The sequence below is a fragment of the Eptesicus fuscus genome, chromosome 10 (assembly GCF_027574615.1).
Source record: "Eptesicus fuscus isolate TK198812 chromosome 10, DD_ASM_mEF_20220401, whole genome shotgun sequence".
NCBI lineage: Eukaryota > Metazoa > Chordata > Mammalia > Chiroptera > Vespertilionidae > Eptesicus > Eptesicus fuscus.
This window is the reverse complement of record NC_072482.1, coordinates 91,773,269-92,061,626: the sequence shown is the minus strand read 5'-3', so window position 1 is coordinate 92,061,626 and position 288,358 is coordinate 91,773,269. Positions and strand designations below refer to the sequence as shown.

The window sequence follows — 288,358 nt, the reverse complement described above, 5'->3', positions numbered from 1 at the left end:
GGTTGCGGGCACATCCCCAGTAGGGGGTGTGCAAGAGGCAGCTGATCGATGTTTCTCTCTCATTGATGTTTCTAACTCTCTATCCCTCTCTCTTCCTCTCTGTAAAAAATCAATAAAATATATTTTTTAAAAAAAGAGCTGGTCCAATGTCCTTCAGAGACTCTACTAAGCAGCCCCAGTGCACCAGCCAATCCATCACTGAGGACTTCTTTAACCAGCACAGTTCCTGCACTGGCGGACTGCAGAAACGGGCCAGGCATCCTACTCCTCCGTTTTACAGATTTCACTCGGGCGCAGTGCTATCAGGAAGGTGAGAGTTAGTTTTTGGATATTTGTAGTTATCTGGGGCATCTTCCTGCTGGGCGGCATGACGCCCCTCCTCGGTGCTCTTACAGTTCCCTCTGCCTCTACCCAGGCAATGACCCTCTTTTTGGATAGCACCCGCATATCATGGGACCAGACGATAAGCTCCACAAGAGGAGGAGCTTTCCATTATTTCTTTGTGTCCTCGACCTCCAGCAATAGTGCATGTCACATACAAGTCACCCAACATGTGTTTGCTAGTTAAACTGAATAGTGACCAGGCATTTGACTGCGTTAGCTTTCCATTTCTAAGGACCAGTATTCTCCCAGTTTTTCTCACCTGATGTCCTAGGAAGCATAACCAACCCCTTGGCAGAAGTTCAGGGGATTTTGGTTCTCCAGTGACGGAAGAGAAGCCAAATAGAAGGTTTTAGCCGTGAAGCCGGTGCAGCTCTACGCAGCCTCGCCTGAACGCAACCTAAGTGCATCTCTGTGAGATGTTGAAATGGGAGCAGTTTATCACCCACAATAAACAGAAAATGAGCATGATTACTCTCGTTTCTTACAGTACAGTATAAAAAGAAATTGAATAAATACCCTTGATGCCAAAATCACTAGGTTTCCTACTTGAAATGATTGAGTGAAAAGAGACACTCTCAGAAAAGGTTTTCTAAAATGGGCCTGTTTAAGCAGCTTGTTACCTCAAGCAAAGCGGCACATTTTGATTTATAAAGTGCAAGTCGTTGTGGAAGCACCTTTGAAAAGGTTATTTATGCGACTCGAGGCAGGAATCTGATCATACCAGCTGGTTGTGCAGAGAAAATGCGTCTCCAGCATGTTGGGCTTGCGTAGTCACACAGGAAACCAATTTCCTCCCATCAGTGCCGTTCCCCCACTAAGTGAGAAGAGAAGGCAACTCAGTTCTCTTGAGCCTTCCTTCTGCTCCTGCCAGAGGGGAAATATCTAGAAGGTGGCACAGGACGTCTGCCGAGGGTCAAGCTGCACAAACATGAGAAGACAGGCCAGCTCTCTGCCCCTCTCGATGGCCGTGGTGGAGTTGGCTTTGCCTCCTGTGGCACGGGGTAGTTTTATTCATGGTTCCCATCTTCTTCCACAGGTGACGACAGAGCCGCTGTGTCTATTCTGATTCGTCTAGCAGGGACTTTCCTGATGCTCTTCCTATTTGAATTAGCCCTTCCCTTTTTCTCCCACTTCACACTTCCATTCCATTTTACATGTTTTCCAGTCCCAATAAAGGACCGAAAGCATTTTAAAAATCACATTTTGCAAATGAAATAAAAAGGTTTTAAAGTCTCCTCTAAAATTGATGGGAACATAAAATTAAAATTCCTTTATATACTAAAGTCAACCTAATGAAGGCTAAATTAATAGGGTTTCAGAAAACCATTTTTATTCCCTTAAAAAGCTCCAGGTAAGAAAAATAAAAATTCAACTCTATAGTCTGAAAATCCTTTCATGAAAAATAATTAAGGTTTGGAGAATGAAGTTTAGGAAGGAATGAGAGGGGGCCATTCTTCCACAGTGGAGCTAATTTCTAAGGGGATCATCATTTACTCATATACAAAATGCCATGAAGATTTACATGGACAACTTCTATATCTGCAGAATAAAGAAATTGTCATCAAGGTTTCATCTATGAACCACTGACTGCTATGGGAACTTCCACCTGCTATTCACAACTAGAAAACCAGACAAAGTATATGAAACAAATGTTTTCAGACAGTGGACAACAGGTGATATAGGTGAGTGCTTCCTGAGAAATGGGGGGAAAGTGAGGTAAGTCCTACAATTATTCTAGTTTACTGCCTGGAGGCAGTTGCTAGTACCAAAATCATTGAGGCTGAAAACAAAGAAAGGCGGAAGTTCTCAGTGAGTATAAGAAACTAATCTGGAGTTGGGAAAAGACAGTGTGTCTGAAATTTGCAGGACTGGATAGTGGAGAAGAGGGAGCTATGCAGACAGCTCCAGAGATCTGCAGAGTGTCCCCAAGTGTCGTTGCCTGAATGCTGATCTACATATGCACATGGAAAAACGCCAAGTGCTGAGGAGAGACCCAGAAAGCACTAGAATGAAAACTATGAAAGGCAGGTAAAGCAAGAGGAAAAAACGGATGTGGCAACAAGTAACAACTAGCAAGATGGAACATTTAACTCAAAATATATCAATAATTACATTTATATAAAGTGTCTAATGTCTTATGAAAAGTAAAAAAAAAAAATAAAGCAAAACCCAGCTCCATGCTGTCTCCAGGAAACCAATTTTAAATATCAATATGTAGGTATATTAAATGTAAAAGAAATGGGAAAAGGTATACTATAAAAAATAATCAGAAGAAAGTTGGAGTGGCTGTTTTAGCACCAAACTAGACTTCATAACAAGAAATATTAAGGGGGACATTGCATCAAGATAAAGAGGTGAATCCATCATAATTCAAAAAGTGTGCATATCTAATAACAGACCTTCAAAATATATGAAGCAAATATTGATGGAACTGAAGAGTTATGTAGGTAAATTCCAAAGTGTTGTTAGATATGTCGATATTTTCTCAGTAATTGAAGAAGAAAACAAGAAAAAAAATCATTAAAATATTGTAGGCCTGATAAATCAACTCAACCAAACTGATATTTACAGAACACTTAACCCAAAAACAGAATAGAGATGATTTTTCAACTACATGGAGCATTTCAACTGTACATGGAACTGCATATGGATAGATTATGTTCTGGGCCATAAATCAAGTTTCAATAGGTTAAAATAGACTGAGATAATATAAAGTATATTCTTTAATCACAGCAAGATTAAACTAAAAGTCAATAAAGAAAGATATCTATAAAGTTGTTAACTACTTGGAAATTAACACACTTCTGAATAACCCATGGGTCAAAAAATGAGAAAGTATTTTCAACTAAACAATAATGAAAATACAACATTTCAATATTTGTGGGATGCAGGAAAAGCAATGCTTAGGGGGAAATTTATAGCTTTAAATACTTACATTCAAAATAATTTTAAAATAATAATTATAAAATAGTCATTCAAGAAATTAAACCCCAAAATAGCAAAAATAAATGAGAGAAGAAGAAGAAGAAGAAGAAGAAGAAGAAGAAGAAGAAGAAGGAGAAGGAGGAGGAGGAGGAGGAGGAGGAGGAGGAGGAGAAGGAGAAGGAGAAGGAGAAGAAGAAGGATAATAAAATAGAAACTGGATAAACAATAGAGAAAAGTCAGTGTAACCAAAAGCTACTATCTGAAGAAAAAAAGAGGATATAAATTTATTAGAAATGAAAAAGATGGTATCACTACTAATTTTACAAATATTTTTAAATGAGAATAAAACATTATAAACATATTTATGCTAATAACTTTGACAGATTAGGTAAAATGAAAAAAAATTCCTGAAAGATAATAAAAAATGTTTACTAAAGAAGAAAGTGATAATATTAAAGACCTATATCTATTGAATAAATTGAATTCATAGTTTATAAACTACCCCAGAAAGAAAATTTCAGGTTTAAGTTGCCTTATTTGTATATTTAATTGAACATGTAAGGAAGAAATAACACCAGTTCTTCCAGAAAGTAGAAGAGAAAGGCATATTTCCCTGAGGTCAGCTTTATCTTGATTATAAAATAAGGCCAAAAAAAAAAAAAATACACAAAAAAACTACAGTTAAAGATTTTTCATAGATGCCGGAACCGGTTTGGCTCAGTGGATAGAGCGTCGGCCTGCGGCCTCAAAGGTCCCGGGTTCGATTCCGGTCAAGGGCATGTACCTTGGTTGCGGGCACATCCCCAGTAGGGGGTGTGCAGGAGGCAGCTGATCGATGTTTCTCTCTCATCAATGTTTCTAACTCTCTATCCCTCTCTCTTCCTCTCTGTAAAAAATCAATAAAATATATATTTAAAAAAAGATTTTTCATAGACACAAATATCCTTTTAAAATATTAGCAAATCCAACCCAACCATAAGCACAAAGACAATGCATCCTGACCAAGAACTGGTCCTCAAAAGACACTGCTAAGAAAATAAAAAAGTAATCCACAGACTTAGAGGAAATGTTTTCAAAACACATTATCTGATAAAAGGACTTGTGCCTAAAATACGCAAAGAACTCATAATTTGGTAATATGCTGTCAAACAACCCAATAAAGACTGGGCAAATCATACGGACACTTCTTAAAAGAAAATATACAAATGGCACATAAGTACATAAATAGGTGCTCGGTATCATTAGGCATTAAGGACATACAAGTACTACTACCTGCCCCCTAACTCGGTTAAAATTAAAAAGACAAACTCTACCAAGTGCTGCTGAGACTATGTGTTAACTAAAATTTTATACTTTGCTTCAATGAACAAATAAAATTAAAATTGCTATAGCTACTTTGCAAAAGAGTTTGGCAGTTTCTTATAACGCTAACAGCGCAATGACCCTACTACCCAAAAATCCCAGTCCTATGTATTGCTTAAGAAAAATAAAAATATATGTCATGCAAAAACATATCTGAAGATTTGTAGCAGCTTTATTCAAAATAGCTCCAGACTGGAAATAAAGCAAATGTGCCTCAAGTGGTGAATGAACAAACAAATGACACAGTCATACAGGGAGTACCACGCAGCCATAAGAAGAGTGCACCATGGGTAGACTCGAAGCATAGGCGATTCTCACATGAATCATGCAGATGAAAAAAATCAGACACAGAGAACTACACCCTATATGACAAAGACAAAGCCATAGAGATGGAAAGACCAGTTGTTGCCAGGGATCAGGGCAAGGGGTGACTGAATGCAGGCCACGGGGGAATATCTAGGGCTGGTAAAAATGCCTTCTATTTTTACTTGTGCCCCAGTGCATGGATTTGTGCACATTGAAAGGAAATTAATTAGAAGGTGGCCGACAGGGTGGGACTGGGTGAGACGGGCCAGACATGCCTTGGAGCCAACCTCCTGCAGTCCCTCCCCAGCAGGCCACACCTGGGGTGGTGCCCGCAGCTCAAAGGTCATCTGCAGAGTAAGCAGGGTCCCTCTGGCAGGGGGGTGTTCCTCTGCCCAACCAGGTCTCCAACATCTCCCGAGAGGTCCCAGATTGCAAGAGGGCGGTTCTCAGGTGATGCACCCTGGAATTGGGCTCCCTCCTCTCTGGTTCTGGGTCCATCACCCAAGAACCGCCCCTGCCAAGTCACTGCAGCTTGGCAGCTCCTGCATTAAGTGTCTGCCCCCTGGTGGTCAGTGTGCATCATACCTACCAGCCAGTCAGTAGGTTGGTCAGCGGTCACTTAACCTTTTATATATATAGTTTGTGGTGATGTTTACTTAGCTGTATACCTTTGTCAAAACTGTACATTAAAAATGATTACTGTTATTGTATAATTATACAACAATAAAACTTATTTTTTTAAAAAGATTGGAAGGAAATATAATCCAAAAATACCCATCATTATTTACTTAAAACTGTTATTTATTTTTTTCCATCATTTTATGTCATTATGTGTTTTATCTTTTATTGAGCAGGGGGAAAATCAAGCGATTTAAAACTTAAGTTAACTATGTGGAAAGATCTTCAAATGGTATAAATAAATTAATAATAAAATTAGAGTACTTTGTAGAGTATCTGATAGTTTTAAGATATATTCTAGAAGTGCAGAGTGGGTGTGCTCATTGTTTATTAAGTAGTTTGATGTATCTATACAAATGTCAATATTTATTACTTTCAGTACTTCATTTGAATTATAGTTTCATTTAGAGCATCTAATTTTATAATCCGTAATGCATTCATTTTTACACACAATGATAATAAAAACAGCATTGGGGTAACATCATGCTGACCCTTTTGCAGTTCCTCTTCTAGACTATGTTGTCAACATCTGGAAAACAAACTCATTGATGGGAATAGATTTTCCCTACTTGGCTTTCAAATTTATTGTAACCAATCCTGTAACATTAAGCACTTTTCCTCATCAATATGAAAACTAAACTTCAGGGACTGACCGTATAAGTAGATCAGAGAAGGACACTGAGAATAGGTTAACCACATTTTCAGATAAACCAAGCCCAAATGTAGACTTTGAGTGTGCAATGTGCAGAATAAATCAAATTCGAAGATACATTTCAAGTCTTTCCATAGCTTTGCTGAATGAGAAGAGAATAACGTGGTAAATCTTCGTCACCTTACCTTGGCCACACCTTGGGTGAGCTCTGCCGCAGAAGGCGTAAGCGCGGGACACACACACCGTGAGTTCATTAACAAATCAATTAGAATAATACTGGGTAGAACAAAATAAAACCAACTTCCTCAGATAAGGACTTCCTAGACCCTCCAATATTCTAATCTGCACTGTAATACCTGGAAAATGAAGGCCCAAGTTATTTGACCATGAATTCAAGGATCAGCTATTGAAATTTGTATACGAAAAACAAACTTCGGGAAAGCTGTGGTAAAGTGGTGCCTATTTTCCCAGGGAAACCTTTTTTTAAAAATATGTGACCATGGTTCTTTAAACCTCATCTTGCTTAATTATTTAATAAGTATGTTGTTTCATTTTTCTGCTTAATATATGTCAGGAATAAATAATTATTCTGTTGCTTGTTTTATTAATATCTCTTAGAAAGTGTTTATTTGTATACCTGTATATATTTATGCAACTTGTTTTTAATAAGTATATAATTATAAAGTGTATGTATATAATTTAACTAATTATAAATGTTTCTAACTCATTTTCTCAACCTAGGCAAAGCGAGTCTTGTTTATATCAGATAAGCATACGCACTTATCTGCAAAGGAACACTTTTTAAATAAGAAATTGTTGTTAGAAAACCATTTCCATTGGTTCCTGGCATTTCTGCACATCTTATGACCAGAGGCAGTGGCGGCTTTTTCAGCACTGCTTTGTGAAGGACATTTTTATAGCCAACAGCCTTGGAAAACAATCTCCCTCTGGGGAGAAGGGTTGCAGACAAACACTGGGCAGGTTTGCTAGAAAGCACTTCAAAAAAAGGTGGTTCTTTTAAAAGATCGGTTCCTGGGCAATCTTTAAAAGTTCAGGGCTTCCCAGCCATGTGGTGTCCACCTGGGCTGCTCCACACCACACCCAGGGGTCCTCAGGTGCCAGGGAAATGTTGTGAACATGAAGTTCACGCTCCCTGCTGTGCCATGAGTAATAACATCCTTTGTCTCTGACCCAAGAGTCTCATATCTTCTACAAGCATCCATGCAATTGTGACAAACTCCTCATTAGCCTGCAAATAGAATAAAATCTTGGGCTTTTTATAGTTGTTGGCAGCTGTAACATTTACATTGAGGTGACATTTTCAGGTGAATATCTTCGCAGGTAATAGCAGGAAAGATGTGAAGATGTCAGTGGAGGATTAAATGACACAAGATAGAGAATGAGTAAGGAGGGTCAGTCTTGTTGAAAGAACTAAATTGGTTCCCGGGGACTGCCGATGTAAGACACAAAGACAGAAGATAGAGGCAGAATTTCAGAACACAGTGGTATTTTTTCATGGTCCACATGTACCCTCTACACAGCTTATGAGGCTTAAAAATAGAAGAGGGGGCCAGGAAGCCAGATTCAGGATAAGTACTAGTATATTCTATGGACCTATTACACACACACACACACACACACACATATATATCAGATAAGCATACCCACTTATTGCAAAGGAACACTTACCTGCAAAGGAACACACACACACACACACACACACACACCTATATGTAACATATATAAACATGTACATATACATATACACATACATATACACAAAGCTACAATAATTGTGTGTGTAAAATAGAGTACATCTTTATTTTGACTGCCCTGGCATGATCTGACTATACATTGCATGTCTGCAATTCTAGAATAGAAGGAGATTAGAAAGGTAACCTGTAGGGACAAATTCAAAGCACAGCATCCCACCTAATGAGGAGTTTCATTTTGTTTATTTTATTTTTTTAGTACAAAACCTCCAAACCTCAAGGTTTTGCATTATGAAATTCTATCTTGTTATTGAATACGTGGTGGGCAGAGAAATGGCCCCATTAGATATCCATGCCATCATCTCCAGACCCTTTTCTCCAGCTGCAGGCAGGAAAGATGCAGCAGAGAGGAAGTGAGGGAGAACTGAAGCATCAGGGGAAGGCAGCTCATGGCTGCTTGGCGGGGGCACCACATGGATGCACGAGGAGCAATGTGGGCAGACTCGGGGAGTAAAAACCTTGCTGTCAGTCCACCAGGAAATGGAGATCTCAGTCCTACAACCACATGAAACCGAATTCAACCAACAGCCTAAATGAGCTTGGGAATGGATTCATCCCCAGAGCCTGGGGAAAGAAGGGTAACCCTGCCATCATATGGATTTCTGCCTTATGATGCTCTAAGCAGAGGACCCAGCTAAGCTGAGATGTACCTGGACTTCTGTCTGACCTATGGAACTATCTATAACAATAAAGCATAATATGCTAATTAGACTGGACATCCTTCCGATGACCTTCCGGACGAAGCCAGGGCTGTGAGGGAAGCCTGGGTCCTGGGTGCCAGAGGGAAGCCCAGGTCCCGGGTGTGAGAGGGAAGCCAGTCCTAGCAGCTGGGGGAAGGAAGGCCTACTCTGGCACGAATTTTGTTCATCGGGCCTCTAGTGAGATAATGAATGGGTTAAGTGCTTAATGTGTGGTAATTTGCTATGGCAAGAATATAATTGCTGATGGACGATTTGCACGAAGCTTTCATATCTGAGGATTGAAGCAGTGATAACCAGATAAGCAAAACCTATGGAGATGTTGCCAGTTTTTAATTCAAATGTCATTTATTTGCCTACAGACATTTGTCTAGTAAATGAAATAACTTGATGAATAATTGAAACTTTGCTATTTGATACCTTTTCAATTATTCAATAACAAAAGAAAACAGTATCACTGCCAGAGAGTTTAAATAAATATTTCTCTCCTGAATTTAGTTAACTCTTACACTGTGACCACAATGTCAAGGCCACCACGCTGAGTGTGAAGATTGGAAACTTCCTCTGAATTACTCTCTTAGGCATAGAACATGAGGTCATCGGAGGTTAGTGAGGCACATAGGTGAGTATTTGCATCTTGCCCAGCAAATGACCTAATCCTTCGCAGAGGATCTTTCCTGTTACTTTGAACAAAGGAAGCTAACTTCTTTGAGAATAAAACTCTTTGACAATCTAAACAATGAATTTGAAGTATGGTAATCTGTGCTTTAGAGAGATGATAGTATAACTGGTCATTCGCTCCCTCACAGCAAGATTATCTTTATTAACAAACCTCAAGAATAGAACCAGAGACCTGCAAAGAGAGGAGGGGTCTCTGTGGGTACAGTGGGTGGTTTGGGAAGATGGCGCTTATTTATTTGGTAACGCTGAGTCAACACTCCAGAGGAGGAAATGCACTCCAGGATCATTATTAACAAGGTCTTCACTCTTCCCATGGCTTCTCTCCACCTGTTGATTTAATTTTAAGGTACAGTGGCTCATGACAACAAGTTACCAGTGATCCACTTCCAAATGTAAATATTTCCGAAGCAGGAGACCTTGCCTACTTGCAGGCATTTGACATCAACAACAACAAAACTAGACTAGGAAAATGTGCTGGTGCCGTGGCAGAACTTGGTAGAGAGCATTGCGTGCCTGCAGGTCGAACTCCCATTCCAATAATGACAGTACATAGTATCTCACTTATAGCATACGGACTCCAATCAAAGGATAGCAGAGAAATGTAGGGGAAATGTTTCTTACTGAGTCAACGTTTATTAAATGTCCCTTTCCTTTTGGAAACCTGTATATCCATAAGGCTCAGGGGCTTAGGCACAAGAAACCACTTCAGTGAACATCAGTCTGCATTTTTTTTTTTCTGCGAAGAATCAGATAGCAAATATTTTAGACTTTGTGGGCTATCTGTTCTAGGTTATAACTACCTGAGTGTGCCAATGTAGCACAGAAGCAGTCAGAGACAATACTTAAACCAAGGACTGTGCCTGCCTTCTATAAAAACAGGCCCAGCCCTAACCGGTTTGGCTCAGTGGATAGAGCGTCAACCTGCGGACTCAAGGGTCCCAGGTTCGATTCTGGTCAAGGGCATGTATCTTGGTTGCAGGCACATACCCAGTAGGGAGTGTGCAGGAGGCAGCTGATCGATGTTTCTCTCTCATTGATGTTTCTAGCTCTCTATCCCTCTCCCTTCCTCTCTGTAAAAAAATCAATAAAATATATATATTTTTTAAAAGGATAAAACAGGCTCAGACCAGATTTGGGCACCAAGCTGTAGTAAGCCAAATCCTGCTCTTATCTCAATGTACCTAGAACACAGAGCTGCCCTTACAGACCTGTCGAACTAAACTCCATGGGCAGGGGGTGATGTTTCAGAAAGAAACTGTCTTCATTATTACCACCTGGAGTGTCAGAAGCACATTTCCACCAGGCATCCAGCTGGCCAGGAGGAAGACGGACTCTGTCAACTCTAGACCTCTGGGGGTGACCGACTCCTGAGGGGGGTGGGGGTGGGGGGTCATGAGGAGCTCCTTTTGGGTTAATCTGCTAGGACTAGGGGCTTAAGCAACAGAAATTTATTTTTCCACAGTTCTGGAGACTAAAAGTCCAAAATCAAGATTGGTTCCTTCTGAGACCTCTCTCCTTGGCTTGTAAATGGTCCTCTGCTCCCCATGTCTTCACATGGTTATCCCCTTGTGTCTGTGTCCAAATCTCTTCTTGCAAGATCACCAGTCTCAAATTAGAGCTTAGCCTAAACCTCAACTGAATTTAACCATCTTTTTAAAGATTCCAAATCCAGTCACATTCTGAGGTACTAAGGGTCAGGATTCCAACATAGGAATTTGGAGGGGACATAATTCAGCCCATAATATCTTCTCTTGGAGAAAACCCAGAAACACTTAAGTCTAAAAGCAGCTCCTAATTTTTTTCCCCTTTTGTTTCATCTCCCCTGAACCTATGCTTCCCACTTACTTCCCAGGGCCAGCAGCAGCTACGCATAGTCTGGAGTTTTCCCCGCGCTAGTCTACCAAGAAACATATGCAGGCGCCCAGCTTCTCCCTGATGGCTCTACCCCACAAAGCATGCTCATGGCCTCGGAAGAGTTTTATAGGTTTCAAGTAGCGTGCAATAAACGTCCTTCCCTTCCAGAACTTAGATCTTGTTAGGAGACATAGTCTCACTGGGAGAAATCATTGTACATAACATGGACCAAAGATGATTTGTAAATTTTACTATTAATAATAGTAAGTCACATTAACATAGAACTTTACCACCAAAATATCTATCATTGCTTTTGATCGCCATGGTAGCCTGTGAGGAAATTAGGACACCCCCATTTAAAAATGAAGAGTCTGAGCCTTAGAGAGTTTCAGGGATTTGCCTAACATTATACAACTATGTTACACAACCAAAAAGATCCAGGGCTATGACTAAGACTGGGGATTATTGGTTCCTGATATTGCTCGCATATTCTAAATTGCTGTCTCCTTATTTTAAATGACAGTGAAAATAAGGCATTTCTGGCAGAGAAAAAGGAGGTGAGGTGAATGGTAGACTTGTGGGAGGAGTGATGAGCAGATCCAGTCCTAGAAGAAGGGGGTAAGGGAAGTGGGCTGCAGGGTTCAGGAAGTGCCAAACACCAACCAGAGAGAGAAAGGCTGCCTCCCCTCAACTGCTCTGCTAGGCTGATGGTCATCAACGTCTGAGTGACTAGCTGAGGGGGGAAGGTGAGGGACAAGACATGCAGAGCTGCCTGGCTTCCCCAAAACATTCTCCAAGAGGAAAGATGGCAGAAGGCTATCCCAACAGGTACTCTTCCCCTGACCCCAGGGAGCAGGCTTGGAGAGCTATGTCCGATGTTCCTGGATGAGGTTTCACAGCCCATGCGTGTGGGGCACAAGTACACCTAAGTCTGCCCACATCCTGTTGTAGAAGAAATGGTCTGTGGGGGAGAAACCCTCACATCAGAACGCTTTGTGTTGAAAAGAAATTGTACACTCCTTTCCTCCCTGTTCTCCAAAAAAGGAGTTTTATGTTGTAAAGGGTATGATGCTTAACTTGTTCCAGACAAGGCCATTTGGAGCTTTTCAAAGGGGCTTCATGGCTGCCCTTGGGAGACGGTGCCAAAGAACATTAGACTTCTGAAGTCTAATTTGAAAAAATGTTTCTAATTCTGATCCTACAGTTTCCTTTAGTAAATTTCATGCTATAATTTCTTATTGTACTTCCTCTTGGCATTATATATGATCCTACCCTTCTTCTTACCCTTCAGATGGAAGTCACGAGTTACCGCATCTCTCCAATTCATCACTTAGCTAAGACGTATGAAACATATTGAGTTATTTTAGCCACCTTTTTCAGGCTTAAGTCCTTAATATGATCTCTTTATCATCCCCAGTACTCTTCCAGCAAAAGATCTCAAAATTGGGAGGGATTTTAAAGATCACCTTTGTCCTGCCACCCAATTGGTATCTAAATCCCGTAGATTCAGTACCTGTGAGTCAACCCTTTATTTGGACAGTGGAGATGTGATGTGTGTGCGTGTGTGCATGAGTGTGTGCGTGTGCGTGTGTGTGTGCGTGTGTGTGTGTGTGTGTGTGTGTGTGTGTTTTCTTCTGCGGGGAGGGGGGGAGGGCGGTTTATGGTTTCCACTATTGTTCCATGCTCTGAAAGCCAAGCAGAAATCTACCTTTCACACACGTAGCCAATCAAATATCGAGAAAAAACTTCCAAGCTCATTGAAATCGCCAAGACTCTAGGGAAGATCAGGTAGTAAGGGCACACATTAGGCTTAACTAAGGAGTAAGCAATTTGTTTACCTGATCATCATCTTGACGAAAAAACACAAAGAAAGCATCAAAGTGCTGTTCCCTGAATTTCTACTCTCCCCATGCCTTTTTCCCAGTCACTGTCCAGCTTGTTCTGCCGGGAGACTTCTTATTGACGTTCCCCCCATCATTTACCTATAATATTTCCCTTACGTCCCCACTAGGTGATTGGTAAAATCCAAGATGTGAATTTGGACCGCCAAGGGAATATGACAGAATGACTTAGCCTTTCCTAATAACATTTTATTTGATCAGCGACCATCATCATTTAACATGAATAATTACATGATGCAAACATCAGATGACCTAGTAGCTTAAAAGGAGTGAGACCTTGTGTGAGATCTGGAAAGTGCTTTTGACCCTTTTAAAAGTAAACTTTCTTTGTCTAGCCCGGGGCCCCGGGCTGGAGATAATAGTCATAAGTCTCAGGTTCTCGAACAAACCTACATTTCAATGTTGACATAATTGCTTATGTTATTTGTTTTGGGAGATGACTGAACACTCTGGCATAAGCTGCAAATCAGCTCAGCTGAATTGCACTTGCATCCGGGAAGTAAGAAGCTTACCATAAGCATTCTCCTGTGATTACTCATATATGCAAGGGAAGAAAACTCTTGACTAATTCGTTACCCTCAGTCCTAGAAATCCCTTCGTGCTATGGATGGAGAAACCGCTTAGCTCAGCTGCCTGTCAAGGAGAATCCCTGAACCTTCCCTGATTGATGGGAGGATAAGGGTCTCTCAGGAAGAAAATGCCACTGCGTTCTGGGTCACCTTTGCCAACGTGGCATTTAAATACAACTGCATGTTACCCTGCCCTTCTCACCCTGACTCCAAACCTTCTGAGTCTCCCTGCCCTTTTCTATTCTTCCCATCAATGGCATTTTCACTCTCCTGGCCCTGAGGTTAATCTTTGCCCTGAGCTGCTCAAAGAACCCCAGCGATTCCATGTGCTTCCAGAATGAAAGCCAGACTCGAACCTGGCAATCCGGATCCTTCATGGGGCATCTCACTCCTCCCTCTCGGGGCTGACTTTCCACAGTCCCCTCCTAAGTCCTCTGACTGAGGCAAAGCAAGCCATTGCCCCTGACTCCCACGGACACAAACATTTCCATGCCGGCTCTTGATGTCCTTTCTGCCTGGCATGCCCGTTGCCACTTGTGTCCAAATGAGTGTGTTCTAGCTGCCCTTCCCACGCTGCTTGCATGGGGACTTCTTTGGTTCTGCTCCCAAGTTCCCCTGTTGAACGCTCAGGGAATTGCTTCCGTCCCTCCTGGTGGTACTCATGTAACCTAATCTACACTATTTCATCCTCTTTCTACCTGACTACAATCATCAATGGCACCAAGGCCCAGTGCTGTGCTGCAAACCCAAGGTGCTCAATAAGTGTTTAACAGATATTCATAAACTCAAATTCCAAGGAAAAGGAAATCAAGAAAAAAATAGACATAAATGGCACTTATTCATGTGCATTTGGGGCCCATGACCCAGCTTTGTAGAGCATCGACCTTGGGCATTTGGTCCAGGGCATTTTTGTGGTTCCATCACTGTGTCCTTTGTTACGGGCATGGTTTGCTAGCAGAAGAAATTGGAAGCGCCTTGCTTTGCATACCTTGCTTTCACCAGGTTTTAGTGCTGATAACCCATCCTGGAAGCTAGTTTGCATTTCATTGTCGCTGGCTCCCTCACAAGTTTCTGTTCCATCGGTGTTCTTGCCTCCCTCCGAACATCCGTGCTGTTCTCTTACAGACTTTGGGGTGGTTGCCGAATCTCATTATCTACACTAATAAAAGAGAAACATGCAAATTGACCTTCCCTCTGTTACACCCACCAGCCAATCAGAGCGAGTATGCAAATTAACCCAACAAAGATGGAGGTTAATTTGCATACACAGGCGTGGAGTGAAGACTGAAGGCAGCGTAGAAGGAAGCCAAGTGCTGCAGAAGGGAGCGAAGCTGCGGAGAAGCAAGCAGGGTGGCGGAGACAGGAGGGAAGCAGGCGGAAGCAGGCGGGGCGGCGGAGAACCCCTATTCCTCCAACCGCAGGAAGCCCTATTCTTGCAGGAATCTTCCTGCAATGGGCCTCTAGTGTCTTATAATCATTGAGGAAAACCAACATCTCTCTGGGTAATCCTCCTTTGCTGCTAATTCTGAAAAGGCCTGGGAAGCACAAAGAAAACATCCACGTCCTGAAATAATTCCAGTCTACCTGGCGCTTCTCAAACGTGACAGCAGAAGCCAGGGAAGGAAGGTGCAGCTTCCAGAAGGGAATGGCCGAGCCGCCACCCAGGCCTGCGGTAATTGAGCTCTAATGTCCTGAGCGGTTGCTTGTCATAAATCTTCTCCATGTAAAACTCGAGCCTCCGCTGGCAAGATGAATGCTTAGCAGTGACGATAATATTTATTAAGCCTCTTTTTATGTTGCTTGGCAATCTATGCTCCCATCAAACAAGTTGAAGTAATTGACATTTAGCACATCAGCCCGCTTTTGACTGAGGAGCGTGGCATTCGTGTAGATGGTAAACATTTGGCAATTGCTGTAAATGTCTCCACATTTAACGTCATGACCTTTTCGCAGGTAAATGTTTTTGGATAAAATGTAAATAATGATTCACTGTATGTCAAATACCACAGTATGTCAAATCCGGTGCAATGTCAAGTTTGCTGTCTTGTTACCCTCCAGAGGTTCATAGATGGGTTGACCTGTTGCATCTTTCAGTGAGTTTTATGTTAAAACTCACTATTATTTATATAATCCATTGGCTTTCCAAACTTTTTTTTTGCCTAGAATATTCCTGATTGAGAAGTGTGGTTTGGTTTCACTGCTTAATTAAATGAAAGTTGGCCTTTTAAAAATCCATACTCCAGCATGAAAAAATAAATTCTATTTCCGAGAGCTCCAAGCGCCAGGATCCACACATGCCTCAGAACCTCTGAATCAGTGACTTCAGCTCATCAAAGAAAGTAAGACCACAGGTCTTTCACCTTCCAACTTCTCTGGGCTCTTCTCCAATCACATAATAGATGCTAATGTTATCAAGGCTTAATGTAACTGCATCCAATCTTGCTGCTCTATAAAAATTCGTTCTCATTCATCAAAGTGAAAAGGATCGCTCTAATTGATAGTCCACTGCACTGCTGTACTTAAACACTTGCCCTACGAGGACCGAGGCTTTCCAAAGGATGTGCGATTTGTACACACTACGTAAAAACTGGATTTGTTTCACGCACCTTCATTTCTTTGGTTTAACAAAGTTTTCTAGACAGAGTATTTTGCAGCTGTTGAAGTGATTTAATTTTAACATGGCAATAAAAATAGATATGCGTTGATGTGCTAAGAATAAAATTAAGCCTATTTAATCTTTTTACTGTTGAAAACTAAGATAAGCATTTTGGTCATATTTCTAGAGCAGTTCCTACAGAGGAACTCAGATAACCAGTTGGGGGGAAACAAGCTATAAATATTCATTGTATGCCTGGTATTCACTTTGTATTTTGAACAGTCTTATTAAACACTCTCTAATAGAATTTTATTGAGTGGCTACTATAAGCAAAGGCACACTCTAGACATTGTGACTTTGGCTCTGGATAAAGCATCAGTGTATCGTACACTCTGGGGGAAACTGTTACATGTACCTGCTCTTGTTTTCACAATGCCAAGTCACAGTTAAAGCACTGAAACCTGGGTCACCAATTCTTTTAAACATGGGAAACTCTAGCCCCATAATTTCTCCATGACTTGTCCAAAGTCTCACACTTGCAGCTGCAGAGTGAACTCACGAGTTCCCTCCTGCCTCCTGAGGAGCTTGTGACCCTCCCACCCGCCTCCTAATTCATTCTCCAGTCCATTTAAAATTAAATTACAAAAATTTGAAAAAATATTCATGCAATTGCCACTACCTAAAAACACACCCAAATCTGGGTACATATTTTAACATCTCTTAGGAAAGCTGTGGTTAAAAATCATAATGACATTAATAATATCAAGCTCCTTCATGATGCTTAGTAGCTTCCAGACATATTCTAAGCCCTTCACCAATATTAACACATTAAATCCTCACAACAACACTGTCAGTCAGGTACTGTTATTATCCCCACTGCACAGATGAAAAAACTAAGGCACAGAGAAGTAAAGAAACTTGCTCTTAAATAAAATGCTTATTAAGCTAATGAGTCAGTGAAGCCAGCAAGAAGAATGAGTTTACAATGTGTATTGATGTTACAAGATTTCCATAGTGTGCATATATGTGTGCATGTGTTGCTCTTGTTTGTTTTGTTTTAATCACCAGGGAAATTTGTCCAAATTTGTCCAGGGTTCTAGCCCTTTATAAACGATCAAACCAGAGTCTCTCTGGATGGGTCTACACCATGGATTCATAAATAGATGGTGCATATGAGCCTCCCGTAGTACCACTGAACTCAGCAGGAAAGCAGAGTTCTAATTAACAGATTAGAATAAGTTATATTAAGTTCTGAAATCCAATCATCTTAAAATTCTTAGGATAGATTTATATTTTATAAAGGAGCAAACACATCGCACATCATGCGTTGGGAAAATTCACCTGAGTGGGAGTGAGAGCTGGCAGCCCTTGCTAACACAGGGCATCCATGCAATCGCTCCTGTCACCAACATGCCCGAAAAACAGAGCTCAAAATTGTAATCGTTAATCCCTGATTTAGACCACTGAACTGCAATGCCCTTTAAGGCTAAACTAAATTTTAAATTCCATTCACTTGAAGGAGTTCATTGGTGACCTTTGAGAAATCAATTGCACTATCTCAGGAAAAAAGATGGTCTAACTTCCCTATCAGCTGAGGACCTGCAAAGACATGTGCTATCCCTCCCACGTGTATGGGAGAGCACGGTCACTGAAGTTTGATGACAGCCTGCTATCTCCTAATGGTAAACTTGGTTTTTACAAAGTTTTGGCCTTCCCACTCATTGTTTGCACTACTTGAAGAAAAATCAAGGTCGCTCTTTTATTACAATCTTTATTTGAAAAGCAATAAAAAAAAAATAGTAAAAATAGGTGAGCCCAGCTGGCGTGGCTCAGTGGTTGAGCATCAACCTATGGACCAGAAGGTCACGGTTCCGTTCCTGGTCAGGGCACATGCCCAGGTTGTGGGCTCGATCCCCAGTGTAGAGCGTGCAGAGGGCAGCCGATCAATGATTCTCTCTCATCATTGATGTTTCTATCTCTCTCTCTCCCTCTCCCTTCCTCTCTGAAATCAATAAAAATATTATTTTTTAAAAGAAAGAAAGGTGAAAGTAATTTGCATATAGACAAACTTCAGAGGTAGTGAAGGAAACAAAACTTTCAGAATGTAGATACAGGAAATAGTCATAACTACCTAATCAATGCACCTCCCATGAGTGGCCCCAGCCAGGCCATATGCTCTCTGTCTGGGGCCCAGGATCCATGAACATTCAAGTTCAAGAGTCCCTCCCCTGCAGCTGAACCTTATTTCCATTATATTGCTTTTGACGCCAGTGGAGCTCCCACACCTTCCTCTCTACAGACTCCTGACATCCCAGGTGCCCTGGTCCATGGAAGGCCGGGATCCAGTTCTTTAGCTAGAGATGCAGGCTGTCCTTTCAGATAACTCCGTGATTGGCTGCGAGCGCTGGTTCCTAATTTTCGTGACATTTACTAGTTAAATACTTCCACCAGTGATGTAAACAACTGAGTACAAGGTTTAGACAAAACAATGAGATGGCCCTTGATTTGTGGGATCGGCAGAAGCTTGGAGGGACCGTGAGAACTGGTCCAGGAGATAGTGACAGAGGTATTCAGACGTCCCACGTTTCATGTGTTTCAGAGTGTTTGTCCGTTACCTTCTGACACTCCATAAACCACGACACAGGTCCCAACTCCTATCTGCCTGCAGCAGAGTTAACACTGCTTCTCCGGACAGCCTTATATAAATAAGTTATGGACAATATATTGCCAGCTTCCACCAGCTAATAACATCATGTATTTTTTATGTATTGTTGGGCTTTGCAGGTTGGAGGCATACCCATTGAGATGGATAATGGTTGTGCTCTTACATTTTATGCACTTAGCCTTCTTTTTGAGAACTGAATTAATCTTGTGTTTTATAATGGTGAATGCCAACGAGCAGTCTCTCCCTCTCTGTCTGTGAAAAATAAAAACAACCTGTTTTGGCTTCTGACATACTTGCCACTTCTGTTTATCCCCTGCTTGGACATTTTTATTAGTGTAATTGTTTTTGGAAGCCTAAACCAGAAGCTGGGATCTAAGGAGACCGAATTCCTGTGGAGCAGATTTATGATCCAATATGAAAAATTCTGCTGCTTAGAAATGCAGTCCCCAAAGTCAAGAAGGATTGGATGTCAGGATGTTTTCAACTCATTTCCTAGAGGAGATCTAAAACAAGTGCCTGGAGACTCCAAGGCTCCAACAAATGGAGTTAAATTTCAGATTAATTTGCATTGATATCAAGGAGTATTAGGTGATTTAACCATCATTAATTCCAAATTGTTATACAGATGAAAGAGCTACTTTATCCTAAATGCAAACACAAAGGCAAAACACAGGCACTTACTGAATTGTTTTAAATTGGCTGATTTTGAGTATTTCTAGGAGGACAGGTTTTTCTCAGCGCCTTTGAAACAAGCCGTGCTGCAAATGTGTGAATAAGCAGCAGTGGGTGTAAACACACCATTGCACCGTAGAAAGGAAGGCTTAGGCGGCTTTTTCTGCAACCGCAAATCTGCACTGACATTCTAATAAAGTTCCTGGTTTACAGAACATCAGAGATAGAAGGGACCTTAAAAGGTAATCTAGTCTACCATCCTGATTTCACACTGGACAGACCTAAGTAAGTGGATTATCACACAGCTGTTTAGAGGAAGAGATTAGGTCAAAATGCAGGCCTACCTTCTACTAAATGTTCTTTCCACCAGACTAGATCATGCCCATCTATAATAATAAAAGGGTAATATGCTAATTAGACCAGGTGTCCTTCCAGATGTCATTCCGGACGTTCTTCCAGACAAAGCCAGGGCTGGAGTGAAGCTCAGGTCCTGGGTACCTGAGGGAAGCCGGTGCTGGCAGCCGGGGGAAGGAGGGCCTACTCTTGCATGGATTTTTGTGCACCGGGCCTCTAGTATGACCATAAAAAACAAAGTGGTAGTGTGTGCTTGAAACTATTTGCCATTCTTGAATGACATTATCACGATAAGAGACTCTGGTGTTAATATTTTTTAAAATGAAACTAAGTAAAAGCCAAATTGTTTTTGTGTATAACAGAATATTAACCCTTTTTTCTATTTTTGTTGTTTCATATTTATTGATGGTTCATGGAACTTATTTTTACTATTTCTCTAACCTTGAAACTGTCTTTAAGAAGTTGTTTTCTGATTTTGTTGTTTTCACCTAGGGTGCCGTAATTGTGAAGGCTTGGTTCATATTTGAAAAGGACTATCTGCATCGTTTTGGTAAAGCTATGAAGAGCTATTATACTTCTGCCATCAATTACTCAGTTACATACATTTCATGCTAAGCCCAAGAATGTGGTTAAGATCATCAGATTCTGAATGATCATCATCAGGATCTGAGAGGACAAATCTAATTAACATGCATATATCGATATTAAAAATTAAAATGTTGCACTGTTGGTGAGAATGTTCATTGTTTCAGCCACTGTGGAAAGGTGTATAGAGGTAGAAATCACTGTCTCACAGATATCTGCACTCCATGTTCACTATAGCATTATTTACAGTACCAAAGACCTGGAAACAACCTACGTGTCCATCACTTTGGATTAAATGGATGAAGAAAAATGTGCTATATCTACAACGAAATATATTACTCAGCCATAAAAAAAGGAAAGTTTGCCATTTGTGATGAAACGGATGGATCTTGAGGGCATTCTACTAACTAAAATAAGTCAAAGAGAGAAAGACAGATACTGTGTGATCTTGCTTAACTGTGGAATCTAAAAAACAAACAAAACAAAAAAAAACACTCATACATACGAAGAACAACTTCATGAGATTTTAAAGCTCTTTTTCCAATAGCCTCAATCAATTGCTTTCAATTTCTTATGCAAATGAATTTACAGATATGTAAATACCAAGTCACAGAAGAAATGCAAACCTGATAAATCTGTAATGATGCAACCCTTACTAACTGTCTACGGTTCCTATGTGAAATCTTGTAATTTACAGCAGTGGCGTAATTACTCTATTTCCAGTAAGTGGCTTCTGTAGTGACACCAAGTTTGTAGTTTGTCACATGGATGACAGCACAAGTACATATATAGCTGTTCATTTTTAATAAGTCAGCTACATGGATGGGTATTCTCTAGCAATAACAGTATGGAGTATATTTATGAATATGCAGGGACATTTACTTAATGGCACAATCAAAACATTAGATGAGAAGTAAATATGGTAGACAACTTAACGCAGCAAGCAAGTACACAAAATGTCCTACATTTGGTAAGTTTTGCCTTGGCGCTTCTATGTATATCTATGTGTGCCATGTTCCCAGTTAATGTCATAGTGACAAATGTCACCAGTCACACCTCATGTGAAGAGAACCTCTTGCATCATGTAGTTACAAAGAGAAGAATGATCAACCTAAAATCAATCAGCACACATAAGCACATCTGGAAATACTTTGGGATCCTATTTCTAAAATATTGATATTAAATACCAAAGAATGGCTTTTATCTGATGTCATTGCTTTAAGGAAACTTTTCATTATTTTGCTTCAAAGTCTAAAATATTGATAATGGCATGATTCATAGAGAGTGATGACAGTAACCTTTGACCTTTGTTCTAGCTTGAAATGTCACTTGGTTTTGTGGAATTTATGGGCACTTGTTTCCCATAATTGTGTACTATTTGTCAGTGAAATCCGATGTATAATGTCAGAGGAGACAAAGACATACAAGCCTAACATTGAATCTCCATGTGGCTCTTTGGATCCTCAACGCTGGAGCAGTGCCTTTTACACAGTAGGCACGTGATATCCATTGTTAGAGTGGAGAAAGGAAGGAAAGAAGGGAGAGAGGAAATGAGGTATGGAAGAAGAAAAGAAGAAAAAAAGAGAAAGGCAGGGGAAATGGAGGGAGAAAGAGTGGGAGGGGAAATGGAAGGGAAGAAAGGAAGGATTGGGAGGAAAGAATTCTGCTGCATCCTCCTCTTAAACCAAGAGACTCCACCCTTGTAGTCCTAGAACCGGCATACAGGGCATATGGATTTTCAGGATAAAGATATTCATGCAATAATGATACTAAGAAAATGCATCGGCACAATGTTCTCCTGCTCTGAAATTCAGAGAGAATTCCTCTGGTTACAGAGTACTTAGAGTTCCATTCAATTAGGTTAAACAAGCATGAGATCATACTTATCATTGCTTTTCAATAATAATTTTTAAACACTCAAATAGTGTTTATTAAGTGTCTAGTACAGTCCAATATAACACTAGTTGCTGAAAGAAAAGCGAAAGAAGTTGTACAATCATCCTTTAATACAGCATTTATTGAGTATTTGGTAAATTACCAGATGTGCTGAACACTTTCCCTGCCCTTGAGATAATCACATTGTTCCTGGGCAGCCAAAGCATACAAGTGTAAAACAGAACATTATGAGAACACTGAGATAAATATAAGTGTTTAGTAATAAAGATAGTATTAGCCAACATTTAGTAAGTGCTACTATGTGTCGGTCAAGATGCTAGGCATTATACATGCATTATGCTATTTAACATTCAATGTACTTTAAATTCATTGTCATTAAAAACCTCATTTTATAGCTGAGAAAGCTCAGCCCAAATCAGTTAAATAATTTGCTGAAGTCATCAGCTAACAGCGTAAATCAATGGTGTTTCTGGCTCCAAAATCCATGCACTGAAACATTATGCTCTATAACCGCTGGTCACCTGCCTAAATTTTTGGATGTAGACAATATATTCTAAAGAATAGAAATTCTGTTTTGCCTAAAAAAATTTTTTTAAGTTTCATGCAAAAGATAAAACTTGAGATACAGCTCTTGAAGTGTTAACATGATTTATATTACTTGAATAAATGGAAGAAAAAATGATACTATCAAGATGAAGGCAGGGATAGTAAGTTCAAAAGTGTCAATGCAATTTTATGCAAAATGATGAGATCTGTCGAGGAGCAGATAATTTAATGGATGGAAGCTTTGGGCCCATAAGTCTACTGAGATCAATGGCAATGCCCAGAATGGCAACCTAGACCTTGCCTCCCTACCCTTCCCAGTCACCATGTAACGACGCCAAGTTCTGTCTTCATAACATTTCATCCGTTTTCTCCTTTCCACCTCCACCAGCAACATCTTAGTCCAGGGCCTCACAATTTCTTCCTGGGATTAGTGCTTCAAAACTATCTTGCTTCGTATCACCATGCAAATATTAAATCTCTCCTATTTCATGTGTGTGTGTTTTTAAATCAGAGAAGAAGACAAGATAATAAAACCTATTTCACAGGCTAGTGTGTACATTAAAGAAGACAATATATGTAAAGTACATAGCTTAGTGCTTTTTCCTGGAAAATAGTATGAACTCGAGAAATATTAGCTTTGCCATCTTCTTATTTCATCTTTTTATGATGTCTTCCTTATTATCTATCTCCTAATCTATGGCTAGAGATAATCTTTCCAAAATCGCACGTCTCATCACTTTAGTCTGACGCTTGAAATATTTCCAAGGATTTCTCATTGCTCCAGGGTGAAATCCAAACTGCTTAATCTGGTATTGGCCTTATAGGCCATTCATTCATTGGTATGGTTACTTCAGTTTTAAAAATAACCGAGCCCCTTCCATGTGCCTGGAACTACTCTGGATGTGCAACAATAACAGTGAACTTGGTAATGCAAAGTCTAGAGCCCAAGATGAAGCTCTGGTCCAGAAATAGAGATGTGGATGCATCATCATTAGAGTGAAACCATGGGCATGCTGAGATTGCTGGTGGAGAACATGAGGTGTGGAAAGAAAAACGGGATCAAGAATAAGCCCTTTGAGACCAGCGACATTTAAGGAAGGACAAAGGAAGAAGGGCCCATGAAGGAAACGGGGAAGGAACACTTGGGAGAAATTGAATGGGAACCAGATGAGGCTGTCGTGAGTGTCAGAGAGGAGGCAGCAAAGAAGGAGGGCGTGGCCACCACACGGGCAAGTAGAGCCTGCATTAGAAAGCCATGGTAACGTGTGCTCTGGCCAAGGTGGAGACCTAAACGCAATAGCTTGAAAAGAGAATGGCGGGTGAGAACAGGAAAGCAGGAGTGGAAGCTGTGGCTTTAGGGGCTTCTTGGTGAAGTGAAACAGAGAGGTCCCTCCACTCCCACCCCTGGATCTCAGCCAAGAGCTGAACTTTCTTTACAGGGAAGACTTCATTAGCCAGTAGTTTTCCACCCTGGCTGCTTATTAGAATCACTCCAAGACACTTTAAGAAATAATGACACCCAGGCCTAATGCCAACATTTATATGCAATTGATTTTGAAACAGATCTGACATATATATTGGTTTAAAGCTTCATAAGTGCTTCGAAATTGCAGCCAGGTTTGAAGACCATTATCACAGGCGACAGGAAAGAAACCGAGCACCAGCCTCCAGGCTCACAGGGGGAGCGGGCAGGCTCCTGCTCCATGACAGGGAGTCTTAGGAAGAATATCTAACACGGTTTATGCACTCGTGCTGCATTGTGCCCTGGAACTGGTTGATTCGATCTTAATGCAGCCTCACAATCATGCTCTAAGTTTTATAATCATCCCCATTACACGGCTATGCAGACTGAGGTTCAGGAAGGTTAGTCAGTACTTTAATCAAGTTTAGCCAGCTGGAGTCACAGTACCCGAGCTGTGTGCCTAACTCTGCTGCCTCCCACACTTAAATCATTAATCCCACCACCGAAGCACTAGGGCTAGTGACACAGAATAACCAGATTATTGATCCCTGTGGCTACACAGACAATAGACAAAAGCCAGGTGTGAAATGTCCGACAAACAGCACAAGACAAGCTATATTATATATAGTAGAACTTGTAGTATATGCGAGTACCATCTTGTCAATTTCCAGTGTTATCCCCACATCATTTACTTGGCTAACTATGTACTGCAGAAATTTAATTAGCAGATCCAGCACAATCCAGATAAACCACTAGACAGATAATTAATTTTGCTTACACTTACCCTGAACCTGAATGGCACTTCTATTCTACCTTCCCTAAGTGAACCAAAACTGAACGGATACAATGACATACACCTAAATAATGATTTAGTGGAGCCATTACCAGAAGTTTAAATTTTTCTCCTAAGTGATCGGCATGATAGAGAATCCTAACCTTGCCTATAAGGGAAAGGGGGTAATTTGCTCAGGACGGGTGAGCAGAAGAGTATCACCCACGGCCTAAACGGTGACTCACTGCAACTGAAATTTATTTCCTCACGCACACACACACACCTCATGCCTGTCCTCAAGGAGTGGACATGAATATGTTTGCGTGGGCACACATGCATAACTGCAGAATCCACACGTTCCTAAGTGTGGACCAGATAGATCCGTCACAGCATCTGCAGTTGCCCTGACAACTACAGCATCGCGGGGGCTAAATAAACAATGGATACTTTTTTAATTTGTAAGTGACAGGATGAAGAATATTGTGGATTTTCCCCACCAGACTGTAACAATATTAAGGTAAATCAAATTTTGCACCTCATTTATTTAACAATGTTGTTTTTCAGTTGCTATGGGTTGGTGGTGTGGGTTTTTTTTTGGTTTTTGTTTTGGGGTTTTTTTTGCCTCTCCAAATACAAGGCTGCACAAATTTCTCAGAACTTATTTTTGAAAAGAAAAAAAAAAAAACACGTTAGCTCTTGAACACTTAATTATAATTGGCTACGCTTCTTTTCTTTTATTAAGTGATAATTTATGAAAGACTACTTCAAGATCGTCTAAAACGCTGCCTTTGGAAAGACTGAAGCAAGGGAATATGTAATCACTCTGTAATGTAATCAGAATATTTAATTAACATGTAATCATAAAAGAAGAGAACAGTCTCATAGTCTCATAGTCTTCCTGCCCAAAAGTCAGCAGCAGGGATCTATTTGAAAGGTTATATGTGCTTTTAAATTTTTTTTAATGAAGGCAACATAATGTTTTATAAAGTATTTGCTCAGCCATTCTTTTATTTCACACAGAAAAAAAAAATGAACAAACAAAAGAAACCTTGACCTAGAATTTAGTATTGAAAGGGCACTGTCTCTCCTTTCTCATCAGTTTACAACCCCCTACCTTCCCCCGGTATCACATTGCTCTCCATCAATCTCCATCCCAAATCCTCTAATCACAACCTCCTCCTTCCAACCCATACGTGTCCTCTTTCTCTTGAGTCTTGGGTTGCTATTTAAGGGTATCCTCCCAAATTAATTCTGGTCATTTTTTTTCCTCTATTTAAGGATCTGTAAGAACATGTAGAAATAGACTTTTAGAAAATCACTGAGGTTTTTTTTTTTTTTTTTTTGGAAAAAATGGCGACGGAATAGAGTCGGGTTTGGAGTCTGTTCCTGGGGCGGAGAGTCGGAGCAGCAGAGGCTCGCAGAGGGAGTGTATGTGGGCAAGCCAAGGGACAGCTAAACTCCAGGAGAAGGCGGGGGAGTGCTGGGCAGTGTTCCTCTGACCGCGCAGCACCCACAGGGGCTGGGTCCCCTCCTGGAGCTGCGGGCTCGCCGGGCGCCTCGCCATCTTGCAAGGAAAGGAGGATTTTAGTGGAAACCTGACTTTCCTTTCCGCGACAACTGCAAACACTGCGCTGCTGGGAGCACCAGACCACCGGTCCCCTATCAGCGCAAACATTTGGATTCAAAGAAACTCTTCACTGCACCACGGAAAGGTCAGATTTTGTCTGAAATAAGCTGCGGTTTCTAATCCCCGCGGTGGGTGAGGGAGGCGCTGGGTGAGGGAAGTGCGGCAGCCGCAGGACCGGCAGGAGCCGGGAGGTCTGTGCCTAGAAAAATCAGCGGCAGTTGGAACTGCCGTGATCCGTGAATGAGGAGGGGGGTCTTCTGAGCTGCTAACAGAAGTGACCTCTTGAAAGCAACTCATTTTAATCTGACGAGGAGGGTCAGACTAAGAATTTTCAAAGGAGTGCAGGCTCCTTAGTCTGGGGCACAGACCCACGGTCCGCACACCTGGGCTCTTTCCGACTCTGATTGCTAAGCCCAATACAGAGGTAAACCCAGGTGGAAACCCTGAAAGACTGCAGGGGGAAGGTGTTTTTTCGGAACCTGGGGCCAGAGCTGCGTGTGACCATCAGAGAGGCAGCTCTGAGGCGCACATCTCTACAAACCGGTAGTGAGTGCCATAGAAGGGGAAAAAAAAAAAAAGGAAAAAAGAGCTAGAGAGGCCCGGAAGTCAATTCAGAAACACTGCCACCCAGGGGCTGAAACGCTAATTGTCTCTGGTGTAATCAAAAATAAATACGAGAAATTAAGATAGGGCTGGCTTAAAAAGCAGGACTGGCTTCCAACACTGAGGAGCCCTGGAATGAAGCTGAACTGAAATACCGCCCAGACTGGGAAAAAGGCGTACCAAACAGAATAATAGAGGAAGTGAATGACAGCCGCTACTGCACATTTTAGTCTTCCTATTTTTTAATTTTCAATTCTTTTTTCAATTTTTTAAATTTTTTATTCTCATATTTTTTTATTTTCATTTTTTGCATCTTTTACTTAAGAAACTAATATTTTTTTCTTTTTCCTCACTTGATTTTCACCTTTTTAATTATTACATTTTTATTTTCAATCAGCACTATTATTACTATTATTTTACTTTTTTTTTTTTTTTTTTTTTTTTTTTTTTTTTTTTTAATGTCATTTGATTTTCTCTTTCTTTTATTTTTGGATTAGTGTCCTACATTCGATTTGCATCTTTCCCTTACAATCGCTTTACCCTATCTCAAAGCTAACATTATGCCATCACTCTCCTAACCTTTCCCCTTTTGCTCCCAGTTTATCTTAACCCTTTCTGGCTTTAGATTTTCCTTACTTTTTCAGTTTACTCTCTGCTAAAACTTCACCCTACTTATATATCTAATTCCCAACCCCCTGCTCCAAATCCATACAAACCTCTCTCTACGCTACTTTTAAAAAATTATTTTTCTCTCGGGCCTTTTGTTGTTGTTTGCTTGAATGTTGATTAGATTGAATTTTTATGCTTTTTTATGAGGTTGTTTAGATTATTCTTTTTGTTGGTTTGGTTGGTTCTTTTGTTTGCTTTGTTTTTGTTTGTTCTTTACTTTTGTTTTCCCTTGCCTCACTTGATATTAGCTGCTGTTGCAGTTTGTATTAATCTCCAGGCTCGTGTTGCTGGAATTTGCTGGGAATAGTGGTTGTTCTAGTGGAGTTTACTCCCCATATATATAGTTTGTTCCCCTTTTCTCTCTTAGTATCATTCTTGTCTCTCTTACTTTTTTTTTCTTTTCTTTTTCTTTTCTGTTATTTCTTTTCTTTCTTTCTGCTCTTTTCCCAAGTTCAGACTCACACTCTTTGTTGTTGTTTTTTTTCTTCGTTGTTGTTCTTTCTTTTTACTCTCCCTCTTCCACTCCTATTCCCTAATTTGTCTTTCTCTGGTGGTTACCTCTATTGGAGGTTATTAATATCGTGAATACAATTCTGTTTAGTGCCTTGTCTGTTGAGCCTGGTTGTGTTGTATTTTATACCTTTAAATCAACGCCAGAGAGAGAAATCTATATAACCAGACATCCGGAGAAGAGAGACCATGGGGAGACAAAGAAACAGCCCCCACAGGAAAGAGAAGCAGGCATCACCAGAAAAGGAAGTAAACGATTTAGAGGCAAACAACCTATCAGAGAAAGAATTCAGAGAAATGGTCATAAAGTGGCTGAAAAGGATGGAAGACAAATTCGACAATATGAGTAAGAACCAAGAAGAAATGAAGAAGAACCAAGAAGAAATGAAAAGTGACATCGCTGCTGTAAAGAACTCAATAGAAAGCATCAAGAGTAGACTAGATGAAGCAGAGGACCGCATAAGTGAGCTAGAAGACAAGATGGAAAAAAATACCCAATTACAACAGCTTCTAGAAACAAAAATTAGAAAGATTGAGGAGAGCGTAAGGGAACTTCGGGACAATACAAAACAAAACAACATCAGGATAATAGGGGTGCCAGAAGGAAAGGAAACTGAGCAAGGAATAGAAAACCTGTTTGAAGAAATAATAACAGAAAACTTCCCTGATATAGGGAAGAAAAAACCCACACAAATCCAAGAAGCTCACAGAGTTCCAAGCAAAATGAACCCCAAAAGACCGACGCCAAGGCACATTATAGTTAAGTTGGCAAACACCAACGACAAAGTAAGAATCTTACAAGCGGCCAGAGAGAGACAGACAGTTACATACAAAGGAACCCCCATCAGACTAGCAACTGATTTCTCAACAGAAACTCATCAGGCCAGAAGGGAATGGAATGAAATATACCAAGTCATGCAAAGGAAGGGCCTAAATCCAAGAATACTGTACCCAGCAAGGCTATCAATCAAAATTGAAGGTGAAATCAGGAGCTTCAGAGACAAAAAAGGACTAAGGGAGTTTATCACCACCAAACCAGCAATGAAAGAAATGCTAAAGGGTCTGCTGTAAAAAAAAGAAAGAAATAGGAAGCAAAGAAGGTACACAGGGGTATAGAATAAAAATGGCGTCAAATAAGTACCTATCAATAATAACTTTAAATGTAAATGGATTGAATGCCCCAATCAAAAGACACAGGGTAACAGACTGGATAAGAAAACAAAACCCAGATATCTGCTGTCTACAGGAAACCCACCTCAAAAAAAAGGATGCATACAGACTGAGAGTAAAGGGATGGAAAAAGGTTTTCCAGGCAAATGGAAATGAAAAAAAAGCTGGGGTTGCAATACTTATATCTGACAAATTAGATCTCAAAGTGAAGGACATAACAAGAGATAATGAAGGCCACTTCATAATACTAAAGGGAGAAATCCAACAAGAAGAAATAACTCTGGTAAACATATATGCACCCAATACAGGAGCACCAAGATACATTAAAAAACTCCTGGAAGATATCAAAGGAGAGATTGACAGTAATACAATCATAGTAGGAGACTTCAATACCCCACTATCACCATTGGACAAATCCTCTAAACAAAAAATCAGCAAAGAAACATCAATCCTAAATGACTCACTAGAACAGATGGAATTAATCGACATCTTCAGAACATTTCACCCCAAAGCCACAGAATATACATTCTTCTCAAGTGCACATGGGTCATTTTCAAAGATAGACCATATGTTAGGACATAGGCAAAGTCTCTCCAAATTCAAGAAGATAGAAATCATATCAAGTATCTTCTCAGATCACAGTGGCATAAAACTGGAAATCAACTACAATAAAAACAACCCAAAGAAATCAAACACTTGGAGACTAAACAGCATGTTATTAAACCATGACTGGGTTACCAAAGACATCAAGGAAGAAATAAAAAACATCATGGCAACAAACGACAATGAAAACACAACAATCCAAAATCTATGGGACACAATGAAAGCAGTCCTGAGAGGGAAGTTCATAGCTCTACAAGCCTACTTCAAAAAACAAGAAACAATGGTAATAAATTACCTAACCCAACAACTCAAAGAGTTAGAGAGAGAGCAACAAGATAAGCCCAGTGTAAGCAGAAGGAAAGAAATAATAAAGATCAGAGCGGAGATGAACGACATAGAGACCAAAGAAACAATACAAAAGATCAACAAAACCAAGAGCTGGTTCTTTGAAAGGATAAACAAGATTGATGGACCTCTAGCCAGGCTCACCAAGAAGCAAAGAGAGAGGACCCAAATAAACAAAATCAGAAATGAAAGAGGTGAAATAACAACAGACCCCGACGAAATACAAAGGATTGTTACAAAATACTACGAACAACTCTATTCCAACAAACTGGACAACCTAGAGGAAATCGACATATTCCTAGAAAAATACAACCTTCCAAAACTCAATCAGGAAGATTCTAAACAGCTCAACATGCCAGTAACTATGGAAGAAATTGAAGCAGTCATCAAAAAGCTTCCGGCAAACAAAAGCCCGGGGCCAGATGGCTTCACAGGAGAGTTTTATCAAACTTTCAAGGAAGAACTAAAACCTATCCTCCTCAGACTATTCCAAAAAATTCAAGAGGAAGGAACACTTCCAGGCTCCTTCTATGAAGCCAGCATCACCCTAATACCAAAACCAGATAAAGACAACTCAATGAAAGAGAATTACAGGCCAATATCCCTCATGAACATTGATGCCAAAATCCTCAACAAAATTCTAGCAAATCGGCTCCAGCAGTACATCAGAAAGATCATACACCATGACCAAGTAGGATTTATTCCAGGAATGCAAGGATGGTACAATATCCGCAAATCAATAAACGTGATACATCACATAAACAAATTGAGAGATAAAAATCACATAGTCATATCAATAGATGCAGAAAAAGCATTTGACAAAATCCAACACCCTTTCTTGATAAAAACTCTCAACAAGGTGGGAATAGAAGGCTCATACCTCAACATAATAAAAGCTATTTATGATAAACCCACAGCAAACATCATACTCAATGGGCAAAAACTAAAACCATTTCCCCTAAGAACAGGAACAAGACAGGGATGCCCACTCTCACCACTTCTATTTGACATAGTACTGGAAGTATTAGCTATCGCAATTAGGCAAGAAGAAGAAATAAGAGGCATCCAAATTGGAAAAGAAGAAGTGAAGCTGTCCTTATTTGCAGATGACATGATATTGTACATAAAAAACCCAAAAGATTCCATCAAAAAACTAATAGACTTAATAAATGAATTCGGCAATGTAGCGGGATACAAAATTAACGCCAAGAAATCTATGGCTTTTCTATACACCAATAATGAACTTACAGAAAGAGAGACTAAAAAAGCAATCCCATTTACCATCGCACCAAAAAAATTAAGATACCTAGGAATAAACTTAACTAAGGAGGCAAAAGACCTATACGCAGAAAACTACAGGACACTGAAAAAAGAGATAGAGGAAGACGTAAACAGATGGAAGAACATACCATGTTCCTGGATTGGTAGAATCAACATCATTAAAATGTCCATACTACCCAAAGCAATCTACAGATTCAATGCACTCCCCATCAAAATACCAACAGCATATTTCACAGACCTAGAAAGAACTCTCCAAAAATTCATCTGGAATAAAAAAAGACCCCGACTAGCCTCAGCAATCCTCAGAAAGAAGAATAAAGTAGGTGGGATCTCAATACCAGATTTCAAGCTGTATTACAAAGCCACTGTTCTCAAAACAGCCTGGTACTGGCACAAGAACAGACATATTGATCAATGGAACAGAATAGAGAACCCAGATATCGACCCAAACCACTATGCTCAATTAATATTTGACAAAGGAGGCATGAACATACAATGGAGTCAAGACAGTCTCTTCAATAAATGGTGTTGGGAAAACTGGACAGATACATGCAAAAAAATGAAACTAGATCACCAACTTACACCATACACAAAAATAAACTCAAAATGGATACAGGACTTAAACATAAGACGGGAAACCATAAAAATACTAGAGGAATCCACAGGCAACAAAATCTCAGACATATGCCACAAGAACTTCTTCACTGACACTGCCCCTAGGGCAATGGAAGCTAAAGAGAAAATTAACAAATGGGATTACATCAAAATAAAAAGCTTTTTTACAGCAAAAGAAACCATCAACAAAACAACAAGAAAGCCCACTGCATGGGAAAACATATTTGCAAATGCTATCACTGATAAAGGTTTAATCTCCAACATCTACAGGCAGCTTATGCAACTCAATAAGAGGAAGATAAATGATCCAATAAAAAAATGGGCAACAGACCTAAACAGAATATTTTCAAAAGAAGACAGAAGGAAGGCCAAGAGACACATGAAAACATGTTCAAAGTCACTTATTATCCGAGAGATGCAAATCAAAACAACAATGAGGTACCATCTCACACCTGTCAGAATGGCTATCATCAACAAATCAACAAACAACAAGTGTTGGCGAGGATGCGGAGAAAAAGGAACCCTCGTGCACTGCTGGTGGGAATGCAGACTGGTGCAGCCACTGTGGAGAACAGTATGGAGTTTCCTCAAAAAACTGAAAATGGAACTCCCATTTGACCCAGTAATCCCACTCCTGGGAATATATCCGAAGAAACTAGAAAAACCAATCAGAAAGGATATATGCACCCCTATGTTCATAGCAGCACAATTTACAATAGCTAAGATTTGGAAACAGCCTAGGTGCCCGTCAGCAGATGAGTGGATCGGAAAACTGTGGTACATCTACACAATGGAATACTATGCTGCCATAAAAAAGAAGGAATTCTCATCATTTGCAGCAACCTGGATGGAATTGGAGAACATTATGCTAAGTGAAATAAGCCAGTCAATGAAAGAAAAATACCACATGATCTCACTCATTTAGGGATAGTAAAGAACATTATAAAGTGGTGAACAAAAAGATAGATACAGAGACAGTAAAGCATCAAACAGACTTTCAAAGTACAGGGGGAAAGTTTGGGAAAGGTGGGGGAGTTATGAAATCAAATGAAGGACTTGTATGCATGCATATAAGCATAAACAATGGACGCAAAACTCTGGGGGGGGAGGGCATGTGTGGGTGTGGGGTGGGGGGGGTAATAGTAAGATATGTACACATATAATACCTCAATAAAAATATTAAAAAAAAAAAATAAAAAATAAAAAAATAAAATTAAAAAAAAAAAAAAAAAAAAAAAAAAAAAAAGAAAATCACTGAGAAAGAAGGCAGACACATCACTGTGTGCACCAAACCGATGGCAAAACACAGGTCAAAAGATGAATTTGATTCAGAATCAAAAAGGTGGTATTCTGAATTAAAATAGCAAACATAGCTCAGAATCAAGTGTCTTTTATACATTCCCCTATTCATGGACATGAGGTGGTTTAAAACATTAATTTTTTTTAAGCAGCAATAAACTTTTGTGCCTATGTCCTTGGATACATGAGCGAGAGTTTCTTTAAGGCAGGCACCTAGAAGAATCGCTAGGTGGTGGGGTGCACAGATATTCAAGACAGCTCCATGCTACTAGCAGCTTCCCAGAGCTGTTACAACAATTAGCACTCCAGCCCACAGCCTGGAAGCGTTCCATCCCCTCTCCTTGCCAACTCAATAGAATCTGTCATTTTCATGTTTGCCAATCAAATGGGTAAGAAAGAATACATTGCTCCTCACTTCTATGACTAATAATACAGTTCAAGTTCCTTTTGTACGTGTGCTAACCAATTTGATTTCTTCTTCTCAGAGATGTCAGTTTCATTTGTCTAGTTTTCTAGTTCTCTGTATTTCTTTCCTATGGATTTCTAGAATTTTTCCTATATTCTTCTTATATAAAAGAAGAGATCAACCAATGAACTCATATGTGTATATGCATAACCCATGGACACAGCTAAGAGGGTGATGAAGGTCTGGGGCAAGGGCAGTGTGGGAGAGGTCAATGGGGGGAAAAAGGGGCATGTGTAAAACTTTCAACAATAAAGATTTAAATTAAAAGAAAGATATCAATCATATGTAAGTTATACATGTTCAATTTTTTTCTCAGTTTTCACATTACTTTAACTACATGTTGTATTGCTTATTGCATAAATTAGTTCTTTAATTTCGATGTGGTCAAATTCATAAATCTTCCATTTTAGAGTTGTGCTTTTTGCACCTTGCTTAAGACACCTCTTAACTGGAATTTGTTAAATGCATCCAGGAATTATTCTAAATTTTCTTCTATACCCAGTATTTTTTTTTAATTGGTGGTTAGATCTAGAGGCCTGATTAAATAAAGGTTCAATATTCTATTTGGCAAACATATTTCATAATGTTATGTATCATAAAGAGATTCTTAATGTCTGGTTGAGTTTCTTTTTCCAATGTTAACAGCTAGTGATGACCCCAGGGTGAGTTAGTGCTAGACTGAGGGCTATGAGGTACAAAATGATAACAGAACTTTAATCATTCCTTTTGCAAGCATAAGCATGAAAGCGGTACTCCTAAAAAGAGAAGTATTTAATTCAATTATGTGGTTACCCTAGCTACCAGAAAGATAGGTTCAAACAGAAAGATAGAATAAAAATGTAAAAATAGTTGATTCTTCCCCTTTAACAGCTGTCAAATAATGAGCTCGCAAAGGCAACAGATGAGGTGCTTCATTTTTAGTGTCTTTATGAAGTCATGCATTTAACATGTTTGATAGATGGTTATCTCTATTGGTTTTCAAATTGCCCCATCTTTGGCCAGTGGGAACTTTCTCAATTTGGCGCTTACGTCTTCTTGACATGTTACTCAGAGCTTTGAGAGCCTCCTTGCTTTCTGTCTGACAAGCTATTCCAGGCTCCCATTCCAGGCTGCTCCAGACCTGGACTCAGGACTTCCCATGGACTGTGGTTTGTTGTATTGGTAGGTGGTATTTCGAAACCACACCCTGAGCCAAGAGAAGATCACTGCCCATTGCCATTGGGTGAGCCCCCACTCCCACCCTGCCAGGACTTTTTAATGAACAGAGCTAGAAACTAATCTTTTAGATAAGTATATGTCATGACTTTATACAGATGCTACCAATTCAAATCCATAATTATAGAATTTCTACTTAGCCTCATTGACCTCACATCTGTATCATTTTTCCTCACATTGAAAACCTTGGCTCTCCATGACACCAATTGGAATATTAATTTTCTTTCTCCTTCAATACACACAGCAGTCTTAGAATAATATTACCACTAAAAGTAGATTGTAGCTCTTTTTTGTCCTCATCGTATATAAATTAAAATGTAGTCACATTACTTTTTAAAAATAACTTGGAGTCATTTCTCTCTGAGCAGTTATTGCTATTTTAGTCCTTATAATCTAGATGATAATTATCTAATGTATTGTCTATAGACTGTTTTATACTGAACCTTGTATGTATTAAAATTTCAATATGTAAGGGCAACCCTCAGTCTTAAGGGAAACCTAATAACTGAGTCCTGCCTTCCAGCGTCTCGATCATGATGCTAAAAATTTCACTGGTTATTAACTAATTCTACATTCATTTGTGGCTCTGAGTTTCATCACCTTTCAGTACAAATTCACGGTTTCAACTCCCAATACTTTCCTCCCAAAGGATGAACCCTTGTCTTCCAAGCAAAGGCGTTCCTATGGATGGATAACAGCTGTGACCCACAGCTTCTCACTGGGCAGGGAGCCGGTATCATCTCTTGGGTACATCTGGAGCATCTTCTTTACCTGGAGGTCTAAGATGAGTTTCTATCCTAGGACCCGCCCTCTCACTTTGAATATCCTCTTCATTCAGCTGGAATTTTATGTGTATCATAAACCTGGTTATATCTTTTTTTTTTTTTTTAATCCTCACCCGAGGATATTTTCCCATTGATTTTTAAAGAGAGGGAAAGACAGAGAGAAATATCGATGTGAGAGAAACACATCGATCCGTTGCCTCCTGTACGTGCCCCAACCAGGGCCCAGGCCAGGGAGGACCCTGGAACCGAGGTACGTGCACCTGACTGGAGTCGAACTTGGGACCCTCCAGTCCGCAGGCTGACATTCGATCCACTGAGCCAAACCGGCGAGGACACCTTTCTTAACATCTAAAAGTAGTTAGGTTCATGTCTGTGTATTTTAAGTTCCCTGTAGAGAAGGCCACACCTTGACCAGAAACTGAACTGATACAGATATGTTCACACCGCCCAGAAAATCCAGGAGAAATTTGATACTTGTAAACATCAGAATAACTGACTGAAGTTTTTACCTGGACACTTGAGTTCATGTAGATATACATCCAATTTAACTTCTTGTACTCATTTCAAAAGATTTGTAAACTTTTCATCTATATCTTATAGTATTTTAACCTTGAGCATGATACATAGGCTCTCAGTGACGCGATGGGGATGCTCTATGGCATTCTGATCATGTGATTTTAACTGATAGGTGAATGCAACAAAGCCTAATCCATCCTACAGGTTGGAAAGCTCTTTCTCTGGGTGTGCATCAAGCACTGTTTAGGGACAGCAGCTTTTCCAGTTCATTATTTAATTAATTGTTGGTAAAGAAGACCCCAGGGTTCCCCATGTGCCACATTCGCATTTAAGATATTAGGCTCTTCAAACTGAGCCCCCTTCTCTTGAAAAGCTTAATTTTCTAAAAGAGAATGAATTGTATTTTTCAGCCCCTACCTCTTTTATGTCTTACACATGATTTAAGGAAGATAGTTAAAAATTAAATTTATCCCTTGGCAATCTGACTTGTGGGCTAAGGAGAATAAACTTTTACAAATGGAATACTTTAAATAAATCATAATTAATTAACTATGCAAATATATCTAATAAGTTTGGATACATGGTTAGATGAATAATTACAGTTAAGAAAGGTTAGAAATTGTAATACTATTTTTTAACCTGGTTAATATAATATTATAATTTGGATTGCTTTGATCTTGGGAATGTCGGAGACAGTAATTTTTCAAGCTTGGCTGGTTTTGAAATCATAAGTTTAAGGAGTATTAGCAGCTTAATATAGAATGTGGTGCTGTCCACAAAGTCAAAAGAAATTATTTTTGTCATTACAAGCGATATTAATTTAATTAGTTGTATATAGTTTTCATTTGAAAATGAAAGCAGAATGGTAGTCGATAGATCTAGTTCCTGAAAAAGAGAAAAAAGGATTCTTTGATATTTTAATTCCATGGAAAAAAAATTTTGCCTCTTCAGGTTTTCTTATTTCATGTGTCTGCAAGTTTTTAAAAGCTCATTAATTCCTGCATTCATTCAGTAAGTGTTCATGGGGGCTGGGCATGTGTTAGGGGCTGCGGTATCTAGAGTTAACTCTCAGGTGTCTCTCCCTGCCCCAGGCCATCTCCACCCTGCCACCAAGGTCACCCTCCCACACAGCAAACTGGGGCTGATTCATGCTTTCACAGGGTTTACCATTCCAGCCAAGCTGGGGGCCCAGGAACCACTTCCAGACAACAAAGGTATTTTCTCAGGCTCATACTGTGATGTAAGACTTGGGTTTTTTTTTAATTTAAATTTGACTCCAAGTTTAAAAATAAGAAAATTTCATATAAAATTCTTGAAGCCTTACTTTTCTTCAAAAATTAAAAAGCCGCCCACCTGGCATGGCTCAGTGGTTGAGCGTCGACCTATGAACCAGGAGGTAACAGATTCCCCATCAGGGCACATGCCCAGGTTGCAGGCTCAATCCCCAGTATGGGATGTGCAGGAGGCAGCCGATCAATGATGCTCTCTCATCATTGATGCTTCTGTCTCTCTCTCTCCCTCTCCCTTCCTCTCTGAAATCAATAAAAATATATTTTGTTAAAAAGCCACTAATAGCATTATTCCTGGAGCTAAGCAAAGGCTGCCCCCTTCAGACGAGGTTGGGCACAGCAGATACCTCAGGCCCAACTCATGGACATGGACCACCCTACACTCTTGAGTCTGTCCCTGAATTCAGGCTCAGATCCAACCTAGTATTCTCCTTTCCAGGCTGTAATTGAACTGTGACCCCCAAAAGATATGTCCAACTGCAATATCAGAATGCAACTTTATTTGGAAAAAGAATCTTTGTAGTTACCATAAAGGCAAATATCTTGAGATGAGGTCATCCTGGATTAGAATGGATCTTAAATATGATGACCGGTGTCTTATAGGACACGGAAAAAGAGAAGATGCAGAGACAAACAGGGATAAGAAAGTCACATGAGGGTAGAGGCAGAGACTGGAATTCTGCAGCCCCAAGCCAAGGAGCCCAAGGGTGCAGCAGCCATCAGAAGCGACAAGAGAGGCACAGAAGGGATTCTGTATCAGTTTCCAAAATGAAGCAACCCTGCTGATATTTTTATTTGGGACTTCGGACTCTAGAACTTCAAGACAATGCATTTCTGTTGTATTAAGCTGTCAATTCTGTGGCAGTGTGTTACAGCAGCCCTAGGGAAGGCCTTCAGGGATCTGGCGGGGCAGTCCATCCAGTCCCCTCTCCCCTCTGTCCTTCCTGTCTTCACCACTGACCTCCCTGTTCAGGCTTGCAACTCCCCCACACCCACGTGGTTTTGTGATTCTGTATTCACACCTGCTGCACCCCTGCCTGGGAAACTCTTACGTCTTTCTTCCTGGTGGAATTGCAATTCCTCCTTCAAGACTCAGATCAGAGGGCAAACTCCTAGAAAAATCCCTCCTCCTTATCTCCCAAACTGAGCGGGTTGCTGCCCCCTAGTGGCAAACTGTACCTTACACTGCAACACCTTCTTTTCACACTTAACACATTAGGCAGAAATTATTCCAGGGCAGGAAACCTTCTAAAAGTGATCATATTTGAACTAATCCTTGAAAGGGGTTAAGTTTATGAGACATGTAATGGTTAACTTAACATGTCCACTTGACCACGCTGTGATGCCCCGTTGCTGGGTCAAACACCATTCTAGATGTGGTGTGTGTAAGTAACATTTAAATCCCTGGACTTTGAGTAAAGATGATCACCCTCTGTAATGTGGGTGGGCCCCTGCCAATCAGTTGAAGGCATTAATAGCAAAGGCTGAGGTTCCCCAAAGTAGAAAGAATTCTTCTCAAGACTGAAACATGGAAACCCTGCCTGAGTTTCCAGCCTGCTGCTGTGCATGGTTTGGACTCAAGACTGCAAAACCAGCTCTTGCCTGACTTGCCAGCCTGCCTGACAAATTGCAAACTTGCCAGCTCCCACAATTCTGTGACACAGTTCCTTAAAAATAAATAAATAAATGTGTGCATATGTGTGTGTGTGTGTGTGTGTGTGTGTGTGTGTGTGTCCTATTGGTTCTATTTCTGGAGAGAACTCCAACTAATACATGGCAGAAAAAAGAAAGAAGAACATTCCAGAAAGCAGAAACAAAATGCAGACAGAGATGGCTGGCTTGGAGGGTGTGCTGAAACCTGGGAAGAGACAAGAGACAAAGCTGGAGTGGAAGCTCGGGGCCAGCCTCTCATGCGAGTCATTTCAGACAAGTAAGAGTTAGGACATAATTCGTTCTGTGCTTTAGACAGGTAAGTACTCTGGTTGCAGTACTCTGGAAGTAAAGTAACATACAGATTAGGAACAATTAGGATCTCTTGCAAAAAGTGCATGTGAAATGTAATAAAGGCACATAGACACGCCACCTGGAGTAGATGGGAGGGGACACGTGTAGACACAGAAGCAGAATCACTTGACGAGACTTGATGGCTGGCTTACTGTACTGTGGCTTCTTGAAGTCAACCTATGTCTTATTCATCTTAGCACACCAAGGCCTGCCCACCTGGGGACACAGTACTCAATAGTTTATTAAATAAGTGAGTAAATGAAAGAATATACAGGGGGAGAAGGAAGAAAGGATTAAAGATAGCCCTGATATTTCTAGCCACTTTTTTCCCTTTCCATAGCTTTTTAAAGGTCTACGTCTTATTGTCCATTCTCAAAATGTGTGTAGTCTAAAAATAATCAGGAGCAGTGTGGATTTAGCTTCCCACAAAACTTCTTCTCTCTTGAGCCAAACCTCCAATTTCATAGTGCATCTATCTCCTCCTCTTCCACCCTCCATATGTCATTTTGAGCCATAAATGTATGAGCTGTGAGTGATGAGCATGAAGGCAAGGTGACTCAGTGACATCTAATCGAATGGAAGAAGGGAAGGAGTCAAGGTTGGTTAGAAAACATAGATTAAGTTATCAAATATAAGAAAAAATATATAGATCGACAAGACCTACCTATACTATGTGGAGAGGCAGAAAGGTAGGAAGATGCCATGAGTACTGCTGGGTACTTTGCCATCATCTGACTTCAAGAACAAAGTCAGAGTTTGACTAAGTGATCTGCAGCAAAGCCTCCTCTTGGTCATCTTGCCAAGAAATCCTCTTTCCTACAATAATAACATCATAGCAAGAAAAGCCCTTGCAAATTAGGTAAATACTAATTATAGGATGAATAGTATATGGCTAAGTTAGCTCCATCTAGAAAAAATATGCAGGAGGGTATCTGAAAGGGGTTTGTACCACTAGCACAGGATGAGATAAGGAGGCGAAAACTGAAGGCAATGTATAAAAATGAGTGCAAAGGACAGATGGGGGTATGCATAACCGGTAGCCATTAATCAAATGATGTGCAGCCATGATTTTTTAATCCATTGGCCTCACCTCCTTGAAGAGACTTTGAACTGAAAAACAGAACAGTTCTAGTTGGAGACCATAGCTACAGTAGCTTCGACTGACACTTAAATTATCTGAGAGGGTTGAGGCCACCTGGAGCAGGAGCTATGAATTGAACCAGGCATCAAAAGCAGCAATAGACCAATACACTCATTTTCATCATAGTTATAGGAGTTCGTTCATTGTTCTTGCTGAAGACCCTTCTTCTAAAAAACACTCTAACATGGATTTGGAGCAATTGGTTTTTCTCCTCTTGGTCAAAAGAAATGCTAGAAATATGCCCATGGAAAAAATAAATTTTGATTTTTAAATTATGTACCAGTAACAAGGCATTTCTTTGAGGTAACTGTCCTATTACATTGTATTCTCCCCTGGGAATATTTATGCTTTAAGTATAAACTTTTAAGCTTTGACATAAACTCTACACTCTCTCAAGAGCTACGTGGTCATTGGAATAGGGCAGAGTAGCACTAGAGGACTGATCCTGTCTTTACTTGTGACAGAAGCTCAGCCAAAGGGGTCCAATCATTCTGAATCATGTTTTTTCTTTATTGACTCAAGTTAATTAGCCAGGCCATCATAAAATGCATTTAGCTCTGGATGCCAATTAAAACCGAAGCAAACACTCTCCCTCCCCACAGGTGAGGAGACTAGAACACCTGAATGCTCGTCTTATTTCTCCACTAACCAGCAATATGACTTTAGTCATTAAAAGGAAAATATTGCTCTACATCACTCCTGAGCTTTCCCTCAGTTCTTGAGTACCATGATTCTAGACAGTTTTGATTCAAAGTATGAGGCTCTGCAAACCACATCTAAAAAAATAGTATTGAGTCTTTTTGTGTGTGCATGCCCGGCGTTGTTGGATGGTGATGGTGATGATCATGACTGTGGACAGGGACATCCCATTTTGCCAGTTCCTTATTTACTGCTTATTGAATAGCTGTAGAAATCTTGTCATGGTACCAAGCAAACATACTTGTTTCCTGTGCTTAGCATTCTTTGTTCTATTTTCCTTTGTTTTTGAATTTTGTATTATTTTGGTCCCGCTTCCTAATGGCCCTTTGTCAACAAAATAAATCTTCAAAGTTGCAATAATGCGCACATTGATGGTAGAGTAGAATCATAACAAACTGCAGGAGATGACAAGTGAAGAGCAAATCATTTCATCCTAGAAGAGAGGTGCCCTTGAACCCGCTGAGTGACATTGGCATCCTTCAGGACAAATGTGCAGTGCTTTCTGCAGCTCCTCTTTTCATATCTGGTGGTTCTACTGGCAACACAAAATACTAAGTCTTTGTTTGACCTTCCTGTTTTTCTGAACTCCCCTCAAACTATCCCGCAGTTTGGCGAACTATCTTGTAAGTTCCTAGCAGGTTTAAAAGTAAACTTTCCAGCTTGACTAAATGGATCATGAAAACAGGATATTTCAATAGGTGTTCATTTGCTTTCTTATGCGTTGCCAGAAAATTCATGGCTGTTGCAAGAAGTATTTATTTCTAGGAAGCTTGATTTATATTATTTCACCCCTCCTCTATTAAACTAAATGGGTGTAACTCATTGTTGGATTCCAGGACCTTCCCCTGCGGCCCTGGGGGATTGGTGGGCGAGCAGCGAGAAAGAGCAGCAGGAAATAAGGGTTTGGAAGCGCTCTCCTCATCACAAATATGTGTCTTCAATATTTAGTTGTTGTGGCAGGAAAACGGCAACAAATACATGAACTGTAAACCATCTGGCTTGAAATATGTTCAAATATGAATGTTCATCTTGAAACATGAAATCTATGGAATTCTGGCATCCACTTTGACTTCTGAGAGATGAACAGCTTGGGTATGCAAAGAAGGGATTTCTGGACTAGCCTTCTCACACTCTAAATTCTCCCGAACTCAGAACGAAACGCTCCGCTGCCTCGCGAGGGAAACTTCCCTCTCACTTTTCAACTTGAAGAAAAAGCGCGGGCTCCTTGAACATCCCGCACCTGTGTCTGTGGACGGACGTGTACAGAACTGTCTTGACATGTTAAGAAGCAGAGAAACGAACGTGATTCTGTACTGATTATGTAACACTAAGTGCCAATGCTTGCTGGACACATTATAGAACATGACAGGCATAATCATTCCAGCTTCCCCCAGACTCCTACACCAAGAAGTTAAAACTAGCCAAACAGGAGACTTTGAACTGTGCCACTTGGTTTGGGGGAAGAAATGGTGAGTTGGTCACTCTGGTCCTCGACGAGGTCACAGAGTCAGTGCCCTGCAGAAGAAACTCAAAATGACCTTGAGCCGGGTTTTAGGTGACTTGCTAAATATAAAGTAATGTGTTGCAAATATATGTGAGCATGAGGAAGATGAAGGCAGGAGAATGGGGAGGGCATGGGGCACGGAACCCTCTAGGCCAAGCAGACCAGCCTGGGAGTGAGCACAGGGAGAGGGCTGGAGGCAGGGCTATTGTTCGCATGCTCTTTGATGTTTTGTGCGCTTATTCAAGTGACCCTTCCAGAGACACTGCCACTCAAATTATTTTCCTCCTTCTCTTCCCCACACTATTTAATTTTGGACAAAGCCCAGCTTGATCCGCTTCTGCCGAGAATTCTCCCCAGAATAAATCCCTCACCTAGAGGGCTCTGGGCTCCAGGCGCCCCTAGGAGTGCACCTGCCACTCCAGAGCCTCCCCTTTCAAAGGTTCTGTATTGTTGCACAGGTCCCTGCCCCTCCCTTCTGCTTTGTAAGCGTCTAACACCCACTGTGCCCAGCACGTGTGATGCCTGCAGTGGTCTCAGTGAAAATTCTTTTGAAAATATAAAAACTGGATAAATAAAAAAATTATACCCTAGGTGGGGGGAGGGGGGAAGCGTGAACTGGATAATGTAAACTAGGCTTATGATACAAGCCATTTTTATTTTTTTCATTTTTTAAAAATACTTTAAATTGATTGTCTAGAGAGAGAAAGGGAAAGGAATAGAGAGAGAGAAACACCGATGAGAGAGAAACGTCAATTGGCTGCCTCCTGCACGCCCCCTACTGAGGATCAAGTCCGAAACCTGGGCATGTGCCCTGACCAGGAATGGAACTGGTGACCTCCAGTTTCCTGGGTCAACACTCAACTACTGATCCACACAGGCCAGGCCTGACACAAGCCATTTTTAAATGATATTGATAGAGCACAATGTTTCCTGAAATAAAAATATGATATAAAAATATATATAATTCAGCAAGGTAGGGTACTGGTGACATGCTCACTTAAATTTTGCTGGAAAATCAGATATATTTTAATGCATGGACTTTCTTACCTTTTGTCTTTTATTCTGATTTTCTTTTTAAAAGTAGAATTTATCCGACATATGACTTATCTAATATAAATGCATAGTTATCACAACAAATGCTCCTCAAGATAACCAGGGAAGAATTTGAGATTATATGTTTGTATTTTTTTCTTTTTTTATTCATCTCTTTTCAATGTAATACATATATATATATATCCTTCTAGGAAAAGGAAAAAATAACGTTTAATGGTTAGAAGAGAGAAATTTGGCAACATTATTTTTATACTCTAGGAACTCTGCTATATCCACAGGGAACTTAGATCTTAGTATGCAGCAGCCAACACTGCGAGATGATCAATCTTGCCCTTGAGGATCAAACTGTTTCTTTGTTGGGTCAACTGCTTAATGAAGAAACTAAAAAGAACTAAAAATATAATAGAGCAAATCCAGTCCAGGACTATGTTGTAGACAATGCAGAGTTTGTGTTTGTATCTACAAGCAACTAGCCTTTCTTTGTAAACATCTTTGTTCTGTTTCCCTCCTACTCTTTCCTTATAGAAAATCTGTTATTGGCGATCTTTACAAGGGAAAAAGCCCACATCATCTTTTGTGTGTTTTCTGGAAGAGCTAACTGCGTATATCCATTTAATTACAAAGACTCCCTACCTTGGAAACTAGCAATGCAAATTTCACTTCATTTGCTCTGAGAAATAAAATATATATGCAATGAAAACAATCAGGTGAGACTAGATCAAATTCTGAGCATTTATATCACTTTAGTAGATTTTGCACAACTTCTTCTCTCATTAGGTGCAATCCCATTAACTTGGCCCAATTCAAATAGTCTTAATTTAAACTCTGATCTGTACAGATTCCTTCATTGAAGTACAAACTGAGGCAGACATTTGAGGCACGGTAGGCACTCCTGAGCTATACCAGGTGAACTAAGAATAATGAGAGGGATCACAATGTCTTATTTAGCAAAACAGAGCTTCTGGGAAGGAGCCCAGTGGCTGAACTAAGTTGAACTTGGGGGTGTGACATGATATAATACCTTGAGTCTTACAAAGTCTATTTCCAATGTTGTAAACCAACCAGTGGTGTCATCGAATTATTTCTAAATGTGAAAATAAAAATGTTGAGAAGAAAGGGTATTCCATCAATTGCATAAAAACATTGAATGAATGACTCTGAATATAATTTGAAGTTCACAAGTTTTATGAGTGAACTAAATATCCTTGGGGAGTTCTATAAAAATAAAACCCATGAAGAAAAATGCTGAATTAAGTCATGACTTATGCTTTCATAATACAATAATGATCCATTCTTATACATTATCCTATCTAATAAAGAGGGAAGATGCTAATTGACCCTCACGCTGTCGCAAAGATGGCGGCGCCCACAGCCAATAAGGAGGGAATATGCTAATTGTCTGCTCCACCCTCAAAGATGGTGGTGCCCACAGCCACAAGATGGCGGCGCCCAGTCCCATCAGCCCCACCTTGCCACATGCCTGCCTCCAGAGTCCCCCAGTCCCCTCAGCCCCCCAGCCACCCAGGGCCGGCCCGAGGCTTGCCTGCACCTTGGAGGTGACTGCCCAGCTGCCCAGGGCTGGCCCAAGGTCCAGGCAAGCCTCAGATGGCGGCTGCCCAGCCGCCCAGGGCCACCCGAGGCTCAAGTAACCAGGCCCGGCTGAGTATTGCACTGCCAGCAGTGGCAGCAGCAGAGATGTGATGGGGCATCGCCTTCCCCTGATCGACAGGTTGCCTCCTGCCCCTGAGGGCTCCCGGACTGTGAGAGGGGGCAGGCTGGGCTGAGGGACCTCCCCCTCCAGTGCATGAATTTTCATGCACCAGGCCTCTAGTAAATGAATAATAGCTCTATTTTAACACAATGTACCTTTACATATTCAAAAGAGAAATAAACACATTATAGAAATAAGAATGAAGCATGCAAAGATAGGTTCTTAAACCTAAACCTTCCAACTTTTTTTTACCACAAGAAATATCCTCAGAAGTTAACAACAAAAAAGTGACCACGCATTATTATTCATCAATGTATACCTCTCATTTGTAACACTGTGTGAAAAGTATAGAAGGCTAGAAAATTCTAACTCTTCCTCACACTCACTGAATCTAAAATAGACACAATAGTATAAAATTCTAGGTGTATTCTCTCTGAATTAATTTTATAACCCAACTGAATAAGGCCTCTAAGATATGTAAATCCTAAACACTTCAGAAATAACAAATCATTTCATCATGGAAGATTATTGGTTTAAGGAAATGACTACGAAAGCTTCACATCTTTATAATACTCACTGTTAAAGAAGCAACTGAAGATATTTCACTAAATGCACTCTAACCTCAGGTTAATGCTCACAAAATACCTCTACTTTTATATATTACTAGAGGGGGGAAATTCCTTTAGAAAGATGTGGTTTTCTAAAGAGAAGAAAATTTGCTAACTTTTTATTGGCAACTCTAAGACTTCAGCTAAAGAGGCATCATCTCATGTGTGAGTGTATTGATGAGGATCTGGGTGTATGTGTGTCTGTTAGGAGAACTGGAGGTGAAGGAGAAACAAGATGGGCTTCATGAGGTAGATATAATCAGCCCCATTAAACAAATGTGGAAACCAAGGCTCAAAAGAGGTATAACACAGTCAGGGCTCATTGACAAGTAGAAAGCTCACCTATTCATCAAAACGTTTAACTTGCAATACCAAAGTTCAGGATGGTTAGAACTATAGGGGGTTTAAAATGGAATCTCTCCTAATTGAGTATGGTGAGATGGTAGACATGGAGACATCTGCCTTGAAATAAGAGCTTGTTACCTATAGTTCCCAAAAGCAGGGGGCACACCACACCCGGCAGGGCCACCTGGGGAAGCACCAGTCAGTCAGGAGGCAGAAGGAGAGGGGAGAGGCTTCATTGTGTTTTTTGCAGAAAAGAATGAGCAAGGCTGGGTGGGCACGCTGAAGAGGCTTAGGACTGAATAGTTTGAAGAATTTCAATAGACTGGGCTGGAGGGATGGTTCCTAGTTCTCTGGTACCTGGTCCTGGGGTGAAATAGGGCAGAGAGAATGTTGAAGTGGTGTGGGAGAGCTTGATAAAGGAGGTGATTGGGGCCGTGAGCTCTGGATTGGTTTGTTTGCCTATCAGAGATGTGTTCTCAGGCAAGTCGTTTGCTATCACAGGAATTAGCTTACCCTGGGAGGGACAGGCCCCGCCCGGTGTTAGCAAGGCTCCCAAGATGTTAAAGACATTTTTTTAATATAGAAAATAAAAAACATGATTCATAGAATAGAATATTCATTTTTATATAATTCATTGGCATTATGTAGAAATAGCATACTTAATCACATAGAACCCATATTTATTTGAAATTAATCAACTAAATTAATTCCTATGATTTAAATATGTCCAATTTATAGGAGTGAAATTAATATTTGTATATTAAGTGTGTTTGATGCACAAATCCACATATTAATACTTCATAAAGTGCAGTATAAGGTAGTGTTTAAAAATGAAGTTGCTCAGGTCAGAGAGGACTGAATTCAAGTCCCTACTACAAGATTTCACTGGGTCTGTTTCCATATTTGCATAATGGGATCTATAATACCTATTTCATATAGTTAATGTATGATTTAGTTGGGCAATTCTCAAAAAGCTCTTAACCTACTACCTATATTATTTATTTAAAGTTTAGGATTATTATTATGATGATCATTGGTCAATAAATTATTATTATTCCTACCAGGTTTTTACAATTTTTTATTCTTTTAGGACAACTAAATAGATTCACCATATGAAGACACAGAAAGTTTAGGCAATCATTCAAATGATTCAAATATCCTTCTATTTTCATCTTCAGTGTCTGAAATTTTTAAATAAAATACTTACGCCAGGACTAGCCAGAAAATTGCTTCAACTGAGACAACTTCAGAGTTGTCATAGTCATTGCATTTAACAACTTTGACAAACGAAATCAGAGCATGGCCAGGTTCACACACAGCTACCCCTGGGATCACTAAGCATAACAGGGTATTCTCATTTACCTCATGGATGCACCAAGTGGGATTAGGAAAATTGGATTTATTTCATTAAGCCCACAGAAATCATCTACTTCATTCTTTCTAGTCACATTCTTTCAGGTCTATGAGAGTTCTCCTGTATGTGATTTTTTAAAAAGATCTTTTTCCTTTTTCTTCACAATCTTCCAAGAGTGTTCTATTCATATTTACTTACACACCATTCTATATCTTTTAAAAGAGCTCATTTTTTTAAGGGAAGGATAGAAAATACAGAAGAGAAAATCAACAAAGTAGAGGAAGCTCCTGTGGAGTGTTTTGCTGTATCTAACCTTCTGCAGTTAGGTTATTTCTCAAATTTACATAAAGACTTATTATCATCTTGACTGCAATCATGTAGAAAATGAATGGGGTATAAAGTACATGAGGATAATTTAATAAAATGAGCTTTCTTTGCTTATGAGATCTTTGAAGAAAGGAATCATTAGACAGAGACTTGCCTTATATTCATCCAGGTCATGAGGCGTGTCAGCTCGGTGATGTGCCTTTGGCAAGAAGTCCTTAATTAGGAATTCCTCGAGAGCTGCTCCCAGTAGGTGCTTCCTAAGTCAAAAAGACAAAATAATTTAGCAGAGGAGCCTTGACTAAGGATGTAACTCAGGTGAATGAAAGGAATAATTTGCCAACAGCAGAAAAGAGCAAAGCTGCGTGATGGAGTGCTGGGTTTTGAACGAGAGTCTCTCTGTCATATTAGTAGTAAGTGTCATTTCTGCTATTCAACTTTAAATGTATATATTGAATAGTCTTTGATTTTTAGAATAACTTGTATAGGGATGCTGAATGGCTTAAGTATTACTCTGGTTAAAAGAATAAAACTTGTTAGAAAACATTTAATAGATATATTTAATTTACCCTTGCAGAATCATGTAAAGTTGTTTTCCGATTGAGTTTATTTTTAATTATTTTTAAAGTCAAGTAGCTTGTTTTTGCATAATGTATGAGTGCTTCTCTAAATCAAATGAAGTCTTTGAATTAGACTATGAAATTGGAATTTGTCTAGAGTACTTTCTGAGTTGTTTTTAAACAGTTCCTCCTTCTTCCTGATAGCGTTGATTTAAAACGCTACATAGCAATGTTGATTAGGAAGGTTTTGTACTTTCATAAAATTCCTTAAAGTATACACATACATGTTTAAAATATTTTTATTAAGGTAATGATTTCTTACCAATATAATTACTGTCAAAAACCTATAAAATAATTATATGGATTAATTCTGATTAATATTGAGAAGCTTATTTCACTTGAACTGAACCCCAAGTAATTTTGAAAAGAAAAAAAAAGATTGAAGATCGTATTGACTTGTTCTCTTTTCATTCTACTCTAGCTCTCTTGGTTGGGAGTTAATTTATATCTGTTCATCGACACATTCCATTGGTATGAAGAGGAAGAGTCTTTCTTTTACACACGAGTTATTCTGGGGGTAAGTAGAGTTGGTGACTACACATTATCATTGTAGAAAACAAAATGCATTCTGTTTTCCTGGCTTCCTTGTTTTCACTGTGTCTCTTTCTCATATCTTTACATATGGACAGTCGACACTGGCGTGGGCAAGAGCATCTGCAGTCTGCCTGAATTTTAACTGCATGCTAATTCTCTTACCAATCAGTCGGAACCTTATTTCATTCATAAGAGGAGCAAGTATCGTAAGTACTAAAGTATTTGAAATAATTTTAGTGGTTATGACTAACATAAGTGCCCTTGAACACAGAGCTGTGGTTTATTATGAAATTCCCAATAATCTTGTTTAGATTCAGGTTTGGCTAAAACTGAAAATCAGAAATTGGTCCATCTGACTTGACTTTTGTTTTTGCCATTGACTCCCTGCATGACATTGGGCCAGCGCTCAACCTTTCCCTGATGCATTTGCCTCCATCTGAAAAGTAGGGCTAATAAAATTGAGCTCATTCATCGACATGGAAGTATTATAACCGCTTGAACTATTACCATTTCTGATTGAAAGGAGACAAATATGCAACTGAGCCAAATATCACTACAGAAACATCTGAGTTCTCCAGAAAGCACAATCACAGTACACAGATTTTATTATGAATACTTAACCCCTACCGGACATAATGGAACATTTCCTAATTATATTGATTTCACTGTGTTGGGTACTTAACTGTGGCTCATGCTAAACAGAGCAACACACTGCACAGAAAAAATGACCTTCAAAAACCTTTAATAGACAAAGAAATTTTTATATATGTACAAATATATATATATATGTTCATCATAAATTTATGATTATTTAGATGTAGGTGAAAATAGTGCCTTTCTTTGTGTAATAAGGGATAATTTATAAACTACTAAATCATCTTCATTTTCTAAATAAGCTGAACATGAATATTAGCAGGTTTATTGTAGAGTTTTGACTTATAGCCAGGGTACTACTAACTCAGTCATTTTTATTGAGTTGAAATTTTAGGAAGCCAATAATAACCCTTTGGCTTTGCCTGTTGGACTAATTAATGTCCACTGTTTTTGTGTCACATTTCCCCCACCTTCAGTTATTTGAGGCAGAGTGTGGGTCCTTTCCTTATCTCTCATGACACTGTCATCGCTGTCATATTTCCCAAAACAAGACTTTATTTCTGTTCTCCTAGTGCTGCCGAGGACCATGGAGAAGGCAATTAGACAAAAACCTCAAATTCCACAAACTGGTCGCCTATGCAATAGCCGTTAATGCAAGTAAGTGCTTCTTATTAACTGACTGATGGATTTGACAATATCTAATGTTTAACTTTATAGCTTTGTTTATTTCCTCTCACCAAAGGCTCACCCTGAGGTAAAAGAAATCTTTGCCTTCCATCTGACCACATAAACCGTAGGCAAATGGATTTTTTAATTTCTAATTTACACTCATGTAATTTTCTCTACCAAGCCTTCTGTTTCTCAGGAGAAAGTTTATGAAACTTCATTTTTATTTGTGAATAATTGAGCTTGGTGTTAATACAATGATAAATGCCTACTTGACTATTGAATACTTTGTGATTCAATATAATTCGCGTCAGAAATGAAATTGACCTATATTCAAAATTTTACTCACAGTCATAAGAAAGTGCCTATCAAATGGTATCATGGGCAGTAAAAAGAAAACAGAAAAGCAAGATCCTGTGAACAGGTTCTGAATAGTGCTGAGCTAGTGAATATAAAAGGATCTTGAAAAGATGTGAAGTTTTATAGGCATATAAAGTGTTATTGTTATTTCTTGAATTGAAAAACAAGAGAATTCAAGAGAAAGGCACCTAGAAATTAATATCCAAGGCCAAGGTTAAACTCTGGGGAGAAAGACAAGTGTGTGTGTGTTGGGGGGAAGGGGTAATAACCGACAAGCTTGTGGTTTTGTTGGACAAAAATTACTTTGAAATAAAAAGCTATCTGAGCGATAAAGACTTATGATTCAGGACTGTTCCCCTCGAACTAATTTAACTATAAAATGTTTTCCTCATTTGCTTTTATCCTCTCATGCATAAATAATAGCAGAATAAAAAGAACACTCAAAACAAATGTGGATTTAATTAAGCAACAAGACATGACAGACGGTGCCCGAGTGCCAATTAACACAACTTTGGGTGTGTGGTGAGATATGTGGGGAGTCTTCCCCATCGATGTCTTCAATGCCAGATTAAACCAGCCCAGGCAATGTTTGCAAAAGGTCTTTGTAGTCTGTTAAGAAATAAGAGTAAAAGGACATCACGTTCTAGAGGAAACCAGCTAAGGGGTGGAGGGCAAAGAGCAAGGCTAATTCACTTTTGTGTTCCAAGGCCTACAGCAGTGCTAAGTACTATATACATAGGTGCCAATAACCTTTGATGAATGAGTGAATGCATGAAAGAGTGAAGACTCAGGGAAGATTTCAGCTCAGAAATAGAAGTCTTTCCCGGACCTTGAAAATTATCCAAAATTAGAACAAGGGTCCCCTGAGAGTACTGAGTTCCCTGTCCTGGTTGGTGTCCATGTGGATTCAAGATTGCTCCTTAGAAGGCTCTTAGAGAAGGAATTCAAGAGCTTTCTAAGCTTCATTAAGTCTTAAGAATCTTCAATTCCTGCATTAAAAGAGGAGACAAGACACAGTAAAATGGCAGGAAGGATATTACCACTATCCAATCACTTAAAGGCAGAATCAAACTCTAAGAGAAAGTTACAAAGATACTATAACCAGAAAGAACAACAACCAAAAAACAAAAAACCACACACACACATCCTACAGTATCAAAACACTTCAGAAAAGAAGGCAAAGAGCAAGGGAACATGTGTTATGAAATAGTTTTTCCTTAAACCTTTGGGCATGTAAATTTCTTTATATGTAATCATATATCAATAGCACAAACGCATAAGCAATGTGTTTCAAATATCTCCCAAGTGCAAGATACTCCGGTGGGTACCATAATCTTCTCAAGCTGGGGCGGTCAGTGCTGTTTTCAGAATGGAGTATAACTTAGTAGGGGCAGCAGTCGGCTAGAATCAAGTTATTGTATACCCCGGTAGCAGGAGATCGGTCGTGTGGTCTCAGAGAAGGCCCTTCCTTCCCTCTGCGGAATTAAAAGAACACTAACACCATCTACCCATCCCTAGAAATGTGCAGACTAGCTGTCAGGAGTGGACCTGTTTGAAACCTACTGACTACAAGGTCATTCACTTATGCTAGCTGCAAAGAGGATGAAATCCAAGTTTAGGGCGGTGGGCAGGCTCCTTCGTCAAGCCCTGCCTTCTACTCCGGTCTCATCTCTCCCCACACTCCCTTGCTTTTCCTCCTCAGAGGACCCAGCTACTGGCAGTCCCTGCGTGTCTGTGCCGTGGCTCTTGCTTTTCCCTGTGTCTGAAATGCGCTTCCTCCCCTTCTTCACTGGGCGACATGTCACTGCATCCAGGACCCCTTGACGGGTCTGCCTCCCCGTGACCCACCAGGGCTGGGCTGTCCACCCCTCTCCCTTGGGGGCCATAATCACACCTCTTCCAGCAAGAGAAAGTGCTCAGACTCTGATTACCCCAGCGGCTGAGACTGTGCCATATGCATCCTTACCCATAATAGAATCTCAACAAATTTGGTCAAATCTGAGGATGAATAGGCGTTGACCAGCAGGCCGAAGAGGTTGACGGAATGACTGGGAAAGGTACAGACATGACAGGAGTCCTTCAGTTTAGGGTGCAGAAAACAGGGTGTGGGCAGGGAAGAGATTCAAATGATGCCAATTGTCCAAGATAATAAACCTTTGATGCCCAAAGAGTTAAGGAAAAACTATTTCATAACACACTTTCCCTTATTCTCTGCTTTCTTTTCTGATGTGTTCTGACGCTGGGTTTTTTTTGGTTGTTGTTGTTCCTTCTGTTTATAGAACCTTTGTGACTGTCTCTTAGAGTCCAATTCTGGTGCAACAAGAAAAATAAGGGTGCTGTTTCTCCTTCTCTCCCTCACAAACCCCTGGAGAGAACCATCGCTCCAGGCCCCTTGCACTTGAACCCCCACTGCTGCGCCGGCTCCTCTTCTCCCACCGCCATGGCAACCAGCGGGCTGCAGGGGTTTCCAATCCTAGCCAAGGCAGGAGGGTGGGGAGAGATGGCTGGGCTTCTCCCAAACCCTGGCAAAGCAATTATTACATCTCACAGCCGCTCAGAAAGGCGGCTGGCAACTGCACTTTGAGAGAAAACAAGAAAACAACGCGGCCTGGTTTCATGGGTGTGCCATTGCTTTTCACACTGTGTCTGTCCTTCTGCTGTCCTCGCCTGGGAGCCGCTGGGAGCGTCCCGGGCCGGTGCCCATTCTATTAGCATCGCCCATCACGTTGCTCTTCAAACAGCCCGCCGGCTTCAGAGAGGTGTGTGACCTTGGCAGAGGCACGTCCACGCCGAAGTCTGGGTGCCAGCCTCTGATTTCTCATCCGTTGCCCGAGAAGTTGAACTGCAGACTCTAATTGGTCACATCATTAAAGGATGTAATTAGAGCCGGGTGGAAGCAGGCCAGGAGGAGGAGGGGGGAGATAAACAATGTATCCGTAATCAAGGGCATCACCGAAGACGCAGCAACAGGAACTCTTCTCCTCCTGGCTTCCTGCCTGCCTGCCTGCCTGCTTGCCTGCCTGTGATAAGGGCTGCCGGAGTGTTCTTCAGCCACCAATAAATCATTTCCAGGGACCCGTAACCCCACTGGTAGAAAAATCGTAGTTTCACAGCCTCTTCGTTCTTATTAATGCAGATCCTTTCTGGACTCTCTGGTCCACGGCCGACCTCGGAGGCCCTTCCAATTGGAAAGCAGTGCTTGGAGCATGAGCTTCCCGCAAAGGGGGCTGTCAACAGCGACCCGGGCAGCTCCCTCCAGCAAATTCCGCAACTTGCATCTGCTCGTTTCCAGGGGATTGCAGTTACCCATGGGCAGCTCCTGATGAGCTGCTAAAATTAGGTTACAAAGCTCAGGAAACATAACAAGGACAGGTTGAGGCTTGCGCTCCGAATGAGGCAGGAGGGTGAGCTCAGGATGAGGCAGGTACTGAGAAGAAAGATTTGGAGGCCTCAAGGTAGAGAACAGCCCCGGAGGCCCTAACTCTCAAGACCCGCATCCCCAAAGAATTGCTACTAATTCGGGTCTGCTGCAGGCACTGGGAGCTCCGAGGAGACTCTCCCCAGTCCTGCCAAACATGATTACATTTGGTTCACACATGAGTGGCGTGCGCGGGGTGCCAGAGTCAATACGCGTTCCTGCAGAAATCAGACCACAAAGTCGAAAGTTTGGGGCCAGGTTCTCCCTGTCGGAATGCAGCCAAGATTTGTCCCTGGGTCTTTATTTCTAGTGGCTGCTTCATTAGGTGACCAACTCAAAGATAACAGGAACTGACCCCTCCCCCCTTCCCAGATTCTCCCTCCACTGTGTTTCCTTTGATCTCCTGAAAAATAGAAAGAAGGAGAGAAAGAAGGAAAAGGAACTTTCTCAGAGCAACTGGCTCTAATTGTAGCCTTTATGATATTTTTGCTTCACTCTTCAATCAAAGCTCCTTACCTGAACTCAAAAGTTCACACACCAATTAAATGTGCATTTGTAGTGTGTCCAAGATTGCTGCTCTCTTTTAACTGGAAAAGTACTTTGGTGAGAAAATGAAACTGTGGGAAGACCCCATAAGAGCATCGTTTAGCCTGGCTTTCCGGTGGGCTCTGGAAGTGTTTACCTTGTGCTCTCCCACGGGCCCAGCACCAAGTCCTCAGAGGCACCGAGGAGCCCACCTGTGCAGCTGATGGCATTGGATTTGCCACAAGACTTAGAACGCCTCTGTAAGCCAGTGTGGATTTTGAAAACATATTAAAGCATGAGTGTCATGTTTGCATTACTTTCATATTGGATTGTAGATCCCTTTTAGATGATAAATGTTCCTGGTTAACTGCAGACAGAGACAGAGAAGACAGGCAGCTAGAAGGGAGCTTCGATATCGTGTAGTTCAGTCCAATTCTCCCATTCCACAGATGGGAAAACAGAGGCTGGAAAAAAAATCAAGTAACTAAGAGGTATTCTCTTCATTACTTTTTCTCCTACATAATGTCAAATCTAATAACGTGATATGATTCTGATGACTTAAGAGAAAAATAAAGTCACATCACTACTTGGTCACATACTTGAAACCACTGTCCCTGTAAACTTAGGTAACATGGTTATTCCTATTAAACTAACTAAAATGTATAAAGGGAAGAATCTAAAATATAATGTCTGAAAATGAACAAAATCAGCATCTCTCCTGGTATCTAGCAGGTCCCAATAGCCCTGGATTTGGTAACGGATATTCTTAATTCCAAGTCATGATCATAATAACATTAGGATCAGATTAAAGAGGAAATAAAATGTTTAGACAAAGTAGACACAAGCAGTTTTCTCTCTGAGAATTGCTGAGATACACAAAATAAGATATTCTACTTTTTATCTTCTACCTATAAAAGGAGGAGGAGGAGGAGGAGGAGGAGAGAAAGGAGGAGGAGGAGGAGACAATCCAAGATGGAGGTAGCTAGAGCAAAGGCACATGAATTTTAAAGTACATGAAAAAAACTGGAAAGAATAATTTTCAACTGATTCCCTCAGGAGCTACCTCTGGAAAAGCACCTTGGGTTCCCTTATATTACCCCATTCATTTCTTCAGCTCTGCTATGGGAGACCTGGCAATAACAATACACAAATAGTTCAATATTTTTGTTCACTCAATAAATATACTTAAATTTAGTTTTAACAGTGTCAAATTCTCATGTGGAAATCCATCTAATAGAAAACAGATTGTGATCAACAACTCATTACACATAAGAATGTTATAAAATGTAGAATATGACACTGAATTTATCCTGTATTCCCTTTCCAACTGTCACATGTAGATAATGAAATGGGAAATACATCACTTAATTTTATTTGAAGCTCAGTCTCTATTTCTGCAAAATGGGAACAGCTCCCTCTCTGTCTGGTGTGTTTTATTTAGTCCACGGAGGAAGAATAAAAGCGAGCTAAGAGAGAGAAGTGAGGGCAAAAGGGGTGGAGTGTGAAAGCAGTGTTTTTACCCACCCACAATGATGGCTCCAAAGGTTGTGCGCACTCAATTCTTAGGAGCTATTTGACTCTAGATTAAAGAGACCAATAAATATTTGAAGAGTTGTAGCTAAGCCCATGGGAGCTATTTGCTTTCAGTAAAAAGTAAGGTATAACAATTATTGATTCATGAAAAGAGCCCACAATACAACTTAAAGATTTTTAAAAATGGGGCCCTGGAGTCAGGAAAACAGGGTTTAATCCCAGCTTTCATTAATGAACTGCAAGTTCCTTAATGTTTTGAATATTGGTCTGTAAAATGGGAATAAAACTAATACCTAAAGATTAAGAGATAATATGCTTAAAGCACTTATAACAGTGTTCAGAATATAAAAACCATTCAATATACGTTAGCTATGGGAAACATTACCTGTTTTTTCAAACATGCAAGTAATGATCAGGAAATTACTATTAGGAATACTGGACATGGTTCGTGTTTAACTTAGCAAGTAGTTCCTATTTTATACATGGCTTATAGGAAGAGACTGCTCCTATGTAAGGTTTTCTAGCTTTGAGGATGCTGAGACTAAACAAGGCAGCCCCTTCATAGACATGGCTATATATGTTGATGAATGGAACACAAAGAGAAAATACAGTCTCGTGGGTGCTGACCTCACAGAACCCATAAGGAGACAATCAGTATCACAAACTCAGAAACACTATCATTGGCTTTGCCTTCATAGGTGGGCCCCAACCAAAACTATATTCACTTGATTTCTACTTAAAGGCTACCAAAAAATGTGCAAGTAATATACATCAGCATAGAAAATATTATTCCAACAATGTTGCATCTACAGACCAACTTCCTGACCCTTTTTTTCTCTCTGCAATTTCATTGTCACTCAGTAAATCATTATTACATACATTCTGGTGCTAAGCAATGTGCTAGGTGTTGAGGTTTCAAGCTGAACAAGACGTGTTGTTTTTTAGGTTAACTGCTTTTATTTTTTTTATTTTATTTTCAATTACAGTTTATATTTAATTTTATTTTGTATTAGTTTCATGTGTTCAGCATAGTGGTTAGACAATTGTATATTTCACAAAGTGTCTCCCCTCCCGCCCCCCAATATTTCCATTACCCCCCTGGCATCATACATAGTTATTCCAATATTATTGACTGCATTCCCTATGCTGTACTTTACATCTCTTCACCCTTTTCACCCAGTCCTGAACCCCCAGCCCTCTAGCAATCATCAGTCTCTTCTCTGCGTGTATATGTCTGTTTCAATTTTGTTTGTTCCTTTATTTTGAACATGAACAAGTCTTGAAGCATCAATGTCCATTGAGAAGTGGAGATATAAATAAATACTCATAACAATGATGCCTGGGAAATGTTGTAATCAAGGTATCAGTAGTGCCCGTGGGATTGAAGAATGCTTGCTTAAAAACAACTTTTGAGTTGAGTCAAGGCATGAGGAGAACTCTGCAAGGCACAAAGGGAATGGCTCTGATAGAAGGAACCTGAGTGACAGAGAGGCTAAATAGAAGATGATGTTTCTAAATATATTTTCAACAAGGACAACAGGGATAAAATGACACCAATAGTCTCAAAAGTTGTTGCTGTTCCTTTTTCCCTAACTCCCCCACACCTCAACCTAGAGCCATGGAAGGTCCCAGAATCCACCCACAACTTGTAGAGACTGAATAAGAGTAGTGGCCTCTGCTCATTTTCACCGTGGGTACAGAAAAAAAAGAAAAAATAATGTATGTCAACTGGGAAATTATTTATGCCTGGAAATGAATTCTCATTTCACACTTGAATCTGATTCCAACAGTGGGTGTCAACTGGCCACCCAGCAGGGGTTCCATTTGCAGGAAAAGCATAAGGATTTCCTTGTCTGTCTGTTATGGCTGATGGCTGGCTTCCCCACAGAGTTCACAAGACAGGAAAAAGAGGAGCAGCCCTGGGCACAGACTCCTCAGGCTGCGTGATGCTGTGTTCCTGGGCTTGTGGTCTTGATTTAGAATTTAGACACCATCAATTCCCAGAATTAGGAAGCTGAGTTTTCTTCTTAAGACTACAGAGAGGGAGGAGGCTTTCAGTCAAGATGGCAGTGTAGGTAAATACGGTTCTTAGAACCTCCCACACCACATCAAACTTAAGGCTAAACTACAGAAAAACAATCATTCAGCACCATCTGGAATCTAGCTGAACAGAAGTCCTATAACTAAGGATAAAAAGACTGCTCAGAAGGGCTGAGATGCAGAAAGGGCTGGTCCCACAACCAGGTGTGGTGGTTAAAACCTGGAAGAATATCTCAGCTACAGTGGTCCCTGAAGAGCAAGGAGTCCCAGTCCCACACAATCCCCTCCACCCTCACCCCCAGCCCAGGGTTCCACTGCTGGGAAAAGAAGTCCCCATAACTTCTGGCTGTAAAAACCAGCATGGATGGTGGCTGATGGAAATGGAGGTTGCTGGAGTCCCAGGCATTCTCTTAAAGGCCTGGCTGCACGGACTTAATCGCTCCCTCTGAGCTCCAGCACTGGGGCAGCAGCTCAAAAGGTGTCAGGGACCTATGGGGAGAAATGGAATTATCTGGCTTTGGGAAAAGTGTTGGAGGGGCAGCTTTTCCTCAGACGGAAGTGCTGGCAGAGGCCGTTGTCCCTTTTCTGGGTCCTTCCCCCACAGAGCAGGCAGGTATGCACAATATCTAAATCCCCACCAACCTAACATTGTTAGCCCCACCGTAATGATTCCCTGAGAACCAGCTCCACCCAACTTGCAGGTGTACCCAAGGAGTTTCCAGTGGCTTTTATTTTTTTTAATACAAATGGCCTCTCTTGCCTCAAGCTTCAGACTTTCCTCGAATCTCTCAAATAAGCAGCATCTGGCCTCAGCATGCCCTATACCTCTTGCTAAGTAGACCCAGGCCCAGCACTAGTAGCAACAGGCCTTGGTTCACAGCTTAGTCTCTCCCAGGAATCTCCAAACCCAGCACAAGTAGCAGCCATCTGCAGATCACTCTGTAGCTCATGCCAGGTGGCCCCAGACAGGGCACAGGCAGTGTCTGACTTTGACCTGCACTTTCTGGGAGGCCTCAGAGCCAGTGCACCCCAGGGACAGCTTCAGATCAGTAGTCTAGAATAATGATTTCTTGGGAAAGAAGTTTTATTCAACATTATGTTGTGATAACAATACCTATTTCACTTCCAGAATGATCACGTGTTTATAATTAAATTATGGTGAATCGAGATTTATGTTTTTTCTTAATATAATCAGTATGAATGTGGAAAATCATACAATATATTTTAGGAAGTATTCAATTCACTCCATTTAAGACACTGGGTAAGACACACGGTGCCGGGGTTCTTTTCCCAGCCTTACAAAGGGTTCAGCATTCTGGAGAAAGGGCCTGCGTGTAGATTCAAGAAGGAGTCCTAGGATGAAAGATAATTTTGAAAGGCATTGGGGGGTCAGAGGAGCTTCAGCTAAAGGGAGCTAAAGACTCCTACCTTGACCAAGGACCCGTGCTTTTATTCTAACACAATTTGTCCTTAAGGCAAGATGGAGATATACACTTCAAAGGGTAAGGTACCAAAGGGTAGAATACAGAAGCATTATCAGTTTGGAGAATAGCCTACAGCTGTTCAGGTGTTTGGCCAACAGGAGGCAATAAAATGCCCTGAGCTGTCTGGCAGTTAACAATCCTATTCAGGTTTGGGGGAAGTGCCGTTTAGCCGTTTCCAACAGGTAAACTACATATGTGGCTCACCCTGGTTGAGCCCACCAAGCTTCACCAACCTTTTGGTAAAACTCTTGTAATTATTACATGCTGGAATTGGTTTCTGGCAACATGGGTAGCTCACTCTGCCTTGGGATTATAAACACCACAGCAGAAAAGCTTGACCATGTAGACCTTATGTTTCTGAATAACTACAGAGGAAGAAACCACATGGCTCATGGCTCCTGTTGCCTCCTTGTCTGCAGCCATCCACATCGTGGCACATGCTTGCAACCTGGAGCGCTACCACCAGGGTCAGTCAGCGGAGGCAAGGGGACTTCTGGCTGCACTTTCCAAACTGGGCGACACTTCCAATGAGAGCTACCTGAACCCCATCCGGACCTTCCACACGGTGAGCTCTTGCATGCTGCTTACTTCTTCATCTGAAAAACATGTCCTTTTCCAATCCCTTTTACAATCAAGAACACTGTATTCTAAAAGCTTTTCATAAAAGAGCTCGAGAGAAGTTACTGCCAGATGTTAACATTAATTTCACTTTTTTAAAAATAGTTATTTTCTTTCTGCCAATAAATGTTTGCTAAGAGGTTATGAGTAAGGAGAAAAACTGATGCCACTTAATTTGTTTCTAGCAGAAAGTAATAATAAATATGCCTACAGAGGAAATGCAGTAACCTGTTAAATCGCTAATCTTTAAAAGTTTAGATATTTTTTTTGCCAATGTTAGAATCATAAAGAATGTGAAGTGCCATATAAATCCAGGGATTATAAATTAGGTGTCTTCATTTTCAATTTGCAAAGTGTGTTCTGGATCAGTTCTCCTGTATCATATTTTGGCACACGTGTGACTAGCTGGTTTGCCAAATCAGATGCTAGGCAAAGTAGCTACTTTCCTCATGAGGCCTGCCTGGCTAGTGACCTCATTCGTGCTAAGTGTCTGTGTGCAGAGAGAGGCAGCACATGTGGGAAACAACAAGAAAACCAAACCCGTAGCCACAGAAATCCACCTGGAGAGATTAAGACATTCCTCTTGCTTAATCCACCCCCTGCCTTTCTCCCGTCATGATCTGAACCCTTCGCCATGCACTACCATCTTGGACTATGCATCCAGACCATTCATCCGGTTTGAAAAAAATCTGTATTGCTCAAGAAGAGCCCCAAGACAATACAGTCCAGACATGGAAATCTCTCCCTTACCATCTGGGCCATTTTGCCCAGGCAGCCTTATTTGAAGAAGCAAAATTCAAAGCCTCTTTTTGGGGAAATTCTTCCATGTCATGTCCCCTAATTATCCTAAAGAAAATTTCCAATATGAGACCATCGGTCAAGTAAAGCTACATTTTTTTTAGCTGGTAACAGTTAAAAGGACAAGTTTCAAAGTCATAAATCAAAACTAGAGATGCCCTAAGCCGGCGGGAATGCCTTGGGGTACTCATTTGGGCCTCAGCGTTTATCTGGGCACCTACTGGGGTTAACTGTCTTCTTCGCTAAGGCTCTGGAGAGTTCATTGCCACACAAGCCCAAGAATAAATCTCAACATTTTAAAGAGACCATATAGTAAACAACATTTATTATAAATACTTTTAAAGCAATTTAACAGCATGATTAAGCTACTTCCAATATAGTTATTTCAAAAAATACTAGTAGTAATCTACCATGGACGTACTGATTAAGCCCAGAAAACCCTCTAATTTGGGGTATTTGGAGAAAGATGCGTATCAGTAACACCAAGTATATTTTATAGAGCATTTCTAAATTTTAGAGGCTACATTGCAACTCAAACCAGTCTGTAAGGATGGTGCAAGAAGAGGGACGTAGGGATTTGCTTTAATAAGCAGAGGAACGGTTTGGAATTAGCACATCATGTGATATAAATGGTTTTCTAAAATATGTGAGTACACTTGGAAAACATCTTTTAAATGTTTTGGACTCACCCTTCCAATTTCATTTCCACCGTTTGCTCTATGAAGAAAAAAAAAATAAACATCAGAGAAGTCCCCGTCCAAATTACCTAGCAACTCAAGGCAACCCAAATTAATGAGATTTTACTGACAAAAGATACAGTGGGAGTTTATTAAGCTCACAGTCGTCTCAACGATAGTAGCACCACGTATGAATACTAATGACTTGACGAGAATATGGGAAACTGACAATAAACACAAAATGCTTTGTGATTTATATGCTAAGAGGCTATTGAACCATCCCCCGCACTCACAGGTCGGAATGCTGGCCTTCTGGCAGAGCATCCCGGATAAGAATAGCCGCATCTTTATTGATCAGCTCGGATTTGCAGAGTCTTATGCCGAGCCTCCTGAGGTGGCATGAAAGAAATGCAAGTCATGGTCCTTCCAATTAAAAAGCAAAGGCGAGGCATTGCTAACTACCAGAGGGGCAGGGGCTGGCGCTGCCTGACTCGGAGGCCTCCCAGGGACCTCTCAGGAACAGCATCTCTTCATGCTAAGATGCAATTAAGCAAAGGGATCCACATTTTTTACTTTAAAAATTAAAAACTTGAAACTCAGATTTATCTTGCAGTATTTGATCTTAAAATGTATTTTCCGATAGTGCCCTAATTTCGGTTCAAACTAGTATCTTTGACCTGAAAATTGATTTATACAGATGAAAAGTGAAGTTAATGAAATGCATTTGATGAAATTTTCACAAAGCGAATGCCTGCCATCAGGTGGGGAGAGGCCAGGGAAAAGGAACTCCCTTCTTGACTTGTATGGGGACCATTTTGAAGCTAATGCTCGGTGGGGTACGAGTAGGTTTACAGTGTCAGTGTGCGAAACTAGAGTTTACTCCTGTGTTACTGTTTGCTCTTTATTGTATTACTTTCCATACGAACAACTGTAAGCCTACTTTTGCCCCACCCTGTGTATGTGTCTGGTTAGAACATTTGAGTTGCTCCTTGCTTGGACTCTCAAGTGTTGGCCCTCAAATGGAAAATTAGGACTAAGACATGGCTGCCCTGGCGCCTGCTTCTCTTCAGAACACCACCTCCGAGTTGCTAATGACGATCACGGGCATTTCTGGCCTGATGATCTCTCTGGCTTTCATCTTGATCGTGACCTCTTCCACCGAGTTCATCAGACAGACCTCCTACGAGTTGTTCTGGTACACCCACCACCTCTTCATCATCTTCTTCATCAGCCTGGCTATCCACGGGGCAGGGTAAGTCCGTGCTGTGCTCAATGTGCAAGCTTCCATCTCTTAGAAAGTCCTTTGGGTGGAGGAACATGACATGCAGGGGACTAAAGGGCACATAGATCACTCTGTGTGGCACACTCACCATGGTTCCTTTCTCAGTAAAACTGAAAATAAGCGACCTAGGCGTTGAGGTGTTATATTTATTTTTCCTCGGCAACTCTGTTGGGGAGTCTTGACATGTTCATAAAATGCAGGAATTGTAATGAAGGTTGATGACAATAGAGGTATGCTTCATCCAGAACCTATTCCCACAATCCAATGCATGTGGGAATATATATATTTTTGACACCCATATTTCACTTCTGCCTCCTCCCATGCCCCACCACTGGACATCCCTTCCATCTCAGCCCCAACCCCAGGGAGGGGGTCATACTTCTGCTGCTGTCGCTCCTATGCCTAAGAGCTCCCCCACTATCCATAGCTTGTCTGACACATGGACACAGTGGAAGGAAGAATTGCCTCTGGGGCATATAGTACCTGCCCAACTGCCTGCCCCTCTGCTGATCCTTAGGAACCTAGTCAACCAGCGTTAGCATTGCTGTTCCCTGACTAAGGTTTTCTAGTCTCTTTTAACTTTAAAATATCTGTAACCAGCTCCTCTGAGTGTGTGATCAATCCCTCTCCCTGACTATTCATCTTGAAGGGGGGGTAGTCCCAAAGGGTTTCACCCCAAAGACTGTCAGTCCCTCCTCAGATTCTTCTCCCAGTGCTGGTGTTAACCCCTGTAGTGCATCTGAGAGGCTCTTCCTAATCCATGTGAGTCTAGAAGTCTCTTCACAAAACTTATGCATGTACTGCCCCATCCCACAGCCCCCATTCCTCCGCCCCCCATCCCACTGCCCCCACCCCTCCACCCCCATCCCACAGCCCCCACTCCCCCGCCCCCTATCCCACTGCCCCTGCGTTCACACCCTGGCACATTGTCCAAGTACAAGAGGATTTCAATGGGCAGTGCTCCACTGAGATATTTTTTAATATCCAAATACCATTTCATAAGATGGCATTTTTAGTCATTTTAACTGAGTTGAAAGGCTTATTTTGGGATAAGGGCCTCATCTAATCTTCTCAGCTTGAAGTATTTTACAGCTACTGTTTACAGCAAAAAGTAATTTGCAAATTTCCAGTAAAGGAGGATTATTGGAATGTGTTGAAGCCCACTAATCTTCCTATTATGGGATGGCATAGATGAAGACATAACAAATTTTAAAAAATTTTAAAGGCACGGCATTGGTGGACTGTCCTGAGGTTTCTTTAGATGATACAGGGAATGTTGCCTACAGCCTGAGAATGAAGGGGTTAAAATTACAGGTTCTTTTCCTCCGGCTCCCACGTATTATCTCCCCTTCTTGTATCTGGGGAGATTCAGAGATAGTTTTGCTCATCTAAGTCAAAAGGGTGTTATCAAGCCTGGATGACTCCCATAAGCAGATGGGACAAAGGCCAAGAGACCAGCTCTCCAAGTGCATTGCTGCTCCCTCCCCCCATCCCGCTGATGCAAGGAGGCACGTGGTGCCCACAGGCCACCCGGAACATGAGCCTTTGTGATGCTCACGTTTCGCTGCCTGTGAGAAACGTGTCTCTCAAAAAAAACCCAATATATTTTATTCATACTAGTAAACACTTAGTTGAGCAACTGCCAGATTACCCAACCTCTATGTCTTATGCTCCGCAGCCTGGGAACCCATGGGTACATCGAGGAACTTGTACCAAAGCTCCTAGTCAAAGGTCAGTCAGCACTGCCTTCGTGGCAAATACAATACGGAGGGACTACAGGCCTCCATCCAACCCTCTGTTCGCAAGGCCAGTTTCTTTCTTTTCTCGCTCTCAGGTTTGACAATCTAGCCCTAAAGACGCACTTGACACTGACCTACTTTGACCCTGTCAAACCCTAAGCTTGCCAGTGGTCACCAGGGGGGAAATATTATTATTCAAGGCACTTCCTCTGACTTCTTCACCTAAAAACTTCTAGGTGCTCAGAAACAAACCAAGAAGGGTAGAAGTTAAATAAACCTGCAAAAGGCTCAAATAGTACAAAGTTAGCCAATTAGCCCGAATCAGCAATCAGGATGAGATGTAACCTAATTAAATTCAACAGTCTACAAAAGGATGTGTTCAAACAATTTCCCTTCATTATAAATTCTCTAACACAGACACTTTCCATTTAACACAGGATACCACCGAGGGACACTTCTTTTCTGAAGTCTTCAAAGTTACTCAGAGCTTCTTAGGTTCCCGTTTTTAAAGGTGCTGAGGGAAATGAATGGATGAGAGCCCGTTGTGAGACAGTGGAAGTGTGATTCTAGAGCCCATTGTGGAATATATCTGTGGTGTCAAGACTGCACAAAATCAGTATAAAATGTTGGGGTTTTGTTTTGTTTTGTTTTGTTTCTAACGGCAAGTCGGATTGTTCGAGGCCAAACTCCTGAGAGCCTCTTACGACACAACGTCACCTTCTGTAGAGACCACTATGCTGAATGGCAGGCGGCTGCCCCGTGCCCCGTGCCTCAATTTTCTGGAAAGGAGCCTTCGGTAAGAATGAACCCAGGAGCCTTTAAAAATAGCTGTCTCCATAGTGAGAAGCACTAGAGCTCTTTTATGCTTGAGAAAAAGAACAGCCCATGTCACCACTAGACAAAGCCAAGTCTTCATTAAGTGTGCTAATGGAGAAATCGAGTTATGGATAATTTCAAAAAGAGGTTTACTGCCAAAAGCACTCTGTCTGATTTGATATGTGTTCTACTTACATTGAAATGGGGACGTCTCATATTGTGGGAATTCATAGCACCACGAGCACAGTAATGTCTCTGGGGAATTAGAAAGACTTCTAAATTCCAGGGTGGCTCAGGGGTTGAGCGTCAGACCTTGCACCAAAAGGTCGCTGATTTGATTCCTGGTCGGGGCACATGCCCAGGTTGTGGGCTCGATCCCCAGCAGGGGGCATGCAGGAGGCAGCCAACCAATAATTCTCTCTCATCATTGATGTTTCTATCTCTCTCTCCCTTTCCCTTCCTCTCTCGCTAAAAAAATCAATAAAAACATATTTAAAAGAAGAAAGCCGTGTGGCTCTCCATCCTTTGTTCTCAGCAAGCTCAGCTCCCTGTCCCTCTACTGCATTCTGAGAATGAATAGCATCACTTCTCAAACGAACGTTATGCCATAACCAGATGAGAACATGCCCTCCTTCTAAGCTTGTCTTCCTTCTTTCTATAGCTTTCGGGATAGAAAAAACGGGGGTGTTAATGCATTTACTTTCTGTTCTAATTAAGCTCCCACAACTGAAATAATGACAATAGGAGCCGAAGAGAGACTTAATTAGAGTGGATGGTAGTGCCTGCAAGATCTCAGAAGTAAGGTTTCCTGGTGTGCTGTAATCATTTCTGTTGATGGCATAGGAAAATAGAAATAATAATCCTATTTGGTCTTCTCCGGTATCTTAGAACAACACAAACCTTGGGACGGCTGGGTGATGTGTAAAAAAAAAAAGCCCGAAGATTAAAACTAGAAGAAAACAAGTGCCCACCGCCCCCGCCCCCCCCCCCAAAAAAAGTCATAAAAAATGGACTCATAGTATTTAACAGAATATAAATCGTGGGATTTAGGGAATTAAGTAATCAACTTTGGAAGGATAAAACAATCGACTTTTTCAAAAATCCTCAAATACATTAAATTAAGCACTGGATTTTAAGGTGAAAACTGCTGGGAAGAATGTTTAAAACAGAGCGAACTGGAATAGATGTGCCCATAGACTGTGGTTCCTTTAATGGCCAGTATAGATTGTCTCTGTCTTAAACTCAACTATCAGTGGCCAGTACCCAGCCTGCATATTAATGGGGAACATGAATGCCTCTCTAAAATTTCCAGCTCCGTCGTCTCCATAAAAAAAATCAATATCTCCCCACACCTCATGAATACGGACCAGAGGCTGCTGCCGGCAGCAGCAGATGCCGGCATTAATTATCATTAAGAGGGAGAACTTACCCGTCTCTCTAACTCGCCCCTGCTACACCTCCTTGCACACCCAAACTCATGTTGTCACTCTTTCCTATTATTTTTAATGGATCCTAATTCAAAGCGTGTGTGGGCTGTGCAATTACCGCTTGGCTGGGTGCGCAATATTCTCTCTGATGTCTTAGAGACGCTGAATCCAGAAGGCATCCCAAGGACAAGGAGGGGCTCCTGCACTTTAAGGCACCACATGCACCCTGTCTTTGCAGGACTTCATCCCCTCCTCTTGGCCTCCCTTAACTCAGTGCGTTTTCATGGCGCTTTTATCAATGGAATATTTCCACTCACCCTCAGCGGTGCACTACTCCCCACGTTACATCACCTCCTAGAAACTGAACTGATCAAAGGAACCAATTATACCTTGCAGTCCCTTCTCCCCCACTTGTCTCACTGCCCCTTTTACCCTGAAATTCAAGACACCAGATTACACTCAGACATACAAGACTCCAGATTCTAGAACTATTCATGTGATCCACTGTCAAAAGATACCTGGTCTTGCTTAGCCAAAAATAAAAGCACCTTGTTGCACTGAACTATGGCATCAATCAGTAATAATAAATACCAATAATAAAGGCTGAAGCTTTTTAAATTATTAGGGAATGACAGCAACACTACAGGGAAAGTTTTAATGGCTGCAGAGTCAATTCAGCAAACTTTCTCCAAGTGGCTTTTACACGTTTAGACCTGCACTTGATTCAGAGATGTGGTTCCTGCCCTGGAAATCTTATTGTTCATAAGCTCACACATAAAATAAACTCAAAGCCAGCATGTTCTTATTTTCTGGTAGGAATGAAAAACCAGAAGTGAAAGTGAAGGAAATAAGTTTCGTTACTGCAGCTTTTAAATCAAAGTGGTTTTTATTTCTATCATAAAATACTCACTGTACAGTAACTTTCTGAGTATTTTTGGAGAAGAAAAAATAAAGCTAAGAATCCACAAAGTATGTTAGCATTTAAGAAACTTAGATACTAAACAGCCGGAGAAATGGATGCCCAAGGAGTTTTAATTTCTTACCTGTGATCACAAAGGCATTGCCAACAAAGCCACATCAAGAAACCAGAGTTTCTAACTCTGTGGCCATGAACTTTCAACGCTATACCCTCCAGCATCCATTCTGAATCTCTCGCCTCCTCCCACCCCTCACCTTGTCAGCTCTCTGCTGCTATCTACGAGTACATGTCCCCAACATGATATTTATCTCTGTGAATAAAGCTAAAAGATATAAGATCTTGGAGATTACCCAAAGTAATCATTTCTTCCTACCCATTTTACGAAACAGAAAACCTGACCATGAAAAGGCTCAAGACTTGCCTGAAGGCATAGGGTTATGCGTGGTAACCACAACACCAGAAGCCGGGGCTTCCGATCTCCCTCTCCACCTGCCCTTGCTGCTCAGTGCCTTGGCCTCCTTGGCCTCACTCACCCTGTCTGCATTGGCCATTGCTATCAGGATAATCCTCTGAGATACCCTCTCCCTCACGCCCCAACTTCCAGCGGCTCTGGGACTAACTATCACAGTGGAACTAAATCGGGCTTTCTCCTCCTGAAGCAATTTATTTACTAGAGAAGAGATAGAGCTGAGGATTAATAGCTTACATCCCCCTTCCTGACGAGCCATATGAAGAAAACTAATCCATTCCATCTTATCAACATGGAAAAATCAGAGACCGTGCCTGATTGGACACCACCGAAATCAAGTCTGTGATGTCTAAAACTTTCCAAAATGTGCATGGAACATTATTCATAAACATCCATAGAGACCATGTGAATGTCTTTGCAGATACCTCTCTAAATTTATATAGAAAGAATTGTGTTCTTGCTATTATTTCCGTAAATACCCGGACCAGTTCTCAAAGCACTTTTTGGTTCATTTGAGCATAAGCAACCGAAGGACTCGGTCCCTAGGTCCCCCTCCCATCTTTTCCTTCACTCTGCCCATCATCACGGCCTCACCGACAGCGTGGGTGGACAAAGGTTCCTTCTCTCTGCTACTCTGAACATGTTGCTGAGTGCTATTGAGGCAGAAAAGAATAGGTGGGTCAAATTGCTTTGTGTTGCCTGCACAAATCAAACCTTTTTCAGGTAAACAACAGGCTCTCAGGGGAAAAGCAGAGAAGGCTGATGTAGGTGAGAAGAGGGGCCATGCAAACACGCTCAGAAATAAGAGAGAATTCACAACAACAAGAAAGATAACAGGAATAAAAATAATGCGGAAGTGCTTGTGGCCTGTCAACAGGAAAGATGGAGCAGGATAGCAGGCAAGGGACTAAAAAGTGGTGAAGACAGTGAGTCCATCGGTGATAGTTTCCTGGACATTCTCCTGTTCCTAAGGCAGTAAGTTGTGCTGGGTTTAGTGAACCAGGGAGGGAATTCAGGGAAATGGTGGAATGGGTGGAGTTATAGTCCTGGGTCTCTGTGATCTAGACCTGTCTCCCAGGCAACTCATACCCATTCTGGTTTTTAATTCTATACATGCAAAATTACACTAGATCTCCAAGAACCCTTAGCATCCTGAAATTCAATGAATACATTTCTAATGTTTTGTAAAACAAGTGTCAGCACCTATGTCAGTGTTGGACAGGAAGAAGTGTGATGACATGGTAAATGCTCGAGGGGGCATTGGGGTCCTAGAAAGAGCACAGCCCAGGTGGCCAGGCACATTGGGGTTCACGTCTTTACTGAGCATCTTACGGCCTCTGTGCCCCTGGACAATTTGAACTTGCTGAGCCTTCATTTCTACTTTACTTCTGTAAAATAGAGGGAGTACCATATGTCCTGTGGGCTTGTTTGGTATAAGACCTAGGAGAAGCCTTCAAAATTTTCAAGTTCCTATTGGTTTCCTTTTAGGGAAAGAAGACACCTTATTTTGTCCCCAACCCCTGAGACAGGAATAGCCTGCTGGTCAAATGAGCACCAATAATGCAGTTTATACTCAGAAAAGGTTAACAGGGGATGGGCTTTAGTGAAAATAGAAATGATCACTGCTACAGTTCTCACTGTTACAGAGACCGGAACCGTGGGAACTGTAACAGTGAGCTGAGGCTTTTGTTCTAACTCTGTAAACATGGATTGAAAATACTGAGAAACTAACTTCATGTTTTATTCCAGATCACACTGGCTGTGCGTGCATGTGTGAGTGTATATGTGTTGAGGGGTGGGGGTACTTCTTCAGGCAGACCCCCAAGTTGTGATGCATTTTGGCCCCCCAAATTACTATTTGAAATGTTTTTATTGAATTTCCCATGTCCTATGTTGGCTCAGTAATGTAGCTTTATAAGCTTTTGACTTTGGCTCAGTTTGAGAGCATTTATGACCCTATCATATGGAACATAAACATCAATCTGCTTTCTTATTTCTTTGCAAATTCAATTATTTCTGATTACATAAAGGCATCATTGATCAAGTGAGCATAAAAACCAATACAGAAGAGTTTAATCTCTTAAATAAGCTTGTAGACTTCAAGGAATAATTGAATGTTCTAGTATTTAATACAAGGAGACATCTTTGTTGTTGACAACTGGCCCAAAGTTAAAGAAAACTGTCTAAACCCCATCATGTAACATATTGATTTGGTTCAAATTGAAGGTATTTGGATTCTATTTTCATTTCCTTTTCCTCTCTCTCACGCTCTCGCTCTCTCTGCAGGCTTGGAAATGGGTTTTAGGCCCTGTGGTCCTGTATGCATGTGAAAGACTAATTAGGTTCTGGCGATTTCACCAAGAAGTTGTCATTACAAAGGTATGCATGTAGCTTTATGTCGGAATAAAAGCCTGCGTGTAGATGGAAATTTTTTATTAGCCCAAGTTTTTAATTTGCCATCTTTATTGCAGAACTGTCTATAATTTAGAGGCTCATCTTCTGTGCTAATAATTGCTTGCCTCCTGCACATCCTTTCGTGTGACTAATTTAACCGCAGGCAGGGACCAGGGCTCCAGACTGGTGCACTGAATTCTGATAAAGGCTGTGGGGCAGCACCCAAATTGGCTGCATTTCTCTCTATTTCAGTTTCTCTCCAGAGGGACTGAGCCTGCTTTACACTGGTCATAGCACCTTGAAGTATAATCACTTTCTTCACCACGTTGAGGCACAGATTCTGCAAACACGCAAATGATATGCATGTGTGTTCAAGCCCATACTCTCATACCTACAATCACTGAACAGAAGATGGGGGAACAGTCGCTCTCAGGTTCAGAGAGGCGGGGTGCTGAGAGCCTCAAAGTAGAGAGGAAGGACATAGGATGAGCTCTGCCCTGGAGAATGAGTGGCCCTTGCTCTGTGGTAGCATTTTCTAATCTTGCCAATCCTACCCATGGCTCACCAATGTCTACCTCGTGCAGGAGGAAGATATGAGCAGACAGACCAGGAATACATGGTCTAGGAGACTGAAAAAGTACCAAATACTCTACCCCCAGTTTTTTAAATGTCTAAGAGGAAATTCTCTGCTAACCAAGCCTGTACCACTTTGCTAATACAGTATTAATAGAATACTATATCCCTTTAACTGTCTTCATGAGAGCAGAAGCCTAGAAATTGCTCCATATTTCTGTTTTAAGCTGTTGCTACATTGCTATTTTCAAGCTAAGCACCAAACCCTATGAGGCTGTATCCAACGCTAGACAGTAAACGTCTAGAAATCTACTAAAGCTGTTACTGGGGAGACAATTTTGCGGCAGAATCAGAACGGATATCAGTAGGGAGAAGAGAAACAGAACTAGTGATTAAAATGCGGTGAAATTCTCGTATGTGTGGAAAAATATTGTCACAGAATCTGGACACGAGATTTTGTTCCCTTATAACTCTTGCCACAATAAAAGACCTGGGACCTAGAGAGATTTTTCAGAAAACCGATGGGAATCTAAAAAAGGGAAATTAGTTCCTTGCCTCTGATAAGCAGCAGGCTATAAAGTTCTTATAACAGTGATAAGAGCTTTGCATGATGCTTCCTCTACTAAAACTCAGAGCGCAGGAAGGAGATAGATGACACGTGACTCAAACAAAAGGAAACCTTTCAGGGTGGGTTTGAAAAGGGTTTCCCACTTACAAGGAAGAAATACCAGGGCTAATTCACAAAGGATTGAGAAGCAATTCAGATCCTTTAAAACAGGACCTACATTTTTAAAACGTGGAGATAATTCTGTGACTATTTTAATAACTTGAAGCATAGTGATGTGCAATACGTTATGTGCTAGTGTATATTCTCTTGGGTCCGGTTAACTATGCTAAGAAAGCTTGGCCATCTCAGACATAAAGCCACGTGCCAGACACCACGTTGCACCTGTGTGCAGCTACCCAAGTTTCAGACATCACTGTGACGGAACTGAACTCTAATCTCACTGCATTTGCCAACCAAGACGTAAACATGATGTCAGAGATGCTTGGAGGCTCATTACAAATGCTATATGTAAACTATACTTCAAAAAAAATTAAAATGTAAAAACCTTTGATGTGATGAAGGTTATTTTCTTATTACTTGGCTTGGGTAGAAAGACCAACTCTCTTGTTCTACTTTAGGTGGTAAGCCATCCATCGGGGGTCCTGGAACTTCACATGAAAAAGCGTCATTTCCACATGGCACCCGGGCAGTATGTCTTGATACAGTGCCCGTCCATATCCTGGCTGGAGTGGCACCCCTTCACCCTCACCTCTGCGCCCCAGGAGGACTTCTTCAGTGTGCACATCCGGGCCGTGGGAGACTGGACCGGAGCTCTGTGTCGGGCCTTTGGAGCTGAGGGCCAGGCCCTGAAGGAGCCCTGGAGCCTGCCAAGGTTGGATCCCATCCCCTTTTTGTGTGTCGGGTGGAATATTTTTTAAAGTAAGGTATGTATTTTAGTGCATCAACATGCTACCAAATTTAGCAATATTCTTATTGCTAAATTTAATATCTACATGGTAAGTTCAAGTCCATTTATTAAATTTGAGAATCTATATAAAAACTACCATCATTAACTTCTGGGGGAGTCATGAGTATGGATTTCCAACTGCACAGGGGCCGGTGCCTCTAACCCCCTGGTTGATCAAGGGTCAACTGTAATTTAGAAGATTTCCAATAGAAGCAAGTACGTTTCTTTAAAAAATAAAAATGTTCAACAAAGGCAGGTGGTGATTCAGGAAGAAGGAGAATTTTGCTTTCCCAGCCCCAAACCATCACGTGGTGGATTATCCGCAGCCTGTGATGAGTAAGACAGCCCTGTGAACTTTCTGCTGTTAGGCTGAGGTCTTTATATTTGTGAAGTTTGGTCTTCCTAAGAAGCATGCTTCATGGTCAGAACTGATCCGCAGGCTCCAGACACTGGAGAAAACGCTAACAGTCCCCCAGATGGAGGCTCATAAAATGACACCATGACCTGACAGTCCAGTCCTTCCTCCAGGACCTCAAGAAGTCTAATGCAAGCAAATGATTTCATTTCGCTACAAGGAAGATGTGCAAAAGGCAGGTCTGAGAAGGCTGTAGAATAGTGCCATCTGGATTAGTCTCCCAGGTTGTTGTAATGAAGGACCACAAAGTGGGTGGCTTAAAACAACAGAAATATCATTCTCTGACAGGTCTAGAGACGACAGTCCAACATCCAGGTGTCTGCAGGGCCATCCTCCGTCCGAAACTGTAGAGGAGAAGCCTTCCTTGTGTCTTCCTAGCCTCTGGGGGTGACCAGCACTCCTTCTTCCCTGGCCGCCCGCTGCAGCGCTCCCTCTCTGCCTCTGTTGTCACACAGTGTTCTTTCCTCTTGTGACTACATCTCTATGTTCCTGTAACCTCTACTTATACACACACCAGTCCCTGGAATAAGGGCCCACCCGACTGTCTGGCCTCATCTTCACTTGATTAATTGCAGCTAAAGCAACCCTATTTCCAAATAAGGTCACATATCACCTGGGGGAGATGATGCAATCCAGAACGTGACAGAAGCCCCATGTAAATTACCACTCCTTGGCTCCTTTTAGAAAACAATGGCTTAATGTTGATTCCTACTCTTACTGCAGGATTACCTGAAAAGCACACAAAGCCTGTGTGTAGGGCCCCAGATAAACAGGGACACACACACACACACACACACACACACACACACACACACACAATGTTGAGAAAAACATTTTTGAAAAAACTGATATTTCAAAAGAAGCATCAAGATACTCTTTCTTCTGCCATCCTCGGAGGGTACCAGGGACCACCAAGCAGTGGCCGCTGCCATAAGAAATTGGGTGGTGAACACTGTAAAGACACACCCAGAATGGAACGTTCTGGGAGCCAGATGTTGTCTGAATGGCCAGCACCTAGAACAGTTTCTGGCACATGGAGGGTGCAGAGTAAATATCTGATAAGGGAATAAATGAGCCCCTGGACTCAAAATGGGTGCTTGAGCTCATTTAACTTAACAAGTATTTACAGGTGGCACAGCAGGCACTGGGATGACTTTGAGGCACAGAATCTGATCAGTGTATTGTCCCCTTCCCCACTCCCGTGGGACACTGAGCTGTAACTGCGTAGCACTGGACTTGGCTGTGTTTAACGGGTAGGAAAAGCCACAAGCTTTCCTTCCAAACATTAGCACTAAGGAGTGGTATGACGCCAAACCAGACCAGAGCTCCAGTCAGATGGTAACACCTGAGGCTCCCATGAAGACCTTTTGTTTTATCATGGAAATGAAGCCACGTAACAGGATTCTAAGATTCAGAATGCAATATAAATGCTTAATAGGGATAAAAGCAGGTGTGCGGGCGCACACACACACACACACACACACACACGCACACACACTGGTCCCTCAGCAAGATCCATACCTTCATCCTATTTGCTAGCCTGGTCTCTGCTTTGGGCATACAGTTATTCAGTCTCTTCACCAACCTTTCCCTTCACAGACCAGCTAGCACTGCAGCCAATCCCCCAACAATGACTCGGAATGTGCTTCTCAGAGGTCCATAGGCTTTCTATCAGCTCAGGGCCAGACAGGATCTCCCCACCACACCCCCCAGGGCCCCAGGCTCCTGGGCTCCACCTCCTGCTCCCTGGGGGCATCAGCCCTTCTTGTTCACTCATACAGCAGCACACTCTCCCCACCTGGCCGCTGCCTCTCCCCCGACCTGGGACGCTCTTGCTCAGATCTGTGCTCCCTGCTTCCCTCAAGTCTCTGCTCAAATGGCTCCTAGTGAACCCTTTCTTTCCCTCCTTGCGCCCAGCTGACGCTTGGGGTCACTTTGCTCGTGACCACCACCTGACACACTAAATATCTGCTTGTTGTTCTTGGTGTTTTGTTTGTTTGTTTGTGGTTTTTATTAATCCTCACCCAAGGATGTTTTTCCATTGATTTTTAGAGAGAGTGGAAGAGAGAGGGAAAGACAGAGAGAAATATCGAGGTGAGAGAAACACATCGACTGGTTGCCTCCTGCACAAGTCCTGACCAGGGCCCGGTCCGGGGAGGAGCCTGCAACCCAGGTACGTGCCCTTGACCTGAATCGAACCCGGGATTCTTTTGTCTGCAGGCCAATGCTCTATCCACTGGGCCACACCAGCTAGGACAGCACCTGCTTGTTTACATCTCCCTCCCCACACTGGAATGGAAGTTCTGGGAGTGAAGGCACCATGTCTGTGTGCTCACTTCGGCGCCCCCAGGGCCAGAAAAGGCCCTCACTCTCAGCTGCATCAATAAATATGTAGGGAATAAATTAAAACGAGTCGTCGTAAACAGTGCAGCTTCCCTTTATTTGTTCAATTTGTTTGATCAAATATGTGTGTGCCAGCACAAGTACTAGCAGTAAAACAAAACAAAACAAAAAACAAACTAGAATTTGTTTATATCTTAACCCAGGAAGGACCAGCATTTTATTGGGGCTCCTTAAATGACTTTATCTCTCAGAGGTGTTTTGAGTGAAATTAAACACTTGGGGGAGAGAACCGTAGGTTTTCACTGGTTTGGGATCCAGAAAGGATTTCATCCAGCCCCGGGGACTCAGTGACCGAGGAGCCCGGAGGAGAAGCAAACCGAGGCAAAGAGCAGGGCCCAGAGCCTCTCTCTCTGAGCCCCGGAGAGAGGGGGAGAGCTCTATAGAAGGCTTTCGCTCCTACAGTAAAATGGAAGACTTTCTCAGAGGAGATTCTGGAGTTTTCTGCAGTTTGACCTGCCTCCCGGAGCCAGGGCTCTAGCCTCAGACTGCCTGGGTTCAAAGCCCAACTGTGTGTGTGGTCCTGAACCGCCGAGCCTCAGTCTCCCCATCTTAAAATGAAGATGATAATAGCAGCACCGGAGGCTTTGATTAGGGTTAAATGGCACAGTCCACAGAAACCCTCAGCATGATGCATAATAAAAAAAAAAGTTAGCTATGAGTGGAAGGCACGGGAGGGTGGGTGGGTGGGTGGGAAGTAACCAACCAAAGACCTTGAATGCATATATGCATAACCCATGGACACAGACGATAGGGTGGTAAAGGCCTGGGGCGGGGGGGGGGGGCGGCGCGGGCTAGGGGGGGTTAATGGGGAAAAAAGGGGACATATGTAATACTTTCAACAATAAAGATTTTGTTTAAAGTTAGCTATTATTATTAGCAAAATAAGAAAGGTCACTTACCACAGAGATGACAGCAAAGGAGTGATTAGATAAGGAGAAGCATACGGATGAATAAATGTCTCGGGTTCAAAGAGACAAGACTACCCCAGCCGGTTTGGCTCAGCGGTTGAACCTCCACCTATGAACCAGGAGGTCAAGGTTCAATTCCGGGTCAGGGCACCTGCCCAGATTGCAGGCTCAATCCGCAGTGTGGGACGTGCAGGAGGCAGCCAATCAATGATTCTCTCTCATCGTTGATGTTAATCTCTCTCTTTCCGTCTCCCTTCCTCTCTGAAATCAATAAAAAGATACATTTTTTAAAATAAATTGGAAAAAAAAAAGAGGCGAGACTAGAGGTGGATGAAGTGAGTGGGGGAAGCTGCCGGCCATAAGCAACGGGGAACAGCCTATGTGGGTGCTGGAAAGGCAAGCTGCCTTCTGTGCTGCTTTGTTAGAAATTCTCTGTATCCCCATCAAAGAGGAAGCCGCTGAGCGAACTTGATAACCAGGAATTTGGGCAAAGGAAGCCATCTCAGGATCATGAGAGGTCTTGAGAAATGAAGACATTTTGGTCCAAAAAGAATAATTAAAGTGTCATGATCGCTACCGGCAAGTGTTTAAAGGCCTGAGGCGCAGGACAGAGAAAAGACCTGATGTGTGTGTCTCAGGAAGACAAGAGGGGCGCGTAGTCAGAAGATACTTCCGTGAGACGTGGGAGAAAACTCTCTTCTTAGAGCTGCCCCTGAATGGAGCCAGGTGCCCTGCAATTTACTATCAGAAAATGTCAGCGGTCAGGGAGGGGGGAGGAGGGACTCCTATATTTTTTTTATTGTTGCCTGCCGCTTCCGGCTTAGGTTCTCAATTCTAATTATGCAGAAATTTGTGTATTATCTATTTCTCTGGATTATAGGACACAATTCTTCTTTGGATTTCATTGTTATCTTTTCAAATCAGTGTCATATAAACCCCAAATATGACTAATTATAAAAACAATTACCAATAGGACATGTTAATCCATGGACGGTTTCACCTTTTATCTCCCAATGCCCCTTCTCTAATTATTTATGAAATAATCTGCAGTGGGCTGAGATACTAACACTTTCTGGTTAGTGACCTTTTATTTTTATTCTTCCATTTCCATATATCCATATGTAATAAAGCCTTATTAATTAAGATTAACTTGGGGAGACTTCATTTGAATTATTAGGAGGTCTGACAGGTGGAATATTTTAAAATAAACTCAATTGAACTTTCACGGCACATCCTAAGCCCAGTGGGCCAAACTGGGGTGCCTTCAACAGACACCCCTTAGGGAGTGGTGATGAATGGCTTAGAACCCTTTTAATTAGCATATCTCTGTTCATATGTAAATGTGGGCCTTTGGAATAGTTGACTTTTTTAACACATTCTGCTGAGGGAAGTCGTTTAAGCATTCCCTTTCCGATTTACTCAGTAAACTGTTAGTGAACAACTGCGTGCTGGTGTGAGGCGCTGGGAGGCAGCAGCAAGCAAAGGCTGCACGCACCCCCCCAAAACAGGTGTGAAATTGCAACTGTGACGAGGGCTGCTGATTCAAATAGTCTAAGGGGCCCAGGAACCTTCCCCAGGGTAGTGACGATTGGGATACGACCTCCTGAAAGGGCAGCCATTAACCCAGTCAAGGGAGAAGTTGGGGCAGAGTGTTCCAGGTGATTACTTGGAATATGATGTGCAAAGGGCCTGTGGCACAACAGGGTACTGTTTATTTTTAGGAAATGACAGAACAGCCAGCGTGGAGAACTGGTTGTGAGAACTGGAGTGGATGCCCTAACCAGTTTGGCTCAGTGGATAGAGTGTCGGCCTGTGGACTGAAGGGTCCCAGGTTTGATTCCGGTCAAGGGCATGTACCTGGGTTGTGGGCACATCCCCAGTAGAAGGTGTGCAGGAGGCAGCTGATCGATGTTCTCTCTCATCGATGTTTCTAACTCTCTATCCCTCTCCCTTCCTCTCTGTAAAAAAATCAATAAAATATATTTTAAAAAAAATAAATAAAATAAAACTGGAGTGGAATCCAGGGGCCAGTCCAGTGAGGACCATGTTAAAGACAATTATATTTATGCAGTGAATATGCCTTCTCCTTATCAAGACCAGTTTGCTAAGCAAGGACACACCAGCGCCGCCCTGGCCTAATCGTTACAGATTTTGAGTTTGCACAATCTAAAATAACGGGTTCTAGAAATTGCACGTTAACTGACAAATGACCTCGAAATGTTTTGCTGATTTCACACAAATGGCTTCCATTACGCTGAAATTATATAAATAGGTGGTACGAAGGTGTGAGACCGAATAAGTAAAAACAGGGGAGGGAAAGATGTTAACGAAAGGACAGATAGCCTTGGAAACCAGCCGGAGGCCCCGCTTTGTTGCTCTGGCGGCAGCCAGGAGAACAGAAGGAAGGAATAGAAGCATCATGAATGGGCTTCATGGTGCCTGGAGCCCAAACAAGCTTCTAATCTAAGACCTGGAAGAAGAGCGCCCCGTGGGAGAGGCCTGAGCTCCAACCGGGAAGTCGGGGCATTGCCCCTCCATGAAGGACACCTGGGCGGGCGGTCTGGTCCCCCTCCGCCCCCCTCCCAGGAGGCAGGCCCCCTAGGCTCATGCTGAGCCCCAGCTCCAACGGGGCGCCTGCAGCACGGAGCCAGCTCCCTGCACACCCGCAGGCACGGCGCCTGGGAGGCGCTGGTTGTGGGGGGCGCCCTGAGCGCAGGGCTCTGACCCCGCGGGGCGCTCTGCTTGCAGGCTGGCCGTGGACGGGCCCTTCGGGGCCGCGCTGACCGACGTGTTCCACTACCCGGTGAGCGTGTGCATCGCGGCGGGCATCGGGGTCACCCCGTTCGCCGCGGTGCTGAAGTCTCTGTGGTACCGATGCTGTGAGCCGCAGCCCCCGCCGACGCTGAGCAAGGTAGGAGGGAAGGCTCCCGTCCCTGCTATCTATCATCGGCCGATTCCTGGGGAGGATTTTAATGAACTCTGAGGGATACACTCAAGGATCCTTCACTGTACTTATGTTCTTAAAAACCCCCATTTAGGATTGCATTTATGAGAAGGGTTCCGTCTAATCTGGTTAGAGATGACAAGACATAAATTTTATTGCTTCGTTGCCATTGCAGGACATGTAATTGCTCATGTCAGTCAAGTGCGGCCGGGGCTGCAGAAGGCTGTGTGACTGGGCCGCGGGGAGTGGCATGAACAGCCTGCCTGCCCTGGTCTCTTCAGCTTGATCCTTGACTCCAGTTGCAAGTGTACAATTCGGTGTCTTCCTCTCATGGACTCGGGGTCTCACCGAGGAGCGAACAGGCCCTCCTTGGGTTCACCGGCTTGCTCACTTGGTGGTGTCATCCACCCCCACACCGCCCTTTCGCCGTTTCCTGTGTGTTCTCTGGCGAGGTGCTCATGGCTGCCTTCCTTTCCCTGTGCTATCCGGGGACTCTGTCCCCTGGGGAGCCCTCCTAGGACCAGCCGCAGACCCCAGCGCCGTGGAGAAAGAGAGCCCTGCTCAGAGTGGTGGCAGCTGGCAGGAGCCAGGGGGTCAGGCGGGCCTGGCTCTGGTCCTGATTCTGCTACCTCTTGTCTGGTTGGCACTGGGGCTGCCGTTTCCTCATCTATCAAAGCCAGAGGCTTGGGGAGATCAGCATGGCTCAGTGAGTGTTCTGTGGCGCATCAGTCAGAGGCTATGGCCCGCTAAAGAACTCCAGAAATGCTAGTGCAGATCGCACCCTAGCAGAGCCACAGCATCCGTTAGCCGATGGAATACGTTCTGTAGGGAAGAACTCATTCAGCTTGCTTCCCCCACCTGCCCCATGCTTATTCAGCCATTTATTAGGGCATATCACTCATTAATAAGGCAGCGCCAGGCCGGGAGATCACTACAGCTGGGGCGGCCAGTTAAGAAGTAAGAGTAAAATGAGCTCTCATTTCAGGAACTTCCAAGTGACAGGTGCTTGCACACATTTTCCCATTTGATCATTATAATCTTCCCAACAACCTTAGAACGTAGATAACAAAAGACCTGTTTCTCCGATAAGGAACCTGAAGCATAGCAAGACAGAGGGACTTTCCTGAAAACACATGGATACCAAGGGCAGGTTCAGGATGCAAACTCAGGTCCATCTGGCGCTTTCCACGACATAACCAGCACATGGTGGGCAAGCCTCCTGCCATGGCAGGGCGGGCAGACTGTGGGGCTCCTGGTCAGAGACTCCAGCTCAGCCGGGTTCCACTCTCACTAGAAGCATCACCTTGAGTGAGTCAGCGCCGCTCTTTAAGCTGGATTTCCTGATCCATTTACTGGAGAAACAAGAGTCCAGGCCCAACAGGAACGTAAGCATAGAGAGCTGGTGAATATCAGAATGTGATTTTGAATCCAGGTCCTTCTTGTGCGAACGCCCTTCTTCTTTCCTCTACGCAATAAATTTAATAAAGTGTCTTAGTCTGTTGGGGCTGCTAGCACAAAATACCATCACTGAGTGGCTATAACCAACAGGCACCTACTTCTCTAGTTCTAGATGCTGGGAAGTCCAGGGTCAATGCGCTGGCTCACCTGGTGTCTGATAAGAGCCTTCGGGCTTCCTGGTCTATAGATAGCCCTGTTCTAGCTAGAATTGTCCTTATTCATGGCAGAAGGACACGGGTAGCTCTTTGGGGTCTTTTCTTTTAATCAGCAGCAGTCATGTTTATTGGTTTGCCGTTTGCAAATCAATGAGGGGGAAAAATCTAGATATAGACATCTAGATTTATTATAAGGGCACTAATCCCATTCACGAGGGCTCCACCTCTATGACCTAATTATCTCCCAAAGACACCCCCTACTCCAAACACCATCATGTTTAGGATTGATTCCAACATATAAATTCTGAGTGGACACAAACATTCAGTCTATGGTACAAAGCAAGCAAAACAGCTACTGTTTTAAAACATATATTTATTGATTTCAGAGAGGAAGGGAGAGGAAAAGCAAGACAGAAACATCAATGATGAGAGAGAATCACTGATCTGCTGCCTCCTGCACAGCCCTTGCCCGGAATCGAACCTGGGACCCTTCAGTCGGCAGGCCAGCACTCTATCCACTGAGCCAAACCAGCCAGGCATAGCTATTGTTTTACATATTTGGATCCCACCGCAATGCTTTGTTAGGGTTGATGATAATTTTCAGTCCTCCTAATCTTTTTCTTTCCTCTTGCTGTCTACCAGGTAAAACCCCCTTAGAGACATGTCTCCTTGCTTCATGGTTTTCATTACACTAAAACTTACATTTCATGTGACCTGATGATGATGGATTGTCTCACTTTCATTCACTTATTCACTCAATGAATATTTATTTATTTATTTAGCACCTAGTATATGCCAGGCCCTCTCATACTGATGTGAAAAGCCCATAATTCTCCTCACACCAGACTTACAATACCTCACCCTTCTCTTAACATCTACCTCTTTACCTCCTGCATGTTCAGGCAATATCTTATTTCCCCTAGCTTCTTTAGTTATTACACACACACACACACACACACACTATAAATTTTGAATAAATCAATGAGTGAATAAATGTCTATGTGCCCAAAAGAATAAACAAATGGCTTTTGTGCAATTCTCTATAAGAGTCTAGGTTACTAAGGTTAATTCATTTTTTTTATTTAACCAGAAAGACTGTTTGTTCAGTAATTTTATAATAAAGATAATGCATGCAATTATTTTACTACAAATAGAGTGGAATAAATCTTACAAAAACCCACAAAATCTTAAAGTCCATATAGGAAACCTCAAAATCTTAATACTGCCTCCTCTCTCAGCAACCCATTGTTATTCCTGGGTGCTGTTATGGGGTGTCTCAAGGCTGTTTCAATGGGAGGGTTAGGCAGTTAACACAAAACTATAAAACAGGGACATTGGTCTTTATTCCAAACACAGAAATTGAAAAGAAAAATACAGTATTTTATATAACATAAAAACGGGGTAATATTGAGTCAAAGTTGGGTAGAACTGCCCTAACCGGTTTGGCTCAGTGGATAGAGCATCCGCCTGCGGACTCAAGGGTCCCAGGTTCAATTCCAGTCAAGGGCATGTACCTTGGTTGCGGGCACATACCCAGTAGGGAGTGTGCATCGATGTTTCTAACTCTCTATTCCTCTCCCTTCCTCTCTGTAAAAAATCAATAAAAATATATATATTTTTAAAAAGAATAAAGAAAAAAAATTGGGTGAAACTAAAGGTAGGAATAATGACATATGGGAGCTAAAAGCATAGAATCGCAAACAACTTGAGGGTCTTAACCTCCTAGCTCTGCACATGACAACAAAAGTCAGCATCTGTACTTGGAGTGGAAGTGATTTGTCCAAAGGCACCCAGCTGACTAGCCACTGAGTCAGGGTGGGAGCATGTGTTTCTGATTCCTACGTCATGAAAGTGAGATTCCATGCTATTGAAAGTTTAGGCCGAAAATTACACTAAAGATCCACTTCCTTCGCATCTTCATGCATGAGAAACAGTTTAAGGCGTTTCTCTGGTTGTTTTTAAATTTATCTTTATTGTTGGAAGTATTACAGATGTCCCCTTTTTTTCTTCATTGACCCCCTCCACCCAGCTCCTGCCCTCTCCCTAGGCCTTCCCCGCTCTATTGTCTGTTATGAGAAGTTTCTCTGTTTTAAAGCAAGTTCATGTGTGTGTGAGTTCGGCTATCACTGGGCTTGTAACTAATATTTGTCAGGGCCTCCCACATGCTTTTGAGATATAAATACCACTTCTTCCAACTACCCTGTCAGCATCTATAGAGTTTTCTAAAGTGCAGCAGAGCAGTATATGTTTATCTAACAGCATCTTCACAATTATAGATCTGGGCTCTCGTTTTCAGATTGTTCTCTTCTGTGACAGGAAAGAGGAAAAACAGCACTGGGGTTCAGAGCTGGAATTTTAAACCTAAACGGTTAACTGGAGTGGATTTTTCCTCCCCTGGTAAAGAAGCAGTCGGCTTAAAGGCATATATTTTTTTTTTTTTGTAAAAAGCCTCATGGTGCAAGTCTAAAATTTTAAGCAAATTGCACCAAACTTTTCTCTGTTTTGTCCACTGCAAACCATTTTTCTTCACCCTTTTCCTCTTCCACGTTATTCTAGTCCATGTCTAAGGAAAATGCAGAATAGCCAACTGGACACCTGCTGCTTCTGTCCAGTCATGTGTAGCACTTCCTATTTGAAGTTAAAAATTTCTTCCTAACAGTCGCTTATTTTTTAGTCGGGGGCAGGGGAGTGGAGAGAAATGGAGAGAAGTGGTTTGGAGAAGACTTCCCAAGAAAGCAGAAGAACAATCCTATATAATAAAAGGATAATATGCAAATCGAACGGCAGAACAACCGGTCGCTATGATGCACACTGACCACCAAGGGGCAGATGCTCAGTGTAGGAGCTGCCCCCTGGTGGTCAGTGTGCTCCCACAGGGAGGTGTGCCACTCAGCCAGAAGCTGGGCTCATGGCTGGCGAGTGCAGCGGCAGTGGCGGGAACCTCTTCCGCCTCCCTGGCAGTGCTACGGATGTCCCACTGACGGCTTAGGCCCTCTCAGGGAGTGGGCCTAAGCTGTCAGTGGGACATGAGCTGAGGGACACCCCCGCCCCCCGTGCACGAATTTTGTGCACCAGGCCTCTAATAAGTATAATAATGATGGCTTGCAGTGAAGAAAATTCAGGAACAGTGTAATATATGAAAGGAATACTTTGAACCCAGAAGTAAAAACCAACCTTCACTTAGCAGAAGGCAGATTAGAGCAAAGGCTCCTTTGAGATGAGGGAAGGGGTACGATTGGTGGAGGAGTCTCTGATGCAACATGGAGGAAGCTGGGTGCTGAGGCGTATAAATGCCCCATCGCCATGGACGCCCTCCAGCTCCTGCCTAACGGACATGATTAATTCTACATCACACTCAATTTGTGAAAAGAGCTTGAAAAAAATTAGGACAGTTTGCTTGTGCAAACTGTCAAAATGATGAATGAAACAGGTGTGTGCACGTGGGGAGGGCGTGGGAAGATTGCTGACATAAATATATTGGCTTCCACATTGTAGTTCGCCCCGATGTCACAGCCGTGTAGGCAGAACTGAGAGGAACCAGAAGAGTGGTTCATTTTCTTAACTGCATACGAAGTCCTCAGACTATAATAGAATAGGTTATAGAAAAACCGAGGTAATCTAATTTCTTCATAAATGGTCTTCCTTCATCAGCTCAAGAATATACAACTGTGCTAATGGGTATTTATAGTGTGTCCCATGCAAAATGGCCTTTGGGTTCTTAACCTAATATAATAAACAGATAATTCAAATAAAAAGACAGCATGGGCCAGTGGGAACAAGACAAAGAGGCCAAGAATGGCAAAAATCCATACTCCACTTAAATATATTAATGGAACAAAGGAAGGCCTGCTCCCTTTTCTAATGAATGAAAAATGCATTTAATTGAATCTGTTCAGTTTGAGAAATCATTTACTTTCACTTTCCCTCACACTGGAGCTGTGGCTACTCCTGGAATTGATCATGTCTCCTGAACACGTGGAGGGTTGTAATGTCTGCACGGGGAGCATGAGGCCACGTTTGCCTCTCCAGAGACACGCATTCTTCTCGTCTTTCACCAGATGGTATCCAAAGACTTCAGTCATCCATCAGACCTCACCGTTGCCTTATGGGGAGGTGACCAGAATTAATATTTCTAATATCTTGGTTTATTAACCATACAAGACTACAGTGGCCTTGTAAAAGATTCCAATAAAATACTCAAATAGTCAAGAATCTTCCTTCATTCGTCTTCCTCCCCAAACTAACCAGCACCAACACCTTGCTCTCCAGGGGTGCACCACTACCCATTAAGTGCATCTTATTCCGTTCCTTTTCCATTCATTTGCATGAACATACTCATCGATGCACATATGCAGGGTGTGGTTTTATTTTTGCAGGGCAGGGAGTGAGAGAGAGTGAGAGGTGTGCCCTTGGTTTTATTTTTGTTTTCATCCTAACATGGCTTGGAGCACATTCAGTGTCGATACCTGCTGATTGACTTTATTTTATTTAATGCCTTCACAGTATTCTGCAGTAAGGGTATCTCACAATTTTGTCACCATTCTATTATTAATGACATTTTGGTTGTCCAACAATTATTATTAACTCTAAGTGGAACAGAACAAGGCACAAACAAGGTCAGTCCTTGGTCACGGGGCAAACCAGCAGGATGGCCATGAAATAGTTAACATTAAGGATAATGGCTTTAGAAAAAAGTCTTAAGGACTGAACATGATTGATAAATTGTGGTCTCAGTCTTATAATTGTCAACCAGAAAAACAATTTTATAAATATATTTCTTTAAAACTGGTCGTGGAAACCGCATTAAGGAAGCTTCTCAATAAGACGAAACAGTTGCTTCAAAATTTGCTATTGTGTTCATCCAGGATGACCTTGGCAACAACAACAAGGAAATTAAGACCAGGACAATAATAACGACCATTTGTTAAGTACAGTCTTTATCTTTTCAGAGAGAAAAGTTTTCTCTTTGGGAAATGGTCATGATTCCCTCAATGAAATGTCTCCATCACCCTGTGGTTTGACGCTTCTGTCAGTTCTGTTGTTTCAGACAGTGTGACTTAGTTAGCTCAGGATGCTGTACCCAAAATGCCATAGACTGGTGGACATAAACAACAAACATTGATCTCTCACGGTGTTGGAGGTTGGAAGTCCAAGATCATGGCACCAGTATGACTGGGTTCTAGTGAGAAATCTCTTCCTTGATTGAAGATGGCCACCTTCCCCTGTGCCCTCATATAAGAGAAAGTGCTCTTAGCACTTCTTCTTCTTAGAAGGACACTAATCCCATTACTGGAGGCTCCACCCACATGACCTCACCTAAATGTAACCACTTCTCAAAGGCTCACCTCCAGATACCATCCCATTGGGTTTCAACATATGAATTTGAGGGGGACACCAACATTCAGTCCACAACAACGGGGAACAAAGAGTGCTGCCCAGGAGAAGGCAAAGCCACATTACAACTCCATGGTGGGTGGAGGCAATGACCAAGGTCAAGGGCAGCTCTGGCACCTATGGAACTCCTCCGTGTGGTGTCAGCACACATGGAGGACAGGAATGATTCCTGTTTGAAAGGAAAGCTAAGATGGCAAGATGGGGCATTTTTCCAGTAAGAATGATTGGGGCTGGATTTGAAATTGACAGGTTTAAAAAAACGTTTTGGTTTGTTATTCCTATATGAATGTCTTTTAAGCACATCCCTTAAAGAGTGGAATAGCAGAAAATGAGTGAGTGAAGTTTGTTCTATACCAGCTGTCAACATGAATGTTCTTAGATAAAGCAACCTTCAGAGGGCAGAAGGGGCTGGGGAGGTGCATAGGTGAGAATGGCATTGAATTCAGCAGTTTTTCTATTTCCATGGGGAGCAAAGCAAGTTAAAGGGAGGGTTAAGGTTTGCAAAGAATAATTTAGATTGGGCATTGCAGAGTGAAAAGAAAGAAGAAAGTGGTATCATCACAGAGAGTATAAAGTCAGCCTCCTGCCTCCATCCTCTCATCCTTGTCCCCACCCCCTCTCCCACCCTACACCCACAGCCCCGTCTATTCTCAACTCAGCAGCCGGAGTGATCCTGTCCTCCTGGACCTTCCTCAGATCACGGCGCTGCCTGCTGGACACTGGCACCTGCTGTGCCCTCCCATCTCACTCCAGCCACCCCGTCCTCCTGGCTCTGCCCTGACAGGTCCCACCCAGGGTCCCTTCACACCTTGTTCCCTCCATCTGTAGAGTTCCTCCCTAACTATTCCACTCCCTTGCCTCTTCTACATCTTTGCTCAAGTGTCCCCTTTCCTTGGCCATTTGACTTCAAATTGCAGCCCTTTCCAGCCTGCTTATGTGTCTCCACTGCACTTACCACTGGCTGCCATACTCAATATTTTATGTCTTAATGTATGGTCTTCTCCCTCCAAAATGCAAACTCCATAAGGACAGCAAATTTTTGTCTCTTTTGTTTGTTCTTATGGTTCCAGAGCCAAGACAGTATTGCCACAGAGTAAGCATTTAGTACATGTTTGCCGAGTCAACAAGTGAGTGGATGAATGCAATCACTGTACTTGTGGGGGTTCTTGGGGCATAGAAACCATTGGCTCAGTTTCAAGATAAAAAGAGACAGGCACTCCTTTTGGGGGTTAGCACGCTTAGAGATTACCATTTGTCCTGGAATTAATATTCAAAATGCCCTTCCAAGTGGCAGCTGTCCAACAAATATATAAGCTCTAATTCTTAAAGAGGAAAGGCCTTCCCATCACTAGCTTCTGCTCTTCCTGACTGTTAATATTTAAACTCCCTCCTAAACCTGGAGAGAAAAGGTAAGATGGTTAGCCTTGAACTATATTCTGTGATTTTTTTTTTCCTCATGAATGTTACCTGTTAATTAACTCTCGTCTATAACTTGCATTATAGGACGGTGAGCTTGCAGGCTGCTTGGTGAGGGGGGAGGGAGAACTCTCACAATGGGAGGAGATATTTCCTGGTGGAGCTCAAACCAGCCCCCTGGTAGCCTGTTAAGGGGTAGAGATGTGCCTCGTTGGGGAGGGGTTGCAGGAACAGGAGTGGGCCACAGGAGGTAGGAGTGTGAGAAAAATCAGGAGAATTAATAGATCTATCTCCCGTGGTTGCTCCTAGAGACAATTATCTAAAGCTCAAAGCACAAAAACTAAGCCTGTATTTTTAACAAACCCAAACTACTTCTTGTCACATGCCATTTGCTAATCACAGAGAGTTGGTGTTTGTTTTTTTTTTAATGTTCCTAGGTATAATTTTATTACAGCAGTTGGCAACACAACCATAGCCACCACCCACCAGCCTCCTTGGACAATGGCATGTCTGGCTGATGGGGAAACTCCTGGCCTGCAATTTCCATAATCTTTGCCCTCCGGAGGCCGAGCTGGTGGAGTGGATTAGCGCACAAGCCTTTGGGGTCTCTGGAGAAGAGAGTTCAAATCCCCAGCTTAGGTCATAAGTAAAGATGAAGGGCTGGGCTGACAGTTTATCCGCCTCTGGGAGCCGTGAAAGGCACAGCTAGTTATGATTATTAACCTCGTTCAAAAGAAGCACAGCCAGGAATGTGGTGAATTGATTTTCATCCAGCGAAACTGGCAACAGCCATCAGGCTCCTGACTCTCAATTCACTCTGGGCTTTTTGAAATGCTCTGTGAATTTTTTCAAAAGAAATCACAGTGTGACTGTTCACTGGCAGAGGGAAGCATGTTATTTTGCAGAAGTGCCCATTTGGGCTCAAATAATTTAATGGAGATAAAGTAGTCTGCGATTATCAGCACATTGTGAAAAGAGGGACAAATCCGTTCTCGCCTCTTCTCTCGGCAGGTGTATTTCTATTGGATTTGCCGGGATTCCAGAGCTTTTGAGTGGTTTGCTGATCTCTTACTCTCGCTGGAAACACGCATGAGCGAGCAAGGGAAAACTCACCTTCTGAGTTATCATATATTTCTTACAGGCTGGGATGAAAACCAGGTATTGATAAGACCGAGAATGAGCAATATTATCTGTCACAGAGCAAAGAGAAAAGTAACAATTTCAATAATGAGCTATATAGCTTTCTGGTAGCAGAAAACTATTGTGTTTTTGTTTTTAAAAAGTAAAGGAGAATAACATAAAACCAAACTAGAAAGAGCTATTCAAATCGTATCAATGAAACAACCTACAGTTAACATTCTGGGGAATGGAAAAGAAGACAGGAAAAGAGAGTGGTCAGTGGAAGACAATCCCAACTTTGAAAACCCGAGAAAAATTATGTCACTGAAAGTGGCATTTGTCATTTCAGTGACATCGAGTGAATATTATTGGCTGTATTGTCGAGTTGAGCTCCTAATTGGTTCTGATTCTATGCTTTTGAAGTTAAGCAGAAAAAAAAATTCCTTGGTGTTTATATTCAACATTTTATATTGTAAAGTATGTGAGCTTCTGCAGAAAATAATCATTACGAACACACGACTTACCTAAAGGTGATTGTTTCTTAAGCCGTACTTAGCAATTGTGTGCACGTATGTGAAATCACCGAAGATCAAGACAATCTTCTGTTGTGGCAGGTGTTCTGCAGTGTATTGTGTTAGAAATAGTAAGGTTGGATTTACCAAAAGTAATGTCTATCCAAATATTGTACTACGGGAGTGTAGCAGTGTTGCGGATATTGAATGATAATTATTAAATTTTAAATCATTTTTTAACTCCTCAAGCATGGCAGGTACAGTGATGTGATGACTAGGTTATGAAGTGTATGTTCTCATGGGCACTTCTGTGGCAGCTCCTATGGATACTTAGCTTCGGAGAGTGTATGTGAGTCCAGGCGGCCTGTGTTAATCACTCAGTTCATGAGTGAATGCACTCTTGTCAGCTAGTGAGCTCTCTCTCTCTCTCTCTCTCTCACTCATGCACACACACACACACACACACACACACATGCACAGTGGCCCTATAGGACATCACTGTAATTTGGCTCTGCCTCTGCATGAGTAAAATTTTGTGTAAATTCAGTATCTAACTGAATTTTTAAGGTCTCATGTGCAGTGGGCCTTAAATATTTATACCTCCGGGATAATTTGAAATATAGGTGTGTGTGTGTGTGTGTGTGTGTGTGTGTGTTGTGGGGGGTGGGGGAGAAACTAGGCTTGAAGCATCTCAATAAATTAGTGTTAATTATGTTTTCCAAACAAAGATTTTCCTTATTCGTTTTTTACTAATGATCCATTTGGTGGAGTATAGACATAGCCTCTGTCTTTTGCTCCCTAGTACCCTGCTTTGCTCTTCTGCGTCTAAAGTGAATTGCTGTAAGGGTCCACCTCCCATGCGGGAGACTGGGGCTCTGTTTGATTGTGTGACAATGTGACTTTGCCCCGTCCCATCTCTGCCCCTTCCAAAAGTGTGCTAGAACATGTACTTTTTTTCTGAATACAAGTACATTAAAATCATGTTCTTAAATTTTTGCCATGACATGTTGGAAATATTTGAGTTGCTCAAATTCCAGGAATAAAATAATTGATGCGATCTGTTGGTAAGAAATCAAGAGGCTGTTTTAGAAATAGCCAATTGTTAAACTGAATTCAACAACCTCAAAGTGGCAGAATGACAAGCACAGAAGGGACAGATGGAAAAGGTGTTGTGAAGGGCAAATCAACAGGGTTTGGAGATTAATTGAGCATTGGGCGGAGAAATATGGAACAAATACAGTTCCAAAAGCTCGAACATCAGTGATTGGCAGCTCGATGGTACCACTACAAGTAGGAAAGGCCCTTTTTTCTATTAAATAATGCCAAACTTGAAGTACTAGCCAGTTCTTTAAGTCCCTCCCTGACCTGATGGCAACCCACTTGTTCTCTTCCACGCTCATCATTTTCCTCTGGTGCTGGAGCCACCCAACCATGTGTGGTCTCCTATCATGCTGTCAACTCCATGTCTTCCCGTATTTGTCCCCTCTCCCTGACATGTCCCCTCTCCCTGACGTGCCCCTCCCTGCTGCCCACTGCACAGAATCATTCTTTAAAGCCCAGTCCACTGTAAAGCCTTCCCCAGTTCTCTTGGCTAAAATCACTCAGGGCTTCACCAAGCAATTTGTTGGCTTCACCAAAGCGCTTGTTTCTGTCTCTAGCACAGAGGACTGTGGTCTGACTCCTAGTTATGCACGTGAGCTGCTCCCCTTCAATGACCAGTTCCTCCTAAAACAGAGACCTTCCCTCCTTCTTCTTTGTACCTCCCACTCGGCACACACTGCCCGCTTCTGGGCTCACTCACCTCCTGAAGTCATAAATTATTTGGGAAGATTCATTTTTAGCTATTTTGATCAATTCGAAGGAACAAAGAATTCTTCACAAAAATATGTTTGGGGAGCTCGAGATGCAGGACTCTACTCAGGCAGGAAGAGGAGGGCTTGGGAAGAAAGTTTGGATTCATCTTTGTAGATGATGCTAAGCAGGACCTTGGAATTGGAAGCTCTTTGGGGTGTAATGGCCCCCAAGAAGTGCAGGGAGCTGAGACTAGAGGCAGCTACCTTTTGAGACAGGACAATATAATAGGAAAACAAAACCTACATTTTCTCCCTTGAATCAAAAGAAACGCCAGAGAGAAGTAGAAGAAATGGGATTCTATAATGCAAATCAAATCAGGAGGAAGCAGTGTTCGGCCACTGGTGAAGAAGCCAAGGAGAATCAGGCCTGAGTTGGTCATTAGATCTGGCATTTTATCAAAAGCAAATTGACTCTGGCGTCTTCTTTGCCCAGAGCAGAAACCAGCTCACTATATGGCACCCATCAATCCTGTTAAGCAAGAGGGCTATGGGGATGCCAAACTGCCACTCTAACCTGGAGGCTGATACCACTCTAACTTTGGCTCCAGTTCTGATAACAGGGCTTCTGCCCATTTCCAAGGCTCAACCCTCACCCACTACCTCAGCTCTTATTCCTGGACTCTTGTCTTGACCTTCCTGCTTCACTCTCTGTCATGATAAACCTGCCCTCCTCACCATTTCTCTCTCTCCTGGAGCCCTATTGCCAAACCCACTTCTAATAGCTACCTGAGGTCAGGACTCGCCTGATGGCAACTTCCTGCAGCCTGCCATGGTCTGCCATCGATAGGCCTGTTAGGGCACGACCACTATATTCTGCTCAGCCTCCCTATTCCTACCCCTGGCTGCTTTCTAGACCAATAAGAAGCACAGCCAGGGAAGTCAGGTGCGCAGCAGGAACCTGGGGCAAGAGTTGGGCCTAGCAGGGTTGTTAGCCAAACTGGTCAGGAACAGGAAAAGTTAAGATGTGAGCAATCATGGGGTGGGAATGGGGGGATGAGGACAACTATGTGATACGATAATCAATTAAAAAAAAAAAAAAAAAAGATGTGAGCAACCAAAGGGAGAAAACACAGGAGTTCAAGAGCTGTGAAGGGGTCTAAAGGATGAGCACAGGAAACACAAATCCCAGAAGGTAAAAAGCAAGGAAGCTACCAGAATTCAACAACAAACACGGCATCACTAGGCATTGCTCTGCCCAGGCTTTTACTCATTGACCAGCAGTTACCGATGCCTGGGTGCATTCATAGAATTTGAAGGCAAACAGCTGGTCACAGAGCTCCAACTGGGCCTCTTGCTATGTTTGGCCACCGTGTCCTGTCTGCCAGATTCAGCATCCTCCCGGCACTTGAACCCAGACAGTGCACTTCACACCCTTTCAGCCCAGTAGGCAGATCTGATTGTATGGTCTTCTTCCTGGAAGTTTCCTGTCTCTTTCATCTGCCAGTGCCCCTCTCAGGTCCCCAAGGTTTAGCATTAAGTGAATGGAGACAGAGGTACTAATTAATTTTTTTAAAGTTTGGCAGGAAAAAAAAAAAAAGTAGCTTACTGCTTGCTTTCCCTTAACCAAATTTACTCTATTATTCTCATTTTTTAGAGAAAAATCTTCCTTCCAGGCTCATGTTACTGTACATGTACTATGTGGGAGGTGCCTTGTACCAATAAATCTACAAATGAGCATAATTACTTTATCTTTTATTTAGTAGCAGATTCCTATTTTTTTTCTCAATGTCATCTGATACCACAATTTTTATTGTAGGTTATTCACATAGCTTTACACTGGGATGAAAATACTGACGTGATTACAGGATTAAAGCAGAAAACCTTCTATGGAAGACCTAACTGGAACAACGAGTTCAGGCAGATAGCCTACAATCACCCCAGGTAAGGCCCTCTTCCCTCTGCCTGCTGGGAGCCTTCCTGAAGAAATACAAGTTGCTGCTGAAGTGGTCAGCTCTCGGGCATGCTGGCTAATCTGCAGCAGTGGGCATCTTGTTTAGAGATAAAACGTTGGCCTTAGAAAAGGTGGTCATGGGATATTTCAGGAACCGTAATGTCGGCTTGACTGGCTTACAACCCCTGATGATTAGAAATTATGTTGATCCCTTTCTCACTTAAACTCAATGACAGTATTTCTGAAACTACCTATGTCTTCTTTGGTGTACGTAGTTGATCTCTAATACCCAACGGGAGGATTCGCTTACATCCAACTGTAAACTCTACCTAGCATATCCAACAAAGCAGACAAAATGTTATAAGACTAAGCAGGGATTTCTCATGGTGGTTAAAGCCCAGGCTATGGAGCCCAATGCCTGGGTGCCAATCCTGGCTCTGCCATTGCCACCGGTTTACTTGGACAGGTTACTTATTCTGCCACTGACTTAGTTCCCTTCTCTGTGAACTACAGGTAATAATAGTGCTTACCTCATAGGCTTCTGTAAGGATGAAATGCATGAATATGTACAAAGAGCCTACAATAGACTCTGAATTCAGAAAATGTTGGCTGCCCCCCCAGCCCCAGCCCAGCCTCCTCTGAGCCCTGAAGGTCGCCACCCTTCATCTCACGCCCATCAGGTACTTGTCCAAAGGCACAGACTGGATCATTGTATCTGCGGTTTCCTTAAAAAGAGAATGTAGGTTAGAACAGAAAGAATTATAAGTAGAAAACTTAACAAAATGTTACAAGCTCATATGTTTCAGCCACAACCAGGTTTTTTGTTGTTGCTATTTTCTCCTTTTGGAAAAATATATAGACTCATCTTGTGCTCAGTTTTCAGTGATCCTGGAACGAATGTTCTCACTTTGCAGGCTGTTGAGGAAGACACATCTTGGTTGTAAGTTCTTTTAGATAGGACCCTTCTTTATTATGTTTGTCCCTTATTGACATCGCATAGTATATTTGTTTATTTTTGGTGCACATGAAGTTTGCAGCCCAGTGGGAAAGGCCTTTCAAGCCCAAGTATTTCATTATCTCCCTTCCTTCAGAAGGTGTAAACCAGAAACAACAGCATCCAGAGAGTAAAGCCGAGTTTGCACAAACTCTGCCCCAGGAAATGGTTGCATGGTGCTGAGGAGTGAGCGTGCCTGGTTTTGCAGGGAGTGAGGGATGGAGAACAGTGTGAAGGTGGGAAACAACGCAGCTGCCACTTTTCTTGTTGCCCTTGTGAAGGGTGTGTGCATTCCTTTTCGGAAACCATCATCAAAGTTTAGTCCATGGATGTCGTTAAAGCCCCGCTGAATTTTCTCCGCACACAGAGTTTCACTAGGAACGCTCTTCCTGATGGATGACTTCACGCTTCCAGAGAATAGGCCGCAAGGTCTGGATGTCACTGAATCAAGCCTCTACAGCTCACTTCCTAGCCCAAATTTTAAAAACTGTGTATTTGTAATAGCCTTAGACTCTAGAACACCCCAACTTGTTATATAGCTTCAACTGTCTATGTCATTAATATTAGACACATGTTGGCAAAGAACAATAATCATGATATCCCTGAGTGCCAGCTCCATGGGAAGACGAGTCCCCAATAAAGAGCTTAGCACCACCCTTCCAAAAGACTTTTCAAATGACCTCCTTAAAATAATTTTGTTTTCTGCTGTGCAATAGAAGATTTATGTTTAATGAAGCTTTTAATGAAGAAATCTCGGAAAGAGAATGCCAATAAAATCTAATTTTTAAACAAGAAAATTTAATATGGAGAAGTATTTCAATATCCTGGCCTTTGTCCAGATATAAATGAAATACACAATCCAATTACGGTTCTACACAAAGGACAAAGTAACATTAATTTTCTTCAAGATGGTTATTAAAGAGATAAACAGCATGTTTTCCCCTGATTATGTCAAGGATACGTTTGTTCCCAAGACTACTTGGCTAGTCTTACAAGACAGGTCTGTCTTGTCATTAGCTCATATCTTTTGGCAAAGATGGGTCAGAAAGAATTGGTGGGTTTGTTAGTGGCCTCCAAAAAGGTCCTTTGTTCTTGAGGGCCTTTGAAGTGAGCTCCCAACCATTTCTATTCATCAGCATGAAGCTGGGGATTCTTAGGGCTTACTGTCTTAAAAACATTTACCTGTTCACTCAAAGCTAGAGATTGCTCTTGTTCTAAAAAGAAGGAGTTAAATCAAAAGAATAAAGGGAAGAAGGGCAAAAATATTTTTTATAGAACATGAAAAACAGCACCAAAGCTTGAAGGGAAGCAGATCAAAGAGAATAGTGCAAGCTATAGAGGAACCAGAAAATTGCAAAACTAACAGTAATAGAAAAGCAAATTGATGGGCATCAAAATGAATAGAAATAAGGAAAGGGGCGGGGATTAAAAAGATCAAAGTCTGAAAGTTGAAAATGGGAAAGTGTATTCTGTTGTTTTCATTTGCAATTAATTTTCATAATTATGTCAGCTGTATTCAACAACACAATATGTTCTAAAGGATCAACCAGTAGTAAGTGGATGGATAAAAACTGAGTCTTTGATTGACATGATTGACATGCATGTGACAACTGTGGTATACTGCTTGTTAGACAAGCACAGAAAGTGCTCTAAACACAAAAACAATGAAAATTATGCTCTCAGTTAAAACTCAGTAAGTTAATTAAATACATGCATTGATGTCTACTTTAGGAATCTATAAAAATATGTACCTTACAAATATGGAAGTTGTTTTTCATTTTTTTTGTAAGCCTTTTCAATATGTTCCCAAGCTTTAGACAAATAGAAAATCAGAAAATCATTACCAGGAAGGTCTACAGAATGAAAATAAATATATTTTTGTCACATCCAGCTACTTTTTTAATAAACACATATTGTGCATATACTCAACCTTTTGGATATAGGGATCAATTGTTTTTAATTAATTGAATAAAATGATTTTCCATAGGACTTCAATCTTTGATCTTATACTTCACATAATATTTATGGTTTGCCATTTACAACTTATCTACTAATAACTTCACCATGCCTTATAGGCATGAAACTTTATATTATTAATTACCATAAAAACGTCATAACTTCAGTAGAAGTGCTTCTTTCATCTGGAAGTAAACAGTAAAGAATAAAAGAGTACAAGCATTTGTTAGAAAAGTTCAACCCAACCCAGTGATGAGGAAAGGTGATTGGGAGCTTCTAATCCAAATTGCAAGAATGTATTTTCGACCACCTATTGCTTTCAGAAATGTAAAAATACCTTCGTGCTAAAGTGAGTAAATGTGTCCATCTGGAACCACAATTGCTTCTGTGCACACCCTCCACTTCCCATTGGTACGTGCATGTGTGCAAAGTGTTTTTAAATGGTAGTTTAAAGAAATTTAACATTCTGATTCTGGCATACAAGGCCCTCTGTCTAACAGGAATACTAAACATCCATTATAGAGCTAAAATGTTCAGAATATTCAAACAAATAGACTTCAAAGGAAATCCCACACATGACGAATGATAGCTTCATGAGAAAAACTAATGCCATCTTAAACTTATGACTTGGACTATTGTTTGCATATTTAGGTAGAATTTTTTCACCAGAGCATACCAGCTCTTCATTTATAATCAAGTGAAGATTCCATGAAAAAATTATACTCCATTTGTGGTAGGTGGGGTTAGGGAAGTGGGTGAGCCAAGGTAGATTTATCATTGCTCTGCAAAGTTTCTTTGGGGATATTACCTTTCAAATCATGAGATATGGCAAAAATATTAGGATATTTCTACCTGAATGTCTGTGTGTGTGTGTGTGTGTGTGTGTGTGTGTGTGTGTGTGTATTAGTGTCTTATCAAAGAGGGGGAGGCGACAGGATTGGTAGAAAAATGGATCTACCGTTTCCAAGGATCCAATGCCACAAGTCAGCTATTTTCATTGACATCCTCAACGACAGCAACTGTTTCTGTGCTCCTCAGAGCCAAGCACAGTGACCAATTGTTACTCGATGAGTAAAGGGGCAGTAGGGAGGATGAGGAAGTGGGGACAAGAGTCCTAACTCTAGCCAGAGAAGATGGGGTTGGTGGGAAGAGGGCAGCAGTGCCAGAGCAGTGAGTATACTGCCAGAGCCAACTGTGGGTTCTTACCAACCATGAGGAATTAGGGTGCGGAGAGAAGTCACAGGGCAGGCTGCTACCCATCAGTTGGGAGATGGGTTAAAAAAAGAAACTGGCCAACACAATGATCATCTGTGGTTGCGAAAAAGAAGGTGTCTTACAAAACAGGATTATGCGGTGGCTCCTTTGGAGGCATTTGTAATGAAAAACATCCTCTGGGAAAGATCCCCCAAAGTCGTGTCCATTGTCTGATACCCAGTTCGTAGCTCTCACTGTCTCCCTTCTCAGCCTTCATAAATTCACAGGAAGCTTCTGTTTATCGATTTTATTTGCAGAAAGCACTCAGGGTATAAAGTAATTTGATTTTTTTTTAAATGGGGTTTAGGGTCTGCCCCTACAGGGTTATAACTTACCAAGCATAAAAGCCAACACATAAAAACAAACATACAATTTGAAGAGAGAAGGGCTCAAGGCAGCAGGAGCTGAGGATCCAGGAAGACAGTGGAGGGACTCGCGGGCGCACCCATCTCCCATATATCTGCTGGCCGGAAATCGCCCAGTGGGTGACATTTCCAATGCCTTTCATGCATGGCATTGCTGAATCGTTTTTTGAAAACTGCATCCACCCCACAGAGAAGAGATGATAGTTATTTAGCAAATAAGAGAGGAGGAAGAGGATTTTCTTTATGGTGTAGCAGAGTTAAATACAATGCTGTAACGTTAACCGTCTTTGCAGCTTGTGTAAAATTTGTCCTTTTCTCATCAAAGTCAGCAGCTCAGGCTGATCAATGCCACAGCGTCCCCGATCCAGCTCCTGCGTGTGCAAGCTCGGCAGGCTGTAAACAGAAGAACAATGCCTCGTGTTTTTATACTTCTTTTACAGAGAATCTGCTCTTTTTCATTCTAAGCAATCGCGGGTGATTAAATTTTATAGATGAATTTTTTTCTTTACCAACCCCATTAGGGTTCTGTTGCACTTGTCCATCGCCTCGTAAAGGAGGGGGGGAAAATACAGCCACATCTGTGTCTTAACCACTGCGGGCGGATTCTGGGCTCTGTGAGTCGCAGTTCGCATTTGTGACAAGAAATCTCCATCTTTGAAATCACAAATGCTGAGCAGGGTAACCGAGGCAAGCACAGGAATGCCCTGGGTGGGGACCGGAATGCACAATTGGCTGAAGGACTGGCCTTTTTGCCTTAATGGAAGGTGGACAATAAATGGCTTTTGTGAGACTTAGTTGTGCCGAGTAACAGCCACAACTTCAAAAGGGACCGGTCGCTGGGAGCTGTGGGGCCAGCAGTGGTCCACCTGGCAGCCAGCAATCAGAGGCCTTTGAAACGGAGTCTTCCAGGCAGAGCATCAAAGGGCGGTATCAGCTCCTGCGCGCACTGCCGCGGCCGCACAGAAAGGGCCATCTGAGCCTGGTGGGAAGGGGCCGGTGGCCATCTCTTTGGTGCCACCTACGCTAATGGAAAAATATCACCACCCACAACAGCCTCTTTGAACCTAGATGCAAGGCTACCTCCGGGCATCAGACGCAGAGCCACGCTGTGACTGCTCACTGACCCATCTGTCATTCAAAAGGTTTCAGTCCAGAACTCAAAAATCCTGGTGACAGAGTGTTGATCCGGGAAGTCCCTAATCATCTCTGGGATAGCAGCGCACTTCATATCTTCTGTGCAGCTTTGGAGAGCAGGCGGGCATTGTGAGGGTCATAACGTGAGCTGTTTCTGACAGCTCACTGTGTACCAAGCATGGGGCAGAAAGCTGTACCTGCGTGTCTAATCCTCACGGGGGTTCTAGGAGCTAGGTATGATAGTTCTCCCATCTATATATATAAAAGCCTAAGCAGCTGAACAACTGAATGACCGGTCACTATGATGCTCAACACAGGAGCTGCCCCCTGGTGGTCAGTGCATTTCCAAAGTGGGAGCGCCACTCAGGCAGAAGCCGGGCTCACAGCTGGTGAGCGCAGCTGCGGCTGCGTGAGCCTCTCCCGCCTCCACAGCAGGCACAGTGGGGCCAGGATGAGCGGGAGCAGCACCTGGACCCGGCTAGGGCTCCTCTCTGGCCACCTGCTGCTTTGTTCACTGCTACATCCCTCAGGGGATGTCAGACTGCTGGGGATCGGGCCGAAACCAGCAGTCTGACATCCCCAGCAGTCTGACATCCCCCAAGGGGCCTCAGATTGCGAGAGGGTGCAGGCCAGGCTGAGGGACCCCACCGGTGCACGAATCCGTGCACCAGGCATCTAGCTTTATAGATAAGGAAATAGGGCTTCGAGGAGGCACTTAATGAGCCCAAAGTTGATCAGCAATAAAATGGTGGGACCAAGAGCACTCCTAATTATTGCCTTCTATGACACTTGCTTCAATAAGTCATAAACTCATATTTTTCAGTAAGAAATAGTTCCTGAAAAAAGTACTTTCTCGAATGTAGCCATGGGAATGACGTCTTTAAAATAAGACTTATATAGTTTAAACATACCGTCATTTACAAATGAATCCACTTGGTATGTTTCTTTGAAGATACAGAGTTTGAAATGTAATTGAACCATCAATTTCTGCCATGGATATTATGGCCCTGGAACACATCATTTAATGTGGATGTGATACAGGGCAGAGAACCATGTTAACAGATGAGCTAAGTAGAATGAGGCTATAGAAGTGCTTCCTAAAATACCTATATGAAGAGCAAGAGGTGGTGTGATGGGCGGAGCCTGGCATAGGAAGACTTCCTCTAAGGCGGTGCTTCTCCAAGTGTGGCCCCTACACCATGTGCCTCAGGGTCACCAGGGGGCCTTGCTAAAAATGTACTCCTTGACCCCAAGACTGGGAACCTAAGTTTTAACAATCGGCCTAGATAATTTTATGCACAGCACAGTAGGAGAACTGAGGAACTAATTAAAGTATGTCAGAGGTTGGAAAAACGCTGTAAGGAATAGCACAATGCAAGACAAGGGAAAACCTGGTTTCTCTAAGTCCATATAGGGACTAGCCCCTCCCATCTTCCAGAGATAACCCGAGTTCTTTCGCTGATGGTGTTGTTTACACATCAGCAAGGTTGGCAGGAGCAGTGACTAGGGATTTGAGCATCCCTGGGACCGTCACTTTATGCAAAAATACCTCTTCAGCACAGTTTTCTGAAATGCCGTGATTACAGAGGACAACCTTTGGGTGACCACATTTTCAGCCATGTCTTTCTCCTTTCCAACTCTTCTCTTTGGCCTTCTTTGAAAACTAAAGTAATTCCAGCAGGAGAAATAAACTAGGTTGTTATGACTTTAGTATAAATTGTATTATCTATAAAAAAAGACAGGTTTGAACAGCATCTGAGTAATAACTAACACTTTTTAAATCTTTTTGAATGAATTATCATACTTAACTTTCCATAAAACATACAGTGTAGTCATTATTATCTTTGTTTTGGAGACTGAAGTCCAATGTCTTGCCTGAGACCACCCAGATAATAACCATTAACTCATTCCTTCAATAATCGTTTATTAATTATCTCCTGTATGCCAGGCACTATTCTAGGTGGTGGGATTACAGTAAAAGATGAGAAACACAGACCAGGTTTCTGCTCTGAAGGAGCTTACATTCTACCATCCAAGAAGATGTCAATCAAAGTTACTAGACCAAAAATCCAGGCCCTGTCACCTCTGTATTGAAACTCCCTCCCCAGTCATTATGACCTTACCAGCCTCAATCTTCTTTGCTTCACCTACCTGTGTGACTTAGGGCATAACAGAACCCTGGGGACCTTTGGGAGACCATGGTGATGAAATAGGAAAAGAGAATCTGAGAAAAAAGGAAGTGCATGGAGAAAAATCAATAAGTCACAACCACAACCACATCCCAGCTTTTGCAATTCTGTCTTGGCTTCGGGCCAGCCTTGACCTGTATGACCTTTATTTCCTCTTTTACCCCTCCTGCAGCAGCAGCATTGGCGTGTTCTTCTGTGGGCCCAAAGCTCTCTCAAAGACCCTTCAAAGGATGTGCCGCTTATATTCGTCAGCAGACCCCAGAGGGGTCCATTTTCATTACAACAAAGAAAGCTTCTAGACTTGGGAGATAAAAAGTGACTACAGCCAAGCCAGTGTGGCTCACTGATGGAGTGTCAACCAATGAACCAGGGGATCACGGTTTGATTCTCAGTCAGGGCACATGCCCGGGTTGTGCCCTCGGTCCCTAGTGGGGGGTGTGCAGGAGGCAACCAATCAATGATTCTGTCTCATCATTGATGTTTCTATCTCTCTCCCTCTCACTTCCTCTCTGAAATCAATATGTACATATTGATTTCAGAGAGGTCCAGTGCATGAATTCAATATATGTACTTCCTCAATATATGTACATATTGATTTCAGAGAGGTCCAGTGCATGAATTCATGCATGGGTGGGGTCTGGCCGGCCCGCCCCAATGGGGGCCCATCGGCCAGGCCGGCACAGGGGAGGGGCTGTGGATGGTTGGGTGTTGGGGGCTGATCAGGGTCGGGATCAGGCTGGTTAGCTGCTGCAGTGCACATCATAGCTACCAGTCATTTCAGTTGTTCTGGTTGTTCTGCTGTTCTGGTAGCTGGCATACACACACACACACAAACACACACACACACACACACACTAGAGGCCCGATGCTCAGAATTCATGCAAGGGCCTTGGCCCCGGCTCCTGCCCACGGTGGCCAGAGGCCTCTGCCTTGGCCCCCACCTGCTATGGCTTTGTCTGGAAGGGACGTCCAGTCTAATTAGGATATTACCCTTTTATTATATATATATATATATTTAAGTGGCTACAATCATATAGGTCATAGGTTGGAAAACCTTTCCTGTTAAATGCCAAATAGTTATGATTTTAAGCTCTGTGGGTCACAGTCTCAGTCACAACTATTCAATTCTGCTATTGTAATGTACCAAAGTAGCCATAAAGAATACGCCAATGAGTGGATGTGGATGTGTACCATTAAAACTTCATTATGGACACTGAAATAGAATTTTAATTGTTTTCTTATATCACGAAATATTCTTTTTTTGTTTTCAATGACTTAAAAATGTAAGAGACATTCTTAGCTCTTGGACTATCCAAAGCAGATTGTGGGCCAGTGGGTAGTTTGCTGACCACTGACTGATACAGAGAATCTTTCCCAAACTTGTTTTCATGCTTAATGGGATGTCTAACATGGAGACCAGCATGATAGCTTGGGTCATAGTCTTCGGTAGAACCATTCAAATGTCCATCACCCCGATGGCAGAGACATCTGCCTTACATCCAGACCTGGTCTTTTCTGCTTAAACTTAAGCTCCTTCATGCCTCTTTTCATCCCTATAGAGCTGAGAAATCACCAATGAGGGTTATCTTTCACACAAAAATCCATTATATATTTGAAAACAACCATAAAATCATCTCTTCCCCAAACCTTCTCTAGTCCTAACAATACTGGATACTTAACCTTTCAGCCTAGGATATATATGGTAGCCCTTCAATCAGTCTTGTTGCTCTTCTTTAAATTCATTTCCATTTCTTCACATCCTTCTAAAAGGAGCTGACTCCGATGGAGCATACTATTCTGATAGGAGCATGACCAGTATTGAGCAGAGTGATTTTTTTAGATCCAGTGTCTCATATGCTTTTCAGTACAACTAAACTCTGTTTGTCTCTCCTTTTTTTCTTTCTTCTTTTCTTCCTTTCTTATTTCTTTCTCACTTTCTTTTGACAAATACTTTTTATCACTATAACATTTTGATCTATAATCACTTTGACACTCACCTTCCACCACACAAACATATTGGAATTTTGTTTTAAATTCTATACTCCCATCGAGCTATTCTTTCCTTATCATGCAATTGTTTTACCCCAAAAGTGTTCCCAATGTGTTCTTCATATCTTATAGCTTTCTCTACTAATGCTGGCTAGTATTTTTGAAATTTATCTTTCTAATTTTTCAAGATTGTTTTGAAATTTACCATCAGAGACAATTACTAGTATTTAGCTTAGTAAGATCTACAGATTTAATTAGTGATATCTAAAAACTTTTCTTTAGATTTTTAATCATGTTATTAAACCTATATAATTCCACCACCAATTCTTGCAACTGCCTTGACTATGAGCTTCCAGTTTGGAACAGGTTAGTAATAACTAGCCATTGAGAACAGTACACCACCCATATTTCCTTAGCTATAAATAGCATGCCATATACAGTTAAAAAAAATTTATTGAAATTAAAATAGGTCGTATTTTGTAAATGCTTCTTATGCTTAATGCAGTCATTCTGTCATAAAAAAAAGAATTAAATGGGTCTGATTTGTTTTTATAAAGTCAGACAGCCAATTAAGCTCTTTTAGGGATTTCTAAATTATAAATTGATCATTTCTTTTACTTTATCCTCAGATATTGACATTAATTAATTCTATGATTTTTAAATATGCTTTAGGAGAAAAGTTGGGTATATTCCCTGATGTCTCAAAAATTATTACTACTAACTCCACATTGCAATTTCTCAGTATCTTTAAATGTTGCTTGAAGATATTCAAACTCAACTAATTTTAATATACCCAGTCTTTCTGTATATTTATTTTCCCTTTTAAGTTTGATTCAGCCTTTACAACTAGAACTTTCAGCAGTCAAATGTATATGCTAAATCTTTACTATAGCAGGAAAATTTAATCTATTAAAATATTTTCTCTTAGTTGTATTCAATTATTATTTTTCTTTTCCTGTATACTTGAAAATAAAATGTACTCTATTTTCAACTAATTTTGTGTAATAAATTAGAGTATACTTGTCCTTAAACAAAGAATTCAAGCTCTCTACATTTCTCTCAATTTTGTTCTAAAATTGTTCTAAAAAATAAAGTCTCTTTTTAAAAGAAACAAATTTTGATGCTTTTTAAAAAATCTCTATTTTTTAGTTGTGAACTTTAGGCTACTTCCCTACACACTATGTAGAGTCTGACCTATCCAGATAGAAAAATATGACAAAAATCATAAGAATATCTGCATCCTTCTAAGTTACTTTCTCTCAGTTCTTCCCCTCAAACCAAAGAGAAGAAAAGCTGTGTTAAGAATTATCAAATACCTTCAAATTATTATAAAAACTAGAGGCCCAGTGCATGGATTCATGCACCGGTGGGGTCCCTCTGCCTGGCCTGTACCCTCTCGCAATCCGGGATCCCTGGGGATGTCGGAGAGCCGGTTTCAGCCTGATCCCCACAGGCCAGGCTGAGGGACCCCACCGGTGCATGAATCCATGCACTAGGCCTCTAGTATGCATACAAGATCTTTGGTTAATCTCTTCCCAACCTCCTCCCTCCTCCTTCTCTCTGAGATTCATCAGTCTGTTCCATGTTTCCATGCCTGTGGTTTCCACTCATGCGTTGAGTGTCTGCCCCCTGGTGGTGAGTGTGCATCATAGCTTCGGGCCAGTTGGCCAGTCAGCTGTTGGCCAGTTAGCTGGTCAGCTGGTCGCTTAGGCATATATATATATATATATATATATATATATATATATATTCCTAATTGATCTTAAAGATAACAGCTTAATAATACTCGGGTCTCAATTTACTGACTCATTTAAGAAGTCTCCGTTCTATCGGTTTGGCTCAGTGGATAGAGCGTCGGCCTGCGGACTCAAGGGTCCCAGGTTCGATTCCGGTCAAGGGCATGTACCTTGGTTGTGGGCACATACCCAGTGGGGAATGTGCAGGAGGCAGCTGATCGATGTTTCTCTCTCATTGATGTTTCTAACTCTCTATCCCTCTCCCTTCCTCTCTGTAAAAAATCAATAATTTTTTTTTTAAAAAACCTAGCTAAAGACAGGACCCCCACCATTACATTTTTATGTGACAGTCTCATGCCACACCTTCCAAATCCCTAACCAACTTACCTCAAACTTCAGATTTCATTTTTTAAATGTTTAGAAGTGTAAGAACAGCATCAAACCACATAAGGTCCTAATAAATAATCCCAACAAAATATATGAAATTTTTAGAAAGAAAATTATAAAACTCTATCAACCATATCTCCCCCATACTAACATGAACAGAGGTGCTATTCCTTCTCTTCTCCTGTACCCCACCCTGAGACTGTGGGATGGAGACCTGCCAATCATTCCTGCCTAACACTAAACAAATGTCTACTTAGGTTAGAGAGAGTTTGGCAGGGGATGGAGTGGTGGGAGGTGTGATTACAGAGAGAAGGGTGCTGAAGAAAAAGATTCATAAATTTGTGTCTGAAGTCCTGGGCAAATTCCCAAGAGGCCACTGTTTGAAACCAACCAAAATCAACACAGCCAGTGATTAGAGAATTGAACTCTGGTGAGGAATACCTCCACATTTCAGATTGGCCTCTGGGTACGTACAAGTGGGGTATATCAGAATAGCATTGCAAAGGCTTTGAAGACTAAATTGATATTGGAACCACAAACCACCAAAGTGGGCCAGGAAGTGTGTTCTGAACCTAAACCTGTCAACTGCCAACGAAAATAGAAGATCTAAATAAAGAATCATAATGTCATAACATTATGTTCAAAATGTATAGGATACAGTCCAAATTTTTTTTTGTCATGCAAAGAACTAGGAAAATCTCAACTCAAATAAAAAAAGAAAATCAACAAATGCCAATACCAAGATGGCACGAATGTTGGAATTCTCTAACAAGGATTTTAAAGCAGCTATCCTAAAAATGTTTCAACAGACAACTGCGATCACTCGTGAAACAAATGGAAAAATAGTCTCAGCAAAGAAATACCAGTAGAAGATATAAAAAGAACCAATTGCAAATTCTAGAACTTAAAATGATAAGAAATGGGAGAAAAACTCACTAGATGGGTGTGTGGTAGGTATAATCCTGGCCTAAAGATCTCCACATCCTAATCCCTGAAACTTGTGAATATGTGGGGTTATTTGACAAAGAGGATTTAAGGTTCCTGATGAAATTGTGGTTGTTTTGACATGATTCTCTTTGAGATGGAAAGATCATCCTAAATTTTTCTGGGTGGGCCCAATGTTTTCACAGAGATGTAATGAGTAGAAGATGGAGGTAGAAGAGTCAGTCAAAGTCAGAGAAGACAAGGTGACAATAGGGGTTGGAATGGTATGATGAATAGCTTTGAAGATGAAAGGGGCCACAAGCCAAGGAATGTGGGCAGCCTCCAAAATGGAAAAGGCAAGGAAATGGATTTTGCCCTAAACTCTTCAGAAGGGAACCCAGTCCTGCTAACACCTGAGTTTTAGTCCAGTGATATTCATCTAGGAGTTTCACTTAAAAATATATATGACAAAATTTGTGTTGTTTCAAGCTGCAACATTTTTAGTAATTTGTTAGAGCAGTAATGAATAACTAATACAAATATATCAATTCTCTTCAAAACAATCCATAGATTCAAAATCAATTCAGTCCAGCTGATGTGGCTCAGTGATTGAACGTCAACATATGAACCAGGAGGTCAGGGTTTGATTCCCGGTCAGGGCACATGCCTGGGTTGTGGGCTCTATCCCCACTGTGGGGCATGCAGGAGGCAACCAATCAATGATTCCCATCATTGAAGTTTCTGTCTCTCTCTCCCTCTCCTTTCCACCAAGAAATCAATGCAAATATATATATATATATTTATATATATATATATATATATATATATATATATCTTTTTAATCATTTCAATCAGAATTCTGAAAAGGATTTTTATGAAACTTGACAGGCTATTTTTAAAAGTGTATTTAGAAGAATGTAGAGATAAAAATAACCAAGACAAAATAAAAGAGCAAGAATTGTCATACTCTTTCCATAAACATATGGCCTCTGTCATGACTATTGCTTTGATTTTGTTTACTATTTGATTACTTAGAGACATAAAAAGTCATTCTTAGCTCAAGGGGTGTATAAAAACAGACTACCAATAGATTTGGTCCATGAGCCATAGTTTGCCAATCTCAGAATTAAAACATGAATAAGCCTCATAATCATACTAAGAAAAAAATAGTTATAGATGAATACATGTAGTGTGGAACTACTCAAATAAGACTATAAAATATGCAAAATGCTATTATTTATTCATACACACACGCAATCACATGCATACAAGTATACAGAAATGTACAGAGATTAAATTACAAACCCCAAATTCAGAACCCTGGTTATCTCTGATGAGAGGAATGAGAGTAAGGACACAGATGGAAGGCTTTGGTGGTCTCCGTGATATTTATTTCTTAAACTGAATTTTTAAATTTGTATCACATACACTGCAATTTGTGTGCACCTGATATAGTTGACAATATTAAACCATTCTTGGTAGACTTTTGCTCTGGGAGGCAAGGGATGGTTCCTCAAGTTAGCATGGGACAAAGAGGTTTTCCTCAGTGGATGGTGCTTTCCCAGTTCATCCTAGCTGAGGGCTCTCCACACCCACCCCATAAATTCTGGACACCTGGCTTTCTGGAACCAGAAAGAACAGGTCCAATTTGTCACTGTGTCTGTGACTAGGAAGCCTGGCTTGCCTCCCAATGACTAGAGGTTTTTCAAACGTTCATGGTCATCACTGCCATCCCTCAACACACCATCACCTGTCTCAGCCACTGCAGTCCGCCATGATGTCCTTTTCTAGTGCTCAGTACCTTTGGCCACAGCCCTACTCCTTTGAGTTCTAGGAATCTCCTCTCCCCTTCTACTCGTTTATCGTTTCAAACTTTGGGGTATGGTAGGAATACAGTATAGACAGAAAACAGGAGAAGGGGTCTGGCACAAACATTCTAAACTACAGCAGATTGGGGGCCGGGAAGGGGCTAGGGCACTAAAGCAGCTGGGCATGCAAGACAAAGAAGAGGACCTGGGGTCAGGCAAGGGTGGACATTGGGACTTCCGAGAAGGATAGGCACATCCCGGGAAGGAAAGTAGACCCGGGAAATCCGGGGTGGGCAGCATGTCGGATTGACAGTGGCCAGTGTCATCAACAGGAAGCGTCAAGAACCAGGGTACAAGCTGCAGGCCTGGGTGTCAGGCAGAGACCCCCGGACTCATGTGAGGACAGCAGAGCAGTGAGAACCAAGACAGAGCACACAGGCGCCAGGGACATCACAGGGCTCTTGGGTCTGGGAAGCCTGCACGTTAAATTCCACGGGATGAAACGATGGAGCTATTTCAGTACCGACCCCTCTGTTGTCTGAATTGGTCCAGGAACCAGGGCAGAGCTAACCAAGCCTTGTGATGAATGGGGAGACCTGGCCCAGGCCCTGCGATCCGGGCAAGGTCACAGGAAGGGAACGAGGATTCCCCCTCTGCTTACGCTTGTCTGTTTCCCGCCTCTCCCTCCGGTCCCTACCCAGGCATTAATTATTTGCATTCACATCCGCAGCACCTTTTTCAGATTCATTGCTGGTACAAAGAAAGCGACGCAAAATAAAGTTGTGTTATTGCATTTTATCAACGGTGCATCTTTGGTGGAAAACTGCTTAAGTTTTTGAACTGTCTCCCCATTGGGCATGATGAATGTGGTACATGGGGGAGGGGGGGAAGGCGGGGGGGCAGAGCGAGAGAAATCCGGAATCTGTGTCTGCGCATGTTACCTGCAGGCGTTTATCTTTGCTTTTCCCCCATGCATGCGCTGAGCCTGAGGGTAAGCTGCCACTTTATTTATTTTTTTCTTTTTTAACATATTAAGCTTCATTGTGTGTGTGTGTGTGTGTGTGTGTGTGTGTGTGTGTGTGTGTGTGTGTGAAGAATCTTGAAGGGACCGAGCGGTGTCTGCGGCCTCCATCGCCAGCTGCCCGGCAGGAAGAAGAGCGGTGACAGTTCTCAGCAGGTGCAGAAGGACTGTTCTAACGGGCCGGGCCCAGGTGAGGAGCACGAAGAAACTGGCTGCCAGGAAAGGCAGGCTCTCGCTTCCCGGGCCTCACGCGACACGATGTAGCATTTAGCTTCTGGCTTCCTGCGGCATCTCTTCCCTACTTTGATTTATTCCCACCTTTGCAAGTCACAGAGGCCGGTTACCAGGGAGGCGTTTGGAGCTGTTATAGTTCATTGAGGAGCAAAGCTGTCATCCCCACCAGAGAATAAAAGGAAAGGAAGAAAGAGGGAGAGCGCGCAGGCGCGTAGATGTTATGCTGGGATGAAATGATATTTACCTTGATTGAAAGCTCTTTTATGATGAGCATAATTTAGATGAGAATGGGGAACAGAACGCGGGCTCCTTGCCGGGCCGGGAGAGCTGCTGGGCACACAGCGCTAAGGGAATGGCAGTGCATCCGCGATGACTGTGTTATGTGTTTATACACGAGGGCATTACGCTCCGTCAGAGGGGATGAGAAATGTCTTCATTGGTTTGCTCGGTCAGCTTCTTTAGCTGAAAACGCTGGGAGGTATGGAATAGTAACAGCGGCCCACACAGAGGGAATTAGAGAGCCACGCAGGCTTGTGTGGAAGTCACATATCCAGCTGCAGCCGTGAAAGACTCACCAAACCTGGCAGCCTCAGCGCAATGCATGCTGGGGCCCGAATTGCAATTCTGGCTTACAGGCTCCTTGAACACGAGTTATGCCCGCAGCTGCCTGTTGGGTGACTGCTGCATAAGACAGCGGTGCTGTCTGCAAGGAGCTTATAGTTCAATTGGGCAACAAAACAAACACACACACACAGAGATCATTAAACATGCAAGGCAGGACATTCACGTGAGTTGCTGAAATGATTTAGATGCTAAGGAAACTATTCTAAGAATTTAGCCACTCTCCAGAATTTATACTTATAATTATATGTATATATTTCATGTACATGATAAAAATTTTTACTTTTTTCCCCTAACGCAGTCTCCGTTTCCTTATTTCTAAGACTTTCTCCATGTCAAAGCTACACTGTGGACCACAAAACTGAACGGAAGCATTTGTCCTCACATCCCGCCCACTGTGTGGATGAGCCCCTAGTGGTTCCACTGTGGATTCCAGGTGTAACTGACTCCTCAGTGCATGGTGTGGACTGCTAGTGCCGGACACGGAGTACAGTGTAGAGGAGGTCAGAGAAAATAGTCAGGCCCGAGCTTGACTCTGTGCTAGAACAATGCTAAATGTTTCACCTCTTCTCACATCTGATTCATGGGAAGTTCAACAAGAGCAGGGCTCTTTGTCTTGTTATCAACATTGTTTCTGAAAGGCAGAAGAGACGGCTCATGCCTGCCCTCAAAGGGCTTACCATCAAACAGGGAAATGGTGCTTAGCATGAAGAGACAAGCGCAAACAGCCCAAGGGAGGCTGTGATTAAAAGCAAAGAGAATGGGCACAGTGAGCACTGGAGCACCTGACTCTCCCGAGCCCTCCTTACGCTCACCCCACCCAGCACCCCATCTCCTGTTTCTGGCTGCGGCCCCTAACCCGCCCACTCCCACATCCACATCACCAAGGGGAAGGAAAGTAACAACTAACACACTTGGTTTTGTCTAACCATGTTTTTCCAGCTCAACATAACCTAAGCAAAAGAATATCTTACCTAATAATAGACAAACATGTAAATTGACCGTACCTCCGCTACGCCGCCAGCCAATCAGGAGTGATATGCAAATTAACTCAACAAAGATGGCGGTTAATTTGCATACACAGGCACCGAGTGACGGGGGCAGATGCAGGCGTTCTGCCCCACCCCCATCTCTCAGGGCCTTTGGGCAGCGTGGGAAGGTGGGGCCGGAGCAGAAAGAGGAGGCTCCCAGAGGGGAAAGAGGCGGCTCTGGGGCCTGAGCAGAAAGGGGCTGGGCCAGAGTGGAAAGGCGGTGATGGCAGCCAGGGAAAGGAAAGCCCATTCTAGCACGAATCTTCATGCATCGGGCTTCTAGTAAACAAATAAGCAGTCAGGGAAGGCCAGGGAAAAGATTAATGTCAATAGGCAACGTCATAGACAAAGAGGTCAAAACTGAAGGAAGGACCACTGTGCGTTTTCAGTAGAACCACTGGTGTCCAGCAACTGCCACATGTGGCAGATGTTGACCTCCACCAGCAAAATGGGTCTGGTATATGCGACATACTGTTTAATATTAAAATAAGCTATTTAAATCAGATTTCTTAATGCAACCATCTCATCTCTATCAACAGCGATACCAAATCCAAAATCTGAGTGAAACCTCATGAGAATTCTACATAAATGCATGGCTTTATTTTTCTTTAGGAAAAAAAAACAACAACCAACAAACCCTTGGTCTGAGGACCCAGAAGAAAGTGGGATCGCTCTCCTTGGATAGTGGTTACTCTGATGAACATGGTTTTGGAAATAAGAAGTCAAAACCATTTTGAACTTAGGACCTGAAACAGCATCCACTGACTATCATAAAACCATCATTGGAAACGGTGTCCAGGAACCAGGGATGATATAATTCTCAAACTGACACTTCTAGACATACACTTTGTGATTAATTCTGGGACCTACCACTTTTTCCCCGTTTGGGAAGAGTCTGGCTTTCTGGGCCTCAGAGCCTTCCTATGCATAGTCAAGGCAGTCACTCCCAGTTCTTCAGGTCCTGGCAGACATCATCGTTTTCAGCATCACTGGAAAGAAAGACATTGAAGAATTAAGCAATTAAACCTACAACTTTACTTCACGTGAAAGTTCATGCCCCTGGAAATGGCATCTCTGTATGCCAATTATCATGCTACTGGGGCACATCATTGTTCCCAATACACAGTCCACTACAGAGCGTCAGAAAGTCGAAGACAGGGAGAGTCCTGGAGGCCAACTACATCAAATGCTTTGTTTTGCAGTTGAAGAGGTCCAGACTGGTTTAACTCAGTTAAGGTATATAACTAGAATAAAAATTCAATTTCTTAAAATCTTACTTCAATGTTCTTTTCATCACACCAAATAAAAATCCTACCTAATAAAAGAGTAATATGCAAATTAACCATCACTCCGCTACACCCACACGCCATGCCCACCAGTCACGCCCACCAGCCAATCAGAGCGAGTATGCAAATAAACCCAACCAAGATGGATACAGCCACAGAGAGCAGGAAGGAGGCTTGGGTTGCCCAGGCAATGGCAGAAGCCAAGCTTTCCGCCTGCCCTTGCCGGCCTAAGCCTCCACTCAAGGCTACAAAGTTTCAATTATAGAAGGTAAACAAATCCAAACAGAAATGGCAGCAGCCACGGAGCTGGAAAGAGCAGGAGGCTAGGGTTGCCCCCGGCAATGGAAGAAGCAAAGCTTTCCGCACACCCTGGCCGGCCCAGATCAGAGAGGGTGCAGGCTGGGCTGAGGGACACCCCCCCAGCCCCTGTGCACGAATTTCGTGCACCGGGCCTCTAGTATCTAAATAATGGGAAAATAAATTGATCTTTATTTGGAATCCAACTGCTAAGAGATACTTAGTCACTTGCCCTAACCAAACTTCTCTAAGATGAGGGATGCTACTGAAGGCAGAGAAATCGGGTTTGTTGGTAGATTGGGTAACTGACTCACAAAGAGACTGTGTTGGCCGTGATCCATGTCCTGAACGGCCTTTCAAAACACCTATAGTGACCTTTATGAAATAGGCTGCTGGTGTTGAGGTGGATAAATGGTTAACAATTATAGGGACACAATTTGAATCATATCTGGGTCACATTTCAATTGCAAGGCAAGAAACCTCAGTACAACCTCCCAAAGTAAGGTAGATTCTATAAAGAATTTTAAGGATGAGCAGATTTCCAGAGTCTGAATATGTAGACAAGATAACAGTATAAGGAAGACATTCACAGATTACCAAGAACCAAGATATTTTTTGGATAAGTAGAGTCTATATAGAAAAATGTAGGTTGAGGTAAAACAGCACCAGACAGTTAAGGATAGTTTTCAAGTTTCAGAAGATTTTAAATTAGGAAATGGGGAGGAAGATGGATACAAACAGAGTGTTTGAGGTATCCAAGATTCAAATAAAGCAATCAGGGAGGAAGTGGAGAATACATCTGAGGAAAATGAGGATAATGAAATAAGGATGCCCTCATCTAAGAACAAATGGAGGGGAGAAGTGATGAAGGCCCAATCCAGCATGCGTAACCGCTTCAAATAAACACTAAAGACTTACAGACCCAGCGGCCAGATGGGAACACTTGGCATCGCGAGGACTATGATATAATTAACATGGAATGGACCCGACAGACTTGCTGCCAAGCAAAAACTCTGCATAGGAAGGATGTGGCGCAGGCGCTCAGGAGGCGATGAGAAGAAACTGAGGAACTCTGTGGGGAAAAGAAAACACAATGGAATCCCTGGGGGGTAGACATGCCATAGACCAGTTCCCCCTACCAGTAGGGGGTACGTGCCAAAACTCCAGTGGAAGCTTGACACCACAGATTGTACCCAACCCCATGTCTACTGTGTTTTTTTCCTGCAAGCACATACCTATGATACAGTGTAATCTATGAATTAGGCACAGCACGAGATTAACAACAACAATAATAAAGTAGAACCATTATAGCAATATACTGTAATAAAAGTTAGGTAAATGTGGTCTCTCTCTGTCAAAATATCTGGTAACTGACTAAGGGTGGGTAGGATACACATGTGGAGCCACTGGGCAAAGGGCTGGTGCATGTTCTGCCCCAATGGGGCGGAACGTGGGAGATTTCATAGCACTACTATTTATGAAATATTTATTTTTGGAATACTTCGTTTAATATTTTCAGACCACAGTTGACAGTGGGTAACTGAAACTGTGGAAAGTAAAACCATGGACAAGGGGCGACTCCTGTACTTAAATATCAAGATAAGAGGTTAGCCTATTTCAAGCAAAGTGAAGATTTTAAAAAAACAAAACAAAAAACGATACTGTTTGAAAAGACACCATATTAAAAACCAATGTGCCCAAGTAGAAAAATATAAGGAATATCATCCATAGCAGCACAAATGCAAATTTAAAAAGAAATTTTGTAAGCTTAAAAAAATTGGGGGACATTTCTGAGGGACTAATCCTCACATTAAAATCTGTGTTAGAATCATGGGAGGCAGAAAGACGGCGAGAGAATCGATGAGACCAACTGATTGATGATCACAATATGAAAAGTGCAGGCAGGTCTGAAAAGGAGGTTGCAGAATGAATCAGTTTATAAAGGAAGGCATTACCAACATTCTCACTCCTAAATTAACTTTGGAAGCAGATCAGTCACAGGTACAAAATCAAATAGCAATAAATAAACGAGATGTTCTTGGCTGGATCAATAATGCATTTTTGTCACGATTTTCTTTCCCAAACTTGAGTGATCACTAGAAATAAACGGGCTCTCCCCAAGAGGTTAGAAGAAACGCAAGGGCGAAATTTTGGATCCATTGAAACTTGTATAGACAGATCAATTTAATGGAGACCTCATAGGTGCCTGTCACACTGCTGATGTGACAGTCACACTGCTGATGTGACAGGCACCTAGGAGGAAGGACCAAAGGAGATGAGTGCCTATACATTTCTAAATAAAATAATCTCTCGTCAGAAAGGCAAGAGAGCTTCTGAAAAGGAGAGTGCACCTCCCCAATACTGGGAAAGAGAACCCACTTGATGTCCGCCATTTCAATACTCAGTGACACTCGGAAAAGATTCCATTTTTAAAAACGATGTGCATTTAACAAAATGTTTAACTACAAAGCAATATCTGTTCTTTATAGGAAATGTGGAAAACACAGAGAAGCAAAGTGAATAAAATTAAAATCATCCACAATCTAGATCACAGAGATGTTCACTGTTAATATTTTGCTGTATATCATTTGGGATCAAACACAGAAGTTAATTAACTGTTTTATCTTGGAAAAGAACTGACACTGGCTCAAAAAAAATGAGAGAGAGAGGGAGAGAAGTATATATATTTTTTTAAATGGTTCCAACTCACAAATGGATGCTAAGATGTAACAAGAGACTGTTTACAATAAAATCCTCAGGTTTGCCCATGACACTAAGTTCTTTTTAATAATGAAATATCATGCCATTATGCAGAGGAAACTGTGAAAATTTCTACAAGTCTGCATATGGGAGCAAAAAACTGGCAGATGAAATTCCTCATAGGCAAGTGTAGGAGAACACATTCAGGGACCGTAAGACCAATTATTCTGGAAAAAGTGATGGAACCCGGGGTTTCAGTCACCAGCTAGAACATGGAGCATGCCATCATTATAGCTACACCTTAAAGACAATGTCCTGGCCCAACTGAAAGATTAAAAATGATGCAGAAGCCAATGTTCTCATTCTATTCTCTAAAATAATCTTATATCCACAGCTAGAATGCTCTGTGCTTTGCCAATTCTGCCTTAATAAGGGTCCAAATAATTCAAAGAAATGATCAAAGAGGTCAAAGAAGCAAGCACACATGCCTATTAGAATCAGTGTTAATAACCCCATTCTCCAATCTATAAAATCTAATTGTGATAGCTGAAATCTAAATGAGATAAAGTCTATATAATCGAGTGGTATTTCTAGGTTAGATGAGGTTACTTAACGAGGGATACACAGACTTTGGAAGGTCTATAAACCCCTTAAAATGGCATGCATGTTTTTCCATATCTGCATATAAATATATGTATAAATAAAACTATATATGTTTGTAATAGATATATTTCTTCTGTTGAGTAAATGCATAGCAATCATCATATACTTACAGGATTCATAGCCCAAAAAGTTCAAGAACTAGTGATCTAGATGCGAAGAGTGTGGAATTGGACACTAATTTTTGGGAGTGGACCTTGAAATTTGAAAGAGAAAGCTTTAAGACAAATTAAGTTGTATTTACCCATGGAAAACAAATATGTGGAGCTCATTTCCCTGGGAAGTGCTATAGAATAAGGAGACATTTTTATGGAATATTTGAGGAAATTCTCTAAGCTTATGTATGATATTGGGGTTCCATTGGACAAAGACTGATGTCTGTTTTGTTCTCTCTTCTATCCCCAGTGCTTGAAACGGGGCCTGGCACATAGTAGGCACTCAGTAAATACTTGTTGATCATGCAGGAGCTGGATGGGTTTGGGTGCCATGATCAGAGGCAGTGGCTGCTTGAATGCCAGGTCCGTTTCTGGTGGCATTTCTGATATTCACAAGGGCGAGGCTGTTTCCGCCTCTGCCTCCCACGTCCTCATCTTATTTTCTTGCTTGGTCATCTGCCACTTTGAAGGCCTCCAGATTGTGGAGAACATGCGCCATGCCAGCAAAGAATTATGCTAATTTGGCCTTGGAGGGACACAGAAAAAAAAAAACACACCTAAAAATAAAATATCAAAGCAATAAAAAGTTTATAAGAGTTTATGAACAGAAAACATGTACAACTGTTAAATGGAATACTGTCAAGCAGATTAATTAGTTAACATTTGGAAAGTGCACGGAAGATGAAAATTGCCAAATAAGGTCTTTGTACATTGAACCAATTTCTCACGTGTTATAACGGGGTGGCATGAGAGACAGGTCCACAAATAACTGAGACAACTGGCATGGCCAAGAGGCTATAGAGCGTCCTTGGCCCTGGGGAGGCTGAGTCCAGCAGAGCCCTTCCCTAGGATTTGAGTAGCGCGTGCTTCCCGAGTGTCTGTGAGCTTACAGCTGCGGGACCACAAGGCTGAAGTTCTCTGCTTCTGTTTGCCAATTCCTCCCACCATCTCGGGCTTGAAGTCCGTTAGAGGTAGGTCCCTTGTAGGGTTCCTCTTAGGACCAACTGAAGACTTCGTAAATAGCCTTGTTAGCTAATTCCAACCTTAACTTAGATTTTGTTGAAATGGGCTTTTAGCCCTATGCCATGGGTAGATTATACTTTAATGACGTTAAAATAGTGAGCTATCCAAATATTCTTGAAACCCAGCAAGATAAGAACCAGAGCTCAGTACCAAGGGCTACCTCCCTCGTGTGCAATCAGCACAGATACACTCCCTGGAGGAAGAGTCAGTGAAGGGAGACTCTTGAATCAGAAATCTTCCAGACTCAATAGGCAGAATCTGAAACCAAATTCTTTCAGCAGTATTTGTCTCTGAAAGAAAAAAAAAAAACTTGTTCCACCTGCTTGATGTAGTTTTATGTGTCTATTTACACAGCATTTTTCTTTGGGCCAGCATTTGTTTTTATTTAATTAAATTTTAAGGTTCTTCCTACTTCCAAAAGGACTGAGGAAGCTTACAGATGAAAACAAAGCACAGAAAAACTAAATAATTTAGGGAAAGGTAGGACAGATAAAGGATTCCTATGCTGGAATTCATAAGACACAGTATAGTTTAGTAGAAAAAGTATAGAAACTAAAGTTTACAAATCCTGGGCTCTAGCCATAACTCTGTCCCCAAAGAACTGTTCAGTCTTGTGCAATCTTTATTCCATTGGCAAAACAAAGTCTTTGGAAGTTTAAAAAATAGGATTCCGGCATCAGTATGTCAGACAAAATGGAGTGGGTGAGATTGTAAAAGGAACCGTTAAAAAGGGTAAAGTGTAACCCAATTGCAGGGGTATTGGCAGTAGAAAAATGAAAGAAAAAAAGGAGAAAAGAAGCTTTTCACAGAACTTGGAAATTGACTAAATATGAGAATGAGCAAGAATGACTCCAAGTTGACTTCGAGCCTTTGTGGCTGGGAACGTGCTACTGCCGAAACGTTTCTAGGAGAGGAAGGGAGGCCAGGACTGAGGAGGACAAACTCAGTCTCGTCCTGTGGAGTTTGAGGTGATGGAAACCATCCAAGCGAAATATCTCATAGTTGTGTCTGAGGTGAACTAGACCCGAGGTGGGAGATAAAAACTGGTCAGATGAGGACACTCGGGAAATAAATGTAAGAGGCAGAGGCCTGCGAGACCTGGGGTTGACTATTCAGGTAGACTCAGTGCAATGCCTTCCCATCCAAACGCTGGACAGATGGGAGCTCTCTGAATGACTAACCGTGTTCTCAGAGAATGAGGAATAAAGGGGGAAGGGGGAGGGAGGCTGGGCGACAAACGCTGCCTTGCTGGGGGAGCCCTGAGGAAGTACTAACAATGTCCCCCCGGAGCCCAGAGGGGGCGGTCTAGGACCAGGGCACTCCGTGTGGTTCCCACGCCCCAGGACACACACTAATCCTCTCTCTGCCTCCGCTGCCTCATTCCCCCGGTGGAGATGACCATCCTGTCTCATTCAATGTGTCGGGGACAAAATGAGGTGCAGGTACTTTGAAAAGTGGAAAAGTGATTAAACGGTAGAGTTGTCTTGAGTGTTTTTAAGGAAAACATAAACCACTCTGTATACCTGGGGTGAAAGGGCACTATTGCATGAAGGCTGAGTGGGGGCTCATGGCTGCATGTCAGCCTCCATGATGCTCTGATTCCCAGGCTGAGAGAAGCGGGGCAGTTTCTCCAACCCAACACCCCCCATGTGGCTGTTGTCCTGCAAGGTCTGGCCTTTCCTGACAAGAGCTAAAAAAAGTAAAAGGTTCCAAATTGTTCTTCCCCTTAAAGTACTAAGTAGAAATAAAAGAACTGAGAAAAAAAGGAAGAAGGAAATCATACACACACACACACACACACACACACACACACACAAAGATGAAGGCATATTGGACAATTTGAAGAATGAGGAAAGAGGATAAGAAGTGGAAGGAGGAAAAGATCAGAGAGAAAAAGATTTATTGAGAAGAAGAAAAGAGAGAGAAACTGGGAGCAGATACGGGCCAACTTGAAAAGAAGTGGTAGAATGTGTTTTAAAAAAAAAACTGACTTCACTGAGCACGGGAATAAAAAGCAATGTCAAATAAAAGGCAAAAGAAAAAAGCACCAAAATGAAAGAGCTATCAGAAAGAAAAAAATGTCATGTAGAGATGAAAGAGATTTTAAAAATTGGGGTAAAAAAATCCTCCAAGCCTTTCTATTTAGTTAGTCAAGGAAGAACATGAATTCAAGAGGACAGGGAGATAAGAAAGGGAATGGCAAATAGTCATATAAGAAATTAATTGATACTAAAGAAAAGAACATGGAAAAAAGGAGACAAATTATTTTGGCAAAGGAAAAACTCTCATATAAGACATTTTCAGTAACTAAATTAGGTTAAAAGCCTTATTGGAAACATCATTGTCAATAAAAAAGGATTTATTGAACTCACTTTGAACATAGGTAGGGAGAACACAGAACCCCTTTAAAGAGAAACCAAGACAAATCAGAAAACAAAACTAGTTATCCTAGAGTAAAAAAAACTCCAGGGCACAAAAATCAGCCTTCTGTCCTGCCACATGACACCGAAAAGGCATTCTAAAAATATTTGTGAAATGAATGAATCAATGAATTTATATATATAAAAGGCTAATATTCAAAGTGTCCCCACGGGAGTTTGACCATGAGACTGGGAGTTCTATCGCTCACTATAACATGCGCTGACCACCAGGGGGTGGTGCAGAACGAAGGAAGGCCCCGGCCCAGCAGCCAGGGAAGGGAGGCCCCGGTTGGCAGCCAGAAGGCCCCAATCAGCCCTGATCACCAGCCAGGCTTAGGGATCCTACCCGTGCACAAATTCGTTCACCAAGTCTCTAGTGAATAAATAAATCTATGGAGCTCCAGGAGCCTCCTATATGTCTATGGAACCTAATGACATGAAAACATTCTCTATTGCCCAACATTATGCCCAACTCCATGTAGAAACTCCCCTTCCTCCTCTTGTTATGCCAGAAAAAAATACTAAAATCCCCGTGATTGTGTTCTACACACCAGGAATCATCCCAGCCCCATTTCCCATTAGTAGTGAAGAAGGAAATAGTGAGTTTTCCACTTTCAAAGCATATTTTAAAATACCTTGTTTTAGCTCCGGCAAGTTGAGTGAGGCACATCACCACCTTTAATTAAAATCAACATTAGGAAGTCTAGAGGTCATGTTAATGAACCCAGCAAAAGAGAACAATAGAGGTCACAGGGGTAAGGATGGCTAAAGAGTAAGGTCCCCTGGCACCTGATTAAGAGCTACTGTGGATGGGAACAATTTCGCTTCATTCAGGGTGCCTTTGAAGAAGTGAGATGTTAGCTGGGTTTTAAAATTTGGAAAAAATAGAGCTTGAGGATCTCAGTCTAGGGGAATGGAATACGCACAGGCGCACACACACACACACACACACACACACACACACACACACACAATACGCTACACTCAGAACAGCCAAAACTAACATTGAGAATTCCAGTGGCATTTAAATGGCCCAGAACAAGGACCCCCCAAACTCCCTCCATTTCCTTCAATTGTTTTTGTAAAAGAATCGACTTCCTACCTAAGCCCATTAATAAATTTAAGGCATTTTTCCTTTAAAGGGTACCACTTTTTTTTTAAGACAAATACTGTGATAAACCTAAGGAGACACTAAGCAACGATTTAAAATAATTAAATGTCTATCCATTTCAGGCTTGAAGATAGATAAGTACAAAAAGTAGTTTCAGAATAGAGTTTGCATTACAGAAAGTGATACTAAGGCCTGGGGAATTTTCCTTCAACTTCCTGAGAGGCTAAGAAGTATGGCTAAACTTCAGAAGAGCAAATCAGAGATAGATGAATATATTTTGATGTCAACCCAGGGACTTTCAAAGTTGCATATTAAGTATGGCACATTTAAATAAATGCATTTAAAATCGTGTCATAGTAAGCCATGTTTCATTTCAAATTGTCAAGAAACCCATTAGATTAATATAGATTTGTCCATTTTAAATGTATAATATTTAACTTGGAGACATATTTTAAGTAGGAATTTAAGGAGTCACTCATATTAGTGGAATTAATTATCGAAGGCTGCCATGGATATTGTCACATTTCTTCTCTATTTGAGAATAACTGGATTTTCTTTCATGTCTGCTTCCTTAGATTTGAAGTAATCAGGTGTTGAGAGAGCTTGTGGAATATTATTACTACCCTTAACTTTAAAAATTCAAAATATTAATATCAGTGTCTAAAGTGAATACAATTATTTCATTTATGTAATGTAACTCATTTTCTTAGCTTTTGCTACTAGAAATAGGTATTATTATTCTCTTCAATTGAGCAGAGTTTAAACACAGACTAATATAAATCAAGGTCACAGAATCAGAAATTAAGATGGAATTAGAAGGAACCTTGAATCATCAGCAGCACTTAATAAATACATGTCAATTTGAAAATTTTACCAATAATAAAAAAAAAAACCTGGATTTTGAAAAAACAGTTCCAATTATATGTGAGTCTATCCTAATCATTGGCTATTAGCGCAATTTCTATTTTTTTCCTTCTCTTAAACTCAGCTTTTATTGAGATGTAAATGGCATATAAAATTGTGTAACTTTAAGGTATATAACATAATGATTTGATTTACTTATCTGTTGCAACATGATTGCTACTATAGTGTGAGCTAACACCTCCACCATTATATACTTTTTTTTTGGGGGGGGGGAATAATAATTTTACATATATATTTTAAACTTTATCTTTATTGTTGAAAGTATTACAGCTGTCCCCTTTTTTTACCCCATTGACCCCCTCCACCCAATCTACCCCCAGGCCTTCACCACACTATTGTCTGTGTCCATGGGTAATGCATATGTGCATATAAATTCTTTGGTTAATCTCTTCCCTCTGAGATTCACCAGTCTGTTCCATACTTCCATGTCTCTGGATCTATTTTGTTCATAGATGTACCAAATTTTTTTTTTTGTTTTTGTTTTTGCTTTTTTTTTTTTTCAGCACATACAAGACAAAGAGGAACTGAGCAATAACAGGATCATGAGTCAGAATAAATTTTTGCTGTTGAATTCATTGCCAGAAATCACTTTTGAATGGCCATCGGCTCCTGGAGGAGCCTCTTAATGAGGCCTAGGAGGAAAAAAGATCAGAGGATGACCACAAAAAAGTGATACTGCAAATGGAATACATTGGGCTGAAATGGACCAGAAACACTGACCTACTGACCACCCTGAAAGGTGCCTGGAACAAAGTGGCCCTTTTCTCATCAACTTTTAAGAGCTCCTTAGGGCATCAGGGAATGTCACCTAGAAAGGACTTGCCAAAGGAGATCTGGGATATATCAGACCACTGTGAGTTCAAGTGAAGCCTGCCCCAGAACCTCCGAGCTCTCTCCTGCCCAGCTCACTTGCTCATTCATTCCGCCAGTGGAGCACGTAGTGATGGACACTCCAGTGGATTTGTTAGCCAATACTGAAGCCTTCATGAGCATCCCATCCTTTTTTTTTTTTTTTTTTTCATTAAAACAGAAATAAGTAAGTTGGAACATTCATTCCATACGGGGCAGCCCAACTTTTTTTTTTTTTTAATTTTATGTTATTTTTTGGCCTCGTTGGCCACGTAGTGATTGGAACATACTGACAGATGTGGATGCACGATTCCAAACTCAACTGGGGGCAACTTTCCCAAAAAATAATTGGAGACTGTGCTCAAGCCTTGCATGTACAGAGACACCTGCTATATTTGCATAGCCCAAGCTTGCAGGAAGCTTTAATCAATCATTTTCTGTGTCTAGAATTAGCCAACCTGAAAACCATTACTTACTTCACCAGAAGAAATTTTGTTTTCCATTGCTGCTAGATTAGTTGCACCCCATATCTCATTTGTCTCCCTCTAGCAGCAAAGTTTATACCTAAATATATATAGACCAAGGTCCCAGTTTATAAGCAATATTGGCTTATTTTTAAATCTCCCAAAAGGTTACTTCTGTCACTTCTTTTGCCCATATGCATAACAATTTTATCTTCTGTCACACAGATCTTCATTTCTATTTATTGGCTGTTTCTTACTGCGCCAGGTGCTCAGAAACTAGTAAACAAAAGGAGAAAACAAATGCTGATTAAATAATTATAAAGAGTATGTAATTACAAATCACAGTGACTATGCAGAGTGCAGCGTGAAAGGATAAAACAGGAGAAGCTGACATAGTTGTCAGAATGTGGTGGTGGCGGGTCAAGAAAGAAGCGATATTTTAGCTGAGATTTGAATAAATAGACATGAACCCAGCGGAAGTTGCAAAGGAAGGATCAAGATGGAGAGGAGAGCCCGGCCGGCATGGCTCCGTGGTTGAGCGTCCATCTATGAACCAGGAGGTCACGGTTCAGTTCCCGGTCAGGGCACATGCTCGGGTTGGGGGCTTGATCCCCAGTGGGGGGCGTGCAGGAGGCAGCTGGTCCATGATTCTCTCTCATCATTGATGTTTCTCTCTCTCTCCCTCTCCCTTCCTCTCTGAAATCAATAAAAAAATATATTTTTTAAAAAGATGGAGAAGGGAAAGTTGCAGACAAAGGAAAAACAAACAAACACATGTGCAAAGGCCCTGGGGCGAGAGAGAGACTTCTCATTCAAGAACTGAAAGGCTTAAGAGAATGTATCACAGAGAGTGGCAAGGCTGAGTGAGATGAGGCTGGGGGAGCTGGGCCCAAAACATGTGAGGCTTTGCAGACCTCATGTGGAGCTTGATCTTCAAGAGCTATTAGAAGCCATTCAGAGATTTCCAGATTCACATTTTAAAAAGCTCACCCTGGGTACAGGGTAAGAAATGTGCTAGGGTGAGGAGGCCTTGTAGTCGACCTGAGGTAGATGACGGTGGTGCCTACTGTAGGGATGGATACCTGTGAGGTGGAGCTGGGGTCCACATTCTAGGACCATCGAGGAGGCTAATCCACAGGACATGGCTTGGTTAAAGGAGCACATGAATGTATTCGTCCTCAAAACAGTTAGCATCTATTTATTCTTCCCACTTACTGTACTGACTGAACTTTAGAAAAATTATTTATACAAGCGGTAATTTAAAGAAGAGAACTTACAAAGCTCCACCCAATATTAATGTTTTACAAAAAAAAAAAAAAAGACATGAACTCTTATCTCTTATGGACCTTATTTCAGGTTCACTAAACAGTCTTTAATTCAGTTATTTTTTTTCCTCTGAATATCAGTGCAAGAATTTCTAATTTACTTCTTACTTGTATTAATATACAAATGTAAATAGCCTTCCATTTAACGCCAAACTACAGATGACTATTTTAAACTATTTTCTCTAGAACTAGCCCTTGTGAAGGTAATAGATGTCACTTTAAAAAAAATAACTTTTAGCCAAGAAAGAATGGTTAAGCAATATTCAACTGGTTTCCTTATTAGGGCTTTGTGGAGCCTGTGATATGATGACTTGCATTATAAATTTCCAAGAGAGACAGATGTAGCCCATCCCAGCACACGTGTCCATGGCATGCTTTCCACAGAGCCTCTCAGGAGACCCAACTTCCATAGAGCCTTAGGGTGAAGGAGCCGTGTACATATTGGCTGAGCTGCTTCAACAGGGTTTTGCATACAAAGGTCTTTATAATTTGTTGAGTGAATGAAGATATAGAGGAAGAGTTGCAAACTCTAACACCAAGTCTCTTAGATAAGAGGGGGTTGGCAAATGCCCCAGGCCTCAAAGGGATAGACTCACTGCTCAGCTTCCAGCCAACTTGGCCACATAAAATATTCCTGTTGTTGTTGTTGTTGTTGTTGTTGTTGTTGTGTGTGTGTGTGTGTGTGTGTGTGTGTGTGTGTGTTTGGAGAAGCCAGAAATCTATATTCCTATGTAATTTTTAACATTTTTAGTGCCCCGGGTCAAACAGAACATATAGGCTACCAGTTTTCAACCTCAGAGGTATTCTAATACAGGCCACATTCTGCCATGTTAAGGAAAATTACAATAAATGGGGGAGCAGCTCTAGGAAAGGCCCCAAGAATCTTCCTGGGAAATCCACAAAAGGAACCCTCACTGTCCATTTATGGAAAATTAACTCATTTGTTGCCTGGAGGCACCATCAGAGGCCCGGAAATAGATAATTTACCAAATAATGGTGTCAGACCTTGAAAGAAATAATTATTTCATTTAGATAAGCACATTTTCTCCCTGTGCAGGAAAAATGGGGTCATTCGGGAATAAAGAGCAATAGAAAAGCAATCCCATTTGAGAAAGCACATTATTTTATACCAGAGGCAACACTTAATACAGCAACACAATCAGATCAGAGTTTAATTACAGATGGGATTGTTTGTCTGTTTTGCTAACAGAAGAAATGTCACTGCTTAAAAGACAGTCAACTCAGTTATTAAAGATCTGATTCATCATCCTATTGGATACCCAACCCCAATTGTTTTCCTTTCTTGCTTAGAATATTTATCCATTTCAATAATAGATTCAGGAAAATGTACACTTATCAAGTTGATAAGTTTTAAATTGAATTACAACTACCCATGTGCACACACACGCGTGCGCACATGCGCGCACACGCACACACATGCGTGCGCACACACACCATACATACAGGGTTAGCCTTTCTATGTGTTGTTTTCTTTTCTTTTGTGCTATTGCTATAATGGTGCTTTATTACTTATTCTTTGCTTAAAATTCTATTTGTATATCTTTTTCCTTTTTTATCACTTAGAAGTTCAGCCTGAATAGTGGGGAAAATTATGCTGGTAACGTTTCTATTTTGTAAAAATCAATTCCATTTTTAAATGAAGTGTTAACTTGAAAAAATGAGATTTTTTACTGCTAATAGAACCATATATAAACTAACACCTCTCTAATCTGGAGATAACTTGTTTCATGACCTCAACAATCCAAAACACACCCAAGAAAATGAAATTGAACTAACAAGTCCATGAGAGCCAAAATAGATAATAACAACAAAGAATAATGCCACCAACTCGTGCAGTCAGGGCAGGTCTCCTTTAAGTCATTTTAAAAACACTTTTATAAACATAATCTCTTTTGGTCCTCTTAACAACCTTAGAAGAAAGAAAGGGTTGGAATATTTCCCCCATCTTTCAGGTGAGAAATGCAGGATTACCGTATTAGATTTCATCTACATCAAGACGATGATTGGGGCACTATGAGTGATGCCAGGACAGCAGACGTGAAGTGGCACGATCCCAGGTGAACCGGAACAGGGTCACCCTAGAGAGGGGATGGCTCAAGCACTGTCGCCCTTCACCGCCCTTCTGTAGGCAAGCCCCCAGGCCTTCTCTCAGAGCTTATCTGCTTAATAGGATTGCTGTAAGTGTCACTTTCAGATCGGATTTACAAAGAAGAATACTAGTATGTTCAATGAAAAGATCTTGATGCTCTAACAATCATCGAAATAACTTGTGTTCCTAAATAAGACGTCATGGGTTGTTGTTTTTTTTTTCTTCACTTAAGTACTGGTTGATTAGCACCTTTACTTTTTTAAAAGAAATCTATCAGCGTCGATATACTGCAGATTATATTCTCTGCCACTTGTACTCTGTGCTGAGTGGGACTGCAGGTTCCTCCTGTAAAATACACGCAATTACACTGATAAAAGTAACTGATAATAACTAATATTAATTTAGCATTAACAATATACAAAGTACATATGAAGTTGACATAAATTAGAGATTATTACATAACAATCTGGTAATTGCATTAGAGGGCTTGTTTATTTGTTGCTATGGAAATTTCATAATTAACTGTTATTAAAATTATTGACTTGTTACATATCTATTATTTTTAAATTTGATTTTCTAATTAGTGTGATTAAAAATTCAAATGGTACATTATATTATGTTGAATACTTTGATGTATATCATTTATTTAGACTGATTTTATGTTTGTATAATTGTAATTGAAGAGAAATATATAATACACTAACTTCAAAGAGATTTTTTTTTACTTGAGAATGGCAACCTTCCTCTAATTCATGTGAAGGTGTCCTATATGCCAGCAGCAGCCCTCATTCTTCCAACAGCCTCAGGATGGAGAAGACCCTGTTACAACTTCCTCTTTACAGAGAGGAAAAGGAGGCTTAGAAATGTTAAACAATTGGCCCAGCTCTGGTGAATGTTAAACCCTCACACTTTGAGCCAAAGCCTTCCTGCGTAACTGCTGAACAGCAAGATTTGTGTAATTCTAGGTACCCCTTCCCCCAAAAGATCTCCCTTGCATCCCTGCCATGGACATGTCTCCTGCTGATGCCACTAATTGATTAGGAAACAAAGGTGATGATCACAGTGGTAGCAATGGGAGCATTAGCAAGCTAGAAGTGCAGTTCAGCAGTGGAGTTCCAAACCCATGTGCTTGTGGTGGGGGAGGAAAAACAATTGTCCTTCTACCTTCCAGTTTCCTCTGGCTGGTCCAACCATCCAATTAATGGGAGGCATATTAACGGGAGCAAATAACCACGTGTATTATGTGTGTACATACAGGGGTTCCCTAAGAACATGCAGCAGTTAGGACTTACATGCCATCTTGAGCTAAGGAGAAGGTGGCTGGCGTTGTTGGATACAAACAGTAAGGCAATTCATGTGGAAATGGAAACGCAAATGTTTGGTGAACAATTGGGACAGAAAGGACTTTGATCAAACAGGCCTTGCTAGGTTCCTCCCTGTCCATCACATGAGTTCACATTGGACTACAGTTATTAACCATAACAGCTCCCTTTCTTTCTTTTTTTAAAATATATTTTATTGATTTTTTACAGAGAGGGAGAGGGACAGAGAGCTAGAAACATCGATGAGAGAGAAACATCGACCAGCTGCCTCCTGCACACCCCCTATCAGGGATGTGCCCACAACCAAGGTACATGCCCTTGACCGGAATCGAACCTGGGACCCTTCAGTCCGAAGGCTGACGCTCTATCCACTGAGCCAAACCGGTTTCGGCCATAACAGCTCCCTTTCTGAGCAGGTCTCTAAAATTCTTTTAGGTCCTTAGGAGGAAGTTCAAATGTGTTTTTATTTTTATTTTTTAAAAATAACCAGCTTAAAATAATCACTATCTTTAAAAAGGCATATTTGGGGCTGGGAAACTTTGCTTCCCCTCAAGGGACAGAGTGTATTTTGGTGAGAAGCAGATTTAGATTCAAAATCTGCCTTTGCCACTTCCCCCAAACCCTTGGTCCCCTCCAGTCTACACTTCCAGTCATTCTCTTGTCCAAGCCAGGAGCCGTGGAATCAGCCTTCTCGCCTGCCTTTCCCTCTCCTCTCCCTGCCCATCACTAAGAACTGTGCACTTGACTTTCCAAATACTTCACCAACCAATGTGTTTTCTCTCCATCTCTGCCATGGTCACCCCGTCTCTCCATCGTCTCACACAAGAATCGCTTTGTCACCCGCTTACCCAGTTTCCTTTTCACACTCTTGTGCTTCCCCGCGCTTCATCCAGACTGACATGCTTACCTATTGTTCCTAAGCATTAAATTCTACCCTGGCTTATAAGGTCCTACAAGATCAGGCCCCACCTTCTACTCCAGTCATCTTCTCCCCTTCACACCCTCCCCTCTTCTGCATAGTAGACCTGCTTTCAGATTCTCAAATACTCCCAGCTCCCTCCTACACTAAGGCCTTTTCCTGAGATGCTCACTTTGGCCTACTTAACACCCATTAATCTTTTAAAACTCAGCTTAAACATCAGAGCGTCTAGGTGAGGTCAAGCTTCCTGACCTTGGCCTTCCCCCATATCTGCCCCCTCCCCACTGGCCTGGGATCAGATCAGGTCACAGAGAGCTAACTGCTCCGACATGTACCTCTGCACTTTCTTCCATAGGCTTCCTCACAGGTGGTAATTATATGTTGACATGTAGTTATTACTTGATTAATGTCTGTCTTCCCCAGTGGACTGTAGGTAAAAACAGGAAGAGAGCATGTCTGTTTGCTCACCATTTGGATCTCTGTACTTAGCACAAAGCGTAGGTCACTAAGTTCCTTTTAATGGCCAAAAGAACGATGTGGCTTTAGCAAATTACCGAAACTTTCTGAATCTCTCTTTCCTCAGCTATAAAAATAAAAGGATATTGACAAGACCTGCCTCAAAGGTCCTTGTGAGGCATAACTAAGGTCAGCGTTGTACAGCACTAACCAGAGTGGACACTCGATGCATGGCGGCCCTTCACACTATTATTTCCTACAAAGGCCATGGGCTATGGGAATTAGTTAGCGTTTTCAAATTGCTTATAGTCCTATAAAAGGGAAGATATTCACAAATAACTAAAACATGAGTTTACCAGGTTAGCCCATAGGAGGCCTGGCCTAAGGCAAAAATCTGCGCAGCCAACAGCCAGGACACCTTATTTCCACCTTCTCTCCCAGAGGCCTCTGGGAGCACTGCTGCTTGAACAAAAGACATCATGCAGAGGACTGCTGGGCATCCTCTCTCAGAGCAGTCCTTCCTACCCCCCCAAGGGTGACTACTCCTTCCTCCTCCACTGCCGTGTGTGCGTGTGTGTGTGTGTGTGTGTGTGTGTGTGTGTGTGTGTGTACTAGGAAAGAATCATTTAAAAAATCAGTTGTTTTTTATTTCTATATCCCATTCAACCATATTAAGTACTCAATTAAGGTCGAATGAATGAATGAATGAATGAATAGGGAATAAAATCCCACACAAAACAGTGGATATGTAGGAAAGGCAGGTATACATAAGAGGAACCAGGCTGCAGGGGGAGGTAGTTCCCAAGTCCAGAACACCATTCTGAGAAGAGGGTTTTCAAAAGACAGAGCAGAGGAAATGGAGCCCCTGCAAGGGGCGGCTCTGGTCTGTTGGCCTTTCCCCACTTCATAATTTACCTGCAGCCCCCACCCCTGAGTCTGCTTTGACATGAGGCCTTTAAATGTTTGGGGGGAGGGAGGAAGATCACGGAACTGCTGTCTGATTTTTCATCTGTGAAATAGAGCTAATGACACTGACCTTCCTCCTAGAGCTATTGTGTGGGATAATTAATTAATAATCGCGGAATCCATTGAGAGTGTAAAGTGCGACATAAATGCTAAGCATTATTTCCATACCGGCTCTGCTGGCTCCTCTAAAGTTCAGGCTGGCCTCGGTGCCTGTGATTTGCGGTTATCACCTGAACTAGAGCAAACAATGCCTCCGTGTCATTAGGCAAATGCATAATGAATGCTATTCCTTGTGAAAGGTTACACAGCAATTTAACTTTTCTTCCCCTTTTGAATGGGGACATCCTCCTGTGAGAGGATTATGTAAACTAATGGCTAATGTATCAAAGGAAAGGGGGGTGGGGGAGCAGCAGCCATGGCAACCAGAGCCAGCAGGCCCACGCTTGGCCTCCAGGAGGCACGTGTCCACCTGGGAGGGAGGAGGAGGAGGAGCGGGGAGAAAACGGTGGGTTGGCAATGCCAGGTCTCGGCCCCTGCACCCTCCTGCCACCCCTCCCAGGTTGTGCAATAGTTGGGAATGCGATGGCTTCATGCTGGCGTCGTTTCTCCCTCCTTACCCTCTCCCTCCAGCCCCTGGGTGTCCCCTTCATGCTCACTGGTGCTTTATTGGGGAGCTTATGTTTTCCTTTGGAATGTCACCTTTTCTAGAGATAGGGGCTGGCAGCCCTGTGATCAGGGAGCCTTTATCCTCCTCCTCATTCCTGCTGATGCCCCTTTATCTCCATAGAAACGGACCTCCACTCAAAGCCCTGCAGACACCAAGGCAGGCCATTACTCCAGGAGCCATCATTCTAGAATCCTAAAGGTACGCTACGGAGCCTGATGGAGACCACATTCTCCTTTAAAAAAGTGCAAAACTTGTTGATGGGTTCCTTTTCCTTAACATTAAAATATTGGAGCAGGAGTACAATTCCCTTACATGTTTCTCTTAGATTTGACAAAAGAACTAACGTCTTCATTGATTTGGTTTAGATTTTGCAGGTTTAGACCTTTATGCTCTAGTACAGTTTTTAGGCATTCGGTCATTCTACAAGTTAAACCTTTAAATGTCAGCGTTAGCTTTTAAACCATGTGTTTCGAAAACTATATAAATTTACCATGTACTCCTCTCCCTATATTCCTTTAAATAATACCCAGACACAATTCTCATCTATCCCCCCATGTTTTACTGCCTTGAAGATAAGGATTTTATGTCTCTTATTTGGCATTGATGTTTATTGTCATTCCTCCATAAATCTGGGGGTTTTGCTGACCTGATTTTATTTCAGAATCCTTTCGAAAAATCTTTCTTCACTAGGCTTAGTTAATTCAAACGTTGGCACTACTGGTAAAAGCTATAAACGCTTCCTTAACATGGAACAAGATCGCCACCCAGTGGCCAGGCCGGGCTTACTTCTGTGCATCCTCCCAGATTTTACACACACACACACACACACACACACACACACACACACACACACACTTTTTCCCATTGGATTATATCCAGCAGAGATGTCCTTAAAGAACACCTAACATTTTTCAGATGACAAAACTGAAGGTCAAAAAGGTTAACTTCTTTGGTCAAGCCCATCATGCTACAGTAAGACCCATGCTTCATGACATGCTACAACCTTAATTTTTTTTTCAATCACAGTATCTCAGAGCTGGAAATGGAGTTCAAGGCCAACCAATCCAAGGCTTATATCAAAAAATGAGGAAACTGAGGCACAAAAAAATGGAAATGGCTTCTCAAGGTTCAGAGTTGATTGGCATAACACTTAGCCCAGCATTTATTCTCCTACTAGACCAATCTCATTTAAATGGTTTATGTTTCTCCCTTAAATGATCATAATTCCAGTTTTGAATAGGTGACCACAGTATCCTACCTAATAAAAGAGTAATATGCAAATTAACCATCACTCAGCTATACCCACAAGCCATGCTCACCAGCCACGCCCACCAGCCAATCAGAGCGAGTATGCAAATTAACCCCCACCAAGATGGCTGCCGCCACAGAGAGTAGGAGGGAGGCTTGGGTTTCCCTGCAATGGAGGAAGCCAAGCTTTCCGCCTGCCCTTGCCAGTCTAGGCCTCCACTCAAGGCTACAAAGTTTCAATTATAGAAGATAAATCCCAAGAAAAATGGCGGCAGCCACCGGCCACGGAGCTGGAGAGAGCAGGCTAGGGCTGCCCCTGGTAATGGAGGAAGCCAAGCTTTCCACCTGCCCTGGCCGGCTCAGGCCTCCACTCCAGGCTACAAAGTTTCAATTGTAGAAGATAAATAAACCCCAACAGAAATGGCTGCCACCACAGAGCGAGCAGAAGGCTTGGCTTTGCTCCAGGCTACAAAGTTTCAATTGTAGAAGATAAATAAACCCCAGATACCAGGGCCTCTGCTTGGGTTGCCAGGGGGCATGGCTGGCCTGCAAACCACCACAGGCCCCTCGCTCAGGCTGCCCCATACCCCAAAGGAACCCCCACCCTGATCCGGGACACCCTTCAGGGCAAACCAGCTGGCCCCCACCCCTGCACCAGGCCTCTATCCTATCTAATAAAAGAGTAATATGCAGATTGACCATCACTCCAACACACAAGATCAAGATAGCTGCCCCCATGTGGTCAAAGAGCCTGCCCCCATGTGGACACAAGATGGCCACCACAAGATGGCCAGCAGGGGAGGGCAGTTGGGAGGGACCAGGCCTGCAAGGGAGAGCAGTTGGGGGCAATTAAGCCTGCAGGGGAGGGCAGTTAGAGGTGACCAGGCCAGCAGAGGAGGAAAGTTGGGGGCAAACAGGCTGGCAGGGGAGCAGTTAGACATCAGGCTGGCAAGTCAGTGGTTAGGGGGTGATCAGGCTGGTAGGCAGAAGTGGTTAGGGGCAATCAGGAAGGCAGACAGGTGAGCAGTTGGGAGCCAGCAGTCCTGGATTGTGAGAGGGATGTCTGACTGCCCTAAATAGGCAGTGGGACATCCCTCGAGGGGTCCCAGATTGGAAAGGATGCAGGCTGGACTGAGGAACACCCCCCCCCCCCCATGTACGAATTTCTTGCACCGGGCCTCTAGTCCCATATAATAAAAGACTAATATGCTAATTGTCTGGTCCTCCGGTCAGCCATTCAACTAATCAGAGCATAATATGCTAATGATATGTTAAGGCTGCTCAACTGCTCACTATGACATGCACTGACCAGCAGGGGGCAGATACTCCGACCAGTAGGTTAGCTTACTGCTGGGGTCAGGCCGATCGGGACTGAGTGAGATGGGCCAGACAGACCCTGGAGCCCCTCCTGCAGTCCCTCCCCGGCTGGCCAACCTCCCATGTCTCTCCCCAGTTTGATCGTGCACCAGTGGGGTCCCTCAGCCTGGCCTGCGCCCTCTCGTAATCTGGACTGAGGGACCCCTCCCGAGTGCATGAATTTCACGCACCGGGCCTCTAGTCTGAGAATAAAGTGGTCCAGTTTTTCCTTCTTCACAATAAGTTCACCACATAGGAGCCTTCAGAAAGGCAAAATGCATTCTCATGACTAAATTGTTCCTTGTTGGCATACACAAAAATGTTTCACCACTTTTTTTTATACTTAAGAGGAAATGAATTTAAGTAAAGGGAATTAGGAATTCGAACTATGCTCTCATTCAGCTTAAAGAAAATACTTATCTCCAGCTCAAAACATCTAGGACTTTCCTTGGCAAGTTGGGAAGATGCCACGTTGTATTTTAACCCCTGTCCTCTAACTACAAGGTCATCTTAAAATGAGAAAGGTCTATAACGTTGAAGATTCCTTATCATTCCTTATCATGACTCTAAATAACTTTGAGTTTCTAAATTCCCAGGTGGAACAGGGGTCACAGAGCAGCAGGTACACGTTCTTGCCCACCCATATCCTGAGTCCTCCCGAGTCCACCTGCAGCCCTGGTTCCTGGCAGATGGGCAGCTTCCGGCCTCCCCTGCTGTCTTCCGTTCCGAGGGCCTTGGAAGCGTCCCCAGCTTCTGGTGGGAAAACTCTGAGTTGGGTTTCACAAAGTTTTTCAAAGGGTCCTCAGTGGGATTGAGGTGTAGTTGTCCTAGAACCCTAACGTTAAATTACTCTTGAACCACATTTCATTGGCTCTCTTCCTTTTCCCTTTTCCTCATTTGTACTTCCTGGGATCACCTCCCATATAAACCACCATCTACATCCTTGCCTAGGGATCGAGTCTGAGGTGATGCAAGCTACAATGCTCATCTTGTAAAGAAGCCCTTGTCTTGGCCGTGGTGGTGTGACTAGTCCTCTAATTACAGTGCCTCCCACCCAGGGTGTTCAGGCTGGCCCTTGTTGCGGGACATGGGCAGATTGACCATTGAAGCTCCAGACCTTTCCCCTGAACAAGCCTCTTCCAAGGCCCTGGGAGGAGCCCGGAAATGTGCTCACATGGTTGTAGGTTTTTGTAAAATTTGCCAAAGTAAGACACGTGAGCCACAGTTAAAACCGTGGTCTTTTCCAGGTGATATTCTAGTGGTACCGAACATTTTGGGAGCTGGTGAAGGGGAAATTGAGTTAGAAAATTTTAATTGAAATTTGGAAGGATGTTTTAGAACATTCCAGAAGTAGACTCCAGATTTGTGTAAATATGGAGTGTCCTTTCTGCTGTCTTTAAATTTTATGTATTTAAAGAACTGAGAGAAAAATTCGATTAAAAAAGTAATGGGGTAAGAAACAACAGCAATAGAATGATATATAGAGCAATAAAATCAATAGAAATTTATTTCTATACCAAGATGTGAATTGCAACTAAAAATTCATCATATCAAAATTCATCATGCAGTAATTTATAAAGAAGAATAAATAAATTGAGTAGAAGTAATGAATAGGCTTATGGATTGTTTGATAATGCAATTCATAAAGAGGAGTGAATCATAAGAATATTTTAGAAAAAAATTAAATGTCTTGATTATGTGACACCAAATACTGACATCAATTAATATAATATAAACTCATAATACATCACTACAAAAAGGACACCTATGACAAATTGGTTAATAATTGTCATCAATTCAAAGTATTCAAAATTAAACACTGCACAAGAAACTTGGAATGGCCAAAAAGAAAAAAAACAACAACACTTAATATAGGTTTTCCAAATCTGACAACAAGCCTAACAATGAATATGACGTAAACAAAAATGATTAGGGAAGATGCAAGGAATATTTCTAAACTATCAAAAATAAAAGCCAAATTGCAATCAATCATGAAAGTGTGAAAACTAAACTATCTTTCTATTCTCTCTATGGAAAAATTTGTAAATATTATCACATGAAGAGGCAACCACAGAGTTTGCTTCCCAAAAATGTAGGGGAAAATTATCAAAGAAGTCTAAAAATAGTTAATCAATAAAAATATTATGTTACTTTTCTGTATGTTGTGATGTTTGCCATATCTTGTGATTTTTTTCCTTATTCCAAACAAATATTGACTTTCATATCTAAGTTTGTATCATAATTTATATTCCTTTGTTAAAGAGCTTCTGGGCTTCTGAGCCATCTCTTCCTAAGGATGAGTAATAGTAAAGGGAACAAGATATATATGATTAATATAATGAGGTTATGTGATATCATGAACATAATGCAATATAAATTAACTAGTGTAGCTGTTGTAGCTCTTAGTCAGCACTCCCATTTCTCTCCCATAGTCCCTCCCATTCATAAGACCCCCTGAGTGAACTGTTTTAAAGATAGTCTAAAATTATAGGATTTCAGTCACAACATCCTATGTATACATTTCACTACACAATGTAACATTTTATAACAACGCTTTAATGTTTTATGTCTTGTGCTGCCACTGGATTCGGTATAAATAGTTATGACTTATTAGAATTATCAATTAGAATTACTCACCCTCCTCCCCAAAAAAAGAATAAGAGAGGTATTGAATAGGCTAAAATGAATACAGTTTTTAAACTGGGTAATACTAAGATCAAATCACACATTTGTTTTAAGGTGCAACACTTGTAGTTCTATCCTTAAGGTAATTCTCTGGTGTTCAAATTGTCAAGGCCTCTAAATAATGACGCGAAAGGACAGAGTTAATATGCAACAGCCACCAGCTCAATAAAAATCTGCAGAAGGAAAAGTCATCTTTCATCAGCGCCACAGAATAACAAATTGGCAGGCAATCCTCTGAGCTCACTTTGTCATATGTCACAACAACATTAGGGGAACTACATCCTAACAGTTATTTGATTTCAATAGCATCAGGGTATTAACAATTTGTATGTTGATTATATAGAACTAGATATCTATCTGCTAGACTAGTGTGTTCAGACGGGAAAAGAGAAGAGTAAGAGAATAAACACTGACAAAATACTTTCAATGTGTTGGCCACTATAGGTGACCCATTATGAGCATTACCTTATGTGGTAGAATGATACATAATGTTTTGTAACATGTTCATATTGCACAATTCTTTGTAATGCTATGTTATTCATTAGTCACATTATAGTTTTTTTTAAAAAAACACACACACACACAACACACTGTATTAGTTTTCTGTGGCTGCTGTAACAAACTGCCACAAACATGTTGGCTCAAAATAATACCCATTTATCTGACAGCCCTGTAGTTCAGAAGTCTGAAGCAGGTCTCACTGTGCTGGAGTCAAGCTGTTTGCCCAGATGTGTGTCCTTCTGGAGGCTGTAGGGAAGGACCCATTTTCTCGCCTTTTCCATCTTCGAGGCTCTGCACACTTTGGAGGTTTGACGCTCGGGGCTCCTGACCCCCCTTTTCTCTCTCTTCAAAGCCTGCAGCAAAGGGCGGCATCCTTCTCATGCTGCCTTCCCTCTGAGTCTCTCTTCCAATTCCTTCTTCCACTTTGAAGGACCCTTGTCATGACGCTGGGCTCACTCAGATAATCCAGGATAATCTCCCTATCTTAAGTGCAGCTAACTCCACCTGCGAGCTCATGTTCCCTTTGCCATGCAACAACTAATACACTCACGTTCGCCAGCTGAAGAACGGGAGTGATCCTTTTAGGCAGCAAAAACTACATGTGCGAGAAAGAGAGGAAGCAAGAAGAACTGGGCATGTTTGAGGAACACAGGAGACCAGCATGGCTGTGGTTCACTGGGAAGGGGGGCCTAAATGAGGCCGGAGATGGGCAGGGGTCAGGTTAGGCTTTTTAAGGCGATAGCAAGGAACTGGATTTTCATTTCAACTGCAGTGGGAGGCCCTGGAGGGTTGTATGCAGATGAGTAAAGTGATTAAATTTATGTTTTTAACATCATTTTTCTGCTGAGTATAAATGGATTGTAGAGCAAGCAGTGTAAAGGCTGTTGTAGGGATGTATGTGAAAGATGCTGGTGATGCAAATGGGGATTGGAAGTGAAGTTGGGACATCAGGGGTTGATGATGGCCCTGGCCGGTTTGGCTCAGTGGATAGAGCGTCGGTCTGCGGACCCAAGGGTCCAGGGTTCAGTTCCGGTCATGGGCATGTACCTCGGCTGCAGGCTTCTCCCTGGGCCCTGGTTGGGTCTTGTGCAGGAGGCAACCAATCGATGTGTTTCTCTCACATCGATGTTTCTCTCTGTCTTTCCCTCTCTCTAAAAATCAATAGAAAAATATCCTCGGGTGAGGATTAAAAAAAAGAGTTGATGATGGCAATGGGTCGTGGGTGTTGAGGGGAAGGAGAGACTGACTCGGGTTTCTGGAGTCACCGTATGGGAGAGTTTGTGGGGAGACACAGTTTCAGGAAGAGGAGTAAGCATTCTATTCGAACATGCTAAGTTTTAGACATTGGGAGGTATCCCAGGGACACATAAAACAGGCAGGTACATATGAAGGTTTGGAGCTGGAAATGTACATTTAAGAAGCGTCAACATAAAGGTGGCATTAAATCCATGAAAATTAATGAGACCGCCTAGGAAGAAACTGGGGAAAGAGAGAAGAGGATCTTGGATTGAACCTTGAGAAATCATACCCTGGAGAGTTTGGGTGGAGGAAGAGAAGTCAGCGTATGGGAAAGAGAAAGCCATGGGCTATGGTCAAGGTTGAAAGAACAGGACTTGAAAGAGAGGTTAACTGCCAGCCAGCGGCCGAGTCCACACGGCCCCGAGTTGCAGTGGGAGATGCTGCAGTCAGGCCGCCCGGGTTCAGGCTCCTTCTCTGTGAGTCGGGTTGTGTGAAACCTGGACATCAACTTCTCGGTGCTTCAGCGTCCTCGTCAGTGAAAGGAGACACTGTGTGCAGGTGTACAAGTTAGGAGGGGCCGGCCTCCTAGAACTCAGCATGCGGTTATAATCACTCATGTTCAATAAGGAGAGAACAGAGGTGTCCCCTGGATTTGGAAGCATGGAGATCCTTGGGGAGTTCGGTGACAGTAAGGATGGAGTGAGCTGAAGGAAATGAGAACATCAGACGGCAGGTTTACAAGACTTTGGACAGGTTTGACTGCCAAGAGGGGCTGGAAATGGGGCAGGAGTGTAGAGGCCTGTTGACCCCAATGATGTATGAATTCTTCTCTTATCCATTTAAGAGAGGAGACACATGTAGGTACTTTCTTTTTTTCTCACTCCTCCCAAGATCACTTCCTTTTCATCGAAAGCTGTAGTGGGAGGGTTAATGGTAGCTTTGCCTTCCCCTTACCTGTGAGCATCCACTCTGATCCCCGAAGCAGACGAAGCCTAGACTCTCACCTTAGGTGAAGGAAGGAAGCTGCCGACCTAAACTTTTCACCAGAATGTCTGTCTGGCCCTAGATCCCAACCTGGAGTTGCACAGCTCTCTCTGGGAAGTAATAAGCATGCTGTTCCAGGTCACTGAACCCAGTCGCTGGAATCCACTGGGGTTAAATGATGGTTTGAACTGAACGGTAGAGAACAGTGGGGAGAGTGTTGATTTGGGATGACTTGGGAAGTCTAATAGGGTGGAGGAATGTGGTAAACCCAGCAGTCTGAAGGCACAGGGCTCCAGGTGGGGCAAAAGGGAACTGAGAGGGTGCCAACAAACCTTCCTCAAGGTCGGGGAAGCCGCCCCATCCTCCTTCACCTGCCCCTTCTCAGTTGGACGAATAGGCAGCCAGTTGCTATGTATTAACATCAACTCACTGACTTGTCTGGAAAACTGTGCACACAGGAGCGCCGCCGGGATTGAGGTAGAGAGGAGCAAAGATAGGGGCCCTAGACCAGAGAAAGAAGGGATAGATGTGGCCTTATTTAGTAGTCCACCACGATCCTTTTGTTAGGGAGGGGTGGGGGGCTGTCACCAAGATGTCCAAGGAGACCTAAATGGTTGAACCCAGAGCTTCCCCATTCACAGAACAGTTGTAAATGCACGGAAAAGCCTTAAACGCAAGTGTGGTCATATTCATAGTTTTATTTATTCTTAACCTTTCTTCAATTAAATGTTGAGACAAACTAATAAACTATTAGCATAAAAAGGCTAATTTACTTTTACAATGCCCTTTGAAGGTGCTGACCTTTTCTCCATTCACAAACGATTTGCTTTGCTCTGTAGGAAGAACCCAAGTTGACTCATCCTGAGTAGAAAGAGCTGCCTCTCCTCATCACCCCATTAGGATCCTGACAATAAGTCACCGATCTCGGGGACAATCAGGAGGCTTTCAAATACTGCCTGGGCCGGTGACAAACACTATAGTTAAGGAACAGTTATAACTGTTACATGGTTCCCTCAGGCAATTAACCTGTGCTGCTTGCCATAAATCGCCCGGCTTCTATCCCCACAGAGTAAGTATGTGGTCTGTCTGCTCAGAATTATCGAGCACTTTCTTCTCCCCGCCAGGTGGGTCACTCCTTTGTGAACAATGGGCATCAGACAGCCATTAACAAGGACTAAATATGTGTAAACTGCAGCTCTTAATATTTCTCTGGGGCACTGAGTCATATTATGCAGAATTATAAAATACTATCAGAAAAGGGCACTTTACATAATAGTCATTTTGTAAAGTTCAATTTGGCAATTCTAAGCCACATTTAATTTTCTCCGGAAATTCCCATGTGGCAGGAAAATATTGCTCTTTGTGGCTTTCCTGCCTCTTTTCAGGGAACTGGTGAAATGATAATCTTTTAGAAGTAGCACTTTCTCTATAAGTAGGCGCTAAACTACTTATACCAAATGAAGTCACATATTCATTTACATTAAAATAAATGCTAAAATAATAATAAGTAATTTTCCTATATAACCATTCTGGGATTTGTGCAAATTAGAATCGTGCATTCTACCATAATATCACTTAGAATCACTTGTAATTCTTCATCTTCACTGATAGGTGGAGCTAGTAATTTCTGTATTAATTATAATATTTTAGCATATTAAAATCTATATCTAGATGAAGCAGATACTTCAAAGCTTCAAAACTGATGAAACTGCATACTTCTCTTTTCAGGGATAAAACTATTTGCATTAATATGTGAAATACACTATTAACACACCCCCTGCTGATTGCATGTGCTTTGTAGGGAGTAATGCATAATTTTCTGAGAATGAAAAGACTGAGAATCAGATATTTATGATGATAAAAATTAGATCTCAAGAACTATAAAAACTTGGAAGATTCTCCTAAGATGGAATTTTTTTTATTCAGTTCAACAATTATTTAACACATACCCGAGGTACAACAGAGTCAGAAGACCATAGTTTGAGACTCAACTGCGTACTCACTGGCCAGTAGCAGTGCTCACTGAATATCTTTGTAAACCTACATTAAGGGTTCAAATGAGAATTAAGTGAAGTAATGTGGGAAACTGTTTTGTCACTATAGGTCATAACCTCACAAATGTTGATAATTTAAGATGGCATGGTATAAGACAATAATTCTCATATTTAGATCTGGGGACAAGTTCTTGGGAATCCACAAATTCTCCATGAAAATGTGTTTTTGTTTTTTTTAACATTTTGTTTGGTTTTTACACTGGTAATCTTTTAAGAAGTTCGTGTGGGCACATTCTGAACCACCTGAACTTTCTCCTGATTATTGCTATGCAACCTGTGTATTAAGGATGACATCCATGCCAAGTAATTCCACTTCAGTTGTTTCCACGCTAATGAAAATAGACCCAAGCAGACTTATCATGTAGCTTCTATGTTCCTTTAAGAGAAAGGCAAGAGACAATGGCCAACATTCTGCACAAAGATTTGGTGTTAGTTTTGATCCAAAAAACTGGTAAGAAAATTCAATCCTTACATGGCACATTGGTACTGAACTTTTTTTTTTTTTTAATTTCAGAGAGGAAGGGAGAGGAAGAGAGAGATGGAAACATCAATGATGAGAGGGAATCATAGATCGACTGCCTCCTGCATGCCCCACACTGGGGATTGAGCCCGAAACCCAGGCATGACAGGGAATTGAACCATCACCTCCTGGTTCATAGGTCTACGCTCAACCACTGAGCAACACTGGATGGACAGTACTGAACTTTTTACAAAAGAATCCTACCAATCAGCATAAAGAGCAGTGACTTAACATTATGTGTCATTTGTGTTGGTTTGTAGGTTTGCATATACTTATTTTAATTGTGTTTAAGTTAGTCCCATGAAAACTGTAAACTTATAGTTTACTTAGATTTATATTGTATAGATTTACATAACATTATAAAATTAACATATATTGGTTAAATAATTAACTTTAAAATTTAATACTTGAGGTGTGTGGCCCATGAGATCAGAACTCAGAAAAGAAAAACAGGTCAAATCTTCTCTCTGCATTTTGCTGTGCATCCTGGACATGTCAAATGCCCTCAGCTCTATTTCATAGTCAAATCAGGATGAGCATCCGATCCTCATAGGACCATTGTGAGGACTAAATGAAACAGTGACTATAACTGGGAGTGAATGCCTTCTCGGGTATAGAATGTTTTGGTTCCAATAAGGGCTCTGAATCAAGAGTTTAGGCTTTCGGTCTACATTTCTATGCCACCTTGGGCAAGTCATCTTACCTCTATGGGAGTCATATCCCAATTTTCTAAAGCTAGGAGGTGTGTCAGATTATCTCGCAGTTCCTCCTAAGATAGCTATAACAGAAGGTAGCTGGGTTTTCCATGTCATACCATAGTTACTTGGTTGTCCATTAGCTTTATTTTAAACTTACTACTCTGAGAAATAAAATAAAAAATTTTCACTTGTGATCAATGCAGCAATTTGCAAAAAGGGTTAGAAAAGCTAAATTACCCTATCAGACAGATTTGTTATTTCTTTGCTTTGTTGTTTTCTCTGATGTAATGGAGACAGAACTCATATTTGAGCCTTCTTTCTGTACTTGGATGGAGCATCCTAGGCAAGTCAAATGACCTCTCTACACTGACTGCACTGCTTAAAAAGCAGGCTCTGGACACAAACTTATGGAATCAAATCCTGAGTCCACCACTTGTTAGCTGTGCAACAGCCTAGGGCAAAACTTTATGTTTTGTAACACTTATTGAAGTAATAGGTGTAAAGCGCTCAGCTGTGAAGTCTGGGACTTTGGGAAAAGCTCAACGAATGTTGGCTATTATTATTATTATTATTATTATTATTACGTTCCTTCCCTTTCATCCTTGGCTTTCTCATTCTTCGAGTAGAGGCTGAATACTTGAAGCATGAAGGGGCAATAAGAAAACTGGGGGAAAGTAAACAAGACAAGAAGACTCAATGCAAAGCAGATTAATAGCAAGAGCAGCCATCCTGCGAGTCTTAGATTGGATCTGGGTTCCACGATTTTCTGGCTTCGTAAATTTAAGTTATATGACCCGAGTTTTTGTTTCCTCTGCTCTAAACTCAGGCTAGTAATGCGTATTCTATTGATTTCACAATACTGTCAGTGAAAAGTTCAGAAACAAATACTCAATATACACAAAAAACACTTCCTAAAGCCTCATGTACTGAACAAGGAAGTTTTTCTCGTTGGTGTATACATGTTAAAGGGGCGGGAGAGCTGATTCTACTAACACCCTCTCCCTAACAAACCGTGCTGACACAGGCTGAACCCTCTGGGCCATTCACCTGCAGGTGATTACAGTAGCAGCAGCCGCCCTGAGTTGCAGGTTTACCACAAGCCACGCATTGCACCAGGTTCTGAATTCGCACACCCGGCGACCTCTTCCGGTTAGTGCTCACAAGTTTAAGGCAGACATTCTGTCCACTTAACAGATGGAAAAACTAAGGCTCAGAGAAGTTAGAAACCTGCCATCCGCCCTGCAGTGCTGAGGTCCCATACACATCTAACCATGAGACAGAGTTGTTGTTGTTTTAATATTATTTTTTTATTGACTTCAGAGATGAAGGAAGAGGGGGAGCGAGAGATAAAAACATCAATGATGAGAATCATCCATTGGCTGCCTCCTACACGGCCCCCCTGCTGGGGGACGGGGGATCAAGTCCACAACCCGGGCCTGTGCCCTTGACCAGAATCCAACTCGGGACCCTTCAGTCCGCAGGCCGACACTCCACCCACTGAGCCAAACCGGCCAGAGAGTTGTTAGCAACCAATAGTTTTATCTCTGATCACCAGCTTTTCCGCAACTATCAGGAGCGTCCACCTACGTCCAGTCAGCCCAGGCTGACGGCTGGGCTGCTCGCATCCTCGGACCCGCTCCGAGTCCCGGCCAACGACCCGCCCGCCCCGGAGAGGCGGCGAAACGGCGCACCCCCTACCTGCACCGCCTCTAGCCGGACGCTGCGCCTGCGCGCTGAGAGCGCCCGGATTTCCTGTCCGCGCTCAAGTTCCGGCCGGATACTGCCGACCAATGAGGTGAGCCCGGAGGCGGGCCCTAGCCCTCCAGGCCCCTCCTCCGCCGGGTGCGTCCTGAGCCGCGGGGAAAGGTCCGCGTGCGGCTGGGACTGCCCCCGCGGAGGCTCATGGCGGCCTCGGGGACGCTCGGCACTTTCCGCCTCCCACCGTTGCCCACGATTCGAGAAATCATTAAGTTGTTCAAACTGCAAGCGGCGAAGCAGCTCTCGCAGAATTTCCTCCTGGACTTGAGGCTGACAGGTGGATGGCTGCCCCCGCCCTGGGGGCGTGGGGCGCGGGTCCTGCGCGCACCCTGCGGGCGGGCGTCCAGGGTCAGGCCCAGGAGTGCACGCGGCCCTGAGGCGGGCCCTTCCTCCACTTGCTGCGACCCCGCGCCCGGCAGACGCGAGGGACGCGTGGTGGCCTCTCGGACCCCCGCGGCCGGGCGTTTGCAGGGCTCTGCGGGCGGGCGGGCGACGCAGCCCCGAGGGCAGCAGGGGCGGTGCTGGGGAAGGAAGACGGGGAGAGAGAGGTAGGGGCGGTGCTGGGGGAGGAAAGGCGGGTGTGTTGACCCTGAAATGGGGCTGCACGTGCTGGCTCGGTTTACTTTCCGCCCGAAGTTACCCGAGGTTAGATTTGTGCAGGGTTGGTTTTATCCGTAACTTGTCGCACAAGAGTGTCAAACGCTTCCTTGTTGCGTCTAAGAAGCCCTCGAGGGCGCCAGCTCTCCTTCGGTAAATGCATGTCGAACAAGCTCTGCAGGTGCTGGAGTCGCGAAGCCGGAGGGAAAAGGGCCAGGCCTGCCCGCGAGGGGCTTAGGTTTAGTGAGTTCACGTTCCCGTTCCCGCTGCGCAATGAAACTCACCAGTGCGAAGCGCACCGTTGGATGAGTTTTGCAAATGGGTGCATTCCTTTAACCCCTGTTTCCGAGTGATGTTCCCCAGGACGAGGCTGCAGGAACAGATGACAGATGTGCCCGCTGACCTCACTGTTGGAGCACATTCCGTTTTGGGGGTTTTGATACTCTATTTGGCCCGTCCTCAGAAGCTGAGAAGATCCGTACCTCACACCCAAAAAGTTCACTGTCAGTTCAGTTAAGCACCGTCCACAAAGCACAACTAAGAAGTTTTATTTCTTGGACTTGGAGCCTTTATGCTGCCAGTAGCAAGAGGACTTGGGGTGAAATAGCTTAATTCTGCTTCCGTTTTTTAATTCGTGGATGGAAGGAAGGTCCTTCAACAAGACCCACCCCTACAGTTACTTAGTTCTGGTAGTAACCAGAACCAGCCTTTTCCGCCAGTCATGAGCCACATTCTAGGTATAAAGCATCCCTCTCAGGACTGAAAATATAGGTCTTTATGTTTTTTAAAGATTTCTTCATTTGTATTTTCTCCTTGAGCCTTTTATTCTCCCCCGGGAGTGAATTCCCGAATCTAGATACTCTTCTATGGGAACCAAAAGGAAGGGACATTAAGGTACTTGTCTGAGGTGAGCAGCTCAGTGGGAGCAGAGAAGACGGAACCCAGGCTTAGCGAATTGCCTGTGCCTCTGCGATGGCATTTGTACTTGAAGAAGGCACTGACCTGCCTGCTACCTCTCTCCGCTTTTAAAAGTGAGAATGTTAATTCCCTCCCTCATGCCTGTGCTTAACGTATCCCCTCTGTTCCCTCTGAGAGACCTTGGTCCGCACCCCAGCAAGGATCAGCGTTGGAATTTACACCTGAGCTGGGGCCCCCTGCTCTTCTTCCCCTTGCTTCCTAGACGACCTGTTCAAATAAAACAGGCGAGGGAAGTGGAAAGTGCAGAGGAGTTGAAGCGGGATGTGAGCGTGTCGTGAGGACTTGTCCTGAGAAAGCAAGGAAGCCTGTGCCAAACAGATGGCCAGCGGGTGCCAGCCCTTCCTGCACCTTGAATAGACAAAGCTATTTGGGGAGGGATGAGAGACTTTCTCGCTCCAAACCTACAAAGGTCAGTTCTCAATAACAGGAGCAGAAGTGGGACCAGACAGTGTCCGTGAACACTGCCGAGGAGGGCTGGTTGTTTACAGGGACTGGATTGCCACTGTGCCAGGAGGCCCACTGGCAGGGTTTTCATAGCTCGGTCAGTAAGCCCAGCCGGCTGTGTGTGTTTCAGAGTGACGACTGGTTGCATTGAATCCTCCATCATCTGCTTTCCCATGATTTCTTAAGGTCTGCTAACTTAAAGAAGTAGATGAGTATTTTACAGTTTTAACTTTTCCATATCAACTTGCATGTTTGCAACGCTTAAAAACCCCCACGGCTAAATTTAACTTCTAACTGAAAACGACCAAGAACCCCAGTTTCTGCAAGTCTTAATGATCTGTGAACTTGATGCCAGTGCCATATGGTCCAGCAGCCGGAGATCCAGAGGTAAAAATGGACACTGCCAGCACTTTTTGCCTCTGGATTTTAAAATGGCAACATGGAAAATTCTGAATGGGGAACGAGTCTTGTCCATTCAGATGTCTGATGCTCAACAAGTGTTAAAAAGCGGTGCATGCTTAACCAGCCCATTCTTCTTAGGAAATGATTGGTTTGGAGGAAGAACATAAAACACAATGTTAGGCCAATTTAAGCTGTAGACGTTTGTCACGGTAATCCTATTTTTTGTTAAAGGGCTGGTACTTTTCAACAGTGATGAGATAGGATGATGAATGGCCACTATGTGTTGGTTGAGGTTGAGAGTTAAATAATTGGATTCATATTGTATATAAAGGATTCGTTGATTAAGTAATGGCTGATAAGAATTTGTATTTATTTTTAATGCCATACACCAAAATTTGCCAAGATAACCAAGATAACTGAAACTTTCTTTTCTCCAGATAAAATTGTAAGGAAAGCTGGCAATCTGAGAAATGCGTATGTGTACGAAGTAGGCCCCGGGCCAGGGGGGATCACACGGTCCATTCTCAATGCCAGCGTTGCTGAACTTCTGGTGGTGGAAAAGGACAGCCGCTTCCTTCCTGGATTACAGGTGAGACACTGAAAGGGTCTTTTTAAAAACCCAATGGAAATCTTTAGGCCAAGGCTTAACCTTTTGCACTCGGATGTCGAGTGTGACTCGACACGGTTAGCATTAAATCCCGAGTAGAATAAAGGAATCGAGAAAAAAGCAAGCGAATGCAAAGGCTTTTAAGCCTCACCATCCTTGAGGATTCGATAGGTTGCAGGTCCCCAGGCTCCATCCCTGAGATTTTGATTCGTAGTCTGGAGGCCTAGAAGGCTGCATTTCTAACACATCCTCACGTGGTCCGTTGACCAGGATTGAATGAACCTGCTATTATAAAAACACTAAACAAACTAGCTGTTTAGTGTCACCTTTTTAAAAATCTAGTATCTGTGGGCGTTATGGCCCATCCCTTTAAAAATAAATAAGGGTAAATAATGGTAAAAATGACTCAGCATGACTTCTGAGAACTTCATTTAAATTCAGAAAATCATTTCTACAAGCAGAAGACGGAGAAGACATCGGCTTAATTGAGAGACTAATTGTTAAGCTTAGGCATTCATAGAAGAGCATTTTTAAAGCGAAGGAATGGAGTGGTACCACTTTGTGTATAGATTCAAGAAGCGGTGTGAATGAAGTGATACGTGCATCTTCAAAACAGTCGGTACTATATTGCATGAGAAATACTTGAAGGAACTGGGCACTTTACAACTAGAGAAGAGAAGCCTGGAGTGAGGGAATTCAGAGCCACCTATCGAGGTTGGCGGGGAGAGGATAAACTTGTTTTGATCTTCTCAAGGAAAGAATTAAAACAAATAGGTGAGAAGCGAAGAAGGCAGGTGTGGATTTAAAATTAAAAGGGACAGCCCTGGCCAGGTGGCTCAGTTGGAGCGCTGTCCTGTGTACTGAAAAAGGCTGCAGGTTCGATTCCTGCTCAGGGCACATACCTAGGTTGTATGTTCCATCCCTGGTCGGGGCGTTTCTCTCTCCCTCAACTTCTTCCTCTCTCCATCTCCCTCTCCCTCTCCGGCGTTTCTCTGTCCCTTCCTATCTCTCTAAAACTCAGTAGAGACATATGCTCAGGTGAGGGTTAAAAAAAAAAAGTAGTAAGAAGAAGGGACATACATTTAAAAAACATTGGCAGTGATCATTCTTCATCAGGGACACGTAATGACTGAAGGGCCTTTTATTCCCCCCTAATTAAAACTTTAAAGAGCCTTTAGTAATTTATTAGGTGAGTCCAATAGAATAGTCGAATTATCTGCATGATTATTTTCATACCTGAAGAACAGTTGGTTTTAAATTAGCACATTCTAATACATGTATGTGTATCAATGGTAAAATATTTAATTTCTGCCAGAACACTCTGAGAAAATTTATTTGAAAATCTAGGACATGCATCTGATTTTTAAAAGAAAGCTAATGATTTTTTTTTCTTATTTGCTATATCCTGTTTTTATGTTTTACAAAATTTTATATTTAATTTGATCTAATTTCGCCAGTCTTTATTGACAGAATTGGTTTCAGACTTATAAGTTTATTTGTGGATATTATGTGGTACATATTCTTTGATCAAATGTGGAATTTAATAATGAATTTTTGCTTTGAACTGCTTTCTTATTTTAAGAACTGTATCTCAATTGGAGGTGGAAGTGGGGATATTATTTTTGGTGAGATCATAAGATGATAAAAAGAAACTGAACAGCACTACATAATTCTCTCAGACTAAATCATCTAGCCCTTTTTCAACATAGGGAATACTCATCTGATATTTGGCTCTTAAAGAGACTTCTTAACCCTCAGTCTCACCCAATATTACATGCAATTCTTTCTCATTGGGCAGGGAGGTAAATCACATTTCTGTCCATCTCCATCTTAATTCACATATTCTGTCCGATTTAAACTAAAGATCTTTGAAGACAGACTTTAAAAAACAACGGCACCCTTTTTATCTCAGCTGTGCTCCCCCCCAGCCCCTGCACTCCAAACCACCTTGCTTTACTTGCTCATTAGCTTTGCCATCATCTGATGCCACCTCTGTGTTCTTATGCGTTTGCTGTTTCCTGCTGCATCTCTACCACATGTGAGTGCCCGGCACATGGCAGGTGGTCAGTAGTGCCTTGCGAGGGAAATAAGGTTGACTATCTGTGTATCTATCTGATTAACTGACTAAATGTGCCATTTAACAATGAAAGTAAGTCATTGTGTAGCATTCATTACCAAAAAGTTTTGTGCCCTTTTTCTAAATATAAGTAGGTTAATTTCAAGGTAAATTACACCGCAAAAAAATGTATATTTGACTTACCTGTTGCTGTAGAAGAAGCAAGATTCTTGGTGCCTTGTGTGCAGGAAAGGAGTTTGCCTTAAAGAGAAATGTTGGATAATAAAATATCAAATAGACTTCTTTTGCCTGTAAAGAATGTCTCAATATGTAAAACCACTTTCCTTTAGAAGTACTAAATTAATCATAAAACCGAGTACAGGCAGGAGGAGAGCGATCTATTTTAAGGATTCCATTTTAGTGACTTCTAAGCTAATAGAATTACTTTTTAAAGAAATTGTAATAATTTATAAAATGTCTTCTAGTTGGAAGTATGTCATTTGTAGCTTAATTCAGTTCTTCTATTATCAGGAGGCAGCTTAGAGGAAAGAACATGGTGATTATGTAGGTCTCAGTATCAGCATGTTGTAGAGGAGGAAAACATCTCTCACCTGTGAAAGCATATGGTACAGTTCTGTGGTGAAGGACTCGGACCCGAGTGTCAGACTCTCTGGGTTCAACTTCAGGCTCTGCCATTTACTAGTTTGTGACCTTGGTGGGTACCGATCTCTCTGTCAATTTGCCCATAGGATTGTTATGAGAATTGAATACTTCGTACTTAGTAAATTTAGTGCAAATTTTTATATAATTAATCAGTTAAATTATTAACCCCATGCTTTATACACCCCTTTTAATTAAGGATTGATCAGTAGGTGCTGACCTGGAAAGAGGTATAGGGAAAAGTAATATTATTTCTTTGAACTAAAAAATCCTCAGTGCTGTGGAAACAATGGGGCTTAGAATTTCTCCTGCATTTTCTTCCAGGTTATTGTATAGCTGTAGCGCTTTGTTTGGTGTTTGAGCGGTTTATTGAAGGTGTGTGGTATACGTCTTCACATATCCCAGTGTATCTTCGAGTGTTAGCCTACAAACCTACGTACGGTAGTCTACTTCTCTCCTTCGTGTGGTCATTGTCATACTTCCTCATATGGTACACAGCTCACCATACAATGCGATTTTTCTTTTAAAAGTCAATTCTGTGTTAAAGAGATTACTATTTTGTGTGTATTTCCATCTAGTATCATTTTCCTATTACCTGAAAGATTGCCTTTAGCATTTCATATAGCGTGAATCTGTTTGTAATGTAACTTTCGGCATTTATGTCTGAAACATATTTTGTTTTGTCTTCATTTTTTGAAAAACGTCCTGGCAGCGTCCTTTCACTGCTCTTAAGGTTTGGTGCCGCTGACTTCGTACGTTGCTTCTAACAAGAAATCTGTCATCTTCATCTTTGCTCCTCTGTCTTTTTTCCTCTGGCCTTTATATTTTTCTCTTTAAAATCACTGTTTTGAGCAGTTTCCTCATGATGTGCCTTGGGGTCATTTTCTTCATGTTTCTTGTTCATGGGGTTCATTGAGCTTCTTGGATCTGCAGGCTTTCCTGTGCTCTCTGATGTCCAGTGTCTGTGTATTGTTGTTTCGACTGTTCTGTCCATTGTTTATTTAAGGAAAAAGAGTATATCTGGTCCCTTACAGTCCATCTTGTCCAGGGTAAGAAGTTCTAGGATTCTTCTTAACCTTTAAGTTATATGCTTATTTTGTGGAATTTTGGAAATAGGAAGGCAGTGGTTATTGTGAGTATTGTCTCTGGGTTTTATAACAGGTAAACAGTGATTATTTCTACTTGATGGACAAAGTGGAAAGTTCACAGAATGGAGACTCAAATAGGCTGGTGTTCAAATCTCAGGGATACCGCTAGCTTTGTGACCTCGCGCTTATTGTTGAACCTTTCTTAGCTTCCGCTTTTTCATCTGGGGATAATAGTTACCTTTGGTAGTTATTGCAAGGATAGACAGGAATTTATGGAAAGAGCCTGGTACATATTGCTGTAGCCGATCAGTGGTTACTGTTATAATTACTCCCCTTCTCGTCGTCTTGTAAAGGGACATAAAATATAATATAGTCATCCTGGCAGAAGGAGCTGTTTTTAATCAGGGATGATAACATTTTGAAATTCTTTCATCTCTAGCAAACTTTTAAAAGGGAAGACTGCTTGACTTTCTGCTATGAGATGATTATGTAATTTACACATGTAACTTACTTGATGTAGCTAAAACCATATTAATCATAACACAGACAAAAACAAACAGTAAACAAAAGATGGCTTACAGCAGAGGGATTTCCAGCCCGCTGCGCCTCAGGTTAAAGGTGTAGAGATCAGTGCTCGAAGCAGACCCTCTGACAACAGCAAGAAGTAACAGTTATTACTGTGGCAGAACAGCTATAAAAAGCAAATATAAAAACGGGGGGTCGGGGGAGCACAGTCGTAAGGGTCATAACCATTGAGGCCATTACTCTACAGGCAGAAATGAAGAAGCCATCAAGAACAGGGTGAAACTGGGTTCACTGTACTTGGCTTAAAGAAGAGAATTGTGCAATATAGTTGATAAAGATGTCCCTATATGTCTTTTTAAGAAACACTAACACTTAAAGGAGTAAACGTTCATTGAATAGAAAATGTACTAAGTCAAGCATCTAATTCCTTCATGGGGCTGAGTAAGTGAGTTTCTACCATATATGTTCTGGTGCTGTTTAAAACGCAAAGCAAGCTGACCTTTGGAAATGCTGTAATCCTCACCCTCAAAAAGCCTATTGTAACGTCTTGAATTTTTTTTTTAAATGGCATTTGTCTTTTCTATATATTCTGATAAGAATAAATTTGTATTTTCTCCTGTCATATCCTCTATTAGAGTTTTTTTGATTCTCATATAGTTTACCTGACAGTTAGCCCAGCCTTTATTCAACAGCATGGGGATTCTTACTGTGTCAGGAAGAAGCCATGGTCCTGAGCTGTGTGGCCAGTGCTTAGCGCACCGTACAGTGTCGGCTGCCGTAGGCCCCTCACCAGGAGAAGGTGGCATAAAATGTGCAAGATGGCTATTTGATACAGTGTTTTATTCTCAAGGAATTTATCATTGTACCTAAGTTCCAGGAATTACATAAATTCTTTCATCATCAAATGAGATCACCACCAAAGTACCTGGGTGGGCTGTAGTTACTCCCTGCGGGAGTGTGCACCGGGACCTTGGCTGTTAGAGGAGAGGTTTTTAGTGGCCACATGCGGGTACTTCTGCCTTTGTCTTCTCCTCTTAGTGAAGGCACTCTCCATTATGTTGTGCCGTGTACCCTTTACAAAACCTAACACCAGGAAAACCATTTTCTCTCTTGGAGACGTGGTATAATTACTTCCCTAGAGAGTCAGAATTCTATAATTCTGTATGTTGGTCATGAGAGCTAACATCTCTAGGATTTAAAGAGTCCTTTTACTCTAAGCCCAGCCAATATAAGGTATGTAAGAAACGTTTTAATAAAAATGTTGTAACTTAATTTTTACAATATCCTGTTATACATAACTAGAGGCCCGATGCACGAAAATTCATGCACTGGACGGGGTGGTGCGGGGGAGGTGTCCCCTCAGCCCGGCCTGTGCACTCTCATAATCTGGGAGTCCTCAGGGGATGTCCTACTGACAGCCAAAGCTGCAGTCTGGCCTCCCTCTTCAGGAGGCGACCGGATGGGTGATGAGGGGATGGCACCACCCCTATCACCCCACCGCTGCCGCCACCCCAGCCTCATCTGCTGGAGGCAACTGGACAGGCCGATCAGGGGACGGCGCCAGCCCCCTCCATGACCCCTCCACCACCGCTGGTCACTGCTCCCTCATCCGCCATCGCTTTGCCCTTCCTCAGGCCACTGGCACGTGCCTTGGCTGGCCTGGCGCCGCCTGCTCACCGCCCTGCCCCCCGGCCGACTGGTCATTCCACCATTCAGTCGATTTGCATATTACGCTTTTATTATACAGCATTATTAATAATGAACTATAACTTTCGCTAATGACTGATTGTTATAATCATGTTGCATTCATTTCCCTTATGTGCCTTACACGCAGGCGCACCATTTCTCTCCACTAATACTAGCAGCAAATACTTTAGCAGCCGATTGCCACATCATTAGTCCTGGACTGACTTGTTTGTTGTGCGCAATAGGAAATATTTCGCTTTTGGAGAACAAGAAAAATAGGTTTATTTGCGTGACGCTTATTAATTTGTGCAGTTATTCAGTGTCTGGTAAGTTAATGTTCAAGAAAAATATTAATTTTTATTAAAATGTTCTGTTATTTTATGTTAATGATTCCTCACTTATTTCAGCCCTTTGTATTCAGCATGTCTCTATCGAAATAAACCTACGTTTCTATGAAAATTGAAGCTTTTGTTTTTTTGCGGCCCACATAACTGAAACCTTGCATATTTGGCCCGTGTTAGCCTTTGAGTTTGACATGCTTGCTCTAAGCTTACTTCTCATTTTGGAAGAATTTAGGATTGAAAACTAGATAGACAGTTTGAGAATGTCTGTAAGGTACACATTTGGCTGTGAGCAAGTGCCTGCACTCATAGTCCGCTGTGCCTGGAGTGTATGCAGAGGTCATACCTCTGGAGTTCTTGAGGGGCTATGACAGTGATCTTTCCCACTCCTCCATCATTCCCAAATACTATGATAACGAAACAGTCTTCTCTGTGAGTGGTTAGTTAGAAAGTGTCCCATTGCTGAATATCCTCAGGTGTTTGTAAGGCTGTTGTCTAGAGTCATACCATTTCAGTTTGCGAGCTTTCTCCCCCAAAGACCCTTCCCATAAAGCTGTGAACGCCAGCATTCATCCCTTCTGCAATAGGGAGTGAGAAAGAGGAAGATCGGGCTACCAAGTAGTCATGGGAGAGGTAGGTCTTGTAAAGAATGGGAGGGTTTGGTTTGCCATTGAAGGAGACTTCAGCCTGAAGGGGAATCACAGCATACATAACAGAATGTAACATTGAACCTAGGAAAGGAAGGTAAATGTGTTATATCAGCTTCCTGATATGCAGCTTGGTGTGTCAATATGGAAAAATGAACATCTCAAGCATGGTTGAGTTATCAGAGCATGTAAATTAATGCCAAGGAGCCTAGTTTGCATTGTTTTGTTTTGTCTGAGTCTTAATTACTAATTACTTAATTACTTTCTATATATTGACATTGTGAAACATAGGCTTTTAGTTCTGCCTCTTTGTTTTTGGTATGCTAATTTGTTTTGTTTTAATTATGTGAAACATAATTATAGAAAAATTCTAATGTTCTTCATTGACAGTAAATGCTATCATTAAATACACAGTTTTTGTACAGTAAGAGCCTGTTCCATAGAGAGCTATCTCCTTTGTTATTTATAGTATATTGAGGTTATTACGTTTTCTAAGATTTAGTGTCTGGAAATCATCAAATTAAATTTTAACAAATTGTGGTGATTTAAAATAATCTTACCTTATAATAGACAAATATGCAAATTGACCGCACCTTCGCTACGCCCAAGCCACGCCCACCAACCAAGCCACGCCCATCAACCACGCCCACCAGGAAACCGTTGCAGGGAAGCACCTGCTCCGATCACAGGAGCCAGCCGAACCCGCTCCTGCGATTGGGTCGCAGGGAAGCTGGGGTGCGGGCGGAGCCCAAGGCCCGGGAAGCCGCCCGGGGCTTTCCGGGGCTTGGGCGCCAGCCGGGTGCGTGCTCTGATCGCAGGAGCGAGCCGACCTGGGGGGTCGGCTCGCTCCTGCGATCGGGTCACAGGGACGCTAGGGTGCAGTTTTCACCTGCACCAGTTTTCTGCCGGCACCGGGACCCTGAAAGAAGGTAGAAGGCGGTGGCCACAGCCAAGGCCTGGGTCCCCGGTGCCAGCAGAAAACTGGTGCAGGCAGCCAGGTGAATGAAGGTCTATTGCACGAATCTTCGTGCAAACGGGCTACTAGTCCATATATATTTTAATATCAGAGGTGCACAGTCATTTTTGCTGAAGTACCATGGCTAAATGTATTAAACTAGTTGATTCCCAAACTTTAATGTTTAGCTTCTTACCAATATAGACAATTCAGCTCTGTATTTCTGAAACATTACTTGTGTAATTCTGCCTGTTATCAGTGAAATAAGCCTTTGCCAGCTAATTGACCTTACAAATTTATGGAACCCCAAATCTCACAGGCTAGGCAAGGAAGTTTCCAGTGTCACAAAAAACAATGCCATCTGGTCATCCACTTATCAAATACCTTAGAAGTACTTGCTCTGTACTGTTGTAGCTGCAGGGGACCTTGAGGTAGATAAGAAACAGGTGCGTCCTAGCTGGTTTGGCTCAGTGGATGGAGCTCGGCCTTTGGAGTGAAGGTTCCCAGGCTCCATTCCAGTCAAGGGCACATGATCCCTATTAGGGGGCATGCAGGAGGCAGCCGATCAGTGATTCTCTGTCATCATTGACGTTTCTATCTCTCTCTTCCTCTCTGAAATCAACAAAAATATGTTTTTTAAAAAAGAAAGAAACAGGTGCTGCCCTTATGGAGCGTGCATTGTTACAGGGGGGAAGAACCTGCAGACACCTAATTGTGATGTAGGTACACATAATTGTGATAGATACACATAATTGTAGCTATAAGCTACAGAGAGGCATGTGCCAGGCACAGTGTTGGCCCTGAGGAGGTCCGTGCCTTTTCTGGCTTCTGTGATGCTTCTTTCATCCTTCCTGTCAGTTGCCTGGGTTAGGCAAGGAGAGAGTTAGGAGAGGAAATTAGCATGGATTGAGCTAGAGAAGCAAGACCACGGGGTGCTCAAGGCCACAGTTCCCTGAATTGGAGCTGAGGTTCTCTGAGCTCCCTGAGCTTAGACTTAATTGGAAGAGGGTCGCCTCTTCCTTTGTAATCTACTTGAGCGATGTTTGTGCGCATGGACTATATTCACTCCTGCATTCTAAACTTTATGAGCTCAGGGGCTGCATCTGATTTTACTTACCAAGAACTTCAAGAATCAAGTTTGGGGGTAGGTGTGGGGGGTAATGGGGGGATAAGGACACATCACTTAATCAATAAAGAAATTTTTAAAAAATAAAATGAAAATAAATTTTAAAAAAGAATCAAGTTTTGTGTTGGATACAGAGGCACTTAACATGATACGAACTTGCAGATGGCTTAGCTGTAAGGCTCTTTTAGCTAACTGCCAACATTGTAGTACTGTGAGAGCATTTCTTTTTTCTTTCTTTTTTTTTTCATTTATTTTTATTATTGAAGTATATACCGTGTTCATGGATTGGTAGAATCAACAGCACTAAAATGTCTATACTACCCAAAGCAATTTACAGATTCATTGCAATCCCTATTAAAATACCAACGGCATATTTCACAGAACTAGAACAAACACTCCAAAAATTTATATGGAATCAAAAAAGATCTTCAATGACCGCAGCAATCTTGAGAAAGAAAAACAAAGTTAGAGGAATCACAATACCGAATATCAAGTTATACTACAAAGCCAATGTACTCAAAACAGCCTAGTACTGGCATAAGAACGGGCATATAGAGCAATGGAACAGAACAGAGAACCCAGAAATCTACTCAAGCCATTATGCTCACTTAATATTTGACAAAGGAGGCAAGAGCATGTAATGGAGTAAAGACAGTCTCTTCATTAAATGGTGTTGGAAATATTGGACAGGTACATGTGAAAAAATGAAACCAGACTACTAACTTACACCATTCACAAGAATAAACTCAAAATGGATAAAAGACTTAAATGTAAGTCGTAAAACCATAGAAATCTTAGAAGAAACCACAGGCAGCAAAATCTCAGACATCTCTCATAGCAGTAGTTTACCAGTATATTTTACCAATATATTTCCTAGGTCAAAGGAAACTAAGGAGAAAGTAAACAAATGGGACGACATCAAAACAAAAAGCTTCTGCACAGCCAAAGAAACGATCAACAAAATGACAAGAGAGCCCACTGCATGGGAGAACATATTTGCCAATGATACATCTGATAAGGGGTTAACCTCCAAAATTTACAGGGAACTCATACAACTTAACAAAAGAAAAACAAACAATCCAATCAAAAATTGGGTAAAGGACCTAAATAGACACTTCTCCAAAATGGATATACAGAAAGCCAAGAGACATGAAAAAATGCTCTAAGTCACTAATTATCTGAGAGATGCACATCAAAAGATGCACAGGTACCACCTCATTCCTGTCAGAATGGCTATCATCAACAAACAACAAGTGTTGGCGAAGATGTGTTATACACTGCTGGTGGGAATGCAGACTGGTGTAGCCACTGTGGAAAACAGTATAGAGTTTCCTCAGAAAATTAAGAATGGAACTCCCATTTGACCCAGTGATCACACTTTTAGGAATATATCCTAAGAAATCAGAAACACCAATCAGAAAGGATATATGCACCCCTTTGTTCATAGCAGCACAATTTACAATAGCTAAGATTTGGAAACAGCCCAAGTGTCCATGAGCAAATAAACGGATAAAAAAGCTGTGGTGCATTTATACAATGGAATACTATGCAGCTGTAAAAAAGAAAGAATTCTTACCATTTGCAACAGCATGAAGGGACCTGGGGAGTATTATGCTAAGTGAAATAAGCCAGTCAGAGAAAGACAAGTACCACATGATCTCACTCATATGTGGAATCTAGTGAACAAAATAAAATGATGAACAAAATAGATCCAGAGACATAGAAGCATGGAACAGACTGTTGAATTTCAGAGGGAAGTCATGGGAGGGTGGGTGAGTGGAAAGAGATCAACCAAAGAACTTGTATGCATTATGCATAACCCATGGACACAGACAACAGGGTGGTGAAGGCCTGTGGTGAGGGGTAGCGGTGGGCTAGAGGAGGTCAGTGGGGGGATAAAAAGGATGTGTAATACTTACAACAATAAAGATTTTTTTAAAAAAATATTACAAATGCTTTCTAATTTAAAAACTTACAGATAGGAGTTGAGTTTTTGCTAAATCTATACAGAAATACAAGTCATTCTGAGGGTCAAAATATCGTTAATATAGCCAATATTAAATGGTAAGCTATTTTTATATTTTCATCGGTTGCTGTCCCGTCATTCATGTTAAAAGTGAAATGCCACTGTAGTCTATTGCAGTTGATACTGTGAACTTGAGTTCATTAACAGTCACGCTTAGTCTCTGGCTTTTCAGATTGATTTAATAATGCATAGATTTGAAGTAAAAAAAATTGGTTTCAGTATTTGACAAAGTGTATGAGCTCATTTTATTGGCCTTTCTGAACTAGATGCTTTCTGATGCAGCACCGGGAAAACTGAGGATTGTCCATGGCGATGTGTTGACATTTAAGGTCGAAAGGGCTTTTCCAGAAAGTCTTAAACGACAGTGGGAGGATGGTAAGTGACTTTGGATTGGTTTTCCTTTTGTTGTTGTTGTTAGTATTTATAGTAGAAATACTTACATTATTATATATTACAGATGTTATTATATACTTATATTAAAAATTATCCAAACACAATTAATAGGTAATACGTATTGTAATTTTATTCTGCTTTTCTACTTTCTTCCAAAATATAAAATCTATTACTCTTTCTTATTTCTAATTTATTTGTCCCATTTTTTCAAATGTTTTGGGTTCTATTCAGATAAACTTGACATATTTATGCTAGCGCATGAGGTGAACTATAAAGTGCTGCTTTTTCCAAATGGTAAAAGAGAAAGGGTTTTAGTGAACCAAGCCACACCCAACCTTCCTTTCACCTTTGTTTCCATTGTGTTCACACTCAGTGGCCAACCGAGGCCCTCTTCGTTCACAGACTGTTCATTGAGAACCCCGTGTTTCAGCGCTTCTGGTTTTTGCCTTTAAAACCCTGTAGACCACGTGGAGGGGCGATGTTGGTGCACCCCCGTCTAGCCGCCACCAGGCGTCTGGCCTCCAGGGCAGGCTCCTGCAGTGGTTGGTGCTGGCCCTCTCCGCCTCCCGACACCCCATGCTCTTCTCAGCACCTGCCTGCCCCTGCCCCACCGCAGTGACCTCCCCGGTGGCCCCAGCCTATGACAGTTCTCCCGGTTCCTCTGACTGTTGCCGACTCTCGTCTGGAAGGTGGCTGCTCCTGCCTTCCCTGATGCCATGCCCTCCGATTTTCCTTTCACATCGCTGTGAGCTGTCTCTGGCTCTCCTTTGCTGGTGTTATTTTTTCTCCCACCTCTCACCTGTTTCTGAGCGCTTCCTCCTCGGTGTCTTCTGCTACAGATCTGGCTGGATTACTCCTCCCTGGATTACACCTGCACGTCGCAGGCGCTTGTGGGCTGTGTTCATTCCCGGGCGTCCGACCCTCTGCACGTTCCTCTGGGGCCCACAGGCACCTTGACCTCTTCATGTCCAAAGCAAATCCTCTTTTTCCTCAAAGCAGTTCTTCCTGTTTCTTTTTCCTAAGCCAGAAATCTGAGGACTTTCACTGACTGACGGAATGCTAATTAGGTAGAATTTTTTTCCTTAATAATTCAAAGCTGATTGTGAAAAAAACAAAAAACAAAAAAACATTGCTTTTGAAGAATAAATGGTGTGGAAAATACTCAACCATAGTTTTTCATATATTTTTATTTGATGCTATTTATTTAGTTTGACTTTTACGCTTAACTAAAATTATATTCAAACTATATTGATGAAATCATTTCAAGTTGGTTTTTCTCCTGTCAACCAGATCCTCCAAATGTACATATTATTGGAAATCTGCCTTTTAATGTGTCAACTCCACTCATAATCAAGTGGCTTGAAAATGTTTCTCAGAGAGATGGGCCTTTTGCTTATGGCAGAACCCAGATGACGCTGACTTTCCAAAAGGAAGTGGCGGAGGTAAGTTTTAATTTTTTTTTGGCTATTTTACCACACAATCAAATTCCAAGACCAACTAGTACTGCATTTGTATGTCAGGCTGTGTTTTCTAAAGCTGATACTCCATTACACACACACACACACACACACACACACACACACACACACACACACAGAAACCCAACAAAGCACAACCAAAAGTTAAGCATGTGGTGGCGGCGGCAGATGTCACTGCTGTCAGCGCTCCGTGCAGAGTAGGAGTGACACGCTGCCAGCTAAGAGGCGGCGTGGTGAATGCAGGAACTAGCCCCGCTCAGCTAAAGAGAGGCGGAACCCATGCACTAGCACATAGGGATTGGCACGTGACGTGTTATCGCTGATTTGTTGACCTTAATAGGATGACAGCTAAGGAATGTTATCATCAACTTGGAGCTGAGAAAGGGGAGAGGGTCGGTGGCTCACTACTCAGTATGCAGACTTTTACTTAATCCCCCACCTTGGCCATGCCTGCATGCCCACAGCAGTTGTGTTCCAGGTTCACGATCCAGAAAGTAAACCTTCAGGGTAGGCGAGGGGATCTGCAGACTATCAGTGTTTTTAAAAAGCTGTGTTCTGACATATAAATACAAAAGAATATTTAATGAATATGTATGGCTTAACAAAAAAGAACACCCAAGTCCCCATCGCCCAAGTCAACTTAGTAATTAAATTGCCAACATCTTTGACACTCTCTTGGATGCCTCATTCTGATTTTATCTCCTATCTTTCACCTACTGCAAAGGTAGTCAATACTATGAATTTGGGATTTATTATTTTCTGCAAGTTTATCTCATGTATCCTCTTTATCCTGATTCATTCATATTGCTGTTATATAGTATATACTAGAGGCCCGGTGCACAAAATTCGTGCACTGGGGGGTGGGGGGGGGGGGGTGTCCCTCAGCCCAACCTGCACCCTCTCCAATCTGGGACCCCTCAGGGGATGTCCAACTGCCTATTTAGGTCCGATCCCATAGGATCCCATAGGTCCGATCCCATAGGATCCCATCAGACATCCTTTTCACAATCCAGGACTGCTGGCTCCCAACTGCTCACCTGCCTGCCTGATTGCCCCTAACTGCTTCTGCCTGCCAGCCTGATCACCCCCTAACCACTCCCTTGCCAGCCTGATCGACACCTAACTGCTCCCCTGCCAGCTCGATCGTCCCAAATTGCCCTCCCCTGCATATTCTCTCTTTATTAGATAGGGTTTTTTCTTTAACATATTGGACAGCCCTAACTGGTTTGGCTCAGTGGATAGAGCGTCAGCCTGCAGACTCAAGGGTCCCAGGTTCGATTCCGGTCAAAGGCATGTACCTTGGTTGGGGGCACATACCCAGTGGGGAGTGTGCAGGAGGCAGCTGATCGATGTTTCTCTGTCATAGATGTTTCTAGCTCTCTATCCCTTTCCCTTCCTCTCTGTAAAAAAATCAATAAAATATATTTTTTAAAAAAAGAAACATTTAAGATTCCTCCATATCTGCCTGGCTGGTGTGACTCAGTGGTTGAGACCCCAGGCTGCTGCCGCTGGCAGGGGATCGCGCCGTGGGGAGTGAATTTGTTTTTGTCTTTTATAAAGGGTCAGGAGGGCCTCTGGGCAGCATTCCTCCAGGCCGCTTACTCTGCAGGCTCTCAGCAGCAGCCCTCCCTGAGACTGGGGGACTCTGGCGGGGCTGAGAAGACTGGGCGCCGCCATCTTGTGGCTATGGGCGCTGTCATTTTTGTTGCAGAGTGACGGTTAATTTGCATATTACTCTTTTATTAGATAGGATACTACTCACTCATTGACTGTGTCGTAATTTGCCTGTCCATTCTCCTGTTTGGAGACCCTGTATAGTTTCAGTATTTTGTTATTACGAGCAAAACTGTCATGAACATTCATATGTGTGTGTGTGTGTGTGTATATAATGTCAGGCAGAGCACATAGCACATAGAAGCGCTGGATTGGAAGGTCTGCAAATTCTCACCCTTACTAGTTAATACTAAATTGTTCTCAAAAGTCATTGAGCCTGTTTGTATTCCCACCAGTTCATTTTGCTCTATATCCTTGTCAGTACGTGCTTTTGCCTAATTTGCCCTTTTTTTGTCAATCTGGGGGAATGGTGTGTCACTGTGGTTTATTCTGTCTTTGCTGGTTTTTAATGATTCTTACATGTTTATCGGCCTTTTGGGTAAGCTCTTTTTTGTGAAGTACGTGCCTTTTACTGAGTCTTCTGTCGGTTGCTTGTCTTTTTCTCGTTGATTTGGAGGAGTTCTAACATATTCCCCTTGCTCGTCCTTTATTAGTTAAATGTGTTGCAGATCTTCTTCCACTGTGGCATGTTATTATTTTCTTTTTACAGTGTCTTGAAGGGCTGACGTTCATAACTTTAAATTGATGGTTAGTGCTGTTTGTGTCTTGTTGAAGAAATTATTTTATAGCCTGAGGTCATGAAGGTATTTGTCTACGTTATCTTCTAGAAGCTTTATTCTTTTACCTTTTAACTGTATGTCTGTAATCCACTTAGGGTTGATTGTTGTGGATGGTTGAAGTAGAAAGCAATTTTAATACTGTTACCTATGAGCCTAGTGAACCTAGCACTGTTTACTGGAAAGTCTGCCCTCATTGACCTTTATCATCCTGTGGCATAATGACAGAAGCCTGTGTAAGCACTGGTCTGATTGGAGCCACAGAAGAAAGGTGGTGTGAAATCTGGGAACGGAAGGTCCAATACTAGAGAGGAGGGAATCTTCAGTCCACATCACAGCAGATCAGAAATTTCATAAAATACCTATCATGTTTGCATATAATGAACATTGGGGAGACTTTAGGATTGAATTAGTGATGAATAAACAAGACACTAAATACAATAGGGGTTGAAGCAAATAAAATATATCATTATTGGAAAGAGAAGTAAAAAATATTATTTAGAAATATATTGTTTATATAACATCTCAAAACATAGTTAAGTTCCAGGGATCACGTGGAGAAATTGACCTGAAGAATGGGTAAGACATTTTGGAAGAGTGCTGAGAGACTTGCCTATCGAGTGTCAAAATGTCTGAGGCTGTAATAAAGCACCGTGACACAGCATGAGACAGACCAAGGCTAGGTTAGAGGGCCCTGAGTTAGGCAGCTTAGTATAGGATAACAATGAGATTATAAATCAGCAGAGAAAGACATTATTTAGCAAATGCATGCATATTTGGTTAACTCTTATGAAAAGAATTTGGTTAACTCTTATGAAAAGGGGGGGAGAACAACCAAAGGACTTGTATGCATGCATATAAGCCTAACCAGTGGTCACGGACAACAGGGGGGTGGGGGCATACGTGGGGAGGGGTTTGGGATGGGAATTGGGGGATGAGGACAATTATGTGATACCATAATCAATTTTTTTAAAAAAGAAAATACCTGTGAAAATAAATTAATTAATTTTTTAAAAAGTAAATGAAATGCAGTTGAGTTTAAAAAAAAAAAAGAATTAGTAATTTGCCATACGTAAAAAATTAATTCCAATTGCTGTCTCTTCAAATTCACCACACAGCAGCCATTAATCTGAGGCTAAGTAAGTCCCACTACTAAGTCAGGACCTTTCTGAGAAATCTGCCCAGTGCCCTGTGGATTCAAGGCCCCTCCACTTTAGCTGTTGGGGATGCAAACTCTTTCCAGTTCTTTGTGAATTCCTTTAGTCCTGCTCTCCGAGTGTATTTTCTCCAGCCTGCCAAGCCTTGAGGAGTTAGTTAACCTCAAGCGCTCACAGATCTGTGCACCGCCTAAGACTTGAAGAGCATTAATTATCTCAGGAGCTCTCCCTCACTTCCTTCCTTACTCTCTCTCCCACTCCCCACCCTGTGTGTGTTCCCGTTCCTCCAGTGGTCTGCCCCATGAGTGCTGGCTGCTGCACCTCCCACACCTCCAGCCTCTGTCCGCTCAAGTCCAGGAGATCTCTGGGCTCTCTGTGTCCCCCCTCCCCGTGCTGCAGCCCTAGAATGGCTGAGACTGAGAGACTTTGCCCTAGAGTATTTGGCCATAAAACCCATCACAAAAGTGTAATAAGACCCGTGTGTGTTTGTTAGGGGCTCCAAGGAGCCGTGCCCACTTTCCCAAGGTCTTTATCACTTCCTGCTCACGACTCTGTTAAGTCTCTTCTGTTGGTTTGAATTGAGGCCATGCGAACAGCTTTCTGTGTTGGTTTTCTCAACCTTTGGATTTGTCCTTGGGTGTTTTTTCTCAGCTGACATGATTATTATGGTGTTTCTGCTCTTGAATAACAATGGAGATGCAAAGTACTATGTACTCTGATTCTTTGGGGAGAAAGAGCAAGGCACAGAGGCTTAAGAGGTGGAGTGATGTTTTGTGACTGAGTGTCAGTTGTGGTTATTAATAATAGTGTTGCTCCAACTTCATATGCAATTATTTTTTTAACAAAGAAAGTTGATTTTGGTTGAATTTTAGTGTGAATATTGAAAAGCGTTTATAGTGGGTCTGTAATTTAAGAAATGCTTTGGAAGTACGGGAAACGCTGGTCCTCTGACTGACTGACAGTTTGCACGTCGGAGTTTCCGTGGGAGAATATAAAGCACCCTTTTCTTATATGCCCTCTCTTTGCTCTTAACAGTCATATTTGAAAATCTGTATTGTACCCACAGAAAGCACTTTTAAACATTTGCTTGGCTTGGCTTTGTGAGTTACAAAACGAATGAGCATGGTCCTCTTCTTTCTCTGTAAGACTGCAAGGCTTGAATGCATGAATTCAGCCCACACACATTAAGGGACATTTAGACACGATCAAGCTACAGCTCGTAAAATAGAATCAGACTCGGTAGCAATAAGTGATACCTTAACAAATCTCGCCTAACCTCGTGTTTCGGTTATAGATGATGAAACCGAAGCTCCAAGTAATTTAATGGTTTCCAAAAGGTCATGAGCCCATTACAGGGAAAGCTGAACGTGAACACAGGTCACCTGTTTCCTGCTGAAGTCATGATGTTCAGCTTCTCCACGCGGCTGGACCTCTGGTCTTTTCCTTCCGGGTCCAGCATCAGCCTCGTCTCTCCTCCATCTCCAGGGACCCTGGCTGGTTAATGGTCACATCCCCAGCAGGAGGGAGTCACCTCTTCATTAATTACGTCCTTCTCTCTGCCCCTGATGTGTGGTGGTTTCACTTCTCAAGTATAAGCCAATTCTTTCTCCTTGTACTTAAAAATTTTTTAGATGAATAAGGGAAAAAAGTAATACTGTCCTTGTGAATTCTTTGACCCCTTTTTTTTTTCTTAGACTCAGAATGCTTTTAAAAGCTCAAAGGTTAGGTATTTCCTTTTAGTGAAAAATTAGCTGGTTTGGTTTCCTGGCCTTTTGCTGTTGCAATAATCTGTCTTCTAATGGAGTTTGGATTTTCATAGCTTTACCTGTAATATATACACCACAGAAATGCCAGTTCATGTTCCAGCAGGTGATTGGCCATTTAACTCTTACGCTAGCTTTTAATGAAGCCCTTTGCCGAGCTCTTTGGTCAGTAGCTTGAATTTTTCTTATATGTGTGCTGCTTTCTTCTCAATTGAGCCATGTGGTTCGCAAGGTTTCGTCCCCACACCATGGCTGTATTGGCTGCGAGGTTGGGTGGGTCAAGTTAAGGGTCAGGACAGCCCCTCCCCTGGCAGGAGAGGACACACCGCACTCGAAGAGAAACAGGCTCAGATGTGTCTCCGTATCCAGTTAGCTTACCCTCTGTGCCTCACTGGTTTGCTTTTTGGTTAAAGTGATTTTTAAATCTCTGAATTCATCTGTGGAAACATACATTTCAGATGTAAAGTGCCATATTGGAAGAAAATCCAGGATGAAATAATACTTTTTAAAATCTGGGTATTTCTTTCGGCTTATATTCTAATTTTGTGATTATGTTCATGGTAGATTTTAGTTTTATACAACTGCTTTGAATTGTGCCAGTTTGCACAGTGCATTTTCAATTAATTTTTTACCAGGGGTAAAATTAAGCGCTTTTTTTTTTTTTTCTGACCATTTGACCTTAGTTTTTAACTTAAATCTGTACTTCCATTTTTTGTCTCTATATTTTTTATATTGGCTTGAGAATATATGTATACTCTTTGGTTTCACATTTTAGTCAGGAAGAGTTTATTTTGTCAGATATACTGCAGCATGTCATCACTTGCCATAAACTCAACTTCCCAGTAATTTCAACTGTCTAAACACAGACAGGAGCCAGACATTTAAATAAAAAGGGATGAGCTGAGGGTGGCTTCTGAATAGCGAAACAGATGCTACAAAGTCTACAGTTAACTGAGCCCATAGGAAGTTTTCTCAGCTTCTCAGATTGAAACCTACTTTTTATTCTTGCTTAAGGCAAAACACCTTAGAAGCCAAATTGTGCGGTTGTCATGTGCACAGCGGGTTAGAAGCGGCAAAGTGAGGGGCTGTTAGAGGGCCGTGAAGCAGGAAAGGGAAAGGCCCGCAGTAAACACGACTCCAGGAGCACTGCTCTGGGCAGCGAGGCTCGCCGCCTCGCCCCTGCCCCAGGACTGCTCCGTACGTGACCCTGCGTCTCAGAAGAGCTGTGCAACGTCTGGTGAACTCTCAGAGCCCGGAGAAGCAGGATACGTTTTAGAAAGAGAAGTATACCTAGGTTTTTTTTTAACCCTCACCCAAAGACATGTTTTTATTGATTAACTTTAGAGAGAGGAAGGAGGGAGGGAGAGAGAGAGAGAGAAGCATTGATGTGAGAGACAAACATCGATCAGTTGCCTCCCAAACGCGCCTCAACTGGGGATCGAATCCACAATCTAGGTATGTGCCCTGACTGGGACTCGAACCCGCAGCCCTTGGTGCACAGGACGGCGCTTCAACAACTGAGCCACCTGGCCAGGGCTCTGCCTAATATTTTTTTTCCAAGACAGCTTTGTCCAGTCTTAACATACTGCCATTTTTCCCGAAGAAATAAAATAATGTAGATATGTTTAGAGCCCTCTTCTATTCCCTTTCTGTCCCTTCCATGAGTTGTACTTTGTTAAAATTTCTATTCATCATTCCTGTGCATTTTTTTTTCTTGCACTGCAGATATAGACACACACACACACACACACACACACTCAGAAGTAATCTTTTGAAGTTTTTATATAAATGAAGTCATATATATTTTCTGCACTTAATTAGTAGTTTTTACTCTATTTTTGGGATCTGTCTTGGTAATCATTGCTACTCACTTTAACTGTTATTAATAGTTTACCGTTGTCAAATTACCACAATTTACTTATGCAGTCACCTGTGATGGCCCTTCGTTTTCCACTTTCTTAATATTACCTATAATGTTGCAGTGAACATTCATTCTTACACACATCTCCTTGTGTAACTGTATAAACTCCTAACAGTGAACCTAAAGGACCACAGGGGTTGACTTGACTTCAGCTTTAATATGTATATTATCGAGTTACGGTCCAAAGTGCTTGTACCAGTTTCCCTCCCACAAGCACTGTGAGAGTTCCTGTTGCTCCAAATACTCACCAGTACTAACTTCGCCCAGGTTCTCTGTCGTGTCATTTAAATTTTGTTCATCTTGTGGAAATGAAATTTTATCTCATTGCAGCTTTCCTGTGCTTGTTCCTAATTTGCTGTGTGGTTGAGCGTAGTTCACGGGTCACTTGAGTTACTCTGACATTTTCTGTCAGTGTTCATGTTTTGGTTCTGATCAGACTGGGGTAGTTATTTGCTAACGTTCCCTTTTGGCTTTCCTAGAGACTTGCAGCCAGTACGGGGAGCAAGCAGCGCAGCCGCCTGTCCGTGATGGCCCAGTACCTCTGCCGCGTCCAGCACGTCTTCACCATTCCGGGCCGGGCGTTTGTTCCCAAGCCGGAGGTGAGCTTCTGCTGGTGTGTTTACTACACCAGAACTAGGATTTCAATTGTATCCATTGCTCTTCTGAGGATGTGTCCTAGGAATGATCTCTAGGATCTAGTCTTATATGCAAACTGTACCAGAAGTTTTCCTTTACCTCTCCTGAATCAGAACCATAAAAATCACAATATGAATAAAAATCACAGTTTTTACCCTAATTTCTCTCCCCTTATTTAGAATGACCAAATGCCCACTTTTATCCATGTTGCCCTGGTCATGGTGGTATTATTATTATTATTATTATCCTTTTTTACACTTTAAATTATTTCAGTATGGAAGATAAGGTATATGGTCATCCAGTCCTCAAAAAAAGAAATCAGTATTTTTGTGTGATTTCTATTAGAGAATATTAGCAAAAGCTACATCAACCTTATTTATTGTGAATGTTTTTTCCATTTTTTGGAGAGAACTTAGTGTGGTAATGTTACTTGCATGAAATGGCTGCTTTTCTGAGAGTTCAGAACACTCCTGTATGTATTTAGGAAGAAAATATTCCAAAAATAAATATAAGTTATTTTTGAAGTATAGATACACTTATATAGAATACTAGAGGCCCGATGCACGAAATCTGTGCAAGGGGCTCGGCCCTCGCGGCCTCGGCCGGCCCTCACAGCCCTGGCTTTGTCCAGAAGGTCGTCCAGAGAGTCGTTCTAATTAGCAATGAGCTCTTTATTATATAGGATATAAAGTAAACTTTTAGTATAGGACTATTGGGTATGTAGACTGCATATACATAAAGCCAGTCACATTAAGCAAAATGAAAGAACCATATAGGTGTCAAAGCAATCCTATCCCATTAATCTGCATTAAAATCTTCTTTTTATTAGAAGTATTTTAAAACATTTGTTTAGAAAATATTTTGACCACTCAGAAGGAATGCATACTTTAAAGTCATTTAAGCTTCTCTTTCAGTGATTACCTTTCTAATCCATACGTGAAAGAGCGCCTTTTCATTTGAGTGTTCCATTAATAGCTGATGACATTGTTGGAGAAGAGAATGATGATCTACCTAGTGAAACAGGCATAAAATATTTTAGTCTCTACTTCTGTATGAACAAATGAACAATCTTTACTCACATAAAAGGTATTCTTCCCATCCCTGAATTATTTATATGCGGAGAAATGTTCTTTTCCCCCATTTACCATTATCTTGTGAGCAGTGACCGAGCTTGAATTAACAAGTTATAAGGAACAACCATTGCAATGTTTCTTTTGCACATCAAAAAGTTCAGTTTTTATTTTCTTGTTAAAATATTTGAAATACTCGAGATAATTTAACTTACATTTTTAAAAGCATTCTTTATACTTTAAAAATTACTTGCACATCCCATTAACTCAGATGTTTTTGTTAATGTGGGTCGAGCTTGAGAACAAAATGACAACTTAAAAGTAGCCTTTGTCATCCAATCAGTGAGCGAGTAGAGGAGATGGGGTAAGTTGTGTCTGGGTGACTTCGTCTGGAGAAGCCACCAGCCGGCAGCAGGCGAGGGCCTCTGGAGCCTGGCCGACAAACTGCTGTCGTCACCAGCTTTACCTAATGTCCCAAGCCCCGGAGGGAGGAGTTCGGCCTGTTTGGCTTCGCTGTGGTGGTCTCTCCCAGCGTTCTTCCTCCAGTTCCGCCTCATCTTCGAACGTCACCTTGTCGGTTCTCACAGGTGTATGTAGATACTTTTCTAAAATGAAAAAAGGGACAGCGAGTTCCCAATAGAGAGGGAGTTGGGGTGGCTGGTTGGGTGACGTCTGTCCCGAATGTGCCGTGCCACCGGGAAACAGAAGCAAGTTCCTGTGGGTCGCCACCCAGACAGCAAACGCAGGCTGTCCCTGACCTCACACCAGGGCCAGGTGCTTCTCACACCTGGCAATTTAATTCTTTTCTAAAACCCAGTTAAGTACCAATTCAGAAAATGTATCAACAGGTTACCTTAAAAGGGAAGAAAAGCTATCAATACATTGCCTTATTAATATAATCAGAGTCTCTTCCAATTATAAACTTTTAGATAACCCATGAAAACAGGGATGGAAGAACAGTCTTAAAGAACAGGTATAGTTGTACATGAGAGTTTGTTAGCATTTTAAATAATCTTGCCAATTTTAAAGTGTTTAAAATCTTTGTGGAGAAAGTTAAGCGTAATCCTGGTGTGTGTGTGTGTGTGTGTGTGTGTGTGTATTTTAATCTAAAATAAAGACAAAGTCCCAGCAGGCACCTAAAAGCTCCATGTGGGTTCCACATTGCTCTACACGTAGTCCTTCAGGTTGTAAGCTGAGCTGCCCTCCGGCTTGGCGGCGGGGGGGCGCTGCTGCTTGGGTGGCGGGAGCCACGCCTCTGGGTCCTTTTTCAGGCAGAACGTGCAGAAAATGGTGCCAGAGACCAACAGCAGCAAGGCGGCAATGAATCCGATGTAGACGGCTCCTCCCGGCTCATGCTTGTTGCTCTCTGGAACTGTCAGGTCCAGAAAGTTGGCGATGATCTCCTTCGTGTACCACACCGTGGGTATTAAGCCCGAGATGCCCGCGGTCATGAGGCAGAGGCCTCCAGCAAAGGCAGCGTGGCTCTTGCTCTCTCCGTCCCCTCCTAAGCGAATGCATTGCATCCCCACCGTGGCAGTGCAGATCCCCGAAGCGGCCAGGACACAGGCCAGGACCATGGTGGCCCGCGCGGCCTGCACGTGGGTGGGGAGGGCCAGAACGGAGAACTTGAGGGTGCAGCTGAACATGCCGGTGCTGTAGCACGTGCAGTCCATCCACAGCCCCTGCAGCTGCACGATGGCCGTGATGACGTTGGAGCCCGTGTCCAGGTTCACCATCCAGTTGGGCAGCAGGGTGGCAGCCAGCACTCCAGAGACCCCACAGAAGGCCAGGGCGAAAGCAAGGAGCTGGAGACACATAGAGGCCATGACTTGAGCGTCAGCTGTCCACCCAGAAAATCCCGGGCTTAATTAGGACGGCTCTCGGTCAGAATGGGAGATTCTGTGCAGGGGAGGACCAAGTAACGAAGGCTGGGGAGAGAAGGCAGATGAGGACTGAGGCAGAGAAAGCGTGAAGAAAAGGCTCCGTGTGCGGGGGAGCCGAGTGGCCAGGCCCCGCCGTGGACGTGGAGGCGGCTGCGCAGGGGAAAGGCTCACCAGGCCTTCCGGGGCTCCACCCGCTGGGTGACCGGGCGGCTGTGCTGGTGGATGGCGGGAAGCAGGGAGCTGTCCACTCGGTTCTTTTCAAAACTTCAGCTGTGCTCACGTCTGCAAAGTGGGCGTGCACCTTGTTCCGAGATGTAGGTATTCCACATTCCAGCTATAAGATCTGGCAAGGAATTTTAATTGCATTTTAGATTTTTAAAACTTACTTTGTTTTAAGTTAAAATATTCTATAGATAGTAAGATAGAAAAGAATAGTTTAAATTAACCCCTAAATATACATCTTACCTTGACCGCACCTTCCCTACGCCCAAGCCATGCCCACCAACCAAGCCACGCCCATCAACCACGCCCACCAGGAAACCGTTGCAGGGACGTTGGGGTGCAGCCGGCCGAGCCCAAGGCCTGGAAAGCCGTCCGAGGCTTTCCTGGCCTTGGGAGCCAGCGGGGAGCCTGCGCCGATCGCAGGAGACCACTGGGAGTCGGCACCTGCGATCGGTAGCAGGGACACTGGGTGCGGCCGAGCCCAAGGCCACCGCCCGGGGCTAAGCCCGGACCCTGAAAGAAGGCAGAAGGCGGTGGCCACAGCCAAGGCCTGGGTCCCCGGTGCCGGCAGAAAACTGGTGCAGGCAGCCAGGTGAATGAAGGTCTATTGCACGAATCTTCGTGCAAACGGGCTACTAGTTAATTGATATTTTAGAAAAGTTTTAAGTATTCAAAAGATGGTTTTTTAAACAAGTATTTTTTAAGCGCCCACCAAGTACCTCCTCCAAGTATGACCCAGGGGGGCTGTGGAAGGAGGAGAGGAAAGGAGTGGAGAGAAGTCCGGCACCTGCACGATTTTCCCTGAGTTCTAGTTAATAAACATTTGCGAAGTCCTTACCGAGGGTGGCACTTCTTCCACTTCAGGCACCAGGTACTCAGAAGCGGGCCAGTCACGCTACCGGCACAATTAAGCTACTGTGCTCGCTACGAGAACGTGAGGCCCGTTCCAGTTGGGACCAGAATCCTTTCCTGACCCAAATGCAGCAGTCTGCTGCAAAACCGGTTCTTCCAACCGTTCCCCAGAAGGGACGTCGAGTCTCAGAAATGCTCAACAGAAATAACCACATCGTTACTGGTCTGTGAAAGGGTACCAAAAATAATGTAACACTTCATTTTTTCCAAGGGAAAAGCTAGCACTTTGTGGCCTGGCTGTTTCAGCCTGGCAGCACTACTGCCTTCCTTGAGAAATGCAGTGGTTTCTGAAATACAGCAATTAAATTTTGAACAGTGTGTTCTATCGTGAGTCATATATATTTGACAAAAGGCAGTACGTGTGGGTCAAACCGTGGCTTTCCAGAACCTCTCTGAGCCTCAGTCTCCTCTGCTGGAAAATGGGAGGAGTAGAGGACCTGTGTCATGGAGTTAAATATGTCTGCATTTTAAGGACTAGAGCACTATCTACCCCCATGGCAAGTACACAATAAATTATAATTGACAGTGTTATTAGTATTTTTATTCTATCTGACAAGTAAATGTCATATTTATTTTTATATCATGGCAATTTCTTTTCCTTCCTTAAGCTGATTGTATTCACTGGCATAGAATCTTAGAGCTGAAAGAAACTGTAGATATGATCTTGTACATCATCATTTTTTCAGGTTAGCCTATTTAGGAGGTAAATCACCCAATGCCACCCAGGTCTCAGCAGCAGGTGGTCAGAATCCAGATCTTCCCCTCTCTTCCCACCTCCCTCCAGCCTGGGCGTTTTTCCCGCTACCCCAGTACCCCAGGTGTGAAATCCACCCCGGGGTGCTTCCCGTGGGAAGCTGGGAAAACTGCTACATCTGAAGGCATGGCGCACCTTTAAATATCAACTTCACTCCCTTTCCCACCAAAAAAAAAAAAAAAAAAAGGACTCCAGAGGGTATCAGTTGGGCAAATGGCTTAGCTTTGGAGACTAAGTCAGGACTTTTCTGTAGTTCTAACATTGATTTTCTAAGAAGTTAAATCCAGAGCTAGCTGAATCCTACTGATCTATTTTTATTCATAATGTTAAAATGTGAAATGTACAATTTCAGGAGAGAATTTCCCCTAGATTTTGAATTCTTAAGACTCAGTCTTACTCTAGGGATCAGAGTGCCTAGGCTGTGCCTGCCATCAGTTTATTTCTTTACATACCGAGACCAAAACAGAACAAAAGTAAAAGTTTCTAAGAAAACACTGAAGTGCATGTTTACAGCTTATAATAGCTGTCTTCAGGTTTGGGCTAGGAGCTCCAGCCAGCTCACTCAATTACTGCCTTCTCCGGACCATTTTCAGCTGAGATTCTGCAGAGCGAGGCTGCTGCTAACATTCTCTGAGCGTGTCTCATTTCTGTCTTTTCACTTTGGTTGAGTAACCTGTATGTGTTGATCAATCTATGCTCAGCTCCCCGATTATAGCCCTTTTTTCTCATTAGCCAGTACAGTTTATGAATTTCAGTGTACTTCGGACTCCCAGACAGCTTGTTCGTCTTCATTAACAAGTACTGGCTGTGATAAATTACAGACAGCAGAATCCGCATAGCAATATGACGCTGCATGCAGTTAGCATAGCGCCCGCTGCTGTTGGGTATTGGGCTTGGGATGCTTTCTTCGGCCTGGAGAACGTATGCAAAAGAACGGGTCCGAAAAGCAGGCCGCTGGTCTGCCGCTTTGGTAACAGTCCACGGGCCTCTTTGTGTAGCACCACGAAACCGTTCGTTTCTCTCCTTTCCGGCCACAGCACGATGCAGTTTGTGGCCTGTTCTCTCAGATTTCTGCCGGGCGGAGAATAAAGGCACACTTTGTGTCCGTGGTGGTGGTGGTGGTGGTGGTGGTGGAGAAATACTGTGCCAGTAAGCAAACAGCTCTAAGGACGGAACTAACTGACTCTCTCATGGTTCCAAGCACAGTGCGTACAGAGCAGAACCGGGTGCTATATTTGAACCATCCGCCGAAAGAATGTCTGCAGTAGATGTTACTAAAGAGTAAAATCAGTCTTAGCAAGATTTATTTATATCAAAAGTACTATTTAAGAACAGATTTGCAACTTAAAATTCCAACTAAATGGTACTTAAAGAGCTATCTTTAGGCCGCTAAGCTTTTAAAAGCTTCCCTTTTCCATACCTGTTGTCCGTAGCCTTCGAAGTCTTAATTCCCTTCGGTCGTTGTCTTCGAAAGAACCCCAGTGAGGTTTGATGGAGAGACACCACTTACAAGAGGCTCGCTTTACTGCTTCTGAGTATTAGTGGTAAAGCTCCAACAAGCTAACTTGCAAATAGCAAATAAAGAGCCACATAGAAATCTGAGAGGGGAAAACTGCTGATGGTGCCGGAAGATAAATACCAGGTTCTCCATCTCATTTTTTGAGCTGTGGGAGAATTAAGAAAGGAGAGGCGGGGACGGGAGGGAGCTGTGGTTCCAACAGGGTTTTTTCGAAACCTGGAAGCTGAAAATGCTTTTGTGCCGCTGGATACAGAGGAGGAATTATTTGGGTGCTCACAAAAAGGCTTTTCTTCTCTTAATACTATGTTTTAGTCCACAGTTATAATTTATTTTTGAATTTTTGTCTATGTTGGAAGATACAGTTTGTTATTTGATGTTCCCAGTTATATTAAAGAATATGGTCTGAAATATTTTTAACTAGATTGTGCTTTACAAATGATAGCACAGACTATCTTTTTATTCTGGTGCTTGTGACTTGTCTGAAATCAGGTTTCACAAAATTAGTAACTTTCAAAATACACATTGAAAAGACCGTTTTTAAAATAGCGATATCTAATCCTGCTAACAGGAACAGCATGTTGTTCCTGCTGCATCGGAAGAAACCCCGGTCCCGTCAGTGCCTGGGCGAGTTCGGCTCCCTGCCATCCTTGTTGGTGCACCCACCTGTGCTGAGGCTGGCACACGGCAGGGGGAGGGACCCCCTGCCCTTGTCGCTGCCCTCCGGCGTAATGCAGCCGGGAATTAATGGCTTAAGCATGCTTTAATGTATCTCACTATTTTCAAACATTGTTATTAGGCTTCTGCCTTGATACTTATCCAGTATGGACTGCCTGTTTTAAAATGGTGAACTTCTGGAATGAAAATAACTTTTATTAACTGTAGACCTTTAATCAGGCAGAATTTCTTACATAAGAAAGAATCTGGAAAGTAGAGGTATATGGAGAAATATAGTTCATTGACATCATTATCTGTTTCTAATGTGGACAGAATTAAAGAGAATGAAACGTTTAAGTCCAGAGACTTCCCTAGATGAATCCTATCAAGTGTGTCTTGTCTTCAGTTTATGTCTCTTCCCCGGCCTCTCCAAGCTGTACATCCACTTGTGGGTGTGACATCACTGATGACATCTCCGACCTGCCACAGACAAGACCGAGTCCCTTAGTGGCAAATTCATCCTTCCTTTTGGCACTTCCTGGATCTCAAAACCATCCTTGTTTCCATATCCAGCTGCCAGTCAACCAGCAAATGGTTGTTTCTAAGTTTCCAAATTCCTCAAGAACCCTACCACCTCCGAGCCCTCTCCTGGGTGAAGACCTCCAGAGGGAAACCTCTCCGGGCGAGGCTCTGTGACTGCCTCCCTCACTGCTGTTTCCCTTGGGCCAGGAAGGTGCTGGCTGAGAGAAGGGGTACAGTAAATATCGAATGACAGATTCCAGAAACTGATTGTGAGTGTCTAAAATAACATCAGCTGAGCTGTACACTACCTTTGCATGAACAAAAGTATAATTCTGTCCTTTCCAAATGAGACTAACTTTAAGCGACTTTGCAGCTCTCTTGTTTGATAATCTTGATATAATAGTATCTGTCATTCAGATAAGCTGCTTCCTAGCTGCTGGGTACTGTTTGGGGCACCGTGTTATTTGACTTTCAACACAAGCCTGTGAGGTTACAAGAGTCCTCATTTTACAGATGAGAAAAGTGAGCTCCAGAGAAGTTCAGTGACAATGAAGGTGGTAAAACGAGTGACTGGCAGGTGACACATGGCAGTGGGAGTCAGGCCCAGAACACAGTGAAATCGGAAGTCCTCCTGCACTCGTGGCATTGCCCTGCCTCCACTTGGAAGAGAATGTACTTCCAAGTCCTGGTAGAATGAGGCGCTTCTTCCTGGGTGGCCGGCATTCCGCTGTGGAGCAGCTGAGCCCTGCCATCTCTGCGCCGGACAGGTGAAGTTCACCTCTCACCCACGCGAGTGGCTGCAGCGGAGCTGGCCGGTGACGCCGCAGTCTCCTTTCTCCTTTAAAATGTTTGCAGTTTTCTGTTTTTAAGAAACAATTACAAGTGCTTGCCGTAGTGCTTGTTTCTCTTAGTGATAATCTGGATATTTAGAAAAGCTCTGCTTTGCTTTGCTTTCTGAACGAATCGGTAACTTACCTGAATATTTGGAGAGGAGGGCAGTAACTGGCCTGTGCTGCTCACCGGCCCTCCCAGCCTCAGCTACCTTTGGAACAGCCTGGAGCCAGCCCCTCGCCCGTGGCTCTGACTCCATTGGTCTGGGACGATGCCCGGTCACTGTACGTTTAAAATGCTGCCCACTTAATTCCAGTGAGAAGTTGGGGTTCAGATTTCAAAACAACCAGTCCTTTTTGTAATTGCTTCCTGTTCAACCTTGAAAATATGGTAGTTCAGAATAAGTTTAAAAATTTCCTGTTATAGTCCCACAAATGTAAAGTGATTGACTTAAAGTAATGTTTATCAGCGATGAACACAATTAGTCCATTGTTTCCTCTCTCTTTATGGTCATTATAGATTTAATATAATGTTTTAGATCAGTGTGAAGACTTAACTTTTAAAATCAGCAGTTTGTAAATGAGATGATAACAGTGAAAATGAAGATGAGTATCCGTGGGTTTTTGTGTGTCCTCACACGTCTGACGAGGCCATCTAGTTTCTGATGGTGTCTGTAGCAAGTCCGATACAGGTTTCTGCTGATAGGTGGTACTTCCACTTGCTCTATTATCGATTACCTTATTTTTACAACGTTTTGTTACTCCTGTTTGCCTTCACGAGAAGGATCTTGAGGGCTTGTTTCTAAGTCTTCATCACACTATTTTAGAATACTAAGCCTGTCTTTGGACTGTGGTGACACTGACAGATCAATGTAATCTCATAAGTTGTATTTGTGTGGCCTTACCATTGTGTTCTCTTTGTACGTTATTTTGAAGAGCAGGACATTTTTTTTAAAAACCCGGTCATTTATTGGTAGCATCTGAGATTGTGGGCTGAATGCGTCTAGTTGGGGTCCGGCTCTCCGTCACTGCCCCTCCTCCACGTCCTCCTTCCCTGGGACCCGCTCTCTTTACCAGCCTGATCCCTGCCTCTTGGCCCAGGCCACTCCAGAGTCCTAGGTGGTCCACCGAACCATTGTAGTGGATCTGAGAGGCAGATACTTAAATTCACTATAAATTCCTTAATTGGAAATTTTAGTAAGTCAGGAACCAGGCCATACCTAGACTGGTGCACTGAGAGACTGAGTTTGGGAAAGGGCTGGCAACATTGAACTGGAATTTATACACTGAGTGGCCAGATTATTATGACCTCTGAACGCATGATAATCTGGCCACTCAGTGTGTGTGTGTGTGTATTTACACACACACAACTGTTTTTTTTTTCTTCCTGGATTTTAAGTCTATTAAAAGATTTGATTGCATGAATTTGTGCATGGGTGGCGTCCGGCCAGCCTGGCCAGGGGGAGGGGACTTGGGCGGTTGGCCGGCCTGCCTACTGGTCTAACTCCTGGTCGAGGGGACAATTTGCATATTAGCCTTTTATTATATAGGATCTACACTGAGTGGCCAGATTATTATGTGTTCAGAGATCATAATAATCTGGCCACTCAGTGTAAATGCATCTATTCCCTATGTACTGACTTCCTTTTTGCAATCAAATCCTTTAATAGACTTGAAATCCAGGAAGAAAAAAAACAACCAGTTGTCATTTTTAATAAGAATTCAATTATAAGTAAAAAGCATTTTTGTATCTGTTACCATGGTTACCAAGTGGCTTTCCTGTAGTTTCAGAGAAAATGGGCTCCTTCATTCAAAGGAATTCTGAGGCTTGCTGTGGGGGGCGGGGTGGTAGTGATTTCCCACAGAAGCAGGACGCATTCCTGGAAGAGCCCTTTGCACAGTGAGGTTTACAGGGCCCCCACTAAGTGTAACTATATTTGAGTATGAGTGGCTTTTTTCTTAAGTTACAATATACCATTAGCCAATTGGGTACCAAATTCAAACTTTAGAAGTCTGCTACAGTTTACATGGGGTGCTTGCTATATTTGCACAGGACTTTAGAACGTTATCTCAAATGTTAGGCATTTTCTGTATGTGCAAGCACCAACTGTATCTCAGAGGAACAAAATCAGGCAAATAAAGATGAGGCCAAGTGTTTAAGCCCACGGGAGCTGGAAGTGGCGGGTCTGACAGGAAGGAGAACGCATCTGTCCCTGTACGTGTGTGTTCGGCCTTCATGGTACCTGAGCATTGGCGTTTTCATAGTTTGTGGTGTAGGTGAGGTGAGGCTTACATTTATCGCCTGTTTTGCTAAAAGAGTCTTTTCTCTGGAAACGGGCAGGCGTGGGACAACACCTGGTGACTAGGTTTCCTTTCAGAACCGGCTGTGGTAACGAGGAAGAACTGGATTGAAAGGAGGGCGGGAGTTGAGTCACAGAGGGTGGCAGAGGAGAGGTAGGGACGGAGTGCCAGGGAATGACGTGGAGAGTTAGAGTGATGGGGTGGGGCAAGTCTAGAGAAGATCTAGAACCTTCCCGAACAGTTGGGCTCCCTTCTCTGCCCCAGAGGAGCAGGAGGAAAGAGCGTCAGAGCAGGGTGTGACGTTTCCAGGTCAGTGTGGCTTGGGCCGTTGCTTCCACTCTCCCAGCCGAGATCCTGCTCTTCCCTTCCCCAGAAATGCTCTTTTCTTCCCAGCCTGCGGGAGCCCTCCTGTTTACTCAGGGGTGGGGAACCTTTTTTCTGCCAAGGGCCATTTGGATATTTATAACATCATTTGCTTAATATAATTCACTTAATATAAACTGACGTTGCTATGGAAAACGCTCCTAGATTTATTGAATTTCGAGTCCTACCTGCAGTTGCCTTGGCAGGGCCAGAGCTAATGATTTCTTGGGCCTCATACGGCCCGGCCCGAGGGCCCGACGTTCCCCACCCCTGCTCTAAACCCTGAAGCCACCTCCAGGATGCCTTGTCCTCTTCAGCCCCCTCCGCCGCCCCCGCCCCCCCCCCCCCCCGCCCCCCACACACACACTTTTTCTGTATTGAGCGCAAACCTCCCTGAGACCCCTGGATGCTGTGCTGTGGTATTTGTGTGAAGGTCTAAGGAGAGTCCTGGCCTTCTCATCAAAGCCCTTGATTTCCTGCAGGAAGTACCTGTTACTAGGATTGGTGAAATGGAATAAGCAACATAGAGAACCCGATTTGACAAGTATTAAACTTAGTAAGAACATGTCACCTTGTCTGCTGATGTCGCTGTGGAGTGACTGCTGTCCCGCCCAGGGGCATGCTCTTCACTGAAACAGTCTGCAGGCTGGCGGACATTTAGGGGACACCTTCAGTGTGCAGACCCCTTCTCTGGCAGTTTTCACTCCACCGCTCAGAACCAGCCTTCTCCAGCCACAGCACCCACCGGCAAAGTCTTCCCGGAGCAGCTGTCGCCCATCGAAAACATCGGGGGCGGGGCAGTGATCGCTCAGGAGGGAAGGCCTGGGGGGTCAGCTTACCACGGGCAGCTCAGCACCCCCGCCCCCCAGGACAAACACACTGGCTCCCCCGAAAGCCCATCTGAGCCACCCGATGCTGGGCACATCTTTGTTTTTATTGTCCAGAGAGTCTCCACCCTGAAAACAAAAGTGCTTGTCCTCCACCCTAAAAACAAAAACAGTCCCCCACCCTCTGTAATACAGGCCGGTGTTAAGGAATTTTGTAGCCACCAGATCCTTTAGAAGCAAGTCCTCCTAAGAGAACCAGATAACCCCTTCAAATTTAAAAAATAGAATCCCTTTCGAAAAGCAGTGGTACACCCACACTTCATAAACTGCTGTACTTTCTTAGCCTTTGTAGAGTCTGTGTGATGTTCTAAGTCGCAAATTTAACAAGTCCTTAGAGATAACGCTTCCACAAGTTATGAGCAGAATTCCCATTTCCTAGGTCATGGTCTCTTGTCAGTCGTTTTTGTACGTGGCTCACATTTCTCTCTGTACTTTCAATATTTTCCCTTTGTTATTTTGAATATATTTGTGTGAATCACAGTGAGTCCATTTGTAGAATAAGTCACGCTGTAACTCTCTTACCAGATATGCCTGAAAAGTTTGATTCTCTGATAAATACTCTCTACAGCTGGTAGCAGCTGGACACAGCAACAGCGGCATTTTGGTTTCCTTTTTTATGTGGCTCCTGCCTCTGCCTCCAGGGGCATTTAAAGTGGGTGTCAGATAGCCATGCGGCCGTGCAGACGACACTCATGAATTCCGTCCAGCTGATTAATGGTGTCTGTGCCGAGTAAGTGGTGTCACAGTTGATTCCCTTTCTGGGGAGTTTGATGCCGAGTGGTCCTTGGGGGCCTGTCTGCCTTCTCCCTGGGTCTTGACGCCCAGTCTTATGGTCAGAACTGCTGCTGCAGCTTATTCTCATTCAGAAGCTAAGTAAAATCCTGTAATGCTACCTGCTATCTGCCCACTGGCTTGGATGATTATTTGGGTTGATCCTAAAGGCCATTGTAAAACTGCATTTTACAATTAAGGAATTGTCAAGCACAGGTCTAGTGGATGTCATTACAGAAATGATGCAGCCAACTGATTTCAGCTCAGATGCAAATGTAGCATCCTACCTGCCAGAGAAGATGAAACCGAGGTCCACGTGTGAACACCTTTCTCCTGCATTTCACAGAGACCCGTTGCTTGCAATGCTACGCGTGCAGCAGAGTGATGTGTGTTTGCTTATTACCTTGAAGGTGGACGTGGGCGTGGTGCACTTCACGCCGCTGACGCAGCCCAAGATAGAGCAGCCCTTCAAGCTGGTGGAAAAAGTCGTTCAGAACGTGTTCCAGTTCCGGAGGAAATACTGCCATCGAGGGCTTGGGTAAGAGCCCTTTCTCTCCCTTCAGTAGCACACCTTACAAAATCCTCAGTCACTGTTTAAAGATTCAGAACTGGGTTTTTGTAATTCTTCAAGCTGTAAATAGTACTCTCAGTTCAAATCCTGTGATGCACCAACCTTTGCCGCTGAGGAAAACAGAAACCTTGACTCAGCCTCAGATGCCACTGACAGGTTAGGTTTGGTTTGATCTTGAGTACAACCTGAAACTGACAATCACGCTGTTTGTAATGACCCTGTACTGGGAAGGTCGTGATTTCTCTATCAGCAGTAAGACCACCAGAACTGTTGACTCAACATTTCTGACACTAGATGTGTGGGTGTTGTTGTTTTTAAGTATAGTTGGCATACAATATTATGTTAGTTCCAGGTGTTCTACATAATGGTTGGACGTTATATGCCTCACACTCTGATCACCACATCAAGTCCAATAGCCGTCTGTCAGCAGGCCGAGTTTTACTATGCTCTGATGGTATTTGCTGTGCTGCACACGGCTTCCCTGTGGCTGATTTACTTCGTATCTGCACCTTTGCACCTCCTATGCTCCTTCACCTTTTACCCATCCTCCCACCACCTTCCCCTCTGGCCGCCACCAGCTTATCTGTGTCTGTTCGTTTTGTTAGATTCCACATATAAGTGATAGCAAATGGTATTTGTCTTTTTCTGACCGACTTATTTCACGTATCATAACACCCTCTAGGGCCATCCATGCTGGTGCAAATAGTAAGATGTCATTCTTTTTTATGGCCGAGTACTATTCCATTACATATCTTTTTCATCTGTTCACCTATCAATGGACACCTGAGTTGTTTCCAAATCTTGGCTATTGTAAATAACGCTGAAATGAACATGGATGGGGGTGCATATATCTTTTCAAATTAGTGTTTTTGTTTTATTTGGCTAATTACCCAGAAGTAGAATTGCTTGAACAGTTTTTGTTTTTGTTTTAATTTTTTGAGGCACCTCCATACTGTTTTCCATCGTGGCTGCACCAGTTGCAATACTACAAACAGTGCACGAGCGTTCCTTGTTCTGCATCCGTGCCAACACTTGTTGTTTGACTTTTTGATAATAGCCATTCTGTCCATTGTGAGACGACATTGTGGTTCTGTGTGCATTTCCCTAATGACGAGTGGTATCAAGCCACATGGCGTCATCAAGTATGCACGCAAGCCCATTTCTGTTTAGCGCAGAGCCTTTGTTCGCCGTGCTTACCCCTCTGCATGCGGGCTCAGGCCTCTCTCCCAAGCCCTTTGACATGAGCCCTGCAGAGCCCTCGGACTCGAGAAAAGAAAGTAAAATCCAGGGGCAGCTTCACAGTATTTCAGCGTCAGTTTTGATATGCATTTTATTTTTTAAAAATGTATCTTACTGATTTTTTTGCAGAGAGAAAGGGAGAGGAATAGAGAGTTAGAAACATCGATGAGAGAGAAACATCGATCAGCTGCCTCCTGCACGCCCCCTACTGGGGATGTGCCCGCAACCAACGTACATGCCCTCTGCCGGAATCGAACCCGGGACCCTTCAGTCCACAGGCCAACGCTCTATCCACTGAGCCAAACCGGCCAGGGCTTGCTATGCATTTTAAAACCGTGATCTCGGTTGGGTGAAATACAAGCTGTATACCTCACATCAGTTTTAAAGATGCTTCAACACATCTTAAAGAGGGGACATAACGATTTGCATTTTCACATCCACTGTGTTCTAACTTTGCCAAGAAAAGGTCATTCTTTTGGGGTGAATGTTCCAAAAACTATGTTCACCTGATAGAGAATCGGAACTAATGATGTCTCCCACAACAGTAAACAACTTGCATATTAAAAACTGAGGCAGATGAAACTTACAGTCCTCTCTAAGAATGCAGCTGAACACGTTACTTCACACTCACCTTAGAGAGGCAGGTGTTGATTGAGCTTCGAAAACACGTTCCCCTGCGGGCACGCCTTGCGGGTCAGGCTGCCTCTGCCTCCGCGTGGTCCTGCTGCCCGGGGTAGAGCTGGCGTTCCCTCCTGGGCTCCAGCCCCGCCGCCGCCTCCTCTCAGCACCGGGCATGGTCAGAGGAGGGAGGAAGGAAGCACTGTGATTTGCGGCATGGCTCAAGTAAAACCCTGGTGTTCTCTCTCAGGATGTTATTCCCGGAAGCCCAGCGCTTGGAACGCACGGGGCGGCTGCTGCAGTGGGCAGATGTGGACCCCACCCTCCGCCCCTGCCAGCTCTCCGTCTCCCACTTTAAGAGCCTCTGTGACGGGTACCGGAGGATGTGCGACGAAGACCCACACCTCTTTGCCTACAATTTCAGGGAAGAGCTCAAGAACAGCAAACACGCCGGTCAGGACAGAGAGGCTGGCAGGGAGAGCCGCAGTCTGTAGCTGCGCTCCGGGGCCAGCGGCTTCCCCGGCGTGGTTTCCCCGGGCCGAGGTCTCGCACACGTACTCTGACGGCTACACAACGACAGACACCAGTTACCAGGTGTGACTTTCTTCCCGTTTACTGTACAGATTGGTAGAGAAAAATAAATATAATCAAGTTACAGTACAAGCTTTCTTTTAATATATATATATATATATGCATAGATATGACATGTTTAGTATAAACAGCATCTATTATTACAACCTTACAGAAATGGAATTTCTGCACCTTGTGCCCCTAACCCACATTAAAATAACTTAAATCTGCTTTAAATAAAGCAAAAACTAACAGCTCAACGTAAATGCCCAGAGGATGGAGAAAGACGACCTTTTTTAAAAGCTATTAATCACAACTTCCCCTCCTTTTCCCACATAAATTAAAATAATTAGACTGCAGTTTTAAGGGTTCTAAGTCATTTTGACACCTGCTCAAAAGGGATATAAACTAAGTATTTTACAGATTCTGACCAGTTGAATCTAGTTTTCTGGTCCACAATAAATTAAAATAACTTAAATCTTTACAACTATTTTGTGGGAAAATGTATACTGCACAAAACCCAATAATGAACAGTTCAGTTTTTCTGCAATGTCCACCTGACCACCAGTTTACAAGTGAAAGGAGCACTTTAGTCCGCGTCCGATGGAGGCTGCACTAGGAGTCCCCGGGGCGCTCCGTCTCATAAAAGCACTGCTCGCTGACGACCGACGTCAAGCTCTGGACGCTGAATTCTCGCTCGAGCACGGAGTTGAGGTCGAGGTTGGCATTTTCAGGTTGGCTGTCAAGGGACTGGTGACGCGTCTGCGCCTTTAGCAGAGTTCCCCTCTCCCTTTTGGTGCTGTTGGCTTTCCGTTTAATGGCACAGAAGTGTCCCCGGACCAGTTTGGGCTGCTCCCCTCGTGGCCGGCCGGCCGAGCCCGGCTGCTGCTCCGCGGCGGGGGCGTCTGGGTCCTCGGAGATCCTCAGTCTCTGGAACTGAATCTCTATGTCTTTGGTGGGGCTGCCCTGCCTCAGGGTCTGGTGGTAGTCCTCATCCTCGTCGCTCAGAATGTCACTCTCTTTGATGAGATTGTCTGGAAAATCCGTCAGGCCCGTGTGCGGGTGTTTCGGGGTGTCCTGCCCGCCCCCCGCCGGGTGGCAGCCGCTGCTCTGCGTGCTGCTGCTCAGGCTGCAGTCGTCGGAGTCCAGCGAGCTGGCCTTGCCCGGCTCCCCCGGCCACTCGCTGCTGGAGGAATTCCTGAGGACTTTCAAGGACCTGCATGAAGCTGCGAGGAGAGAAGCACACACCCCCTTGTGACAGAGAAACAGGTACCAGACGTGTGGCTTTGCATTGTAAGTTACACGGTTTAACATCTTAATTACTGGAGATTTTATCATCTCACTTCAGTTACCAAGCTTCCTGGGACTTGGGCAGAAATCCACGTAGATACTGCAGGTATGGAAATTTTATCGGAAATTTGACGTTGAAGGATTTAGTATTTTGGGATGACCAGTTATCAGAGCTCAATTATTTAGATAGAAAAATAATCTACAAACTAAGGGCTAGGATTCCTACTTTTCCAATGGATACATTGAAATGTTACAAAATCTAGGTTCCTTTTCTTCACTACCTCACTTTGTCATTTGATAGCCAAGACCACACATATTTCTATGTCTGCCTCTCACCCTATTTCCCTGGCTGCTTCACCAAAAGGAGACAAATGTCCTCTCATGAGAACTGTCTGCTGGAATTTCTAACCAACTTTCAGAGATTTCATGTGAATAGTTATTAGCGTGTGCATTTCATTTCTCTGGGGCTGCAGGAGGAAGGGAGCTCCAGTTGTGTTTCTGTAGACAGTAGCATCTTTCTGATGGCTATGGCTTACTTTGGTAAGAGAAAAACTGGGAAATGTACAGTAAATTTGGAAAAGTCACACTGACCCAAAAAGAAAGACATTTTATAAGAGTAAAAACACGATCAAAGATTAAAAAAAAAAAATAGTTATTACAGAAAGAAGATTCTACAAACTTAAGCTGAAATTTTAAAAATAGGCAGAAAGTTGAGAGCAGTGTGATTTGGCACGTTTACCTGCTGCTCTAATAGGATAAGAGTGAGGAATTAGATTTCTGATCTTAAGGCATTAAGTACTGACTTTCTAGATGCCTGCAGTGTTCCGAGCACCAGAAATACTGCGGTGAGCAGTTCAGTCTCTGGACTCCTGTACATCTCAGTGGAAGAAGCAGATAAGATGGTAAGTGTAGCCGTGTCGGTGGTGGTAAGAGGAGGTTTGGGGTTGGGGTGGTTATCTATGTATATAAAAGGCGAAGTGACCATCCGTCTGACCAACCGGCCAGTACAATGACGCACACTGGCAATTTAAAAATAAACGTTGAATCCCGCATGTGCGATACATATAAAGCTCTCACTGGCGCCATAATCGAAGCTGAGGTATTAACAGGATCTGCGGAAGGAGAGGTTGTTCTGATTCCAAGAATTGATTTGTCCCCATCTGACACTGGCCTCCCATTTAAATTAATTCGATGACAGTTTCCTGTGATGCCAGCATTTGCGATGACTATTAATAAATCACAAGGACAAACTCTATAGACAGAGTGGGAATATTCCTACCTGAACCCGTTTTTGGACATGGTCAGTTATATGGTGCTTTCTCCCGAGTTTGAAGAGCGTGTGACGTTAAAGTTGTAAGTAGTTCATCGCAAGGGAAATCAGTCAAGCACTCTGAAAGTGTTTTTACTCTTAATGTGGTATACAGGAGATATTAGAATAAGTTTAATCAATGTATCAGTCATTGTCTTTATCAATGTTGTTTTTATATCATGTCTTTGCTGTTATATCATGTTGTTATTGTTTATGTATTAATCAACTTATATATTATTTTCATATACATTTTACTAATTTTCTTTCATCTTCGACACTTCTATTTTAGAGAAAGGGCAAATAGTGATATTAAAATATTTCTTCTAATTAATTTTCTTTCAGTGTTCACGAATCTGTGCACCAGGCCACTAGTATTTTATAAAAGGAGGCGTGGGAGCAAGAGGCAAGTTCAGGTTTCTTAAGAGGAAACAAAGTTACCACTGCCGTCTGACCGCGCCCCTTCCCCCCCCCCCCCCCCATGTATTTGGGTGTCTGGTTTAGGGCTGACACGCACCCTGGTAATTTACAAGTGATGACATACTCCTGTATCGTAAGAGCGCGTCTCCTTTCAGAGAAGCTCAGAGTTTCATGCACACACGGGAGGCTGGCAGAGTTCTCACCTAATTTGGCCGAAACAGGAACGCGGTTCTTGAGGGGCACCAGGCGGTCCTTGCACGCTTTCTCCAGGGGGAGTTCGCTCTTTATGTGCCGCCTGAAGTTCTCCCTCAGGATGGATCGGATCACCTTGACGATGTTGGTTTTGCTTTCACTGTCACTGGGGGGTGGGGATGGCGAGAAGAAAGAGCATTGGAGTCCAGTGTCATCGCGCTTCCGTCCCTGTCCCCTCGTCCTGCTGTGGCACATTGCCGCGCTCAGGACAGACTGACGGCGCTCGCCAACCTCCTTGTGCCTTGGTCTCCTCACTTACAAAGGAGTGAGAACTGACGTTGGTGAAGCACTAGGATTTGGGTATTTTTTGTTTGTTTGTTTTGTTTTTTGTTAATCCTCACCCAAAGGTATTTTTCCATTGATTTTTAGGGGGAATGGAAGAGAGAGGGAGAGACAGAGAAGCATCGATGTGCGAGAAACACATCGATGGGTTGCCTCCTGCCCGAGCCCAGACCAGGGCCCAAGCCTGCAACCAAGGCATGTGCCCTTGACCAGAATCGAACCCGGGACCCTTTGGTCCTTAGGTGGACGCTCTATCCACTGAGCCAAACCAGCTCAGGCGGATTTGGGTAGGTTTGTATTCAGTGTGTTCTATACCAGGGCCACCGCTGCCCTGTGGGGAGTGTGGTGTGGGCTGTGATCCTGAAGCCACCCCAATTCAGGAGGCACTGAAAGGAACCCTCCTTGTTAAGAGCGCCCCACTCCATCTCACTCCCGCGGCTCTCACTGCGGGGAAGGGTGGGGGGGCCTACCTGCAGCACAGCTGGAAGACGGTTTCCGGCCGCCCCTCTGTTTCTGACTTGGTGTGGATCAGCTCCCAGATGGAAGAGTTTTCTGTCCCTGGGTAAAGGGCGAGAGAGTTGAGGCTACACCTGCCAGAGGGCCTGTTCAGAACACCTGTGAGCTCTAACACTCATCATGTAGTCACGTCTTAAAATGTCAACTATTCCCACCTGACTCTCATGATTCACTCTGTCTGACTTTCACAAATACTTACACAAAGTTCAATACTTTTTAGTTACTTTTCACATTTCCTGCTGAAGTTTTCAACCCATTTCAGTGCTTCCTCCCTATCCCTGGATTCCATTCCTCCGGGGAAGAGGTTACACGGGTCCTGCTTCCCACCCCGTTCTGCGAAGGGCAGTGAGGAGGGGGGGCTCAGGTGCTGGAGGTGAAAGGCTGGCCAGGAGTTGAGTCGTGTTCTGGGCAGCGTCAGCACTCCGACGGGAATTACACAGGGACCTGGAGCGGCCCGCGCCTGACCCTGCGGGTCCTTTCCTCCCAGGGGCTGTGTCAGCAGACACCAGGGCTGTGTCAGCAGAACACGGTTACTCGGGAAGCATCTCAGTGTTTTACAGGTGGAAGGGTTTTTTCTTGTTTTTACATCATTTGTGCTGCAGCTTAACCTTAAAGAATTTTCTGGCGTATGTAAACTTGGAAAAATGTAAGTTGGTGGACCTTTGTTCCTTTAACACATTTGGTTGTATCAAGGCTATTAGGTTCAAGAGTGTTGATAGTAGAAGTAAGGACATAGTGGAGAAAGGTATTTGGCTGAGAAGAGCCACCCATCAGTCCGTCCTTCCTTCAGAAGTCTATGAGGAAACATCCTCATTTTCCTGCTATAAAACATCAAAACTTATCCCCAAGGTTCCTTCCTATCTTTCATCCCACAATCCAAGGAGGTCTCCTAACATGTGTCTTCGGCATGTGTACCACGGGAAACAGTTACCTGCTGCGTTCCCCAGTCTGACTTGAAGTGCGGATATGGGGATCAGCCAGCGAAATTTAAACGGGTCCAAGTCAGCAGAGCCGTGTGCAGGCCGGGAGTTGGAGGGCTGCAAGAGGAAAGTGCCCGGTCAAGTGTCAGAGCTCGCTCTCGCCCAGGGGGACGCGTGCACGGCGTGATCGCCGTAGCCTCCCCTCCCCGGTGCCAGGCTCCCTGCAGTGTGTGTGCTCAGGCTGCAGGGATGAGTCAGCTCAGGCTACCCCCCGGGCTCAGGGGCTCACAGCTGGCGGGGATAGGGCAGCGTCATGGTTTGGGGGGCAGAAAGTTCTAGGTTTCCAAGCAAGAATGACAACCAAGCCTTCCGTGTCTTCACATTAACGCTGATGGGGAGTTGATGGCTTATAGTATCCACAGCTAGTTTTGTTTTGTTTGTTTTTTAAATCAAGGTAAGGGTCATCTGAAAACAAACCAGACTCTCATGTGTATGGAGGAAACCATTTTCAGGGACATAAAAGCTGATTTTCTGTGCAGGCCCAGCATGGGTATTTGTGTCTTTTAAAACAGAATCTTTTTGAGAAGAAGAAATACCTTGAGTATTAAACTCGGTCATTACCCGGGGAATAAGTAATATCAGTTGATGATGCCTGGGTTCTTAGCTGGCCTCTCGGTTCAACATTAATAGGAAAATACAGCCGTGAAATGGTAGCTTTAATTAAAACTAGTTCTTGTCTTACCAATTTCTTTTTCAGTTTGCAGTTTTCTTTATAAACCAATATGACAGCTCTCTTAAAAACTAAAGAAAAGAAAAGAGAAAGCTTCCATTATTTTCTACAAACTTCAAGGTTGGACTAGAGCTGAGTGTTTCAATGAACAAAAAGCTCTTCAGACGTAGAAGCTCCAGGATCTAAGGACGCCAGCCCGTGAGTGACTACATGGCACTTCCTTCTGTCATGTTTGAGTTGTGCAGAAGTGCCTGCTTATCTCAGAGCTATTGTCTGAAGTAGATGCTGTCATTTAAAGAAAAACCTCGCTTTGTTTTATTGAAGCCTGAGGACATGGCGCTCATCTCAGGGAGAATGCACGACTGTGCCGGCGCTCAGGGAGAATAAGACATTGAAGTGCAGCAAACGATAGTGACGGCAGGGCTCAGAATAGCCTCGGAGCCCTGTTCCTGTGGCACTCAGAGCCTCTAAGCCGGGCAGCAGGCGGGACAAGATCACGGGTGTGCAGAGCAATGGAGTTTTAGGTAGTTAAGTCAAAAAAACTCAGTGATTCTAGCCCTTCTGGAAATGGGAGGGTTTGGCGAGTTCTTCATTATTGCCAGCCTCCTAGTTTACTTACCAAATACTGTGAGCTCGAGGTCCTTCCTGGCTTTTCCTAGAGACAGAAACGGATTCAGCCAGGCCACGGGCGAGTGCAGCAGAAGCTCCCCCATGGAAAGCTCTGTCACCTGGAAAACAGGAGGGGCGGGCGGGGTGGGAACCCCACGGAGGTGCATGTTGGGGAGTGGATCACATAGGTGTGGTCATGGCTAACATGCAAGTACATGCAGTTTGGTTTTTAAGATCCCTGTAAACTTGGGGCCTTAAGTAGTGGAAGTGTTGACAATAGGAGCAGCCACACCATTTAGGTATGCCTACATCAAACTGTTGGGAAGTGACAAATGTGGAGGCACACGCTTCAATTGAAGCACATACTACCTGTGGCTGAGACATGCCTCTGGAGCACAGCGACAAGGTCCCTCCACGGTGCCTGTGTTAGCATTGCCCCGGACCTGGTGCCGTTACAGCTCTAAGCCATCAACGACACCCGGCCTCTAGCAGAAAGTACCAGTGCTGAAACTGACTGTAATAAACAATTAACCTGCAGCTGTTTTCTCTTCTTGCCTTTTTCTGCTTAAAACACATTGCTCCTTAGATGTAGACTTGAAAAGCTCAAGATTCTAAATTTAGTAATCCAGCTGGAAAAAATATACATAGACATTGTCAGATTCCACTTAAACTACCTTGGTAAGTAAGGAGGTGCCCCCAATATTTCATGCTAAAAAAAGAAAAGAGAACAGGCCCCGTTCTCCCCACGTGCTGGCTCCCACTTCCTCTGTCCATCCCGTGCTCTCTCAGCATGTCGGCACCACCTCTGGGATGTCCTGACCTCATGCCACAAGGAGGAAGAGCTCAGGGACCTGTCTTGTTTTCTCTGGTGCATAAGGTTGCATTTTTAAACCAGGGTCATTAATTTGTTACCTTTATACCTAAATCGTGTGGCTGGGTTATTATGAGCATTAAGATCAAAATGAGAACTTGAGGCATTTTCTCCTCCAGGAAAGCCCTAACAGGGGGGCCTAGTCTGAAGGTCACCCATAGACCCAGGGAGCAGGTGCGTGAAGCCTCTCGGAACGCAGAAGTCCCACTGACCTCCCTCTCTGTGCCGCTCTGCTCCGCTACCAGCTGGTCGAACACGGTCCCATAATCCTCATAGATCTTCTGCATCTCATTGATGTGGCTCGCTACCTTCTCCATTGCTTTCAGCGCTTCTGCAAAACAAGGAATCATATTTATTTTATAATGTTTGTCTCCAATCCTATCCGACAGCAGTAATGAAAAAGCTCAAGATTCACGCCAGGATTCGAAGCCACTTCTCACAGCAGTACTATCAGGTTTGACTCAAATAGCCCATTATAATCCAGTCAGTATAATGAACAGAATTATCTTCCGACTCAAATTCTCTTTGAAATGAGGCAGTAAATAAAAAAGGAAGTAAAGAGTATCAACAATAATAGCTACCATTTATGGAGCACTTTCTGTTTGTCATGTACTACGATAGGTAATTGGTGTGCGTCATCTCATTTAATCTCTACAATGACTTGATGACTAGGAACTGTAATCTTCCCATTGTACAGATGAGAAAGCTGCGGTGCAGAGAGAAGGGTTAAGTATTCAGCCAGACTTCCACAGGGCACCTGTAAAATTTTGCCTCTCCTAGATCAGTTACTGGAATGTGACCCATAATAGTTTTTAACAAGGACTTAGAAATGTCTCTGTAAATGCTTAATTGCCAGAGACATTGTTTGCACTTGTGCGTGGTGTTTATTTGTAACTTTTCACACCGGCCTGTGGAGGGACAAGATGTTTTTGCCAAACTTCAAAATTTCAGGTCACCTCACACAGCGTGGAGGGAGTTGTGGGAGGCAGTATTCTTAGCAATCCTTTTAAAGATCTTGATGTGAAATGAACATACAGTATTTGGAACACTAATCGTAATTTGTATCATTTACTTGTCCAATTTAATTTTCATACAAAAATATTTTGTCCTTGGTACTTAGGATGTAAAAGTCTGCTTGTCATAGTAAAAGGGCCAGTTTAAGTTACACTCTTCTCGGGGTTTAGTATTATTCAGTGACAGTAACATGTAGTGAGTTTCTCCATCTCCACGGGGTTATTACATGTAGCTTAGCTGCCCTCCTGGTTCTGATATGTGGAGAATGATCCCTGTTTCTCTCTAATCCAGCCCAGTCTCCCTCTCAGGGATTCTCTGCTGCCATCAAACTGAGGGGCTCTGTGTACTGGACAGAGTGTATCTCAGGCTGATGATTTGCCGGGTGACAACAGAAGACACATCAGCATCCACGTTGAAGCATAATCTGTCATTAGGAGTTTGGTGTCTGAGGCAGGCTCTGCGCAGAGATATCCACAAGGTGGAGCCGCACCCAGCCTATTCCACCAGCAGCACTGTGAACAGCGGCCGCCGCAGAACTTCACCGAGACGGAAAGGAGGCCTGGTTTTCCGTTCTCATAGTTGTTTGCTCACCAGTGACCTGAATTAACCCCTTTCACATCCCTGGGCTTATTACCTTCTTTTAAAAATGAAAATGGAATCATCCCTCCAGATTAGCTTGGGGCTACTCCAATGAGATCATTTTGCCAAATGTTTTGTCCATCTGAAGGGATGGCCATATATCTAACTTTCCCACATATTAAAACTACATCTAGATGAACAGGCATAGTCCTGAGCAATGTTTTCTAATATACGGGGGGGGGGGGACTGGTCGGCTCAGCCGGCCCCGCTGTCCTCACCTGTCAGGTGGTAGTGCTCCTCACTGTCGCGGTCCGTCAGGGACACCAGCTCCCTGAGCAGCAGGGGGTACTTGAGCACCCTCTGCACGGGCTTGATGAGGTAGGACTCCAGCGTGGACGAGTGCTGCTTGGTGGGGTTCCGGGCATCCAGGAAGGCCTTGAAGGCGTTGTCCGTTTTGGCTGCAAGCACATGGATGAAAGACTCTTAGAGAGCACAGCGGGATGGTTGCACTTCTACTTCATTCAGTTTTTATGGAGTTACAGATCATGCACGCCTACAGTCCTAAAGCCACTCCTGAGTAAGGTCCCCATCGCGTCAGGGTCAGGCACCCAGCTGTCAGCCTGGATTCGGCATCACAGTGTGTCAGCTCCCGCGGGCAAAGGGAGCTTACTCACGATCAGAATAGCACAGCCACACACCAAACGGTACACTGACCCGTGAGAGACTATCACAGGAACCTAACGAGTGAGTTCCAACAATCCTAAAGCCACAACACAATGTTGCCATGCTCCCCAAAAGATTCATATAGCAAAATAAACCAGTACTTCTCCAGTCCTAGCACCAACTGTTACTTAATGCATTATCCATAGCGCAGTATCTTTTTATCCTTTAAGTTGATAAGCCCTGCAGCCTTCACCTCTCCAGCTCTGAGCAATCTAAGCTTCCACAGGGGGGCAGTGAGAACTGCCTCTCCGCTGTGAGTCCAGTGTCGTGAAGGGCGTGCTCAGGAATCCGAGGGCATTCAACTACTGCTTTGTTCCCACCTGCAGGCACTGGCTGACCAGCTATTTGCAATTCAGCCAATTGGAATAAAGATCTACCCTTCTTTCAAGTTTTGTTACAAAGGCAAAGTCTACACCTTTTAGGAGATGCGGTACCATTCTGAATGAGACTGTGAGGTGCAGTGGATGGTGAGATGGCCCTTCTTCATGATGGAGGAACTGAGCAGACCACTGGTAGGCTGGGAGGAAATCCCAGTGCAGCCGGGTCTCTGTGTGGAGAACTAGAGAAGACAGATCTTGGCTGGGTCTGGTTAACGTGAAGCGCTCCGGGCTCCCTTTACACCTGAGCCTGTTCTAGGACCGGATGAAGTTCTGGATCTACACCAAGTGGCCGAGCTGAGCCAGTGGAGCTGGTGAAACGCTCAGTGTCAGGAAAAACCCTAAAGTCCACCTTCCCCTGGTTTTGAGAAAGAAGCATTGACCAGCAAACTCGGGGTCCTCTCTGACAGTGCCATTAAGCAGCATTTGATTTCAGAGAGAGGAAGCTTGGAACTTAGCGCGGCTGCCAATACCCTGTTGACACAATTAATGAAGTTCAAATATAGAACCCTCCTCAAACGTGGGCCACCGTCATGGCGGGGCGCTCTGATTGACTGGCTTCTAGAGGTGACAGATCACAATGGGAACAATCACAGGAGGCCATCCTTAATTCTGAAGAAGGCATTCAAATGCTGGGGGAGTCAATTTCATCCTGGAAATTTATGACATTATCCCAGTTCAAGCTTCGGTAGGTTCATATCTTATTTCCAAGTACACGTGAAAGCCTGGAGACAGTTCAGATGAACCTAAATAGGATTACATGTGTTCTCTCAAGCTGTTTTCCACTGCGGGAGCCGAGCAGAGCGCACTCCTGAGGACCTGCATTTGTTTGGTGTTCTTGACTGCGTTACTACTGCTCACAGCCTTGAGCTTGAAGTCCTGTGTCTGCATCACTGATGGTTCCTCCTCTTGTCTCTGCTCCCAGCAATGAGCATTCCAAAGAATGCGGGAGGAAACATCTGAGACTAACCTCACACCTGGAGAGGTCTGCAGTGACTGAAAGAAGCCCTCAGTAACAGAGGAGCCTCGGTTCAGCACTCTGGTTTAGGGCGTTACAGGAATAAGTTGAACTTCAAGTTGAGCATACAAGGTTTGACTGCAGCACAAAGACCACCCCCAACACCTCCCCACCAAAGAAGGTCATTGTCGTCATCAAATGTTTGAATACACTTTCCAGGCTGCACAGACTGGCCTGCCCACTCCATGTGCTGGCCGTGTGCCCACCAGCTGACCCATTGCAGTTCAGAGCCCAGAGCTCAGGCATCTGTCAGATCCACAGAGTAATGGTTGTTGTTGGCTAAAGGGAAGATCGATGAGGGTTGACTACCCAGTCTACTCACACTTAAAAAATTGAAGCCAGTAAGATCCAGTGAGATGACAAAAGTGTGGAGAGATGAAAGGTACTTCAGTGGCAGAAGGTGAGCTATAACAAGTGTGGGTTTTCCCCCAGTTCTACCAAAGAAGCGCTCATTTTACTCTGCTCACTTCTTGTGAGCTTGATGGTGGAGTTTCGCAGTGATTTCTCGGGCTTAAGAATAAGATTAACAAGAAGGAAGAAAATGCTGTACATTTTCTATCCCCATCCAGGGGCTTATGGTTCTACGTTTTTAGATCAAGGAATCTGGCGAAAAATAATTCAGATGTATTTTCACAGCAAAGTGACATGTGGCAAAGCAACATCTCTGCTCTCAGGACTTTCACTTTCACCAATAGATTGAAATAAAATTTCCCTTTAATGTCATCATGGTAAAAAATGGAACATGATCCCTTAAAATTGCACTTATTCCTCCTTGTTAGGTACAAATTTATTCTTTGTTAACAACTAAAAATATAAAAAATACAGCTTCAAAGGTTAGGAGTAACTTACCTCGCTCTAGAACCTTCTGCACTTTAATGTGATTAGCACAGAATCCGCTGTACAGCTTGAAGTGGTCGGCATAGTAAAGGAAAGAGCCTCCCAGGGAAAACAGTAATTTCTAGAAAGGGATGGAGAAGTCCGTCAGACATGGGTTGGTGGGTGTCTGTGGCATGTGACTGCTTTGGTGTCTCCGGGGCCCTGTCTTGCAGATACCATGCACTCATGCCTCGAGGAGGCGCCGCTGCAATAGCCGGACTGCCCCAGCGCAGCACAGCCGGGCGTTCCCCTAGCAGAGCTGCAGTTTGCAAACTTGCCGGTGGAGGAGCCCATGGGCGCGGTGTGCAATCAGAGGACACGAAAAAGTTCTAGGAAAACACCGCTGACACGGGGGGATGTGAAGGGCTGAGAGGCGTGTTAACAAAGCCGGCTCCGCTCAGATGCGTGATGCCGTCTGCTTCCCTGCAGGGGTTGCGGCCAGCCCCGGCGCGCATGTTGGAACGGGCTCCCTCCGTAGGAGAGCAGGTCAGCACAGTTTCCCATGCGGGTGAGGAATCGCAGCGAGTGCTCCGGGTCAGAGGCCATCGCCTGCACACCCTTTAGGTGACCTGAGTGAAGGTGTGGATTGTCTGCACCCAGGCACCCGGCACAGATCGTGCTGTGCAGACTTCCAACCACCTGAGCACCGACTCCAGGACACAAATGGGGTCTCCTGTCCCCACGTGCCCGAGGGAACCTGTGATGAAGGCACCAGGTTTATCCCATCGATAGCCCAGGACAGGGATTCTTCCTCCAGGGAGAATTCTGCACTGGACCCACCCTCCATGCTTTGAACTGCAGTCTGAAATACTTACCCTAAACTGCGAGGGGGTTTCAAGTACGTTAAAGTCAGACGACGCTGAAATGCCATCCTCCAGCGTCTCCAGAAACACCTTCTGAAAGTCAAGCATCTCGGGCAAACTCCCGAAGAGCGACTCCATCTATGTGAAGAGGGAGTGGAAGAGGGTGTTAGCAGCAGCTCTAGGCCCACTCTGACGCTCTGCGGCACGACAGGTCGCAGTCACTCGCCGACAGCAGGCAGAAGTACATCCTTCATAGAATATGGCACCTTCATTATGGGGGCACTTTAGACACAGAGAATTCACAGCTCTTGTCCCCATAATCCTAAAATAAGTTTTTAAGTGGATGTAAAGTTTTCAGAATTCAAATTGGGGGAAAATGAAAGAAAGTAGAAAGGAAGTAATTCCTGTGATTTAACCTTAAAATGTCATACGTGGAAAAGTAATTTTTGGCCACAACTTCTCTACAAAAAGGACCGTCCTGCATTTGTGCTATACCTGAGGCCACATCCCCAGCTTTGGAGGAGGCCACGCTTGGGTTTCTCTGAAGACCCTGAAGTCTTGGACATTTGGGGATCAGTAGATAGAACCTCCTAGGACAGGCGTCCTCAAACTACGGCCCGCGGGCCACATGCGGGTGTTTTTGCCGTTTTGTTTTTTTACTTCAAAATAAGATATGTGCAGTGTGCATAGGAATTTGTTCATAGTTTTTTTTAAACTATAGTCCAGCCCTCCAACGGTCTGAGGGACAGTGAACTGGACCCCTGTTTAAAAAGTTTGAGGACCCCTGTCCTAGGAGGTCCACTAAAGGGCAGAGAGACTAGCCTGTGGTTAAGGGACAGGGGGAAGGTGATTACTCACCTCATCTTGCGTAAGAAACGTCTCATTTTGAAGTGGCTCCAAGTATAGTTCAAAGAGGCAGCTCAGATCCTAAAAGACAGAAGAGTCTTTGGCACTTACGTCTCTAAAATACCCACGCGTTTCCAGCAACCCGGCCCCAGCTCCAGACTCCCATTAGGAACGATGAAGTTTGTGTCTCATTGAAATTCTCGACCCTAAAAGTGGCCATTACTGCTCACTAGGTTCAGAGGTTAAAACCACACCCATTCAGCAGCTGGAGACACAAGAAGTTCCAGAATCACAGCCCAGGGAACACACACAGGTTGAAATGTCCAAGTCGCATGCGGAGATCCAGGTTGGATGAAAGAACGAATGAAACTCCATGTTAAATGTCAGCAGCAAAAAGAAAGTAAAACATGGAAGTGTGTGTGGATCACAAGAGACTGCGGGTGCTGGTTATTTCGTCAGAGAGTGACCGGCTGTTGTCATTCCTCGTGCCAGCGGATGCTGCCCAGGGCCTTACACACGAGGGCAGGTCTGCGCTGACCCGCGGGGCCAAAGACTGCGACACCCAGGCCCTAAGAGGACAAAGTGCAGGTTCGCCCATAGCATTCATCTCCTCTCCCAGCATCAGCAAGGAACGGCCCTCCCAGTGCCGTGTGGCCTGACAGTCGGAAGCAACAGCAGCGATCAAAAGGGCCGTGGGCTCCCGGTGAGAGCGCCATGACCAGCCTCGAGCGGTCAGAGGGCTCTGCGGCCTCAAACACGGTGCCCAGGGCTGCGGGGAAGGTCACCATGGCTCCCAGGAGGAGGCAGAAAGCTTGTCTGGACTCCCTGGATTTTCACCTCCCCCCCCCTCGGGTGTGGGGCAGGACGTAATGGGAAATGAAATGAAAGTGTCATCTCTAGCTTTCCTTTCTCCCGTGGGACCAACGGAACGGGTTTGGGTCCTTCTCCTGAGCTCTCTGAATAGGGCCTTTGGTAAAGTCCGGACAAAATGACAGGGACACTGATGAAAGGCGAAGCTCAGCTTTGTCAGGAGAAAGGTGGCCGCCGTGTGTGCGCACACCGAGGTTTAACTCGGGGCTCGGCACGTCAAAGCTGCCACAAGGGCACACCTGTCTCAGAGCCCGGAGGAGGGAGGAGGAGGGACCACCCAGGCCATCTGGGTGGGCAGGCTGCGCCAGGCCTGCATGCTCAGCCCGCCCCCGCCTGTGCCAGGCTGCCCTCAGCAGTCAGCCAGCCAAGCGAGCGCCATACAGGTCCAAAGCTTCGGCAAACGCTTCAAGCCAAAGAGCTGTCTTCCCAGGCTCCTGTATTCTTCATGTCTCTCCAGCACTAGGGGCTTCCGAGGCAAACAAGCTAGTTCTCTGGGCTCTAAGATGCTCGGCAACGCCCTCTCTGCCATGTGGGAATGCCCCTGATGAGGGGACATCAGTGGTAGAACCTGTCCCGCAGGGACCACGGTCAGGCGGCGTCTGGGGCCCGTCTCAGAGGTCGCCTGTAAACCAGCTGTGCCCTCGTTCCCCATCACCTAACGTGATCTCCGTGCCCAGGTGCTAACCCAGCACAGACGCCCTTCCACAGGTCGCACAAACTGGAGCATCTGTTTCCATAGTGAAAGCTACCTTGGTAACAAATGAGCCGAGATCTCATTTTTCCCGAGTCCTCCAAGCATTTCCACCCTCTCCCCCTCCCCTCCCTCCTCTGCAGCAATTCACTTCGAGTGCATGGTGGGGTCCAGCGGGCGTCACCCAGGGACCCCAGTCGCCATACCACTGGCCACCACAGACTGGGAGAGCAGGAAAGCATGCACTGCCCCTCCTTTACCTTCACGTAGGACTTCTCTGTGTCCATCAGCTCCTGGATGACTTTTCGGAGGCGATCCGCATCCGACAGGTGGCGGGCCAGGGGCCTCGGAGGTGGGTCCTGGCCCTCCCGCGGCCCTTCCATGCTGGTGGTCTGGGTGGCGTTAAAACTCCTACACAGCGCAGTGATCTGTTCCGCACTCTGAGAGGGGACAGAGGTGGGAAAATGGACAGGACACTGTCCGTTACTATCCACTGCCCACAAGGACGTAAACAGTGTCGCCATCCCTGCCTGGGAATCTCATGGGGGCCATAACCAGGGCAGATGGTTTCATCCGCCGCAAACCACTCTGTCACTTAAGATGCTGGGGGAAGGTCCGAGCTTGCACCGTTCAGTATCTCCACCCAATGCTTCATCGTTGCGGGCTGGGGGGCAGGTGCATCTCTAGTACGGAAGCTAGAGAAGGAGGCACAGACTCACTGCGATACTGTTGAGGTTGCTCTAAGATCATGTCCCGGCTCCCTAAGGGCACAACAAGAGCCCCATTTGGTCCCCTCTGTCCCCTCAGTGGTTGGCCTGACACAGCTCAGTCTCCCATGTGAAAGCGACAATGAGCAGAGAATCTAACTGTGGCACATTAGATTTAGTAAATTTAGGATGCTTCAATGGACTTGGGGTTCTGCCCTCAAACCTAACCATTAAGCTCTGCAGTCTTGCACCAAGTTGCAAAGTGTAAAAGTTGAGTTGTAGAAGCTAGAAAGGAGAGCAGAGACAGAGACTTACAGGAAAGGTAAGGTCCCTGCCCTGAAAGGGTCAGAACCCCACGGGGCCACAGACAGGGAGCAGATGACACAGCAAGCCCGGGAGAACTGAGTGAACGGGCTCTGGGAAACCTCAGAGGGGCCATGGGGCTGGGGGGAGCAAAGGTTCTTGTTCCAAGTAGTGGGAACAGAATCTCAGATTGAGAGGCAGGAGGGAGGGAGCAGGGATGTCCGGGGACTAACAACCTTCAATGCACATTCCTAGTTAGACACACAGTGCAATCAAGCCTTGCCCAGGAGAAATACTGTATGCTCCTGCCTTCGGCTGGCGGTACAAACCTTCCAAAGGCCTCCTGCCTGCCTGCGCAGAGCCTGGGGCCCCATCAGGTTACGTTTAAAATGCCTATTTATCTTCCTGTTCTACCCAGCCCGTCTCAGCACCTGCCAGGCTGTGAGCCGGTCAAGGGCAGGCCACGCCTTTCTCTGTCATTGTCCCCCCCCACCCCCAGCCCAGCTCACAGGCTGTTTGACAGTAAGTGTTCTGTCACCTCTGTTGCCCTGAAAATATTATTGATTAACAAAGCAGCTTAGTCCCAATGTGATGACTAATACCCATCTAGCGCGGCAACTTTCTGTCCCGCAACTAAAACCCTCTGGTTTAAATGCCTTCGCGCCTGATCTCTGTCACTCTGTCTAAGGTAAGAAGCTGAACATGTCAAGCATCTCCTGATACTCATTTAATTCATATTTCAGAGCATGAACATCTTCCACAAGCATGTTGGTCACCCTCAGTGGCCTGGTGAGTGCTGGTTATCCAAGCTGCCCCCTGGGAAACTACAGTGCCTCGAAGAGAAAGCAGGGTGCTCTTGCCCTGCCTTCTCTCCCTCTGATCTACCCTCCCCCCAACACAGCGTCTTCAACGGATGGAATCTACCTCAGCAATAAAACTCAACGTAGATCTGGGCTAGTCTTTCAAGTCAATTTGACGGGTACCGGCTGAGGGCCTGCTCAGCCTCCAAAGAAACAGAAGGCAGTTTCTGCACGAGCCCTGCCAAGGCAGCCGGGAAACGAACACAAGCTTGTGTGGAACAAACGAGAAAGTCACACACATCAGCGCACGGAAGCGTCACTCTGGAAGGAGCCGCCGGGGAGGCTCCGGTGGAGAAGCGGGTTGTAACTTGGTCACGGAAGGAGCATGTTCCAAGGAAGAACCACAGGATAAGCCCAGGGTGCGGTGACGTAGGCCCCCACAGGGGTCAGCGATGAGGACTCCCAGGCCATGGGGCTCTTTTAAATAGAACTGCTTCTCTTTTGTTTCCACACTAGTCTTGGTACAAAAGTCAGCCCGACCATCAAGCAGGCACTTAGCCTCCAACTGGACATATAAACACATATCACAGAATTTATTCTCCAAAAGCTCCACACGTGAGTACTAATGAGTCTCCTTGGATACACACATGATCCACCAAGTTTTGTCCTCAGCTGGGAACACAAGCACATTTCTGCCACCACCTGTCAGAACACTCATTCTGGGCAAATTGCCCAAGAACAAGAAAACATGTGGGTCGTAAGGCTCCAATCAAGGCAACTGGATCTATCAAAATGTCTCCTGTGTAAAACAATGGAATCTTATGATTCACTATTAAAGAAACGCCGACACTGGGGTCGTGCCCTGAGAGCTGAATGACATGGAGTGAACGCCAAGGAGGGCAGTGCAGCCAAAAGGGGCTTCCTTCTCTTCCGGGACATGAGCATCCTAACGGAGCACCAGGGAATGTAACAATTCCTCCCCACCCCACCCCGAATCCTGTCCTCCTCTCCAGTGGGTGTCAACCCTGGCCACATAGTGGCTTGATTGGGAGCTTTAAAAATATACACACCCAAACCAACTGGATCAGAATCTCTAGGGCCCCAGGTACGGGCATTTGAAAAACGTTTCCCAAGTGATGCTCACATGCGGCCAAGAGAGAACAACTGGTATACCCATCAGCGTAGCAAACACTGCTTGGTTTCGCCTGAGTGGTGCTGCCGATCACCCTGTCCCAGGGTCTGCACTGAAGGATGGCCAGGTAAAGGTGTGTGGACTGAGCTCAGGAGACAGGCGGAAGCAGACAGAACCGCACCTCTGACCCTGGAGTTCGGGTCTGGTGCTCTACTAACTGAGCTCAACCATCCAAGATAATGATACTCAGACCCTAAAACTCACTTATTTGAAATCTCTTTCCTGGTATTTCTGCACCACCATCTCAGACAACATAATTCTGCAGTCCTGAAAAATAGTTTCCAGTTCTATAGAATCTATATTAAACTCACATATATTGCATAAAATAAGATCTGACAAAATGCACCATAAGTTAAATGGCAGCTGGGGAGATGACAGCTTTGCCTTGCTGGGATGTCAAAATTCACACCTAACAATGCAGTGTTAAAATAACGAGATCTTAAAAATAAAGTCTCTTGCCGTTTTAGAGAACCAGAATTCATTTTACGAAAACTTCTGGTAAGATGAACTTGAAGAGGGGATGTGAGGTGAGATTTTCATGGCCAGTGTTCTTTCTGAGGTGCCACAGTGAAGTGCTCGGGTGTGAGTGACCCACCTCCTCGCCCTGAACAGGTGGCTGTTGTCCCCGGGCGCCGTGAGGATGACTTGGGGTCAAAAGGAGGCAGGGCCCTAAACGGAGGGGCTGTAAATGTGGTTTGAGACGCGCCTGAAAGGCTCACCTGGTGATGCTGCAGGTCGCCCATCCTCAGTGATGGCTACCAACACTGGCTGCTGAGGGTGGAATTCTGGGTGTCTCTGATAAGCCATTGCTAGGAACAGTGACTTGCGGCTGAGATATTTTTACACGTATGTGTGCTGATGGGGTGAAAAGCACAGACACCATTCAGAAGCCCCGAGTTCTAGCCCTTCGTGGACTCATTTCTGAGTCGATTTCCTTGATGAAAGAGAAGCAGTAGGGCTTATTCCACGAAGTTACCCCTCCAGTCACCACCTGGGGCAAGGAGGCAAGGGAGCGTGCATTTGTCGAGTACCTGCTCTCGGCCACAGACAGGGGAGGTGGTCTCACAGAACTTGCTGGCATTTAGTCCCTGCCCGGACTGTACAGATGAGGGGCGAGGAGGCATCGGCAGGACCCTGAGGGCACAGGAACCGTCTAGCTGTCTGCAGGGCCAACCCCTGCCAGGTATCTGGCTCCCCTCTCCCCGCATTTGCTAAGACCATTATCTCTCCCCTTTGGACTTTCCCAGGATCTGGACGCTCCCAGAGAGTTCCCTGCCGAAAAAGCCCGCCTAAAGTCCTTTAAAACATGACTCCCCATCCCTGGGGACTGGCATCATTTGGGGGTTCAGCCCATCTGGGTTCCAGATGACCCAGTACCTTTATAATTCTTTACCACTTTCGGCCTCGTGCGACCCTAACACATGCATCATCCATTTCGGGACGCTGACTGAGGTTCCGCAGCCGCCCCGTGAAACACCAGTGCCATCGGGAGCCTGGGCCCACTCCTCCGGGCTCAGGTGGCTCCCCTGTGAAGCAGGGCTCCCCTGACCGGGGCCTGGAGGGGAGGCAGGGAGGTAACGCGGGCAGAGCCTCCGCACAGCGCCAGGCTGGGAAGTAACGGTTATAATTGGCACAGGGAGCTCAGTTTTCCAAGTTCTGTTATTTTTAGAAGTGTAGAAGAATACATTTCCTCCAAGTTCCCTGAAGGAAAGGCCAGAACAACCCAATTTCATTTATTCAGCAGTTTTTTAATTCAGCACCTGCTCTCGGCTGGGCTCCGTGCTAGGTGCTCAGAAGCAAAAGAGGGAGACCCCAACCTTCACACAGGCAGAGAGGTGACGAGGACAGAGGACAGAAAGCGGGGTGCGCAGTATCTCAGACACACGTGTAAGGGCTCCAGGGAGAAACAAAACGGGGGTGGGGGGGTGGATGGAGGGCCAGCAGGCTGGGCTGCGGCTGAATGGGGAGCAGAGGAGAAGGCGAAGGCTGTGCAAAGGCCCGCGGGAGGCAGGCAGAGGCCAGGGGCCACCTAGCGGGCATCCGGCCTTGGAAGGCGAGGGCACCGCTGTGGCAGGTGTGCCGGGCAGCCAGTCCTGTGTGCAGGCGGCACGGCCCGAGAAGGCAGGTCAGAGCTGGGAGCCGGGAGGGAGGGACCTGTGACTGTGGCTCCCACACCACAGTCCCCTCTTCGGAGGAAGCCGCTGAGCCGGAGCCAGCGTGGACCAGGCCTGCTGCCTGCCTTCTGCTCGGTTCTTTATTTAACTCGGGTTTGGTGAGAACTGGGGAATGAAGAAGACACGCTCTCCCTGCCAAGGATGTGTCAGGGCTGGGACAGCGTTCCACATCCCCAGGCATCTCGCACAGACAGCGCTGGGTGTTTCGATGTCATTCTCATGTAATTTACACAAACAGCTCGTCCTGTCTACAGATCCTGTGCCAGGGGCTGCATTTTCTCTTCCATTTTTCACCCAGAGCAGAAGACACGGCTTACTTCTAAGGTACCCTTAAATTAAGGTGACCAGATCGTCCCGCTTTTGGCGGGACAGTCCCGATTTTTAACAATTTGTCCCGCGTCCCACGGCGTTTTAAAAAAAAGTCCCTATTTTTGGAAAGATCTGGGCGCGGGCCAGAATCTCCCCCCGGACTTCTGAATGCAAAAGCATGGCATACAAGAGACCGGTGACCCCACCTGCAACACGCAGCTGAGGTACAGGCGGAGCCTGAGAACAGGGGGCAGCACACTACGGCCCTCGGGCCAAAGCCAGGCTGCCACGTGTTGATGCAGATAAAGTTTTATTAGCACTCGGCCATGCTCATTCATCTGCCTGCTGTCCACGCTGCCTCCACGCTGAAATGCAGAGCTGAGTGGCTGCCAGGGCCTCACGTATTTACAGGAAAAGTTCACCAACCGCTGATAGAAAGAGATACACCAAGAACAAAAAAAGATTCTCCTTTTAAGTCTGAATTAAAATTCAGAATAATCTATACCACCTAATTCTGAAATTTTTCCGTGAGTAAAACATAAATTTAAAAATGACTTTTATATCTTTTTCCAGAGGCTACAAATGACATCTGACTTCACACAGGGCATCAACCCTTTGGTGTAGCATGCTCTCAGCTGCGCCGACGACAGAGCAGAAACACCTGCGGCTCCCCTGGCTCGGATCCAGGCCTCAGAAAAACGACTCTTACATCCTCTAACAGTTTTCACCTGTGCTGCTTTCGGATGATTCCGTCTGCTTTTCCTGGGACGTGGGCATGAAGACCTGTATTTAAATTCTCTCTGTGATTACCTGTATCATTTAACGTTCGTTCTAAATGTTCATCTGGATAAAGAAGGCTCTAAACCAGGCTCTTCCTGCTGTTTTTGTGAAGCATCTTTAACTATGATGCTCCTTATCTGCCTCACTCCCCTCCACCCACTTTCCACCCACAGGCCTTTCTGTCAGGCCTCAGCTTCATCGTTATTCTCTTCCTTCCATTTTTTCTAACCAGCTTTTGTTCTGAGAATCACATCAGTTCGTTTGAACTTGTGTGTTGACAATAACGCTCCCTTTAATGGTTAACGTTTCCATTTAACACTAGCATTCTGGTTGGTTTCCATGCTTAGGGCCGGTTTTCTTACACACAGCATTTCTATTCAAGGGTTATGTCTTTGACTTGATTCTTGGCCATTGATGACATATTATTGAACTGTTTGGTTTGTTTGTTTGTTTGTTTCAGGAAAGGTCTTTAATGTTACATAGTCTTAGAATGTACTAGGAGTTGAGACAATTTTTCTATCTTTGTCACTGTATTTCAGCAATTTTCAACCGGTGTGTCACAAGTATTTTTAAAACATGCAATATCTGACTATCTAGTCAGGGGCACCAATCTCTTTTCCCTTAGACTGTCAAATAAAAAAAAAAAAAATGACAACAACCAATACAACAATAGCTATCCAATGTGAATGAATCAAAATTACACCTATTTATTTGGTCAGATGGGCAAAAAATATATTTTTGGTGTGCCACATAATTTTAGCAATTACTTTGTATATGCCATGAGATGAAAAATGTTGAAAATCACTGCTTTATTTGAAGAGAAAACGTGTCAATAACACCAGTTCTAATCAAATTCTTGACAGACTAGAGCTTGGACAAATTTGTTAGCCACCAACTTTCTGGGCAAGTCTATGCTATACACAGAAGACTGAGGTCATTACAGTTGAACCCTGACAGGAGGCCCCGTGCTCCCTCGGGTTTAACAGCTCAGGCTGGGTCAGTGTCCACTGTTGACCCGGACCTGTCTGCCCAACTACCTGCGCCCAGCCTGCCCCCGGCTGACTCCTCCTTCATTTCCTGTGTGGTGGTAACAGGTGGGCTCCTAACTCCCTAACCTAGAAAAACCAACAGGGCAGACCAAGGACTCAGCTCCGAGAGCAGATCCAAGAGGCTCAGGAAAGCATTCCAGCTCCTCGTTAACATTACCTGGCATCTTAGATCAGCTTCTGGGTGGTAGTAGAGCTGTGTCCCGGCTGGCTCCATCTGGTTGGCTTGGTCCACTTTCTTTTGGATCCTAAGCCTTGGGTCTCCCAACCCTCACAGACGGTGGGCTCCACTGGGACACAGACTAATGCAGTCTGTCTTGCTTCGCTCTTAATGTAACTCTACCACTGTCCAAGCAGTCTTTTTATCAGGTCACCACTGACATATTGTCGCCATATAATAGCTTCCTCTTAGGAGACAGTTTTGGATAGATGTATTAGGAATATATGCAAATATTTTGGAAATATTAGGAAATAGCAAGACAGACACTATTAGGACACTTACTGCTAGACTTGTTTTTTAACCCGATATTTCTGATGTCAAATGGTGGCATTTTTTCTTGCAATGTTCCTCCCACCACCAAAAAGAGAGAGAGCAGGAAAAGCAGCAAAGAATATCAAAGCAAGAGTACAAAAAGTTCACTTATGACGACACTTTTACCCCCTGGGGGATGGGGTCGTTTTTATTATTTGGGGTCTTTGTAAATGTAATTCTGCAAGAATGGAGCTCCAGTGGGGAGCCCTACCTTGAAAAAAAAAATCTTTAAAGAAGTAAAGCATCAGACAGAGAAAATTATTTTTAAATCTCACCTGAGATTACTGGCTGTCTATCTTGGAAACGCATCTATATAAAGCCATCTTATCAAGGCCTCCCGTGGGCCACAGAGAGGAGGGCCGGGCACAGCCCGCCCCGTCCCGATGCCTGCAGCCCCCGGGCCCGTCCGCTCATCGGCTTATCCTTCATCCTGTGACTGAATGAAGGGGGTGGGATCTAGAGAATTCCAAGGCCAGCTCAACGCAGCCGGAGGGGTAGGCAGAGGACCCCTACGTTAGGCAACGCTGTGGTTTCTCAGCAAAGCCCGGCCAGGAGTGGAAGCAACTGCACATCTAAGCACTTCCTCCTCTGACATCTGTGTTCTGCACACCCAGGAGAACGCAGGTGGCAGCGCAGAGTTCGAGTGCGAAGGAAGGTGAACCACCGAGGAGAAGGGACGCGCGGGAAGCGGAACGAGCAAACTGAGGGAGGAGGAGGAGGAGGAGGAGGAGGGGGAGGAGGAGAGGCAGCGACCAAAGAGTGGAAAGGAGGCAGCAGAATTGGGGGAGGGGGCTTGCAGCTCATACCTTCGGTTCCCTCCTGTCTCCCGTGTTGGTGGCAAACACACTCCGTGTGGCCCTGTTCTTCATGCTGTTACCAAGGACAGCAGGAGACCGAGAGGCAAAACCAACCCCGGGCTCTCCTCTCAGCAGGTGGAGGCTGGGGTCGGAGGTGGTGAACGCGCCCCCGTGTGCCCGTGTGACGGCTCGTGGGCAGCGGCTCCACGGCCTGCCCTCCCTCGCCCCGAACGCAGGGTGGCACACAGGTCTCCTCGGAGCCGAGACCAGAGAGGAAATTGCAATGTGACGCAGAACAATGTTCCACAACTTTTTTTTTTTTAAAGTCAAAGCAGCCACACTGTGGGGCTGGGACCGTATTCAAAAGCGAGACTCTGGCCCAGCCGGTGTGGCTCGGTGGTTGAGTGTTGACCTATGAAGCAGGAGGTCAAGGTTCAATTCCCAGTCAGGGGACGTGGCCGGGTTGCGGGCTCGATCCCCAGTGTGGGGCGTGCAGGAGGCAGCCGATCAGTGGTACTCTCTCATCATTGAACTTTCTCTCTCTCTCCTCCTCTCCCTTCCTCTCTGAAATCAATTTTAAAAATGTATTTTTTAAAAAGTGAGGCTCCGCTCTGAGTAATGAAAGGCCTAAAACACAAAACACTGCAACTTGAATACACCTTCATGTGCCCAGTTTCCCTTTGAATACAGTCTCTACTGACAAGTGCACAAAATGCGTGAAGAAGGCATCACATGGCAATTTCAACCGCTGGCCAGGGCGAGCCCTGAGCGCGCCTTCTGAGATCGTCTGAGTGAAAAGGAATGAACAGGCAGCAGAACACGCGCTGCACCACCCCGGTCTTGGTAACAGTAAAGAGAGAAGATCCATGGCGCTCAGCAGTGGCCGACCACAGCCAGATGTGACTGCCTGCTGGTCCTTCAAGACAAGCGGAGAGCACCGAGCGGCCACAGCGCGCACGCCGGCTGATGGGCGGTGGCCAGGCGAAGGCCCTGGACTGAGCGTCTATTTAACAGCGTCTACCTGACAGCTGTCTATTTGACCAAAGGCCGTTCTATAACATTTTCTTTACAGTAAAAACTTAAAACTTAAAAACACATAAAGCTATTAATGTATAAAAGCTATAATGCTATATATTTACTAAAACTTAAAAACACATAAAGCTACTAAAAACACATAAAGCTATAACTTAAAACTTAAAAACACATAAAGCTATTAATGCTTTATGTGTTTTTTCTTGAACGTGCTAAGAGTCATGGAGGAGTATTAAATAAATAGCAACCCCCCCCTCCCCCCAATCACTTTATACCAATGTTGTGATTGGTGCTCAACAATCCAGGATGTCCAACCACCACCATTAATCCTGTCCCTTCTGGTCTCAAGCTAATATTTAGTTGCCATTTAAGGGGGGGGGGGTGCTATTTACTTAACACCCCTTCATGACTCTTAGCACGTTCAAGAAAAAACACATAAAGCATTAATAGCCACCCCCGCCCCCCAGCCTGATCCCCAGCTGGGCGGTTCCCGCCTCCACATGACTTCCTCCTTTCTTCTTCGTGTTGGGATTCTTAAGATTTTTTCTTTTTCCCCCAGAAAAACAGGATGAAAAGGGAAAGCGTGGAGGAGAGTGAGACGCAGGGGCCAGAGGAAGGCAGGAAGGAAGTGAGAGGTGGAAAAGGAAGGAGGGAAGAAAGAGCTACAAGGGCACCAGCCCCACGAACGGAAAGCCAGTTACCCAGGGGAAAAGGAAGAAGGGGTCTGTGACCCTAATCCTTCCCGCCTCTGTGAGTCAGGGGGACCGTCCCCACTCCACAGCTGGGGGGAGGGGAGAGGAAGGGAGAGCCGGGGGGAGGGGTGTGGCTGGCCCAGGCCTCCAGAGCAGAGACCCTGCAGCCTGCCTTCCAGACCAGTCCCCCGGCTCCATGCCGCCGCTGCCTAAACACCCGTGTATTTGACATTAGCACAGAACACGCAAGCCCGTGCCCCCATCTGCGGAACATCACAGCCTCCGGAGGTCCCTGCGCCCCAGCCGGGCTCGTCTAGCAGCAGTCCCGGCGCCGGAGCCCTCACCAGTGTCCGTGTGGGGGCCCAATCAGCCCACACGCTGCCAGTGGCCACAGCCCCCTTCCACTGGTCAGCGTGCTCTGTCCAGGGACACTCCTGGCCCAACCTAAACCCTGAGGACCCTGCCCTGCAGCCACGGCTGAGAGGAAGCGGAGAGAGGTCACCACCAGCAAGACCCCCTGAGAGTCCCTGCTGCTGTCCATCCTCCTTCCCCCGGACACGCTCTCCCTTCCCACGCTGCTGGCCACGCGGCCACGGCCCAGGGTCTCGCCTCCGGGTTCACCCCAAGCTCACAGCTGGGCCTCCCCACACCTGCACTGGGAGCTGGTTTTCTCTTCTTCCTTCTTGTTCTCACGGGCACCGGGGGTGGCGGCATGCCCGGTGAGCAGAGGGCAAAGCATTCAGACACGTGTGTCTATGTGAGGCACACGGGGAAGGGGGGACCTTTGGCCTAATAAGCCCTTATATTTGTGCTTCTAGTCCTTTCTCATTCCACCTGCTGACTGGCAGGTGTAAGGGGTCCTTAGCACCAGAGAGTCAGGACTCTGTGCCCCACTGTGGCCTTGTCCCCTCCGGCCACACCCGGCAGAGATGGCATCTCCCCACACGTCAGCCCTGAGGATCCAGGAAGAGCAGGACTAACCCCCCGAGGCTAAGAAAATGGGAAATTAAAAAACAAACCCACTGGCCACGAAGATCAGATGGCCTTTCAGGCACCAATGCGAACGAAGCCGGGCACTGGCCGCGTCCCAGCCCTGCACCCAGTCCCTCCAAAGGGACCCGCGGGGCCAGAATAGGAGAACACGCAGCCTGCGTCCCTGGCGCCCGCCCAGGTCCTGACGGGACGCCTCTGGTCCGAAGGCAGAAAGTCTGCAAGACCCGGCAACGTGTCTCCGCCGCCCCAGCAGCGCAGCCGCCCCAGCCCTCTCCTGCCGAAGGGGCACGCAGAGCCGGCGCACACCAGCCCCCCTCGGCCCCTGGGAGCGGCCCTGCACCCGAGGTCAGCAATTCACAGCGCGGCCGGGAACCTGTGCCCGAAGGCGGGCAGACGACACCGAGCTAGGAGGACTCAATGGCCAAGGCCCTTGGCTTCCAGTTCGATTTCATCTCTCGGGACAGCTCAGCAGGGTCTGCCCACTCACACTAACCTCCAGAAGACTAGAAGGTGCCCTGGCCGGTTTGGCTCAGTGGCTCGAGCGTCGGCCTGTGGACTGAAGGGTCCCGGGTTTGATTCCGGTCAAGGGCACGTACCTCAGTTGCAGGCTAGATCCCTGGCCCCAGTCGGGACGTGTGCCCAACCGATGTCTCTCTCACAGCGATGTTTCTCTCTCTGTCTCTCCCCCTCCCTTTCACTCTCTTTAAAAATCAATGGGAAAAATCCTCAGATGAGGACTAACAACAACAGAAAGACTAGTAGGCAGCTGAGAGGGCGGCGGCAAGCCCCGGAGAGCAGAGGGGAAAGCGTTCAGACACGTGTCTACGTGAGGCCCATGGGGAAGGGGGACTTTTAGCCCAATAAGCCCTTATTTTTGTGCTTCTAGTCATCCCCGATCCTCTGAACCACACGGGGTTGGTGGCATTGCTATTTTTACTTATCGATGAGGATGCAAAAGCTTAGAAGAGTTGGGGACCTTGTCCCAAGTCACACAGGGGAACAGCTGGTGGACCAGAATATGGATTCAGGTTTCCAACCAGCAGGTCAAGAGTCCTTCTTCTGATCCCAGTGCCTACAGGCAAAGGCTGCCTGCAATTCAACCGCTGAAAATGGTTCTCACAGCCGGAGGGCATCAGACCCCAGGTCCTTTTCCAAGGACAATGGGTTTGCTCTGAGGAAGCTCTCGGTTCAGTCACCTGGGGATTATGTCAGATAACGTGGGTTTAAAGATGCCATGTTTAGCGTAGCAGCCATGTAGAAAGGTCAATACTTATAAATAAATTATATCTTAACAAAAACATCTTACAGCCAAACAGAGCTTGAAAAAAATGCAGGAGACTCAGAGGAAGGTAAGAAAGATGGGTTAACTCGAGAATGCTGGAGGGAGCAATGCCCAATAATCTTTTTCTTTCTCTTTAGCTCCTTAGTTACCTGAGCTCTTAAAAGCAATTCACGTGAAACAGAAACCCGCCAAAGGTTAAGCTAAGTGGGTGAGCCGGCATTAACTATTAAACGCAAGTTACGCTTGTGCTTTGCACCACAACATAACCACGAGGGCATGTCCCTTTATTCTCCTTGGAAAAGTAATCGGGGCAAAATACCTCTTCAGCCTGGCTCAGTTGCAAAGAGCACAGCACGCAGTGAGCACGCTGAGCATCTCCAGATTCCCGATGCGCTCTGTTCCATCAACACACGCCTACAAACTACGAAAATACTCACTGCCAAAGCCACACGGGGCGCTTACATAAAACCCCTCTGAAAAGCTGGAAAATGTTTCATCGGGCGGAACTCAGGAAAAACGCTGCTTACCTGGTGGGAAAACGGCCTCACGTTCGTGGCTTTTCTCTCACGGCATCAAGCCCCATGAGATGGTGTGCTGCGCTCCCAGGAAATTTGACAAAAAGCCTAAAATCGCTTACAGCCCCCCGATTATTCCTCTCTCTTGTCCAACGTATTCTACAGAGCCGGTATTTGAAATGTCCCCGGGATTTTCTGTATCTTCATATTTTAAGAGGACAGAGAGATTTCCCAGGTCAATTGAAAGAGCCGTGGCTCCTCGGAATGAGGAAAGGAAGGTTGATGGCCCCACAGAACCACTAGGAGCCAAAGAAACTCTCTCTCTCATCCTTACATAGCTACCGTGCTTACGGGTCACTGTCAGAAACCCTTCTGGAAAGGCTCACCTTCTCAGCTGCATCACAGTCTTCAGACATTGTAGAGTAAATCAACTTTCCAGACCCAGAAAAGAACACACCAGGCAAGCACGCCCCCCTGGGGTCCCAATGCGCACCCTCGTTCACTTACCCGCCGGGCATCAACAGGGCAAGTTCAGCCACCTGCTCCCTCGGGGAGAAATGACTACCTCTCCAGCCTGCTGCTGGAAGTGAGTAAGACACGCGTTCCCAGTTCTCCACGCGTTCTCTCTCACTCTCATCCCCAGGCAATGAAAAAAAAAAAAAAACAACCCAAATGTTCTTCCAAGTCACAGTCTCAAGGACGTCCTAGCGCCACCACGCTCTTCCTCCCAGGCAGCGCCAGGGCTGTGGGAGGCGCACCCCCGCCTCTGGGTCTCCCCGCTAATGCCGTGAGCCTGCCCGCTCCGGGAGGGCCCCGAGCGAGGGCACAGGTGGAGGTGACAGAAGCCAGGGCCACATCGCTGCAGCCAGCTCGGAGAGCAGAGAACAGCATTTCTGTGGGGGCTGCTGCACACGCCCCAAGTTTTCAGAAACGAACCAGAAACTCGTTCAACCCCCTCGCCGAAAAAAGAAACTGTTTATTCCTTTCAGACTCCAAACAGGAGTGCAAGCTAATTGCTAACGACACTGGGAGAAAACCGCCTCCCCCACACAGGAGAGGTTGATGGGGAGCACACAGAGCCGTGACAGTAATAGGTGCCCTCGGAGAAAGGAGGCAATCAATTAAGAACCATTTGCAGACATTGTGGGGCTGTCAAAAGCCCCACTCACAGCTGTAGCCATCCAGCCAGGCTGCCTGTGATTTTCAAGGGAAATGCTTCCTTATTCTCAAGTCTAGATTTTTGTTAGTCAAATATCCCAAACAGCCCGGGTCCAAGCAGGGCCTAATCCAAAAAGAAGTTAATGACCCCTGAGTAGGTCTGATGGGCCAGAGTGGGGAGCCGGGGACACAGAGACAGGTCTTTCTGCGGGGTGACCACCTCCTGTGGGCATCGTGAGACCATCATGAGGCAGCGCCAGTGCGACCCAGAAAGACCCACGCCCAGCACACACCGGGCAAGCAGGACAAAACTCCCAAATCGCCATTTGGAAAACAGAAAAGGACTGCTTTTAGATATAACCTGATGTTATAGGATGTTAAAAAAAATAAAACCCTATATAATAAAAGTCTAATATGCTAAGTGTCTGGTCATCCGGTCATCTGTTCAACCAATCAAAGCATAATATGCTAATGATATGCTAAGACCGCTCAACTGCTCGCTATGATTTGCACTGACCACCAGGGGGCAGACGCTCCGACTGGTAGGTTAACTGGCTGCTGGGGTCCAGCCCATTGGTACTGATGGGCTGACACACCCTGGAGCCATCCCGCGGACCCTCCCCGACTGGCCAACCTCCTGCGTCCCTCCCCAGCCTCAATCATACACCAGTGGGGTCCCTCGGCCTGGCCTGCGCCCACTCGCAATCTGGGATCCTTTGGGGGATGTCAGAGAGCCAGTTTCAGCCTGGTCCCACAGGCCAGGCCAAAGGACCCCACTGGTGCACGAATTCGTGCACCAGGCCTCTAGTAAATAAATAAAAATAAATCAGAATTCAATACAATTCAAAATGGTCTTTCCCTATTATCCATCATACTTGTTACTTAGGATGACCACTCACTCTTTTTCCCTAAGGAACCAAGAACGTGAGAGCTGAGTGACTGCCTGGCATGTCACTAGGATTTGTCTAATGCACTGAAATGCACTGGTTTAGATTGACAGGTATCTTCAAATTTGAAAAGGTGAGGTAACTCCTCTAGACGTGAGAGGGATTTGACAGTGAAAGCCTAACATGCTAATAGTCCCTTTCACTGTTTTTTTTTTTAGGATGTTCTTTGGTATTTACTTGCTTCCTCTTTGAGCCATTTTAACAATGAAAATTAAAGCTCAGATGGCCCCCATTTCAAGCTCAACCGCAGCTTTCACTCCTCTTCTCAATTTCTGAGGGATGCTCCAATGTTCATTTTGTAACAGTTTTGTTTCGTTATGATAAATATTGTGAAGTAGTAGATAGATATTGTGAAGAAGAGCTGGAAACGGCCTTCACATGGTAATTTGCATATTTATTTTATTGAATCTTCAAGTAAAATTTGGAGAGAATTTAATATTTTTCTTACGAATTTTAATGTATAACTTGCACCGATGAAAACAGAGAGGAGGTCACTGTCGCTACAGGGCTATGTGATTTCCCCAGGCTGCCCCATTGTGCGGGCCCACAGGCACACTAACCTTAAAGAGACAGACCAGCTTCTGAGTGTTTCAGAAGCATTTGCTTTTTATAAAATATTTAAAACAAAGCAATCAAAACACATCTGTTTGATGCTCTAGTGTCTATTATCTCCAAACAGAAAAGAGATGAGTACAAGCTACAATACTGCGTTTCCAAAAGTGAATAACTCACCAGAGACAGAACAGAGTAGTAAGACTAAAAACGCTGATGATTTCAGTTTAGCAAAAGAGACTGCGTCCTGGGGGCACGACCAGACCAGTGAAGGCAGCTGAGTATTTGCTTTGTATGAGGAATTGGGGAGGGGCGGGGAGGGGGCGCGGTTAGAGGTGGACAGGGAAATGGGGGGTGCGTACAGGTGAGAAGAAAGGGACTGGCTGGGCAGAGGAGAGGCCGCCGGGCTCTAACCTGGGCCACCTTCTTACAGTGACTGTCACCAGGCACCAGAGTGTGCCACATGGCCACTCACCAAGGGACGGGCTCCTGGTAGTGCTAGTCTAAACCCAACTGGGTTGTGGTCCTACTATAAGTTTTATTTAAATAGCTGCCATTGCTTATATTCCCTCCATTCTTATTTTGCATTTAAGACAAAAGCAAGGAATGTAATGCAGGTATAATTTCAAATTCAGTTAAAACTAGACTGTGCATTAAAAGTGATTGTGTCAATCAGACCATTTCTGAAAGGACAGCTTAGAACAGTTAAAAATGTAGGAAAAGCATTGAATATAACAAGTGTGGGTGCAGAGAACCTGGATGCTGGTACTTTGCTGGTGGGAATGGAAAATAATGGTGTGGCACTGTGGAAAACTGTGGGGCTAATCCTGAAAAGGATAAAGATGGAATTACCATATGACCTGCAATTCCGCTCCTAGAAACATACCCAGAAGAACTGAATACACAAATTCAAACAGGTATTTGTATGCCAATGTTCATCAAAGCATTACTCACAATAGCCAAATGGTGGAAACAACCCAGATGCCCACCAACAGGTGAATGGATAAACATATGCAGTATATTCATACAATGGAATATTATTCAGCCATAAAAAGTAGGGAAGTTCTGACACTACACCTGGATGAACCTTGAAAGCATTATGCTAAGTGAAATAATCCAGAAACAAAAGGACAAATGTCGTATGATCACTCAAAAATGAGATCACCCAGAATAGGCAAGTGGGACAGAAAGGATACAGAGGTTACCAGGGGCTGGGGGGCTGGGTTGAATGTGGAGGCATTGTCTAATGCAGTGATGGCGAACCTATGACACGCATGTCAGCACTGACATGCGTAGCCATTTCTGATGACACGCGGCCGCTGAGGCAGCCGCATGCCGAGGATGAAACATTTGCGAAATAATGTTTTTTCCTCAAAGTGACACACTACCCGAGTTATGCTCAGTTTTTTGGTGAAATTTGACACACCAAGCTCAAAAGGTTGCCCATCACTGGTCTAATGGGTAAAAATTTGTCTGTCATGATGAAAAAGTTATGGAAATGGTAACAGTTGCACAATATTGTGAATGTACTAACACCACTGTAGTGAACACTAACAAATTGCTAAGATGGCAAATTGTACTGTGGAGAGCGGCTACAGCGTTTGGACAGGTTCAAGCCTTGGACTAATGAGAGGGCATGGTCCTCTAGTGGCAAAGCCATGTGCAGGTCCCAGCTTGGAGGGCAAACCCCCCCCCAGCACAATTATAGCCAAAGGCTATGGTTGTAAGCTTGACCTTATGGTCCGAACCTGTGGTCCCAGGTGGCTGAGTGATGTAGGCTGTGGGAGGTGCAGCAAGTGCTGCCAAAACAAAACTTGATAGAGTTCTCAGGTGCATGTAATTAAGTAGATTTGAAACTCGCGAGAACATTGTAAACATCTTGACCATGCCCTTGCTTTGCCTCGTGGGATCTGACTATAAAATAAAGACTCCACTTGCAGGCTCTGTCTCTCCATCTGAGAACACTGTCCCACCTGGCCCCAGCTATATTCTCTTGTCTGTTTTCTTTAATCCTTCACCACCACCCCTTAGGTTCACCACTGACGGTGCTGGACATGGTTCATTTTACATCATATATTTTACCACAACAAAATGACAACATTCAAAATATAATTGATCTTTGCCCCCCACCCCCCCAAAAAGGTAGGAAAGAACAGAATAGTAATTTAACATGACTTTCAGAACACCCGAGATTATGTAGGGATGGCCATGTTGGCGGCTCTGTGGGACCCTCCCAGAAGCATGAAGGTAGGTCTGGGTACAGGCAATGTTTCCTGTTAGTACTTCATTTCAAATAAATATGGGAACTATTTTCTTTAGGGATAATGTTTGTAACGACTGCTGGACCTAAGGATGGGGTAACTCCATCTTCTTTTTCCCACCTCGGGGTCCTTGTGTGAGATTTGGGACAGCGTCTTACCCTGAACGTCTGCTCCATCTTCTCCCTGTGGGAAGCCTGGTCCAGCGTGCCATCCGTCTGACTCCTCTTCAGGCCAGTGGTGATGTCGGGGACGTTGCTGAAATCTGTCGGAAAGGGACAAACACATCTGTGAGTTTGGCCACATGCACGGAATAGCCATGACTGGCCTAAAGGCTCAGACAGCAAAAGAAGGAAAGAAAAAACAACGAACAACCTAGAAGGCAGACCACAGCAGTCTTTACGACACTGAAGTTACAATTCGCACATAGCTGGTCTGAAACAGCACTAACTGAAGAAGCAACATTTGTCTGTTTTGGTCAAAGGAGACCAATGACCAACCCAAACTATGGCTTGAACACCTTGTCACTCTCATCATTTGTGTGCAAACTGTACTTCACTAAACTCTGGTCCTACATCATTTATTTGGACCAAAAATAAAACAGCAGTGACCACTGTTGGCACTTGCCTATTTTTGGCTAAGTGAGGGCAAATTGCCAGGGATGTCTTGGAACACCAAGGATGCAATATCATAGATTCTTATTACAACCCACAACCTGCTCATTTGCAAGTATAATTCTTCTTTTCCTGGCATCAACACAACTTCATCCTAAATTGAAAGTCCCGAGAGGAAGAGAAAACTTCGTTAACATCCAGGGGAGGGTTAAGACATAGTATAAAAGGTTAAGTAGAGCATGTGGTTTTCCAACCTACAACTCTACACACACGCCACCTCAACAACTCTTCCCAGTGGGTCTCAAAATAACGCATTGTAGAAAGACGGAAAGGCATGCCTCTATCAAAATGTGACGTAGATTATCATTCTAACTCTTGTATTGGGGAGACTGTCCCCTCAAGGAGGTGAAACCAGGTGGTGTTGGATCCCAGTCAGCCACAACAGGAAGTGATCCATCTCATACCTGTCTGAGTTGATCAAGGCTGAGAAGACATTGGCAAACTCTTCAGCCTGGTGAGGGCAGGGACAACGGCCCGTGGGAGAACTTCAGAAGCCGTGGGAGCCCGAGGAGGTTGATGGAGCTCACAGATAGGGATACTGGTCCGCACATGGCAGAGCACACGACCAAGTGACAGCATCGAACCTGCACAGCTGCTGCCTGCGCCTTGTAACCTAAAGCTCCGGCATTTCCAAGGAGCTTCCCAAGCACAGGAAGCAGGCCGCACACGGCTGCACTGATTGGTGGAGATCTCTACAGCGCCTGCTACATGTCAGCTGTGTACTGACAGGTGGCCAAACAAAGACTACGGAGAACTGAGGGTCTCCCCGATGCCTCGGGCACAAGGAGCCGGGAGCCTGCACAACTAGATGGGGGAACCATGTCCAAAGCAGGTGCCCTGTGAATTCTGAGTCTTTGGAACCTAAATGCTGAAAACCCCCTTTTGACGGCTTACAAAGGCGAAATGTTTACCAGGTAACAGACACCTGATGCCCTTCCTGTCAAAACCCGGCCCACTCAGGAAGGAGGGCTTCACTGGGAGTCCCTGGGGCTCCCCCGTGGCCTTCGGGGGTTCCACCACCCACTGCCACGGAGGCTGAGGGCATCTGGGCATAACCCGTCTCCCTGGTGACCGACCCCTTTTCCAACCCACCAGCAATGCACCCACGGCCAAGCTCAGGGCGGTGGATCCCAGTTCCCAGAGCCTCGGAGTTCTCCAGGACCTCTGCCCCGCGAGGAGGAGTGTCCTCAGCACTCTCTCCCGGGGAGAAATGAGAACAAAGCAAGTTCTGGGAGAACAGCAAGTGCCTTTCAACAGAAGTGGCCGGTCGCCGTGGAATGCTCATGTAGCAAACTGCCTTACACAGGCCCGACATCCCGTCCTGTGTGCAGCCCCCACTCCACTCCACCCACAGCCCAGGCGCCAGCGGGGAAGGCGGGTAAACAGAGCCTCCCTCCCGGCCCAAACACCGCCTCCACCTCGGGAGCCTCCTGGCGCGGCGGGCTCCCTGGGACACGGGTCAGGGCGCTTGATCCGCAGGTCACAGTAAGCACATGCTCCCCACCCAGCCCAAGATCACGCCACACGACAGACGTCCCGGCTGGCTCCAGGAGTCTTTAGCCAGCCTGACTGTAAATAATGAAAAAACTACAAAATCAAGTCAAGACATCTATGTATACTAGGAACGACGCCCTTTGTCTTTCTCATCTTATTCCTGGGGAAGGGAACAATTTGGGGTCCAGCAAGAGCTTCTGCTCAGCAGCTTGGCGCCTCCATTTGGACCAACATGTTCAATTATTCTCTCCTCAGAGGGTACTGAGCACCCCACTCCCCCCCCCCTCCTCCCCCACCATCAGGTGAAACCAGGCGCAGGCATCTTTCTCCTTTAACCAAAAACCACTTTTCGGAGAGTGACGACACGCCAGGCGGCTGCCCGGGAAGGTGGCTGTCTCCCGCACCCCTGTGCGCCCTGCAGCGCCCCGGGAAGCACGAGGCTTCAGGTATGAGACGCCCCACCATGCAGCGCCTTCCTGCTCTGTCACTACCGCGCCCACTCCTGTCCCTCGCCGCCAGGCAGCCTGCAGCCCCAATTCCTTTACAGCTAAAGGGCAAAACCGGTGTTCAAGTAACATCCTGGGTTTCAACTTAAAAATAGGAACACCGGGAAATGCTGCCGTTAAGGTTGCCTCGCCCACACTGCTCGTCATAGGCATTCCGAGTTCACATCTCCGTCTCTTCCAAAGCCAGCCTGGCCCGGGAGCGCACAGGAGTGTGGGCTCCCCACTCACCACCCGCCATGGCACGGCACAGGAGCACCAGCTGGGGGGGCCGCTGGGGCAGGGTGGCACAGGGTGGGGCCTGGGAGAGGGCTCGGGCACGGGGTGCCTGCTGGCCTCCTGCCTGCTGCTTACTCCTGGGCTCTCACTCCGCTCCGCAGGCAGCGCCGATGTTGGCCTCATCCTGCTGATGCGACCCTTGGATCCCAGCCTCTTTGGCGGCCTCCTCCTCCATACCAGGAAGCCATGGAGAAGCAGCAAGGTCTTCCCAGGCCGCAGACACCACCCAGCTGGCTGCTGGGACACACCAGGCGGCTTGGTCGCAAGGAGGGAGCTGACCTGCGGAGCACAGGCAGCTAGCTGGTCCCCAGAAAAGAAGGTCGGGAACCCCTACCAAAGTCCCAGAATGACTCCTGGGGACTCACAGACAGCAACGATCAGAGGAACTGAGCTAAAAAACCTCGAGAAGGCCCAAAACAAGAAGCTGAAAGAACATTTGTTTTTCCCTCTGCGGTCCGATAAGACTTTGTGGGAAATCAATGATGGTAGTCACAGCGTCAGGGAAACTCTGCTTCAGCCTGTGGACTTTTCCTACTCTGACAGGACTGAGGATTCCTTTGACGTAAAAAGACGACAGTGAGGATGGAAATGATTTTTAAGCGATGCTTTTTGTGCTTCAGAGCATCCTTGCAGCACACTAATCCCCAGTGGGATCCAAAGCCCCCTCTTTGATACTAAATACCTTTACTGTCCTGAAGTACAATTCGTCTTAATATAATCTACCTCCATGCATAACTTCACTAAAAGCAATAAGAGCAACACAAAAAGAAAAGTGAATGAAAAGCAATTTCAACAGTTGTAAGGAAAGGTAATGATTTTGGTAATTCAAAGGTGCCAGTGTTAAGGGTTCAGCATTTTGTAGGTGCAAAATGACGATTTTCTCCGTTCTCCAAGTTTCACCCGCTATTATAAAATCCTCACAAGGCAGTTTATCATGGTGCCAAGAGCACAATGAGCAATGAGTTCATTTGCACAGAAGAGCTTTAAATGGCCCGACTTTTAAATTAAAATTTGCAAACTTTGTATAACAATAATTAGTTTTAATTAACTCAGATTGCCCTAAATTTTTCTCATGCTTTTTCTTAAAAAAAAAAAAAAATGCAGTGGTGTGTAAGATCTTTCATTAATCACACTTGCTGTGCTCTGTCATCCAGGCAAATATTACTCTTCACCAGTCAGTGAGACAAAATGAAAATACCACCAATTAAAGGAAATAATAGAAACAGATGGACTATTCGGCAAGAGGGGAAAAATAACTTCGAGTTGACTTCATTCGAAAGCTAGTCAATTCCAAAACTATACCATTCACAGAGACCACCCTCATAGTAAGTGCTTCTGACATAAAAGTTAACCTACATTTCTGAAGATAACTGGGATCGACATTTCTTTATTGTTGTATTTATCTTGTGTCAAAGAAATTCAAGGGGGCAGCTTGAATGTCATTGTTAAAGCTTGCAGAGAACTAATTCCATCCTAGCATAAATACCATGCCAGGAAAATGTAAATTTCATAAATCTTCCATGTCCACTGAACCTGAGGTCACAGCCAATCGGTGATGGTTTTGACAAGGCAATATCTCTGGTGATAAACAGAGAAGTTAAGTACCATAGCAAATGTTTCTTGATAGCAGGCTGCCACGATTTGATTCAATTATCTTGTGCTAAATACCCTCGGAGTCTGCAAGGATGCTCAGAGGCACAGGAATATGGCAGGTGATTTCAGGGTGGGTACATGCTGTAGGCCACCTGCATGTGAATTACCACCTCGGGGAGGAAGAGGCCTTCTCAGAAGAGGGGAGAAGGGAGATGACTGAGCCGCCCTTCTCCTTGGCTAGCTGGGCAGTGCCTGTGACAGAGGCACGCACTTAGCCCACAGAAAGGAGGTGCATCGGGGTCCCTGATGAAACCTACAAGGTCAATGGTAAAAGGGATCTACAGCCAAAGTTTCGATTCTACCAGAGCTGATTCCTGCCACAGCTGGGAGGACCACCCAGACGCCACACTTAATTACAATCAGGGGCATGGGACAGACACCACTGTATTTCAGACACTTAGAGAACGTTAATCGAGTCAAGTTTAAGTTCAAAACCCTTCCAAGCTACTTGGAGTTGGAGTTCTATTCAAAGACCCTGAGAAGAAACCTAAAAAAAAAGTGCACATGATTTCTATGCTGTAGGAGAAAGAAAACTTGAGTAACACCTGCTTTCAGGAAGTGCCATTGTCCTGTGGGGTTTAAAAAGGTCAAATAGAATATTCACCAACTCATGCTACCACACTGATGAACCCAGAAAACTTTAAGCTAAATCAAAGAAGCCACCCGGGCCAGTGTAGCTCAGTGGTTGAGTGTTAACCCATGAACCAGAAGGTCACTGGTTCGATTCTGGGTCAGGGCACATGCCTGGGTTGCCAACTGGATCCCCAGTAAGCAGCCAATCAATGATTCTCTCATCATTGATGTTTCTCTCTCCCTACTCCCCCTTCCTCTCTGAAATAACATACATATATTATATGTATAAAAGAAAGAAAGAAGCCAGATGCAAAAGATTATATTGTATGGTTCCATATCCACATATGAAATATCCAGATTAGGCGCATCCACAGGAACAGACAGGAGAGTAGCGGTCGTCAGAGACCGGGGGTTGGGGGGATTCGGGGTGACTGCTGATGAGTACCGAGTTTCTTTTTCAGGTGATGAAATGTTCTGGAATTAGATAGTGGTGATGGTTTTGCAACTTTGTGAATATACTAAAAACCCAATGAGTGGTACACTTTAATGAATTTAACGGTATGTGAATTATCCTCAGGTGTTTTTTTAAAGATAAGAATGTTAATGTAGATTTTACAGGAGAGAAATGAGAGTTACAGTGAAACTCCACCACCTGTGGGTTCCAAAGGACCAAATGACACAAAATATATGGTCACGTTCCCTCAAGGTTAACGAAAGTCTGTGTGAATGATTTAAAAAGGCACTCAAACAAAGCTAGTGAAACTATTACTAAACACCTGACCTTTCCCCGAACAGAGAAAACCCCAGATAATCACGAGGCCGCAGTTTCTGCTAGCACCCCAGCCCCCTATAGGAACACAGGTAAGACTGGGCCTTCACCGATCTGGTTACGCCTGAATCTGTTTCACTGCAGAGAACATTATCATTGGATTTTACTCTAGGTGTGTTAATACAGAACTTTTTAAAAGAAAAAAAAAAGTGGTTAAAATCCAGACATGTTCCCCTACGCGGAGGGAAAAACAAGAAGACACAGTTCTCGCCCTGTCTACAACCACCACGACCTTGTCCAAGGGACCAGCAACTTCACGTGCCTCGGTTTACCCAGCTGTGAAAGTCGAGTGATGATAAACGCCCATCAGGGTGGTGGAGGGGGTAATTCGTGGTTTTAAGGCTCGCTGTGATCTTTAGGTTTGACACAGCCTGCTATTATTACTAAGCCTTAACTAACTCTCTCCAGGGCAGTCAAGACCTGGTTCTATTTAAAGAGGCCAGGAGATTTGTCACAAAACGGAAAGCTCCCTCCACTGCTGTTTTTTCCCTTCACAGACTATTGTAAGAAATACACATCCCCACAGCCATTAAATTGTTGCCTTAATCATCTATATATATAAAAGCCTAAGCGACCATCGCAACTGAACGGACAACTGAACAGGCTGCGTGGGGCAACCAGGCCGGCAGGGGAGTGAGTGAGGGGCGACCAAACGACCGAGCAGCAGGGTGCGTGGGGCCACCAGGCCAGCAGGGGAGTTAGTGAGGGGTGACCAAACGACCAAGCAGCAGGCTGCGTGGGGCCACCAGGCCGGCAGGGGGTTAGTGAGGGGCGACCAAACAACTGAACAGCAGGCTGCGTGGGGCAACCAGACCCGCAGTGGAGGTAGCTGGGGGCGACCAGGCCGGCAGGGGGGGTACAGTTAGGGGCGACCAGGGCTGGCAGGGGGAGCAATCGGAGGTGACCAGGCAAGCAGGGGGGCAGTTAGGGACAATTAGGCAGGCAGGCAGGTGAGCATTAGGAGCCAGTGGTCCCAGATTGTGAGAGAGATGTCCGGGCCTAAACCGGCAGTCCGACATCCCCCAAGGGGTCCCAGATTGGAGAGGGTGCAGGCTGGGCTGAGGGGACCCCCCCACCATGCACAAATTTCATGCACCAGGCCTCTAGCATTAAATAACTAAACTTGAGAGAAAGAAAAAATGCTTAACTGTCTTGCACAATCCTTCATTTTAAGAGTTAAGGAAATAGAAGTTCTAGGAACTTGTTCAAGGTCAAACATGAGGCCCAGAACCCAGGTCGCCTTCTTCCAGATCCACACACGTTTTCATTACGTCACGACTCAGCAAATAGAACTCAACACCTATCTCCCATCAGTGCTGCCCTATGCTGGTGATACAGAAATTACTGCTCTTTTTTAGTTGTCGTTTGGGTTTAGCGGCCACAATATCTGGTGCCATGGGCACCGATCAGCCATGAAAGCTGCAGAGCAACACAGACGAGGGACATGAACTGGGCTCCGTGTTCTCCCAGGACACAGCCAGATGCCGGGGCTGGGTCTATGGTTCTCAGCCCAGCAGAGTCAGGGGCCACCCAGCGTCCCCACAGGTATGCAAGTCTCAGCACAATTCCCTTACAGCCAGAGTTATAATGCTACTATGCAAAGATGCCCAAACTTCTCAGAAGCGGGTGGTGCCAATTTGTCAACGGAAACGTGAGTCGGAATTAGACCCACAAGAACCAGAACTGGAAAGGCGAGTGTAGAGAAGTTGTGAACAGCATGTCCTTCTGTTTAGACACTTCCCAGTGCTTCCCTGGGAATTCCAGGTCCCGGAGGAAGCCCACTGGGAGACTCAGAAGGAAGGGCATTCTATGAACTGCGCCACGTGGTCCAGCGTCACCCACCCTCCAGGGGCAGCCGTCAGGGCTCCTTGAGGAAGACACAAAATCATTTCGCTAGCAACTCCCAATGTTTCTTTCCAAATACGTTTGCCCAGAGCTACTAACAAGTAACAAAATTGGATCATTTGAACTTTGTCATTTTCTCCCATAACATGTGAAAGACGTTAATGGCCCAAAAGCAAAAATGGGTAACAGATAAAAGGCTTTATGTGGGAATGGACAATTTATAAATGGCTAATCAGAGCTGAGCCCTGTAGGATCAGAAATAAATGTATAAGATGCAACAAATCATAACTGAAAGGTCTGAAATGAGAGCAATTGATTTGCTGTACTTGTGTTTTAAACATGATTGATTTCTCCTATAAACAAGCATGTTTTCGCCTTACACTTAGTGGAAATCTTTAGAATAGGCAATTTGTCATTCAGGTCCCCCCTCTTTCCCTTTACGTTGTTAATTTTGATGGATTTTGTGGACGGCTTTCAGTATCAGCCATTTTAAAACCATTTGGAAGCAGGTGGAATATTCATTATTCAGAGAGAAGCTTAGCACGGTGTTCCAAAACGAAGTCCTGGTCCCCCGCAGCGCTGCCCCCAGACAGCCTCCCCTTCTAGAAGGCAACTCCATCCTCCGGTTTCTCAGCCAAACCAGGAAGCCGCCCTGGCCTCCTGCTTCCTCACACCCACACCAACCTCTGAGCAAGTCCTGAAGGCGCTGCCTCCACCCAGAGCAAAGCCAGCATCGCCTCTCGCCCGGATCCGCACTGCAAACGCCTTGTCCCACCCCTGGCCTCCTGCAGTCTGTTCTCAACGGCCACGCTTTCAGAACACTGGTCAGCTCCCGCCACTGCTCTGCTCACATGCCCGGGATGGCCCTCCTGGTCCTCGGAGGAAACGTCAGACTTTTCACCTATAAAGCCCTCTCTGCTCGTCCCTCACCGGTCCTCCGGGCCTCCTCTCCAGGCCCCTGGACGATTTGCTGGGCCTTCAACTTGCCACGTGCACCTCCGTCTCAGGGCACCTGTCACTGTGCCCTCTGCCTGGAAAGCTTTGCCTCCGGACGTCCACATGGCCCATCCTCCCCTCCGTCACTGCCTCATTCTCCCTGGCAACCACGGGTGCCCCTTCCGCAGCTGCAACCTGCCCATCTCTACTCTGCGCGACCTAGTGACCTGCTGGTTCCCAAGTCAACACTGCCCATTGCAGGCTGCAAAGTCATCCGTGAGGAAAAGATCCATCCAAAGTGCAAGGCAGGCCAGTGGATTTCAACGGAACCCAGAAAAGTCCACCAATCATGTTTCGGATTCCACGTTGCACCTAACCTTGAAGGGCCGAGCACTTGTTGAGTTCTGGTGTAATATTAAAAAAGAATAAAACGATCTGAAAGGGCAATTAAAATACTCGTAGCATCCGCAGGAATAGTCCTATCTTTTTTTTCCTTTCAGGTAACAGGCTATAAAGTATTCTTTTTCCAACAGCTGTCACAGCTCCACAGAACAGCCACTTCGCAGGGACCCCGCTCACTCTGCACGCACAGCATACATTTGACCTAGTCGTCCTACACCAAGCATGTCAAACTCAAAGGCTAACGCGGGCCAAATAAACGCGGCACGCGGCCCGCGGGCCGTAAGTTTGACATGCTTGTCCTACATTCTCGAATGGCTATTAAAAGCGACATATCCAATAGAAATTTCATCCAGTGTTGTTCTACAGCAACATTCTGGCAAGTCTTACCTGAAAGATGCATTTGCCTGTAATGGAGGAGAGATAATATAGGACTAGTTTTTACGCCAAGTGCTAGCAAACTTGATTTATCAGCTTCTCCCTCAGCTCCCACAGTCCACGTCTTCTTTGCTACAGGGTGTCTCTCGCCACCAGCTGCCCCTACCACAGGCCACCAGGGCCTGCTACACCTACAGGTGACCTGTGAGGACCACACTGTTCGCAGATATGGCTTCACGATGCTGAGGTGCACTTGGATTTGACAGGGCACCTGCAGTCATTCCTTCTTTCCCCCCAAACATTTATCTGAGGATTAATGTACAAGGTACTTCCAGTCATGAAAATCGACAAGGCTTCAAGTCCCAAAGCGGTGAGGCTGCAGTGGAGCAGCAGAGCTGAACGCAGGGCACAGTCTCCTCCTGGGAGCACCTCGCCACACGTCAGCGGCCATGAAACGGCCACACAAATTCTCTGTGTTCTGATTCCCATTTTCCCTCCACACACAGGCCAGGTGACCTCTGCTTCCGGCCTGTGTCCCAGGTCGAGCCCCCGCCACAGGCGTCCCGATCTATCCCCTGGGCACCTGCAGCTCAGGTCAGATGCTCGGGCTCTGACCTGTCTCTTCCAGAAACTTCTCTCTGATTCTCACAGCTCTCTGCTGGCCCCTGTTGCTCAAAATCAACAGGAAAATCCGTGGGATGCTACCTCTCGGCGGGACCTTTTCTTCTTTGTAATGCCAAGTATTGTTTGCAAATCATGAATGATTGTGTTTCGCCGTTCCCACTCACTATCAACGTGGAGAAAATGTCTACTTCACCTTCAGGTGCCTGCAACACTTAACAACATGTAATTGTGTGTTTCGTTAAATTAATCAAGTGAAGAAATAAATGAATGCGAATGAGAAAAAGGAAACCAAATGCCCCAACAACACTAAGTTTTATAAGGGAATCGGGGTCCCAGGACCGTCATTCCCTCCCCAGCAAACAGAAGACCGCATGCTCACGTCCATGGATGGGAGTGAAAACTCTATAAGAAACTCAGAATTTTGAGGCCCCAGTTCTCTGTGTTCTGGTAAAACTAGTATTTCCCAACCAGATTTTTAAATACACCAGCCATCTTTAGGAACTCTAATATGTTTTTACATCTGGGCCTCCGGGGTGTCAGCCAGACAGACCCAGTAAGAGCAGCTTTACACACAAGCAGCACATTCTCTGAGCTCGGTGTTGTTAGTCATCCTACACCCGGGGATGGGCGGCAAAGTGCCATCGCTCTCATAAACAGGAAATAAGGGGGTTGGCCACATCAGAGCCGGCTCTATAATTCTTCCCCTGGTGCAAAGGTGTATAACGGACACAGACATTCGCGGGGGCAATTCATTCCAAAGAGCAAATTTGCATCTAAGTGGCTTCTGGTAGCTGGAGACGCCACACCACCCATACCTCAATTTGGAAAGGGAGTGATTCAAAGTGGGGTGAGGGATTAAAAAAAGAACCCCAGGCTGCAATTACCTTCATCATCTGGTAAGCATCTGCTGGGCTGATGGTGTCTAAATGGCAGAAGGAACACAGAGGCCTTTTCTAGTTTGTCTCCTGTTAAATAAACCCCCGCCCTTAACAATGCAGGATTAATAGCTGTTGATAGACGGAAAATACATTAATGCCACAGCAAGTTCAGTGCTCACATAAAGACTTTGTTCAGGAACTGCATGCCCGATGAAACTCTTAAAAGCTGTTGGAATTTTTCAACCGATGGCATATATTAGAGAAGGGATTTTCCTGCTTAAATCACAAAAACATCATTAATAGGAGCCCAGTATAAACAGGGCTGGCGCGGCCAATCCCCTCAATGGCCGCTTTGTTGGCTTAAAAATAACACCGGGCTCTTGGGGGAATTCCAGTGGCAAAATGAATTCTCTCTATAAGAAGTCTTTACAGATGATGTTTCCGCTCAAGTCAGAGACAGCCCACGGACATTTCCTCTCTTTCTACGGTGCATCACGAAGACAGAACTTCAAACCCTGGAACACGAGACTCAAAGGGCCATTCATCTCTAAGGACACAAAGGAACCTAATATTGAACTCTCGTCAATTCCCTGTGTATTTCTTGTCTGTTCCGCTCTTCACAGAGCAAAATGGGAGCATCATAGCAAAGCCCCTCTTCACAGAGCATCATGGGAGTATCATAGCAAAGCCACTCTTCACAGAGCATCATGGGAATATCACAGCAAGCCCCTCTTCACAGAGCATCATGGGAGTATCATAGCAAAGCCACTCTTCACAGAGCATCATGGGAGCATCATAGCAAAGCCCTTCTTCACAGAGCATCATGGGAATATCATAGCAAAGCCCTTCTTCACAGAGCATCATGGGGGTATCATAGCAAAGCCCCTCTTCACAGAGCATCATGGGAGTATCATAGCAAAGCCACTCTTCACAGAGCATCATGGGAATATCACAGCAAAGCCACTCTTCACAGAGCATCATGGGAGCATCACAGCAAAGCCACTCTTCACAGAGCATCATGGGAATATCACAGCAAAGCCACTCTTCACAGAGCATCATGGGAGCATCAGCCCCTCTTCACAGAGCATCATGGGAGCTTCAGCCCCTCTTCACAGAGCATCATGGGAGTATCATAGCAAAGCTGGTGAGTGCTGGAAGGTCTTTGCTCCTCCGTGCCCTCCACATGCCGATGGGACAGTGTGTCCTGGTGAACAAGATGTGAGCTAACAAGTCAAGTGGCTGCCCCCCGAGCACATGCAGGAGGACAATATTGGAAGTTTGGGGCAAATAACTCCTGATTCAGAGAATAGCAACACACAAGCACAACAGCTGCGCTTTACCGAAAACTTAACACATATCATCTCATTTAATCCTCACAGCCTTGGCACAGACGTGTTCAGAAAATGCTCCGGTTCGGACCAGTGTGAGCGAGCTCCGGTTAACATCAAATGGGGCTCAATTCCAGGGGCCACCTGAAGAACCGTCCCAGCAGGGGACAGGCGGCTGGGGTGCATTCACCCACACTCAGACCTCTCTGCTCGAGGGCTGCCCCCAAAGTCGCACAACCTGGAAAGGTCAAGCCAGGACCCGAACCCAGGTCTGCCTGCCAGCTTGTTACCACAACCCCCCTCTTGGTGTCGACAGGCCTCTCACGTAATCGCAATATTATGCACAAATGAGAGACTTGCCCTTATTTCTCTGTTTATCTTTCATTTTCCCATCTACCCACCCCTGACTTCCCTTTCCCCTAACCTTCAAACTGGACAGACTTCCCTCGGAGATGTTCACTCGCAGGTACTTCCCTTCCTTCACGAGCTATGCAACTGCTTCAGGAGAAAACAAGCCACCCCGGGAGAGCAGAGGGTTTGGGGAAGCAGGCCGCTGTGGCTGCCTGGTTTCCGCCCAAGCCCATGGCCACGGAACAGCAGGGGCCAGTCTCCGCCGGGCAGGAGGGGCGGCGTGCGCTCTGGGGAGGATGATTCACCCCCACAGAGCACACAGTCTGGCGGGGAACCCCGGGAGTGGTCAGCGGCTCTGCCCCGGCTGCAGGAGAAGCACCGCCCAGGGAGGGAGGGACCGAGGATGCGGCCCGCAGCTGCACGGGGACCTGCGGGAAGAGCAGCGGGGACCAGCACCGCCACGCTCCGAGCAGCTAAGCCGTCTGCACCCACAGACACGCACGCGCTCCTTAGGCAAGTAAGTCATCGAGGTGAGAACAGCAGGATGGCCCCCTAGGATGAGTCATGTCATCCTACCTGTATGCAGGACCACTGCTTTATTCTGCCTCCTTGGGGGCGAGTGGGGAGGGGGACAACAAGCATAATTGACCTACCTGATCCTTACTATTTAAAAAAGGGTAAATTTACACCTGTTTGTTGGTCTCCATAGAAACTCATTCCTACAAGTACCAAGGTGCTATGATGGCAGTGACTTTGTATGATGATAAAACACATAGAGAAATAACAGGCAGGGAATGCGTCCCTCGAGAATAATGAATCCAGAGAGGGGACACGCGTGTGTGCTAGCGGAACACGGGGGCCTATCACGCAGCCGGGGAAGCTGAAGGACGGCCCTCACGGAGCCAACAATTAATTAGTTCCGTCATAACTTCTGTTTTATGACACTCACTTTTATACGCCAGCAGTCGATTTCGTGGCATTTGAAATTGGAGTGAAGCCTCAAGAGAGGAGCAGAAAGCACTGGATACCTTATTGAGTCCCAAATCTCACAGTCTGATTCTTTGATTCCAAAAATGGCCTAATGTACTTGCTTTATAATTAATGCTAGCCTAACAACTTCTCGTTCGTGTTTTTCATTCATTTTTGGTAACCATGCCGCGATTTCAATTGGAAATCCTCTATCGTTGTAATCAAGTATAAAAATTACACCCTGTGCCTCCTGGATAAAGACGGGGTGGGCTTGGTCCCTGCGGGGCTCGCCCGGCTTCCTCCGGGAGCTCAGCGGGCACCCGGTCAGGGTCAGCGCAGCCCCTACGTCACTGACTGCGATGTGTGAGATCTGCATGGGGACAAGCTCAGGAGCTCAACCCTCCCCATGACTGCCTCGGATGGAAATCTCACCGTTAGAAAAATAAACTGGCAAACGATGTGTCGCTTTCAGGCCTAAACAAACTTTTTCATTCGTGGCCTACATTAAAACAGACTTTTTCATTCGTGGCCTACATTACAGGTGTGCAGTCTGCTGACAAAGTAGTACTCAACAAAAGAGGAAAAGAACTGAATTGCATCGACTCTTCTGAGAACCCAACAGATCACCGCGAAATGTTTCTGCCTTCGACTCAGCTGAATAGAAAAATCAACCTTGGCATTTATGTCGGCTTTTGTCTACCTCAATCACAAAGCAATGACAATACTAAGTAGCACGCGTGACCTGGTAAAGATGCTGCAATTTTAAAGAATGCGACTTGGTGCAAAATTATATTCTGTTTTCGTGGCAAGTGTTATGATTACTAACATGCATGGGATTTTGACCAAGTCTACTTGGTTGGCATTCGTGTTCTTCTCCTAATACATGAGAAAGCACTTTAAACAGCTGAAATCATCGAAGTTAGTCAGCAAAAGAACAGCCTACGAAGTTTAGCTGTGGATGCCAGCGGTGAAGGAGGGGAGGCCCGCGCTTACCATTTGCCGTGTCCTTTCTGAAGTTGTCCAGGAACTCCTCCAGGAGCTGGGACTGGTTGGGAGGGGGGAGCAGGTCCTTCTGGTCCCTGGAGAAGAGGTCACTGTCCGACCAGGAGGTGCACAGGGTTCCCTTGGTGCCTGGCGGCCGGGCGACCAGAGTGAGCCCAACGCTCTTCTCGGAGAACAGGGCCTCCATCTGCTTCAGGTCAAGGTCAGACACAGCTTCCCCATTCAAGGTCATGATCTCGTTGCCCTTCCTCAGTCCTAGGAGGATGGGGAAACAGAGGAAGAGAAGAGAGAGAGATTACTCAGAGGAAAGATTTCAAGACGGTGCTCTCCCAAGGGCTGTTCAGTTGCTACCTTCCAAGGAAGTGCCGAAATGTATTTGGACGCCCCTGGTAACAAAGCCCCGCTCCCTCGCGGCTGGGATCGGACGGAGCAGTTTGAAAGGGAGACCATCTGAGAGCCGTCCGGATGAACTGCTCTCCTCATTTATCCGCTGTGAAGTGCCCCGGGAAGTCACACGTGTTTTATCTGTGTCTGTCTGCCTGCCTGGCTCTCACCTCTTCCTCTGTCCGTCTGTATGATATGCATGTATGTGCTCTCTGTGTATGCACAGGGCGTCCCCCCGAAATGTACACACAGCGTAACAGCTGATTCTATTACATTTTGGAAATGAAATGTACTTTAATAAGCCCTGCCAAAGCGTACACACACACATATGCGTATGTATTTCCAGCTAAACGATTACGTTCACTTTCTTTAAAATTCTAGGGAAAACCATTTTCTGACACCACTGTAAGAAGGAAGTTGCGCTATCGAGACCGCACTGCACGGGTTCGAGTGAGTTGGGAGGCGCCGCACGGACCTTCTCCGTACGCCAGGCCGTCGGGGAGGACGTCGCTGACAAATATTCGGCTGAGATGCTGGCGCTCATCCACCTGCGCGGTCACTGCAAACCCTGCGAACAAAATAAAGGGGACACAGGCCTCAGCTCATCTCCCTCATGGACTTCCCAGCTCAGCAGGGTCTGCTCGAACGTCCATTCTTCTAAGCACAGCATGGAGAGAGAGCCTAAGTCACAACTATTTTGAAAGCACAAGTAGCTAGCAGGATCAGCAAAAGAGGGACACGTCAGATCTAAAGGTTTAATAAACATGAAACAAGCTTATTGAAAACAGGGGCCATGCACGCATGTTCACAGAAGCGTGACTGACACCAGGCCAAAGGCCAAAGCAACCCCACGGTCCACCCACAGATGAATGGATACACTGTGGTATGTCCGTACAGTGGAACATGGCTCACGCTTTCAAAAGGAAGGGCATTCTGATACATTCTATGGCATGGACACACCTTGAGGACCTTCTGCTCTGTGAAAATAAGCCAGGCTCAGAGGGACGAGTAACTGCCGGAGGTACCCAGAGTAGTCAAATGTGTAGAGACAGAGAGTAGAATGGGGGTTGCCAGGGGCTGGGGGAGGAAGAATGGGAGTTACTCTCTAACAGGTACCGAGTTCCGGTTTTGCAGGATGAAAACAGTCCTGCAGATGGATGGCGGTGATGGTTGCACAACAATGTGAGTGTACACTGAACTGTCATTGTTAACCATTCTAAAAAAATGATTAAGATGGCAAACGTTATGTGTGTTTCACCACAATTTTGATTTTTTAATGTTAAGAACAAAAACTACTCTTATTGAAATAAGCCAAGTTCAGTTCAATGAAATAAATACTTGTTAGGAAATAACTGTATATACTAGTACGTGAGGCGAGGCATTTAAGGAGGTAGAAAAACACTGGGATGGAGAGAGTGCTTGCCCTACATGTGACTACATGGAACCCTGGAAACAAGCCTTGGCCTTGGACACTGCCCTCCTCTGACTCCACGGTGGGGAGCACCTTGCCGGCCTGTCCTGGTCCCAGACCCCTGGGAGCCTCCGAGGAAGGAAGGATGGCATGTTCCCGTTTGCCCCTCATTCAGTCCTTCAGTCATTCAAGCGCAAAGGAGAGTCCCCAAGGGTCACGGGGGAAGTAGAGTGAAGGCCAACACAAGCATGGACGAAACGTGACGAGGGCTTCCAAGGATACGCCAACGTAACATTTGGGTCCAACAGATTACGAGAAACAAGAAACAAAGACCAAATCATACAGAGGAAATTTTAACATAAAAAACCATGAGGAGAATTTGATCAGCTTGAGTCATTTTAAGAAAGACAGGTATATTAATAACACATTTAACAAAGTAAGAAATAGTCTTTCTATTGGTGATTATCTAATTATTGAGTTCCTATGATAAAAGACAGAATGAAAGACAGAAATGAACTTTATACAGGAGCATACTCTAGAGAGAGCTCAAAACCAGGTAAACAGAAATGCAAGAATTAAACATTTCAAAGTGATTTGGGTAGCACTGACCCTGAGTTGTTAAACGGAGGCTAAAGCAATCAAATAGGCTTCTTCAAGAAAGTTAGACCTTCAGTTAGTTCTGGAAGGACAGGTCTGATTTACACCACCAGGGAGGCGTGAGGAGGGGGGCAGGAGGGATCGCACTCCGGGCGGGTGGAAGTGAGCTGGGAGCAAAGACGCTGTCACATGAATCCTGAGTGACTCAGCCTAGAGCAGCACCTGGCATGCAAATTCATTAAAGTGCTACCGCCATCATTTCCGATTTCTCATCCACTTTTATATTTTGTCCTTTTAATTATTTTGGCCTCTTTGCCTAGTATCAATACATATCTTTTTAGCCTGCTAATATAAATAAAAATGAAGGAGATAAAGCAAGCCCAGAAACTACTATCCTAATTTCTGAAAATAAAAATTTAAGGGGGAAAATTAGGTCATAAGATACCATGGCAAACTCGGAAAGAATAGTAAGGGCGCTGCTCTGCTCACCAAAGTCAGACACACTCCCGGTCTTCGTGAGCTGCACGTCATAAACATTCAGCGGAAAGACTTCTATTTCGTCATAGACCTACGAAAGGTGAAAGCCACAAAGCCAGGGATCTGATGTCACGGAATCTCGGAAATGGATCTTGATTGTTTCCAAACTAGACGCCAAATTTAAATAGAACCCTCCCCCCAATTACTTATTGTTTAAATTAAGAGGCCATGGATGTGGCTCCAATTCTCGTCCTACGGCTGACTCCCACTCACCTGTTCTTGCAGGTATTCATAGGGGGCAGGAATGCAGTACTCGATGTTCTCATCTACCAGTTTTCGGAGTTGCAGGCCATAGTGGCTGGGTTCCACCTGCCTCATCTGTAAGGACAGGGACAATTATTCAGGTTGTAAATATTCTTTCTAAATTCATCACTGCTCATTAAAAGTCAAAGTGGAAATTTCTAAAAAATCAAATACCATATGGAAGTTGCTGAGTTTAAGCCATATATAAGAGCTTGAATTTAAAAATGGCAAGAACAGACAATTATTTTCAAAGTTTTTTTCTAAATGATACTGTTTACCACTAAATGCAAGGTTCTAGTCCCAGATATCTGACAATAGAATATACAGGGTTGGGCAAAAGTAGGGCTAGTTGTGAGTGCGTGAAACATAGGGCTTATTCTTATTATTTGCTAATTATTATGTTATATATTTGTACTACAACTATAAACCTACTTTTGCCCAGCCCTGCATCGTACTATTTCAGCACATGCTATCTCTTTACATATTGGTTGTACCTAACTTTAAGTTGTTTCCTACTACTAAAGCAGAGAAATTGGTGAAATATCATATTCTACAGACTTCAGAATTAGGAATTTCCTATTCTAAAAACTTTTCAAAAGGAAAATATGTACCCACATACACATGGCATCATTGCTATAAAACACCATTGCTGACTGACTAAAGAACCTTACATAATGGAGGAAAAGGAAATTCATATGTAACCTATGCAAATGTCTGGTATACTGAGGCTTAAATCAAAGTGACAAGGGAGAACTAAAATGAAGGATCATCTACATCTATTAAGTGTGCATGGTAACGAGTTACTAGGCTCTACATTCCTTTTTTACCTTTTCCTATGGTCGGTTGTACTTTCTCTGAAAACTTAAAAATATTTAAGCTCTCCTCTGCCATCTGGTGGTCTAAAAACATTAATCTGAAGGTGCTGGGTCTATTTTTGTCTCAGTGACTTACCATAAGCTATCTTTTCAGAAATAAAGCCCAATTTGAATAATGAATAAAACATCTCATAACGGTCTGCATGAAACCACTGTGAATGGTATCAAGTTACTTGCTTAATCCAGTGGAACTCGGTAAAACTACTTAGGATCAAATCAAACTACTTCGAAGCTTAGAGCACCATCTCCAAGTAACTTAAATGACAACAGCCTTCAGATTTACTCAATCCAGAAAGGGGTTTAGAGAATTTCAGTGAATAGCTCAGGCTCTTCAGGAAGATGAGGGGCCCTGCCCTAGCCATCCTGACTTCTGAAAGATGGACACGGAGAATGCTAATAAATACACCCATTAAGAAGTTACTATTTCCCTGGTGTAGAATGTGAGGTCTGAGAACCACAGACGTAGGAGGCATAGGAATGCGACATTAATGATTCTTTTTCTTCAGAATTACAGCTCTGCAGCGAAACCCATTACCTTGCATGCCAAAGTCAAAATGTCTTCCACTCTGTGGTCCGGCTTGATCACCACGGTAACGCCTTGACTGTCCTGGAAGTGAATGTAGGTCTGGACTTCCCATGGGTGGTCTCGGGGAGCACCATCCACTGCTGAGCCGCACATGTGCAGAAGTTCGTCGACCTGTTTTCAGATTCCAAAAGGAAATGCAGACTGACTTGATTTTTTAAAATGCGGGAAACTACTGAAATCATATCCCCTTCATTTATGGGATTATCCTATATAATAAAAAGGTAATATGCAAATTGACCCTCACGCCTTCGCACAGATGGTCACCCCCATGTGGTCAAAGATGGCCACCACAAGATGGCCGGCAGGGGAGGGTAGTTGGGCGATCAGGCCAGCAGGGGAGGGCAGTTAGGGGCAACCAGGCCAGCAGGGGAGGGCAGTTGGGGGTGACTGGGCTGGCAGAGGAGGGCAGTTGGGGGCAACCAGGCTGGCAGGGTAGGGCAGTTGGGGGCAACCGGGCCAGCAGGGGAGGGCAGTTGGGGGCAATCGGGCCAGCAGGAGAGCAGTTAGGCATCCATCAGGCTGGCAGGGGAGTGGTTAGGGGGTGATCAGGCTGGCAGGCAGGTGAGCGGTTGGGAGCCAGCAGTCCCAGATTGTGAGAGGGATGTCCGACTGCCGGTTTAGGCCCACAGGGATCAGGCCTAAACTGGCAATCGGACATCCCCTGAGGGGTCCCAGATTGGAGAGGGTGCAGGTTGGGCTGAGGGACACCCCCCCCCCCAGGTGCATGAATTTTGTGCACCGGGCCTCTAGTTTTATCTTAACCCTTTCACACTCCTTCCATCTCTGGCTTCTCTTGATCCTCTGGGGCTGGCAGACAAGCCCAGTTTTTCCTTCTTTGTTTAACCCACATGAAACTGATGCCCAGGGAGGCCGAGTGGAAGTCAACTGACTCCTTGGCCCGTGTTCTGGCCACTACGCACTCTGCCTCTTAACTGCCTCTAAGCCATGATCCGCCTGAATTTTGCGACACTCTCATCCATGGCCACAGATGCCCGCCTGCATCCTACCCCTGAACTGCACTTAAGCCAAGCACGCTTTTCTTCTCCCTTACTTCTACTTGCTCCTAAAAATCAGCCCTTCATCCTGGGGAAAGGTTTTCCTGTCCTTCAGCAGTTCCACATCTACATATCCTTTTAGAAAGAAATCATCCCCAAACATCAGCCTTTTCCGAACAAGCTGAGTTTCCTAAACTTCATCCCCGCGGTCATTCAATGACTTCATGCTAACCTGTACTTCCAACGTTTTATAAAGAAAACTAGTGAACACTTGGCAAGTCAATCAGAAATGCTTTCCTTTGACCAGGTCCCATGGGTCTGATGGTGAAGCAGAGACCTGAGGGCTGGAGAGACCTGATGCTCGAGCCACAAACGCTCAACCAGCAAGCGGTGACCCGGGATGGGACACTCCCCTTGCTGAGCCTGTGTCCCACTCTGCGGAAGCAGGTATTAGTCATATAACTGCACAAGGTCATTAACTAACAATACGAGTTTGTGAGCAAAGGAGATGATACATGTGAAAACACCTTCTACAGCAGGAACCTTACAGACGGATTCAGTCTGACACAGAATTCTATCCCCCTCGTCACACATTCAAGTTCTTATTGATGATTTCACTCTGAATTCCAAGCATTAAAAAAAAAGTAAAAAATCCTCCTATGTAGGAGTTGAAAACAAACAAATATATTAAAGAAATTTTTAAGAAAACATCAGCCGAGGCCGGTTTGGCTCAGTGGATAGAGCGTCGGCCTGCGGACTCAAGGGTCCCAGGTTCGATTCCGGTCAAGGGCATGTACCTTGGTTGCGGGCACATCCCCAGTAGGGGGTGTGCAAGAGGCAGCTGATGGATGTTTCTCTCTCATCGATGTTTCTAACTCTCTATCCCTCTCTCTTCCTCTCTGTAAAAAAAAAAAAAGAAAAGAAAAGAAAACATCAACAGGTTCAGGCAAAGCAAGGGAAGACCTATCTTTCTGTGCTGCCGATTTTGAAAGTGCTGATCATCTCTGAGAGGCATTTCTGGACCTGCCACGGACCTGCCACTTCCTGTACATTTTCCTGGACACGTGACGGCAGCCCAGGATGAATATGAACCCCACGTGCCAAAACGAAAGGAAAAAAGAGACAATGGAGCAGATGCCTGGAGCCAAGGACGGGAGAAGCAGCACGGACACCACACTCTCCTGAGGGTCCTCATCTCACAGGACCGCGTCCTCTCCGTCCTCTCCATCCTCTCCGCTGGGAAAACCTCCCAGGTTCTTGTCATCTGAGCAGTGAGCTGTGATTTCAACCAGGTGAGGCAGCCACAGCAGGGACTTACTGCCTTAAAGGCGCAGACCCAACCTCTCAGACCAGGCTTACTCAGAATCGACCCAAACCCCCAGCAGGGGTCACTGTGGAGTAAGAAACCACACTAAGGAAATCAGAGTCCCGATTCCTGCGGCAAAGCAGTTTAATTTGGCACTTTGGGAACCCAACAGGAGAAATGTGACTGAGGACAGACGGGCGGGAGAGGGACACGAGAAATGCCAATCCACAACTATCCCTCCTGGCCCCACCCCCGCTGTCCATCAGAGGCCGGCACACAGGGCCGATGCAATCCGCTTTGACCTGCTGACAGCCACTCAGGATTCACAGCCCTCTATTTGGACAGGTGAGGAAAACGAGGCTGGGAAAGTTCTCAAACCTTGCCCGAGCTCACGCAGGAGCGATGACTGTGCTACTGTGGGGATCTGAACCTGAGAACCTGGCCCAGTGTGTGCTCACCACCATGACACTAGACGGAAATATCAGCTGGGCAGTCACCTCCCCACAGAAAGGCTGCCACCTCCCTGCCCCCGTTCCTTTCTGCGATGCAGGACACACGCCCGCCATTCATTCCCCACCCAGGAGTCAATGCCATGTTTGCCTCCGGATTCTTGTTCAGGACCCTGTCCCACAGCGGCAATGCTGACGCCATTTATAGCCATCACCCTCGTTTCAAATGCTACCCATCTCATGAAGTCTCTCCTGCTCGCTTCCCCTTCCCCAAGTCCACGCAGTTATGAGCTTCTGGCCTGTGTCCCTGGCCACAGCGGCCCGGGAGCCCCAGGTGCTAGGGTGACTGACACAACAGCAGAGCCTCCGGCCTCCTCCCGCCCTAACACAGTGCGTCCAGCACCCAGGACACACCCAACACGTGGGTGCTGACTTGCAAACACCCAGAACTTGGGTCATACATAGGCTTGCAAGGGAAAAGCTTCCCATTTCCCGTATCTTATTTAAGTCTGTTTGTGCAGTGTCAACGTCTTAATGTTCCCGAAAAATTCAAGAGGAGAAATGAACAGATTATTGCCAGGGAAGGAGCCCTGGACGAGAGAACAGGGTGCAGGGAGGTGCAGAGATGGAAGGGAGGACAAAAGAAACACGCATTTTATACTCCATTAATCAGGGCTCTGTGCCCACAGCGGCTCTGAGGAATCACCTCCTGAGTCCACCCGTGACCTAAGGTGGAGTGGACAGCAGAAGAGAAGGCGCCCAGCAAGGCCAAGAGGGACCCAGACCTCTCAAGAGATACCTCCATGAAAATTTACATAGGATTTTTTCTGTGTGTAACACACACACACACACACACACACACACACACACACACACACCAGAGTGTATGCAATCACAGAGGTAAAATGTGCTTATGCAAAGGAAGCACCGAGAATGTGGAACTGATTCATTCATTTGAACTAGAAAAAGAAAAGGCTGTGTGGTGCTTATAGCTCTCCTAGGCTGTTAGAAGTTTTGCCCATTTGGACAGAAAACTAGATTGATTTCCTCAAGGGACAATGCTATCCAGGCTGAGAATACACATGCTTTATTTCCAACAGGCCAGGGGAAGCGTTCTCCTCCGTTCTTTGAAAGGAACAGATCTTGAAAAGCAGAGCCTCAAAAGGAGCCATCTGGAAAGCCCTCCTCCCAGTTTAATCCTTACCACTCCCCCCCACCCCTCCCAGCACGTGATTGGCTACCCCTGTCAAGCCTGGTGCAAACCCAGCCTGCCTCCTCCCCCTCCTCTCCCTCTCACTCCCCCTCAAAATTATCTTCCAATTAGCCCATTCCAGGTTTCCAGCTCCTGCAGCAGACAGACGGAGACAGTGGAAATATAACAGACAACCTGGGTCCAATCCCAGCCTTGTCAGGGCTGGTGATCTGTCTCCGGGCTCCGGGCTTCAGTATCTGGCCCTTTAAAGGATGCTTAAAATGTCAGCCTCGTGGGAGGTGGGGGGCTGGTGTGAGGAATGGCATTTGAAGGTACATAAACTGTACCTCTTTTTTTTTTATATATAATGTTTTTATTGATTTTAGAGGGAGAGGAAGGGAGAGGAATAGAGATAGAAACTTCACTGATTGGCTGCCTCCTGCATGCCCCCTACGGGGGATCAAGCCAGCAACCTCAGCATGTGCCCTGACCGGGAATCGAACCGGGGACCTCTTGGTTCCTGGTTGATGCTCAACCAACTGAGCAACACAGGCAAGGCTGAAGGGTCCAACCTTGGGAAAGAACTTTCTGAAGCCCAGTCTGGAGGGTGGCATTGCACTGAAACAGGTTTAACCGCTGTGATTCTGTGATGAACCCTGTGCAGACCTGGTGAGAGCCGCCCTGGGAACCGTGGTGAGCACTGAAGCTCAGACCACCCACCGTGCGGTCCAGCTCCGGCCACGAACCCGGAGCCTCACGGCTGACCTGCCCTCTGGCCTCTGCAGATGAGCTGGTTAAGGTTTACAAACCACTTCAGCCCCCCTGATAGGGCAGCTCCCACAAAAGCATTTACTGCGAGCCTGGAGGAGGGAAACGGAAGCTCCGTGTTCTCACAGCAGATGCTCCCGGATCAAATGGCCTGTAATTACCGCTTGGATCGCTGAAGGGAAGTGAGTAGCAAATCACAGCCTGCCTGTCACAAATGGGCCCACGCCACCAGGGCTGCTGATAAAGGGAAGCCCATTAGCAAGTGAGATGGGGCGGGGGGGGGATGGGGGGGGGGAGGACTCACAGCTCCGGGCATTCTCAACATTAGGAAAATGTCACAGGAGAAAGTGTGCACCTCCTTCTTGGGCTGATGTCCAAACATCAGTGAATATGAAGAAAAACCACCAATGTCTGTCTGTCTGTCTTTCTTCCCTTTCTTTTCTTTCCTTCCTTCCACCCTTCCATCCATCTGTATATGTATGTATGTATTGTAGGGTTCCATACTAATAGTCTACTTAGACAAATACTGTTATAGTCAAGAGTACATGGTTTCATTCATATTTTCCACTGTTAAAACCCACAGTAGCATTCCCCCCCCCCCCGCCCCCGTTTGGAGCTAATGACTAATGTGACAATACTTCATTCACTGGATGCCACAGACCGCTGGGACGCCTGGAGCCAATTTTCCAGGAGAGGGCCGAGGCCCAGGGCTCCGTGTCGGTGTCTGGGTGTCTGCCGTGAAGCTCCGGTCCTGAGCCTCCATGGGGGACTGTTGTCACCATCTCCATAACAAACTCCTCCCTGCAAACCCTGAGGCTCCCTACTACTCATCAGGAAGCACCTATAAAGTTTCCCTTGGGGCTGGCCAGGCTGGCCCCTAAAAAATGCTCACATAGGACTGACTGGCTTGACGCCAACCTTAACAGATTTCAAGTCAGGGTGACTCACTGTTGAGCTGTTCACGAGGCACCACCGAGAGGGGAATATCTAAAAACGCCACAGCCCCTCCTCCCACCGCTCAGGAATGACTGCCTTTCGGTGTTCCACTAACGAACACAATATGCTGACTGGATACAAATAGACGGTTTGTACAAGTTGTAAACATCCTCCAAGAGTGATTAGCGGAGGAAAACTCCTGAAGTGCAATGTTCATTATTCAACCAGCTGCAGGCAGATTTCTGAGTCCCATGGATCCATAAAAACAAATGCCCTTAATTCAATCTGCAACTCGATTAACCCTGGTTATCCGAGTCTGCAGTACCGAAGCATAAATACGCCATGAAAACAGCCCTGTAAGTCAAAGGAATTTCTTCAGCATCCCTATACCAGAAGGAATGCTTAGTTAAAATAAATGGGGGTAGCTGTTTAAATACAAATGCTTTATAAAACAGATGCAATAATACGTTCCTCTTGCCCATTAGAGCGCCGTGGGACTGGCCAATGAAATCACAAGAAGGTTTTTTTTGGTAATCTGAGCCCAATTTAAACAATTAATTCTAATCATTAATGGCTATGTTGGCAAAACTTATTTTCAAGTCCAACCTAAGTCCTGCTAATAGAAAGTGCTTGGATGATTCAACTTCTTAACGTTCACAAACGTGTCATGCATCATCAAGTAAATAGCTATATAAAAATCAGAAAATAAAGCTCCATAAAAGGTGACCCTCGCTTCCAGATGATATGGACAGCAGAGTCAGAGTAATAATCTGTCAAAAACCAAAACAAGACCCTCTTCGGACGTCATCTCGAACACTTTCCCTCTTCCCTTCGATCATCATATGATAGATAACTCATGTGTTCCAGAGTCCCTGGAGAAACAGTTACCCTAAAACATGGCAGTCAGCAACATGAAGTTCATACGGCTCCCTGTACTCGGTGCTAGGAAATGCTTCAGCGATGAGCTCTCAGAAGGTCCTGAAAACGTTTCACTGTCCGGGGGCCGCACTTCAACACCAAGGGCTCAGGCTATGCCTTACTTGGTAAGATGTTCAAACAGCCGCCCTTCCTCCTGGAAATTCAGTGGCAGCAGCCGGCCAGCGTATGGGACAGGATGACCACGGCCCGGCCCCGCGGCTGCTGGGTGAGCAGGGGTAAGGAAGCCCCTCGCCTGCTCAGGCCTCGGGCCCCTCGTCTGACAAATGTAATGACAAAAGGCCCCCTTGGTCCAAGGCACAAGGAAGCCAAGTGTCTGGCACGACCCAGCGAATGCAGCTGCAGGCACTCTGATTACCAGTCTCGCACATTTATTTTAACATGAAATCTATAGGAGACATAAATATGAGCACGAAAGGCAATGAAAAGTGGGGATTCTTTTCTGATTCTTCTTCCTGTGTCACCAAGCACCCAGGAGGGTGCAAGGGGCACCAAAGGGAAAGTGCGCAATTTGTGTGCTTCATTTGGGGAAAGTCCAGGCTGAGGCTGCATTCCTTTGAACCAACGCTGATCCCATTGTTAACGGACAGTGAGCATTTATGATTTGCAGCGGTGAGGGGGGGACCCAGGATTTGCAGCGGTGTGTGGTGGGGGTGGGGGTGGGGGAACCCAGGATCTGCACCGGTGTGGGGGGGGGGGGGAGGACCAGGATGTCCTGTGAGGCCTGGGATAGCTCAGAGCAGAGGCACTTGCCTGAGTTAGGGAGGGCCTCTTCTCCTTGCCTCTCCTGGCCAGCGTGTCCAGCCCTTTCAGAGAAGAAAACAGGCCCTTCTTGCTTCTTCCTCGCTGGGTCAGCGAGAGCGTTCGCTTGCGGAAAGCAGAGTCGTCTCGAGAACACACCTGATTCAGAACAGTTTAGAGCCTTGAGGGTAGTACGGGGGGTGGGGAGGGGGGACGGGATTAAGCTGCCTGACAGCGCCCGCTGCCTGCTCTAAAGGCACTGACCCGCCCCGAAGCTGTGGCGTGGCTGGCGTAGCCGATGGGCACCCACCACAGAGCATCACCCACTGGTTAGACGGGCTTTGACCACCTTCGGATCGCTCCACCGGGGCAGCAGGGGACAAAACACCCACGGGACCCCTCCCCAGGCTGAGCTGGGACACCACAGACCCACCCCCACAGGCATGATTTCAGGAAGCCCTGTAATGTAACCATCAACCAGCCCTTTAATTCACCCCCGGGCAGCCACACCCGGGGAGCCCGCCGTCCTGACTGTCCGGGAGGGACAGACGGAAAGGCAGGTGCAGATGTGAACGGTCAGCGACTGTCTCCCAGGAGCTGGATCCCCGGAGCAGCAGCGAAGCCAGGATGCCTCCCCCCGCAGCCCCCTCTATCCCAGTCACTGGGCTAGGTCACAGCGGAGCTGAGGGCCAGGAGCCGGAGAAAGGGGAGCGTCCTCCGTCCCCCTGGGGACTCACCAGGGCGTGGAAAGAGGAGACGGACAGGATGCCCAGCCTGCCCAGGGCCAGCTTGGAGGGGCGGCTGGCGGCGGCCAGGAGGCTCTTGGGGTTGGGCAGCTCCCCGCCCTGCAGGCTGGCCAGGTAGCAGCGCATCCTGAACAGGTCCATGTGGAACCGCTCCAGGTTCTGCTCCCACTGCTGAATCTGGGGAAGAAGAACAGGGGCGATTTAAAGAAAAAGGAGGAGCGTTCACGGGTCAAACGGAAAATGCGATCCCTTTCCCACACTGTGGCCTGGTTGAAATTAGCCCTCCACCCGCGCCCCGCTCCAGCCCGCCCGCCCAAACACAGCCAGCGGGTCAGACGGTACAGCACTGCGTCGGGGGTCCCCACGGTGCCTTGCCCGAGGGGCACGACCTCTGGAGACACCTGACGTAGGCGGGAGGCTCAATGGGAAGTCAGCTTTTCCACTGCGTGTCATTCCCTTCATGTTGACAGATGCGCTGAATGGCACACAAATGGATGCTGGACATGTGGGCGGCATGGCTTTACATTCCTGCACATTCTGAGCCAGTAACTCAAGATAGTAAGAAGCAAATGCACTTTAGGGATCAGGACAAATAAAGCTATCAGGCACAAGGGAAGAATATTCCCAGCCTGTCTCACAACTACCTTCTCGAGCCGATTCCTGAAAATCCACACTTCTAAATGCATTGTTCTGTCTTCTAATAAAATGTCGCTGTTTATTAAAGCTTCTCCCTTATTCATACCTCCAGGTGAACCAGTTTCTGAGATATTTTCTAGATGTTCTGTAGAGGGTGGACGCATGAGAGAAAGAAAACCAAGGAGCCATTGGATACCAGAAGATAAAGAAGCCCAAGCCGTCCACAGTGGGTTAAAAGAAATAAAGACATAAAATAAAATAACCCCAGCTGGTTTGGCTCAGTGGATGGAGCGTGGCCTGCAGACTGAAGGGTCCTGGGTTCAATTCTAGTCAAGGGTACATGCCGGGGCTACGGGCTCAATCCCCAGTGGGGGGCGTGCAGGAGGCAGCTGATCAATGATTCTCTCTCATCATTGATGTTTCTCTCTCCCTCTCTCTCTCTCTCTCTCTCTCTCTTCCTTTCTGAAATCAATAAAAATATATTTTAATAATAAAATAAAATAAAATCCAGGTCTATGCCAAGCACTAGAGATCGAGGAAGATGACAATCTCTCACACTGTCACTGGATCCTGCACTTTATAAACTATGTTTAAAGGCATCAATGCATTTAGGTGACCAACATCAAAGTGCAACTGGAAGGTAAAGACAGTTCCATCTTAAACAGGGAACCACAGTTTGGTCAGAAACGCCGTGATAATCTCCAGCACACAGACCTCTCCACCCAAAACGTGGGGCAAAATGCAGGCGAATTCCCGGGAAGAACATGGATTCAGATGCCTGGGTTTGCAGGAAGGAAGACAGGGCTGGCAGACCCAACAGCTTAAAGCAGATCTTATGAAGCTCAAGAAGTTTGCTCAAGTTCAAAAAATGGGTTTCTCAGTCAATAGTGTCTATTGTAGAGGTAATTTTTAAATTGAAATTAGAAAATACAAATGAGATGGGACCTTAGGACCTATTTCAACAATGCTTCCGATCCTTATGCTGAGGGAGCCTTTGTGATGGCTCATTCTGTGGGTCAATTTGACTTGACTGGGCCAAGGAGTGTCCGGCTGTGTGGTCAAACTTTATTCTGGGTGCTTCTTTGTGGATGCTCTTGGATGAGATTAACTTTAAATGGGTCGACTGAAGAGCAGATTGCCCTTTCTAATGTGGGTGGGCCTCATGGAATCAAGTGAAGACTGAATAGAACAAAACGGCTGAACCCCAACCCCGCCCCCCTCCAAAGGAGAATTCCTCCTGCCTAATGGCCTTCCAACTGAGATGTTGGTTTTTCCTGCCTTTGGACTTGAACTGAATGAAACATTGGCTCTTCCTTCACCTTGAGCCTGCCATTCTTGGGCCGGGAGCCAGCTCTCCGGGGTCTCCGGTTGCCGACTCACTCTGCAGATCTTGGGACTTGCCCACCTCCATAATCACACGGGCCCATCCCTTCTAATAAGTCTCTTTATATTTTTCCATATGTCCTATTGGTTCCATGTCTCTGGAGAACCCTGACTAATGCATCCTTTATCCCCATAGATCTCTGAGGCAAAGTAAGCCATCATTAGTCACACATCTAGTCCATATCTCAAGACAGTAATTACCTGGTTTTTTTAAGGTCATGGCTTTTTATAGAGAGAATCAGTCATGGAGGTTAAATGAGGATTTGTGGTTGGATAAGAACAATGAAATATTTGACTTTTTTTCCCACAGAGTCACCAAAGTGGTCGGGAAGGACTTGGGGGAACATGCAGGTGAGTAAGTACAGTGCAGACATGGAGTCAGAGGCTTGGGTTACGTCAGGCGTCCTCAAACTACGGCCCGCGGGCCACAGGCGGGTGTTTTTGCCGTTTTGTTTTTTTACTTCAAAATAAGATATGTGCAGTGTGCATAGGAATTTGTTCATAGTTGTTTTTTTTTTAAACTATAGTCCGGCCCTCCAACGGTCTGAGGGACAGTGAACTGGCCCCCTGTTTAAAAAGTTTGAGGACCCCTGGGTTACGTGAAGGGAAGAGGACAGTAGAAAGACTGGATGCATGGGGGGGGGGGGGGAGGAGACTCATGTAATACTTTAAACAATAAAGAAATTAAATAAATAAATAAATAAATAAAGTTTACACAAAGAGAAAAATAAAAGATTAAACAAAGGAAAAAGGAAAGACTGGACGCACGAGCTCAGAACAGATCTTGTAATACTGAGAAAGTCTGGCAACATCGGCAATGAGGCTGCTGCGGGAGCAGGGTTAGCCCACCTTTTCATCTCAGCACAGGAGGCTGAGGCCCAGGAGGGAAGTGACTTGCCCGGGGTCACATTATAAGCTGCCCTTCCAGACCAGCAAGGCTCAAAGCGGATGCCGAGTGAACAATACGTGGCGGCAAGCCTCTACCATGTACTTACGACACAGCTGGGTCCCAGGTCTTCTCACTCCTAAGGCAGCTATCCGTGTCCTAGCCAAGAACTGCTTCAGCAACTTGTATTTAAATGTCCATCCAATTACCAACTGTTTTTCTCCCCACAGCCCCCGCGTGTTCTACACACGGGATGTAAGACCATCTACGCTCTCAGTTGGGGGCCCTATGTGGACATTTATAACATCATTCGAGGGCCATGCGAACATTTTGCATTTCAATTTCCTACCAGCCATGTGCAAGTTCAGCCCAAATTTAAAGTAACGTTATATTTTATAATTATCCTTCAAAAGATGAGGTAAAGGAGGAGATGGAGATATATTTTTTAAAAGTAAAGGGAGAAATAGAAGACAATTTTGTAGCTACTTAGACATACACTACTTTAGGAAAATGCAATCATCATCACTAAAATAGTAATGTTATCTGACGTCACATTTTTTCAGAGGAGTTCTGGAGATTTTTTTCTAACATTACCTAAAATTAAAATGTCCCAAATCAATTCTCCTGTACCAAGGCTGTTTTTTTTTTTCCATTTTTCAAAATTCCTGAAAACCTGATAATTGCCCCTACGTATTTCTTCATTTTTAAAATAAATCTCAGGACATGAGAATAAAAACTCAACTTCTTTGAAGAGTAAGCTTTCATTTCTTTCTTTTTTTAAAAAATATAAATAAATTTTTATTGATTTCAGAGAGGAAGGTAGAGGGAGAGACAGATAGAAACATCAATGAGGAGAGACAATCCTCAATTGGCTGCCTCCTACACACCCCGCACTGGGGATCGAGCCAGCAACCCGGGTATGTGCTCTGACCGGGAATCGAACCATTACCTCCTGGTCAACACTCAACCACTGACCCACACTGGCCGGGCATGTTTTCTTTTAACGTCCATGCACAAAAAAAAAAAAAAATGACAAGGATAAAGAAAACTTGCTCTAAAGAGGTTTCCACTGTGTTTCATTTCAAATGGAAAAATTAACAATATTGAGGAGGAAAACTCCCATTTTTGAGCACTTTCACAGATACAATGTAAAAGTTTCCTCTTTATTGCTAACATAGCTGCATTCATTTACTGAGCGCTGGAAAGTGGGAGGGGGAGGAGATGGCATCCAAGGCTGAACACAGCAGATGAGTAATGACACATAAAAAGATGACCAGCACATGCAGGCCACACCCAGGTCTCCTCACACAATATTTTCTACCTCTTAGTCATCTGATCGCAGTGCATGGTCTTCGTCCACCACCAGGTTTGCCCTGAAAGATGAGTGTTCTTCCCTTTTGACAGAAGAAGCTGAAAAGTTCCACGTTCCAAGCACCAAAACCTCTCTTCACAGAGAAACCCATGCAGTGACGCAGACCACACTGAGGCTAGCTAGTGGTTAGAACAACAGCCAAGGTGGTTTTGTTTTGCCTTCCAGGTATAACTCACATGCCAGGAAATTCAGCTTTATAATAAATACTAGAGGCCCGGTGCATGAAAATTCATGCACTGGAGAGGGGGGGGGCGGGGGGGAGGTCCCTCAGCCCGGCCTGCCCCCTCTCACAGCCCGGGAGCCCTCAGGGGCAGGAGGCGACCTGGCGATCAGGGGAAGGCGACGCTCCAACACACCTCTGCTGCTGCCACTGCCGGCAGCACAAGCCTCGGCCGGCCCTGGGTGGCTGGGCAGCCACCATCTGAGGCTTGCCTGCACCTCGGGCCGGCCCTGGGTGACTGGGGGGCTGAGGGAACTGGGGGACTCCAGAGGTGGGGACAGTGAGGGCAGAGGGGACTGGGTGCCACCATCTTGTGGCTGTGGGCGCTGCCATCTTTGAGGGTGGGACAGTCAATTAACATATTCCCTCCTTATTGGCTGTGGGCACCGCCATCTTTGTGATGGTGTGAGGGTCAATTAGCATATTCCCTCTTTAAGAGATAGGATACTTCCCATCAAGTTGAGCTGAAAATTCCAAGTTATGAAAACATGTAAATTAAGGATTAATTTCTCTTTTATACAAAACCAACCATCGCCTGGCTAATTAGCAAGTGAAACATAATCTGATTCACACAAGTCTTACTGCAGGAGGCAGGAGAGCCCTTTGGGTAGAAGCACAGACCTGTGTTTGAATCCCAGCTCTGCCACTTAGCAGCTGTGTGACATCAGAAAACGCACTTAACCTCTCGCGGGTCTATTACTCATCCACCACATGGGTGATGCACACACACTGGACCCCATGGAGTTACTGTGAAATCATACATGATCGTAGCCCGAGGAGATGTTAGCTGGGGAAGGAAGGAGGGAAGGCCTGAGGGAAAGAGGCTGAGAGCTGGAGAGGAGCAGGGTGAGGAGTGGGGTGAGTGCCATGGCAGAGAAGGACTCAAAGTGGACAGTCAAGAGGAAGGAAGACACGGGTGCATTCGCTGAGTGAAGCACCAGGGGGACAGACTTAGGAAGCGACAGATCCTTTAGGGGTGGGGGATGTCTGGCCCTCGGGCCATGTAAGGCCCGCACAATCATTTGGTCTGGCCCTGCCAAGGCATTGGGGTGAGTTAAGTAAATGTTTGACCAAATGAATAGCAGGCTAATTTTTAACTTGATAGTTTTGTATGGCCCTCGAATGATGTTATCAATATCCAAATGGCCCTTGGCAGGAAAAAGGTCCCCCACCCCTGCTTTAGGGGGTCATACTTCATGCTAGGAGCAACCTTATACACAAGGAGGTCATTACAGAACAGGGTGCCGAGAGCAGTGACAGAGACGCCAAGACGTATGGGAGAAGAGAAGGGGGCCCGGATGGAGAGGGTGCGAGGGGAGTCAAGGGCAGCTCCTGCAGGAAGTACCCCGTCCCTCGGACGGCCAGGGGTCAGGGGATGGGGGTCAGTCTGCATGCAGGTGTGTGGCTCACATGGGTCTTCTCTGCCTGAGGCAAAACCCAAAGAAGAAGTGGAAGTTCGGTGTTGTACGATGAAGGCGGAGGTGGGGAGAGGTTACCAGGGACTTTGTTTTGTAAGCAATGGGGAGCCACTAAAAGATTTTTAAACATGGTCCTCGCATGATCAGATCCGCTTTTAGATGCAAAAAGCACTCTGGCCTTGTGCGTAGGATGCATCAGAGGGAGGGCAATCCTGGCAGCGTCTGTGGTGGCACAGAGAGGACGGGAGGCGGGCCTGCTCACCCTCCGTCTCTCCCGCCTGCACATCGCGTGCCCGAACAGTCACACGCCGGGGGCACCGCGTGGTTTCAGCGCGCCCTGCCTTCGCCCGTGCTGGCCCTGGGCCTGGAATGCCCAGCTCCATTCCTCTTCTGATGAACTCCGTCTCATTCTTTAAGAAGCAATTCAGGCATCCCTCCGCCAGGAAGTCCTCCGTGACTGCACAGGAGGCTACACTTCCAGTCTGTCTTCCAAACACTCTGGAGTATCACTTGCCCTGAACTCATTATAAGATGTGGACACTCCACGCTCAGCTCTCTGTCTCCCTGCTCATCTGAGAGCACCCCGAGGGCTAAGGAAGCATCTCCTCCGAGTCCCTGTGCTGAGTGCATTTGCCTGGCCCAGACTTGCACTCACAGAACTCGGCTGAATGCTCATCTCCTGCCCCAGATCCTCCCGCCGGCTCCACGCTGCCTCCTCCTGAATGAAGCCCTCCCTTTGGCCCGGCACCTCCATCGTCTGGCCTTGTCTCCCTCAAAACCCTTCGCAGACTCTCCATCCCTTACTCCCCAAGTTGCTTGCCCCCACCACACCCCCCATATATATCGTATTTCCCTCAGGCTTTGTTCCCTTCGCCAGCTTCCAACTGTCCAAATTCAATCCATCCCCCGTCATTTTAAAACTTGAAGTAAATATTTAAGATGAAGCCCACGTTTCACAAACCCAGAGCCCTCCCACGCCCACCAACCATGAGTGTGCGCCCCCCTGCATCACCCCATTCTAACCGCCCCTCCCTCTCTGGTCCCGTGACCCACGGGGAGTGAGAAAGGCACAGGGCTCATCAGGGATGGGGGAGCCATCTGGAAGGAAGCCACGACCGCCTAAGGGTGGTGAGGTTTTGTCCCTGTTTACTTGTGGAAAATAATAAGCAGAAAGGAAAAAAAAAAAAGTTCTCACTGGACTTAATTTACAGCTCTTCCTGCCTCCCAACTTCAAAAGGAAGCCGACATGCGGCCTGGCCGCGTGGCCGGCTCCACACGGGATACGCTCATGTGAAAGTTGCGTCATTCTGCCCCACCCAGACCCCAGCGGCCCTGGGGCCAGACCATAAGATGGGTGTCTTACAGCAAAGCATCCACCACCCAACGGGACGAAGTTCAGCCGCTACTGTGGTCAGGGTCTTTTTATTTGGACAAGCCATTGACCGTGATCTTGTCCACCCCGGTTCTTGCAACAAGACCTGTCGCAGAGGCTTCATCTTGCACGATGCAATGTGCCCTGTGAGTTCAGCTATTAAGCTATGAGTGGCTTTTTTCCTGAGATTCTTGGGGTCCCTGGGGGAAAGCACTACATGAATAAAACAATATTTTCTTTCATGTAAAGTTCAGATTTTAAAGTAAGTGGATAAAGCACTGCTCTTTTAAAGAAGTTTTCCAAAGGTCGTTTCGAGAAAACGATACTTAGGGGATGTTTGAGAGATCACGCTCGTATTGGTCTTGATCTGTAAATACCTTTGCCTTTGTAGCGTCACAGAACGTCCTCTCAGACCATCCCATAAAAGTGATTGTAAGCACGTGCCTGTCCCCCCAGCATCGCGTGCACTTCGCGTCCGCAAGGGGAGAGCACACAGCATCTGGCGAGCGAGGCAAGGACAGTGGGTGCAGAAAAGGGAGTTCACGTGGCCCGCTGCAAAGCCCTCTGGGAAAACGCCCTGAAACCCTGCCACTGTGGTGGGGAGGAGGTTTTCAGGTGGAATTTCTGAAGTTCAATCCCAATGATTTCTTCCCCAAAATTCACAAGCCTGGCTGGCATGAGATGGTGAGTGTGTGCATGCATGGGAAGGGTGAGGAAAGCAGGGTGGGGGAGGGGAGGATTGAAATGAAAAATTAGTCATATTTGTGCTTAAAAAACCACGGAAGTGACGATTCTGTCAAAGGATGTAGAATGGGCCGCAAGTAAGAACTGCCCTAACTCTTTAACACAGTTTCTCCTCGGGCACCCAACCACCCGGACCGTGGGTCTGTGTGGGCATTAGGTGAGAGTCACCCCTCACGTCCCACTCAGAGAATTAACTCCAACGGTGACGTCACAAAGTATTTACCAACTGTGGGCAAGGGAATCAAGTTACGTTTAATGAAAATATTAAATTTCTAAACATGCTGGCTTGGACTTCATGCAGCCAGAACGAGGAAAAGCGGAGGAGGAGGAGGGGGAGGGGGAGACCAGCCAGGAGCCATTCCACGGCACTAGCTTTCCCTCTCTCTCCCTGGGCCTAAACGCGCGACGATACAGAAAGTCCTGAAAACCCCGGCCTGGGCATCCCACCAGAGGGCTACCGCGTGGCCTCAAGGTTCCGGCTTGGAGAGCCAGGAGGAGTGAAAGCCACGCTTCCCCCCACTCCCGTCGCCGTGAGGGCTGAGTGGGCGCCCTGAACCGTCAGGGGCACCGGAGCACGGAGCTCGGAACTGTCAGTGACACGCGCCCGCGTGGTGGGCTGTCTGAGCAAAGAGAAAAACACGCTCAGAAGCGGCTTCTCCTCTGAAAGGCACGGAGCACCAACGCTGCCTGTTTCGTCGTTACGTGAAGTCAGACCAGAGGAGGCGTGTTCCTCAGCACTTCACCTGCAATGGAAGCAACGCTGCTTTCTGGAACCCACAGCCGCAGGGATTTACCTCTCATCCTCTGGGCCAGTGGTCGGCAAACTCATTAGTCAACGGAGCCAAATATCAACAGGACAACGATTGAAATTTCTTTTGAGAGCCACATTTTTTAAACTTACACTATATAGGTAGGTACACTGTTATTAACTTAATTAGGGTACTCCTAAGCTGGCTTTGCTAAAAACTCAAGGGGCCAAAGAGCCGCATGTGGCTCGCGAGCCGCAGTTTGCCGACCACTGCCCTAGTGGTTTTATTCTACGGCGTTTGTCCTGAAAGGGACAGTATCTGAGAGACGCAGCGAGGCAAGGGGCAGCGGCTCAATATTAGGAAAAAAGCTTTTGGCACAAAACACCGCATGAGATGTGCACAGCAGCCGAAGGCCGAAAAGCACATCCCACCACCCAGGCCACAGACAGGCAGCCAGCAGGTGCCGGGGTGAGAAGCCACGGCACCTGTTCCCGGGAGACGGGCAAGGCCGCCGCCAGCCGAGCCAGGGGAGGGGCATCCGGGGCGGCAGCAGTACCTGGTTCTCTATGGCTTTCCTGTTCTTGGGGTCGCTGACCACGGACAGCTGCAGCTCGGCCATCTTCTTCATCTTGCTGTCCATGTCTATCTTCTGAGCCAGGTTTCTGGTCTGGGTCTTCAGCAGCCGGACCGTGTCCTCCTTGCCGCGCTTCTTCGCGAAGAGGGACGCGCACGCCGAGTGGATGGCAGTGACCCAGTTTTCCAGATCTGTCTGGCTCGTGGCCTAAACGCAGGAGGGTGAATAAATAAAATAAAAATAAAAACTCTTTAGAACTGTTTTAGCACAAAGTGCTCTCCACGGTTTGGATGTGTAACACCGAAGGGGTACCTTCACCCCATAAAACTGTCTAATTTCAAAAACACACACAACCACTCAACTCAGGCTCACAGCTTCCCTGATTCCAGAGGGCCTGGGAGAACGGGGGGAGCAGAGCAGACATAATCCTGCCCGGCCCGGGTGGCTCAGCTGGCTGAGCATCAGCCATGAACCAGGAGGTCACAGTTCGATTCCCGGTCAGGGCACATGCCTGGGTTGCAGGCTCGATCCCCAATGTGGGGCATGCAAGAGGCAGCCGATCAGTGATTCTTATCATTGATGTTTCTCTCTCTCTCTCCCTCTCCCTTCTTCTCTCTGAAATTAATTAAAAAACATTGTATATATATATGATCCTGCAGCCCCAGACATATGGGAAGATGAGCTAGAATCAAGCTGTAAGCCTAGGGCAGGGGAGCACTAAGAAAGCCAGGTATGGCCACTCAGTGTTGTGCTGCTCTCTTAACTTGGCTTATGCTCATAAATTTAATAGGATGAGAAAACAGTAGGATTAAAATTTGAAACCAGGATATGAAACTTCATGTCTACAGTATGGACTCAATTATGAAAAATGTCAATAAAAGAATGTTTTTTCTCTGCTCTCAGGACCTTCGGACACAAAGACCATGATACTGTCAGATAAGGGGTATATTTCACTCAAAAGCAAGAAAGTCTGAATGGAGCAGGACGGGCGGAGGCGCGTGGCTCTAAGCAGGAGAAGCACTTTCGGTTCCCCATATGCGGAAACAGCCACACTCACTCCTAAGCCCCCAGTCCCCGGGCGTGGTGCCACCATGCTCTGTGACTTCTCGTTTGCTGGAAAGTTGCAAAAAGTCCCAGCAGCAGGTCACCTGAACCTTGCCGTCCCTACCACCACTCCCGCCGGGAGACGAGACCGCAGAGCATTCGGCTGGGAGCGTGTCCTGAACAGCCGCTTCTCCCACTGCCACTGGGCCCTCAGCAAGAACCTAGCCTCTCCTGTGCGCACTCCCCCGGCTTCATCTATGAAGCCTCCACTCACCGGCCAGCATGGCTCAGTGGTTGAGCGTCGACCTATGAACCAGGAGGTCACGGTTCGATTCCCGGTCAGGGCACATGTCTGGGTTGTGAGCTCGATCCCCAGTGCGGGATGTGCAGGAGGCAGCAGATCAATGATTCTCTCTCATCATTGATGTTTCTATCTCTCTCTCCCTCTCTCTTCTTCTCTGAAATCAATTATGTGTGTGTGTGTGTGTGTGTGTGTGTGTGTGTGTATTAGAGGCCCAGTGCATGTATTCGTGCATGGGTGGGGTCCGGCCAGCCTGGCCAGGGGAAGGGGACATGGGCGGTTGGCCGACCTGCCTGCTGGTCGAACTCCTGGTCGAGGGGACAATTTGTATATTAGCCTTTTATTATATAGGATATACACTGAGTGGCCAGATTATTATGCATTCATAGGTCATAATAATCTGGCCACTCGGTGTGTGTGTGTGTGTTTTTTTTTTTAAGCCTCCACTCTGGGGATTTCGGACCTCACACCCACTAGATCACCTGCTGTTCCCGGACAGGGATCGGGACTTTGCTTTGTATGAAGAACACCCGTGGGCACCAGGAAACGCTCGCTGCGCGAGTGACTGACCGGCACTGGGCCTGGCTCGGGGCTAAGCCCGACCCCCAGCCTAACTGAGCTGTGGCCCTGTCACTGCCAAGCTGTCCTCTCGCTCTGCCCCTCACACCCTCAGTGGACGCGCCGTCTCAGGCCTGGCGAAGGACGCTCGGCGGTACCTGGAACAGGTAGACGTCCCCGAAGGAGTTGCTGAGGCAGAACACGTTCTCCTTCTTGGGGTGCTCGGGCACGGCCTGCACGATGCTGTCCTCCGCGAACAGGGCGCAGCGGGGCGCGCTGCTCTGGTCCAGGGAGTTCTTGCCGTAGGTCTCGTAGAAGAGCAGCGTGCAGCCTGCGGGGAGAAGCGGCCGGCCTGTCACACGGCCTGAGGACCCCGGGGAGCCGGGAGAAGGCAGGTCTCTCACAAACAGACTGAACGCAGCAGCTGAGTCACACAGAAGGAAACGCTGGTCTCCAAAGTGTGCCTGGGTGTATTAGCGTGAGCTGGTGAAATGAGGGGGGTCTGCGTGTAATGTTGGTAAGAGCAGTACTACGCACGTATCGTCACGTACTGCTGCTTACTCCCCCTGCCAGGAACGCCTCTCGGAATTCCACACCTACTGGCTCACCGGGCCCCACAGCTGCCCAGGAAGGCAGGCGTGCTCATCGGCCCATTTCACAGATGGGAAAGCTAAGGCGACACCACCTGTGCAGGTTCCACAGCTGGACCCAGACCCTCTGGCCCCAGAGGGCTCGCTCTTACCCACAACACCCATTAGAGAGAGCTCAGTGCAGGAGGCCGGAGAAACTCCCGTATTCGTTAGCTACCGGAGCTTCCACACGGACAGTACGCGGTCACCTGAAACCCAGTAAGCCTGGGAACCTGACCACTTATGTGAACACACCAGTTTATTCTCCAAATGCCAAGTAAAACAACATTAGTATATTCTTCTATCGCACAGCGACAGGAAATATTACTATCATCTTACCAGTTTAGATTGAGAGAAAAGAGAAAGTATTTGCTCCCTGAATTTCAGGGCTCCAGGGTGTAATACATCCCCCCACCATCCAAAAATGCCGCCGCATATGCTTGCAAGTATAGAGCTTCCCCCAACAGGCTCATAAAGTGCTGTAGGCAGAAGTTATTAAAGGTCTGTTCTGATAATTAGATAGAATGTCCTATAATTACTATAATTACCATTTAAAAACAATTTCACTCTTCCCACTTTCATGTTTTCCTTTAAAAACAAATCTCAGGGGGAAGGCAGGGGTGGGTGGGGAGAGATTAAGAGAACCTATAGGCATATGTGCATAACCCATGGACACAGACAATCGTTTAGTGAAGGCCTGGGGGTAGGGTTGGGGGGGTTGGGGGGGCATCTGTAATACTCTCAACAATAAAGATAAATTAAAAAAAAAAAACACAAAACACAAATCTTAACATGTCTATGTAATGCAGCACAGAAGGCAGGAGAAAAAGACGCCGGCCCCTCGCCCTGCCCTCAGAAACGGCTCCCTTTCTCCCTCCCCTGTGCTTTATGGTTTCTAGAAGCATGAGCAACGCTCTTTCCACAAACAAAACTCGTCCAAGCTTTGAGCGAGGCCCTCCGAAGGAGGAAGGGCAGCACGAGGTTTACGGGCAGAGCTGCTTCTGCGGGGCCGAGCGTCTCTCCCTCCAGCATCACGTGGAAGCAATACCCGCAATCTTTCCGTCAGGGACCGGCACTGCCGCTGGGGACCCAGTGCCATGCATGACCTTGGGGCCAGGAATCGGGACAAAGATGACAGAGCAACACCAGCCGTCCCCAAGCCCAAATTCCTCCCAAGGGTTAACGCTGGACTTCCCCGCCTCCCTCGCATTGTGCTCCCGGCGCCGTGGTTTGAATCAGTGCGTCCAGAGGAAATGAACACCACGCTGGGCAGATGCCAGGGTGTTGCCCAACCTCCCACCCCACGGACGACAGAATGCAGCTCTCACGTGGCGGCACGAGACCCAAACGGGACGTTTCGCTTTAGAGCCAGGCCGGGGGTAAGCCCGTATGCGGAGCGCCGCCGCTGCTGCGGAATTTGAAGCACAGGAAGTCGATCGCAGATCTGTTACGGCCAGTTGACCTAGCCTGGGTCTCTGACGCCGGTGGGGGGGCCTCGGCTGACAGGAGGGGCTGCAGCATGTCAGGCCCGGCACCCCCAGGGTCGTGGCTGTCAGGCCCCCACCCAGTCCCCGCCAGGAGCTGGTGGTGACCTGGGGAGTGGACAGTGGCAGTGCCCGCCACAGTAGCACAAAGAGAAAACAGGCTGGGACAGCAGCGGACGTACAAGAGGAGATGTCCTACTAGAACGATCACCCGCGAAGAAGAGCCGTTAGTCTCTGTTCTCCTCCAAATCCACCTTTTTGTTGACATCCTTCGAACCCAAACTCATCCCTCCATTCCTTGTCCTATCGAGGGGCAGAGCCGCCAGCACCCTAAACTTCCTTTATGCACCCCCCTGCTGACATCGGCCCGCTGTTGTGCATCCTGAGGATCTCTTTAATGACCTGGGCAACTATTCCGCCCAGGACGCCCCCTGTGAACCGCATGAGAATCCACTCATTGGAAAAGACAGGACTATCTTTGTTAAGGATGCATTACACCCTGGAGCCCTAAAACACACCTGTGCCCTGAGCATCCCCATCATTCGATGTCGGTAGGTAATCAGGCGGTTTGCTAATCGGTTCTCTCTCCAGAATACTGTTTCCAGTTTCTTTACACAGATACCTCCAGGATAATTTTAAAATTCTGCCTCAGTGATCACATGTGCATACAGACACATATATATGTTTTTAACCAAGATTAAACCAAATGGCTAAGTCCAAGCATTACAACTTGGATTCTAAGCCAAGAGCGCCAAAATCAACACGCTTGCCGAAACCGGTTTGGTTCAGTGGATAGAGCGTCGGTCTGCGGACTGAAGGGTCCCAGGTTCGATTCCGGTCAAGGGCATGTATCTCGGTTGCGGGCACATCCCTGGTGGGGGGTGTGCAGGAGGCAGCTGGTCGATGTTTCTCTCTCATCGATGTTTCTCTCTCATCGATGTTTCTAGCTCTCTATCCCTCTCCCTTCCTCTCTGTAAAAAATCAATAAAATATATTTTTTTAAAAAAATAAATAAGTAAATAAATAAAATCAACACGCTGAGTCCCCGGAGAGGAGAGGTGAGGAAAGCCACGGGGAAGGGTTGTGCTGGGGAAACGTCTCTCCGGCACGCCTCTCCTTGGCTGCAGCGGGAAGGAAGCTTGGTAACATTTACTGACAAAGCACCCCTCGCCCGCGGGTCTGGAAGTGTTTTACAAGAAGCACGAGACGGCAGGGCCCAGGCCGGACCGCAGATCTCGTTCGTAATCATCCGAGATGACTCGGGACCACCCCATCCCTGAAGTCGGCAGCCAGAGGTCCCGGTGTGGCTTACACTGGCAGGCGTCCTCAAACTACGGCCCGCGGGCCACATGCGGGTGTTTCTGCCGTTTTGTTTTTTTACTTCAAAATAAGATATGTGCCGTGTGCATAGGAATTTGTTCATAGTTTGTTTGTTTTTTAAACTATAGTCCGGCCCTCCAAACGGTCTGAGGGACAGTGAACCGGCCCCCTGTTTAAAAAGTTTGAGGACCCCTGGCTTACAGGACGGAAAGCAAGAACCCTGAGATGCGCTCTTCCAACCTCAAGTGATACGGGCCTGGCCTCCCCGGGAGCCTCCAGCGGCCGGCTCTGTGCAGGTGCCAGCGGCCGGGACGGGACGCAGGAAAGCAGGAGCTTTCCACTTGCCCACGGCCCAGCCGCTGTTTGTTTCTTTCTTTTTACGTGAAATTCAGAATCCTCCTGTCTTCCATCTATGAGTCCTGTCCTGACCTCTGGTGAACCAGGTTAAATTCCGTGTCTCTGCCACAAGACTGCTGTTTACTCTCAGCTCAGTCCTTATTTCCTCCCGGCTAAACAGTCCCAGATCCTTATGTCACCCTCCCTGCGGCACGGCTCTCCATCCCCCTGGTGTCACCTATGGCCCTGCTTCTCACAGAATACGTACACACACACACACACACACACACACACACACACACACACACACACCATCACACGCCGCCACCACCGCCACCCGAGGACATACAGAGGGCGGGTTTGAAAGCTGTAAGACAGGTAGGGAACAACTTCCCAAAGCATCAATTTTAATCAACAAATTTTACATTAAAATAAAAAAAGTAGGTACAGCTAGGCGGCCACCGGTGTGGCTCAGAGGTTGAGCATCAACCTATGAACCGGGAGGTCACGGTTCGATTCCAGGTCAGGGCACAGGCCTGAGTTGCGGGCTCGATCCCCAGCAGGGGGCATGCAGGAGGCAGCCGGTCAATGATTCTCATCACCGATGTTTCTAGCTCTCTCCCCCTCTCCCTTCCTCTCTGAAATCAATAAAAATACATTTTAAAAAATAAGTACATGACACATATGGACCAGAGTGCGTCTGTTCTAACGACCACACCAATAAGAGGCAGCGTCCGACTGATTCACAAACAAGTCCAGATGTTGCGCCCCCCACACCGAGGGACACAGGCACTCCCCTCCCCAGTGACAGGTCAGGTGGGATCTGTCTGAGAAACATCTGTCTACTAACGAACTTCCACAGCACCCCGCCGAGGAGAGAGCAGGGCGGAGAAAGAGAGCCGGACCTCACATTCGCTTTTCAGTCACGCTTACGACCACCTTGGCCTCACCCCAACGGACACTCCTGCCATGGACGGGCTGCACATCAAACCCCACACCGTCTTCACTTGTCATACTTTGCGGCCACGTCTCCCTACCGTGTCCTCGGGGAGTTATTTGGTTATTAGGCCTTAGAGCATAGCTTCTCCCTCCAGCATTTTTTCTTGCCGATTCAAGCCATTATTCCAACGTTCCAGATCCCGTCCGTCATTCAGGGTGAGCGCCTGCTTCCCTGGATGCCAAACCCAGGCGAGGCCTGTGCCTTCCTCAGCCGCACGGTGTCACGGGACCCGAACCCGGAGCGCAGAGGACAGCACTCTGTAGGATGCTGGGCTCGGGTTTTATCAACCCTCCAGTTTGCCGGGGAAGGGTGCACCTGTCGCAGAGGGGCGTAGGGGTCATTATGCAATCACGTCAGCACCCCAAGGTTGGGGGCCGGAGGGCTCAACGTTTCTAAATAGGGGCCAACAAAGCAGAAAGCTAGCGAGGGGCACAGTGTGTGTGTGTGGGGGGCTCCAGCCTTTCACACACACTGTCTGGGATGTGATCCCCGTTTCTGCTTCCTCCCGTGACGAGGAAGGGCGTCGGCCCAGGAATGCGGTCGGACTCTGGACACCACACTCAGTTCCTCTGAAGAAGTCACAGGACAACTGCGCAGAAACGCCGGGGCTGCGCGGCCGCTGTTCCTGCCCCGTCGGTGTAACTCGGCACTGTGCCCACTGAGAGCCGCGCCCCTCCTGGGCCTCTGCGTCCCTGCAAGTCCATGCGCCGTCCATGCGCCCACACCGAGCAAGGCGACCCTAAGTTTCAAACAGCAATGCTTGGGAGAAACTTCTATCAGATCCTTACTCCTGATCCCTGTTCATTAAAAACAAAGCATTTGGCCCTAACCGGGTTGGTTCAGTGGATAGAGCGTCAGCCTGCAGACTGAAAGATCCCAGGTTCGATTCCGGTCAAGGGCATGTACCTTGGTTGCGGGCACATCCCCAGCTGATCGATGTTTCTAACTCTCTTTCCCTCTCCCTTCCTCTCTGTAAAAAATCAATAAAATATATTTAAAAACACACACACAAAGCATTCGGTTTTCTACGGTATCAATGTGACTCGCTTACTTCATAAAGGTGGGAGGACACAAATCAAATAACCCAGATGAGATCCTAGTTCTACAATCTGAACACGTGCCCAATAGGAGATTCGGGATCTGCATTCCAAATAACTAAACTACATTTGCTTACTTATTTGGGGGTATTTTCTTCCCTCCAGATACAGTAAAGGTATTTAAAGGTGGTACAGAAATACCTACAACATAATAAGCAAAAACTATGAAGTTCAATCATGTGTCAGATGGAATCACAAATGTGAATATTAAGTAAGCCATATCGCATGGGTTTGAGAAAGTGTTTGTAGCCCTGGCCAGTGTGGCTCAGTTGATTGGGCATCGTCCCAGTCAGGACATCTGCCCAAGTTTTGGGCTCAATCCCCGGCTGGGGGCTTGCAGCAGGCAGCAGATCCATGTTCCCCTTCACATCAATGTTTCTCTCTCTCTCTCTGTCCCTCTCCCTTCATCTCTCTCTAAAAATCAATTTTAAAATCTGAGAGAGAGAGAGAGATTGTAGTAAAGCATGCAGGAAGATCCTATGTCAACTCCCTTCACATGAACTGATGTGAGCGCGGGCCCCGGCAGCCCCAGGAGAGAGCACAGCGGAGGGAGGGTCCCGAGGCCCGGGGTCCCCGGCGCACTCACTCACCTTTCAGGGTCACCCAGTACTGTTTCCACTTCCTCCGGGCCACCAGCTCCAGCTTCTTCTCCTTCTGCAGCGTGACGAGGGGCTTGAAGAAGAGCCAGCCGGCTTTCCGGACCACCCCCTGCTCCTTCTCGAAGAGCAGGTCCAGCTGCTCCAAAGAGCTGAGGGACTCGCTGCTGGACTCGGCGGTTTCCGTGGACGTGTCTATGTTCTCCGTGTTGGTCCTGCTGATTTCCAACTCGCGCATGAAGTTTTCATAAATGTTCTGCCGGAGGGGGTCGCTGCCGATCGCGTGAGCGGACTCGCTTCTCTGGGACAGGAGCTGCGCCGAGCCCCCCGCCCACAGCGAGGCAGGCGCCTGGAAAGGCCCCGGGACGTCTGCGTTCAGGCCATCCGAGCGGCTGTCGAAGTAGTCGCTGCCCTCCTTGGACCTCGGCTCCTGGGAGCAACCAGATGACCCCGATCAGAAGTTACGCACATCCAAAGCGTCCCCCCCACCCCCTGACACGGCACACGTGGGGCACTGTTGGTCGCTAGTGCTGTTGCCACTGAGCAAGATGCTTTTAGCAAAAGCGCATCTTTAATCAAGTCTCTAAACCAGAAAGAGCTGTGGGAATAGTGCTGCCCAGCCCAGTTTATAGCCGGTGGAGTCAACGCTTCAACACAGAAACAAAAATACCACTGACTCTGCTCCATGTAACCTACGCTTAGCATCAAGAAATCAACTAGTGTATTTAAAACACATGCGTGAAGATTTCTAGGCTGAGGTTTCTTTGCTGACTGTGAATCGGAGGCTTAGGGGCAAAAATTCATGTCCTTGCAGTCTATTTGTGTTTTTTTCCTGCATCCTTTTAAAGGTAAATTAGAAAATCCTAGTTCCAGGGTCAAGGGGGGAGGGGACATGGGACTCAGTGTGGCGAAGCACAAGCTTCGAGGCACAAACCTGTCCGCAAGGTAAACACGGCCTCCAGCTCCCCGCCACCTGCCCAGGTCTAGGCTCGGGGTCTCCGGCAGCTTCCTTTCCCACTGAAGAAACCAGGCTCCTGAGATCCCTCAGCCACAGCGGGCACGCAGCGGAGCCATGCCCCCTTTCTTCATCGTTAATATTGTGTGCTTAATTTGGGAATGTCTTTCATGAAAAGAATTTACTCTGCATTCACTCTCATCCTTTCACTTGAACATCTGCTTTATTCTAGGCCAGGGGTGGGGAACCTTTGTTCTGCCAAGGGCCATTTGGATATTTATAACATCACTCTCGGGCCGTACAAAATTATCAACTTAAAAATTAGCCTGCTGTGTTTGGTGAAACATTTAATTAACTCACCCCTCATGCCTGGGCAGGGCCACACCACATGATTTCGCGGGCCTTTTACACCCGCTGGCCGGACGTCCCCCACCCCTGTTCTAGGCACTGGGCATACCAGAGACACGGTTCTTGGCGTTCATATTGATTTCAACACAGAATCGGAGACAGGCAGCTCTAAATAAAATTAAAATTTCTACAATAACTGCGACCCCTACGAGGACTCTGTGCACTGGGTACTGAACGGGCCGAGCACAGAGCTGAAAACATGAAGCTGTCCTCTTACATCTAGATTACAAGTCTTGTCATTCAGGAAAAACACCTTCCATACAGCCCATTCATTGGTAAAGAGCAGGAAAGAGAGCTTGAATTATGACTCAAAAGATACTGACATCCCAAACTGGGAGCTTAGGTCACGGTCACTCTGCCGAGAGATGCTAACCACGCTCACCTACTCGGCTGCCAGTGGCCTTTCAATGTTGGTTCCTTATCCACTAGAATAAAAATGAAAGAAAACTGCGTCCAGGGCCATGCACTATTGGCCTTATTTTGAATACTGCAATGTGAAAAGGGGTTTTATTTCCTGGAATTCCACCCAGAAAGCAAGCGGCAAAGCAGCGATCACTTGCTATCTTTTGTAGGAAAATCATCAGCTCTGAAGAGTGCTTCCAAATACCCAGCGACAATAAACAGCTGAACCCCGAACACGGCTATTACTAATGAAAATACTGTTTTCCGTGTGTGTTTACACAGTGTCCCAAAGCCACGTTTATTTATACACGGGTACTTACGCAAGAACAGAGCAAATAAGCCAGCTGCAGTGAGTCATTTAGGAAACTTTCAAAATAGTTTGATTTTTTAAAAAAAAACAAAACTGTCACTTGTTATTCTTCAAAAACTCTTAGGAAGTGAAGCAATACTTCGCATGTAGCTAGCGTTAACACGGTTTCAGCGATGAGCAGGACTCTGACTCAGCGCCCCAAACACGGGGCTGCCTCATACTCAGCAAGAACCACCACGGGGTGTCCAGAAGCAGGACCCCGTCAGAAAGGCACTGTAATGCCAAACTTAAACACGACCTGCAAACCCTCTTGACATGGTTTCGAATGAGAGACTTCAAGCTGTCGCGCTAGCCTGGAAATGTTCAGAGGTAGCAAAGACAAAATGTTCTCCCCGAGCAATGGGAAAAGATGACATTTTAGTATTTGTAGCTGATTCTTATACACAGACATGAACTTCCCCAGTCTCGAATAAATTTCGAAATCTTTCCATCTAGAATCCTAATAGCCAGGGACGAGCAGCGTTCAGCAAATAGGAATGGATGAATGAATGCCCCTAAATAGGCTCTCTGGTTGTGTTTTGGGTGTGACGCTAACATGCCATGTGACACAGGTGCACTGAGCAGACCGATTTCCATTCCTCCAATCAGATCATCATAAACGAGGACGCTGAGAGAGAGACTCCGGATGTCACTCGGCATCCTGGGAGCTAAGGGAAAACTGGTCACCACCCCTCACTTTCTAGGAAAGAGGGCCAATGTCACCTCGTCATGGTGAACGCGCATTTTCCTTCAGCGCCGAGCACGGACCGCCAGTCCTCTAGAGAATTCCCTGGGGACTCTGCAGGCGTGCGGCCCACACGCATCCTGGTCCTCCCTGGGGCCCAGGGCAGGGTTATCTCCTACTCCCGGCCTCCCTCCCTCCAAGTGAGGCACGGCCACCTGACATGCTTTAGCCCATAAGTGTGCACAGTGCAGAGGAGAGACACGCTCTGTGCAAATCAGAGACGTGGACTCACCGGCTCAAGGCCAGTGTCAATGGGGGTCACAGCAGACGACAACTGAACCTAAGTCGGCAGGCGTGGCTCAGTGGTTGAGCGTGGACCTAGGAACCAGGAGGTCACCCTTGGATTCCCGGTCAGGGCACATGCCTGGGTTGCGGGCTCCATCCCCAGTAGGGGGTGGGCAGGAGGCAGCTGAGCAATGATTCTCTCTCATCATTGATGTTTCTCTCTCTCTCTCTCTCTCTCTCTCTCCCTTCCTGTCTGAAATCAATTAAAAAAAAAATTTTTTTTTAAATAGAAGAAAATGCAAATCTGAAGCAAAAGGAGAAAACAACCACCACCCACACCTGCAAACAGGATCGCAGGTCTTGGGCCCCCTGAGGCCCCGGCCCAGCGGTGCGGCACCTTCTGCCCACGCGCCCATTTCCCAGAGGAGAGCGGGGCATCCTTGGTGCCGCTGCCCGGCCAGCTCACCTGCAGTTTCCGCTTCTTCCGGGACAGGCTCCCCGTCCAGTCGCTGATGCGGCGCATCCTGGCCTTCAGGGTGTCCTTCTTGGCCGCGTCCTCCGCCAGGGCCTTGGACTTCCTGCAGGGCAGCGTGAAGGACGCGTACCGGCCGGGGTCCCCGCGCCCCACGCGGGACAGCACGTCCATGTCGGAGGCGAAGGACACGCGGTGGCTGAGGCCGGCGGGCGCGCCCAAGTCCTCCTCGGAGAGGCGGGCCCCGCACCGGCTCCCCGGGGCGGCCTCCGGGTCGAGCCCCCGCAGCGAGGACAGGGACGCGCTCTGGTTGAAGGGCTTCGGGGCGTCCCTGGGCGGGGAGCCCGCGGGGAGGCTGGGGTCGGGCGAGGCGGGCGCGGGGAAGGGGCCCTCGGCCTCGCTGCCCTCCGCGTGGCCCCAGGGCGAGTCGTACCAGGACGACTCGGAGCTCAGGGAGCTGCCCTTGCTGGAGCGCGGGCGCGAGCGGGCGGGCGAGGGGCGCGGGCTGGGCGCGGGGCGCGCGCGGGGGCCCGGGCTGGGCGAGTAGCGCAGCAGCCGCACCGGCCCGCCCGCGGCCTCGGCCTCGGGGGCCGCCTTGGGGTGGCCGCCCCCGCTGTGGAACTCCACCCGGAGGCAGCCGTCCAGCTTCCCCAGCGTCTTGATGAGCACCCGGGGGCTCCGCTGGTCCTCGCTGGGCGGCGTGGAGGCGAGGCTCTCGTTCCCCGCGTAGCAGTTGAGGAGGTGTCCGTGCCGGTCCTTGGGGGCCGCGTGGTTTCCCGCCGGCTCCTGCCCAACGTAGTGGAACCCGTTCTCGGGGCAGAAGGCGGCGTGGGCGGCCCGGAGGTCGCCCCCGGGGCCGATGGTCCTGGGCTTGGAGGGGGCGCCGCCCTTGGGGGCCTTGCAGGCGGGCCCCCCGGGCCTGGAGGCGTAAGGCTGGCTGCTCTTGAAGTGAGAGAGGCAGCTGCGGGCCAGCGACCGGGACTTGTAGCCCGCGCCGCCGCCGCCCCCGTGGGCCCATCCGTGCAGGGACTTGTCGTCCTTGGCGTGGATGCTGCGGATCTTCAGAGAGCACGGCTTTTGCTTGGCACCGGGGATCGTGTGGCCGTGGTTTTTAGATCCCTGAAATGTGTACTGGCTCTCGGAGTTCCCCATGTTAACCTGAAGGAAGGAGGACAGGGACATGGGTGAGCGCCAGGACCTAAATTACATTCCATAGGACACAACTCTCTAAAAAAGGAAAAATAGCCCTAACCGGTGTGGCTCAGTGGATAGAGCGTCCGCCTGCGGACTGAAGGGTCCCAGGTTCCATTCCGGTCAAAGGCATGTACCTTGGTTGCGGGCACATCCCCAGTACGGGGTGTGCAGGAGGCAGCTGATCGATGTTTCTCTCTCATCGATGTTTCTAACTCTCTATCCCTCTCCCTTCCTCTCTGTAAAAAAATCAATAAAATATATTTTAAAAATAAAATAAAATAAAAAGGGAAAAATGATCTTCGTGTGGCAAAGGAACCAAGCAACTTCTCTCTGTGCCCGACACAACGCCGCCGAGAAGCAGGGACGAGACTCACCTACCGGAATCGGTTCTCCACACCCTGCAAGTCATCAGCCAGGTGCACGATACTGCATGGCCACGCGCTGCTTACTTTAAACACACAATGTGTCGTGTGAGGTCAATTCAGAAATTGAACTGGCCTAAAAATTAGTTTAAGGCAGGGCTACCTTGAGTCTTGTTGTTACAAGGTTTTGAATCAATAATTCTTAAAGGAAAAAAAAAAATTAGGGAAAGGTATCTTTCCTCTATCAGTCTAAATACAGTGATTTTTTAATGGCCAGAGAGAGATATTTTCATTCTACATACACTGCTTACCAATATAAGAGAGTACTGCTAAAAAACTACCACATTTATAGCATAACTCCAGCTTTCATATGTCACACAGGATAGACATATCACAAGGAAGGACTAGAATTCCTCAAAAACTAGGCTGAGATGAAAAGGGAGGGGTGTAAAAGTTCTCATTTGGGGCAGAAAAAAAAACATTTTAATAAAACAAATCTCTAGAGCTTTTATAAAGACTTGAAGAGTCCTCACTTTAGAACACGAGGAGAGAAAAAAGTTCGAATAGGACTTGTATCTCAAAAAATGGTTAGATTCTTTCAATTCCTTTTAAAACCCCAAAACCCTCAATGAATCTATTCGTGTCGCCAAACTCAAAGTGAAATGTGACCCAAACCTTCCCCACTCAGTTTTAGGAAGGCTGGAGTTGAGGCTTCCAGTTACGTTCCCAAACACATTCGGCAGGATTTTAATTCTTTTATATCGACAAGGTACGGCCACCAATCCAAAGTCACATGGCTGGACCAAATAATGAAACCGGCACTTATATGCCTTAGCCACGGTCATGCAACCTGGCCGTGACCCACAAGCCACGTGAGCCGGATTTACCTGCAGTCTAGTTTGGGCTCTGGGGGAGATCAATGGTCAGTTGGCTTTCTGAGGTCCTGGGAGCAAGGCAGCATGGTTAACAAGCGAGTCCATGAAACGGCCCTGAAAGTCAGACAATAGGAGACACTCTGTCAAGCATTTGACATCAAGTGCCACCCCCCAAAAAAAATAAAAATAAAAACAAGGATTTCATGTAAGTTATCTGAAGAAACAACTGCTGGGTCCAAAAATCACCGTCAAAGTACTAAATGAACCGTCTGTGAGCTGCCTGAGTCATCGGGTTGTTTGGGAGATGTAAAGGAAGCCAGGATTGCCCATCCAACCTTGGAAAGGCCATTAACTCAACACACAGCCCAAGTCAAATGCACGCCTTTGTTTCAGGGGTTGAGCAGGTGAAAGCGCCCGAGTGAGTCATGGCTCATCTGTCACCACCGCTAGGAAAACAGCTCTCGGACTCACCGCACCGACAGCACTGCGGGAGCATCACCCTGATGTGACAAGAACGGTCATTGTTCTCCACTGGACTCAGTAGTAAACACAAAACCCCAAGCGCTGACACACAGCGAAACAGTGCTTGGCTGGAATAACTGAAGTTACAGAAGTTGACCTCATGAATGAGATGAACAGTTTTCCTCAAGCACATGTTTGGGCCTCACTGCACAAGGGGCAGGCGGCCCGCCTTTAGGGGGGGGAGGGGGAGGAAGAGGACGGGCCGGGGGTGCTGCCATCTGGCAGTGATCACTGCTGGGACACAAAGCCTTTATTTTCTCTGCAGACATAGAAAGCATTGCTATGAGGTTTCAACAGTGAATTGTTTTTCTTTAAAGAAAAAAAAAAAAAGTATGAACAACCCTATACATCAACAAACTGGACAATCCGAAAGAAATGGAAAAATTCTTAGAAACAAACATACAACTTAACCAAGACTGAGTCTGGAAGAAATGGAAAATCTGAACAGACCAATTACTAGAAAGGAGATTGAATCAGTAATAAAAAAAATCTTCCAACAAATACAAGGCCAGGACCAGACGGCTTCACTAGTGAATTTTACCAAACACTGAAAAGGAATGAACACCAATCCTTCCCAAACTCTTCCAAAAAAATCGAAGAGAATGGAATATTCCCAAACTCATTTTACAAGGCCAACATTACCCTATTATCAAAACCAGAAAAGGGCACTCCTATAAAAAAACAAACAAACAAAAAAACTAGAGGCCAATATCCCTGATGAATATAGATGCAAAATTTCTCAATAAAATACTAGCAAACCAAACTCAACAGCACATTCAAAGGATCATACACCATAACCAAGTGGAATTTATCCCTGGGATGCAAGGATGGTTCAATGTACACAAATCAATCAATGTACTACATTGCATTATAAGAATGAAAGAAAAGAATCATATAATCACCTCAACAGACACAGAAAAGGCATTTGACAAAATTCAGCATCCATTCATGATAAAAACTCTTAATAAATTAGGCATAGAAGGAATATACCTCAACATAATAAAGGCCATATATGATGATAAGCCTGTGGCTAGCATCATACTCAACACTGAACAGTTGAAAGCTTTTCCTCTAAGATCAGGAACTCTGCATGTTAGAAGGTCGATTTGGGTACAGACTAAGCAGGAATCACTCCCAAGTGGGTCTGCCTGACAGATCAGTGTACAGACCCACCGGGAAATGTCTCGGTGATTAACACAGTGCTGCCTAGAGCAGGAAAAGGGGGTGACGGATGACAATAGCATGTGCATGTTAGGACCAGTAATGCTGACCAGCTGTTCCATGTCTCCCCTCAACACTGCAGAAGGAAAACAGCCTTGAACTGTGGCAAGAAGGGTATCTCCCATATTTGTGAGGAACGTAATGGCGGGAAGGGTGATCTCCCAGGGAAACTATGGGATTGTTGTCCCTGAGGAGTTTGGCAAGTGGAACACATACTATCTGCCATGCTCCGGCTGTGGTTTCTGTCTAGAAGCAAGACAATGAATAGGTCAGATTGTCAGCACCCTGACTCCAGACTCCTTTTCTAAGGGAATTTGATGGTATTCAAGTTAAAAATTTTTTTGTTGTTCATAGGGGGCTGGAAAAGATCGAAACAATTGATTTCCTGCGAGCTTTTTTTTTTTTTTTTAAAGAAATACTTAACAGGCCCCCATATCTTTAAATAGAAAAAAATATGCACATTAGGTACACCAACCTGCAACAATAGTACATATCAGGTATACCTAACGTGCCATGAGGCCCACAGCTGACCGAGAGATAGTTTAAGTGAAGTCACTCTGGAATAAATAATTACATGGCACTAAGACTGTGTGTACTTGGCAAATATTGTATGCTGTGTACACACTTTTTATAATTATTTTCAAATTATTGATTACAAAATATTCAGATATTTAAAAATTGACCACAATCTCATGAGCCTAAAAAGAAATCCCTGTCTTTCATTTTCTGAATTCCCTTCCAGTCCCCCTTCATAGGACTGTGCTGTGCAGCTTTTTAAGCTAAAATCCTAAACAAGAATGGAAGATTTTTTTTTTTTTGTTCTTTTTTAAAAATGTGATCAACTACTCACCCAGGAAATGTGCAGCAATAGGGAGGAATTTCGCAAATACGTCCTCACAACCCCAGCAGCGGCTGTGACTTACTGGGTCCCACAGCAAATCACCTTTCAGGAGGACATTCAAGATTTACCTCTTCTTCATGTGCCTTCAGCTCGCCTTGAACTGATGCACCGGCTTCCCAGTCTCCACTTCCGGGGAGCGTCGAGTTTAGAGCAAAGGAAACTAAAGTCCTCCAGTCAGTCCTGCCTTGTCCCAAGCCCTGGGCCAGCTGTGCAGATGGAGCAACTCCAGGGGAACAAGAGGAACCCCTGGTGGGCCAGATGGTGCTGCGGGGAGGGCCAGGACTCACTGGGGACAGCAGAACAGAGGCCTGGGGACACTGCACAAAAGCGGACCTACGCTGAGCGAGCCTGAGACACCCACAGGCTTCTCACATCACTCCAGAGAGAGTTTATCCTGAAGCAGGAGCCTGACCATTGTCCAAGGCAAACACTTCCGATAGCGCCAAGAGCTAAGGAGGAGATAAGAACAGGGCGGACCATCATCAACCACAACAATATCTACCAGGTTCCCCTCACTTTCGGGTGGGAGGTTGGGGGGACCCTCAATCACTAAGGAGACAAGTCTCAGAAGCCTGGCCTGGTTTGTGTCAGAGAACTCGGGCTGCGGACCTGCCTCCAGGTCTCAGATAGCGTGTGAGTCCTTGGGGAAATTACTCCTACTTTCTGAGTCTCGTTGTCTATATTTGCAACTTGAGGATAAAAATATCGGCCCTACCTACCTTGCAGGTTGAAAATCAACTGTGAAAATAACAACAAACAAAACCAAAAAAAAACCCCTGTGAAATGCAACACAGATTTGCAGTACTGCTATAAATTTTTAACTACAAATTTCATTGTATGTACTATAATAGTACACACAGAGCTTATAATAGTCTGCTGTTTCAGACATTTTATTAACTAGTACACTAATTATTACATATGTTTATATATAACCTACTTTTGCCCCACCGTGTGTGTGTGTGTGTGTGTGTGTGTGTGTGTGTGTGTGTGTTTGGGACTTTCCAAGTTCCAGTGTTAGCATCTGTCCGATTTTGATCAATTCCCCAAATGACTACAGCCATATAAAACTAGCTAACTTCTCTGACATCTGTCACATGCCAACAAAAACCATGACACAGCCATGTACCTGTCTTATTAGATTCTCATGTTAGAAAATGTAAAAAAATCACCTACATGCTCAGTGAACAACTGGCACTACCTTAACGCAGTCATTCTCGGCCCCGGCGATCTTGGCCCCCAGGGGATAACTGGCATTATCTGTGGACATTTTCGGTTGTCACACTGGATCATGCTACTGGCATCTCATGGGTAGAGGTCAGGGATGCTGCTAAACATCCTGTAACCCACAGGACAACCCCCACAGCAAATCATCATTTGGGCCCCGACGTCCATACTATCAAGGCTGAGAACCCTGCCTCCCCGTTATATTGCCTGTCTCATTAAAAACACTAAAGTACAGAACAAATATGCCTAAAACTCTAAAACAAAAGCATTCGAGTCAAGGATCCAACTTCCACCTCTGTAAATACTCCCCGTGCCTGCTTTTCTCATCTCGCATCAATGAACGGCACCCAGAATCACAAACTGTGAATACCAAGACTGGAAGGAGCGCGTTTCTACGCAGGGAAGACTGGAAGCCAGTCTGTACGAAGAGGCAGGCGGAAGGAGCATCTGTTCCCCACAGGACGGCGCTGAGGAAGGGTGAGCCTTATACACAGAGTGGGCAGAGCGCCAGCTGCTGCCGGGCCTGCACAGCCGGCACCCACTGCGGAGGGCCACCGGCTCTCTGGCAGGTCAGCAGGACCCCTTCCAAGTGCTTGTTCACGGGTGAGTGGAGAAGACAATGAGCAGCAAGGAATGCCCAGGGGCAGGAGCCATGCAGGCATGGCTGGCATTCAGAGGGGAAGTCATAAATTCCACGGAGACAATAGCCCCGGCAAAGCACGGTTCACCACCTCCGTGAGCCAGCTCACCACAGGCAGGGTCAGCGGCACACCTGGTTCAGGAAGAGTGCTAACAGCTGCAGCATGGCTTCCAGAAGTGCTCATCGCACTGTGGGTCCTGAGACTCACGTAATGACTCGAGGCCAGTATGGTTACGTGAATAGAACAGCATAAAAACAGAAGCGCAGAGAATGCAATAAAATGGAAGAGAAAATAAATGAGACCAAATTGTTCTAGGACCCTACATTCTGATGTGTGGGTAGCATTTGCCTGTGTGCTGGCTGTGCAGGAGAAGTATGCATCTTGAGGGAGGGTCCTAAGCAGAGTTTGAAAGACAACGACATACGGTCACAGTCACAAGTGGCGGTTTCGCCAGAATGGCGCATCCCGTCCAATGAGGCCCAAGGACAACCAAACAATCACAAGTGGCGGAACATTTGAAAAATCACTGCCCAAGGCGGACACTTGAGCTAGACACAGGAAGAATGGCCATCACGAAGGTCAGTTCTGGCCCCGCAGGTTAGGCCCGAGTCCTCACCCTTCACATTCTACCGCTTAAGAGAGACTTTCCCTGGACAGTCACGTTATTCCTGTGAACGTTAAAAATGACCCCCCAGAGAAGCTAACGGAACTGAGTGGTGAAGGATGAGTGGGATTCTGCTGGATGAAGAAAGGAAAGGGCACGCCAAGGAACAGGGAAGGGCACGCCTAAAGACACGGCACCCCATGACCGCTTGCTGAATCCATAAATGACGGAGTCAGCGAGTGAGCTAAATGGGAAGAGTCCCCCCGCCCCCAGCCCCAGCACCCCTCTATTCAGGAATGTGATAAGGGCAGCGGGGCCTCAGCTCGGGGGTCAGGGACAAAGTTTAGAGAGGGGAGGGGAAGGGGAGGGGAAGGGGAGTGAGGGAGAGAAGGCTGGGGAGACCTGGACAGTCATTTGCCTGTTACCCCTCCCCCCCACCCCTACCCGACTGTCCTCAGAAGCACCACAGTGGACACCATGCCCTAGGGACCCTCTGGGATGCCATGAGGGAAGGAATCCACAGTGGGCACCAGCTCAAAGATCAGCGTAGGCGCCGCGTTGGCAAAGGAGGAAAATGTTCTTAGTGTTGGCAGGAACTTGGGCAAGTGAAGGGAAATACTAGTAACGGTTCCACTCACCAACTCCAACATCTCCCCGGGTGCTGGGCACTGGGAGAAGGCAACAGGGCTGGAGGTCGGACCCCTTCCCCAAAGGGCGGGTCCGTGTGCAGGCAGGGAGCGACGAGCAGCACAAAGCATTTGTAGGATCAACAGGCCGTTTAGGACAACATCAGCGGGACGGGGTTTATGAGAGAGCGGTGAGACAGCGACCCCACAAATATTGCTGGTATGTTTTTGGAATGTCAGTGAGTGGAGAGGCCCAGCTAAACGGAGCTGTTGGAGGGAAACTAAAAATATTTGGGGGATTTTTTTTAAAAAAACCTTCATTTCAATCAAAATTACAGAGTTAATACAGGCTAGAATTTTTAAACCCTGGTAAAGATAAAACGTTTTTTTTTTTTAGAAATGATCGAAGTGCCTTCATTTCCCGCATGATATCCACCCTCTTTCTAGCATTTTTAAAATATATCCAATGTTCAGCCCCACTCTGCCTTTTCTCCCAAGTCTACTTCAAGGCTCATCCACAACTTGGTCAATGTCCTGGTCTCTACGAACCATGAGCGGCTTTGACTGCCAGAACCAACAAATTGCAAGATTCAAAATGATTGGCATGACTTTTTAATAAGGTTTTTGTGGAACTTTTATGAACATGAGATTCAAAATGGTTAGCATGACTTTTAAATAACCTCCCTGTTTTTAATGTTTATGAACATGAGCCATTCCACAAAAAGTGAGTCTAGGCATGGGGAGGCACTTCTCAAAGGACCCCCCCAAAACGCTCACAGTGGGAAACATCTCCCAGGGACACTTTGGGGTGCCATCGGGAAGGACCACAGGCTGTAGCCACAGGCCTTCTCCTCCACTCGGGCCTGTCCATCCGGCAGCCACGTGCTTCCGAAGCAGGCTCCACACTCCTAAACCTCAGTCACATTCTGTGACCAGAATGCACCACGGTAATTGTACCAAGTTATTCTTGGCAAAATGTCTCTCCATTATACACTGTTCCATTCAAGTCACAAAATGAACAGGCTTACACCGCACATAGTGCCCCTCATTTTAAATGGGCGCTTTCTTCACCCCCACCCCACGTGTACTTTTCGGCTTGGCTGGTAGTCCGATCTGAGAGTTCAGTTCTATATGTGTATGTCTTCAGGCCACACTAGAAATTGTTCTTGGGCCTGCGTTTAAAAGCAAGCCAATTACTGCTGAGTTTTTTTTCATAAATTATATGATTATTCATAACAAACCTGGTAAGATTTTAGCTAGAAACTTTCAGAAAAAAAATTGAAAAGTACTAGTAGGTATAGTTTAAATTTCATAATTTACAGGAATTAAAAAAAAAAATTGAAACCTAATAATTCTGAGCTGCTGTGGGCCAGAGCTGCCCGGGCACAGGTATCCCAGCAGCTCCCATAGTCATTTCTGGTTTATGGGAAAGAAAACTTGAACCAAGATCAGTCAGGGCAAAGGTCAGATTCATACCTGGATTTTTTTAGTATGACTTTTACATATGCATTACATCAAAATAGTTTTACAGTTTTCTGTGATTTTTAACCCTGAAATTACTCCATATACTTTTTTTAAAGTCTAACAACTTTCAGGCTCCTCTCTAGAAGAATGGATGTGATCTATGCCCCCTTCACATGAAAAGCACTGAAAAAAGTCTTTTCCTAGAGGCATCCTTTTCCCAGACAGCAAAAGGCTCCCACAGCTGAGGAGGGAGAGATGAGAATGAAATCATCTGAAATCTTAAGTGAACTGAGGAACATAAAAATTAAAAAAATTTTTTTTTCTATTGCTTTACAAAGAACATTGCACAAATGAGAATTTCATTTTCTTGACAGTTTAAGCTTCAGGCCATCATTCTAAATATCAATGATAACTTCGAATACACCTCCTCCCAAAGACTGTGAGGATAGGCCAGGGGGACCAAGGTCACGTGGATGGGGATGCTCAGACCACAGAATAATCAAGGGGCATCTTTCTGAAGCTTCAATTTCATCTAATGCTAAGTAATTTTAAAATTGCTTCCCTAATAAATACATATCTATCATAAACTACATAATTTACCTTTTTAAAGGTAAAATATAGGAGTTCAATGATATTGAGCATTTATAATAGGTCGCTTTGGCTACATCATCAGGTGTCCTGGGTAAGCTACACTTGCAATAATTAATGCAATACATGTTTAGTGAGCAACTACTCTGTGCTACACACTGTTCCAGGCCTGGGGATACAGCAATAAACAGACCCCCCCCAAAAATCCCTGATCTCATGGAGCTTATATTATAGTGGGGAGAGATGACAAATAAAAAAGGAAAATAAGCACTAGTATACATTAGAGAGGGATAAGTACTTTAGCAGCAGAGAAGGGAAGGGGGAATCTATAATAATGAAAGCATGATATGCTAATTAGACCGGATGACCTTCCGGACAAGGCCGGGGCTGCAAGGGAAGCCCGGGTCCCAGGTGCCAGAGGGAAGCCGGTGCCAGCAGCCGCGGGAAGGAAGGCCTACTCTTGCACGATTTCATGCATCAGGCCTCTAGTAGGTAATATGAGGGGAGGGTGCTGTCATTTAGAAAGGAAAATACGGGAAGGCCTCCATGACTGGTGACTTCTAAGCAGCAACTTGCAGGAGGGGAGACCGTGTAGATGCTGGGGAAAGAGCATTGGAAACGGACGAGAGAAAGTTCAAGTGCCCAGAGAGGTGGGACAGGCAGGAGGCCAGTGTGGCTGGAGCAGCAGGGGTCAGAGAGGGGACAGGGAGCCAGAGAATGCAGCCCAGAGGGGCATTTTAGGGACTTTGGCTTTCACATTGAGACTGAAAGTCATGATTAGAGGGCTTTGCCTCGAGAAGGCTGACCATGGGGCATATTCTGTGGCTGCCCTGCGGATCTGGACTGTGGGCAGCGAAGTGGGAGCCCTGGGGCCTGCTAGGCTAATTCAGGTGAGAGATGATGTGGGTCGGAGTCAGGTGGGAGCATAGGAAATGGTCTGAGTCAGACAGAGTTGAAGAGAGAGCCAACGGGATTGGGTGGATGGGAGGGAGGGGTGACAAGCCACGAGAGATAAGATTTTGAGTGCAAGCCATGTGAGAATGAGGAAGGCGACGTAGAGCAGGCTTGGGAGAGAGGCATGGTGTGGGTTTCTGCTTATGTCAGGTGTGAGTTGTCTGTTGGACGTTAAGGTGGCAACGTTGAGTGGACAATCAGCTAAAGGAGCCTAGAGTTCCAGGAAGAGGTGGGCTTAGATTTACAGACTTGCTAACATGCTTGTGAAGATGGTATTTAAACATACACAGATGAGCTCCCCAAAAGAATAAGTAAACACAGGAAAGAGAAGAGGTGCAAAGAGGCCCTGCAGCACCCCAACATGAAGAGGCCAAGGAGATAATGAGAAACACATGAGGAAACAGAAGGAGCAGTCGGCAAATCAAATTAAAAGGAGACCAAGAGAACATGTCGTCCTCAAAGCCAATTGGGGGAGGGGGGGCGGGGAGGGAGTCATTTTAGGGAGGAAATTGTCAACAAGAGTCAAATCGCAGAGGGCGACTGCTCTTGGATGAGGGCATGAGGAGGACTCCTCCAAAAGCCATCACCCTCTGCGATTTGGTTCAAAGAGCAAGGACTGAGAAGAGAGTCCAGGAGGTGAGCCGTGAACTTGACCAGAGTAGAGCGGGGTGGAGACAGCCGGGTTGGAGTGAGTTTGAGGATGAGGGCCATGAAATCCAAGAGACTGGCAAAGACAACATGCTCAAGATCTTTCCTGTAAAGGAGAAAATGGAATCAGATGGTAGCTAGAAGGATGAAGAAACATTGTTTTTTAAATGTTGGTTGTTGTTGTCAGGTATGTGAACCTTTAGGAAAAATCCCTGCATGCGAGTGGGATGCTTGGAAAGAAACTCTGATGTGGCAGTGGGGAGAGGGGCAATTGCTAGTGTTGTCCTTGAGTAGCCAAAGGGAACGACTCTCATGCCCACGAGGAGGACTCATCCAAGATCAGTCGCCCTGTACGTTAGAGGATGTGAGAAGGACATCTGAGAACAGCTGACTATACTAGTATACACATGTGGTAGGGCACTAGAGAGCATCAACTCCAGTGAGGAAGTCTTTGGTAAATTGCTTATCACTGTGTCTACTTAGAATTTCCATTTTCCCCCTTCTAAGTCACATCCTATATAATAAAAGGCTAATATGCAAATTGACCAAACAGCAGAACGACCGGTCGCTATGACACGCACTGACCACCAGGGGGCAGATGCTCAATGCAGGAGCTGTCCCCTGGTGGTCAGTGTCCTCCCACAGGGGGAGCCCCGCTCAGCCAGAAGCCGGGCTCATGGCTGGCTAGTGCAGCAGCAGTAGTGGGAGTCTCTCCCGCCTCTGCGGCAGCACTAAGGATTTCCCCTGAGGGTTCCCAGACTGTGAGAGGGTGCAGTCAGGTTGAGGGACCCCCTCTGAGTGCACGAATTTCGTGCACCGGGCCTCTAGTGTGAAAATAAAAACGTAAGTGAAGGTTTTTGCTAGGTTCCAGTTATTTCTGGGGTTCTGTTATTGTTGTTTTGTATTTAATTTGGGCAGTTGTTTTTGACCTGTTGGTAGTCTATCCTATCAATTTTCAATAAATTATGCATAGACATATATGTGAGTGTGCGTGTGCGTTCTATGAATTTACGTCCACTTGTCACAAAGTTCTTTCCTCTCTGCTCCCTCTTCAGATCCCGGGTTCCCTGGTTCGTGGCTGTTGCTGTATAATGTTCCTCTCACTTATCTCTAAAATGCCTTTTTCTGCTTTCCGGGAGTGGCTACAGACGACTTGAAAGCAAATCTATTTTCATTCTCTCCATTCAGCGTTTCCTTTCATTGGCTTTTGTCACATGGATTTTTCGCTTTCGCAGCTGCACACTCCATACCTCTTTAGCCCTCTTCACATCTGTTTTAGAAACCTTGGCTCTAACAACTCTGCAGCCATGGAGATGTGCCACGGTCACGTACCAAACAGCAGAGGGATCATCTTCGCTTTTCCATGCTGCCCTGAAGATACCTGGGATCCCAAAACCTTTATTTAAGTCCTAGGAACGCCCTGGGTCCGCTTCCTCCTGACACTATCTGTAGCTCCTACCACATCCCTTCCCGAGAGTCAGAGGAGAACTCGTCTATCACTGCATCTGTAAGGTTCATTTTTCCGAAAGCTCCTTCATGACCTTGGCCCTGAAAGCTGAAGCCCACCTGCGATGTTGTTGTTGTTGTTGTTCCCTTCCATAGCCTGGCTCTCATCAGGAGGCTGGGAACTACCAAACCCTACCCGTCTTCCATGGGAATGGGATTGGGATTGTGAAAAACCTCCTACTCTAAGGCTGAAACCAGAACGGACTGGCAGGGGAGGTCTCATCAAGGCTGCTAATCACCAGCGGCTGGAGTCCTCGGTCAAGGGGAACGAGGGCCACTAACCGAGTGCACAGCTTTGAACTTCACTAGGATCCGAGAACAACAAAAGCCTTTGTGTTGTCTCTGGTTCGAGGTTTACTTCTGTCTGGCTTGGTAAGGAGGCAGGTAAGCAGAGGCAAGAAAGAAGGGAGGAAGGAGAGGCTGGGAGGGAGGGAGGACAAATGGAGAGATACGTGTATATGTACAGTATAGGTACATATGCACACACATACATACGTACGTATACTCATACACGTCTGTGGTAATTTACGAAGATATCTCAGGATGTGCCAAAGTATTTGCAATTAAAGAAACAGGGAGTGTTAGGAAAGGACCAACAGGAAGCCTGGGATCTCGCTCCAGATCCAGAACCGAGCATCTCCGGAATGTTGGGCAAGCCGCTGTGTTCTTGAGTTTTCCCATTTGACAAACTGTCTAAGGTCCCTTCTCGGTCCTACAATACTTAAGGTCGGTACGGAGCTGAAATGCAGTATAGGTATATTCCTGGGACGCCAACGTTAAAGCCTCCATTTTAGATACGACCGAGTAATCAAAAGACACTCACCCACCATTATTAGAAACTCAAACTGTTACAACACAATGTTTAGTACTTTTGTGTGTCAACAGTCAGAGATTCAGGTTCATCTGCCTCTGTTTTATGACTTTTTCTTGTCTCTAATATTTTTTTTTCAATTCCATACCCTAATCTCCTCCTTTTTTAAGCCATTTTCACCTTGCCTCTTATTAGCGTACACTTAATATCAAATGAAAAATACCCATTATCACTGACATTATTCTGAATGTCCAAAAGACTTGTTTTAAAGCTTCCATAAAAAGGACATAATTTTTATTTAACGGAACAGTTGAGCTAAGCGATCGCACGAACGTGGTTTGCTGTCTCTGAATCTCACAAAGTGGGCAGCCCCGCGGGCGCACGCAGACGCAGCACCGCGTCTCAGTGAAGGCGTGCGGCCTTCCCTGTCAGCCCCCCCTGTGCGCCCCCCACGCCCACTCGTGTCGTCGGTAGGAGGGGGTGGAGACGGCGCACTAACCTTCAATCTCGGCAAAGGGACTATGGCTCTTCTCAAACACAATCTTGGACCTCCAGGACAGAGCCATCTGTTTCACTTAGTGGCTAAGTGGGGGCCACTTTGCAAGCGCAATCTCTTGGCAAGGAGCCCGGCCCTTATCTCCACCCCCAGGCGCCCTGGGCCGGGCCTGGGCGAAGGAGGGGGCTTTGCAAGTCACTGCCTCCACCCTGAACTCTGCAGACAGGTGTCATCGATTGGCATCCACAGCACTCTTTGGTCTGGTCCCTGTGGATGGAGTCATGGGCTCTTCACCAGACCTCAGTCCGTGCCGGTGACAAGTCAATGAGGCTCCAGAAGAAGGCTGGCGACACTTGCTCTGAACCTGCTCTAGACGGTTGCAGGCTGTGTCTCAGCAGAACATTCTAGATCCAACGCAAAAGTACTAAATAGGGGTGGCTCATTGGTGGAGCATCGACCTATGAACCAAGAGGCCACAGTTGGATTCCCCATCAGGGCACATGCCTGGTCTGTGGGCTCGATCCCCAGTGTGGGGCGTGCAGGAGGCAGCCGATCAATGATTCTCTCTCATCACTGATGTTTCTATCTCTCTCTCCCTCTCCCTTCCTCTCTAAAATCAATAATACACACACATATATATATAAATTTAAAAGTGCTAAATAAAATGTTACCAATGTGGCTGCTCATTCTAAGCTCCCTGGACAACACTGGCCATCCCTCCACCGCTAGCTGACACTGCTGTAAAGGAAATGAAGGACCCGGCGGTGCCTGAGGTCGCCACGCAGGGGACATGGCCGGGGGACACGCCGCCCACCCTGAGCTGACTCACAGCCCCATCGCCGTGAGCGAGCCGAGGACGCCGGGCCGCAGCGCAACGCTCTGACTTGTTAGGAGAAACCAGCAGCTGTGCAGCTGGGCCCTTACTTTCCAGAAATTCTATAAATAATCCTCCGAGCTACAGCGACTTCAATAGAGCTCCCTATTTCTGTCTCTCCACCTACCAATTTTCGGAGAATTACATGCTTGGCCAAATGAACGTAAAGCGGAGGCAGCCCCATGCCAGGCCGGCTTCCCGGGTCCTGGCCGGTAGGCTCCGTGCCGGGACAGACGCCTAATGAATGAGCCGCCTCGGAGGGATGAGGGGTGACTCAGTCACTCTGCTTACACAAGGTAACCCCCCCCCCCCCGTCCCCAACACACACACTCGGATCACAGGGGATTCCACTTCTTTTTCAGAAAGCTAGAGACAAAAGTTAAGGACAAACTTGAACAAACAGTGAACCTCAAATTACAAGTCTGAAAAGTAACTCGTCGAGCAGCTCACTCAGCTCAAAACGGAGGTTATACAACATCCAGGAAACTACAGAACACAGACTCTGCCACATTTTAACTTCCCTGTGTGTCTGGTGAAGATAAGGCGATAGTCATTAATGCCTTCACGTGGTCATTCTGAGAGCTGGTCCTTTCTCGAGAGATCAGCAAAAATAAATCCACGCAATATATACATCCGCTTTGGGGGGATTCATTAGTAGAAGGAGGTGGGCAACGGCAATCCATCACGAGTAGGTGTGTAAACCATACAGACACCCCAATTTCCAGGTCCCATTCCCCCAGGCACAGCAACGTGTGCAGCCGACGAACAAAATAATGTAAACCACAGGCAAGTGAGCGCAGGATGAACTACCGCCCAAAAGAACATGTCAAGAAACACTTCGATCTCACATGTAAAATCCCGTCCCCGCTCCAGAAGCGGGGCAATACACCCTGTCACCTTACCTTGGCCCAAACGGGTGGCCGCAGCCAGCCTGTCTCAGACTCTGTCGGTGAGAAGAGCGCGTTGCAGCGTCCGGGGCTCCGTCCCCGGCACCAGCCCTCCTCCCCGTCTGCCCATGGCCAGGCAGGAAGCGGCGTCTGACTTCCAGCGCCCGGCCGTTACAGCTAAAAGCGGATCCTGTGCGAGGCTGCCTGTATTTTTGCCTGCCAGCTCCACGCCCTCGCCGTGTTCCATTTTTTCCATTGGTGGGAGAGCGTGATGCAGCCTCCCCAGAAAGCGGTTTTCCATGGGCTGCCTGGAGCGCGCGGCCAGCACAGCCCGGGGCGGCCCTCCTGCCGCCAGGCCGGCCCATGACTGGGCTGCTGTTGGAGCCGCATTCCAGGATCGCCACCAAAGCTCCGGAGGAACGCGCCGCCCGGGGCTGCTGCATAAAGGCTCACTCTCTCGGAGGGAGCCTCGCCTGCTTTTTTTTTTTTTTTTTTTTTAAGCCTTTTCAGCTGGAAGAATGCACACCTACCATCCTTGTGTTTAAAAACGGGAGTAAACATTCTGTCGCCAGAACCACAGCCGGAATGTTACGGTCATAAAGCCCTGCCTCAAGGGCAGCCCTTCGGAATCACTTTGTGATTTGCACAGTATCGAGTGTGCACTTATGCTAGGCTCCGTGCGGGGCCATGTCATCTGGGAGCTGGCTGAGCTGCGGTGGCCGGCTCTGAAGGCCGTGTTCTCCCCACAGGTCGTTGGTTTAGCACAAATAGGCACTAAGTGGCCTTTTACAAGGTGGCAGGCCAGAGGTGCAAGTGTTCTTTAACCTTTTGCACTCGGATGTCGAGTGCGACTCGACACGGTTAGCATTAGAATAAAGGAATCGAGAAAAAAGCAAGCGAGTGCAAAGGGTTAAGCTCTGCTGCATCTTTGGATGAAAGGCCTTCAATGTCAAGTAGGCCCCCAAATCATTTTATGTTAGTTATTGGGGAGAGGGCGTGAATGGGGGAAAAAAGAATTCTATCTCCGTAGTTGTTAAAATTTTTAAATTATATTCTATAGAGAAAAAAAAATACATGTAAGCAGAAGTTTTCAAGTTCTCCTGGATAAACATGTGACAACGTTTTAAGGCAATATTTTCATTATTTTTAAAATGTGAATGGATCTGCATATGCAACAGACAAGATTTATGCTTAAAATTAATGATCAGATTTTACTTTAGACATATAAGCTTTTAATTCCTTATCTTCATGAAAATGAATCATTACACACACACACACACACACACACACAGAATGTTTTCTCATCCAGTTTCTATGTAGTTAATATATGCTTGAAGCTATGTTTTCTAATTGTAATTGGCAAATAGTACGACCATCCGTCTACTAGTTATAAAAATTAATCTGAGCTCCACAAAAAATTTAGTGTGAGCACAGAACCAAGGGATTTTTAGTGCTGCTGGAGTAGATATGCAAAACACTGCCTAACCCAGTCCCCTCACTTCTTTATGGACAAGTAACCAGAGACCTTAAGTGACTTGCTCAAGGTCACACAGCTGGTCGGCAGCAGGCAGCAGAGCCAGGGCATGCCACCCAAGTAACCACAGCCCCCGGGACTGAAGTCAGAAGGTTGCCACGGAAGCCAAGTCACACAACAGAAAACATGGGAATTCCCAAAATGTTCACTTGTGTGTGTGTGTGTTTAAAATATACTCTGGGTAAACACGGAAGAAGTAAGAATGCTTGAGTCATTGGAGCTCCTGTTCCCTTAGATCTAGCAACATCACTTCTGTTATTAACACAAAAAGTAAAATGAACTATCAGCCAGCATGTAACAAGCATATTTCTTCCATAGCACCTTGAGACAAGAACTACTCCTTGATATGAAAGGAGGAGAGGATTTTTATGTCCGAAGGAAGAAGGAAATTTAAAGAGATGCGCTTCTAAGGTTAAAAAAGTTATCAGAAGAACAATTAACTGCATGGAAATATTTGCAGGCCTGTTCTATTCCTGCTTCTAGATTTAAGACAATTCTGACCTTTTGACACATGTTATACACCCATCTCTGTATGCCAGAACTGCCTGTAATTTGAATGATCTCTAGCATTCCTCAGACACTGCCAATGGGTTCGCATTGTCTGGTTCCATTTTATATCACTGAGGTCACCCAAATAATTTTAGTTCTATGAGTCCATAAAGTCACTTGGGGTTTCAAACTATGTAAGATTTCTCAAGTTCTCTAGACTTTGCCCAACTACTCTCAATTTAGTACTCCATTCTAAAATTACAAAAACCAGCATACTTCCAAATCACAAAACTAGACTTTATCTAATTCCTCATTCTGAAATAATAATGCAGGTCACATGTGTTAACATCTAAAATTAAGTTCTTGGGCAAAGACTTCCGAGAATTATGTAAATTACTACTTAAGAAGTATCCTGTCCTCAAACACACGATGCAAAATGGCACATGTAAAAGCAAATATAGCAAAATGTTAGCAGTTATAGAATTCAAGTGGTAAGTTTATTGTTCACTGTTCAAGCCTCTCAACCTTTTTATATTTTTGCAAATTTTCTTAATAAAGGGTTTGGGAGAAATGACATATATAACACAAACACACACACATGCCCACGTGCGCGGACACGGACACACACACACACACACACACACACACACACACACACGCACACAGTCAACTTGATAGAAACAAAGAGCAGAAAAGTGGTTGCCAGGGGCTGGAGGGTGGGCAAAACAGGGACAGGTTGGTAAAGGGTATAAACTCTCAGCTACAAGATTAATACATCCAGCTGACAAACTGCATTACATAATTAAAATCTGCTAAGAAAGAACTGTAATGTTCTCATGTGTGTATATAACATACATGTAGAAATATAAAAGCTCCATGATGTACACTTAAATGTCTTACAATTTTATATGTCAATTATACCTCAATAAAGCGAAAAACCTTTTAAAACATCATGTTTACTACATGGCTAGTCAAGACTAAGCCCAAACTGTTGCGAACCTAGTTGTAATCAAGGACATGAGTATCCTGCACTCTGCTATCACAAATCATAATTTTAAAAATGGGCCCAGGGCGTAGTGGGAATATCGCAGGCTTCAAAACCAGCCGACCGGCCTTAGCGCTGCATCTCCCCGTAACTTAGATGCCTTCTGAATCCCATCCCCTTCACCGTAAAATGGGGTTGATAGCAATCACGCCCATTTCAAATAAAAATATAAAGATGTACCAATCTAGAAACAGTTATAAGAAAAACTGACATTAAAAATACAATTGCTGCCCTAACCGGTTTGGCTCAGTGGATAGAGCATCGGCCTGTGGACTGAAGGGTCCCGGGTTCGATTCTGGTCAAGGGCATGGACCTTGGTTGCGGGCACATCCCCAGTGGGGGGTGTGCAGGAGGCGGCTGATCGATGTTTCTCTCTCATCGATGTTTCTAACTCTCTCTCCCTCTCCCTTACTCTCTGTAAAGAAATCAATAAAATAAAAAAATATATTTTTAAAAAATACAATTGCTGAAGTAATACGAGCAGTCAGAAATAATGGCTTTGCTTAAAATTCAAGAAACTCAACTCCTTCCCATATTCTTCACTTTTTAAGTCAAACACACGAAGTTATAGAAAAAAAAATGTCCCGTGAAACCTAATTCTTTATTGAGTCGATTCTAAGGATTTCATTTAGTAACAATAAATAAATATAAAATAGCAATAACAAATAAAGGTTAAAATATAAATTACATTTACCCCAACAGGATTCCAAAAGATTAAATACGCTCACAAATATACACATCACTTTGATAAAATTACACAAATGAGCAACGACCCGTGATACGCGCCCAGGTAATGAACTTGAGTCTATTTCTCACGGAAAAGCAATACTTAACGTAGGCTCAAGAAACATGGAATTTGAGAGCTACGCCGTTGAAAAATGTTCTAGATGAAGGCAATACTAGGAGAAAATGAAGCGTGAGAAACACGTATTCATGTGAAATTCCTAAAATCCACAGAGATCCGACTTGGGGAGACAACTTTTCTCCCCATTTCATCAAAAGGCACAGACCTAGCCAGTCTGTTTCTGAAGCCAAATGCTCCAAACTAGCCCAGAGAACTCAGTGAGAGCGCAGGGCTGGCCTCCACGCCTCAAACTGCCCTGGTTTGGAGGTTTCACCTCCAGAGTGCATGGCTGAAACCCACACAAATGTGCAACTGACACGTGCGATTCATGTGCCCCCCAGTCACGTTCCCAGGGGCCAGCAAATCAGCTCAGGGCCCAGGCGTTAGAGCCCCTCTGCCCTGACCTCAGACCCTGCTATGTGGCACTGGACCAGTCACTTAACTTCTCAGGTTCTTAATCTGTAAAATAGGAGTAATTTACCTGCCTCACAGGGTTGCTGTAAGAATTGAGTAAAGTAACACATGTAGATTGTTTAACACAAGGCCTGCCTGCAAATGTAAACTCCATAAAGCAGGGATCTTGTTTAAAGCGTTTACTGGTAAGCCTTCTACTTTAATCAGTACCTGGCACATGGCGAATGCCCAATCAATACCCCGTGGGTGGTGAGTGAGTGAGTGAGTGGGTGAGTGGGTGGGTAGGTGAGTGGGTGGGTGAGTGAGTGAGTGAATGGGTGAGTGGGTGAGTGGGTGAGTGGTTGGGTAAGTGAGTGGGTGAATGAGTGGGGTGAGTGAGTGAGTGGGTGAGTGGGTGAGCGGGTGAGTGAGCGGGTGTAGGTGGGTGAGTGAGTGAGTGACTGGGTGAGTGAGTGGGTGAGTGGGTATGTGGGTGAGTGAGTGAGTGAGTGAGCGGGTGAGTGAGTGGGTGAGTGGATAGGTGGGTGAGTGAGTGAGTGGATAGGTGGGTGAGTGAGTGAGTGGATAGGTGGGTGAGTGGGTGAGTGAGTGGGTGAGTGGATAGGTGGGTGAGTGAGTGGGTAGGTGGGTGAGTGGGTGAGTGAGCGGGTGAGTGAGTGGGTGAGTGGGTAGGTGGGTGAGTGGATAGGTGGGTGAGTGAGTGAGTGAGTGGATAGGTGGGTGAGTGAGTGGGTAGGTGGGTGAGTGAGTGAGTGGGTGAGTGGATAGGTAGGTGAGTGAGTGAGTGGATAGGTGGGTGGGTGGGTGGGTGAGTGAGTGAGTGAGTGAGTGGATAGGTGAGTGAGTGAGTGGGTAGGTGGGTGAGTGGGTGAGTGGATAGGTGGGTGAGTGAGTGAGTGGGTAGGTGGGTGAGTGGGTGAGTGGATAGGTGGGTGAGTGAGTGAGTGGATAGGTGGGTGGGTGAGTGAGTGAGTGAGTGAGTGAGTGAGTGAGTGGATAGGTGGGTGGGTGGGTGAGTGAGTGAGTGAGTGAGTGAGTGAGTGAGTGAGTGGATAGGTGGGTGAGTGAGTGAGTGGGTAGGTAGGTGAGTGAGTGAGTGAGTGAGTGAGTGAGTGAGTGAGTGGGTGAGTAGGTGGGTGAGTGAGTGAGTGGATAGGTGGGTGAGTGGGTGAGTGAGTGGGTGAGTGGATAGGTGGGTGAGTGAGTGAGTGGGTAGGTGGGTGAGTGAGTGAGTGGATAGGTGGGTGAGTGAGTGAGTGGGTAGGTGGGTGAGTGAGTGAGTGAGTGAGTGGGTGAGTGAGTGGGTGAGTGAGTGGGTGAGTGGATAGGTGGGTGAGTGGGTGAGTGAGTGAGTGAGTGAGTGAGTGGGTAGGTGGGTGAGTGGGTGAGTGAGTGAGTGAGTGAGTGAGTGAGTGAGTGAGTGAGTGAGTGAGTGGATAGGTGG

At 45.1% G+C, this 288,358-nt stretch overlaps 4 protein-coding genes and 1 long non-coding RNA gene across 8 annotated transcripts; 2 read left to right on the top strand and 3 right to left on the bottom strand.

Annotated features, from left to right (window-relative positions):
- Window positions 1-49,388: 49,388 nt before the first annotated feature.
- On the top strand, window positions 49,389-102,725 carry NOX3 (NADPH oxidase 3). Its single transcript, XM_008154673.3, is given in 14 exon segments — window positions 49,389-49,421; window positions 49,423-49,479; window positions 50,108-50,203; window positions 50,316-50,426; window positions 51,387-51,471; window positions 61,260-61,405; window positions 64,004-64,185; window positions 66,621-66,750; window positions 71,872-71,964; window positions 73,738-73,991; window positions 80,541-80,703; window positions 90,171-90,317; window positions 94,400-94,524; window positions 102,599-102,725. Coding segments are annotated over 14 exon segments (1,749 nt in total).
- LOC114227448 (uncharacterized) lies at window positions 98,979-144,854 on the bottom strand. 2 transcript variants are annotated; one of them, XR_008557316.1, is made up of 5 exons: window positions 144,815-144,854; window positions 113,048-113,166; window positions 102,389-102,461; window positions 101,787-101,900; window positions 98,979-99,496 (listed from the first exon to the last, which is right to left on the bottom strand). It is a non-coding gene; the product is annotated as an uncharacterized LOC114227448 (long non-coding RNA). The 2 variants fall into 2 exon arrangements; XR_008557317.1 differs by lacking the exon at window positions 144,815-144,854 and adding an exon at window positions 124,079-124,224.
- A 93-nt stretch (window positions 144,855-144,947) lies between these two features.
- On the top strand, window positions 144,948-184,523 carry TFB1M (transcription factor B1, mitochondrial). 3 transcript variants are annotated; one of them, XM_054722139.1, is made up of 7 exons: window positions 144,948-145,151; window positions 147,733-147,884; window positions 159,279-159,387; window positions 160,696-160,847; window positions 168,594-168,713; window positions 181,849-181,976; window positions 184,291-184,523. In XM_054722139.1, the coding sequence occupies exons 1-7, from the start codon at window positions 145,019-145,021 to the stop codon at window positions 184,358-184,360; spliced, it is 864 nt and encodes a 287-aa protein (XP_054578114.1). In that variant the 5' UTR covers window positions 144,948-145,018; the 3' UTR covers window positions 184,361-184,523. The 3 variants fall into 3 exon arrangements, with proteins under 3 accessions (XP_054578114.1, XP_008152918.2, XP_054578113.1); XM_008154696.3 differs by having other exon boundaries at window positions 184,117-184,523; XM_054722138.1 differs by lacking the exon at window positions 168,594-168,713 and having other exon boundaries at window positions 184,117-184,523.
- CLDN20 (claudin 20) lies at window positions 170,987-171,646 on the bottom strand. Its single transcript, XM_008154675.3, has one exon. It carries the CDS (start codon window positions 171,644-171,646, stop codon window positions 170,987-170,989), a length of 660 nt encoding a protein of 219 aa, XP_008152897.2.
- Window positions 184,512-268,698, bottom strand: TIAM2 (TIAM Rac1 associated GEF 2). The gene is made up of 25 exons (XM_054722142.1): window positions 268,634-268,698; window positions 266,185-267,348; window positions 262,629-263,064; window positions 256,331-256,503; window positions 254,252-254,476; window positions 244,907-245,092; window positions 244,182-244,328; window positions 236,796-236,957; window positions 235,356-235,460; window positions 235,095-235,173; window positions 233,073-233,165; window positions 232,205-232,468; window positions 217,660-217,763; window positions 199,690-199,869; window positions 197,881-197,949; window positions 197,035-197,160; window positions 196,193-196,301; window positions 193,504-193,683; window positions 191,845-191,963; window positions 190,772-190,880; window positions 190,165-190,223; window positions 189,434-189,539; window positions 188,457-188,544; window positions 187,656-187,810; window positions 184,512-185,662 (listed from the first exon to the last, which is right to left on the bottom strand). The coding sequence occupies exons 2-25, from the start codon at window positions 267,340-267,342 to the stop codon at window positions 185,052-185,054; spliced, it is 5,043 nt and encodes a 1,680-aa protein (XP_054578117.1). The 5' UTR covers window positions 267,343-267,348; window positions 268,634-268,698; the 3' UTR covers window positions 184,512-185,051.
- Window positions 268,699-288,358: the final 19,660 nt, after the last annotated feature.

Coding starts and splice junctions, on each gene's coding strand:
- CLDN20 (XM_008154675.3), bottom strand. CDS start 171,646: ATGGCCTCTATGTGTCTCCAGCTCCTTGCTTTCGCCCTGGCCTTCTGT.
- TIAM2 (XM_054722142.1), bottom strand. CDS start 267,342: ATGGGGAACTCCGAGAGCCAGTACACATTTCAGGGATCTAAAAACCAC. Junction 197,161..197,880: donor CGTTTCTTACGCAAGATGAG/GTGAGTAATCAC, acceptor CTCTTCACATAG/ATGGAGTCGCTCTTCGGGAG. Junction 193,684..196,192: donor GCAGAAGGTTCTAGAGCGAG/GTAAGTTACTCC, acceptor ATGTGCTTGCAG/CCAAAACGGACAACGCCTTC.
- TFB1M (XM_008154696.3), top strand. CDS start 145,019: ATGGCGGCCTCGGGGACGCTCGGCACTTTCCGCCTCCCACCGTTGCCC. Junction 145,152..147,732: donor CCTGGACTTGAGGCTGACAG/GTGGATGGCTGC, acceptor TCTTTTCTCCAG/ATAAAATTGTAAGGAAAGCT. Junction 147,885..159,278: donor GCTTCCTTCCTGGATTACAG/GTGAGACACTGA, acceptor TTTCTGAACTAG/ATGCTTTCTGATGCAGCACC.